This window comes from Amblyomma mixtum, chromosome 6, assembly GCF_055824585.1.
Source record: "Amblyomma mixtum isolate Tamu chromosome 6, ASM5582458v1, whole genome shotgun sequence".
In the NCBI taxonomy this organism is placed as follows: Eukaryota; Metazoa; Arthropoda; class Arachnida; order Ixodida; family Ixodidae; genus Amblyomma; species Amblyomma mixtum.
Window position 1 is genome coordinate 32,097,500 of NC_143017.1, and position 288,358 is coordinate 32,385,857.

Consider the following 288,358-nt stretch of genomic DNA (forward strand, 5'->3'; position numbering starts at 1 on the left):
ACGCGTTAAAAAAATTACGGAGGGCACTTAAGACAACTCACGTGCTGTGAATGCGACAGCATTTGTGTGTCATCGTGGGCTACTAGTGAACTACATTTATTTACTAGTTAGTACTGGTTAGTAACTAGTACTATGTCTCAAAGGCCTTTAGGAAAGACCACACGACATGCGCGTACATATATATAAAGCGCCGCTTTAACCAAGCTGCCACGTCACTTCCGGTTTAGCTGATGTAACTTTGCGGCCTGATGACGTCACTTCCGGTGTGGTTGATGTCACTTCCTTTTGGCTGACGTCACAACCGGTCTCCAGGACCATGATGACGTCGCATCTGATTTTTCGTTACCACTTTTGCAGTCAACAACAACAATGCCGGGTTTAGTTACTGATGAGCCATATTAGGCTTTCGCCGTAAAAATTGCGACGGACATCTTTATTAGCGTGATGTTTTCAGCCCCGTGTCCAGTGTCGAAGGTATGTGCGAAGAATGAGTCGTGGAAACAAAAACCCTGTGCCACTAAACACGAGAAATCGATTGACTGCGTATCAGGAGCGGTGTATTCTATTCACTGACCTGTGGTGGTGCACATACCAGTCGGACAGTCACGCATTTGAAGAAAAGGGCAAACGCATTTCAAATGTCAGGAGCAAAGCTGGGTCCGGTTGTTTCTTGCAGCTCGCTGTAACTGCGGCATTACTCCCAGCTATGAGGACACCGAATTCCTAGCAAGGGCGAAAGGTGAATTGGGGGGATCGATTTTGTAACCTTTCGCGTTGGCAACAATGAAAGTTATAAGCGGGCAGTTTTTTGTCTTCTCATAGAAAGAAGTTTTCTTTTTAAAGTTTTTCTTTCGAAATGGGACAGCTCTTCGCTGGGATTCTTTCATACTTTTTTTTTTCTGGAATAACAAGCTCGCGGTCTTTGGTCCTTAATTACTCTTCCCTAGCAAAAATAGATGCTTAATTCTCGATGTCGTTGATACATCCGGGGTCTGCTATCAGAAATTAATCACAGACGCCATATTTATTGTGTTTTTGCATCTGGCTGCCATAATAAATTCGTGGGAAGCTTTTGCGTTGAGTTTTCTGATAGAAAAACCTTCATTTTTCAGCACAGTTGTCATGATGTATAAAGGCATCGCAACCGCACCTCCCTGTCTGCTTGAAATAAATGCTGTAGAGTCCCTTTAATACGGCTTTAACTCGTCTTCTGTCCCCGTAACATCTGGAGTCCCCCAGGGAAGTGTACTTGGCCCTCTGCTTTTTTTTTAATTTTTATTAACGATCTACCCAAGTGTGTATCGTCTCAAATTAGGTTATTCGCGGATGATTGTGTAATATATCGTAATATTACTAATGAAACCGACCGCCATTCACTTCAAACTGATCTTGACGCTGTAACGGCTTGGTGTTCTTCCTGGCTAATGTCTCTAAATGCATCTAAAACAAAGTTAATGTCGTTTACTAACCGTTCCACTCGAATTGCTACAGCCTACTTCCTCAATAACGATAGAGTTGAACTTACAACAACTTACAAGTACCTAGGAGTTCACTTTCAGTCTGACCTAACTTGGCATTTCCATATTAACACAATCTTTGCATCAGCAAATCGCGCACTCGGCCTTCTTAGGCGCAATCTCAAACACGCGCCTTCACACTTAAAAAAACTTGCCTACATCACGCTAATCCGCCCGAAAGTTGAGTATGCTTCTGCCATATGGGACCCTCAACAAGCTTACATCATAAACAACCTTGAATCCCAGCAAAACCGTGCTGTTCGCTTCATCTTTTCAGATTATTCACGCTTCACCAGTGTCACAGCATTAAAACAACGTGCCGAGTTGGAACCGCTATCATGTCGACACCATTTCGCTCGCCTAACCTTACTTCACAAACTGTATCACCATCCCACCCTCCACGACGACTTCTTTTTGCCACACCCTGCACTCTTTCCTCGCCGCGACCATGATAACAAAATAAAACGCATCACATGCCGTTCATTGCTCTACGCGAAATCATTCATTCCTCGCACTATAATAGATTGGAATAACTTGCTATCACACATGGCTACTGAGGTTAACCTACAATCGTTTCAGCATTCGTTAAAGCAAACCATGGACTAACAGATTTGGTATTTTTGTTGTATTATGTGCATTTACTAAGTATTTTATTCGGCGTTGTTTGTTGTGCTATTTGTGTACATTCCTAGCTTTAATTCATTATAACGTGTATTTTGTTTCAAATGCCTGTGCCATATTTTTATGCTTGTATCGCCCCCCCCCCCCCCCTATGTAATACCCTCGCACGAGGGCTCTTAGAGGTATTGTAAATAAATGAATAAATAAATATCCTTTCGCCAACTAATATTTAAGCAAACGTTTGGGAAACAATGGCTAATAGTGTTAAAATATTGGTGCGACGTAAAAAAAGTGTTCCAGAAAAAAAAAACATCTATTTCAAGCATCTTCTTCAAATACTACCTTAAACTTTTTTTTTTTCAATTTCTCCTGGGAAGTGATGCTGCACATCAACGAACTGAACTTTGCAGGTACATCACCTGTCTATACTTGCTATAGATGCCATATATGGCATTACATTTATTTCAGAAAGCTACGTTTATTAAGAAACCCCCACTAACACCTACTGAGAGGATTTTCATCACCGTTACAAAAGCATGAACAGAATAAAGAGTTCGAATCAGGCGAGTATATATCGGCTTTGGCATGTATTTCCACTGCACTGTAGTGCCATATTCTCGGCATTGCTGTGACTTGCTTTTTTAAGAGTGGATGAAAGCTGTTCTAATGAATAGCACCCCGCCGCGGTGGCTCAGTGGTTACGGCGCTCGGCTGCTGACCCGAAAGACGCGGGTTCGATCCCGGCCGCGGCGGCTGAATTTCGATGAAGGCGAAATTCTAGAGGCCCGTGTGGTGTGCGATATGTCAGTGCACGTTAAAGAACCCCAAGTGGTCGAAATTTCCGGAGCCCTCCACTACGGCGTCCCTCATAGCCTGAGTCGCTTCGGGACGTTAAGCCCCAATAAACCAAACCAATCTAATGAATAGCAGATCTGGTCCTATATAGTCACTTCCATTCTTCAAAGGAAATTCCACGTATGACTGTTTTGTGAATTTTTTAGATGTTTGTTGGGGTCGGTTGTTGGGCTGTGGATTTTGTTTTGTGGTGTTTAGAGTACATTTAAGAGAGAATTGCCCTGGAGTTCAGTGCAACATCAAAGGAACATTAGAAAAGATGACATTCATCATATCCTATTACTTCTGACGAAAACAAATCCTACACTTAGTTTGTCCGCACCAAAAACAATGCGGTTAAGCATCATTAACTTAACATGTATTCATCAACAGCTAAGGAGAACCTCAACACGACAAAACACAACGTCTTAATCAGGTACAACCAGGCCAATTTTAAGCAGGCATGTATACCAAACTCAACGCATGAGTCATCAGAAATACCTGATGAGTGTGCTGTTTAAAGTCATTGAATTCTAATCGAAAACTCATCACATATTTTAGTAAGCGCTGGTAAGCTTATGACTGGCTATGCTCCTTGTTGTGTTTCTTGATGTTACCCTCCTGAGTTTTATCTTCAGACCTTCTCGTTTATCTCTGATATCGCAGTTTTATCTCTGACTTCGTGCTATTCGCACCGGTATTCTTGTCTGCCACGCACTCTTCTTGAACAGATACCACTTAGTGCGTTGCTTTGACTAAGGGCTAGTGCGTTTGTTATCCGCATGAGCTCTCACAGCAAGTTTTCATTTCACTCGATTGTTAGCGCACGTTTCCATTGTGTTCACTTTCGTGCGTGGCAAAGTGGGCAGATCTAGACCTTCATATGCCTTTTAAGTCAGTGAGCCGCGATAATGCTTCTGGGTGATAAGTAATCGCTCTTTTCTGTTTTGGGCCTGCGCGTAATGTTTTCATCGATGAAAATTGTTTTGTTGATTTTTCTGGTTTCGTTTTTTCTGGTCGTGTTGTATTGTTACGAAGCAGACGAAGCTGGCAGTGGCGCGGGACGGAGCGCTCACGCTAGGCCAGCGGCCATTAAATCATCTCTTGTCCATCGCTCATCACGCCTCATTCTTCGGCTGGCCGCCACGTTACAGTATTATTTTCAGTTCAGTGTGGCGGCTAGTGATGATTAGACTGTCGCTCGCCGCGAAATCTTCGAGAAGTTTCGCCTTCTGAAATAAATTTGGAAATGAAATAAAACAGCGCAAGGAACGGGACGAAACACGAAGGAGCAAAAACACAGACACGGGCGCTGACTAACAACTGAAATTTTATTTCGATGCAGGATACACTTGCACTTTTGCACTTCTAAATTGGGAACTCTGCACTCGCCCGTGCTGTATATGTATCTCCCTTTCGTCCGCGTTTTGTTTCTTTTTTTTTATCTCGCCATTTGAGCTGAAACGAACCACTTAACTAGCCCAGGAAATTCTTGACTCATTTTCTCGTAGCGTGCTTCTTCGCAGAGCCTCTGCCTTTCCCAGTCAACAAGGTTTGGTTTATAAGGTTTAATGTCCCAAAGCGACTCAGGCTGTGCTCATGTGCAGTGGTGAGCAGCCTTGTCTAGAGCGCTTGGGCGGTGCACTTCCTTGCAAACAAATCCAGATTTTGTGGCAGCCTCTAGGGTCCAGCTGCAACGCTTGCACGGAAGTAGCGCCAGATAGCCTCGTAAACAAAGCAGGCACGAAAACTTTGCCCTGTAATGAGGGGCTGCTCTCTAATTTCGGTTTTTGTTACCAAGTGCGCACTGCTCAAGCGCTCTAGACAAGGCTGCTCACCACTGTACGCCGTAGTGGAGGACTCAGGCTAATTTCGACCACACTATTATTACAAGTCCGCGCTATTACGACTCACTGGCCAGACGTGCACTTGCGCAGACGTGCACTTGTGCACTTGCGCTTTAAGGTACACAAACGTATCAGAGAACAATTTCATACAGCCCACGTTGCGGCTTCACTGAGCGCACCCATTCTGCAATAGCTCTTTGAGATTTCAGAAAGCTTGCCGATGATCATGTGGAACGTGCGTTCCGCATGATGCACAGAGATGTAATCAAACGGTACGTGTACGAAAACTGGCACCACAGTCGGCTAACTAATAAAAGCACTCCTGGCGCAGTGGTGCAGCGGTTAAGCGATGCGCCGCCGCCTCGGCAGGTGGCTGCTTCAAACGTAGCCGCCGGTGAGGGGATTACGATGATATGAGAGAGAGCGAGAGAGCTTGAGGTTATTGCATGCTACAGGTGGGATTAGCCTTGCGAATTCTACCGGCAATTGCTCCCGCAGCGACGCACCAAATGTTAAATAAGGTCCACAAATCAGGCACATACCTGAGACCTCGCTTAAATACATCGCTCTACATACAATCACCCATAATAACCAATAGTTAACTCCTGCTGTCACCATCTGGAGTCCAGATCCGAGTCCTGGAGGAAACCTTAGTAGCCTGTTGCCAGTACATTCTTTTACAAGCAGAGCGAGGAATCGGAACTTTTTTTTCTTGACTCAGTAGATACTGATTCATGGTGAATAATATGTGGCTGACTTTGCGATTAGGCTAAGAAGTCTGGGCCGAACATGAAAAACGGTGCATATCCCTTTTCCTGCATCTCTAAGAGGTGCCAGCGGCTCGAACAGACTTTAATTACAGAGGCTAGAAGGTTTTCCTAGTGTCGCGACCGAGCGGGCGCAGCTGAAATAACTTGCTATGCTCAAGGCAGATGGCGCTGCCGCCCGCTGGCGTGCGGGCGGGCGCAAGAAGCCCCTATGGGTATTGCTCGCTGGTTCAGTCGGTTGATCGTGTGTGGGTTGCTATCACTGCTTTCACAAGGCGTTAAAGTGTTAAAGACGGTGCAAACACTGGCATAGGTTCTCTTCTCATTTAGATTCGACACGGACTAGCTGTAACACCCACAGTGTGCCGCGGCAGGAGCAAATGCAAGCGTCACGTCGGGCCTCACCTACTGCGCCGTAAAGAAGCGTAAAAACGCATTTTGTACATGATACCGAAATGAGAAAAGGAAGCGGCACAAATTGCAGGGTGGAACGTCTTTATTACACAAGGTTCCATGACAACAATGTACTAATGCCTTTTTTTGTGCGAAGTGCCCTGTGCGAGGCTACTGACAGCGCCTCATTTTCAGCAACTTTTTCTTTTCTCGCTGCGCGCCGCGCTCTTTGTTTACAGACTTTACAAGGAAATGCATCCTAGTCAAGGCGTAAAACTTGACCACTTCTGTCGTAATTCGACGTCCATGCTCCGCGCAGCCCAGACCTTGAAGCTCACGTCCCTGAAGAAAATGCAGAAAGCTGACCATGCTATCTTTGTGTAGGTCATTGCGGCTGAAAAACACCGTTAATGCGTCCTCAAGCTTAGCTATGAGCTGTTCAATTGGCCTTGATGGATAAACTAAGCCTCCATGGTCAAAATTTCGAGTAAGTGAGGCATTGTTGTTTGACTCGGCTCGCAAAGGCGAAGTGCTGAAACAAGTCGCACATTCGGGGCAAGGAAATCTTTTGAGGATTTTTCTTACAACATACCCAGCGACATAAAAAATTAGTCTGCTGTCACTTTTTTTGTCTACACAGCCCTGATGATCGCTCAGGCTGCTGTGCTCCTCGAGCAGCTCTACAGCAGAAGCCAAGTTTCCGCCATCCAGTAAATTATCGACAAGTTCATTTAATCGTTCATTTTTTTCTTTGGGAACATCAGATGGTTGCAAGAGGGCAGTCACGACTTCTGCAGGTACGTTTGCTCCTTTTGGAGGCTTTGCGAGGCTGTAGAAAGAAAAGTTGTTGATAGTTATGAAAAACTGCCCCACAGTTGGATGATCATTGCAACCGAAGCACTGGCGCACAATCCCAAATACATTCTCCATCCTGTCTTGGCTTAGGTTTGCAGTCAACAAGTACTTGTATTGCAGCGACGTGGTCAGGTATTTTACAAGCGACAGTGTGCTTTGCAGCGTTACACGCGCAGCCCAAGGGCAGTTCCTGCACTTAAAAAGCCGCCACCATACTGTGCAGCATGTTCCTCCCATTCCTTGAGAAAAACAATGAACTCATTCAAAAACTGTGCACTTCTTGAATCAGCACGAAGGCCTTTTGACGGGATTCTAGATGACATTATAAAAATTAGTCTTTCCATTAGTTTTACAAACCGTTCTGTCGGTTCGATATGTTTGTGACGTTGTCCCTTTGCAAATGGTCCCGGTAAAAGAAAATACCCTTTAGTACCTCCTGACTGAACAAATGAAATGCAAGGTTTACTCGAATTTTTTCGAATGCGTTTGGATGCACATGTGATTGCGTGATGTGTGGCATCACCTTCAATGTCACAAATCGCCCGCGCGCACTTGCCAACTGGCTGGGCGAACGGCGCGGCTTGCATAGCGCGCCAAAAGCCGCACGCCTGGCAGCTGCAGCGCCACCTACGCTGTGCATCCAAACCGGTTTCACAGGGGCCCCTTGAAACGGCGGCCGTTCACGACACTAGGAAAACCTTCTAGCCTCTGTACTTTAATAGACGATATGCGTAGAGTTCCTGTATATACAGGAACTCTAGATATGCGAAATGCGCAGCGCCATCTCTCGACGCTCCGAGAACTAAGTCCTCCATGTTGGCACGGTACAGAAAACGAAACCGCTGCCCAGCGTTGGGTTAAAACGGCTGCGCTTCGTTTGAAAAGTAAAATGCCGATGCAGTGTTGCGCTACCCTCTCCACTGTGAAAAGACACTACGATGCGTGCCAGAACTAGGTGCGTTCCAGCTTTTCGCTTTTCTATTTTTTTACTCCGTCCCAACGTTTTAGTAACACAAAACGCCATGCGAGGTATCATGTGTCAGCACGCGGATCAGTGCGCAGCTTTCGCTTTCTGCGCTGATTTTGACAAATCTCTCGAGGTGATTTGCGTTTAAATTAAGATAAGGACCACAGCCTTTGTTGTCTCTGATCAAAATTAGAAGCCGATTTCGTGCATTTATCAACTCCCCGGTCGGGCGTGAATATATATAGACGCATACTTGAACAACGTAATAGAGAAGGTAATTTTGTTGAGCGGGCCAGTCGCTCGTGCCGTGGCGAAATAAGTTCACTCGAAGAACCATATGCCGATTACTGCTTAGTTTGCTACGTGTTCAGTTAAGTTTTTCCCGCGTTCAATAGACGATATGCGAAATTGCTTGGCGGTCTGGCAACACCGCGCCCACAACTTCCGGTTTCCATCTTGGCGCGGTCGAGCTCGTCGAGCTGGTGCTTCGTTTGCTATGCGTACTTTCTTCTTGCGAGTGGAATTTCAACAGGCAAGCTTCAGCTGCTGCGTTGTTTTCACAGCTGATCTTCGACCAAATGTAGGTGCTTTCAATAAGCGCCAGCTTACTCCTACCGCATCCTCAGCTTCGCTTGAAGTCTGGCGCTGATGATCGCAATAATCCGCACTCGAAAGTGGGTTGGAAAGTCGAACCGTGACCGTGTGCTGTTGTCGTTTTAATGCTCGCATTAAAGCACCAGTTCAAGCATCACGCATTACCATGGCTATTTTATTCCCAGGTGGACGCGAATTCATCTGGTAGGGTAGCGAGCGGTTATTTTGCGGTGAGTGCGCACGTGTGTTGACAAACTTCTGTGACAGTGCGAACTTTCGTTCGCGCCGACGCCACGAGCTTCGTGTATTGCAGTATAATCACACAAGACCCTCGACCAGCTGCGTAATTCGATTCCTTTACTGTAATGTGCAATGCGCATCCGTGGTTTTCAACGTCACCGTTTCAGAGCCCGGCGTCGGTTGATTTTCGCCACAATTCGTTGAAACCGCGTTCTGCTTAAGACGCAGTCAGTCGACATTAACAAGAGGAAAGTAGGCATGCACATATAATTCAAAATATTGTAAGCAAAGACGCAGCTTTTTTTTTTCAGATAAGCACTGAGCCACCGCGGCGGCTTGATTAGAGAAAGATGTTACAGCTGTAGGTGCATGCACGGACTCGATACGCTGGTCAAGCTGTGTGTGCAGGGGCGAAATTAGCATGTTCGGTTGCTTCCGAAACTTAATTAGCTTACTCTCAAACTTGGACAAATGGCTTTGTTGCGAAGCAAGCTGTTGGAGCTTGCCAGAACGATAATAAAATCTGATGGCCTGAAGCGTTTTCAGAACACTGTTGCACGTACTTTCTAGCTTAGACATGCGTCCCTCCTTCATAATCAAGTAGCTATATTATTCGCTTCTTTTTTTTATTTAGATTTTCGTCGCCGCAGATATCGAAGGTATAGGAATCCTCAAGAAATAAACCATTCGCACCTCAGTTTTTATACGTAGGGTGTATCAATTGCTTCACAGACTCCTTAACGCGCATAACATATGCGTATATGGTCCAGAGAGTTTGCTCGCCCTTCTAAAACTAATTGAACACGGGAAAAACTTAACTGAACACGTAGCAAACTAAGCAGTAATCGGCATATGGTTCTTCGAGTGAACTTATTTCGCCACGGCACAAGCGATTGGCCCGCTCAAAAAAATTACCTTCTCTATTACGTTGTTCAAGTATGCGTCTATATATATATTCACGCCCGACCGGAGAGTTGATAAATGCACGAAATCGGCTTCTAATTTTGATCAGAGAGAACAAAGGCTGTGATCCTTATCTGAATTTAAACGCAAATCACCTCGAGAGATTTGTCAAAAATCAGCGCAGAAAGCGAAAGCTGCGCACTGATCCGCGTGCTGACACACGATACCTCGCATGGCGTTTTGTGTTACTAAAACGTTGGGACGGAGTAAAAAAATAGAAAAGTGGAAAGCTTGAACGCACCTAGTTCTGGCACGCATCGTAGTGTCTTTTCACAGCGGAGACGGTAGCGCAACACTGCATCGGCATTTAACTTTTCAAACGAAGCGCAGCCGTTTTAACCCAACGCTGGGCAGCGGTTTCGTTTTCTGTACCGTGCCAACATGGAGGACTTAGTTCTCGGAGCGCCGAGAGATGGCGCTGCGCATTTCGCATATCGTCTATTAGTTTTAGAAGGGCGAGCAAACTCTCTGGACCATACGCATATGTTATGCGCGTTAAGGAGTCTTTGTGAAGCAATACACCCTACGTATAAAAACTGAGGTGCGAATGCTTTATTTCTTGAGGATTCCTATACCTTCCATATCTGCGGCGACGAAAATCTAAAAAAAAGAAGCGAATAATATAGCTACTTTATTATGAAGGAGGGACGCATTTCTAAGCTAGAAAGTTCGTGCAACAGTGTTCTGAAAACGCTTCAGGCCATCAGATTTTATTATCGTTGTGGCAAGCTTCAACAGCTTGCTTCGCAACAAAGCCATTTGTCTAAGTTCGAGAGTAAGCTACTTAAGTTTCGGAAGCAACCGAACATGCTAATTTCGCTCCTACACACACAACTTGACCAGCGTATCGAGTCCGTGCAGGCACCTACAGCTGTACGCTCTTTCTCTAATCAAGCCGCCGCGGTAGCTCAGTGCTTATCTGAAAAAAAAAAAAAAACTGCGTCTTTGCTTACATTTTGAATTATATATGCCCACTTTCCTCTTGGTAATATCGATTGACAACATCGCAATACTCGCTTCAACTGCGTCTTAAGCAAGACGCGGTTTCAATGAATTGCGGCGAAAATCAACCGACGCCAGGCTCTGAAACGGTGACGTTGAAAACCGCAGATGCGCATTGCACATTACAGTAAAAGAATCTAATTACGCAGCTGGTCGAGGATCTTGTGTGATTATACTGCAATGCACGAAGCTCCTGGCGTCGGCGCGAACGAAAGTTCGCACTATCACAGAAGTTTGTCAACACACGTGCGCACTCACCGCAAAATAACCGCTCGCTACCCTACCAGATGAATTCACGTCCACCTGGGAATAAAATAGCCATGATAATGCATGATGCTTGAACTGGTGCTTTAATGCGAGCATTAAAACGACAACAGCACACAGTCATGGTTCGACTTTCCAACCCACTTTCGAGTGCCGATTATTGCGATCATCAGCACCAGACTTCAAGCGAAGCTGAGGACGCGGTAGGAGTAAGCTTGAGCTTATTGAAAGCACCTACATTTAGTCAAAAATCAGCTGTGAAAACAACGCAGCAGCTGAAGCTTGCCTGTTGAAATTCCACTCGCAAGAAGAAAGTACGCATAGCAAACGATGCACCAGCTCGACGAGCTCGACCGCGCCAAGATGGAAACCGGAAGTTGTAAGCGCGGTGTTGCCAGACCGCCAAGCAATTTCGCATATCGTCTATTGAAACGGGCCAGCCGCTAAATAGTCGGAATATTTTCGACAACCACTGTACCACCACATTTCACTGTCCTTGCCTCCGTGCTAGGCACCCTACATGTGTTCTCCGTTCATGCATTCCTTCAGCCAACCCAAGAATGGTGCCTCTTTAAAGATAAATGAGCATGCGCGGGAAGCTGCTGTCCTTTATATCAGCTGGCAAAATTTCCTAAACCGCAACCTATCTTCTATTTCACTACAACTGCACTATAAAATATTTGATGAAATAAGAAATATTGATTGTAAAACATTTTATTCACCGGAAAGAGCTTGGTAAGAGGCCGCGTTAAGTGGTCGAGAGTACATAGCCCTCGACGACTTTGTCAGCCCACACCACCGCCAAAACTTGCGTTCTGGGGTCAGAGCTAACCAGCCCGGTCGCCCACCGCTCGAGAGAAGGATCGGTAACTAGATCACCCGGAGGTGGCTCTATTTTACAATCCCACAGGATGTGACCGTAGTTGGCCCGTTGGCCACAGTGTTTACAGTTTGGGTTGTATGGATCCGGATAAATGTGCGCGAGGAGTGATGGGGTGCGTATCGATCTCGTCTGCAGACAACGCCACGTAACCTCTTGTTCTTTAGTCAGGCTTTTGTCCGGAGGGGGAAAGTTCTCCTCTGTCGTTCAAAATGATTGGTGAGATCATGATATGTGATCATGGAGTCCTTCGTAAAATTCATGGAGCCAGACTCACCACTGCCCGGTCGACGAAATCTCGGACTTTATTGTGGGCTGCCTCGTTCCCCGGATTCCCCGAATGGGCTGGGACCCATATCAGTTCGGAATAATTTGGTGAGAATTTGGTGGCCCTTTTGCGAAATTATTAATAGCCATTTTGGAGTCGCTGCGAATGATGCTCTGATGGCCATAGCCGCCTCTTCTGTTTCACAGGATTTCGTTCTGATTGTTGCCGCGACGATGTGGTCACCATTCTCGTTCACAGCCACAATTGCAAAGACATCCGTATGTTTATATTCTGCCTCACCTACGTAAAGTGTTCCAGCCAAGGAGGTTACATATAAAGACTTGGTTCCAGCGCACTGTTCGTATTTATTATGTAACGCTTTGGCTCGTGCTTGTCTTCTACCCTCATGGTGTATGGGGGGGGGCATGTTTTTGGGGAGTGGTTTGATTAGTAGGGATAGTCACGGGGCAAGTCTACTATAGCGTCTTTATTCGTAGGTTGAAAGTTAATACCAAGCCTGGTAAGAAACAGGACGTCGTAATCTTTCGATCTCAAATCTGGCGCCTCAATTCTATCAAAATGAAAGAAGTTCCCTGCGATTGCTGCGCTCCCTCAAAGGTATGATTTGAACCATGGAGACTCTAAAAAGCAAAACACTAACAACGACTGCATATTTCTATTGTTCACGCAACCATAATAAAGTAGTTTACTTTAATGATTAATAAATAGTAGAAACATTTCCTTTACAGTTCCTTATTTTGCCAGAACGCGCTATGGCTACGGATGATCCAAAGTCGTTCGCGAAGCCAGCCACATGTAAACGCACGCATCCTTTCGCTTTCGCGCGGAGGTGGTGCAGGTGTAAGCGTTTAACGCGAAGTATTTTTTTCCAAGTGTTCGCATTTCTTGCGGCAGGATGTTAAAGTCCTGTGTTAATTTTCTTTTAGTTGTGTTAGTCGCACTACTTAGCATCGAATCCACTTCTGGGAACTACAGGAGAAAAGATGTGAGTAGAAGTTCGCGTTCTTTCACTCGAATGCCGGCTGCCACGTATCGCACAACACATTCCTGAGACACGGTAGATGTTGTTAGTAAACGTTGGTACTGGAGCGCCACATTAATTCTGTTGCATTAGGCCTGTGCAATTGAATTTGCGCGGCGTGGTTTACGTTTACCTGGACTTTACGAATTGATGTTCCTTCACGAGTGCAGCTCAGTATTCGGCACTGTGCTTACGCCAGCGTAGAGCTCTATGGCTGTCCTTCCCGTTTTCGATTTCTAGTAAGTGTTTTAAGGCTCTTCGAGCACTTAGCTGCGTGTTGATTTCATTTAATAAAGTGGTTCCTAGGGTGATAGGCGGCGTATTTTGACTGTTGACAAGACAGCAATTAAAACATTTTGAAATTGAAAATGCACTAAACGGAGTCACGTTCGTGGAAGCGTGGCTCTGGGACTGTGAGCCCGTCATCCTTTGAAAATCTGGTGAACTAGAAAAGAAAAAAAAGAGGGAAGAGGAAGAAAACAGCCACACCTCAACACGGCAGTACATGTTTGGAGCTAGAATTTCACAGATGTAAAACGTCGCAAGCACAACGAAACAGAATAAATATTAACGAAGCGTATATTTTTTCAGGCACAGACGCTGGGTGAACGAGTTCAGCAGTTGACAGAACTCAGCCTAAAGCGCCCAGTAATCCGGCTGAATGGGGAAAAGTTCCGTCACTTCATCAAGGCGACTCCGCGCAACTACTCATTTATTGTGATGCTGACTGCATTGGCACCGCAGAGGCAGTGCTCCATTTGCAGGTAGGTCTTGTTCTGCCAGACAACCGCGTGAAAATTTTCCGCGTGTAACGGGCGTCTGATTGTTTCCAGACAAGCGAACGAAGAGTTCCAGATTTTGGCCAACTCTTGGCGCTACTCTTCAGCGTACAGCAATCGCCTTTTCTTCGGCCTTGTTGACTTTGATGAAGGGTCAGATGTGTTCAACATGGTAAGCTTGGTTTGATCAGGTTTGCAACTTTGCTTGTGAGCATCCTCTAATACCCGTGCCACATAGACAGATTTAATGCCATTAAGTGCTTACTGCCTCAAGTTTTAATGGCATTCGTGCGGTTCCATATGCATAAATTTAATGGCATTAGCCTTACTGCCATTCGCGACCTACTGAGTTCACCACAACTCATTCGCCCGTGCAATGCGTACTCTCATTCCCATTCCACGCGCAGAAAAGAATGCGGCTTTGTTAGTAACAACTTCCTAACCAGTAGGAAATGGTTAATTCTTAATTTTCAGTCAGAGGAGGCATCTATATCGCATTTTCGATGCGAAGAGCGCTATTTTACTAGCCTTATTGACAGGTACTCTCGACTTCAGTCCTGACATGCGAGTTTATGGCTACTTTATCGAATTGTAAAGCAGGAACAGTCGTATTTTCTGGAAAATCGTTTTTACATTACATTTGAACAACATCCCCGATATATTGTGCTCATTAGCAATGTTCATATTCAGATGAAACTTTTGACTACCTTTCAAGCGTTATCGTCATCATCACTTTCAATAATGGCATTAAATGTGGACGTGTAGCACCAACTCTGAAAATAATGGCATTAATAAACTTAAGGCCTTAAGCATTTCCTACCATTTCTTGTGCACGTGTGGCACTGGTATTAAATGTTTCACTTTTCATGCCATTCGTGTTTAAAACTCGTTTTTTATACTCTTCTTGTAAAGTTTAAAGCTTTCAGTATCAGCCCAGTTACGGAAGCAACGAAGGTAGAAGCATCCCACTTTCCACCAAGTTTCTAATCAAAGGTTGGTTTATGGTTGGTTTATGGGGTTTCACGTCCCAAAGCGACTCAGGCTATGAGAGACGCCGTAGTGGAGGGCTCCGGAAATTTCGACCACCTGGGGTTCTTCAATGTCGATGCACGTTAAAGAACCCCAGGTGGTCGAAATTTCCGGAGCCCTCCACTACGGTGTCTCTCATAGCCTTAGTCGCTTTGGGACGTTAAACCCCATAAACCAACCTTTGATTAGAAACTTGGTGGAAAGTGGGGTGCTTCCACCTTTGTTGCTTCAGTAATTGGGCAGATATTGAAAACCACTTTTGTCCACCTGGTTCATCAGGTGTGACTCTTTGTTAGCGGACAGTGAAACAAACACAAGCAGTCGGCATCTCTCTTCCAATGCCTGTTTCCAATTTTTGTTCTCATTTGGTGTCACATGCCTTTTGCAGCTGCAGCAAAACTCGGCACCAGTCTTTCTACATTTTCCTGAGAAGGGCAAGCAGAGGAGAGCTGACCACCATGACATTCAAAGGTGCGGCCATTTTGTCAGCGCTTCATAGCCGCTTGCTTCGATATATGTATTCGATTTGACATGGAAGAGGGAAGCAGCGTGCGCTGGACTGGGCTGTGGACAGCAAGCACGGTTTTGCCATTGCCAGTTTTTAACCCTTCCAGGCGCGATATTTTGTTTTGAGTGAAGTCATTCATTTTTTCACCTAAGTAGTATATTCAGGCCTCAAGAAAGGGAATTTGTTAGCTTTCGAACGTGAAAGACCAGCAGGTAAGTTTTTACAACGATGTAGAGAATTCCGTACAAAGTGTCAGATTTGTCAGAAATAGTAACATCGAAATGTGGTCGTGTGTCAGGTAAACACCCCAGGGATCGTAGAATCACTTTGTGCTTCGAAGATTCGCATTACGCACGAAGCTGAGCAAAAACAATCGATGTTTTCACTCGCGGCAAAATCTGTCTGCCCAAAAACGGCGGACAAAGTGCTACCTAGCTCCCTCCTATGTGAAATATTATTTACTGCATTCGCTACATGGTACAAAAAAAGAACTTATTTGCAACAAGAAGGGTGCTCAATTTGAATGAAATAATGAAATCCCAGCTAAGTGCTCCAGTTTCTCAGAAAAAGCTGTAAGTCTGCCCTTACACAATTGTGTACAAAGCATCTGAAAGGGTTAAAAAATGTTTCTCTTTTTCCTCAGGCTTGGATTTGGGGCTGAGGGGCTTGCTAGGTGGATTGCTGAACGCACGGATGTTCATGTGAGTGGTCTCTGCCTGCTGTTCAGATAGCAATATTAATTGCGTGTTCACACATTCAGAACCCTGTGAAATGAAACCACATACGCCCAGCACTAGCTTTCTGGATCTTGATTCACTTCATTTTTAAGGAAGTTTTCATATCTTTTCGTAAATGCACGGGCTATTCCACCAACGTTGAACCATTGACAGTTGACTGCAGTCACATTTGGTCAGTGATATCCTGTAGCATCAACTGCCATCGAGTTCAACAGACTGGCAGACCCATTTGAATTGACAAGCTGACGAGGTTGCAGTCAGTGGTTTGCTGTATAAGCTAACCGAGCTATATTCCCCAAAGCCATTAAAGTTTGCTCTTGTGGCTAGTATGCATGGAAAGGTGCAGCTTTCACTTAACAAAAACACACGAGCACCACATTGCTGCATTTGCAAAATATTCTAGGAGATGAGACCAAATTTTATACAAGAATTGCAATTTAGCGAGGAGGAGGAACCACCTTTTTGGTCACATATTAAGCTTGCAGTGAAACAAAGAGTGACAGCAGTACTTTAAAATGAGAATTATAATATTCAAAGATGCCCTTACTTATCGATGGGTGGCGCATGGTCTAAAAACTTGATCGAGAGGTTTAACTGGGTTCCACGGAATGTGCCATGAAAGCGCTGCCAAGTGCTGTTCACTTCCGTGGCAGTTTCGAAGCTAAGCTGTTTTCCTCGAATGGCAGTCCAAACTGTCTGTGTAAAGGGGGTGCAATACACCCCGATGTTGACCGTGGTTGCCATCATCTGGTTGTGTCCATTTAATCGAGGAGCCGCCATGGTTGCTCAGCAGTTATTGTGCTCGGCTGGTGACACTAAAGATGTGGGTTTGATCCCAGCCATGGCGTTCACACTCGATGGAGGTTAAATGCTAGAGGCCCTTGTACTGTGCGATGTCAGAGCATGTTAAAGAACCCCAGGTGGTCGAAATTATTTGGAACCTGCAGCGTCCAGCGTCCCTCATAGCCTTAGTCGCTCTGAGACGTTAACCCCCTAAAACCATAAACTATTTAACCAAAGGATGAAGGTTGCGCTGATTTTCCCCTCAGAAATCAAGCGTGTGCTGACCGGTGCTTGCCGTTTCCAGATCCGTGTGTTCCGGCCACCAAACTACTCTGGCACCATTGCGCTGGTCATCCTGGTGGCCCTCATCGGAGCCCTGCTCTACATGCGGCGGAACAACCTCGACTTCCTCTACAACAAGACCTCCTGGGGCATCGCAGCTCTGGTGCGTGAGGGCTGTTGGCAGTTCATTGGAGGGGAGCGTGCAAGTTGCAGAATATTGCTAGAGTTTTTTTAAAGCTTTTTGGGGATCTGTCAAGCATTTTCAGGCAACGGTGACGTCATGGAAGCCAGGTGGCATTAAATTTCACCTTGTAAAAACTCATTTGACAGTGGTTTAGAAGTGATGCCTAAGCTGCTAAAGTGTATTCCTTGGGTTGCAAAATAGCGGACCAACAGTATAGCGCTGCATAGTGGTGGCTGTCATACTGGACCACACGATGAGTACCTAAATGTGTCCATGAAAAGCATGGGGCATAGAAGAGGGCGGTACGAAACTTTGCAGAGTATGCTTGCTGACAGCAAGTTTTAACTCACAGTTAGTTTAAGTAACAGTTAGTGCATTTGAAATCCCATTGCCCTGCTTTGTAACTCAGGGAAAAAATTGCAGTGCATGATTGAGAACCTAAGCACTTGGAGCAGAATGTTGGGACTAAAAGTTAATGTGCAGAAAACCGGAGTCATGTTCTGAGAAGGAACAAATGCTTAGAGTAGGCAACAAAGCATTGGAAGTGGCAAGGGAATACGTCTACTTAGGGCAGGTAGTGAACTCAGATCTGGACCACTAAATGATTAGGTTACGATTGTCAGGTTACCAATATTCTTCAAGATGAAAGTATATTATGTAATAGTTGTGTCTTGCCACTATTCACGTACGGGACAGAAACCTGAGGAGGCTGAGTGAGGCTGAAATTAAATTGTGGACAGTGCCTTCAGCTGTGGAGAGGAAAATGGTAAGGGTAATGTTAAACCCAGGAAGGGAGAGCAGAGTGGTTTAAGGGGCAAACACAAGCTGAAGCGAAGAAGTGGAAATGGACATGGGTAGGGCATGTAATGCAGGGAATAGATAGCCAGTGATCACTTTGGCTACTGGGGTGACTTTTAAGAGAAGTTAAATGCTGCAGGGGGAGACAGAGTCAGGTGGTTGAATGAGATTAAGAACTTTGAGTGGAACGGTGGTCACAGCTGGCGTAGGGCTGGGTTGACTGGAAGTCACCTAGGGAGGTGACCATTTGTGTTGCATTGTGTGTAGCTCAGCTGATGATAACAGTGATCATAAACTGCATTCGGCACTACCTCTGCGTCCTTGGACTGCACCCTCCAGGAAAGCTTCATTGAATCAAGGGGGCATTTGCATGCATTACATTTGTGCTGGCACGTTTTGATGAATGTGGTGGTGTGCCCAGTGTATTTAATTGATTTCAGCTTGTTTTTTGGCAATACATGTGGTGCCAGAATGCATTCTTAGAGGTTTTAGAAGTATGTTCACTCATTGTCGCAGTTAACATGGAAGTGCTTGTTTAGAAGGTCACTTTGGTTTCTGTTTTGTTTATTTAGTTTGTGTCATTGAGTTCAGCTGCCACAAAAGACCAAAATGACGTTCTGATAGGATGCGTGCTCACGTATTTCTTTCACCACAAATGCATCCTCTGCCACAATCACTGGGCATGCAGTGAAAGTGGCATGGTTAACGACTGCATTTCTAGATTGGGTCTCTAAAAGCTTTACTAATCCTTAGGACGAAGCAGCTGTTGAGAACTAGATTGTGGAAATAACTTCAGCAGTGGTTTGGCAGTGAGTGGACAACAAACCAATAACATCGGATTTCTCCAGAAAGTTAAATATGCAGTAGAGTTACCTTCGTGAGCATTTTTTCCTTAATTTATATGCCACACGTGTAGAGGAGCTGCCACAGTGGCTCAATGGTTATTACACTCGGCTGCTGACCCGAAAGACACGGGTTCGATCCTAGCTGCGGCAGCCGAATTTCTGTGGAGGCGGAATTCTAGAGGCCCGTGTGCTGTGCGATGTCAGTGCACGTTAACGAACCCCAGGTGGTTGAAATTTACAGAGTCCTTCACTACGGCGTGTCTCATAGCCTGAGTTGCTGTGGGATGTTAAAACATCCTTAAACCATAAACCAAGCCACACATGTAGATAAATAAAGATGCTTTGGAGATTGTGGACAAACACTGGGATATTAAAAAGACCACCATAAACTGACAAAAATGTTCTGCAACATTTGTTAAAAGTGAAAAGGTCCTTCCTAATATTGACTAAATTGGACGTGGTTGTCAAATGTTAAGAGGAGTTCTAATTGTAATTTGGCAAAACGACATAACATAACATCTCACAGTGAAACTTTGGCATAATTGACATATCACATCAAGTGACCACATAACAGTGTACCTAATCTAGCTGTAGCTAAATTCATTTTTTTTTCTTAACTGTTATATATAGATGTGTTACTAGTTTTCACGTTGTCTTGAGAGCATCTTTTAATGTAAGAATTTTGCTGAAAAGCAGTGCTGCCTTCGTGTTGACTAGTGGAACCATGAACAGTAGCAGGCCTTGGTGTGGCAGTAAGCACGAGCGGTTACTTTCCCCATAACTGTGTATGTGAGCATAGCATGTATGTTGGTATGTGCATAGAAGTCCATAAATATGGATATTAGCATAAGAAGAAATGCAACAGTCTCGCAAGCATGTGCCAAGGGGGCAGTCACATTGCTCAACGCGAGACATCCTTGCCAAAGTCACCATGCCACAGGCATCGAGTCACTTTTTCACTGACTTATCATTGTTTCTGCTGCAAGAATACATGAACAAATTCTTCTCAAAGGTGTTTCATGGTGTTTTCAATGCAACTGTGGCTGGGCTGCACATTTTATACACCAAGCTTTTCTTAGCATCGAAAAAAAAATAGGGTTTTTAAAATTAGTTACCAGTCCATTTAGAAAGTTTAACTGAGGGTTCTGAAGTCATTTGCTTGTGGGTTGCTGCCACATTCACTGGGTCAGAACTGCCATGGATCCGAAATTGCTGCGAATGTTGGAGACTGTGTCACCAAAGTCTCAGCCCTCACAGAGGTTTTGTGTTCTCCCCGCAGTGCATTGTGTTTGCCATGACATCTGGGCAGATGTGGAACCATATTCGTGGACCTCCCTTCATGCACAAAACACAGCGTGGTGTGGTGAGTCACTTACCTTTCACTCGCTTTATCTTTTATCCCTCATTGCGCAAGCCTGCACGGGACCGTTGAACCACAGTGTCTTGGTTCTGTTGGTGCTGAGCCTCTTTACGGTTATGAATGTATTATTTTTTACTTTTTTTACCTGCAGGCTTACATTCACAGCAGCAGTGGTGGCCAGCTCATTGTGGAGACCTACATTGTCATCTTCCTGAGTATCCTTTCCTAGAGCATTTCTAGCGAATTCCGACCTTTATTTTAGACCTCTTCAGCTGGAAGTTTTTGCTGTCGATGTAAGTTTTACTTTGTTGAGTGCAAGTTTTAAACTGATCATTGCAGTGCAAGTATTTAGCGTGATTTGTGGTTGATAGCACTCTTTTTTTTTTTTTTGCATTCAGCTCAGTCCCCATCCTCTGCTTGTATCTCAGGTGACAGTGTCCTTTAGAGTCTGCATAACCTCACAGGATATTGCTTTCAGTCCACAATGCCTTTAACTCTGAAACTGACTGATCTATTCTTATCATCTGTAACTTCCACTCATTTCATTAACTTCACATTTTTTTTATGTTTCTTTCACACAGTGGACACCAATGCACTTTAACGCATAGTTGTAAAAACAGAATAAAAATTCCAAGACAAACGTAGTTTCAAGATATTTTAGCTGTCTGTGCACCCTAAAAATTGGCAGTCTTCAACAAACGAACTGCACTGTGCAAGCAGAGCACGTATCTAATTACGATCATCAGACGGGGCTTATGTAGTTTCTCAGTGGTGCAAGAAATATGACTGACAGAGAGGGCCATGTCATTTCATCCATAACAGGGCAACAGCTGCTCGGATGTCAGACACGACTCGTACAGCAGCACTGCCTGCAGGTTGTGTGGTTTGGAGGCATCCATCGAAGCCGGGGAATGCGCTACAGCACACTATAGTGCAAAGTTGCTCTTTGGTTTTAGGTACGGCCTGTGGTATGTGCAGACCACTCGCTGAGCTGACCAGCCTTTCTTTCAAGAGTTTTCAGAGACCAGACTGAAATGCATGTGAACTTTGTTGCAAGGACCTTCCACGAAAAGCAGCAACACATGCACTCTATCTGTTAGAGCATATTACATGGAAACATTCGTATGTAAAGACTGCACTAATTTGACTTGAGGAGTTACTGTAGTTGGGAGTGAACCAAACGCACTGTTGTTAGTGGGATGTGCACTTGAGTTTGGGCGATATATACAGTTGTGCAGCTGACCATCTCTGTTTCACTTTAGCACTGTGCAGTGCTCAGGTTGTTGCAGCTAGTCCAGATGGTCTTGCACTTTGGCTACGCTGAACGAACCATCCTTAACGAATTGTACCAGATGCTGCTATTGTGTTCGGCATGATTCTGATGAACGACGCTGCCGACTCGAAGGGGGATCCCAAGAAGCGCAAAAGTGAGTATGCAAACAAGGATCATCTTTCTTTTTTGCAGGCACTGAGAATCGTTAAGAATGTTGTCGAGTGTTGGTGCATTGGTGAATTCTGTTATCGCAATCCTTGCGTTATTCAGCATTGTGAGACTGGGCTAGCGCAGCTAACTTCTGCTGGGATTTTATTTGTAGATCTCTGGCCGCCGCGGTGGCTCAGTGGTTATGGTGCTCGGCTGCTGACCCGAAAGACACGGGTTCGATCCCGGCTGCGGCAGTTGAATTTCTTTGGAGGAGAAATTCTAGAGGCCCGTGTGCTGTGCGATCTGTCAGTGCACTAGGCGGTCGAAATTTCCGCAGCCCTTGACTATGGCGTCTCTCATAGCCTGAGTCGCTTTGGGACGTTAAACCCCATAAAAACCAAACCATTTGTAGGTCTCGTACCAGCCGCACCAGTTCACCATTACTATGTGGGGGAAATGCATCCAGCAACACATGCGATAGTGTAGGTACTTCAAGGTTTGGAAAAAAGACTAGGTGCAGTAAGAACAAGGTTATTTGAACCCCTTAAAGCAGATATAGACTACAAAGATTTTGCTTTTGCTGGCAATTTCAGCAGCAATTCTAGCAGTTCAGAAATTTAAGCCTTATGTAATGTCCCCACGGGACCCTTAAGGGTTAATAAATGATGATGATGACGATGAGTTCTGGCAATTTTGTTTTTGCTGACACATTTGTTGTAAAATTCTTTTGTACAATTGATGTGCTGTACATTTGATTCAACGGCATTTTTTAGAGCATGGCTCTCAGTGCCCATTTGTGGCGATTATTTGTGCCGGCCATTTGTGCGGACAGCAGCGTCCCTCGCCGTCGCCATAACCAGGTGTGCAGGCGCATAGTGTCTCCACTCGCTCAGAGATGGCACCAAAGTCGTACCCGGCGTAGCGCACCGAAAGCTGGCACAGTGCAATAGGAATGACACCTGCGCGTGCTGAAAAAGGACCCAGAACCCCCACGCTCTCCATGGTTAACATGGAGAGTGTGTAACCTTGTGTGTTGTGCGATACCCTCTCCACTTTTCTCGTGCACGGCAACCCTAGGTTGGAGAGAAGAAACTCGAAACCTCTGGGGTGGTATTCTGTCGGTGTCGCCTTTTGCGACATGGCGCATATGGGCGGGGCCTAAAAAAGTGCTTACAGATGCTCGAAGAAACGGAAAAAGCCGCCGGCACTTTCGTCTGCGGTGCATTCATTCACTCTGAGAAACGACAATTTACCACTGCTGATTCACTAGCAGCAGTAGTTTCGTATCTTTTATAGCAAGAATATTTGCCATCACATGACGTCTAATGTTCAAAAAAACATTTGCAAATCTAATATAAACTCGCTTTACTTCATTTAAGTCTATAAAACACCACGAAGAAGCTCCAAATCTATTTTTGTTTCGTTCCGGACGGTTGTGCTAGGTTTCGGCTGCGTTTCGGGCAGTTGCAGACGGTAGCAGTGTAGCTGGAGGTCCCATTAGGCTTGCGCGCTCCAGATTTGAGAGCTTATCTAAAAAACTAGGCTGCATTGCAACTTAAACTTTATCGTCGAAGCAAGGTAAGTCATAGCGAAAAGTAACAACACCAGTAGTTGCCGGTAAACATGCCGATCGGAATCGCAAGGACTGCTGAATTGGCTGAAGCGGGCGGCTCTCGCTTGAAAGGACGTCGCCATGTTTTCACGCTAAGGGCGCAAAAGCCGCAACTGCCGATTGCGTTCGTACGCTAACGGTAGCCCGTCGCCCGCCCGAATCGCTTCAGCGCATTCCGTTCTTCGACTAAGCGTAGTAAATTGGGGCGACGTCACGATGACGTAGCAGGAAGGCGGGTCCGTGTCGTCACGCCGCCATCACCACGGCTCGAGCCAATCAGCGAAGAGCGAATGCGACATGTCGCAAAAGGCGACACCGGGAGAATACCACCTCTGGAAGCCTCATTTCCCGCCTGACCAATGCCAACGCAAGCCTTGGCGGGAGGGTGACAGCGTTTTTACTGTGGACACTGTGTGTGTGCGTGCAAGCCTGCTTTGGTGTGAAGTGACAAACAGACTCAGCATGCGCTTTATATATACACACACGCATGCGCACACAGTTATTTAAGTCAGTCAAAATCCAAAACACTTAAAGGGCTGCTGTCAAATTTCACATTCGGAACTATCATAATCGGTTTCTTTTTCATGTTGCTTAATGCTGCGTGCATCTTCTGTCACTTACTGTATCTTTTGTGTGTATATAGTGTTCTGTGCATGCGTGTGTGTGCGTGCCTGCGTGTGTGTGTGAAAATCAAAACACCTAAAGGGCTGCAGTCAAATTTCACATTGGAAACTATCGGAATCGGTGATTTCCTTTTTTTTTTTTAGTGCTATTTACAAATACTGCTATCCCATGAATTGGGACATTGCAGGAGTGGTACAGAGGATGGAACATATAGATAGTTTTTTTTTTTTTCATGTTGTTTAATGCTGTGTACATCTTCCGTCACTTCGCATATCTGTTGAGTGTTTGCGAAGGCCTGATCTCTGCCGCATGCCCAAATGTGCAGGATCTTTTATGTGTGGCGAGTGCTTCCTTTCAGCTTTGGTGGACCCTTCTTCCCCCTCTCTCTTCCAGTCATGGCCATTGTGGGTCTGCTGCTGGTGGCAGTTTTCTTCAGCTTCCTGCTCTCCATCTTCCGGTCAAAGGCCCACGGGTACCCCTACAGGTGAGACGCCACCGTTTCTCCACCTTTTCAAAGCACCCGGACACCTTTGCATAGCGGAATGCATGAAGCATATCTGCACCTAAGAAGCACCACAGAGATGCTTTTCAAAGCGCTTGCACTTGCCTAAACACCTTTGCATAGCAGAATGCATGAAGCATATCTACAGCTGCCAACATTCTAAAAAGCACCACAGAAATGCCAGATGGCCAGAGACCTCCACACTGAACACTCCGTAATGTGGCACCACTCGCAGGAAAGTTTGTAGCAGTTGTTTGTCTTGGTCTGATTTTGAAAGTGCAGAGCCCACATTTGAGGAGAGCAGATTGACTTGCCTATTGATTAAGTTCTTCCTGCTCGCAGCCCTAGTGGCAGTATCTGCTGTGCTGCACGCAATTAAGGGGAGGCTCTGGTCTGAAAATGAAAATTTTCGTTATTAAAGATATCGTAATGAAATGTTTTTCCCTCCAGTTTTCAAAAATATAGTTAGTTTCAGTGTGTCTAAATTATTTCTCACATTGTGGAAAAATAACTGACTCCTAATTAGGCAGTTTCTTACGGGTTGTTAAGACAGTTTACCGCAGCGTTTTGTGATCCTCACTGAAGTAGAGCTGCAGTGAAAGACCTGCCATGCAGAGCTATGCTATTTATATTGTTATTGAGGTGAATCGGCATATAAAAATCTTTAGTTATGTTGAACCACCATAACTATGAGACAAGATTAGGTGACATTGTTGTCCACAAATTTTGTTATGTTCAACTCACCCGTAAAAAATATAGCATAGCTTCATAGTTTAATTCTTTCTGAATTCAAGGGTATAAGATTAATTGAAATTGCACCATAAGAACATAATGGTAGTGTGCAAGTGTAATCATGTTGGCAGAAAAACACTACGTTGAGAAAACCGCATTTGAAGTGCTCGCGCCAGCCATTCAGAGGTTGTTTTAGAGGCTTCAGAAAATGGCAGAGTGCAGATGTTTCAAAAGGATTTCACAATAGTGAGTAATATGATGTAGGGAAGAGTGCTAGCTTTCGAGCAAGACCAAGATAGAGGCCATCAAAGGTTTGTTTGTGGCAATCGATGCGTGCGATGTTTTGCCGCATTTTGCTCAGAAATTGCCATTTCGCCCTTTGTAGGTATCTAGAAAGTCGAGTTAGACTTTAAAACTTTCTAGCTAGCTACATTAGAGTATACCGAACCAACCTGAATGTGTAGTCTGCACCCGCAGATAGTTCATGCCACGCAAAGTTTCATCTTTTAAGCACGTACAGTCTGCAGACTGTAGTACGGAAAATACGGGAATTATCTACTACAACCCGCACAGTCTTCCCGCTATGGCCACATGACACAAACCAGCATAGCTATATGTACAGTCGCGGTCAAAAGCCGCTGACCCCCCCCCCCCCCCCCCCCCTCAAAGTTCTGAACCGTGGGTATCAGAAACCTGGTGCCGACGTCGGTGCAGTACACCCACCAGTCTCGACACCAGGGGTGCATCCTCAGAGGTGTCAGAGACTTTTGACCCCGGTTGTACTTATACACATTTTTTTTTTTGGATGGGAAGCTGTCATTTGGCAATGTGTTAGATTACATGCAATAGCCACATCTCAAAACTGAGGTTTGACAGCGAAATTAATTAGTTGCAGCAAGCTAATAGCACATAATGGCCAACTTCCGTGACTCTATACAAGGAGTTGTATCAAACGTAACATCGATCTACCATGACACATGTTTTTCACACAGACACTTAAAGGGAACACTGGCCACTACAGCTTGCATGCACAACTGCATAACATGGTGCTAGCATTTAAATGGTGTGGAGCTTCATGTCACATTTTGATGCGAGGTGCCAAGTTGTTCTGCCATGCTTTTTGTTGTGCCTAGCTGGCTGTCTTCCTTTGATGTCTTCTACCGTGTGTGTGTGGTACCACCGTGCTGCATTATTAAGGGTTCCACGTTTTGCATGGCTGTGTACACTTGATGTGGCTGCTCACTGGGATTCCAAGGTTGTGGTTTTCCTTTCCCTCTTTTCACCAAGGCAAGGCTTCCTCATCCAAAGTGCCTCTTCTCTTCATTCAAACTGGCTCCGACACCCTCTGCTTCTGCATGCCTGTCGCTTGTTCTGCATCTTGTTGCCAGAATCCACCTTCCCTTGTTGCTTTGTTCTTCCCTTTTCTTCCATCCTGCTGCTTTTTTGTTCCTTTTCCGTTTCGGTGGTCCTCAGTAACCTTTGGTGTTTGTCTCTCCCTCTTGGCTGCCCGCTGATCCAATGTCCTCTGTCATCTCCTTTGCAAATTGAAAGTTGGCATTCAGGTGTGTCGTTTTTTGTTGCTGCCACCACGATCGTGCCCCATTTTGTTGCTCTTCCTTCCAGCTTTCTCTTCAAGTGAGCTCCGTCTTCGAGCCAGTGTGGTTAGGTCATCCCCACATCACGTCAAGCTTTCGGCCCACGCCCAATGGATTGCGTTCACTCCACGCCTTGGCTCGTACCTTCTTCTTCTTCTCTGAGCTCTGTTGTACATAGGTGCCTCAAGTTGTCCCCCCATTTTGTTTCAACTTTGATATTGTTGACCTTTACTGGTTGGTGTTTTTAGGTTTTTCTTTTTCAATAAATTGGTACGAATCTGACACTGCGCTGGCAAGTGATGCTTTTCTACTGGTGTAACATGGCACTGCTGGTCGCAGCACAGTCGTTCACGAGCAAGAGGACTGGAATTCACCACACTGCGTGTAACAGCTGCAGCACCGGGAAAACTACTGCAAAGGCTTTGGAAGTATTGTGACAGGCAGTGGACACTGTTGTAACAGAATTGTTGCTTACGGTACACGACACCAGTCAGTACAGCACTAATTTAAACCCTTTCATTGTAATGTGGACGTCAACATGACAAATCAAGCATGCTGCATCATACAAAACCATTTTCATTGTCAATGAATTAATGGGCTTGTGCAGTGTGCACTCTTTACAACTTCATTCTTATTAACTGCGAAGCTTTCTTTGTCAGTTCGCATTTCCAGTGAGATTAAGCAATTTCATAAGTTGTTTGCCTGCAAGGTTTGAAGTGTATTTCAAGCGTGCTTGATTTGAGTAGTGAGGATAATTTCACAACTTGAGTTATAGACTCAAATATACCACCCACAATGGTTTGGCTGCACAAAAAAGGAATTGGTTTTCCAGCCTCAGAATACCAACTTGCATATTCAAAAGTGCTGCAATAATGAAATATGGAAGCTTTATGTTTTCATATGTGATAGCAGTAGTATATCATCCAAAGCATTAATTACTATTTGGGTACGCTTGTTTCTGCAGAGTACTGCTCGAAATTTCCTAATTCAATGAATTTTTAGGCCACCGCGGTGGCTCAGTTGTTATGGCGCTCGGCTGCTGACCCGAAAGACTCGGGTTCGGTCCCGACCACGGCGGTCGGATTTCGATGGAGGCGAAATTCTAGAGGCCCGTGTGCTGTGCGATGTCAGTGCATGTGAAAGAACCCCAGGTGGTCAAAATTTCCGGAGGCCTTAACTACAGCGTCCCTCATAGCCCGAGTTGCTTTGAGATGTTAAACTCCCATAAACCATAAACGAATTTTTAGAAAGGCTCAGTTTTAAGGATTTAAAATTAAATCTACTGTAGCCTCTTTCTTTTTCTGAAACTGTGAAAAAAAAAACGCAGCCAACTCAGCATGAAAATTCATACTGCCAACAGTATTACTCCATGACATCTTTGTGGCAACCTTTCCATATTAAGCAGTGCCAAGCTTACTGGCTGCTGTTCTGAGTATAACTAGTAGAAATGGGTGCAGTTAGTGTTAAACGTAGGCTGTTTGGCTGCCCTTGTATGCATGTGTGTGACATTTCATGCCAGCACCACTATGCAGGTCTTGTCAAGAAACAGTTGTGTGCTTTAGACAGAAAAAGCAACTACACTCCTTTTCATGATATCTTTGCCAAGGGATTTGCTATACAAAACTCATCCCGTGATGTAACGTGGTGCTTCATATAACGGTTTAAATTGCACTTTGTGTTCCACTTCAGTGTTTATCAGTTATGTGCATTTCAATGCACTGCATAATAACAGATTTTTGCCAAAACATTTCTTGATGAAATGATGATGCAAGCCAAACATCATGTACAGTAAAATCTCGTTCAAAGTAAATTCTCCTACAGTAAACTCTCGTTCACAGGAGTGTTCAAAATCGCAAGCAGTAAAAATGTTTGGCAAAGTGGCACTGTTTTTCAACCAGTAAGTACGATTTCACAATGAGAAAGTTCAAAATTTCGTCAATTCTGATCATACAGTACGTTTAGTGGCTATTCGAATGTGTGCGAACATACGAGTGGGCAGAGCCTGGGCCACGCGAAATCGCCGGAAGACCAGAGGCGGACAGCCTTCAGAGCGGCTTTTCCGCGACGCATCAGTGCAATAGGGCGAAGCATTTAAAAAGCCGACTCAAGAGAGCCGGTTGCCATAGTGGCTTCTCCACAGCGCATATATGCAATGGGGCGAAGCATCCCAAAACTATGATAACGAAGAGGTCCCACTTCCTTTCACACTTGCCATCGCCGGCCTGGATATGTTGCCAGGTTTATTTCATGGTACGTACAATGCAAACGCGATAGAAGCTTACAATATCTTATGAAAGTTATTCGGATCTTGTGCCATTATGTGCTGCTAACCCACCATTGCAAATGAAACCGTCAATAAATGGCTATCTTAGTCACGTTTTTCAATTTCTTGGTGGCTTTGGTTCGCACATTTTCCCGGAAGCATTCCCCCCCATTTTTTTAGGAAATGTATCAACGAGGTTTTACTGTACACTGTGGTTCATCAATGTGAGGCTTGCCATAGTGGCAAAGCACCCTGAACATGCTGGTTTGGTTTATTGGGGTTTAACGTCCCAAAGCGACTGAGGCTATGAGGGATGCCGTAGTGGAGGGCTCCGGAAATTTCAACCACCTGGGGTTCTTTAACGTGCTCTGACACCGCGGAGCACACGGGCCTCTAGAATTTCGCCTTCATAGAAATTCAGCCACCGCGGCCGCGATCGAACATGCTGTTAGTAAAACTGACATTCGAGCGAGTTGGTAAAGCATTTTGGAAAATTTCAGCGCACACAGGACAGGGACAAAGAAGAGAACACCGCAAGCACTGACTCGCAACTAAGCGTTTATTCGCAAATGCAGAAAATATATTCAAAGGAAAAAACAAAAACATCAAAACTTATGCAATCACGCAGGCACGTCCGGATATGAAAATTCTGTTCATGCAGGACAACAGATGGGTCACTAGCACATGAAGGCTGGTTTTTTTAGATATGATAGGCTTCCGATACCTCTCTTGTCAATTGATTAGGATGCCTAAACAGAACAGTTGTTTTATCGAGTAAAGGCTTACAGCCCCTGCATTCCATACAGTTCGAAGAAGGCGAAGAAGATTCGAAGAAGCCGGTTTTCCCAACGACAAGTTGTGCTCTTGTAAGTGAACATTCATGCAGCGGCCAGTTTGACCGACATACATGCACCCTGTCCTGTGTGTGCTGAAATTTTCCTAAATGCTGTTAGGATTCTGGATTTTATCCACAACAGATGCCAGTAATATGCAGCTTTCTATGTGTGCTTAAGTGGTGTTTTTCAGACACTATGCCAATTCAGCACCAGCACATATTCTGCACACACTTTGCAGAGCTCGACTAAGTTCATTAATCATTCATACTTTCCTGAAGGCAGAAACGAAATTTCTGTTATCAAATGAAAAGTATTATTGAAAAATATTTTTGATCTAAGTGCAGGACCAGTTGTACACCGCCTATCCATACAAACAGTTTGGATGATTCACCCCTCAAGTATACACTTATACACATGCTCTAGCGTCCATGATACAGCAATACAGTTTAGCCATGCAGCTGCCATGAAGATGATAATGTTCAGGGGCTGTAGGGTTCCAACTGACTATGTCGAGCTCAACTCTCAGAGTGGCCCCTAGTGCAGAGAGACCATGCCTGCATGTACAGTATGTGTCGCACTTAAAGGGAACACGGAAAATTTTTAAACCGGCTCTTCACATGGAGAAAACAGGCTTCACCACAAAGCGAAGTAGGCGGGGAGAGCTTGAGGAGAAGCCTCACTCGTGCTTTGCGGAGAAACCTACTTTTCTCGGTGTTAACAGCCGATTTCACCATTTCTCATGGCCTCTCCAAGTACTGCACAGAGCATGCTTCTCAGCAAAAGTACACAGTGCCACCAGAAAGCGTTTCAAGGAAAAATGTTGAATTTGGAGCAGATTACAATTCAATCGACTTCAAATAATTCTGATTTAACGCAACTTGGCTCTGGCAAGTTAATGTACACTGTATACTGATACAACGAAACTGACCTTGCAGGCATATAAAAAAGCACCAGAGCCCTGCCGCAGTGGCTTAGTGGTTACGACGCTCGGCTGGTGACCCAAAAGACACGAGTTCGATCCCGGCCGCGGTGGTTGAATTTCGTTGGAGGCGAAATTCTAGAGGCCCGTGCATTGTGCGATGTCAGTGCACGTTAAAGAACCCCAGGTGGTCGAAATTTCCGGAAGCCCTCCACTACAGCGTCTCTCATAGTCTGGGTCGCTTTGCGACGTTAAACCTCCCTAAGCCCATAAGAAGCAACATACGTTTAGTACGGCAAATTACTGAGCATGTTTGGCGACCTGTCATCGGTTGTTGCAAGTCTCATTCTGGAATGTTTTTCTTGCAGCCTCCTTCCATAAGCGGGGGTCTGCAAGCTCAAGGTCTTTGCTGCCTGTGTTTCGGATGCTTGTCACGAATGTTAATAGAGCTCTTGATGCTTTAGACAGATTATTACTAGCGCAACAGCGCTCAGTGTTTTGTACAAAGCTAGTAATACAACCTTCTGAGCGATAATCGCCAGCTTTGGCCGCCTTCTAGAATTAAATCCTTGCATTTCAGTGATGATGACTAGAAGAGCAGTCAAGAAATTCCTGTCCCAAGAGAGAGACTTGAAAGCATGTGATCAAGTTCACAAGCCCTCTTGCCACTCACTTTGTCTCCCTGCAGAATAAATGTGTGACATGTATCGATGGCTTGACAGGGACTCGTGTGTATCCTGTCTACAAGCACACTACAAAACATGTCCCCAACATACCTACTTACCATCAAAGGCAGCCAACTCTCAATATTCGAACTCTGAGAACTGAAAACTAAAAAAAAAAATGTGCAGTTCAAATTATTAAGAAGGGAAGAGGGTTTTAGACAAATTTTTATTAATGAAGTCACAGCTATGAAATCTTACGGGAACATGCATTTTTTGGTGCCGATTCCAAATATGTAATTTAATTTTGTGTACAGGTAGTCCTTGTGCGCTTATGCAATATGTTGGGTAACTTTTGCCGATAGAGTGAAAGAAATTCTACTGCAGGGAACTTGTTAGATTGCATGCCATTGGTTTCTCTTGACGTCAAGCATTGCAATAAGGATAAAATTATCATCCTGCCTGTTATAGGATTTTGAAATTATCAGTTTCTTCCCGTTTGTCAAGTGGCAAATTCAAAACCCTGTAACTCAACTTCTATGATAGGCAAGGATAATAATTTTGCCCTTACTGCATAGTTTGATGTCAAGGCAAGCCAATGGCATGCGTACTAGCAAGTTTCCGGCAGCAAAATTTATTGAAGGCTCTCGGAAAAAAGTTAGTACATAACATGTTATATAAGTGCACAAGGACTTGTTTACAGAAAATTAAATTACATATTTGGAATCAGCTTGCAAAAGTACATGTTTCTTGAGGATTCTATTATTGTGACTTCATTAAAAACATTTTTTTCTAAGACCAGCTTCCCCCCTTAAATGAAACAGTTTCATATACTCAATGCTAATGGAGCATCAGTTCGAATTAATGAGAGCCATCACTGCAGTAGCAAAATTACCACAATAAGCCTCTCAAAAATTTACACAGGCCGATGACCTGTTTGAATGTGTAATGCGTTATCCTTCTTGAACATAACTTCTGAGGCCTGCTTATGTTAGATATTTGGAACTCTTTGCAAACAGTGGCATGAAGTAACAGGAGTACATAATTAGTTGCAGAAAGCTGTCTTGCATTTTGTGGTGAAAACGCAGTTTAGCGCAGTGGACACAGGGGGGAAACAACAATGCTCAAACTCCTTTCAACTGCATGTTCACCATGAATGGATACTGCCCTGCTGTAAATTCAGCTGTGTGGATTATTTCTTTAGCAACACTTATTGCAACGTTTCATTAAACACCAGCATGAGTGTCACACTGCATGAAGACAAATGAAGTTTATAAACAGATGTAATGCATAGTATCCATGAAAACTTCAACATCAACGCAATGTACCAAACTAAACTGACTGCCCGCCGGAGCTCTGCAGTGTGCTGATTTGTGCTGAAATGACACTGTACCATGACAAAGACTGCAGTGGGATGACATGAACAGTTGTGAAGCTAATTTGACCTGTGTGACACCAAGCGATTGCCAACGCTTTATCAATGTGAATGCGATGGCATGTACGAATAAAGTGACTGCAATCGGGGACACTGGGACAAACTCTTTATTGAATTGGATGGTGTATGAGTGTGCTAGGGCTGAACAATCTCCCTCCAACAAAAAGAAAATAACATTGTTCTCGATGTAACTTTGAGCTGCGCCTTCAGCGATTCAAGTGGAAAGGACTGGAGACCAAACGCTCCCAACAGCCTCGCACAAGAGCGCCACAGACGAGAAACCGCTCTCGGAAGCGAGCATGCGATCCTGCTGCCAGCGTCGAGAGTGTCGGGAATCAACGGAGGCTGCTGCTGACACACCGTCAAAGAGGAGGAAGAGGAGAGAACACAAAGAGTCGTGCACTGACATGAACAGAAGTAGGGTACGCCAATCGTGAGCAGGGGGGGCCGTGCACGAGAGATGTCCGAGTAGTAATGTACAAGCAATGAGGGGTGGCACGATTCTCTGAATGAGTTGGGTGACAAGAAGGGGATTCCCCCTGTGGATGCTTCTCGCTGCGTCGAGAAATTCACAGTCCGGGGGGAGTTGGGGCGGGAGTTGCGCTGCCGGTTCCCGGGTCTCCGCTCACGGCTGGGGCCTCGCACTCGGCTGAGGGGAGGAACGGAATCCGGAACCCAAGTTGAGCAAATGAGTGGACACAGCAACACTTTTCCACAGGAAACCATTTCAAAAAGTCCTGGCATCAACCTTAAAGGTGCACTGAGGAGGAATCTGAACTCGTTTTTTTTGCCGCGGGAACTCGGTCTACACGTTCCCCGCATTCTTAGAAACTTTGATTTATTGCCCTGTGCGGCCGATTTCCCTAATTAATCGGATTAACGTCCGGCTCCCGCCTTTTTTTTCTTTAATTCCCCGCATACGGTGGGAGGAGTCGACCAATGCATGGAGTGCCTTTCAGGCAGTTGAGTGGCGACCTTGCGTTTGCTTTTAGTTTCTTTTAGGTTTCTGTGAATAAATAGGTCTAGGCAGAGATTGCATACCTGCAAATTAGGCCCACGGAAATAAAAATAAGCGTGGACTCTTTGCTTTCGCCGACCGCTACGCATCACTCCGCCGATGGCAAAGCGGCAAGCCACCACGGGACTGGGTGAAAGGTTGGTCGACTCCTCCCACCGTTTGCGAGGAATTCAAAAAAAAAAGAAAAAGGCGGGAGCCCGACGTTAATCTGAATTAGGACCACACAGGGCAATAATTCGAAGTTTCCAAGAACACTTGGAACGCGTAGATTGAGTTCCAGCAGTAAAAATATGAGTTCAGATTCCTCTTTAGTGCACTTAAAGGGCAACTCCAGCATTTTTTCTACCTCCTCCGATTTCACTGAAACTTTCAAGGCATGTTCTCCACAGTTTTCTGGTCATTTCACAGTGGGGCAGTGTTTTGTTGCTGCGCAAATGAATTTTAAAATTTCCCATTTCGTGGCATTTCGTGACAGATTTCTACCCTTGTGTGTGTGTCGTCACTGGATGCACGGCCATCGATATGCGCTCTGCATTTGCTGAAGGATAAAATTTCGAGCTGGCTTTCGGTCATTCACGCAAACAGTGACTCAAGCTCTCACTTACAGTCGCCAGTTAGGCCGATCAATGCGCACACACAACAGGCTTTGCAACAGTACCCACAACCTCGTAGGATGGCCTGTCATGGCTTTTTTTAAATACTTCTTGGTATTTTGAATTTTTTTTTTTAAACGGAGAGAGGCGACTCTAACGAATGTGTTGTGACTATCAACTGAAAATGTTAAAAAAAAAAAAACCCAGAGCTGGTAACAGAACTTACCAAGAGTTAGTTTCGATACCCAGAAGAAAAGAATCCAACGTGAAGTCACAAGATCAAACAGATCCTATGTCCTGTTTTTGGTTTTGGGTTTTGGATTCATGGTTTGATCCAGGTTTCTGTCACACACGTCATGCAACCAACGCTGTGTTCTTTCGCAGGCTTCTAGGCACTTTCAAATCACTGCATCACTTTTACATTTGGCCAGCTACGCAAAATTCAGAAAAGGTTTGCTTGGCAGTTCTTTTATGCTACATAGCGTATAAAGACATAATAGAATCACGTGGTCAGCTTGGCACCAAAACTTCGCAGTGTTCACTAAAAACGTTCCACTTAGCAAGTAACCATTTTATAGGGCACAAAAGGCAGCACACTGCAATACTTTGTTGTACGTGCAAGGAAAAAAATCGCTTCAGATGGTCATCGTGGAACGCCAAAAAGTTCAGAGGCTTCACGTTTGCAGTGACATCATGCCCCTTGTGTCTCTAGCACTACCGTATTTTCCGGTGTACAAGACGCACCCTTGTATAAGACGCACCCGCCATATATGCAGGCTGTCATTGAAAAAATTGGTATATAAGACGCACCTATGTACAAGACGCACCCCAATTTACCCAGTTAGGCTAGTGAGGCTTAAATTAAACATGCTTATGCGACCATCGCAAAATGCACCGTCCGTGTGAGAAGTTCTTAAGCAACGCTAAGTGATCAAAAAAGGCAACACTTTCGCCATACCAGCCCACGTTTTAGCACAAAAGAAAAAAAAAGCGAAAGAACTCTCTTTATGTCCATAAAAATTTATTTTTACATAAAACCTTCAAAGTCTTCATCTTCGGATGTGCTATCGAAAAGGCAACACGTCTGAAGCATTCTCTTCGCATTACGTACTTGCAAAAGGTGACAAAAAAAAAAGCATCGGCTTCTCTTGGCTTGTCTTGACAATGGCGAGAAGCGCGACTGTCGCCATCTTTTGGCATTTCACATTACCTTTGCTTGGGGCCTCCGAAACGGCCGCGTGTTTAAGATCCCGGAAGTGGTCAACCCCGCCGTTTCATGATAAAGTTCACCTAAAAAAGTTGCGCACGGTGGTCTCCGTATTGAAGTATTAATCATGTTACAACCGCATTATTGGTAGTAATATTTTTTCGGTGAAAAAAGCTTGAACATGAACCTGAGTAATTTCTGAACTCGCAAAAAAAAAACCGGAAAATTCGCATATAAGACGCACCCTTGTATAGGACGCACCAGCAAGATTTTTGAAAAAAAAAAACGCGTCTTATACACTGGAAAATACGGTACTCGAAATCCTCCTCTACTGGAGAGAGACAGCTCCACTCTAGCTGTTTCATGCAAGGCATAAGGCATCAAGCACTACTATGTTTGGTTAAGTTATCTACACAAAGGCCTACTGATATACAGTCGAGCCCTGATATATCAAACCCTGCTAATCAATTTACTGGCTACATCAAACGCTAACCCACTGGAAATGGTATACAAAGTATAGGAAAGTCGCTCTGTGTATCGAACTGAAATTTCACCGGACATTTGATATATCAAACTGTGCGCCGTGCCCCTGTAAGTGGCACTTCTCCTAACGGCAGTCTTCATTTCCATATGCCAAGACAAGTAGGCTGCATGGCCTCAGGCAACTGCTGGCAACGCCAGTGCTGTGAAACCACATGAGGAGGTGAACGTAGGGTTGGCTTGACAGTCGCCTTTGGACTCTTGCACTCATTGCATCGCTGTCATGCGGTGAAGCCAGCCAGATTGAAGCCTCGCGGCATTACCAGTACGCCAGCAGGTGTACTGTCACCTCTAGGTTACACATAAGCTTATCTATAGCCAGTTTTTACATATCAAATTACTGATGTATCAAACTCTTCAGCGATCCTCTTCAAATTCGATACGTCCGGGTTCGACTGTAATTTGGCCTCTTGAGTTACCAGCAACCATGGCCCTTTCAGACGCACCAGCATGCAGGGAATGCGAGCCCTGAATCTTTTCTGAAACATCACTCCAATCAGAAGCTTCTATCAAAGGCTGAATCCCAGAACTGCAAGTGCTGCATAACGAACCAGAAGTGTGCAGACCTTTAACTTCGCTATCAGAGTACTAGTCAACACAGCTGCAGAAACAACCTATACAGGTACGGTCACCTGTAGGCTGATCAGACTGTCTTGCAATGCGTTATTACCCTCTTTGCATAATCAAGCACACGCAGCAGTTGCACAGTTATTAGTATCAAGGTTTTAATTTTTAAATGCTGGCATCAGTCTCAAGCATGGATGGCACTGCTGTCCTCAGAGCTCCCTGGCTGAATTTGAATTCCACCGGCATAAAATGCACCTGAATAAAAAGTCACACGCTTGCTTGCTTGCTTATTTTGCACGGGATGTGTTCGGGTACATTCTTTCACTCACTATCTCAAGTCTATACACCTCGGTGCTAGAAGGAAACCTCAAGACGTTGCCCATGAATCAATACCCCCATGTTTCCAGACATATGCCATGAAAAGATGCTCAAAATTTGCCCTACAGTGGCAAATATTTGAAGCTTTGCTGTTTTGAGCAAATAAAGGAAAAACATGGCGCAAAGGAATTGAAGAAGAAAACAAGAGAGACAAGAGGACAGGACAGACCGCAATCGTGCTATGGCCTGTCCTCACGTCTCTTTCATTTTCTTCTTCAATCCCTTTGCGCAATTTTATTCCTTTAATTGCTGTTATGAACCAACTCGCCCAGACGAAAGTGCTTATGTTTTGAGGCTGCCATTACTACCACTGTATTATGCACCATGGCAAACCTGCTGTTCGCTGAAGCGAGACGCAGCTCATTCGGGGAGGGGGTGGTTGATGAAACTGCGCACAAACGACAACGGCACGAAGACAAGAAGAGACAACAGAGAGAGACAAAGGGGGGAAAAGTCTAGCAACCTGGGCTTGGGGCAACACCGGGCGGGCACTGATTGTGTACAGGTGGCTGCGGAGGCGGAGGAGCCTGCGGAGGCGTGCCTTGCTCCATGGGGGACGAAGCACCTGGGGGCCCATTGCCATTCATGGGGGGCATGGGCGGGGCTCCAGCTGCCATTGCTGGGGCCGATTCAACGAGCAAACAAAGAGGGGGCCATAAGAAGGGGGGGGGGAGGAGAGGGGGGGAGAACAGAGACAAAACAGGTGTTATACAAGGGTCACAAAAGGACAGACAAGACGAGACAAACTCTGAGACAACCTGGACATTGCACAAGACATATATAACTCGTGCTGCTCTGAAGCTGATAGGGCCCACACTGAGGCCGCCTGCAAGAGATGCTCAGCTGCGACTGACCCAGCTTCATCAAGTGCCGGTCTAAGTATATATCTGAATAAACAAAAAATCTATTGATGCGCACATCAAACTCGGAGAGCCAAGGCAGCCTCAGTTCCAGAAAGATGATTCCACGTACACCAGGGGAACAGCCAAGCTGTGGGAAAATACTTAACAGTGTGTACTCGCTAATGCATGATTATGTACAGTTGGCGACAAAAGTCTCCGGACCATGTGTTCCTCAAACAAAGCTTATAGCTCTACTATCAGACAGCAGCTGAAGACCGCACTTGTGGAGATGAAAGAACAAAAATTTAACTTCTACCTCCAAAGTGTGGCCTCCAGCCGCCGAATAATAGCAGAGCTATCAGCTTCGTTAGAGGAACACGTGGTCCGGAGACTTTTGTCCCTGACTGTACGTGGCACAGATCATGCAGTCCCAAACCACTCAACCTGAATTCAATTACCAGCCATCTTAACATCATACCTTAGTATCCTTAGTTGTTTGAGTTCCTTCAGTTCAGTTACTCGAGTACTCTTAAGACTGACGCTATTGTAGTGTCATGTGAAGCACTTGGGCTTTGTTTGGAGAGCTCTTTCTAGACGCTAAAAGAAAGGCGCAGCATTCAAATGTTCCGCTGCATGAGCAGCACTGCCCATGGCAAGCTTGAAGATGCCAGCTTGATTCCAAAGCAGTGAGCATGCACCATGCATTTAGGCCTTTGCCATCTGGCAGCAACAAACAGCGTACCAATTTTATTCCAAAAACCTTAAACCTGACCCCCATACAGCATCAGACATGGCTTTCCACTACTCTCCCAACTCAAATGTGACAAAACTGTAGTATTTACATGCTTTCCCCAGTTTGCGTGGTACACTTCAGCTCAGCTAGTCAGGTGCCTAAGGACTTGTATCTGCAACCCCTACAATTGTGGTGTGTTCCAAGATTAGAAAGCTGCGTCCCTGATGGTTTTAGAGTTAGAGATGGAATATTAACTAGCTGGTTACAAAATGAAAAATGTGCGAGGTGCCCTGAAATAAGAACGCTAGCCAGCTTGCCCCTGCGTAATTACGTTCGCCATAAAGGCATGCGACAGAAATGAATCTACACCAGAGGATCATAGCACCCTATCTGAGCAAAATGCCTCGGTATGCACTGAATGCAGCTAATCCCCGATGCGCCAAGCATGGCAATAGAACACCTTGTGCTTTGTCCAACTCCAGTCACACAGCTTTTGGACACTTTTAGACGTGCAGCAATAAATTATTTGTTCAAACCTAATACCCTTACCCTCTCTATCCTACGGCTTTGATCCTTCCTTTCAGAATAAATTCTCATTCATTCATTCCAAACAAAGGTGTCAATTTCTGCGTACCTTAAACATTTTTGTACTCCGTTTTCAGCAAAGGTGCACACGACAACAAGTTTAGTGGGTCACAACAGGGTTCTGGCGTTGTGGCCCTTAGCGACATTGCGTGCTTAGCATAACTGTATGTGCACTCGCCGTAAAAAGTAAATGAAAGGCGATTTTGTCAAAAAAATTTTATTTCTTTAAATCTAAAGCATAATGGTCCGTGTCTGTTGGTGCACAATGCAATTCACACAATCACAATTAGGCTGCACACATGTATTCAAGGATGCATGAATTGGGGGGGGGGGGGGGGGGGGGCAATGATGAAATTTTTTCGTTAATATTGCCTTCCATTTACTTTTGACGGAACCTGTACATTGCACACACATGCACAACAGTACTGTTGTGCATGTGTGTGCACAACAGAAGATTTCAGAAGATTTCAGAAGTGAGAGCTGCAGCATTTGCGCACTTTACATAAGTGGCATGACACCGTCGTGGTGTGCTTGCTTCAGACTGAACGCATCACCGTTGGAGTTCTAATCAACACATCTGCAGGCAATAACTGACAATACTGGAGCTGGCTACTACCCACCTCATTTCAATGACAAAGTGTAAGCTACATATTGGAACTTTTTTTTTTTTTACTTGCTCTCATTTCAATTTGCGCCCTGCTGCACGTTTTCTTTATTGCCTCGGCTAGGGCCAAAAGGCCACAGACTATAATTTGCACACTGCCAGAGGTAATCCTAGCTGAAGAATGTTTCATCACCATCATCATCAGCCTGACTACACCCACTGCAGGGCAAAGGCCTCTCCCATGTCTCTCCAATTGACCCTGTCCTTTGCCAGTTGCGGCCACTCTATTCCCGCAAACTTCTTAAACTCATCCGCCCTCCTAACTTTCTGCCGCCCCCTGCTACGCTTGCCTTCTCTTGGAATCCACTCAGTTACCCTTAAGGACCAGCGGTTATCTTGCCTTCGCATTACCTGCCCTGCCCAAGCCCATTTATTCCTCTTGATTTCAACTGGGATGTCATTAACGCGCATCTGTTCCCTCAGCCACTCTGCCCGCTTCCGCTCTCTTAACGTTACACCTATCATTTTTCTTCCCATTTCACATCTTTGCAAAGCCTCGACAAGAAAAAGCTTGGCAAGAGGAAGCTGGTGAATTACGATTCGTGAAGCAATAGTATGAAACAGATGACGGTAAAAAAGGAGGAGCAGTGCGGGACCATGGTAGACTTGAATAGGGCGACATTTTTAAGCCCCAGTCACAAGAGCGGCTTCTAGCCTGCCATTACCACACAACATGCCACTTCCCAACACGAGCAGAGTTCGCAGCAAGGCTACGCAGCTTCTCAACTGAACTATGGCGCTACGCAGGAAGGCCTGGGTTAGAAGAAGCGCCAGACGTCCCAAGCCCTGGCAACACCGACAACAGATCCGACAAACCATCCACAAAGTGTGGCACTCCCTCACTTAACAGGCAGAAAACCATGTTACATGGCATGGCACAAGTTTTCTGAACCAAATACTGCGCCTCCACAAAAACTATGCTCCACAAAAACCATGTTCTAACATGCCGCCGCGGTGGCTCAGTGGTTATGGTGCTCGGCTGCTGACCCGAAAGACGCGGGTTCGATCCCGGCCGCGGCGGCTGGAATTTCTTTGGAGGAGAAATTCTAGAGGCCCGTGTACTGTGCGATGTCAGTGCACGTTAAAGAACCCCAAGTGGTCGAAATTTCCGGAGCCCTCCGCTACGGCGTCTCTCATAGCCTTAGTCGCTTTGGGACGTTAAACCCCATAAACCAACCAACCATGATTCTACAGTAGTGGCAGATTTAAGCACGCGATTTCAGGAACATTATTAAGCCTTCCATTCCTTTCTTGCCACATTAATTTAAAGGGGGGGAAGAGGGTCTTAGAAATAAATTTTTAATCACGAAGTCACAACTATGAAATCTTCAGGGAACATGCATTATTGCGTGCTGATTCCAAATATGTAATTTAATTTTATGCACAAATCCTTGTGCACTTATTGTCAGATTGTAAGCCACTGGTTTCTCTTGGCATCAAGCTATGCAATAAGGGTAAAATTATCGTCCTGCCTGTCATAGAAGGTGAATTATAGGATTTTGAAACCATCAGTTTCTTCCTGTTTGTGAAGAGGCAAATTCAAAACCCTGTAACTCAACTTCTATGATAGGCAGGATAATCATTTTGCTCTTATTGCATAGTTTGATATCAAGACAAGCCAACGGCATGCGTTCTAGCAAGTTTCCTGCAGCAAAATTTATTGAAAGCTCTCGGCAAAAAGTTACATAACATGTTATATAAGTGCACAAGGACTTGTTTGGAATCAGCACGCAAAAATACATGTTTCTTGAAGATTCCATTATTGTGACTTCATTAACAAAAATTTTTTTTCTAAGACCAGCTTCCCCCCTTAAGAGGAGGCACATCTGTCACCAAAAATTCGAGGCAGTTTTGAACTGCTCTTGACTGTAAGCAAGCTGTTTCTATCATCATCAAGTTACCTGCAGAAACTTGCACTGGTACCGTAGCTGAAGATAAACGACAGCAATGAATTACCTATGTCTGACGAGTGAACCACAAACGTCTCTGCCAGTTCACGTGAAATCTAAATTTAATCTGAGACTCTCGATTTATCACTGAAGACCTGCTCGTCTCTGGGGATATCCATAATACCTTTGGCACAACAGGTCTGTTTTAAATACGAAGAAAGGTTTCGAGGCACAGCATGAACAATATGGAGAGGGAAATATAGAGGAAGGCACGCAAGTCATGTTCATCTCAAGCCATCCTGTGGGGAACAGCACTTCGCCAAGTTAGTATGGATAAAGGGCATGACACAATGCTGAATAAGCTGCCTTTGGTGCTGCAAGAGCCAAGACCCTGAAGGACAAGCAACTGTTTTAGAGAGCACGGACGCAGGAAGGTTGCAATGTGTGGTCGCAGAAGCTGGCATCGATGCCATCACAGCAACGAAACTGAAGAGGCGAACAAAGAAGAGATGACAAGTCACAGGACGCAGCACGGAAGCTAAGCCAAGACAATAAAACTCAACGTAGAGGCTGTTGCCAATGTGCTGTGGCACTTAAAGGGGCTCCCCTCGCAAGGCTGAAGTTTGACCAGAGTTTGACCCAACCTCTCCGTCAGTCATCACCTTCCAATGGCGTAATAAAAGTCACAACCATGACCAAACATGGGGTCTATCAGTGGTGCACCAAAGAGGCTGCTTCTGATCACTGCAGTTCCCACCCGTCAAAACAGGCAGGTCTCTTGCCAGAACGGCTGCGAGCTCTAGAGTAAAACATTATGGTTTGGTTTATGGTTTATGGGCTTTAAAGGAGTATAGACACCTAACTTTTAGGTGTGTGCTTTCTTTGCAATGAGCTGTAAGGCATTATTATACAGGGATTACAATGTGGTATTCCTCTACAACCACTAAATAATTTATAATCTATATTCTTTCTCGTGCTGTTTCGGTTTCAACAGCTGAACCATGAGTGTGACGTCCAAGAGAGGTTATAGGTCACGCAAGGCATGGAAAACTGCAACATAATCATTGCTTCTACACACGTCATTCCGGCTCTGGAGGAAGGCTGGCTTCAGCACTGTAGTTAAAAACATCAAGCAGCGATTATACCACGGTTTTTACATGCCTCACTCGACCTATAACCTCTCTTTGACATCACAGCCATTGTTCAGCTGTTGAAACCGAAACAGCATGACAGAAAAATTCAATTATAAATTATTCAGCGGTCGTAGGAGAATACCACATGGTGACTCATGCATAATAGTGTATTCGGCATCATTATAGAGAAGAAAACATGCCACCAAAATTAGGTGTCTATACTCCTTTAACGTCCCAAAGCAACTGAGGCTATCGATCGATCGATCGCACAGTATACAAGCTCTAGAATTTCGCCTCCATCAAAATTTGATCGTCAAATATGAATCACCATGAATGCATGATTAGGGCGCACCATTGCTGGCATGACTGCCGTGTTTACGACATTTCAACTATTGCTGGTTGCGCGCATTCCGCATCAATTCAAGCTAAGCTAGGAGCAGGACAAATTGGCTATTCTGCATAACGCCGCTGGCTGCATAGTACTCCAGCACAGGGTGCAATCGAAAAGGCCCAATCACAACTGGTCACAATATTAAATGATTTGAACGGGGGACAGTTGGCAAGTCTGCATCTCGACACAATACATGATTCGCAAGGCACGGGCAACAGAAGCAAACACGACGTGCACCGACTGACTAATGACACAAGCAGACCTTCCTGCTCCTTTTCCCTCTCCTACCTTCCTCCTCTGCTCCTGCATTACCTTCCAGAGTTCAACCCTTCCCTCAACGTGGAATGCGACCGCAGTCTCTGAACATTAAGTGCTGACCAAAGTGTGCCAAGAATGCAGATGCAGAATGGACGGCGGTTCACCTGTTCACCTCTTCCCTCGACTGTTCCCCTCTTCCCTCAACTGTTCACCTCTTCCCTTAATGCCAAATGCAACCACAGCCTCTGAGCATAGTTCAAGTGCTGACCAAAGTGTGCCAAGAATGCAGATACAGAATGGACGGCGGTTCACCTGTTCACCTCTCCCCTTAACTGTTCACCCCTTCCCTTTATGCGAAATGCAACCACAGTCTCCGAACAATGTTCAAGCACTGACCAAAGTGTGCCAAGAATGCAGATGCAGAATGGATGGCGGTTCATTTGTTCACCTCTTCCCTTAATGTGAAATGCGACCACAGTGTCTGAGCATTGTTCAAGTGCTGACCAAAGCGTGCCAAGAATGCAGAGTTACATTTCAAGATTGAGTAAATGCTCCTCCATGACGCAATATACAGGGTCAAGCTCTTCCTCTACAGCAACCATGGTCATAGGCTGAATGGGCCCAATTTAGCACATCCCTTCACACTAAAGGACAATGCTGACAGCAGCCTGTGCACCAGAGCAGAATGCAAAACAAGAAGTGCAGAAGCAACAGCCTCACAGTCCTTTGCAACACACAACCACGGCTGCGACCACCTAACTAGCTAGCTGCTAACTGTTGTAACTAGTCAGCTAGTCAGACAGTAGGATATCTGAGTGGAACAACTGCAACGGCATGTTTCCACTCAGTGCCCGCTTATTTTTCAGTATACATCTCTCCCTGCTAGAGCTGGCATCAGGTCAACATGGCACCCAGTTTGACAAGCGACCCCGTAAATGAGCCCACCTGCCCTACACAGACACAAGTTAGTAGCTTCTTAGCACCCAGAGCGAGGAGTGAAGCCCCAGATGAAATGACCAGCTGTACTGAAGACAACAAAAGCACTGCATGTCACCAGTACTCTTTCTAGTCGAGAGTTCCAATGACGCCAATGCAGAGACCACGTAAGCACTTGAAAAGTGCCCACCTGGGGGCAGCCTTAGAAACGCCAACCCCTGATCAAATTTCTACACAAACAGAGACTGAGTAGAAAGTAAGTAGCCACTTAGTGCTGGTATCAATAACACACTGTTCTGAGGCACGCAGATGGCACGTAGATGACCCAACAAAATGTCCTGGAAGAGAGAGTCCGTGGCTACTGCAAACCATGTGGGCAGGCAGTATGCGAGAGAAAGCAAGCCGTTGTTAAGGCAAGCAAGGTGCAGCATGACATGGGAGAAAAATGCGAGCAAATCTGCACAAAAATGTGCGTTTAAGCATCAAGCAAGCATGAGCATCAAAGCACGTCTGGAAGTGCAGAACGGTACACTTCTAGTGTGGCGAGCTTTCTCTCACGTAAAAACTAAACAACAAAGGCGAGCAACTAAAAGTTTAAGATACCATGACTTCGAGACTATGAGGCAAACATTAACACTGTCAGACTCTGGCAATCGTTCCCAAATGCAATCCAGGCTTACCTGCAAATGTCGCTTGCGACTATGAATGCCACGATGATTTGTAAAAACTCACTTGTGCCTTAATCTAAGCTCAAAGCAGAACGCGTTTCTAACCTTCTACAGCCAGAAGCTTGCAAAACTTCCACGTAGCACTGAATTGCAGTTCCAGTGCGCATTCTTCCTTCATTTCTTTTTTTATTTTTTTTTTGGTGCACATAAGCAGAGAAGGCGAAAGAAGCCATGCACTGGCAACAGGGCATGCAGGTATCGCAAAAAAAGAGGCAAGAGAATCGAAATGGTGTCCACGTCTTACTGCCACCTCAAACCTTGCATGTCAGCAGTGCAAGAAAAGGGAAGGGAAAGGGAGAAAAACAGCTGCAATTAGAGGAGGAGAGTGCCAGGTTTACACACTCTACAAGAACATCTCTCCACAGGTCTGAGAAACATTTTCTACTGACTTGCATAGCAACGATCGCTCTGCCCGTCAATAAAACCACAGCTGTAGTTTGTATTCGCCAATGACACTGCTAAACAGCCTGAATACTTACGAACTCAACTATACTGTGTTCACAATGCGTGTTAAAGGTGTCTTAAACCCAGTTTTCTATAATCGGGTACAAGCCAAAAAAAAATGGCGGCTTTTCTCATCAAAGGACCCCTTTCCTGCCAATGGTATTAGTAGATTCTCATGAGCCTACTAGGAGACAGTCCCCCTCCCCGCATTGTTAGGGATAGTACCCTCCTTGCATTGTCACTCAACTCTGTATTGTCACACAACTCTGTATTGTCACACAACTCTGTATTGTCACGCTACTCAGGCTAGTGGGTTCACGAGCATCGGCCGACGTCACTGGCTGGAAGAGGGTCCTATGAAGGGGAAAAGCTGCTTTTTTTCTTGACTTGTATCAGACTACAGGCAACCGGCCATGACAAGTTTGTGACTATATTACTTAAAAGTGACACAGAGAATAATGTAGAAACAAACAGACCAATTCTTTATTTCTCAACTCACGAGTGGCACCTTTTATAAGCTCAAAAACAAAGGACTTGACTAGAAGACTCTGCACCGCACTTCAGTAACAGAGAATTACAGTGTTGAAACGTAACCTGACACAAGAACACCACTGAAACAGACAAGACGCTGATGCTTTATGAAAACATTACTCTATAATTCACACAGACATATATATATTAGTACACGCAAACAGCTATCCAAAGCTCTGAAATGAAATACTATGTGCGGAATGTCTCCTCCGGCAAAAAGAATGGTACACACACTGCTACTCATGACTGCCGATCACGATGAACACAAAACCCCTCTTCGGGCCGGCAATCACATCGGCCACAGCGTGCAATGTTCTGCGTGTGCGTGCGCCTTCGCTCGGAGGCACTTAGAGCTTATGGCCACTCTCGGTTGTGCGGACACACTTCGGGAAGCCGGCTGTTTTGATATGTCCCCTCTGTTTGTTGGTCAGAGTGCGTTTAGTATGGATGTCCCATGAGAATGGAGGAATGGTGTTGCCGATAGGTGCCTGCCAGAAGAGATAAACACAAGCGCCAAAGCTCAGTACAGCCGTGGTTAGGGCCAGTGCGTGCCAAGTCAAGAGTCAGCGCTGTTCGTCACCCCACCAACAGTCTTCGGCAAATCAGTGCGCTCGCCAACGTGAGAGGAATGCTCGGAAGGAACACAGACAGCGGTGTGCCAACTTAAGGGGGGACACTGGTCTTGAAAAAAAAAATTTTATTAATGAAGTCACAGTTACAAAATTTTCAGGGAATATGTATTTTTGTGTGCTGATTCTAAATATGCCATTTAATTTCATGTAAAACAATTCCTTGAGCACTTGTGCAATCTTTATGCAAGTCTTTTGGAGAGAGCATATAAGAAAATTTGCTGCAGTAAACTCGCTGAAATGCATGCCATTGGACTCTCTTGACACCAAGGAATGCAATAGGGGTAAAATTATCCTGGCTATCATAGAACTTGAGTTATAGGGTACTAAAGCTGCCACTTCACAAGCATGAATACACACTTTTTTTCTCATTTCTGAAGCGACAACTTCAAAACCCTATAACTCACGTTCTATGATAGCCAAGATGATAATTTTACCCTTATTGCATTCCTTGGTGTCGAGAGAGCCCAATGGCATGCATTTCAGCGAGTTTCCTGCAGCAAATTTTCTGCAAAACTTTTCCCAAAATACTTGCATAAAAATTACACAAGTGGTCAAGGAATTGTTTTACATGAAATTAAATGACATATCCAGAATCAGCACACAAAACTACATGTGGCCTGGAAATTTCATAACTGTGACTTCTTTAATAAAAATTTTTTTTCAAAGACCAGTGTCCCCCCTTAAGGAGGGCTGATGACACCGTGAAGATGCCGCCAAAGTCGTAGTTCTGCCACCTCTTTTCACCACCCATAACTCTTCATTGCCCACGCCAACAGGTCTATTGCCTCTGGGGCAGTGCCTTGGCGTCCAACTTTTGTGATTGAGCACGCCACATTTTAAAGGTTGCAGCAAAGCAAGCCCGCAGTAGAAGTGCACAAGTGATGGTCTTGCTTGTTCCCACCTCAGAGCTTCGCCTCAGTGGCTGTGCCATTCTACAGCTGAGCTGGGCTGAGAATCATTTCTATGCCTTTAATCGAGGCGACACGTTAAGAACGCCCACATTGCGAGATTTTGCTTTGCACTGGCGAATCTGAAGTGGCTGAAGATAATTTCGAGCTCAGTTTACAGCCCAGTGTGTCATGATTATATATGTAGCCCCTGCAAAAGAAGTTCAACAACACATAGATGCAGAAGCAAAAAAAAATAGAGAGAAAAGATGGTCCGTCTATCTGGCTGATTAAGCACATCTAGCACAGAAGAAACTATGAACACTTTCCCATCATGAAAGAAAGCAAGGGAGTGGCCACGATGCCTACCCACAAAATCCAATCAGGTGGAGAATCGCACCTCCAGCCAAGTTGGCGCACCCCTGTCCTCGGTGTGCGTTACGACAACACACGCACAGCAATTCTCTCACGTTGGCAACGCTCGGAACCCTCAACTGCACAGCATGCGCGGAGATATACGCGCACGAGCAGCAGAGAGAGAGTGTGTGACAGAACTGTAGGCAGGAGTGCAGAACAGCCAATCAACGCACATTCAATATGCCAGAGAGTGGTTAGCAGTGCACAGCATGCAAGCTCGCCAAGCCACCTCCATTAGTACGGAGCAGAGCTGCTGGCCAGAGGTGGATGGGCACTAGAAATTGCAAACACGAATCGAACGTCCGGGCACTCAGGTCAGCGGTCACCACTGGAAGAAATGAATATTTCCACAACCGCTACTGCTCACACACAGCTTCAAATATGCAAAAAAATATCTCCAGGCAATAAGCAGTGCGCAGCTGCTTTCTTCACTCTTTCTCATTTCCCCTGTTCGCTTTTTTCTGACTCTGTAAGCCTCCAGAGATGCCCGACCACGAAGTACTCGAAGCCACATTTTTCTTAAAACAGCAAAACCTCAATGATGGGAATCTCACAGGGGTCACAAAAAACACTTCCTATCATCCAAAATGCGTATCATTCTAGACGAACAAAACCTGAATGCAGAAGCACGTGAAGTGCATTCAAGCCAATTTGGCTAATGGGATGGGCTAATGGGATTTTGTTTAATGGGGTTTAACGTCCCAAAGTGACAGCACAGTACATTCAGATTTTGTTCATTTTGAATTAAACGAATTTTGGATGGTATGAACATTTCGCAGATGGGATTTATTTACAGCCACACCATCACTCTCACTCACGGTGGTGCCCAATGCACGAGCAACAATTGCAGCATTGCCGAAGTGCGGGCAGCAGAGTGCGGATGCAGCTCGCACGTTCGTATTATTCGTAGTGCCGCACGCGAGCGTTCAGAACGTCCGAAATTCGGCACTGTGTGTACACAACACACTCTGGCCAGGGGATCTTAAAAATTTGAATCACCCCGAGATTCTCAGCAACCGTGATCATATCACTCAGCTTTTAACACCTGTATTCGAGCCCTGTTTGAAAGTTCTAATGCACACGCACCTCTGCCAGTCTTCTACCTTTAAGCAGCACGATGTGCACAAAGCAGGCCAGACAGCGCACGTCTGCTCACCCAGCTTTTACCACAGCACAGAAAACAAAATCCATTCCACAGCATTCAGCATTACAAGCAGGCCAGTGCTCTGTCTCTTATTTCCAAACTATCTTTTTTTTTTTTAGCAAAAAGCCTGCAAGCAGTTGCTGACCGACCGGACCACATCAGATGCCCACATTATTAACTCTGCCATGCTGGGACAAACTCACAACTGCCACAAAGCCAACCTTTCTCAAAACAATGGCATCATAAGCTGAAGCTATTGTGAATCATTCAATTAGAGTTGCCGGGAATCTTGCTGAACGAAAAGACTGACTAAGCAAGCCTCGTTCATGATGTGCACACATACATGCATCACTGACAAACTAAACAGTCACACTCAAACGCTACATCTGGCAACAATGATAGTGCAAATAAAGAAGTTGCTTGATAAGCCACGCACCTAAGCAGCTGAAGTTGCCTGCGCAATTTTTTTTTTCTTAACTGTTCACAGCAAACACCTACAATCCTTTTTCACTCGGGTAACACTAGAGCGTACAGCCTGCTTTTGTCGGCACTGCAACAGCTGCTGCTTTCGTGAGCCTGAGAAGCTAGTGCATTGTTTGTAACACAGCTACAATAAGCGCCAGGCTGCCTAACTTTTCCACACAGAGTTCAGTTACGGTTTTCCACGAGCCAGGTCACACAGAAAACCTCGAGGCAGTTCCTGCCAAGTTAAGTTCCACGCAGTGAGCAGAGCTGCGTACAGGGAGACGGGCTGATTGCATGAGATGAAGCAAACACACAGTAGTTTTCCACCGTGCTGCAAGGATTGCACAATGAATACCACATAAGATCCAGGCAGCACGCTGCCCACCTTGCAATAACATACATATACAAGAGAGAGACACTTTACGCAAGGGTTTGCTGCATAGAAGGCAGCAGTGGCTTCAAGGCAGCATCATGGGGTGTGTCTCACCTGAGGGGTGCTGGCCAAGGGAGGCCGGGGGAGGAGGTGCTGCGGCCGGGTGCATACCGGGGCTCCGCACACCGCCTGGTCCCCCCGGCTGGGGGCTGCTCCCATGGGGCACTCTGAACGACGGGTCGCTGGCTGAGGGGTAGGGAGGAGCACCATAGCCACCGGCCCCGCCTCCAGTGGGCGGGTACGACCGTGCCCCGCCCATTGGGGGCGGGGCCGACCCATAACCCGGGTAGTAGGGGCTGCGCTGCTGCGGTGGTGGCTGCTGCTGTGGGTGGGAAGGCAGGGGAGGACCACCACCTCGCGGTGGGTGCTGACCTGGGTCTCCGTCGGCCACGGGGCCACCTCCTCCTCCCACGGGGGGCGGGGCCGAGGGAGTGCCCGGGGGCGGGGCAGTGGGCGGGGCCGCCGTGCCCTGCTGGGCCATCATCATGGCATGCGCCTGCTGGCGTGCCCGGAACTCGGCCGCTCGCAGCTGCTCCAGGTGGAACTGCTGCCGTTCTTGGATGAGCTGTTGCCGCTGGTACTCCAGCTGCAACGGGTGACCAGTGGCAACTTTGCTAACAGTTGTAGTACTTCCTGCCTCTTATCATAGTCTGATGCAATGCAAGCCCTGCTACTGCTGAGCTCGGGCAAAAAGCAAGGAGTGAACAGACAGCATGGCATCATTTTGGCCCATGAAGAAAGGCAGTAAAAAAAAAATGGTTTATGGTTTTACAGAATTTAACGTCCTAAAGTAACTCAGACTACGAGGGATGCCGTAGAAGAGGGCTCCGGATAATTTCATCCACCTGCCCCTGTTCACTGCTCGTGGTGGCGTACCACACAAACGGCGATCACGACATTTGAGGTAGGAGGGCCCCTCTCAGTGTAACAACAGATGGGCTGGCCACGTGTCGCTTACTCAATGCTCGCAATGCTACTGTTACTATGTTACTGGCAATCACGGTGTTTACTCGGTGCTTGTGAGTGTGGTCACAGCCATGGCTCCCATGTTCGTACATAATCCGTAATGGCATAGGAGAGTGTTCGCACCATCCGAAATTATGTCCACTGTACACAATGCACTTAGAGCAGCAATTTTTACCAATTCATATCATATCGAAATCTGCGTCAGCCATGATCACATCACCAAGATTCTACTGTGCTACCTTTCATGCTTCCCCCCCCCCCCCCCCTTTTCGTCCCACATACAACTAGAAAACTTGCATGCAAGTACAGCAATAAGTAGCAGCTTCACTTTCCACACTGGCATGTCGTTTCTTAGTCGCTCTGCCTGCAGTGCAAATTTTCTGCACGGAGGCAGTCAGCAGTGCACCCACCGTCTCCCTTTCGCGGTCCATGATGGCTTCGAGCTCCTCGAAGTGCCGCAGCTTGATCTCCAGCTTCTTCATCTGCGTCTCCACCAGGAGAGCCACGAGGGACTTGATCTTGCGCTCTTCAACACCCGCCAGGTGCTGGGGAGAGAGCGGGCACAAACGTCGGAAGACTGACGCAACTACTTGCACGTAAAGCAACGAGAGATGGTCCCACGAGCAAGACCACGTGCAACAACACCCACAGGTGATGATCACTGTTCTAATTTATGTGGCGTACACTTTGCTACCTGCACCATGCCCAAAAAAAAAGGGGGCACATGTTCTTTATCCTCACCACCACCATACAGGTTTATGCTTCAACCTAATTAGAATTTCCAGTTACTTCACTATAGTAGGATTGGCAGCTGAACTAGTTGGTAAATGTTCATCTTGAATGGAACAGTGCACAAACGTGCGAAAGACAGAACAGGAACAAGGAACACAAACACGAGCACTGACTACAGTCGAACCCGGATAGAATAATCCCTCGTTATAACGAAATCGCTTTACTCGAAATATCGCTTTATTCGAAATTTCTTTCGGTCCCGACCCAAACGCATGCATTTTAAGCCGCATTACTCGAAGTGCACGAAGAGCTTGACCCGCTTAGAGCGAAGTGGCAAGCGTAGGCATCGCCGCCGTGGCGGCGACCCTTTGCGCATGCAGTGCGAAATTATTACCGCCGACGAATTAAACTCATGCAGGCATAGAACAGGCCACAAAAGTACCAAACCCACGATCGATGACCTGCCTAGTAACCGGCACCAAGAGAGCGTCGAGTGTCCCCTGCTCAGCGGGGCCAAGTTTCATGGTGCAGCGCGACCGAACCGTTAATCTCGGTCGGAAGCGCATTCCTGGTGTTCCCCATGACAGAATCCACACGAAAAAAAATGGCAGTGGCTTAGCTCCGGTTAAGCCTGGATATACAAGCGAAAAGCTGCATTTATGCTTTGTTTGACGTCATGGCTGTCGCAGTTCGCGCACAAGGCACTGGGAGCACCACGGTAGCGGTGTAGATTTTGAGCCAACTCCCTCGCTACCACTTCCGGGTCTTCTTTTCGAATTCCTTCCACGGCGAATGTCTGCGTCTCTTCTGCGGCCGCCGCCGCCGCTCACACGTGCGTTCTCGCAACGCCTTGCGAAAGAACCTTCTCTTGGGACCGCGGCGAGACCGCGCAGCAGCGGCAAGGGGTAAACCGGTGGCGAGGAGGAGAAGTGGCGATGGAGCGCGCGCCGCGCCGCGCGGCCTCTTTTATGTCCGCCGCCGCCGCTCGGGCGTTATCACAACGCCTTGCGATAACGCGATAAGAACCGCTAGCAACGGCGAAGGGTAAACCGGTGGCGAGGAGGAGAACGGCGCGCCGCGGCGGCGCCCACGCGAAGCGCGGTGTTGACGAGCCTAGTGAAGCTTTTCGCTTCAATAAAGTTTTCCTCGCGCTTTGCGATGCCAGAAAACCGCGGTGTCTTGAATGCGGAAATGTGGCCGGTCATGCTCGATTCGCGCCATTCGACTAGACAAACGGTCTAAATGCGCGTTCACTGAATTTTGTTGTTACGGCGGGAACACATGTGCGAAAAGCGAGGGCGATTCAACGCGGTGCGAGGTTGCGAATGGCGCCGCGTTGAATCGCGCGGTTGCGAACGGCGCCACAGCGTCCGATCGCAGCGCGCCGCTTGCGTCCAACCTGCTAGACGTCAACGACGGGCCGCCCGCGGCAAACGCGATGACGGGAAGCGGGAGCCAACGAGAGCGCGGAGAGCGGCAGCATCATGATGACGTAGGGCGTGCTCCTTTGAGCCGGGGCCAGTCTCGACGCGCTCGCTCGCTCGTGCGCGTCGAGACCGGCCGTGGCCTGCCGGCCTGTTGATCAGCCTGGATCCCGTCTGGATCACAAAAATGAGCTAAAGCTTGTTCTTGATATTTATTTATTTTTTATTTATTCAATAAACCCCTAAAGGCCCTCAATCGAGGGTATTACATAGGGGGGAGCGAAGACACACAACACAAAATAATATTGAGCAAACGCCAATGTGCTATACATAAGAACAGAAAGCACATGTAGAAAACAAAAGAAATAAACAAAAACCTGTAGTATACATTCTAATTCACACACACAAAAAAAACAGATAGTGTTTTAGAGGCATAACAAACGCAGGAACAAAACAAAATAACAAAAAAAAGCTGAATGCAGCATGTGGTACAATCAAATAGTGAAGCTAAACAGACATTTGGGTAAGAAGGTCCTGAAACTTATTAAGATCCCGTTCAGAAGCGATGTGTGATGGAAGATTATTCCAGTCAACTATAGTGCGTGGTATGAAAGAGTTAGCAAACGAAGAAGTGTGGCATGATATGCGTTTAACTTTCAGCAGGTGGTCGCGACGTGGAAAAAAAGATTCAGGTGATTGAAAAAAATCGTCATGGAGCAGAACATGATGGTAAAGTTTATGGAAAAGGGTCAAGCGTGATAGTTTGCTAATAGATAATAAACTCTGGTATAAGCAATTTGAAAACTGTATCATCTTTGAGGATCGCTGACCAAAACTGTTGCTGGTAGAACAAATGTGCTACGAGAAAATTTTGTAGCGAAAGCTACATTGGCCACGAACTTGCGATTTCGCTGTGGCAGTGCTCCGAGGAGGCACAGAGACCGACCTTGAGCCGTTGCCTAGCAACCGCTGCAGCTGGCGGACGCCGCTCGGCGTCCGCCAGCTGCAGCGGTTGCTAGGCAACGGCTCAAGGTCATCCGCCACCTTCCTCGCAGTTGTGGCGCAATTAAATCTCGACTGTTCTAGCTTTTTTGAGCGGTCGCTTATATCGAATTATCGCTTATAACGAATTTTTTCGCCGTCCCGCTGACTTCGTTATAACGAGGGATTACTGTATATCGAATTCGAAGGGGATCGGAAAATAGTTCGATATAGCGGAAATTCGATATACAGATATAGGCTAAAACTGCACTCCCGATCATAACAAATTGTGGCTTACCGTTTGGAACAGCCGCGAATCACATAGTATGGGCACGCAATGTGAAAGCGCTTCATTTCGCGGAAAAAAAATCACTAATTTTTGGCTGCTTTTTCCTCTGGGAAACGAAGTTCAAAACACTGGTCTCGATCTTCTTGAGACTGTCCAGGTCCGAGAGCCCAGTGCCTTCCATTTCCGAGCAACAGCGCCGATTCAGGCTGAACGCTGACGCCAGTTCAGTGGCTGAGCACGGACGCGTTTCTTCGACAACGCAGTTGCCCTCGTCGTCGCTGGAATCGGCGTCATGAACGCCAGCTATTACTTCGCTGTCAGCGTTATTAAAGTCCTCAACAGTCACTTCAGACGGAACGGCGCCAGGAAAATTGGGCAAGTCGCGAAACTCATCGTCCAAGCACTCATCGTCATCTAAATCTTCCGGACATTCATCTCTGGCCACTTCAAGGCCTGCCTTGCCAAAACAGTTGGCTACTGTGGCCTGCTTCGCGCCGCGCATTGAAACACAGGCACACACGAGAAAAACACACGAGGCGCAGATGGAGCGGTCCGAGCAAAGCCTATGCGAGCGCCAGTCAACGCGGCTGCGAAGGAGCGACAGAGGGAAAAGAAAGAGGAGGGAGAAAGATCAACGCTCTGGGCTTCGGTTTTTTTTTTTTTTTTTTTCTGAGCTCTCTCTTCTCCCCAGACCCACGGGCGACCGTTTTCTCTCTCTTCTTTTCCACAGGAGGCTCGGAAACGTCGCCGCGCGTCTCCATGCCGCGCACTCTTCGCTGAGCTCCAATGTCCTTGACCAAGCACACGCTGGCAGTACGGGAGGAGCGGGAAAGCTCGCGCCGGTGGGGCGCAAAAACGGGGGAAAAAACAAAGGCCCTGCGGCTGCTGACTGACTGGGGAAATGTTCTCCGCTGAGGCGGCTGACGACCGGACAGAAATGTCTTTGGGGAAAGCACACCTTCCAGGGGCGCGGCGCGGCGTTTGATATATCCAATGTCCGGCGAAAATGGAATTCGATATACAACGCAACTGTCCTGTACTTTTACATAGTATTTTCAAGGGGGTAATCTGTGTGTTCGATATAGCCAATAATTCGAAATATGCGGGTTCGATATATCCGGGTTTGACTGTAGTAGTTCCTTTCCTTCCGTCCGTTTGCACCGTTCCACCCAACATGAGTAGCTCACTCCCCTATCCAATGGTTGATGATAGGCAAGACAAGACCATTAGACAGTGAAGCTCTTGGGCACCACAGACCGGCCAACTGACAAAACGTAACAGATAAACATAGCACGTAAACATAACAGATGAAACATAACAGCCTCAAAGGCATGGTTAAGCAGCCTGGCTGACTAGCCTTGCCTCCAACCACAATATTTGGGGGCTTCATAAACAGCCTTGCAAAGCTAGGCTTCGTCAGGCGCTTCCTCTCACGGCTACCCCTCTACTGATGCATGTGCCTAGTGAATATGCAGTCCTGCCATTATGCAAATAACAGGACTGTTAGCAGCCGCACAACCCGAAGCAGCACAGCCTGAACCGGCAGCTGGTATCAAACGCAGCGTCTTCATTTCCTGCCACAAAGCGTGCTTCAAAACGCGCAGTGGTGTCAAGGCCTGCTACTAATGTGTCGAAAATAAACATGCCGTGCCTACCCCTTGAAACACACACCCCATTACTCTAGTGCACATCGTGCCCCTTTCAGGCCTTTTGCTGCACTTAACCAGCGGATGCAAGATACTGAAAACAAACTGCACTCGACTTGACTGAGGAGGGGGGGCTCTGCTGTGCGCGTCATACCTTTGCCTTGACGGCTGCCGCGCCAAGAGCAGCCGCAGCTGCCGTGGAGAGCTGTGCATCCTTGACGAGCCGGTCGCGGTCCGTCTCGGGTGGCTTGGGCTCCTCTGCAGACTCCTGGTCGGCCGCTCCCCCGGGGCTCTCCTTGGGCTCCTCGGCCAACTTGGCCACCTTCATCTTGTCGTCCGCCTCGGTGGCTGCGGGCGCAGCTGCACCGCCGGCACTGGCGGGGGCGCCATCAGCCGAAGCAGACGAGTTCTCCTGCAAAAGCGTGAGCGCCGACAGTGAAGGCAACAATCCTACCGTTCTTCATCGCTCCCTAACAGCTACTGAATCAGTCACCCCGATCTCTGTTTGTTCGTGTAGTGGCCATGCGTTCAAATTTCCGCTTGTATGTGCAATAACCACCTGCGTGCTGATTTTGGACTGACTAGCGCATGGATGGAACATGAAGACCTGACCTGACCTTGACCTGACCTGACCTAACCGGACCTGACCTAACCTGACCTTGACCTGACCTAACCTAACTTAACCAAACCGGACCTGACCTAACCTAACCTAACCTGACCTGACCTGACCTAACCTAACCTGACCTAACCTACGGTGATAGCCCAGTGGTTTAATGCACCGGACAGTGAAACTGATCTGTTCGTGCCGCTTCGGGTTCTCTGATTTCGCTCACTATGTTTCTCTTATTTCAGTTTCAAACTCCAACCGAGTGTGAAACTGCCTTTTGGGCCGACGAGCTCTTTATGCTACTGCATAACAGTTCCGGCAACCTATATGCGACAGCCTACAAGGCAAATGAGCTACCCTGTATGGCCTACTTCTGTCCTTTGCAATACAGTTCACTTGCAACAACTAAGTGCAGTGGGTGAAGAAAGCTAAAACCCAATCCTTGCCAACTTAATCAAGAAAAGAGTTACATACGCTTGATGCCGACTGGTTAATGTACAAGTTTAGAACAGTGATCACACAGGGAGGCAGGTCCTAAATGTTGAAAAAGCACAGCAGATTATCCGACAAAAAACTAATGCAGGGGACAGGCAGAGAGGCCCCCCGAGCCTTGCCTCAGAGCTGCTTGGCTTTTCCAGCTTCAGTTCGGCCGACAGCGACGGCTCCGTGCCTTCCTTGCCTTCTTCAGCCTTCTCAGACTCCTCTCCAGCTGAAAGGGAGGGCGCAGTGAGACAATGGAAGCTGGGAAAATGACAAACAAATAAAAGAAAGCAAAACACTGCACAGTGTAGACGCCATCTTCACGGAACACAGAGAGTCATCTACCACCCACACAGTCTCAAGGCTAAGCATGTGCACACACAACTCTGAGCACTAGGACCAATTAAAACAGCACATCCGACCTACTCAATGTACAACTGTCTTTCTCATGACGCCCATTTCAAAAGGGACATGGAGGATAGACTGAAGCTGGCATAGACTGGCAGTTTAAAACTTCCCAATGAGAGAGAAGTCGCTTTCACAAAAAAAAATGGAGCTTTGCACACTAGAACAGAGCAGAAAACAAAGAACAGGCGTCACTGCCAACAGTCGTTATGCAGCAGTGATGTCAGGTGAGATATTCCTTTACACAGAGCCTCGTTAACATGCTCCAGAGTACAGCAAAACCTCGTTGACATGATCCCAGTTCCCATGATTTCCCATGCGCTTCAAATCGCCGGCAATCACCACAGAGTTGCACTGCATTTATCGCAGTTGATACTTTCCCAAGTAACATGACTTTCTAGCTACTACGTCCAAAATTTCGACAAATCCTAGTCGTATAATACTTTTAGCGACCAATCGCAGGTGTGGAAGCATGCGAGTGGGTCGAGCCTGGAGGCACGCGACATGGAAAAACTGAAATGTAGCGGCAGACACCCGCTACAGTGGCTTCTCTGCCGTAAACTGGTGCAAAGCACAAAAGGAAGAACAGAATGCAAAAAAGTTGTTCCAGCACCAGTTGCCTTGGCAGTGTCGAGTGGAGCCTGTCGCTCACCGTTGCCCTCCTGGGGCTCCTTGTCGCCCGTGCCCGCAATGCCCGTCATGCCCAGGCCCGCCTTGGGGTTGACGTTGCCCTCAGCCGCCGCCGTCTCCACATTCTTGATGTGCGCATCGAGCAGGGCCGATGGGACCTCGTCCTTGATCTTGGCAAACTCCTCTGCAGTTCGAGACGAGGCAGCGCCAAGCTGATGTGCACTCCCACCAATAACTTCTGCCGTGCATAGTCTTATCACACAGATCCACTGCGCATGCTGAAGTATCGTCCCCAGAGGTGAATGCGTAGTGTTCACGTTAACACACTGACTAAGACCAATGAAGCCAAGAGCACTCGAATCAAGCCTGTGATGTTAAAATTAGCCGCAATATGCTTGGTGATGACAACAGAGTAAATGAGCATACCCATAGCTGCCTTGGCCGCCGACGAAGCCACCCGGGGGTCGACCACTGAAGCCAGGAAGGCTACAGTGGACATGATGGGGTTGCCTGCCTTGGAGAACGGAATGGGTTGGAAAGCCAGGGGGCCTGAAACACAATGCATCCAGTCAGGGCTTTTACTACCTAGAAAGCTGAGAAGGAAGTGCACATGCAATGAATGAGGTGAACAACCGGCAACTAAGAAGGCAAAATGCCTCTAGAGTGCCTTTTTAAGGGCTGTGGCAAGCCAGAGCAGAGAGAAACAATGTGTAATTAGAGTGCTCAACAATGGTAGTACTGGGCTGCCTAAGGTACACAGCCAAGAATATTCCAGGCTCTGGTTAAATCATCTGGTTAAGACATCTGGTTAAATCACTGAACTGTCTATCACAAAAGCACCAGAACGTACCAATGCATGCCCCATCAACACCCTCATCAGGGTCTCCACATCCCAACAGACCAAACTTCTGGTTTGCATGGACATGTGAGCAAACATCGGACGAAAGAATTGAGTGGCAGTTCTATATATGTCTTTGTTTTGTGCACTAAAATGAGGATGTGTGCACACTGTGGTCCCTTCTGTTGCGCATTCACCCCACCCCGCAGGCCTCACCCCTCAGGAAACACCCAGCTGAAAGGCAGCAAATGTTCTACGCCACCAGACGCTGCCACAGTTTGCACCTTCATTGGCGTGTCTCACATAGCAGCCATACCACTGCACACCCCAGCTACAAGCACTGCACTTTCTCACTGCGCAGTTCTGGAGCACGTTTCCATGTGCACTTTGCATTGGGCTTTGAAGCAGTTTGGACGAGAGCGACAAGACAGTGTGTGAGAGAGTGACAGAGAGAGTACGCACCGAGGGCGCCCCCTCCGGCGGCCGGGTCGTCCAGGTAGGGGTCCTCGATGGGCAGCCGCAGGAAGTGCAGGATGCACTCGTCCTGAGTGCGGCTCCCGACGTGCTCGCACACCTTGTTCCAGTCCTCCCGGTACATCTCCAGGGCCTCGAGGAGGAGCAGGGTCTCCTGCTCGGTCCACTCGCGTGACACGGTGGCGGCCGCCTTGTGGCGCAGGTAGGCCTGCTTCTTGGCGTACTGGTCCATCTTGAGGCCCAGGGCGTCGCCCCCAATGGTGGGGACCCCCCCCACACCCCGGATGCCCCCCCCTTCCTCCTTGCCGCCACCCCCCTCCTCCTTGGCCTTATCCAGGTTCAGCATCTGCTGCGCTGCTGAAGGCTGCTGAGTCCGGGGAGGGTTGAGCGGCTGCAAGCCCGAGGGGGTGTCGGCCAGCACGTGGAAGTGGGACGTGGACGGCGGACCCATGGGGCTCGGGCGGCTCTCGGCATCCACCTGGTAGTTCACCAGCCCCCACTGCTCCAGGAACGCATGTACCCTGCCCAGAGACCCAGAACCATGAGACACTTGTAGGTGGAAGCTCGCCAATCCGCACACTTTAGCTTACGTTTCCGTTTATGTTCCGTTTCTGTCCGTTTATGTTCCATTTCTGTCCGTTTGTTCCATTTCAGTCCGTTTATGTTCTGTTTCTGTCTGTTTATGTTCTGTTTCTGTCCGTTAATGTTCAGTTTCTGTCAGTTTATGATCAGTTTCTGTCAGTTTATGATCTGCTTCTGTCCGTTCATGTTCCGTTTCTGTCCGTTTGTGTTACGTTTCTGTCCGTTTTTCCTTTCATGCGATACCCTCTAACTGGAGGCCCTTCAGGTAACCAGACGAACCACTTGCCTCATGATGGCGCACACATCTCCCGCCAGGTTCCTCCGGCACGCGGTCACCGTCAGGTACTCCGTAGGATTGAGCCGATACGTGTCGATCATGAAGTTTCTGTACGCAATGTATCTGCAAGAGAGAATCAAACAATGCACGCACAAACTGCGTAAGAAAGATAATAATAAATAAACGCTGAACATTCATCCAGTTTGGGCAGGGGCTAGGACACCTTCTAAGCCTCAGGGTTTGTCGTCCTGGAACTAAGATGGGGATCTCTTGCTTCCCCAGTAAACACACTGCATCTCTTGCTTCGCAATGTTCCAATATTTCAATAAACAATGAGTTGCAGCAAGTCTGCACAAGTAAAACTAAACTAGCAACGTATCATTAGCATGGAGGAAATTGCAAGCGAACAGAAGGAGGTATAACTTGAAAACGCGCACTAATCCCAAGCAGCAGAGAAACGTACACTTCAGGTGTCTTGGACTTGTTCTTGGCATTGAAGAACTCTGGCAGGGCCCTCCTCTCGATGGCATGAATACTGAAAGAGGAAAAGAAAAGAAGGATTTCAGAAAAGCATTTCATAAGGAGATGTTAGCTGGACTGCACCCCCCCCCCCCCCCCCCCGCCATCCCCACCACACATGCGCACATGCATTCACTCATAAACAAGCACTGCAAGCTGCCACAACAATGAAATGTGCTCAAGGCAAAACATAATAAAAAAAAACACGGACACATGAAAGACAAGGTGAAAGTGAACATCGCTACTTCATATGGCAGCATAACATGGGAGAACAAAACAGTCTGCTAGAAACTTTTCTTAAAACAGTATGAACCACGGATACTTAATTGCTCCCACAGCCAGCCCAACAATATGACGAATTCCCTCACCACTAGTACAGTCCTATGGCATGCCCATCATGATTTCCCTACACCACTGTTGCGGACAAGGACAGGGTGCCTCCAACAGAGCACACTCTGTGCACAGTGCTCAAAAGGCAGAAACACACAAAGCCCCTAAGACAGCAATGCACATTTTGCATTTCAATCACAGCCAGTTACCCGAATTGCTTGGGGCTCCATTAACATTAGTATTCTTTAAAAAAATACTCTGTCCATGGGGCCCCATGCAATCTAGGTTAACACCATTTGCTGATCATGCTCACAGCTTAGGACAATCCGCCTCTGTTGTACGGCAGTAGAAGAGCGGTCAATTCACAACACACAGACACTTGTTCCAACCTCCAACAAGGAACACACATTTTTTGGCTTCCTTCTTTGCCAAGCTACTACTCTGAACATTTCCATCAGTGTGGTTCCAATGTGCTCCCACGTGTAGACGAAGAGAAAGCACAGCTCCGCGCACGTGACAAACGTTTCCAAGTGACTGACAAGTGTCCCCATTGTGGTGCTGCGCCCGACTAGTGTGATGAAAAACACTTGCTGTGGACTTGCCCAGCTACACCTTCCGTGAGACGACGCTTCCTAAAGAAGGTAGGCCTGCGATAGGACGCTGCAGGCGACTATCGCAAGTGGACTCATGATAGTCGCTTTATCGTGAACTTTTGCTACTTTTTAAGCGAGGCTTGTTTGCACTCCTTCTTATAGCTTTCTTTCCCTTTTGCATTATGCCTAATGGCAAACACCTCGAATAAAAAAAAAAGAAGCACAGCTCGGGACCCTCACCTGTTGTAGTCAAACCAGGCTGCGTAGCTCGGGATGATGATGTGGTTGGCCTGCTCAGTGACATTGTCGTCGTGCGCTTCGGCCTTTTCACTCTTGCCCACACCATTGGGGCTGCCTGGACGGGAGCCCTTGTCCCGGTCACCCTGCACCCAAAGGAAGAGCATCCGCCCCTGTTCAAACAACTACGGTTTGGTTTGGTTTATTGGGGTTTCACGTCCTGAAGCAACTCAGGCTATCAGGGACGCCGTAGTGGAGGGCTCCGGAAATTTCGACCACCTGGGGTTCTTTAACATGCACTGATATCGCACAGCACGTGGGCATCTAGAATTTCGCCTTCATTGAAATTCGGCCGCCGTGGCCGGGATCCAACCCGCGTCTTTCGGGTCAGCAGCCGAGCACCATAACCACTGAGCCACCGCAGCGGGGCTCAAACAACTACAGAACAGCTAGCCCTAATTAGAAGGAAAAAAAAAAAGCCCCGTAGCTGAACAACAGGCACCCCCCCACCTACTTCTACATCCATGAAACACGTAACTTCTCTTCCATCTGCATTGTAGTTATTTCCTTTTCTTCACCTCTGCACAGTTTTATCCTCGTGTTTATCTGCCAAGCCACTTTTGAGTGTAGAGGATCCTTTGTGCATTTCACGGTACAAAGTTGTTTGTTGTCTTGCATGCTATTTCACATGAATATCTTCTTCTTCTATTATTCGTTTTATTGCACTTATGCTGTATACAGTTGCTGTGTAACCATTTCTACATATACAGTTGCCAACTAACTTTTCAGACTCGGTGAGAGCCAAAAAAAAATGGTGCGAGTCCAAGAAACTCGTGAACTTCACAAAGACCACTCTGCTGCGAAAAAAAAAAAACGTCCTCAATAATAGCAAACATCGCAGTTTCCCACATTCCATTTGCAGGTGATTAGCACCAGACTGTATCTGAGCCATAGACATGCTTTCATCACGTCCGCACTACCTCACGCCACCAATACCAGACTGTGAGATCCACTACAAACATGCCACAACGCATACTTCAAGCCACTCCAAACGCACCGTGCAAACTACAAACAGAGTTCGCTTCCCTGGACAATAGCGGTTGCGGAAACTGACAGTCGGATACTACGGGAACAAGCTGCCCCGCACGGCACACGGCGTTGCTGGTGTGTCGCTGTCCGGTTTTCAACACTATCGCATGCCCTGGCTCAAGCTAGTGACTCTAGCTAGCGCACTCTTTGTAAGCCACATCAACTGCAATAAAGAGCGAGCTATCAACTCAAGTGGCAGCAAAGAAGAATACAATGCCAAGCCTATCCAAGCCAGTCCATCTGATTGACTCAGTTTAAATCCAAGGTGGTGCCTTTCATGGCGGCAAAGAGCCAGTTGGTTAGGACAGCAATGCCAGCTTGCCTCAAAGTTAGGTTGCAAAAGCAAACTATTGGTTGAAAAACGATCTCCCCAGTACAGCTGGAAACTACTTAAATACGAAATTAAGCACTTCTGGAACCCATAGAGTCCAAAATACAGGTTGTGAATATGCACTTGTCCCTATGAGGTGCGCGGCAGGTCGCGTATAAAGTCTGTAACAGTAGTGGATCTTGAAAAATCGGTTGGCTACTGTTCACTGATGCACTTTCCCCACAACACAATGCTCACATGAGGGCATATGTTCGCAAACAGTTATGTTATGTTAAGGTATGGTATGGTACAGTAGTGTATGTCGTCCCAAAGCTGCACATGACATATTGGAGGCACTATTTCAGAGCACCGTGGATGAATTCTGACCAAGTGGGACTCTCAACGCGCACTGACAGTGGTCGAACTAGTCAGCTTTTATCGTATTAACATTTCCCCGACTGTTAAGCATGCTGCATAATTTGAAAAAATCTCGTCCCTTCGAGTCTGAATTACTGAGACAGTAATAGACGGTGCTTAGCTTTAACAGTCAGCTACAAGCTGCAGGGGCATACAACAATTGCACGCACTGTAAAGGAAACATTTGTACGCTTGTTCATTGCCTAACACGCAAGAAAAAAAGAATTTTAAATTCCACACGTGACATTAGTGCAAAAGAGCACAGTAAGGGGCCTCGCCCCGTGTGCTACGAGCAGGGCCCACTATCCGGGTCACCATTTCTCACAGCTACAGCACTGTGGAAGGATGATAAATCAACCTGCAAACTGCCTTTTCTCTCTTCAAGGATGGCAAATGGCTGATGAGGACGTAAAATGGCTAAAATAGTAGAGGGGTGTTCACATGGTTCCCATTATATAATTACAGGTGCTAGCTTAACTACAGGCACCTCAACGTGATGCTCTGCGCAGTACCGCACCAATGTTTTTATGGTCATGCTAACAGTGGACTGCCACAGACCCTTGTCACTTTTGGCAAACGCATTCAAAGGCTTCAAAGAGAGTTTTTCACAGAGATTTCTACCATAGGAATCAGCCTATGAGCAGCAGAATGGAGTCACACCAGACAAGGGTCTCGGGAGAGCCCACTGGCATGAACTGCGGACTCCCAATATGCGATGGGCCTTTGGTACAAGTGGGCAGGCCTACCTTGTCGTCCAGGTCAGCGCCATCCAGGTCGATGAGGGTGCCTCCCTTGACTGGCTGCAGCTCACTGTCCTTGCTACTCCGCTGATTCGGATCTGCCACAGTGGGGGGAGGGGGGAAGAAACGTGCTGAGCACGGCGCGGAGCTACGCAACGAGCACAAACTAGCCCAGTGGTTTTAGAAGCGTCTTCAGTGGCGCCTTTTGAATGCAGATGTGGAGCACCTAAATGTCAACCTTAGAAAGACTGCTAAAAAGGCAGATTTGGGTCAGCTGTCAAGCTAAGGTCACCCCCCCCCTCGGAACAATCCGGACTGCTCCAGACAGAAATCAGCACATTTAAGGGAGGATGAGGGGACCAAAGGCAACTTTTCTATTTTCGACTTAGAATGACGAGATTCGGCAGACTGGCCTAAAACAGCATCAAACAATCAGATATACCGTATTTACTCGCATAATAGGTGCACTTTTTTTCCAGAAAATCCGGCTCAAAGTTCGGGGTGCGCCTATTACACGGGGTAAAATTTGTGGGAATTTTTTTACTCGCAAAATTGAACATACCGCATAAACGCAATCGTGTACGGGACGCACCCCGTTTTCCCGAAGAAAATATTTTTTAAAAATCCCTGTAGGGGCCGCGCCGCAACTTTCCACGACCCACGCGGGAATAGCCTTTGAAATGCACGCGCCGAGGCCTCTGCGATCAGCTCCGGCTGCGCGCAACGGGCGCTTGATCGCGGAGGCCACACACGCGCACAGGAGCTTCCAGACGCCGCCCACAGAGGGCGCCCGAGGGCAAGCTTATCATCATCAACGTTTTCCTCCGCCACGAGCTTTCGCTATCTATATCGCCATCAGCATCACCAGCTCCACTTTTTTTGTTGTTGTCAAGCACGAAGATGTTGTCAAGTGTCGGGATCTGCGGTAGCGCATTAGTTCATCGTGGTTTGTGGCTTTGCCGCCGAGCGTTGCTGTTTTAGCTCGACGGGCAAACACCTTAACAGCTATATGGCTGGGAGTTTGCTCTCGAACACGGCAAGCGTGCGGCAGGTCAGAAATTCGACGTGGCCAAGAAGTGCGGCAGTTGCGACTGCGGCGTGCCGAAATTATCGTATGCGACTCCAATCGCCGAGGCTTTCGCGGGCCTAGGTTGGGAACGTTTCCGGCTGGAGATAAAGCTTTCCAAACAGACGTTTAAAGTGAGCATCCCTGAAAACTGCGTGCGGCTGTTCTACGCGATGTCGCTGTACGTACTGTGGGTCCGCAGCAGCTGCGACGGCAGCAGCACTAGTGAGGACTAGTAGTCAGTTCAGCAAAAACTTTGTGAAAATAAAGACTGGGGGGCGGCGAGGCGGCGGCTTGCAATCGTTAAATACGGTATTGGTCACAGTGCCAAGTTCGGGGTGCGCCTATTATGCGCGGAAATAAAAAAATCTGATTTTTCTGATGGGAACCCTCTTGCTATCAATTCATGTAAATAAGAGCAACAAGATGCAATGAGAAAGTTCATTAAAGCTGCGTAAGAAATTACCTAATCACATTCTAGACTTTGTAAGATCTAAGGCCACCAGCTCAATTATGATTACATATTTGGAACCAGAAGAGAAAAACACATCTGTGTGCAGAATTTCATGATATTCTAGCCATAGACAGAAAAGTTAGTTTTAAGACTCAAAACAAACTTTCGAGAAAACAAGGCTGAAATTTCTAAACTAGCACACACTTTCTATGTGTAGATGCTGACAAATATATTTATTTCGAGCGCTTAAAGTTTATTTTCGGGTGTCTAGGTAAAACTGAATTTCTAAGAGCCTGCAGAACGCCACCTCTGCACCCCTACGGGCTATAAACCAGGCCCTCTCTGCGATTCATGCCACAGAGAACACGTATATACACACACACAAGCACACAGACACACTCACTGCTTCGGGGAATGGAGACCTCCTGAAGACTGGGCTCGGGGGAGGGTTCCTCCATGTCTTTAGTCAGGTCGTCAGATTCGTCGTCGCGGAAGGATCGTTTCTTACCCATGGCCGGGCTGCGCCCTCTGCACAAGCAACAACGCGAGACACACGCATGAGCGAAAACTCAAAGTTAGCGAGAAGAAAGAATTTTCTAAAGTAAAGCGGGCCCCACCCCTTGCGCTTCCGCTTGTCCAGGGGAGGGGACGGAGACCTCTTTCGTTTCTTGATGCCTTTTCTGTCGCGTTTCTCGCCTTCTCCTGAGAGCAGCTGCGAGGAGAACAATAAGAAAAAAGATGACGGTAGTAACAGGTGTCCCACGACAGCACTCGGCTTTCATCGAGCATGATGCTTATGCAAATCCTCGACCTCCACTCCAGGAAGCTTCGCACCAGACCTCCTTAAAAACACACCTGCAACTAGGAGCTTGCCCAACCACAAAGAGTCACAGCAACTGAATACTGCATAACCCAGGTATAAATGGAGCAGCATTGGTATTCATATACCTTATTATGTAGCTGCATACAATCTATACGAGAACTACCAGTACAAAGAAAGACCCTAATTTTCCGCCCCCTACTCCCATCATCCAAAAGGTGCCGATGAGCTTCTGAACCATTTCCTGCGTTTCTCATCGACCATGCGGCAACAGTGTTCAAGTGCTCAGGTTGCCTCAACAGCACACTGTCACACAGTTCAGGGTCCTAAACAAGAGTGAAACAAGGCGCAATGACAAAACCAACAACACCTTTACCTGCATAAACATAAAAAGTCCTTCATTCATCACAATAGCTGCACAACAATTCACTAGTGTCAGAAACATTTAGCAGGGGCATGTCAAGCTTCAAGCCATTTCTCCTCAAGGCTCCATGCTTCAAATTTTCTAGGTATAAAATCCATTCACAGCAGCAATCGTACCCAACACATTCATGCCTGCCTACACATGACATCGCTAAAGATTACGGTAAACGACGCAAAGTATGCTGTTCAATCCGAATGCACTGGCAGCAGCAGCAATGGCGAGACAACCTCACCTCATCCAAAGTGTACTTTCCCCTGGGAGACCGTCTGCGGCCCTGGAAGTGAAAGAGAAACGACCCCGTGAGACAACGAAACCCAGGTCCCATCCACAAGCACAAAAGCAAAGCAAAGTTCTGCACTACAGCAGCAATGACACAGAAGGCTCCCAAGGAGCCAGTCCACACTAGTGCACCATGTGGTCTCGCTCACCATGGCATCCGTCTCAACTTCATAGTCCTCTTCATTCATCCATTCGTTGTACTCATCCAAATCCACAAGCCACTTGGCATTGACCTGGGCCAGAAGAAGACAGGAGCGGTGAGCAATGGCCGCTTTTCTTGTGCTCTTAATTTGCAAATGCACATCAACCTATCAATGAGTGCTAGTCAGAGTGACTGATTGCAACTGTAAAGGACTAAAGGGATGCTAAATATGCTCTGAAGAGCTGCCTCTTCACTCTGAAAATAATAATAATAATAAATAAATAAAAAACCAGGATCCTAAAGGACTATTATGGGCTGCACTTTGCAAGCTGTGAAATTGATGATGATGATGCTGAATTGGGGCATCTTATGGCCAAAGAGCACCAAGGCACAAGTTGTTTTCTTCTACTCAAGGTGGGTCAAGGACCCGATTCCCAAGCATTTCACCCTAAATAAGCCGAGCACCAGACCAGGGGAAACCTTGTACCTATTGCATCACCGGTGGGTACCCGGCGGGTACCCGGCGGCACTGGGAATTGAAACCCGCACCTCCCGCAAGCGAGGCATCCGGGATGCTCAGACCACTAGGCCACCGTTGCGGTGCAAGTTGTGAAATCATGTTTCGGTGCATCATGGCCTTGCAGAGGCATCAATTCAATTCAATTCATTTATTTCACCACATATATATGTATATGGTTGGAGCTCTTGGGCAAAAAGCTGCTCGAGGCCCAGGAGACCCCAACAACAAGGTAGAGAGAGCAGTGCCGATACATGATTGCAATAAGACAAAAGAAAAAACAATATTATATGAAATATTACACACAAGGAAAACACAGCTAGTGTTACAATACAAAAACTGACTCCGTATAGAACACATCACACACTGAAACATATTACATGTTCTAAACGAACCATCATAGATGACGTAATCATGCAATGGACTGTATGGTTTATGTATGTAATGTATTTGATTAAAAAAAAAACACAATGTGATCAAATGATGGAGACACATTTAGGCTTTTATTGTGCGTTTAGAAATAGCTCCCACAAGCTGCCCCGGGATCCCAAAATGTGGCGTTTCCCCATCCACTGCTGAACAAAGCACCCACCTCGTAGGGCCCAGTGTGAGTCTGTGGTGAGTCGGGCTCCATGTCAATGTCCAGGCCGGACACCCAGGTGTCAAAGCTGGAAAGGGGCAGACAAGACGGGGGGGGGGGGGATTGTTGACAGTGGTCAAAAGCAGGGGAAGCTACCAGCCAGCAACCAATCACAGCAGCCACTCACCTGTCGGGAAAATACCACCAGTGGATGAGAGCACTTCGATCCCGCTTCATCACCAAGCGCACGTATTCTTCTGCAAGCGGAGGGGGGAGAGAGAACGGCGGAGAGAGGGTCACACCTAGCACAGGCACTCCACGGAAAGCAACGGTCGTCCTGGCACACCGAATCAACTGCTGGCTATCATGAAATGCCGCAGTGGCTGCTACATGCTTCAAAAGCAAATGCACTAAAACACACAAAACACTGCTGCAAACATGTAAACTTTTTCGCCAAATGTGTAGAATCCACTTTTTGTTTTTCCAGACCAGAAAGCTGCAAGGTTTGGTTTGGTTTATCGGGGATTTAGCATCCCAATGTGACTCAGGCTATGGGGGACGCCGTACTAAAGGGCTTCGGAAATTTCGACCACCTGGGGTTCTTCAACGTGCACTGACATCGCACAGCACACGGTGTTCCCTACATGCACAAACTGCCATTTCAGCAACACAGTAACGCACTGTAACATTGAAGGACATGCACTAGAGAACATTCTAAATACGGCTGTCATTTGAAGGGTATTTAAACAAATAGTTTTACTAGTTCCGGCTACAGCTATTGCTAAGTGCAAGAACAGTTGATTTCCCATTTAAAAATGGATACTTGAAAATGCTCTCTTACACACTGAGTAGACGCATTCAAAAGAATCAGCATGCCCTTTCCACGACTGTGGTGAGCTTATGCGCTAGGAGACCACCACTGCTGATCAGAGCATTGGACAACACAATATAAGCTCACAGAATCGATATGTCAAACACACTGCTCTCAATGCTGACTGGCCCACAAACACTTTTCACTTTAATGGTACTGCTTCAATTTCCACAATTATATCGGCATGCCACACTGTGGGCTGTGAGGTTCACAGTATAGATCAAAGAACATGGACCACACGTGACTCACGTGTCGAACGCAATCAAAGGAAAAATTTTGTTTCTCAAGTACATTAGTAATAAGGGAATAATTACATTGGCATCCACCCGAGCGCAGCCACACGGCTACAAAGGAAAGCTATACAGCTTTTTCAGAAACTTCTCAGAAAAGCTTTCTCAGAAACTCAGAAAGCTGTATAGCTTTCCTTTGTAGCCGTGTGGCTGCGCTCGGGTGGATGCCAATGTAATTACTCCCCTATTACTAATGTACTCCACCTTGGGGGATTCCCCTAAACATTTGATCAAGTACATTAGGCACTTCCTGAATGTGGGTTGCATTAAGGGGGGAAGAGGGTCTTAGAAATAAATTTTTAATAATGAAGTCACAACCATGAAATCTTCAGGGAACATGCATTTCTGTGTGCCGATTCCAAATATGTAATTTAATTTTATGTATAACAAGTCCTTGTGCACTTATGCAATAAGTTAGGTAGCTTTTACCGAGAGTTTGAAAGAAATTCTACAGCTGGGAACTTGTTACATTGCATGCCATTGGTTTCCCTTTACATCAAGCTATGCAACAAGGGTAAAATTATCATCCTGTCTGTTATAGAAGGTGAGACTTTGAAATCATCAGTTTCTTCCCATTTGTGAAGTGGCAAATTCAAAACCCTGTAAGTCAACTTCTATGATAGGCAGGATAATCATTTTGCCCTTATTGCATAGTTTGATGTCAAGGCAAGCCAATGGCATGCGTCCTAGCAAGTTTCCTGCAGCAAAACTTATTGAAAGCTCTCGGCAAAAAGTTACATAACTTATTATATAAGTGCACAAGGACTTGTTTACATAAAATTACGTATTTGGAATCAACATGCAAAAATATGTTTCTTCAAGATGCCATTATTGTGACTTCATTAACAAAAATTTTTTTTCCAAGACCAGCTTCCCCCCTTAAACTGTGCATCCAACATTAGACAGCTGCATACAAGAGTGCACAAACACGAATGCACAGCCTCGATGCCAAGGCACCATTAAATTCAGGTTCCTCCGACATGAAGCTAAAGAATCCACAAGAACTGCAAAAATTCTTCACTGCCCCAGTTCTGCCATTCCTCTACCAGAAACTGCAGTAGTATAGATAATGAAGACCGGCACAGGCGCTTTTTTTTTTTTCACCTCAGGCGTGGGCCACTCTGCTTAAAATTTGACATAGCAGTGGAATTTGGAAGCGGGCTTTTACTTGCCTTCTACAAGTAAAGAGAATTGCATAAGTGCCTGCTTGCATTTCCAGCCAGCAAAATAAAAGTTAAAAGAACCCCCACCATTTACTGACAGCAAAGTAAAACACTCTGACATTTGTGGGGACGCTTTCGTCCCCTGCGTTCACTTTCCCACATTGCACCCCCTGCTGTAGTTAGCTCCTCCGAAACGCGCTCTTCTCAGTTTTGGTTACTTTAACTAACAGGGGAGGGCGCTCGCGTCGCAGCGACAGCAGTGCCACGGATGGCGTGTTTTGCCGCTCGTGCGCGGAGGAAGGCTGGCTCTCTTCTCCCTGGGATCGGGAAGCGACCGGACGTTTCGCTCGCAGCTCCGCTCTTTGCCGCGGGCGCCTCTTGGTCGGAACTTGCTCCCGCCGAGCCCGTCCCGTCCGGCCTCGGAGTTTATCCCTTTGCCCTAGCGTGGGCGAACGTTCGCTCGTAGCTGTGCTGGTGAGTCGGACATCCTCGATTCCTCAGTGTATTTTGTTGCTAGCTGGCGTTATTGTTGTTATAGCAATAAATTCCTTGTTTGTGTCAGCCAGTGTGTCGTTCCTTTGTTCCCGCAGAGCACGGCCCGCCGTGGTCGGCGTGTGCTCGGTATCGTAGGCGACCACGGGGTGGGGTCCGCGCGGTTTTGAACTGGGTCAGCCACGGTTAATCGGGGAGAACGGGTTTATCTCCCCCCCTTTTCAACCCCACACATTTCACCTCCTTAAAGCAAGAGATTCACTGAACTGCAACAATTCCGTCCATCAGCAAAGAGTGGTACTTCCGTACACCACAGATTGTTTCACATGAATCAAAGGAATACCTCTCTTATTCAGATGGTTTCAGCAAGCTATAGCGTGTCTGTATTTAAGTCAAACTAAACTGAAGATTCTTTTTCCCCCCCGGTTAACTTTCAGCTAACTCTGTATACTTAGTTTTGTGTGTGTGTTGTCTTCCTTTTTTTACTTGAATGTGCATATTATGAAATATTTTGTTTACTGTTAATTGATATTTATTATTGTCTATCATTAACTATTTTCTATTGTGATAATGTTGCTCATTATTTTTTCTCTTTTGTCCATTCAGCCATCGTTTCTATGATGTGTTAACCGGGGTGTAGGCCTTGTCAGGAGGCAAGCTTGGTCTTCCTCCTTTAGCCTCACCTCGAGGGCATATTGTACATAATACGGCCAAATAAACATACTACTACTACCTTAGTCATCATCACCATCATCATCATTAGCCAGACTACGCCCACTGCAGGGCAAAGGCCTCTCCCATGTCTCTCCAATTAACCCTGTCCTTTGCCAGTTGCAGCCACCGTATCCCCGCAAACTTCTTAATCTCTTCCGCCCACCTAACTTTCTGCCAGCCACCCGCTACGCTTGCTTTCTCTTGGAATCCACTCCGTTACTACCCTCAAGGACCAGCGGTTATCTTGCCTATGCATAACATGCCCTGCCCAAGCCCACTTCTTCCTCTTGATTTCAACTAGGATGTCATTAACCCACATTTGTTCCCTCACCCACTCCGCCCGCTTTCGATCTCTTAACGTTACACCTATCATTTTCCTTTCCACAGCTCGCTGCGTTGTCCTTATCTTAAGCTGACCCCTCTGTGTTAGCCTCCAAGTTTCTGCCCCATAGGTGAGCACCAGTAAGATACAGCTGTTGTATACTTTTCTCTTGAAGGATATTGATAAATTGCCATTCATTATCTGAGAGAACCTTACAGTATGTTACCTTACAGTATAGTAAGGAGAAACATGAAAGAAGTAATAAGTGAGCATGGGACAGTTGAACTAGCCCCCCACCAGCTCTGAGCTGCTGCCAGTCTCTATTGCAACACTCCAGGAGGTAGATTTTACTGTCCTGCACATCCCAGCTCCCTTGCCTCAGCACACGTGTGCCACATATCAAGTGAGCCAGCCAGGTACGCACCAGAGGTATCCGTCGTGGGCACAGGCGGGTAGACTATGTGGGAGGCGTCATCTGGGGACTCTGCAATGGTGCCCTGGTGCCTTTTGATGATGTCCTTCAGGCGTGAGATCAGCTGCTTCTCCACCTGCGCAGTCATGAGGGCAGAGCAACTTTGCGCACACACACACACACACACGCACACACACACGCAGCTTCTCTGAAAGCCACGAGAGAGCCAAGCACATTGCAAACAAGGACGCAGTGAAAACAACTACTACAGATTCGCAGCTGAAATTTCCAGGATTTCACACATAACACGTTCTCTCATCGTAAGCCGTTTGACGCCAAAAAAATGTACACACTGTCTCCACCAATACACGGTTATCAATGCATAAAGTTGGCCTAGTTGGTTTTGCATTCCAAGAATTTTTCACACAAGACGGGACGAGAAGAAGAAGACGACAACGAGAGCGCTTGTCCTGTCTTGTGCGCAAAATTCTTGGAATATAGACAGTATCCTCTATACCAGAAATTCACAAACTGAGAGTCCACGCATGCCTCAAACACAACCTTTCCTTTTCCCACTTTATTTTGGGGCTAATCATTATGCAATTCCTCATTCAATAGCAATAGAATTTGGTAATTTTTTTCCAGGGCCATGCATATGCATGCATGCATGTTAGGCATGAAGAGACAGCAACCAAGTTGCTCAGCGCCGTATAAAAGCCACTGGTATTTTGCCAATGCTAAATAGGCTAGTGTTGCCTAAACAGGTTAGGCAACTTAATGCAACATACTCCCATCCAGCAAGTTTACACAAATTGCAAGCACAGGGGCCTTGACTCCTATTCCCATTGCCACGAGCACTGATCCTAGATTGACACTAGCATCCAAGAGCTGGCAGTTTGTGCAATTTTTAAAAAACACGTTCTATATTCTCCACGCAATGTAGTCCGTACTCTTGTAAATGTACAAATGCACAGACCGAAATCAAACTCCTCCGTTATCCCAACCGAAAGGTTTTGTTTGGCCTTGCTTCAAAAGCGTACCAGGTGCCCGTTTCGTGAAATGATGAAGCGTACACAGAACCTCAGCAGTGGGATGCAGTTATCAACGACGGCACAAAAAAAAAAAAGGAAATTCGCCTATCCCTCCACGTGGGTACCACAGTCACCACCAAAGTAAACAGAGCATGCTAAGCTACAGTAGCCGACCGATTTTTCGGACTCGAATAATTCGGACTTGCTCGATATTTCGGACCTCGATAAAGAACAGTCGCGGCCCCTCATAGAAAAGTGTGCATTTTCAGGACCGATATTTCGGACTCTTTGGAGCAATACTGTGAAGACAAGTTTTTCAACCGAAAATTCCTCTTTTTTCGGCTTAAGGGGGGACACTGGTCTTAGACCTATTTTCCTTATTTTCAGTCCAATCCTAATGAAACTGTACCACCTTGCTCAGTTTTTTGTACTGATTTCAACAATCAAATTACCTTTCTCATAAATTAGTCGGTTCCCAAGATAATTAATTTTATTTAGTCATTCATTAGTACCTCGGTGCAAAAAAAACTGCTCAATAAAAAATCATTTTTAATCCATGGCTGCATAGTATGGTGAGTAAAGAGTGCAATAATCAAAGCAGTTTTTCCGTTTTACTCTCATTAGTAATTTTACAGCACTTGGAATATCAATGTTCAAGGTGCGAATGTATTGCATCGATAAACTTTGCAAAATTATAAATTTTTAAAGTGCGATTAAACAAATCTGCTGTGATTATTGCACACACTGTGTCTTCAGCTTCCCTTAGCAAACAATATGATGTCTCTATCTGTCCTAGATGTTGAGATATCGACATACTAAGACAGCCAGATGTCCAAAATTTCCATGCAATTAAATTGCCTGCTTCTGCATAAATTCAGCCCACACGATGATCTGAATTTAATATTATGGTCAAAATGTTGATTTCTTGAAGGAAAAAATGGTACATTCGGAAAATAATAGCTGTAGATTCCACAAATGTCATTTTTTGAAAATCGATTTTTTGGTCATTTTTTGGTCTCAAAGACCAGTGTCCCCCCTTAATACAGATGCGAGCGGGCATCGCTGTTGCAACCAGTCAGTTCTCCACCATTGTCAAAGGCGCCATCTTGGATTTAAACAAAGTCAATCGGTTGTGCTGGCTTGGCTGTTTGTTCAGTGTGTGTGTGTGTGTGTGTGTGTGTGTGTGTGTGTGTGTGCGCGCGCGCGTGTGTGTGTATGCGCGCGCGTGTGCGTGCGTGTGTGTATGTGGATAGGCTTGGCTATTTGTTCTTCGTAGCTGGCACTATGAGAGAAGCCAACAGCCACAGAAACCAAGAAGCACAGGTAATTTGCAGTGTTGATCAATGGAGATTAATAGTGAATGTTTTATCACTTAAAGATAATCGATTAGAAAAGCAGAAGAAAAACTAACCACATCCTGTCAGTGGGAACCGAACCCACGACCCCCCTTTTTCGTTTGCAGCCTGACATGTGACCGCATCACACTGTCTGGTATCATGCCGTAGAGTGACTACCGTGACGCAAGGTGTCCTGGACATGACAAAAGCAAGACTGTGGCTCAGTTGAAGTCTAATATTATTGATTTGCAAGTGGAACAGGGGAGCGGCGACGCTCACGATTTTTAAAGCCAATTTTCCACTGAAATATTGATTGTTTTGAAGTTCACGAATTTTACGGTTTGGACTGTTCCAATTATCTGGACCATTTTCCGGGTCCCTCAAGAGTCTGAAAAATCTTCGGCGAATGTAATTCAAGCACATTTACATGCAACCTTGTCAACGCTTTTCCGCACGCACACAACTCACGAGTCTCCGCTAAGCAACACGTTTGAGCAGTCTTACTGCATTCACTGTGGTCTGTCCCTCGGCTCGTAAGCCCTTCTGAGAGGGCAGACTCTCGCTCACCTCAGAAGATATGTAGATGTGAGGCAGAGACAAGCACTTGTTCTGCACCAGGGTCTTCTCCACAGTCATGAACATCTCCACATTGCGGTCCATGCGCGATGGGGACTGGAAGTCAAACCTGCGCCTGCGATAGATAGCACAGCAGTGTCACGAGCACTGCACTATTCAGTCGCTGCTCTGCGCAATCGTTATCTCAATGCACCGCATGGCTACAAGTCTTCTGTGGCAACACTGATTTCTAGACATTGTGTAGCGCAGATATGCAGTTCAACCAGCGAAACTGTCAAGCCAGGGCAGCCTTTCACAGACACAGCAAAGAGCTCTTTTACACTTATATGGTGGTTAAGAGAAAGCAGTTGGAAATAACAACGTGCAAAGTTTTCGGATTGCATGCCATTTGTCGGGCTCTAACACCTTACACACTCTTCTAAAGCCCTGATACAGTCCCACGACTTTTGGACCCTTGCCAGTATACCTATGTCCTCACCTCGCATGTAATCAATAAACTCTTATTTGATATTCTATTCTCAAATGGCTATGTAAAGAGCATCTGCATAGTTCAATATCGAGCCAATGCCGTTCACTGCTGCAGCTGTGAAATAGCTCTCCATGCACTTTTAAATTCACAGCCAAACATCCATTCACATTTAGTTCACCAAAGCATGATACTATATTACTTGCTACCAAAGCATTACACGAAAATGAGCGGCAAAATACCACTTTTAACCACAAGTGCATTTCCAGGCTACCACTATTTTTGATTGTGTAGCTAACAATCTCCTGAGCAAACCTTCCCTGTGCACTACACTGCAAGACGAATCGCCGCTTATTAACGCACCCACAGTATTGCACTCAAAGTAGAGCTGCTGGGGACAGCGGTGCAGTAAGTGTAACTTGACACCCCAAAGCTGGGCTAACTATGAGAGGTGTCATAATGGAGGGCTCAAGATTAATGTTAACTATTTGGCGTTCTCCAACGTGCACTGACACCACATAGAACAAGAACATTTTGCCTCCACCTCTCAAATTAAATGTGGCCTGACCACTATCTGACCCCGCAGTTTCACCCTCAGCAGTAAAACGCCCAAGCTAGTGATCCACAGTACTGGATCTTCGACAACCAGAAGCCTGTCTCTAACGTCTAAACCTCACTGAAATACATTTCCAGCATCCTACAAGGCATGAGGGCACACAGTGCCATGAAGGGTGCAATGCCAGAAAAAAAGAAAAGCTAAAAATTCAGCAACAAAGATCTCCGACTGGCTGCCAAGTTCCAGGATGAAACGAACCAACGTACTACAGTACTTGCCAAGCGGCTGACCCAGCTTTGAGAGGACAATCCCACACCACTTCAAAAGCTGCCTAAAGGATATAAACCATGCAGACAAGTACTTGAAGCAGTCATGAATGACAGAAGAAAAGTGCCCAGTCTATTTTTTTTTTTGCACAACAAAAACAAATAAAATGGTTTATGGGGGTTTAACGTCCCAAAGCAGCTCAGGCTATGAGGGACGCCATAGTGGAGGGCTTCGGAAATTTCGACCACCTGGGGTTCTCTAACGTGCACTGACATCGCACAGTACACGGGCCAGTAGAATTTCTCCTCCAAAGAAATTCAGCCGCCGCGGCTAGGATCGAACCCGCGTCTTTCGGGTCAGCAGCTGAGCGCCATAACAGATAAAACAAATAAAATGGTACTTCCTCAAAATGTTGACTTTGTTCTTGTTTCACATTTTTACACTAAACTTCCTGCTTAGAGAAGTTATCACCCTCAAAAATGAGTGCTAATGCAGCTTTTAATGACAATTTCTCGAACAAAAATGAGTAAAGAACAGGCCTGTGGGCTTGTCCCTTACCTATATTTACTACCCCTGGCCTCAGTCAAAAACTTTTACTGGGAATAGAAAAGGACACCTAGGAAACCGATTTTCTGAGTAATAACGACTACCAGAGAAAATTATTTTTACAGTATTGCACAGAAACTGCTACTAAACCTTACTGCACGACCTATCATGTATGACATCACACTGACAGCACACGCTTGCAGCGACACTGGAATTTGGCCAGACTAACAGAGGTGCACGTATGTCTGCAGGCCTGCCTATGAGCCCTAGACACTTCAGGATGCCGAGAAAGCGTCCGGCTTACCATCCCTGCTCGCTCTTGAACTTGTAGACAGCAGCAAAGATGTGGCAAAGTGCACCTCCAGGCTTAAAATCCATAAAACATTTCATCTGAGAAGAAGAAAAAAATTAAGGTACGTTAAGAATCAGAAATACAAGTATTACTACAACAAAAAGAATCACAGTAAAAACTGAAACAAGCTCCACCCGTTTCAAATGCTGCTAAGGCTAGTGCGTCCATGAAACCCTATCACTCCGCCACGTATCATTTGTTCTCAAAACTTCGGTGAATGTTCGGATGAAAACAAAGAGCGGTATAAAACTAAGTGGCAGCACTGAAAATCACGGTCAAAGCTGTGAGGCACTCAAGTGTTTGAGACCTCTGGCTTTAATTTTCACTGAGTGAGAACCACTTTTTCGGGCGCGGATGAGTAAGAGCAATTCGCCCTACCAGCCGGGTGTCGTGCCACCACATGTAACTCTTGCTTCTCAAAGTCTCGACGAGTCGCAGGACGAAACTGTGGCAAGAGGTAAAACGAAGTCCACAAGGTGCCAGCCATGGCACTTAAGGTTTGTCACAACAAAATGTGCTTGCGTTCACTTTTTCCTAGGGCGAACTACTTTTTGGCCCTTTGGCCACATACTTATCCTACGTGAACAGGCGCACTAGCTTTGGCAGCATTGCCAGCTATGTATGAAACAGAGTATAGCAAAAAAAGAAACTACAGTCTTTTGAGTTCAAGGTGGAGAGGGAGCAGGTAGATAGGTTTCTGGAAAACACAAAGCAGTCTTGCCCAAGCATTGCATAAGCACCCTGAGGCAGCTTGTACTGTAGTATTGTAGAGTCTTTTTAAGATTTCACATATCAGCAAAAATCAGGATTCCTAATTCCACATTCTGGCTAAATCTCAACCACCATCCCATGCAGCCACCATTACAAAGCATACATGGCAATGACAAATCAAGAAATCACACATGAACATGACAATAAGCACTCCTTAGAAAGGGTGGCTTTTTTTTTTTTTCGAGAGAGAGAGAGAGAGAGAGAGAGGGAAAAAGAGTTGGACTGGAACTGAAACAAAGGTAAAATCTCCGGTTTCCCTGTTTCAAGCATCCCACATTTGCAATGAAGAGGCTTGCTCATCAGAAACACGGACTATCCACCGGTCCACTTTCACCACAGGATGTACATCTTGATTAGACAGAAATCTGCAGCACGCAGAGACTTAAGGAACTGGTAGGTTCACGAACATCTTCCTGATCAGTCCATGTATCTCCACTACTAGACAAAGGCCTCTACCAACAAAATCCAAAAAGCCCTGTCTTGCACCAAGTTCAGCCACCCTATCCCCACAAATTTTTTAATCTAATCTTATCTGCCTACCAGAGTCCATGACTGCTGCCTGCCACATCTGCCTTCTCTCAAAACCTACTCCACTACTATAATGGAAAATCTGTTATCTGCTCTCCACATTACATCGCACCCATGTCCATTTCCTCCCCTTAATTTTTAAGCTAAGCTATCAACTTTTGTTTGTTCCCTGGCCCAGGCTACTCTCTTCCAGCCTCCTAATGTTATCCTCATTTTAACATCTATGGTGCACTGTGCTGTACGCAATTCAATTTCAAATCATTCTGCTGACCTCCAAGTTTCAACCCCATAGGTGATCACTGCCAAGGTACAACTATTACATAGTTTTCTTTTAGACTGATACTATCCTCCTCCCTTCTCCTACCTATTTCTCTTTCGCAGTCGCCCCGAGATCACTACTTGCCCTAGATACTTGCCCTTACCACTTCCAATATCTCACTGCCTGTTTAAGACTGTTCCTCTGTTCTCACACTGTTGCACGGTACTTCACTTTTCTTCAAATCAACTCCCAGTCCCACTATACTGCTTCGAGTGCTCGGGTCCTCGAACATACGCCGCTATTCCTCTCCTGAGTTACAAGAAGGCCACTGTCATCAACAAATCAGGCGTTACTAAGGTATTCTCCATTAACTCTAGTCCCTAGCTCTTCTAAACCCATATCTCTGAATGCTGCTTGCAAGCATGCAGTGAGCAGCAGCGACTTGGTGGTTACAGGAACATACTACAGGAACATACTGCCAAGCTGAGACAGTGCAGGAAATATGACTTCTTTTCGGCCACGTGCGATCCCCGTTTGATTTCACCCATTTGTTAAAAATACAATTACCTTGGCAGTATGTTCTGCAGGAACATACTGCCATGGAAAAATGCCGGCCAGCTGTAAGGCATGTCAGGCCAGTGAGTAAAGTGGAGAGGTGGGCGAGTTGGTATCTATTTCGAACTAATAACACCAGCGGAAGGACGCACACACAGAGAGGCAGACAGGACGGTGCTGGGAATTCACGAGCTTTGCAAGTTATGAAGGCAATAAAGGACAGTCACTAGCAATAAGGCTCCTATAGTTAGCAAGCCGCACGTTAAAGTCGCCGAAAATGCCAGAAACGGCAATAAAAGAAAACTCGGATAAGGGTTGCGGCTTTGTTAAAAATGTGCTGGGCGCTCACTCATCCTCTTAGTTTCGCATGCGAAACTAGACAAAATCATGCATCTCACTTCGTGCAACCGATTCTAGCCAATACAAATGTGCCAAAGCTCGGACAGCAGTACTCACCGGGAGTCGTGTCAGCGGCGGTTTGCTCACACTCCTACCAAACGCATCTTCTTGAAACTGAATCAGCTGAATGACCAAGCTTGACAGCCCCTTGTTTGTGGGTGGCTCGGCTTGCGTGTACTGTAAAAAGAAAACGCAAAAGGCGTACAGTTAGTCGAAACCGATACTACATCGCAGGATGGGCAATGGTTGAATTTTTCTTTTCTTCGCGTTTGTAGACGCCGCTGGGCACAACGCAGCCAAGCGACTTTTGAAAGCGCGACACAGCGGCTTCCCAGGCGAAACTACGAAATACAGATGAACCGAAAACAATGCCGCGCATCACGCAAGCATGAAAGAATGAACAAATATTTGTTAAAATGGGCTTCGGGGCTTGCTTCGCCGCAGAGCAGATGAACCGATGTCTGCTAACTCTGCAAAAGCTGCGTCGTTTAGGCCTAGTAAAACAAGAAGCCGTGAACGAGCACATGTAGCCAATTACAGCAATTTTAACGCATCTTTTTGCGAGACAGCATCGTATATGCCCCAGAGATCACGACCGAGCCAGCGCGACGCGAGCGCACGCTACCGCAGTTGTCAGGACGCGGGGGACGCGGTGCCGATCTCCGATTCAAACACCGGTTGCTCCTTCTCGGAGAAATAAACTCATTTTGGCGATACGCAAGTAATAGCTACGAAGAACCAACGTACCTTCTTGCAGTTTTTGTGGAGCCATTGCCTAACCCCGTCAAACTGTGCAACTGTTTCCGAAGATTCGTAAAATTTCAAGTTTGGCCCACCGTCCCTTTTTCTTTGAACGACCGCCATGTTTAACAACAATATTGCTCTGTCCCGAAATCCAGGCTTGAGCTACGGCTGATGTCGTCTCTAAAGTGTAACTGTGGTGACGCCACGATTATCCATGCGATCATGGAGGAAGGAAAACCTCATGCATGCGATTATCTCGTCGCAGCACATATAGCAAATATGTAGACCTTCATAAGATTTTTAGTTTAAAGACAACATCCGAACACTTTCAGCCACTGTGTTTTATAATGCTTGTCTGGTAACGTTGGGATGTAAGCTACTCAGCACAAACCCAAAAGGCATGCAATGCAATTCCAATGTTTATCATGTAAATAACAAAAAAATATATTTTTTACTTCTATTAACTGAATATTGAGTTGGTTGCACACTTTTTAATTATCACCACAAACTTTTGATATCAACGTGGTTGCTATGACTACGGCATTTTTTGCGTCAATGAGTAGCCGAGCCAAGACGTCTTCACTACACGTCACTCAAAATGGAGTCGATGTTGCTGGTAAGTCGATGTGAGCACCGAAAGCAAATCGTAATGTTCGCATGTAACAGGGCCTGTATAATGTTTTCGCTTGTTTACTTAGCAGCTGCTTATTTCCTTCAAAGCAAACGTACTAGCGTTGAGGCTTTTACGTCGCGTGGTAGCCAAAACTTCACATAGCCGTCCCACCCGGCGTAACGGACTGTAGTAACAAGCTGTTTCGTGTTTCATGATCTGTCTATTTGTAACGTTCGATATCTTCTGGTGTCGTTCAGGAACCTACGCTCTACACGGTGAAAGCAATCGCCATCCTTGACAACGATGGGAACAGAATCTTGGCCAAGGTACGGTAACTGTTTGTGTGATGTGCCCGCTCGCTTTCATATTCATGCTACATCGTTTTTGGTTTCTTTAAACGAGACTTGCAACCTCTTGTTCTGTGCTTTGCAGTACTATGATAACACCTTCCCGTCAGCCAAAGAGCAAAAGGCGTTTGAGAAGAATCTCTTCAACAAGACACACCGGGCAAACGGTAAGACGGGCGACTGTAGTAGACAGTTTTGAGTTGTATTCTTATTTTCCCGTTCGCCAACTCATGCAGTCCTCTCTCTCTTATTTCAGCCGAAATCATAATGTTGGATGGATTGACGTGTGTCTACCGGAGTAATGTGGATCTGTTTTTCTACGTGATGGGAAGCAGTCACGAGAACGAGGTAGGCCATCGTGTACCTGTTCTGCGTCAAGACCCTTTTTTTGTTAAGTTTTTTTTTTACTATAGACATGAACTAGCAACTACCGAAACACGTGTTACCAGACTCCAGAAGCCGTGCGCAGCGGTGGTGTGAACGCTGTTTCCTCAAAATTGCAGTTATGACAGCTGATACTTAACCGAAGTGTACCACACAGTTCAAAGATAATTTTCTCGGTGCTTTAGCCATGTTACGTGCACAGCTCCGATTTTAAAAATACGGCGCAATCACAATGGCATGCTGTGATGTCTACTATTACTTGAGTGTGTAACAACAAAAAAAAAAAAAACTAGAACGTTGCCAGTTTGACTTGCCTACTAAGGCAGTTCATCTTGTCATTAGTTTTGAAATTGCACAGACAGCTCAGCCATGACTACATTTCATGACAACCAGCATAGGCATAACTCAAAGAGATCGCGAACCTGCTTTTTTTTTTTTTGCGTATAATAATGTGATAATTTCATGTTATAGGTATAGATTAATTGAATAACAGTACGAAAAAAAAAAGGACATTACATGTTTTGATTCAATCAGTGACATGTACATGTGTGCAGTGCTGCACGATTCAAATTTGGGTGTGTTTGTCCTCCTACATGCTCCTGTGGCAGCGATGAACTATCGATACGAAATTTAAATGGACCATAGAAGCAGGATTAAATTTTTATTCCTTGAAAGCAGGTGGCAACCGCGGGAGAATTCACATTCCGTGTGTTCAGAATTTTCCAGCTGGAGCATTAAGCTAACCACCAATAAAAACTTGAAATGACTTGTGCGGTCCATTTAAATTTCCCGCTAATAGTACATTAATTCAACTGGGGACCCTCAAACAATTTTATTGGATCCCAGAAGTTCTGTATTCGTATGTTGTTTAAATGCTTGCTTGTGACAATAAAAAACAAATAAACCACGAGGGAGGAAGGCCATGTCCTTGACTTGCTTGGCAGAGTACCAAAAGCAGTCTCTCTCTCTCTTTTCTTTTTTTTTGGGGGGTTTGTTGGTTCTTTCACATCTTTCCAGCGCAGCATTGAACCTCCTCTGTAGTTGTGGTTACATCGTTCTTACTCTCTTTAGTGTTTGGCCCTATTTATCATACAGGAGCAAGGGCCTAGAAAACACTAGGGACAAACAGGGAAAAAAGGGACAGATATGCCGAAAACTCCCATCAGAAGGGAGTTTTCCCAGGAGGAAGAGGAGGAGACAGAGCATACGAAAGATTATGTGAGGAAAACAACATAAAGGAATATGAAGCACATGAAATGAAGAGGAAAGCAAAATTAGTCGAGGATGTAAATTGTACGAGTCTGCACTCTGTATAACATCTTCTGTGGTAGGAGATTGGATATTTATGCCTCTTATTACTTCGAGACGTAGCTGTCGACAAGTATTTTAGAGATTTGTTTGGTCGACAATTTCACAGCAATTTTATCCCGTCCACAGCTGATCCTCTGCAGTGCTTTGAACTGCTTGTATGACTCCATCAACCAAATACTGAGGAAAAATGTGGAGAAGAAAGTCCTTCTGGACAACCTTGACATCATCATGCTTGCTGTTGACGAGATCTGCGATGGCGGGTAAATATGTTTCTTCACCAGCATGCAAAAAAATGTTGTGTGCAAATGGGTGCCTTGGTAAAAATGTGGCCGGTTTGTGGCAATACTGTGGTTACTCTTGTAATGAACTCACTCACATAGTCTGAACCCTCCCCCCGCCACTTCTGTTTGTTGAGAATTAACTTCTTTTTTTTAACCTCGTGTAAAAAACCTGCACCTTACCTTCAGGGCCAGTGATCAGTATGATCGCTTTGTCTCACCGAGATTGGCCGGAGCTGTTGACTGTCACAAGGTCATCAAATTGCACCATGATACAGCACCAAAGCAAGTAATGCTGAACACTGGCAACATGAATGCGGGTGACATGGGGACACAAACTGTTGACTGTGCACTTTTGTTGAACAAGGATGGGTAACGTGGACATAGGATACAAAAAAAAAAAAAGTAAACTTTTTTTTCCCCATGTGGGGAACCCTCCCCAAAATTGATGTCAACTTTTCTGGGGGAAAAGTGGTTCATTGCACGAGTAAATAAGGTATATGGGCTTGTTTTTGTGTTGACGGGGGCTCTGCTAGCGATTAATACTTTTTTTTATATAGTTTTCTAATTTGTCAGTTTGTGAAACGAAGGTGAAGCGAGCCAGGTATAGGTTATGTTAATCTTGGATTAGTTTTTTTAAGCCCACTGGCAAACTCTGGCATTATTATTTATTTATTTATTTATTTATTTACAATACTGCCAGTCCCATCAGGGACCATAGCAGGTGGGTGAACAAAAATGACAAACATGATAAAAATTTGAGCAGTGCATCAGGGTCTTTGTAGTGTCTTTGTCATCGTAATTACTGGAGATTCATGTCATCACACACTGCACATGTATCTCGGGAAACATTACATTTTATCTGTATTTAAAGCGAGCAGATATATTTGTCCTGCAACTTATATGAAGAGTAAGGTAAGGCTCCAAGTTCTCAAGAAGTTCTCAGAGAAGCTTTATGTTCATAAATTTTTTCACTATGTACTGAATTAAAGAGAGCGTAAAGGCTGTTTTAAACAGCACAGCTCACATCGGCCTATATGTGCAACTTGCAAGGTTTCAGAAGTGACAACCTGTTGTTCTGCTGTCAGAGAATGAAGCAGCCGTAATGTTATTTATGTTTGTCATTTAACGGTACTTTCCAGTAAACATTGGACTAACGATGTTTAGTTTGTGCGCTTTGTTTTACATCAACATGACACACTCTTTAGTGTTGTATATCATGTATCGTTCACACGGAAAGTTTATTTGTATGACCAAGGTGCACAAATTTTTCTTTGCAACTTGGATTCGAAAACTCCACAGTGCAAATCGGACGTGCCAGCATGGATTGCATCTTGACATTTCAGGCTTCATCCCCTGGGTCCATAAAAGCACATTTTTTCGTGGCTCTCACTTTGCATAAACTATTCGCAACAATTAAAGGAGTATAGACACACAACTTTTGGGCGCATGTTTTCTTGTTTGTAATGATGCGTAAGTTATTATTATACATGGATTACCACCTGGTATTCTACAACCGCTGAATAATTTATGATCAATTTTCTTTCTCGTGCTGTTTCGGTTTCAACAGCCGACCGATGACTGTGACGTCGAAGCGTGGTTAGAGGTGATGTGAGGCGTGAAAAAACTGCAATATAATCGCTGCTTCTACAGTCATTGTCATTCTGGTTCTTCAGGAAGGCTGGCTTCAGCACTGTAGTGAATTAAAACGATAAAGCAGTGATTATATCGACATTTTTCCAGTCCTCACGTGACGTACGACCACACTTGGACGTCACAGCCATCGTTTGGCTGTTGAAACTGAAACCAAAATAGCATAACAGAAAAATTCGATTATAAATTATTTACCAGTCGTAGGTGAATGCCACATGGTGATTCATGCATAGTAGTGTCTTCCACATCGTTGTAGAAAAGAAAACGTGCCACCAAATTTAGGTGTCTATACTTCTTATTAAGTTCAGGACATGGCTCGTGACAGAAATAGGGTCCAGGCAGGCGTTTAATATGGATTTTTGATTGCACAGAGGGGCACAAATAAAGGTCGAACACACGTGCAAGGAACATGACAAAGAAAAAAATGATTTGTTCATATATAAACATTGCATTGTAAGACTAAACTTGTGTTGTAAGAGGCAACAGTGTGTCAGTAGGAATATGCCTCTCTGGTGTAATTGACTGAGTTTAGTGCGCACGTCAACGTTAAAAAAAAATCTCTGCTAATGGAGTCTTAGTTTTCATTCGTGCTCTTAATCTGTGACTCAGCACCATATGCTCTTTTCACAGCTCGAATTTCGATGGAGGCGAAATTCTAGAGGCCCGTGTGCTGTGCAAAGTCAGTGCATGTTAAAGAACCCCAGGTGGTCGAAATTTCCGGAGCCCTCCTCTAGAGCGTCCCTCATAGCCTGAGTCGCTTTGGGATGTTAAACCCCAGTAAACCCTGTCTTTGCTAACTTGAGTGGAGATCTGCAAACATAGTTTCCTGAAATTTTCATTACATCTGCCTGTACTACTTTCAGTCTTGTAGCTGTTGAGCATGCTAGTGTCTCAGCATTGCCAGTCCATGCGACCTGAGTCGGCATTACTGTGCTGCTCTCACAAAGGAAAACCGCTTTGTTTTTTAGCATCATCCTGGAAGCAGACCCGACATCGATTCTTCAGAAGGTTGCATTGAGAACTGACGACATTCCACTCGGGGAGCAAACTGTTGCGCAGGTTAGTAACTGCTGCTTACATTGCCGAGAATGGAGCGTGGTAAGGAGTGGCACGCTCCCAGCTAAACTAGGTTTACATTTGCATCCCTTATACAAGGCACTTTATGCATAGTTGTGCACTCCGTTAGCCCCATAAATGGTAATGGGAATAAACGGTAATGAATGGTGCCAAAATGGTCATATTGCCACGTATCATTGTCGTGTCCGTTCGTTCGCGCAAGGCCGCAGAAAAGGGGTGTTATCATTTTTGTTCGTGACGCGAGAAGCGACCGGACTAATCTCGATTGTTCACAGCCATGAACAGCTGCATCTACGTGTTTCTAGATTACTCTAGATGATCTCGACCTGTTATCTCGAAGTTTCCTTACCGGCTTTAAATTGAACGATGCCGCGAGCAGCGGGCATTCGTAGTTCGACGACTGACGAGCACGTTTGTTGCTTACGCCGCTGCCGAGTGATTCAGTTCTTTTGCAGGCGCAAGTCAGCCCAAATAAAAAGCTTTGTTTGCAAGGCTTGTTGCTGTTTTCCTGACTGCTGGATTGCCGTCACTACAACGTGACAATATAGTAATGGTGCTGCCATCGGTTGGCTAACAAAAAAAATGCTTTGGTCGAGCCCTGCTCGCCCTAAGCCGGACACAGTGTGCCTAAAGCATGGAGGAAAAAAAAACTGAGGCGAGAGCATCTGGCGACAACCTTGAAGCCTAGTCTTAACAAGTAAAGATATAGTAAAAAAAAAAAGAGAGTTTGTCCCCCCATGATGACGCCACGTGATAGCATGCGGTAAAATCTAGCCCCGCTGCGCGCGCGCATGCGCGGATTAGCACAGCAAACTGACTGTAGATCAACCTCCTTGCTGTAGACGCTCCACGCCACAAGCCGCGCATACGCTTGCACTAAAACATACCAGAATCAAAACATAAGGGACTGAGTAGGAGAGCGAAAAACTGAGAGAGAAAACGGCTTCGTAAACACTCGGTTTGCGAACGCTGGCCGCGTGATGTCACGCTCCCTCCTTAGTTTTTTTTCCTCCTTGGCCTAAAGACTCACAATAAGCTGGCCTCATCAGGAGTTAGAAATGACAGAGGCGTGGCTCGTACAAGTTTGCTAAGGGGTTAGTGAAGTGTTTGTGTTGGAAACATATCATTGGGAAAACAAAAAATTTTTCCGGTATAATTTTTTTGTAGGGTATATTTATACGCTCAATGGGAATACAATCACAGCCATCGCTCTCTCTTGTTTTCAGGTGTTCCAGACTGCCAAGGAGCAACTGAAGTGGTCCTTACTGAAGTAGTTGCAGTTTTTTTTTTTTTTCTACAGTGTACATTCACAAATGCAGGTTGCTTGTATAATAAATTTCCTTGAAAGCAAGTGGGTCTTTGTGTAGACACATTCTTTTGCTCTCATAATTCACTGAACAGTGTGAAAATAAACACTATGAGTTGAACACTGAGCATTGCAAATAGAAATCTGCCTGGGTGAAAAGCAACTTAGGCCAAGCTCCTGAACAGGCTCAGCATCTAGAAGTCTTTTTTCACTGCTTTGTGGATGAGGGACCACAAAACAAGACTTCTGTGTGAAACTTGACCACAGATTAAGCAGCTGACTTTGAGGCACGAAAATTTGGTGTAAGGAAGCATAAATACATACATCCTTTGTCAAACACACTAAGGTAACCAGTGGTGTTAGTGGGCGACATAGTAGAGCTACTGTAGCAGGTCTGCAACACTAGAGCACTGGAGAGGTGACTAGTTTTTTCCTCACCTTGAAGGGTTTTAGAGCACTGTCGATGAAAAGCAAGAGACCCTGTACACTTCGAAGCAAACCTGTAAGGTGGACTATGTATTTTTTTTTTTTTGCCGCCACGGTGGCTCAGTGGCTATGGTGCTCAGCTGCTGGCCCGAAAGACGCGGGTTCGATCCTGGCCGCGGCGGCTGAATTTCTTTGCAGGAGAAATTCGAGGCCCGTGTACTGTGCGATGTCAGTGCACGTTACAGAACCCCAGGTGGTCGAAATTTCCGGAGCCCTCCACTACGGCGTCTCTCATAGCCTTAGTCGCTTTGAGACGTTAAACCCCATAAACCAAACCAAACCAAACCTATGTATATTTTTTTGTCAAAGGCTGATGTACTTAACTTCTAGTTTTGGAGTTGCACTTTCAATTTCCCTGAAGTAGCTAAGACGGAACTGCTTGCTTACCCATGCCACAGCAGTTTTTAGAGAAGTGCTTTGACTACAAAAATTTTATTGGCTTGTACTCGCAAAGCACTACCCATATTGTGCACTGCTTACAAACAATTGGCAGACAGTTCCCAAAGATTAGCGTTTGCTGGACAGCATTAACAGTACGCTCCAATATGAAGCTTATTTTAAGTTCTTTGGCTGACAGATAGCTGAATCTATTGTGCACATTTAACGGTGAAGTTTGCTTCATCATTGCATATCCATGAACGGTAGCAGCTAATGGCACAATAGTAACATGAGCAGGAAATTTGCCTCCTGGCTATTTAGTCCAGCTAAGTAGCAACTGCACTGCTATCCAAGGTTTTTGGGCTGAAAATTGGAACTTAAATCCTATTCCACTCATTCCCACCTCACAAACTGTGGCATTCTGTGTTCAGAAGTGCATCTTCAAATCTGTGTGTCTTATGTATGCAAAGGGAAGACACTCCAGTCACTTAAATCCTAGAACATGACATCCAAATACTTTCGCCAAGTATCTGATACAACCGTCATTTTTTTTTTTTGGCAGGAATATAATTTATGGCCTTGTGTTTTAATTTTTTTTTTTTCCTTTTACTTAAGCTTATATGTGGCACCCTTTTTCTGTCATAAAATTAACTGCCTCTCGAGTCTTATTTCTATTTTAAGCCTCAAACGTTTGGTTCCATTTTTATAGGAACATACAAGCTTTTTCCAGCCCAGTATGGATAGCTCCGAGCTGCAGTTGCCAAAGAGATGCAAAGTTTAGCCCGCAAACAGCTCTAAAGAAACAGGAAAAACAAAAAAAAAGGACACATGCTGTGCTGACTGACAACTCTCAATGACCATCTAGCCAGCCAATGTGTTCCCCCCACTTGAGCACTAAAGAAAAAACAGCCTCAGGCTTATGTACGATTCACACTAGCTGTTATAAACCCATATTAATGTATTTAAACAAAATTCCATAACAGGGCTTCCCATCTTACCACTGATCTAGGGGCCATTTTAATATGAATGCAAATAACTTCATCAAACCTGTCCTTTGTTGGACCAACTTTTAAGACCAAAAAATTCAGGGGGGCATTTTGTTGACGTAAAGTGTGGTGAGGCGAAAGTCTTAGCCGCGGTGTTGCTGCTTGTGTCACTGATGTGTGGTTAAGTTGTTAAGTACACGATTGTTTATGAATCTTAAATGCTGGAGACACTGAAGGGCGTTTGGGAGGCATCCGTCTGATTCGACGCCTTTCTGCAAACCCTCTCCAGCGTCCTAGACAAGAACTAAATACGCGTTGGCAGGAAGTAGCGTAGCCATTAGCACACTCGGCTGTGAAACGGAAAGATGGCGGTTTGAATCCCATCGTGCAAAAAGATTTTTTTTTCTGGTCCGACTAGAAAAAGCGTGACAACTCTGCTGACAACGACGAGGCATTAAAGGCTTTCGTCTTAATACTGAAGTAGTTAGCCTCGCCAAGGATCAGGCACTGCCCATTGTAGTTCCCCGTGGCTTTTATACAATGTTGATTCATGCAACTGTGTTCTTTATCATGCAAGAACACAAAAACAAACACAAAAGACACGCCAAAAGTGTAATGAAAAGGTTTCGCTTTATTTACGAAACTGGCCTACAACAGAAATACTGGCCCATAAAGTGATATGCTCATCATCTTTTAACATGATTACAAGCATTAAAAACCCAAGCGTACTGTGTGTCCACACGTGACAAACAAAAGTGACAAGCATTTTCCCTTCCCCAATCAAGTGTGCCATGGATATGAGAAAGCAGCTTAAAACTGCACCTTTCACAGTGCACATACAGTTCCGTGCCAGTGAATGCCTGAAACTGAAATGCTGCTGTCATCTAGCATAAGCGCTATTTGGATACTGCATCTAACTAGCCAGCCTTGTCATCTTTCTATGCGGGAATGCAAAACGCACTTTATGAACTGTATTCACCGGGTAAATCATTTAGCAACACATCCAACTTCAGTGAATTGATTGCTGTTCCTCGCACCACGACAAAGGACTTTGTAACATTTTTCCAACACTTCCTTTCTGTGCAGCTCTGAGGTGCAAAGATGTAATACAATAACTGACAACCCACAACAGGGAATATAGTTTCACAGACTTGATTTTAATGCAGTAAACTAAATATTTTCTTCTCCAAGTACGCTGGACACATGTAATGTTTGCATGTTAAAACCAGGCATACAAATCCAGTCTCAGTTCGCATTACTTGATAAATAAGAAATCGGTGATGCAACATTGAGTATTTTGTGCAATGGAAATTAACTTTCAGGTTCGGATAAATATGCGCTACAGTTCCAAACTTCCCAAGGTTCAACTGCAGTTTCAACTTCCCTCCTGGACAGCATAGATAGATGTCACTGCATGTCAAATATGTAGGGTAAAAAGCTAGAAGCAGTTGCAATGACACAAAAAAGGAGAAAAGAAAGCTCTAGCAGGAATATATTAAATGTGCAGACTGTAACAAACTGAGTGCCCAGGACGACTATGCATGAGATAGTAAATGTAGCGGCATTAAAACATGCCGAACTGGCTATGGGTCAAGTCGGAATTACTGCAACACAGAGCACTTTCAATTTTTCTGATTCCTCTGTATGCTCTTTCTCAATCCCTAATACCCAGTTTTCTAATAATTCCCAGTTTCTCTGACATGTATGCATAAAATTCCAACTTGCTTCCCCACTGTTAAGGGCATAACACACTTTCATATACAGCAAAGCTCAAATCTAGTCAAGTCAGATGTGCTTCTTCATATTGCCAAGACACTACAAAGCAATGCATTCCTCTCTAGCTGCCCGCCGCGCTGGCTCAGTGGTTACGGCGCTCAGCTGCTGACCCGAAAGACACGGGTTCGATCCCGGCCGCGGCGGCCGAATTTCGATGGGGGCGAAATGCTAGAGGCCCGTGTACTGTGTGATGTCAATGCATGTTAAAGAACCCCAGGTGGTCAAAATTTCCGGAGCCCTCCACTACGGCGTCCCTCATAGCGTTAGTTGCTTTGGGACGTTAAACCCTAATAAACCAAACCATTCCTCTCTAGCAAAACCAATGACATGTGCCACAAAGACACAAAACTGATTTCATCTTTTTGGTGACCCTTCAGCCATGCTAAATTACAAAGAACTGGAACAATTTCCAGTTAGAACGGGGGAACGAGAAAGACGGTCGCAACTTCATTGAAGCAGCCAATACATGCACAACACTGGATAGGTTGCCACGAGCGAGCCTCAATACGTGTGCCCACAAGGATCAGAACACCCAGTTTGACGGACTCACAAACAGACTGGAAAAAGAGAAAAGCGTACACTCAGCTGGCATGGGCCGCAAGTCTCTCTGTGACCACTGCACTGTTCACGGATAAATGGCTTCCTTTACAGAAAGTTGCCTCAACTTTAGCCAGTTATCTTTCACCATAACTTCCAGCTAAATTGCCATACTGGCTCAGTGGTTATGGTGCTCTGCTGCTGACCCGTTATAGGCAAGTTCTATCCTGGCCACAGCAGTCACATTTCGATGGAGGTGAAATTCTAGAGGCCCGTGTATTGTGCAATGTCAAGGCACATTAAAGAACCCCTGGTGGTCGAAATTATCCAAAACACTCCACTACGGCATCCCTCATAACCAGAGTCGCTTTGGGACGTTAAACCTCATTGATCAACCAATCTAACGAACAACATCTAGCTGGACTCTGGCGTGTCAGAGTTTGGGTACGTGTACAAGACAGAACGCAGCCATTTTTTGCGCCGAGAAGGGTCAAAGTCAAGAGGACACAAAGGGTCACTACAGGGTCACAATGACCATGTTTTCAAGTAGCATTGACTTCCCTGCTACCTTTCAATTTCACTCAGAAATTCTCAAGCTCCACTGTAAAATCCTCAAGTGGATACCAAAAGTTAACTTTAGACTTAATAAACCAAGGAGTGTGAGCACTGTGAAGTAGAAAGCTTGTGCACAGAAGCATCAAAGAGAGGCGACTTTTTAAAAAAGTAGTGGAGCAAACTTAAGTTCTTTCTTGGCTGACACCATAGGCTTTGTTGGTCTTGTACCTTGAAAATTTAAAAACTGAGACTAAAATGAAAGTTGAGAAGAATTTTTTAGAAAAAGGTATGCACGCCCATGCGCAAATGTAGCTTCAAGTATACACCAAGTGCTTATCAAGAGTTTTTGCTGTTTTCATTATTGGTGAATTATCAAGAGTTTTTGCTGTTTTCATTATCAGTGAAAAATATGCAGCAAAATAGAGTTACTGTTACCTGACACACCGCATACAAGCACAGGTAAGAACTGTAGATGTCAAAAAGATGTGCTTAGTTACACGCAGCACTAAAATACCTTATTGTCCCCAACAATTATCACTCAGCTGTTGTAAGTTAAAGGTGCAAGGTGTTGAATTCAAAACCTAACCACACCCTTGAAGGTGAGAACACTTGACTGGTTTGCAAATCAATCATGAAAAAAATTTTAAAAATTAGGACGGGGCAGCTTATTAAAGCTTTATTGAAAAGGTTACTGCACTGATATTTGGGTCATGCAGGCTCAGAAATATAAGGGTGCATAAAAACAAGGCTTAAATCAAATGAAAGCTGCTTAAACACAAACCTTCCAGTGTAACTTAACTCAAAGCTATGTTTTAAGTTATGCTTACATGATTTCATTACATGATTTTAAAAATGCAAGTGCCAGCAACAACTGACGATGAGAAGCACAAACATTTCACACAGCAGTCCCCGAGAGACAGCTTTGCTGGATGCCATCCCGCACAAATAAACCTATTCAAAGACCCAAATTCAAATATGCACGTGAAATCCACAATACAGTCATTCAAAATTTGACTTTAGTTATTCTCACTGCTTTTATTGCGCAAGTAAATGCTCTCAACATGAGCGGAAGACATCCGTACAACGCAAAGCAACAGGTATGTACATTAACACCATTCACTTACATTAAATTGTTCAATGTTTACATTACCATTTTTTGAAGGAGACATGTCTGCTCTGCCTTAACTACAGATTACACAACCAATAACATCAGAAAAGATGTGGCATCCGACACCATGAAATCACAACATACATTACTTTATTTCTCACAAGTGCAATGCAACAAACTTTCCTTTTTAAAGTGCAGCTCAATCAATGCAGAAATAAAATCAATACGTACAATATGATAAAATCGCAGCATGGATGTAATCCGTCACCTTTGCATGGGCTATATGAAGGAACAAACGTTACGCAGACAGATGGTTATTAAATTTCTTCCTCGGGCGTTCTTCACGGCGAAATCTGCGCCAAACACACAGAGGCTAGGCTATCAACAAATCAAGTACAAACGGCCGACCTCTACACCACAGCATGATGTACTACGCCAGTTCGGAAGCTAAACCGGATGTGCTACATCAAACTATCTCGCACTAACGCGATTTACAGGCAGCTTCCACTTATCTGACACCGCAAGAATGGTTTGACTTAAGCCTTGGAATCGCTCATCTCGCCACATGTGTCGCTGTTCGGCAACTAGCATGGTATACATATCATCGGCTTCATGAGTCACACGCATACCGTGCCGTCCACTAAGTGATGTCATCTACTTCAAGGAAACGACAATGAAACGCAGAGTGGTAATTTGAAGCCGTAAAAGAAATGCCAATACAGCTCGGTGGCGAAGGGATTTTGGTTCCGCGTGTCGAAAACCCCAAGCTGAACGGCGTTAGTCGAGAGACCAGGGCGTGAAGTGGTCTTCGATGTGGGTCTCGAGGTACGTGCTGGGCAGGGTGGCGTCGAACAGGCAGTTGCACACGGGGCAGGGCTGCTGCTGGTGCACGTCTCTCAGGTGCTGCTCCAAGTCTGGCACCACTTCGGTGCACAGGACGCAGGCATGCCCAGTCTTCGAAGCAGGCCTTGAGGGAAAGGAAGCTCACGGTAGTAAGCAATCATAGTTTGCACCCACAGTAATACCCGTGTCACAGGGACAGATTTAATGCCATTAAGTGCTTACTGCCTTAAGGGGGGACCCTGGTCTTGAAAAAAAAATTTTTATTAATGAAATCACAGTTATGAAATTTTCAGGCCACATGTATTTTTATGCGCTGATTCTAGATATGTCATTTAATTTCATGTAAAACAATTCCTTGAGCACTTGTGCAGTTTTTATGCAAGGATTTTGGGAAAAGTTTTGCAGAAAATTTGCTGCACGAAACTCGCTGAAATGCATGCCATTGGGTTCTTGACACCAAGGAATGCAATAAGGGTAAAATTATCATCCTGGTTGTCATAGAACTTAAGTTATAGAGTTTTGAAGTTGTCACTTCAGAAATGAGAAGGAAAGTGTGTATTCCTGTTTCTGAAGTGGCAGCTTCAGTACCCTATTACTCAAGTTCTATTAGAGCCAGGATGATAATTTTACCCTTATTAAATTCCTTGGTGTCAAGAGAACCCAATGGCATACATTTCAGCGAGTTTCCTGCAGCAAATTTTCTTCAAAACTCTCCGCAAAATACTTGCATAAAAAGTGCATAAGTGCTCAAGGAATTGTTTTACACGAAATTAAATGACATATCTAAAATCAGCACACAAAAATACATGTGGCCTGAAAATTTCATTACCATATCTAGATTAATAAAGTTTTCTTTTAAAGACCAGGGTCCCCCCTTAAGTTTTAATGGCATTCGTGTGGTGCCACACGGATAAATTTAATGGCATTAGCCTTACTGCCATTCGCGACCTACTGAGTTCGCCACAACTCATTCGCCCGTGCAATGCGTACTCTCGTTCCCATTCCACACGCAGAAAAGCATGCGGCTTTGTTAGTACCAACTTCGTAACCAGTAGGAAATGGTTAATTCTTAACTTTCAGTCAGATGAGGCATCTATACCGCATTTTCGATGTGAAGAATGCCATTTTAACCAGCCTTATTGACAGGTACTCTCGACTTCGGTGCTGACATGCGAGTTTATGGCTACTTTTCAACTTGTAAAGCAGGAACAGACGTATTTTCTGGAAAATCATTTTTATATTACATTTGAACAACATTTCCTATATATTGTGCTCATTAGCAATGTTTATATTCAGATGAAACTTTTGACTACCTTGCAAGCATTACAGTCATCGTCACCTTGGATAATGGCATTAAATGTGGACGTGTAGCACCAACTCCAAAAATAATGGCATTAACAAATAACAAACTTAAGGCCTTAAGCATTTACTGCGATTTCTTGTGAGCGTGTGGCACGGGTATTACCCTGATCGGAGAGCACTCTAAATCAGGGGATGGTAATTTGACCAACACTGTTCCCACTTCGAGTTATTGATCTAGCTATATGCTAGACGTGCCGGTTAGCTCAGTTTGTAGAGCAACCACTCCACTGAAACTGTGGTCCTGGATTCGAACCCCAGACCAAGACAAATTTTTCTTTAACTAAGAAGTTTCTGTAGAAGCTGTATAGCTTTCTAATGCTGTAACCATAAGGCTGCGCTCGGGTGGATGCCAGTAATTATGCCCTCATTATAAAGCAAGAGTTCTAAACCCTTCCAGGCATCATATTTTGCTTCCATTGAAAACAAATACTTTTTTCCCCTTAAAGAGTGTATTCGGGCCTCAAGAAAGATAATTTTTAGTCTTTCAGCGCAATATACCAGCGAGAAATTTTTCTCAGCAATGCGAAAAATTTCGTACAAAGTGCTAGAATTGTTTGCAAAAGTAGCATCGAAATGCCAGGGTTCGTCAAGTAAGCACCCGAGGGATTGTGGAGTCACTTTCTGTTTTGAAGGTGAAGATTATGCTTAGAACTTGATAAATAAAATTGATGTTATTACCAGTGGGCAAACTCCATCTACACAACCACGGCAGACCATGCGCTATCCAGCTCACTGTTTCTTGAAATATTTTTGCCTGCGTTTGCTGTATGCCATAAAAGACCACCTTATATGCGACAAGAAGGATGCTAAATCCACCTCAAACAAAGAAATCACCAGTAGCTGCAGGACACTCCAAGAAAAATTAGCTGTGGTTCACCCGGCTGAACCTAGTGAGACGAGTGAAAGCTCTGTTAGGCATGGTTATCCAATCTGACGCCCTTCCATATCGTTAAGATCATCAGATTCCGCTTGAAGGCGAAGATACATTGTCGAAGCTCTAGTTCAGGCACATTGCTCACCTGTGGCTGTGTGTGAAGGTAAGCACACGCCACACGCTTGTATATAGCGAGCGACGCGTCACGCAATTTCCGGCAGTTGCGAGAGTGCCGTCAGCTCCGGATACACAGCTGTGGCGCGGCGCAGCGAGTCACGTGATTCAATAGTTGCGAGGCGAGCGAGCACCATCGGCTCAGCGCATGCGCAGCTGTGGCAAGGCGTGGCGAGTCACGAGGCAGACCTCGGAGCCAAGCCTCCGCTCCTCCTGACTTGAAGGTCAAATTTCATAGCCACATGACCTTCAGCTTCGCAGAGCTTTCTCTCTAAAAAACTGTTAGTTCACTTTGTACACAACTGTGTAAAACTGTGTACACAACTATGCACAAAGTGCTTTAAATGCTTAAGCTGCGTTCCAAGGAACCTTTCAACTCAATGAATCGATTGTTGGGCTCTCCCAAGTACCTAAATCCATGCATGCCCTGATGCTGTCCTTTCTTTTCACCAACTGTTTTTGGGACTGATCATGCTGCAACTGCTTACCGTGGACTGTTTCACTCTACAGCGCGTCAGTGGCAATCAAACCCGGGCGTTCTTTGAGGGGCCGTGCATCTGCATGCATGTTAAGCAGGGTGGGACAAAAGCCAAGACACATGGGGTTCCTCGGCACCTTTTGTAAGCCACTGGGGTTCTCTAATGCTTAAACAACTGGGAGTCCTCAACCTAAAGGGAGGCCGAGTACAATCCACCACTCTAGTTAAAACTAGAGTGGTGCGAAAAAAGAATTCCAACATCAACTCCAAATTTCTCGGCAATTAATAGCATATTTTGCCACTTTGCTGGACTTCTTTGCTTACCGCTTTTGTGAAACAAACAGCAAGTCAGTACTGAAAGACCCAGGAATCAGATTTTAGAAACAAAAAAAAATCCTCCTCATAGTCCCTTTAAGGCAATTAGAACACAACTGTGTAGAAAGCCAACTCACAGCTTTTTCTCAGAACGTGCAGCATCTAGCAGTGATGAGTGATTTCTTTTTTTTTCATCCGAATTTAGCACCCATCACATTGCAAAGAGGATGCTGTTTTTCGCCATATAGTGAGCGCAGTGTGCAGGGTAGCCAGTCACTCGCCATTTCTATGCAGGCAGATTTTGCAACTAGTAAGATCTTTGCTTGGTTTTTTTTTGCACTTTCAAGCGTAATGTGCATCTTTGAAACAGAAACTGATTCCACTAATTTGTATGGGTGTTTACCTGACAAGCCCTGGCATTTTGATGTTGTTATTTCTAGCAATAAGGACACTCTGTATGAAATTTTACAAGTCCCTATAAAAAAATTAATTGCTCGTATTTTGAGCTAAAAGATTAGCAAACTCTCTCTGACTGCAATATTTAGGTGGAAAAAAAAAATTGTTTTCAATGTAAACAAAAAACGGCACCTCAAAAAACGAGTCATCAACACAGAATGGCAACTTTATGAAACATCAAAAGGCAACCACAGACAGTATGGGCTGTCAGTAAGTATAACCTCGACCAAGCATTGTGAAGAAGAAGAACGTGACACTACAGCCGCCTAGTAAAAGTAGGAACATGCCTTACGTCTTAAAAATCTGAATAAGCAATCCCATTCATTATGACAACTAACTGCTAAATGCACATTAAAAGTTTCCAACTGAAAGGCTCAGAGCGTCAGACGCAAACCAGGCCACCCCCTCTGGGGCAATTTTTGAACCAGTATAGCAGCTGACTGATTTTTCGGACTCCAATAATTTGGACCCCTGCAATATTTCAGACTTTGCTGCAGAACCACCACGCACCTTGCTCAATTTCTGCCAACTGCATATATGCTCTGGCCAGGATATTTTCTGAATTCGCATCAAACCTATCAAACTGAAACCAATAATTTGAACCAATTATTCAGTCGACAATGAAGTGATCAGGCCCTTCACGTACCTGAGTGTACATGTTTTACATTGGTAAAAAATAAAAAGGTCACTCACTCGGAAGCAGTGGCCAAAGCAGACTCTCCGCTTGCTTCGGGCATCTCAATGGCTACAAAGTGACCGTCATGCTCAGCAGTTTCTGCCTCTCCTGGAATTCCAAAATGAAAAAAAATAAGACGATGTCAAAGGAAGGGCTACAAAGCCAGCAATCAACTCTCCCAAATGCCAGGCACAACTCCAGACATCGCTAATGCAACCTAGACGGCCTCTACAACGGCCCAATATTGACCAGTGTTGCCGCACTACGGGCTTTAGTTTCACTGCTCGTCAAAACCAGCACAAGCGCCATTTGAATGCATTTCCTGCTCAGAGGCAACTTAATCACGCTTAAAGGTAAGTTGACAAGTTACTGTATACTGCCACGCATAAGTCGAAGTTTTTTTTCTTTAAATGTCCTTCCAAAGTTGGGGGGTCGACTTATAATCAGAGTCAACGCATATGCGGAGTCTTGAAGTCAGCCTATATGCGGGGTCAAAAGTACTTTCGACCGAGTCATGGATAATATCTCGCCCCGTGCGCTCGTAATTCCATAATAGTTGTCGGACAAGGCGCAAAAGTGGATCTGCTTAAAAAACTTGAATTTAATTGAGATATACACCAAAGATTTGTTTTAATACGATAGAAACTTCTTATCGACAAACCAGCGGCAGCAGTGGCTCATAAGATGATTATCACGACTGTGTCCTCACAAGCGACGGCGAGTCAGAGATGTCTCGTGAATGAATAAATGTTTCTTTATGACTCGGCCTTCTGAAAAACTTTTTGGGCGAGCTAGGACCGCAGGGTGCGGCAGCGTCGACCTAAATTCGGAGTCTAACTTTTTTTGCCCAAACGCGGTCGCGAGTTGGGGGGTCGACTTATAATCGGAGGCGACTTATAATCGGCAATATATGGTATTCCTTAACCAAGCACGACTAAAACTGACAACCGCACATAGTGGGAGAAACAATTCCAACCAATCGGCGCCATACCAGGCCTTGCCAGGGGTGCCGCAGCAGCGTCCGCCTCCACTTGTGCCGCGCTGTCCGCCGTCGTTGTCAATTCCGTCTGGGCAGCCGTGTCCTTCAAGCATGCTTCCCTGCCGAACCCCTGGGGTGGCGGAGCACTGGGCAGGTTCCAGCCCGGCCTGCACTGCGCTGCGTATCGGCTGCCCCTGGACAGAGGCGACGCCCGCGTCCTTCGCCAGGCGGCAGGAGCAGCCACCACCTTGCGCGACTTGATGCACGTGGGAACCACCATGTCTCCCTGACAGTTCGCGGCCGCGGCAGTTGTCTTGGGACGGGCGCCGCCGTGACAGGACGCATCCGCCGTGCAGGCAGTCCCCACCGTGGGAGGACACTCCTGACAGGTGTCCGAGAAGTTGGGCTGGAAGTGCCACGACAAGTCGACCAGCGGCGATGGGGGATTCCCGACTTCCACCTCCCTCACCTGTAAGGCAAGAAGTGTCGCTCCGATTGCCGCCGAGGGATTCTGACGCAAGACACACTATACAGTCGCCGACCAATTTTTCGGACTTGGCGGGACCCGGAAAATGGTCCGAATAATCGAAGTCCGAAAAATCCATGAACTTAAAGAAAATAAAGATTTCTGCCAAAAACCAGCTTTCAAAATCGCGAAAGTCACCGCTCCCCATGTTCCGCCTACAAGCGATAATATTAGACTATCTCAGTCATAGCCGTGCTTTCTTCATGTCCGCACCCTATCACACCATGATACCAGATAGTGCGACATGGCCGCGGTCATGCTGCAAACGAATGCACTCACTGCACGAAGCAAGAACAGTCAGTTTGCATGGGGCAATGACGTTCGCGAAGACCGAGCTAACCCATGGGTAACCCACGGGAAGACGTGAGCAGAGGCAGGCGCCTCCGAGTGAAGTCCCTCCCCCCTCTCCGCGCACTGCGGGGGGCGTTGTCCAAGCCACAGCGGACGCTGCAGCTGTCCCACTATACTGTTTTCCATGCGATCACGCGCCCTTTGTAGGCCATCTCGATGGCAGTGGAGAGCATCTTATTAGTATCTCGAATAGCAACAATGGAAAACAAATATCCAAGCCAGTCCGATTGTGCCCGCCAAGCTGATTCCGTTTAAATCCAAGATGGTGCCTTTCGCTGTGGCGGCAAACGGGTTGGTTGTGACAGCAATGCCCGCTAGCGTCTATATTAGGCCGAAATAACGAACTTTCGGTTGAAAAACGATCATCACAATATTGTTGGCGCCCATTTTAGTCCGAAAATTCGAACTTTTAGACTCCACAAAGTCCGAAATAGCGGTCGTGAAAATGTACACATTCCTATGAGGTGCGTGACGGTTTCTCAGCGAAGTCCGAAATATCGCGCTAGTCTGAATTATTGGAGTCCGAAATATCGGTCAGCTACTGTACTCCATCTCACAAGTCATCTGAAGCGCTGTGGAGGCCATGCAACCTGGGTCAATCGGAACGATGCGCTCCATGTAAATGTGTTCCTCCATGCCCCTCACCCCCACAACTGGTGGCGCCATCACTGGGACGGAAAGAACACTAGTGCCCAGCTAATGCACACAGAAGACTCGGCAGACACTACGGTTATGAACTCCGCGGCAGGCCTCAGCAGTGCTGTGTTAGCGTGGTCTTTCCTTGCTAATTTAGCCAGTGAATGAAACGCTCGCCATACTTTCAAAACACTGTCCTGAACTACCTTTTCAATTCCTGCAATAACTGTCTTAAAAACAGTCACAACACCGCTCATATATTTGAGGGACTATTTGATGTCTCCCTTGGCCCTGATTGGACGAGACAGCGCTACCTTTCACTGCGCTGCAAACAACTTGTGAGATGGAATATAAGTGTAGACGCAGACAACTCTGAAATTTATGAAACCCAGCAAGGGCAGTGGAATTTCAAGTTTTCCCGGCTGTAACGAAACAGCACGTTAGGAACATAGGATTGGCACTAGCATTAGAAATAGCACTAGGGAGAACGTTAGATTAGAAACGTTTCATTTAAACTTAAGTGAAAATTTTGCCGCACAAAAAAAAAGAAAGTGAAGCCAAAAATTGACAAAACTACACAAGAAAACGTCAGCACCACTTCAAAGCCAAATGCAGGCATTATGTGCACCACACACAGTGCTTGAACACTGAACCAGTTAAGCTGCACTGGAGAGAAAACCCGGGTGGTTTAGCAGTGCCCTTACCTCAGCAATGCCTGGCACGCTAGCTGAAACCTTCCTAGGTGCAAGTGTCCCAGGGTTGACCAGAGCCACCCTAGCCGAGGACATCAATTCTGGAAGAAAGCACAGACACCCACAGTCAACCGCCAGTCACTTTCATGGGTGAAACTGATTGAAGAAAGTTTAGGAGGAACCACCTGCCTCACTCAGACTACACATGAACGGTGTCAAAACACAGTAAAACTTTTCGAAGAATAAATGCACTGTACCTTTAGCAGCGCGTAGTATATTGCCCACTTAGCAATTTATGAATTTCAGGCACACATCTTATTCTCACGCAATGAAGTATTCCGAGGCCTAGTTTTGGGTTCTTCCAGAACTATCCTGACAGGTTTATTTCCCAGGTCGGAACACGCACAATTACGCCTTTGTGTCGACAATTTTTTCTCTGTACACCCCTCACATTTGTGTGCACCGGGCCAGAAGGTGATACGCACATTAAGAAAATTCAAATGCACACAGCTCACAGTACTGAAGCACCAGCCAAGGGCCCGGAAGGCAACCTGCGGCTGTGTGGTGCACCAGAATTTTTAAACGAGAGCCTTTAATGCCTCATCGTTGTCAACAGAAGGTTGCCAGCAGAGGTGTCATGCTTTTTCAGTTGATCGAAATAGTGATGACGTCAGAGTGCGCGGATTCGAAGTAATGAGGTCACCCACGGATGCCCGACGCCCCCTTTTGGAGCTGACAACAACTAATAAAAAATAGTTGTCGTCTGCTCCCACAGGGGGCGAAAGGCGTCCGTGGGTGACCACATTACGTACCTCATTACTGCAAACAGAGCCGTGGATACAACCGAACTCATCGAAGCAGAGAGAGAGTCGTGCTAAAGAAGCAGTCAAAGTCGGCAGTCAAAGTGTGTAGTTGTAATGCGTAGTCAAAGTGTACAGTCAAATAAAGCACCAGTACAGCACAAACGGTCTCACAGTCATTGCCAAACAGTGCACTAGAAGAGGCTTTCGCCTTGCAGAGCCAAAGTGCCCCCTGAATTTTTGCAGTCAGGTTTGGAACAAACTGTGACATTTGACAACTTCATGAACATTTAAAAGTTGTTAGGAGTAAATCAGGCAAGGCCAATGGCGACCACTTTTTTTTCCATTTTTTTATTTTTTTTTTCCCCCACAGACAGCACCAGACACTAATCAGAGGAGCACGTGCATATGGTTCCTTTCCCACTGATTCAGGCTTTACTCTCTAAGGCTATGCCAGCACAATGTTTGTAACTAAAACTTCATAACACATGACTATGCCAGGCATGATTAATTCTTAAGGGGGGACATGGGTCTTAGAGCATTTTTTTTTATTTACAGACCAAATGCAATGAAACTGCACAGACTTATTCAGTTTTTTCTGCTGATTTCAAATAAGCAATTTGTTTATTTCTAGGCCAATTAGTTCCCGAGATCTTATTATATATCATGTCATTGTCTGCTCAAACAATAGGAAAAAAATGGGCCACCAGAAATTTAATTTTAATATGTGGGTAGATACTACAATGTGTGAGGAATGCAACGCTGGAAGCAGTTTTCAGTTTTTTGTCCGTGTGGACAAATGGGCTTAATAGTTAGTTTTCAAGTGAGTTAACCAGACATAGTGCCAGAAAACACGACACACATGAAACTAACTATTAAGCCCATTTGTCCACACGGACAAAAACTGAAAACTGCTTCCAGCGTTGCATTCCTCACACATTGTAGTACCCATCCACATATTAAAACTAAATTTCTGGTGGCCCATTTTTTTCCTATTGTTTGAGCAGACAATGACATGATATATATTAATATTTCAGGAACTAATTGGCCTAGAAATAAACAAATTGCATATTTGAAATCAGCAGAAAAAACTGAATAAGTCTGTGCAGTTTCATTGCATTTGGTCTGTAAATAAAAAAAAAATGTTTTAAGACCCATGTCCCCTTACCCATAAGTGACCACACGTACCCTGTCAAAGCCTTCGCACACTCCATACGACGTGCTGACATTTCGCTCCATTCAAGATTAAACACTGATTGCCTATATAATATAATACAGCCATGTAATAATACTATATAATAAACATATAACTATAATGAAACCACAGGGGCACAAGCATGTCACGAGTGTGTTTACATATTCGGCCCTGTCTTCTCATCATACCATTAGGAAAGACGCAACTTAAAACACTCTCCGAACAATAGTCAAGGTTCTGCTCAGCATGAACTAGCCTTTTAGGCTTCCATTTCAATGTTGCCACATCAAAAGCACAATTCAAATGATGATAACAATTCTAAGGAAATAAGAAGGGTGCCCTCATGAAAGCATCTTCCTCTTGCTTCTCTTTCTTATTTCATCAACTGCTCAAGATACAGGAAAACTATCATTTTAATATATATACCATGCAAAGCCCACATTCCAACTCTGATCTCTCAAGGGACCGATCCCTTCGAGGAACCCAATGAGATCAGCAGAAGCAGTTGTGCCTCTCAGTTATGAAAAAAAAACACCTCTGAATTAAAAAACCTGAACAGCTCCCCAGTTTCACAAACCACTTTTCGACCTAAGAGCACACTGCACTCAGAAATGAAATTTTTGCATGCTAATACCATCATCATCATTATAAAAGAGGTCAGAAAAGACTACAGTTTTGCTCACCAGCAAAAATGATCAGAATTTAGACCACTAATTTTGACCGCAGCTGCTATGCAACTTCAGTGACTTCTATAGTCCATCTCACAAGTAGTTTGTAGCACTGTGAAAGGTAGAGCTCTCTCGTTCAGTCAGGGCCAAGGAAGACAACAAATACCATATAATCTCGTATAAGGGCCGCACCCATACACGCATGAGCCACACCCTGTTTTGGATTTCAAAAAATATACGGTGTTACTTTTTTTTTTTTTAATTTGTGTATCAAAATTTACACCTGAATTAAAAAAAAAAAAGAGCGGCCCTATTTTGCAAACAATTATTGCAGCAATTGAAAAGGTAGTTCAGGATGGTGTTTTGAAAGCACAGTGAGCGTTTCATTCAATGGTTAAAATGGCAGAGAAAGTCCGCATGAATGAACACACACTGCAAAGGCTTGCTGCAAAGTGGTGCTCCACCATTCATAACCACGGTGTCTGCCGAGCCGGCAGAGTCCCCTGCACTCAGCAGCTGGACACTGGTGCTCTTTGCTTCCCAGTGATGGAGCCACCAGTCACGGCGTGAACAGTCAGGAGGAACACATTTACACAATGCACACCGTTACGATTGGCTGTTCACTGTGGCCTTCATAGCACTGCAAGTTACTTGCGAGATGGACTACAAGCTGCTTGGATACCATGAGCGACTGTCTCAGAAATGGCAGACCTTCAAGGCCATCAACACCGCCTGCAGTGCCCAAGGAATAGCATCGCCGAATCAAATACGTTTCGCTGGCGACACGCACCCAATTACCGTCACAGCTCGCCCAATCGCGCTTTGCAGAACAGCTAAGCAGCACACCTGCTTCTGTTGCTTTGGCCAATTGGCAAACACTTCAAAGCACCAATCCCTTGAAAGATCAAAGTCACATTATCGGCCCAGGTAAGCCAGTGAACCTGGTATGTAAGTGCAGGTCACACTTAGCATGCAAAGCAATTGTGCACCATTTTGACATCGCTTCGGTTTCATCAGCAGAGGATTGTATGGCAGCCTCTTGAGGCGGACCAACATGGTGCAAACTCGGATGACGGACTTTCCGAGGCCAGCATCCGTGCAATGGAACGCTACGGATGAGTGGTGAGGTTCCAAGAAGTTGAAAATTTTCGCTGTGACGCGCCGCTCAATCATTCAGTCGCTTGCATGTGAACCAGCCTTTAGTGCTGCTAGAAACAGCAAGATTCTATTATACCCAGTAAAATGCTGAAAAGAACAGCTTTGCATTTACAGTTCTACCATTATTTATTCAACAACAAAGAGGACAAATTATTGTTTGTGACCCCTTTCTGGACCAAAGATGTTAACCCGTCTGAACCTCTCGCACTTTCTGACTTCAAACAGCGCGCACTGGCTAAGCCTAACAGCTCTGAAAATTCAGAGGCAATACTGAAATTTGGCGTGTTTCATCGCTGAAATTTTGTGGCGCGGGCATCTTCAGACAAAGTGAAAGCTTCACGCGCCTTTCTTTTGACATGAACATGAGGCACAATATAGCAGCAACGACGAACTCGAGGTGAAACAAGAGGCCATGCTTCAACATGTGCCGCCATGTAGCTCAAATGTAAAGCGGCACGTAGAGGAGGGTGCAAGTCGGACGCGGTCGCACCCTGATTGGTCCGTACTGACAAACCGCATTCAATGCTTCCGACGAGTCGATGACCGCCCACCAAACGTATCTAGCCTGGCTTGATTGACAGTGAACGGCCACGGCCACCTGGTGGCCGTTTGCCAGTTTTTTGTAGGAAAATCGCTCCAAGTGGGTAGGCCTTTACTTTTCAAACTTGTGAACTAGTAAAAATGGAGGCACACAACACTGTACACAAGAAGCAAGGATGAGGAGGTGCATACGTGGGTTAGATGATGAAAGTCGGGCTGCAGGGTGCCGATCATTCTGAAACAGGCCAAACAGCAGCAGCACTGCAGTCACACAGGTGGCAGACAAGGAGGGAAAGAAAACTTCTCAGGGGGCTAATGTAATGCTACCATGCCAGCACAAGGCCACAACTTCCCAAACAAGACACCAAACACTTGAGCTCAATAGGACTGACTGGCGTTAGCCACCCGCATACCTCAGCTGTCAACCTGCAGCAATATAAAACATGAAAGGAAGTTTTGTTACATGGATCAAAGTGGTAAGAGTATTTCGGTAGATTGAAATCTCTTCAAGGTCGCATCAGAAAAGTAACATTTTTCAATGTTTCAGACTAAAACAAATAATGCAGGCACAACACAAATATAATACAGGCAAGAAAAATGGCATTACATTTTTTTTTTTTTTCATCTTAAAAATTTTAGGGTCTTGCGCAATGCCCGTATTTGTCGAACCAGCTGTCTCGCACTTCTCAGCCACTACTTTTGCATCTCCTACCACTTCGCCAGACTCATTGCCGCCAGGTTCGACAGCAATCATCACAATATCTAACAAATGAAAGCCACTCTGGAAACATGAAGTAAATATGCTACATAGACATCCTTATGTTTTCAGAGTTACTACAAAGCAATGCTGTGAATGATACACGGGATGATGGGTGCGTTCAGTTTTTGAGACGAAGAGCCAAATAATGCCATATCTCAATCGACAGAACAAGAAAACAATAAGTGTTAAAACTAGTTGTGTGGAGTTTAATGAAACATCAACCACAGAGGGCATCAAACAATAAGAAAGGTGGCCCCTGTTTTGATACGAGCATAAATTTTTATACTATCGAGAAAAAGAACACAACCACCCTTCATTTTTTTTTATTTTTCCTACAAAACCGATGCTTGTGACATATAATAAAATCTCATTACTTGCCTAAGAAAGTGGTTAAACTCTGGCGCCACTGTGAGGATTCTAGTTTCTGTAACTTCCAACTCTGACACACCTTCCACTGTTTCCAGTTCCAAAATTAGTCTGTTTAATTATTTATTTTTATTTATTCAAGGTACCTACAGCGCCCTGAGAGGCATTATTGTAGGGGGGGAGGGGGGGGGGGTAAGTACATTAACAGTAAAATTCAATACAGCAAAATAGAAGAAAACAGAAGAAAAAAAAAGTTACAGAAAAATGTCAAGAACTTCCAATAAAGACAGCAACATTCTGATTACATCCGAGACGCAGAACCAACACTGAGAACAGCATAATCAGATTATTGCATTGCCAATTGTGGCCTGGAAATTCTCACTCTCAAATGCTTCATGTGTACTAAATTGCACATGTGCACTAAATATGGTTAAATTTCGTGCACAAACAGCAAGAGCTGCTTTCTCCACCGTGGCCACCCTTGGGCTTTAAAAGTTAACGTCATTAACTTTACACATTCAGCAGGGTTACTGCGCATGAAACAAGCACAAAGAGGGTTCAGACAGCACCCCACCTTTCCCGCACACTGGCAGAGTGCCATCAACTTCTCCTGCCTCTTGAACTTGCGGTACAACTGGGTGTACTCGTCGGCCGCAGCGTTCAGTCGGGCCATCATCTCCTTCACCTTGTCCTCGAGCTCCCTGGCCGCAGATGCGGTGAGGATGACATTGTTGTTCACCTGGGAGAGAGAGAACAGGCACACAGACGTGACATTCAACGCCAACAATCACCCAAGTCAGAATCATACCTGGGAAGACGACACAGTGCATTCTTCCCTGCCCAAACAACTCGCATTCGCATCAACAATGCACTCGCTTATAGAGTAGGCCATTTTCTCATTCGCACAGCCTCTTAAGGGGGCACGAGGGTCTAAACTAACTTTTTATTTATGGCTAGAATCTCGTGAAATTTTGCACACGGATGTGTTTTCCTCTTCAGATTCCAAATATGTAATCATAACTGAGCTGGTGGTCTTAAACCTTACAACGTCTAGAATGTATTTAGGTAATTTCTTATGCAGCTTTAATGAACTTTCTCACTGCATTTTGTTGCTTTTATTGACATGAATTGATAGCCGGAGAGTTGCCATACCCGGTGACATTCTTCGTTTTTCTCTAAAGACATGTCATCGTGATATACTGTGTCGAGATTAAAAGGTTGCAGTATTTGAGAGTGCAACTCGTTAAGCTAATTTTAAATTGCTATTTATATGTGCGCTAAACAAAAAAGGTAAGAATGTGAATGTCATTGGGTATGGAAATTCGCTGGCTATCAATCATGTAAATAAAAGCAACAAAATGCAACGAGAAAGTTCCTTAAAGCTTCGTAAGAAATTACCTAATTACACTCTATAATTTAAGATAACTTTTGATCTATGACCACCAGCTCAATTATGACTGTATTTTTGGAATCAGAAGAGACAAACACATCTGTGTGCAAAATTTCATAAGATTCTAGCCATAAATAAAAAGGTCAGTTTTAAGACCCTCGTCCCCCCTTAAAGGAGCACTGAAGAGGAATCTGAACTAGTCATTTTACCACTGGAACTCGGTCTACACGTTCCCCGCATTCTTAGAAACTTTGATTTATTGCCCTGTGCGGCCGATTTCCCTAATTACAGTCGCCGACCGTTTTTTCGGACTTGAAGGGACCCGAAAAATGGTCCGAATAATCGAACAGTCCGAAAAATCCGTGAAGCACAAAAAATCACTTTATTCAGAGGAAATCGGCTTAAAAAAGTCGCTGATTTTACCTTGCGGCAAATTTCTTTTGCTGGCGACGATTTGCGCTTGTATTTGCGCCAAAGTTGTCGTTTCGCTGTACACGCTGGACAGCAAGTTCACAGCGTTCGTAATTTGTGCAAGCGATGGCTGTGGTAGGCCGCCCGAGTCGTCGTCGGAGTCCGACTCGTCTTCAGGTTGAAGAACCTGGCGTACAAGTTCGTCGTCCGTGAGGTCCGCACACATATCGAGGCCGTCGTCCACTTCAACAAACTCGCGGAACGTGGAGCCCGTTGGAATGTCCATTCCGTTCCCGCGAAGGTCAACGATGAGGTCTTCGCCACTGTCTGCAGTCAAATCCTCAGAATCGTTGCAGTCTTCTACGTCATCGACTTCATCGGCGGAGAATCCAGCGTGCCTGAAGCAATTAGCAATTGTTTCCGCTCTCACTGCCTTCCACGCGTCAGCCAGCATGCTAACCGCCGCAAAAAGATCCGTGGCGTACTTTTTCCCGTTGTCAACACAAAGGACTGTGCGCCGCAGAAGACGGGTCCGATAATGCACCTTCAGGTTTTTGATCACCCCCTGGTCCATTGGTTGGAGCACGCTGGTGGTGTTTGGTGGCAGGTATTCGAGCCGAATGGCTTTCAGGTTGTCGATGGTGCCGTGAGCCGCACAGTTATCAACAAAAATAATAACTTGTCGCCCCTGCCGCTCGAAACTTCGGTCGAGTCGACGCACGTAATCTTCAAACAAAGCATGAGTGATCCATGCCTTGGAGTTGCTGCAGTACCACACGGGAAGGTTCTTCGCGCCCTTAAAACACCTAGGATTTTTTGATTTGCCTATCACAAGAAGTGGCAGCTTCTCAGTGCCAGTGGCATTTGCACCTACCATTACTGTTATCCTTTCCTTGCTGTGGCGGCCCCCTGAACAGGAGTCACCCGAAAAAGAGAGGGTGCGGTCAGGCAACATCTTGAAGAAGAGGCCGGTCTCGTCACAGTTGAAGGTGTCCTCCGGGCTGTACTGGCTCAACAAGGGCTTCAACTTCGTCTGACGGTAGTCTGCTACCGTGGCTGGGTTGGCGGCTCCGCTCTCCCCGCACATCTTCTTAAAAGACACACCGTGTCTCTTCTTGAAACCGCGGAGCCATCCGTCCGTGAACTTGAATTTTTCAATTCTCATTCTCACGGCCAGGGTCTCTGCCTTTTCCTTCAACGTGTCGCCCGACACTGGAAGGTTTTTCGCTAAAGCAGCTTTAAGCCAGAGTAGCAAGGCCTTCTCCAATTCGGGGTGGTCGCCTTTCCTGTCGTTCTTCTGGCTGCTGCTGTGGGACGCCTCAAAGGCGGAAAAAATCTTCTCCTTATTTTTCACGTAATCCGAAATAGTTTGCTTCGACAGTGCGAACTCCTTGGCCACGTCAGCTTGCGTTCGCCCACTCAGCACTAGCTTTATGATCGCTGCCTTTTTCTCAAGGGTCATGGTAGAATAGCTCCCACGCTTCTTTGACGGACCCGGCAGCACCGGCGGGGCCATGTCCACAGCCCGAGTGCGCACCACACCGCTCGTCAAACACGCAAAAATGAGGGCTCGTTCAGAGCGGTGGAACCGCCGGACGCAAGGAACCGCCGGACGCAAGGAACCGCCGGACGCAATCACAAAACGGCCAAAGGATTGACGGCGCGCCACTCGGTTGACGCGGTCGGAGAAACTCGTGTGACAACACGGCGAATGGCGAACGTATGAGACAAAGCACAAAGGGATAGCTACCCGCGTCAGCGTTGGCGACAAAAGCAGGTTGACGGCGATGACAATCCGACTGCCACCTCGAAGTGGCAGAAATTGCAGGGACCTCTACTGGCAAAAATGGGGCACCTAAACCATGTCAAGCCAATCCAACTGCAGAGCCAATCCACCTCAATCCAAGATGGCGCCTGCTGTGCCGGCGAAAAGCCGATAAGATGGCAGATTTTGGCCTGCAGGCGACTGAAATTAGTCCGAAAAATCGAACTTTCGGACTTTTAAAGTCCGAAATATCCGTCGCGAATATGTATGCGCTTCTATGGGGTGACTGACGGTGCCTCACTGAAGTCCGAAATATCCTACAAGTCCGAATTATTGGAGTCCGAATTACCCGTCGGCTACTGTAATCGGATTAACGTCCGGCTCCCACCTTTTTCTTTAACTCTTTCCCTACCATGTGGAAAATGACCATTTTCTGAAGGTTTCAGTACATTTTTTTTTTCTGTAAAAACTATTGCATTCAATATTGATTGCAATACCCAAAAACAAAGCTGAATAAAGGTGCTTTCTATTAATATACGTTTAAACAAGATATTCCATGTTACAACAAAAAATTTTACTTGCTAAAATCGAGATTTTAGAAATAAATTAAACAAAACTTGCAAAAACACGCTTGTATTTAAAAAGAAAAAATGTTAAAAATTTTTTAAAATATGCAAAATGTTTGTTATTCTATTGGCCACTCTCTGCAAAAAAAAAACATTTCTATCTTGAATAGTATTGTTGCTACAAAACAATAACTGGAAACCCTATAGTTGTGCATCGGAGCGCGGCCGCCTGTGTTTCAGGCTGGTTTCCATCATCACCGATCTGAAAACTGAATCATCTTCAGCACCTTGCAACACTTTCAGGCTCGTTGCACAGGACGTCGATTAAATCACTCGCAGACTAAACGGAGTCCTCAGATTTGCTATGTCTTAGAGCGCGTGTCGCGCATGCGGAGGCTGCCAAGCGACTTTGATGGTACCGCATCCTCGGAGTGCGTTCAAAAAATGCCGTTTTGTAGCGGTAAAAAAAAACTATATCGGAAACAAAACTTCAGTTCTCCGGCTACAAGCCCGACGCGCATCGTTCCTGTAAGCAACGCGGAAGGCTCCGAAGTCGAGCGGCGAAGGTATCATCTGCGGGCAACATGGCAAGCAATGAGCGCAAGTCCGCGTCTTCATTTCTTCGCAGCGCGTTAGAGAGTGCCCCCTCACGGGACAACAGAAAACTACATCGGAAACAAAACTTTGGTTCCTGGCCTACAAACTACATCTGCAGCGTGGTCATTAGCAACGCAGAAGGTTCTGAAATCGGGGCATGAAATGATCGTTAGCGGGCTAACGATGTTCAATGGGCACGGTAGGGAAAGAGTTAATTCCCCGCATACGGTGGGAGGAGTCGACCAATGCATGGAGTGCCTTTCAGGCACTCGCGTGGTGACTTTGCTTTCGCTTTTATTTTGTTTCTCTTAGGTTTCTGTGAATAAACAGGTCTTGTCAGAGACTACACAGCTGCAAATTAGGTCCACGGAAATAAAAATACGCGTGGACTCTTTGCTTTCGCCAATCACTACGTATCACTCCGCCGATGGCAAAGCGGCAAGCCGCCACAGGACTGGGTGAAAAGTTGGTCGACTCCTCCCACCAATAGTGGGGAATTAAAAGAAAAAAGTGGGAGCCCAACGTTAATCCAATTTTAATTAGGGAAATTGGCCGCACAGGGCAATAATTCGCAGTTGATAAGAACGTTCCGAACGTGTAGATCGAGTTCAAGCATTAAAAATACGAGTTCAGATTCCTCTTCACTGCACCCTTAAAATACCACTCAAAATGGGCTACAAAAGACATAGCCTCCAAGTATCTCGCCACAGTTCATGTTTTTTTAACACCCAGGAAGAAAATCAATACAGCAGCAATTCGCTGTTCAAAGTTCCCCACAAATCCGTTCCTCAGTAAACAAAGCTTGAAGCATTTTTGCATTCTAGCACGATGCAGACTGCAAGAATAAGTAAGACAATGGTGCAAATGTTTACTGCAAAGCAATGCCCCGGGAAATGACATTGCTGGCACTGCGATGAGGACGGCACAAACAGCATCCCTTAAATATCAATGGCGACACAGGCAACCACAAGTTGCTGAAAAGGGGCGTCTTTCATGTATTCCCTTTTCAAACTGCTGAAGCACTTCTTACGTGCTGCTACGACTTGTCGTCGAGACAATACAGTCACTCAGAAAAGCAAATGCAAATGTCACACGAGCTAATGCCATTAAATATTCTGTGATGATGTCATTCATTAGAGACGGCATCACAAGGTCAGTAGATTATCGATAACTAAAATACCGGATTCAAGTATCAAGTGCACAACGGTGTCGTTTACTCTGACATTTCTATAATTTCGTGCCTCTATTAGAGAAAAACAAAAAACATGCATGCACAAAGCCTACCTCATTGTCAAATGTCTCGTCGTCATCCAAAGTGCCCACACTGCTGTCAGACACCTGAAACCAAGTTGCAAAATTGCTTCAACACCGCATAGCAGCAACCATCCCACAGGGCGAGTGACAACCGTGCGGACAGAATGAACAGCACCTTATAACAATACAGCGCCTTTCATATGGAACTAAAATGAGGCAATGCCGCACAAAATCCGGGAAGTTAGAAAGTTGTCGAGTAATGGCTTATACATTTTCACAGCCTAATAGTGGCAGGTTCTGGATTTCTTCTGTACCTGCCAGAATTTTGCACGAATATTTCTGCATTTCCCCATTTTACAAAAGTGTGGTCACCACCATGACTGGGTGCATGCCTTTATTCTCAAAAACAAGATGCCACAGATGCTAATCCACTCCACTAAAGGAGCTGGTCCAACGGAAAATGAAAGGACCCCGTGGCAGCAAAGGAAAGAGGGAAATTTTCAAACAACAACACTGTTTCATTCAGGGGAATGCTACTGGGAAACAATTATCTTGTTTTTCATAGCAGACACTACAAAAAGAACTGGATAAAACACTGTTTTAAGACATGAGACCACTTTTCCTCGAAAAAATTTTAAATAGCGGATAAAAACAGAAAATTAATTGAATGTCTTAAGAAGGAAATTGTTTAGCTGTTATAGACACAAAGACAGGAGCTCTGCAATGATAACAAACAAACTAAATAAGATACCATCAATTGTTCGCTTTATCTAACCACACTTGGCCCGCATCATCAGCTATCCGAAAATCGTCGAATCCCACCGTGATACAGCAAGCGCCTTTGGAATGAAATGATGCTAACCACCGCTGACACAAACATGGCTAAACACCGGTTACACAAACACGGCTAAACACCAGTTACACAAACATGGCTAAACACCAGTTACACAAACACGGGCAACATAAGAAAGCAACTTGCTGACCGCGTGCATTTTTTTATGACGGATAGCCGGCAGAGTGGGCGCTTGGACAGAGGGAAAGACAGGAAGGTACGATATAAAATTTCGACTCTCACAAAAAGATCTGTACAAATTTCTTTTCCCATGTAATGAACCCTCCCCTCAAATTGATGTCACCATTTCTGTAAAAAAAAAGTGGGTTCATTAGGCGAGTAAGCACTGTATAAACTAGTGAAGACAAACTAAACTACACTGTAATTCATGAGGGCATCATTGCGGTTGAAATGCCTGTCAAGTAAATGAACAGCCATGGCAGCAACCACCCAGCCCTTCGTCAGTAATGTTCCAGTTGACCCAGAGGATCATCTGAACCACGTGCAGTTAAACCAATTTCGCACTGCGGCAGCTATCAGCGAAAAGGAGCAATCAGCAGCACTTACGACAGGCTTCTGAGACAATTTTTCAATGGACTCCTTGAGGCTGTCATTTTCCGTCATGACATTCAAGGCTTTCATGGCAAACTAGGAAGAGGAAAAGAAAAAGAGGAAAACTGTGAGTGCCTCACACTACCCCCAGAAGTTCACTGTCTTCCTACAAACAAATGTCAAAATTTTTTTCTAAGAAGCACAGCAGCACGGCTAGCAACTAAAGACTGTTGAGTTTTATTTTCACAAATTAACGACTACGGCAGAATCTCATTTAAATCCAAGTCCTTCGCAGTGAGAAAAATATTAACAAAAGGTGGAAAAAAATTTTGCACACAAATAATGCGCAAAACCTTGTATCAGTGTACAATCACTGGCGAGACATGACCACTCAAAAAATCATTTCGCAAAGCAGGCACTTTCTGAGCAGACCACTCACACATTGATATTGTCATGACCAGTTAATTGAGCAATGGCACTTGTGAAATGTGGTACATATCACTGGCACCAAAAATATCCAGGCCAGGAAAACGTTACAAATTATCCCTCACATCAAACTAATCCAGCGTCAAACTGCACACGTGTGTGTTCTGCTGCATTTCAACAGCTGAAATGAGCATTTTCTGAGAACATGCTGCACTGCACGGGCAAAGCATATTCGGTAATAAAATGATGGCACTCTTAATTCGACCACCCCTAAAGGGAGACTAAGTTGGCCTGTATCGACAAATTACGCCGTAGTAACAGCAAAGACGGTGCTTTCACTCAAAAGTGAGTTTCAGCTAGGTCCTAATGTCAAAATAATGAAATGAAGTTATCATCAATACCAACCATTCTTGCAAAACAAGCTGCAGTATATCAAGACTGAATCTTTCTTGCGTGAATCTCAGAGGCTAGCCTACACTGCCAATCACTTCCTAACATTTGTGCATGAATCTCAGAGGCTAGCCTACACTGCCATTCACTTCCCAACAATGAGCACGGAGTCGACGTCAGCCTTGACATCACTAGTAAGGATCGAGTGGTGGGAAAATTTTTAAATCCAATTTCCTCCGGATGCCGGACAAACAACAACAAGAACTCGCCAAAGTTGTCCACAAAGTGCCTTCAACGTAAACAGAAATACTTCACCACAAATCTTTCTCCATTTAATGAAGCCCATCCGGAAGAAATCTTTGTCAAAATATGTTACCAAAATGTCTTTGTACAAAAACTGGTTCACTAAACATCTTCAGCACAGTAAACAAACACAGACAGGTACCGAGCTACACAACAAAGGCTAACAGCAGAAAGAAAAGCCCGAAAGGAAAGCCCGAAAGGAAAGAATACAATAAAAAAAAAGATTAAAGCACACAGCAGTGACATACAGATGATTGAAATTCGTCACTCCATCTCACTTCTGTGTTTATTCCATAAATATGTTCCCACCCATCCTTCGCTGTTGCCTCTGGAATCACCTTTCCGCTCTCCACAATGCTTACATAATCAACTCAGCTTCAAGCGAACATATGGAAAGACCCTGTCATTTAATTCTTCTGCATTACCTAACACAATTAAGCTCTGGAATGAACTTCCTGACAACACAATCTCTTTCACTGATCCTAGAGAGTTTAAAAAACATCTATGTATACCCCATAACTACAGCGCAAACGACAGGACAAAGATGAAGAAGGGACACCACACAGCGCTGACTCACAACTAAAGTTTATTGGATGCCAGAAGGTATAAATACCTCCCTGGCGGCCAGAAAGAATGCAGTCGACACTTACATGCGTGACTGACATAATAGTGTACCAGTCATATGCCGCCAAGCAAATCACATGCGCGAGAATACAATATAAGCAGTGACAGAATACAATATAATCAGTGAGCAAGCACTTGTCAATATTCGCAATCAAGGTATCTTCTTTCTTTTTCTGACAACGCGACAGATGAAGCACTGATGCATTCTTCCGAGAGCCTACCTATTAAGTGAGCTTCAATGATCTCCCTTGCTAACGAGTCACGGTTCTTTTCTAACACTGCACTTTCCTGATAGTTTGGCGCACAGACGTAGGTGTCATCGTCATCTTCATTGCCTTTGCAGTGCCTGCAATGTTTCGCCACGTGGCCAGAGATAGCGACACGGGAGACATTGTACTCATGCTCTCTGAGTCTTTCGTTTAAACATCGGCCGGTTTGGCCGATGTATCGCTTACCACAAGACAGTGGCAGCGAATATATCACCCCTTCCTGGCAAGGCACGAACTGTTTTGCGTGCTTTATCGGGCACTTGCGCGATTCTTTAATCTCTGAATTGACATTCTTAATCAGGCTGGACAGTCGTTTGGGCGCCGAAAAGACGACATCAACGCCTGCATGTTTTCCGATTCTTTTCAGATTGTGCGACACCTTGTGAAGATATGGCACTACAACAATCTTCCTTTTCTTCGTCTCTTTCGTACATTTACTATTTCCTTTTGATTTTAACTTTTCCAGTAGTTTTCCTGCCACGGAAACTAATAATTCAGACGGGTAGCCTGCCTTTGCCAGGCGGTCTACTTGGTTGCTGAAGCTATGCTTCAACCTGTGTTCACAGGATTTGTTGACTGTGTTGCTAAAAACGGTATGTACAATTGCTCTCTTCACCAGCTTGGAGTGAGCTGATGAAAACGGCAAGATGGGCTTAACAGCACGGGGCTCATAAGCCCAACAAACATGAGATGGACTGAAATGAAGCGAAAGATCTAAAAACCTAATAAAATCATTCAATGGTACTTCGTGTGTTAAAACCAATGGTGTGAGGCATTCTGAGAACACCGAAAGGACGTCAGGAAATTGCTGCTCGAAACCGAGGTTGTCACAATCTAAAAACACAAGGTAGTCATCAACAAATCTAAAAATGCTACAAACTCTGGCAAAGGCAGGCTACCCGTCTGAATTATTAGTTTCCGTGGCAGGAAAACTACTGGAAAAGTTAAAATCAAAAGGAAATAGTAAATGTACGAAAGAGACGAAGAAAAGGAAGATTGTTGTAGTGCCATATCTTCACAAGGTGTCGCACAATCTGAAAAGAATCGGAAAACATGCAGGCGTTGATGTCGTCTTTTCGGCGCCCAAACGACTGTCCAGCCTGATTAAGAATGTCAATTCAGAGATTAAAGAATCGCGCAAGTGCCCGATAAAGCACGCAAAACAGTTCGTGCCTTGCCAGGAAGGGGTGATATATTCGCTGCCACTGTCTTGTGGTAAGCGATACATCGGCCAAACCGGCCGATGTTTAAACGAAAGACTCAGAGAGCATGAGTACAATGTCTCCCGTGTCGCTATCTCTGGCCACGTGGCGAAACATTGCAGGCACTGCAAAGGCAATGAAGATGACGATGACACCTACGTCTGTGCGCCAAACTATCAGGAAAGTGCAGTGTTAGAAAAGAACCGTGACTCGTTAGCAAGGGAGATCATTGAAGCTCACTTAATAAGTAGGCTCTCGGAAGAATGCATCAGTGCTTCATCTGTCGCGTTGTCAGAAAAAGAAAGAAGATACCTTGATTGCGAATATTGACAAGTGCTTGCTCACTGATTATATTGTATTCTGTCACTGCTTATATTGTATTCTCGCGCATGTGATTTGCTTGGCGGCATATGACTGGTACACTATTATGTCAGTCACGCATGTAAGTGTCGACTGCATTCTTTCTGGCCGCCAGGGAGGTATTTATACCTTCTGGCATCCAATAAACTTTAGTTGTGAGTCAGCGCTGTGTGGTGTCCCTTCTTCATCTTTGTCCTGTCGTTTGCGCTGTAGTTATGGATCATCAAAAACACCAACTCGCCCAACAAATGCTTTTGTCGATCTATGTATACATTTACTGTCCTAGTAATGTTCAAAACGTACCACAGTTTCATTTGCTCTTAACACTGTTTTCTGATTTACCACTGTTCCTGTTGCCCCTGGTTACCTTTTTTTTCGCATGTTTATGTTGCTCTTTTTTTTTTCTTTCTATTTTCATGATTGATGTTATTTTAACTGCGTTTTGTATGAACTTCGTGTTCCTTCCGAGTATCTGCCTTGTACCATGTCCGCTGTACTGTTATTATGGTTTATTACTTCTGCATATTCCTGTTTCGACATGCCCCCCTCACCCAATGCTCTTCGGGGCCTGTGAGGTACAAACAAACAAATAAATAAAAATTAACAAACAGAAGCAAAACACAGTCGCTGCCTTTCCCACCTGTGCTCTGCTTTCCTGAAGGCTCTTGATTTCACTGTGCAGCAAAGCCTTGGTGCTTTCCTGTGCACTGAGCTGCTCTTGAACATTTTCCAGGGCTTCCTGCTGCAACCTGTAGTTCACCTGCGCAAGACAACAAGAGCGGAAAGATTGTTTTCAAAACAAGAAAAGAGAAAAGAAAGAGGGGAGAACAGCTCGAAAGAACACGCAGCAGGAAAGGAGGGAACTGGAGGCACGTACCGTGAGCGCGTCAAAATCCATCTTGAGTGCGTCGTACTGCTTGGCAGACACGTCCAACATTTTTCTCAAACTGGAAATTGCAGTTTCCTTCACTTCTGCCTCCTTCCTGTACTTCGCTTCCTTTTCACTGAGAGCTCTCTGCAAAACGGGCATATAAATGTAAACACGTGGGTTGGGACGGATTCTTGACAATATGCATGGCAATTTACAAAAACGCAACACACACAAGAAAGCACTTAACTACACTACACGAAAAGTTTTTCTGGCAATAGATTGGAACCTGTAGAGCCAAAAAACATGCTGCCTCGTGTTACCAAATGATATATAGTAGTCCCAGCTTGCAGTTGTTAGTTTTCTTTTAGAGCATGGTATATTATCAATATTCATTATTTAAGACATATTTCTACACCTTCCAACATTAGAACTGTGACATGATATGTAAACAATTGTGTACATTGCAAACTCGTAGCTTGGGCTTCGGAATTATTTGTTTCGGGTGAATTTTGCATCCTTCATAAGCTGTTTTTTTTTTACGCCATATATCGAACGTAGCAAATAATATTTCACGAAACAGTGAGCGGGGTAGCATGTTGGCCGCCATTTTTGTGCTGACATACTATTTTGCCAACAGCTGTAATCAAATTTTTTTTTTTGCAATTTCAAGCATAATGTGCACCTTCCAAACAAGAATTATTTCCACGATCCTGCGAGTGTTTACTTTATAAGCTATGGCATATCAATTATCACTTTTCATACGATGTTTCGCACGTCTCTGCAAAAAATTGGCCACTAGTAAAATACACTGAAAAACTAACAAATTGTCCTTTTTTAGGCCCGAATATATTATTTAGGGTGAAAAAATTTCATTTCGATGGCAACACAAAGTGGGTTAAGGAAAAAATTTAGCCGGGCACGTCTATTTACAAGGAGCCTCCACAGATGGCGCCAGTCGCACCAGTGACGGAGTGGAAGTACCGCAAAGAGAGCAATGTACAGTCGAGCGCGATTTGAAGGTTATCACATTTATTCCGGCTGAAACGAATTAAGGAATATTTCCTGTCGTGACGGTGACTTAGTCCGCAATACGCATGACAGTGCAGGTTAGAGGAATCCTTCGGCTAGCTAAGCCCATGTATTTACTGCAGCGTTCTTGCGATAATAAACTGTGTTAGAGCAGTTTAATCTGATTAGCTTAAGCCTGAAGTGATCACATTCAAATCGCGCTCGACTGTACCACATGGCCAGGCCAAACCACCTTGGGCAAAGCACATCATCATGCAGCCGAATTATTTGGCAGAATGATACAGTTACAAACGCTCCGTCCCCGTAGCCTTCATTGCCAAGAATAGCTGTCGCCAAGTGTACTGTAGAACGACATTGGTTTGTTTTTTATTAAAAAAAAGGTGAAAAAATAAGCATTCACCGGGAAAACATGTTATCACATTCCACCAGGCGAAAGGTCACATGTGTCAGGAATCAAGTGCAAGCACATTTGTAATTACTTTCTAAAACTGTAAAACGCTCTGACCACTGCCATGTAAACACCTGTTTCTACTCCTGTCAACCTGCATACAGACGTTGTCCTCATTTCCATTCCACCAGTGGCCCGAGTGGAGCACCTCTTGCATATTGTTGCCATCACTGCTTTCGGTGACGCTCAGTGGTTAGAATATTCTCATCTACTGCAACAAACCGTGCAAAAGGGGCCTCAATGCGCAAAAAGACCATACCAAATTCTGCTTCAGCTTCCCGAAATCAGTTCCAGCAACAGCATCCACTAATCAATTTGCACAGACTACTTGGTTCTTACCTCTCCTCCTTTTCCTCTCATTAAAATGCATTTCTCTCTCTCTCTCCCCAACCTAATATCAAATATGGGCACTCACGCTAACTTAGGAAAGATTACAGCTTCTCTCGAAACTAAGACGTTTCAAGCCGTTTCAAGATGTTTCAAGATGACTGCTAGTCTGCATTCTAAGCCACACTCCACTGCAACTGGACAGGAAGGCTACGTCCCATGCCAGCATAAAAAGGGGTAGAAAGCTGCACTTGCAAAGCAATTTCCCACCATGGAAAGGGAAACTGGGCGAGCTGCAAGCTTCCCATCCTTGGCTGCCATTGCCAGCAAATCTGCCAGCACGCCACCTTGCCATGCTTACCATGTACTCGGCGTTCTTGGCCGCGATGCCTTGCTTCAGCTCCCAGACGAGAGCTTCGTTCAACTGGTTGACCTCTCGTTCCTTGGCCCACGCACGCCTCTCCTCGCGCAGCTGCTTCTCCGCTTGGCTCAGCTTGGCCTGGCACGCCTGAAGACAATTAGACCGGAGGATTAACTGTAGTTTATTCATCAATGACATAGTTATTGCTCTTAGACACAAGGATTAATTGTAACTTTTTAATCAATGACATAGCTATTCCTCTCGGCCTCAGTAGCAGCCAATGGCAGCGACCGAATGTGAGGCACAGCCCTGCCTGCGACCTTCAATGATTTTGCGTTCTGTGTTTCTTCTTTGTTGGTGTTAACTGCGTTTAGCTCGGAAGTACTTAAGGCTGTAACTGAGCGCTTCACCTTTTTTGCTGTCAACCACATGCTCCACGTGCCTCCATGCTAACCTGTGTCCGCCATATTGTTTGTTTGCATTTATCATATTTGTGGATGACTTAATACCTAGGCTTGGCTTTTGATGGCTAAAGTGCTGCAGCATGGCCAGAAATATTTTACACCTATAATATTGCACAGAAATGTTTCTGCTCACTTTAAAAATGCTACAAAACAATTTAAAACGCCTTTTATGCCCACTGTTTCCACTTAATTGTAGTACTAATTTTTTCTTCACTCATCACCAATGCTATCATTTGCGAATGACATTATTTTTTACGGTGTAGCACCGAAATGAGGCCGAATGACATTTGATGCATTGAACGCTATTCGATTCGAATAGCATTAAATCTTCCATAAATGACAGAAGCCAACAGTCACCAGCTTCCGTCAATTATGTCACAGCGAGCACCTCTCTACATTCCCTTTTCTGCTGATTAAATCTTCCAGTGTGACAGGGGTATAAAAATGTTTAATTAAAGTACTATAGATGCCTAATTTTCGCTGCGTGTTTTCTTATTTCAAATAATGCGCTAGACTTTAGAATGCATAGCTCACCATGTGGTATTCGCCTCCGACCGCTAAACTTCTATTCCAGTGGAGTTTCTTTGGACAACTAGGGATCTTAAACCTGTTTCAATGCTCGTTGTCATGAGGCAGATGAATATGAGGATAAATTCTAAAGGGTGCTTTATAAGCGTGAGGCTACAACATGGCTACCAAAAAGATCTCTTATCGGAGTCGCTGTATGACGCACTACCACGCTAGTGACACCCTTTTACGAGGACCTTGAGCATTTAAAATGGTTGCTGTGATGTTGAATGCTTTTGCACTGGCAGGCAGCGGGTTTGTTCACACGTAGGAGTGCTTCGTTGAAGACTGGTAAAATAAATGACGAAACATTTTTTATAGATTTGGAAAACAAATCGTAATTGGCAAACAATTTTTTACTAATACCCGCAATTGTCACACTGTTTCTGAAATAATCAGCAAAAAATTAGGGCATTTTATATCTACAGGAAAACGAACTGTTATAGTAAACTGTCTTGTGCTGCAAAAAAGGACCCAAAAAGACCCTAACTACAGAACTTGTTTTCTGCATAACTGTATTTTCAACTGAATTTGAGCTTGAAAAATATTGTCCAATTTTTACCGACCCTCCCAATTCTGGAAAAAATACAAAACCCCCAAAAACAGAGCCCTGCTTATAATATAAAGTCACAATAATTAACCCCGGGTGAGGTTCTAATATACTTCTTTAATCTGGCTGATCAACCGTAAATGTAACTGCATATTTCAAATCATTTCAAGAATGTAAATCAGGTCAATTAGTTTAGTTACGTATGTATATCAATAATAGATTTAAACCCAATGTGTCCCCTTCACAGATTTATTTAGCTGGTAACTATGTTACTCGAATATTACTTCCACTTTCTACTTCACCATGGCATGTCTGTCTTTCTGTGCCATATACAAAGGCACGAGAAGTTTTCCACACAAGTACCTTGTAACAAAAAGCATACCAAAAGTTTTAAAGGTAGCACGTCAACTTCTATACAAAACGGAACATGACAACAAAAAACTTTTCAAGCAACAGTTGCCTTTTCTGTTCTATCTGCTGTGAAAGTAAAACAAATGCATCAGAATGACTAAAAAGGATGTGGATATTTGCGTCACACAATTTCAGTGTCAAGAAACAAAACCATGAATGACAATGTGGACTGCACACAATTTCTATCTTTGCCCTTTTAGATGAGAAGATGCTAGTAACATGACCCTTCTTGAATACATTTATTTGGTCCTGGTGTGTCAGTTTGAAATCAGCACTAAACATATATTACTGTCAAGTGGCAGTGACATCATGAAGAGAGGAAACTTTCATAGCCAACTGTTGACTATGTGAAAAACATGAGGGTTCTAAAGCAAGCACTCCTACTAACCATTACAAGCGAGTGAGACAGGCCTACAGTGGGCATTTCTTTATCTGCACCACACGGAATTTTCAACTGCTTCGCAGTTAGTGTGGTCATACAAGTGCTGAAAACATCACATCACACCCAAAATTCGCCAATGCCAGTGCATCGTATGCCAAAACAGACATGATAAAATCGCTGGTTCACACAAAAGGGAAAGAAGAAAAAAAAAACATGCCAAATGTACCAAATGGCGTTTCCAGTTTATAATGAACAGCGCAATGTAAAAGCTTGCACGGACGAAAGCTACAGAAAGCGTGCGCAGAAGGAACCATCACTCACTCGGAGGTGCTTTCTGTACACTGTCAGATCTCTGAGCTCCTTGACGCCCAGCACAAACAGCTCGTCGGTGTTGTCCCCTTCGTTGAATGCAAAGGACTCGCTAATGGCAACCGCAATGCCTTCATGCAGAAAGCGTGCCAGGTATTCACAGTCCAGCTTGATTTTGTGATCTGCAAGAAGCAGAGTGGAATCATGGTGATAATGCTTAAATAGAAAATCTTGGGTGATATGTAAAGTCGTGTCATCACTGAAGGCAGGAGCAGAAATGTGCGGCTTCAACGGCGGTTTTCTTGTGACCACAAATGCAGCTAGCGTAACACAGGGCATACTGCAGCAACCGAATCCCTCTCATGCATCACCTGGCAAAACTTTTAATGTTTGTTACGCTTATGCGACTGCACACGCACACAACGAGCATCCCAATTTCCTCCACACAGCACGTAAAGAGCAGCTAACACCAAAACATGCCCTGCACTATTCCAGCCACATCATCATCATCAGCCTGACTACGCCCACTACAGGACAGAGCCATACCTTGTGGGGACGCCTTCGTCCCCTGCGTTCACTTTCCCGCAATGTACCCCAGCTGTGCCCCGAAACGCGCTCTTCTCAGTTGAGTTACTTTAACTAACAGGGGAGGGCGCTCGCGTCGCAGCGACAGCAGCGCCACGGATGGCGTGTTTTGCCGCTTGCGTGCGGGGGAAGGCTCGCTCTCTTCTCCCTGGGACCGGGAAGCGACCGGACGTTTCGCTCGCAGCTCCGCTCTTCGTCGTCGGGCGACTCTTGGTTGGAACTTGCTCCCGCCGAGCCCGTCCCGCTCGGCCTCGGAGTTTATCCCTTTGCCCTAGCGTGGGCGAACATTCGCTCGTAACCGTGCTGGTGAGTCGGACATCCTAGATTCCTCAGTGTATTTTGTTGCTAGCTGGCGTTATTGTTGTTATAGCAATAAATGCCTTGTTTGTGTCAGCCAGTGTGTCGTTCCTTTGTTCCCGCAGAGCACAGCCCGCCGTGGTCGGTGTGCGCTCGGTAGCGTACGCGACCACGGGGTGGGGTCCGCGCGGTTTTGAACTGTGTCAGCCGCGGTTAAACGGGGAGAACGGATTTATATCTCCCCTATTTAAACCCCACAACCTGTAGCTAAAAGCCTGCACCTCACCTTCCTTTCTATGTCAGAAAAATCTCCATCATTTTTCTTATTCCTCCAAAAAATTTTCCACAATCCCTAAGTCTTACTGCCAGATTGAGCGGATGGCACCAAGCCATAAATCAAGCGATTAATTTTTTGAGCAATGTTGAAAAGTAGGTGAACAATCCACAGAGAGCAAAAAGGCTCGCGAGGGTCGCGCTCTTTCTTAGTAGCAGAGTGCCACATACAAGCACATTTAGCCGTGATACCTAACACTGCACCACTTTAAGCTAGTCATTTAATATGTACTGAGGTTTAAAGGTAAATTTTTTTTCAGCTACTATAATATATATATGCGCCCAAGCAGACTTAAGAATAAAGAGGAGTTAGCCGAAGATGAAATGTTGTAGTACAAAGACAAGCACCACAGAGGTTAAACAGTGTAGCACCATGAAATAACCCATAGTAACGCAAACACTGTGTTCGAGCTTCCTTTGCATCACAGGCCATGAAATTAAAAGTTTCTCACAAAGCCCACTGACTACCAAGATCCTGGTAGTGACAAAACAAAATACACACGCACTCTTACTGGCTAGAAATAAAACCTTATATGAGCCGCACAATACATTAGTGTGCTTTTGTCCCAGTTTGAGAGATCTCCCAAAGGCACCAGAGGCTGGCTTGCAAGGGCAAAACAAGTTTAGCTGAACACTGCACTGCTGATGCCACTGGTAGCAACAAAATGCGGATCACGAAATGTAAATGGTTGCAAAAAATGTAACACAGTGACCTTAGAACACAAAGGCGGCCCTGTGCTGTACGATGTCAGTGCGCATTAAAGATCCCCAGGTGGTTGAAATTATTCCAGACCTCCACTAGGCACCTCTTTCTTTCTTTCTTCTTTCGCTCCCACCTTCCTCCCTTGCCTTATGGAGCAGTTCAGATGTCCACTGAGCTATGTGAGACAGTTACTTATGCATTTCCTTTACTCAAAACACCAATTTTCTAAGGAGAAAACACTCTGGGCTCACTGATTCTTTGAAGCAAGAGCTGTCAGCCCCTAATAACCATGCCACATGCGCACAAGAAATGGTAGTAAATGCTTAAGGCCTCAAGCTTGCTAATGTCATTATTTTCGGAGTTGCAGTTATACGTCCACATTTAACGTCATTATATGAAAGTCACGACGACGGCAACACTAGCAAAGCAGTAAAGCATTTCACCTGAACGCAAAGAGTTCTAATCAGCAGAATATATCACAGTAGTTGTTCAGATGTAACACAAATATTATTTTGCTGAAAACACCACTGTTCTTGGTTGAGAGGTCGAAAAAGTAGCCATAAACTAGCGTGTCAGCACAGAGCCGAGAGTATATCTGAGAAGTGCCAGCAAAAATGGCGTCCTTCATCTGACTTCAACCTCATCTGACTGCAAGTCATGAATTAACCGTTTGCTAATGGTTAGGAAGTTGTTATAAAGAAAACTGAATGCTTTCCTGCATGTGAAATGGGGACGAGTACGCACTGCACAGGCAAATGAGTTGCGGTGAACTCAGTAGAATGGTAGTGAGGCTAATGCCATTAAATTTATGCGCGTGGCACTGTGCGAATGCCATTAAAACTTAAGGCAGCAAGCAAGCACTCAATGGCATTAAATTTGCATGTGTAGCACAAGCTTAACAGACTACCAGTCTGCGACAACTCAGTGCACGGCAAAAGCAAAATAGTTTGCTGTTGAATCGACAGCAAAAGGCAGAAATGTTTGACACGGCAATTATTTGCTAGTTTGATTGTAATACAAATGGAAGCTTGGAAAGATGCTGAAAGCTTTACAGTTGCATAAACACCAATTGAAGAAAGGTGCTCTTGCGCTTAAATCTGCTCAAACATAAGCTGATCTCCAAGCTGATCTCACCCTGGGCGATGAAGATGTTGAAGGTGTCGGGAATCGTCAGCTGGACCCACTTGTCGTAAGGAATCAGCGTGACCTGCTTCATCGAATCGGCTAGGCAGATCTCGACGAAGCAGCTACTCGACACGTAGGGGCCAGAAATGTGCAGTTCAAGCTCCACTTCCTCCCAGGTGGCGTAGCCACGCTTAGTAAGAGCGTTAAAGTACGCTCCGACGTCCGCCAACGGAAATCCATTGCTACTCTCGCTGGAACAGCTCGATGCCTGAGAAGCGTCGATGTTCTGGTCAGTTGTCTCATCAGTCGTAGGAGTCTCCATCTCTGAAGGATTTCTGCAAACAGAGGTCAACAACGCGGTTGTAGCAGGCGAAACGCAGTCGGAATGAGGAGGAAATGCGGCGCTTTTGATGCTCAGTTTGGGGTAGCTTCCTCTCGAGGCGCATGACTAAATTTTGCACACAACACAGATCGGCAAGCGTGCTTCTAAGATTACAATGCGGCCAAGTTAACGAGCAAAGCCAGTAGCGGATGTCTTTCCGGAACAAGATTGCCGACGCGAATGCGTCGAAGAATGCGATGCCGTAGAAGCCAAAACAATGAGTAAGCAAGCGCACCTAGCTGGTGACTACCCGTATCGTAATTTCGATTTCCGTTAAGAAGCGTTTGTCTGTCTATAAACGGTTTACCACCAGCGCCTGGAGACAAAATTCTCCAGCAGTAAACACAAGGCGCTGAACGAGGTCGCGCCTCATTTGCTCGCACGCAACACTACTATGGTCGCGCAAGGTTGACAAGGTCCTCCATTACCGTGTTTGTGACACCAGTGCCAACCTTGACAACGCAACTGCGCGTCAGTAGACAGGTTTAAGGTGCAAAGGCGGGATCCAGATTTTAATCGCAGTCTTACTTGGCAGTAAACACAACACAGACTTTTCAACGCGGAAGCAAACAACGTCATTTGCTACAGGTTGCAACAGCTGAACAAGCAAAGCGAGTGCTCGCAAGAGTAATGAAGGAGCCCACTGACTTGCCGTCTGCTGTGAGACGTCCAATGAAAGCGTAGCACCAAGTCAAGGAAGGTGAATCATCGACGCGGAGACGATGGAAGCAAGGCTAGCGATAACGCTATCACCGTGCGCAAGACACGATGCCAGCGGTACACGGAATGCTAACAATCACAATGTCACGTGACAGAAATTTACCGATGAGACATACTAAAAAACTTTCAAAAAAAATCTCTGAAAACTACAAGATAACTTCTTCTTCTTGCAGAAATTTCAATGTGAGACGTTTACATTAGCAATTTGCAAATGAGCCTTCAGAGTATTCGAGGGAGAGTACAAAGCGCCAGATTTAAACCTTCCAGAACTATGTCTAAGACAGGTCGTGGTCAGAGAGCAATGTTCTCGCCAAATTATGACCTATAACTATGAATGAGCTTTTAAATGCGCTAAAATATCCTCAGCTGTAAGCCACCAGGGTTAACTGGCTCGCTATAACCACTGCTATAACCACTTTGGTTTTGGTCACGTGGTTACGGTGTCTCCATTTGTGCACGCAAATTGTTTGCTGTAGGTTCAGGTTACTGTTGGGGTGTAATGTGCCGCGAATGACTGGTGCTGAAATATAGAACCCTCCACAACAAGCCACACATACTCATTCGGAGCCAGGCGCAGCGAAATAAACGCAGAAAATAAGGTATGCATCCGCGTTTTATGATAGGCTCCAGTGTGTATTTTCGACTGTTTTGCAAGCACGGACTCGTTAGAGGGCCAAAAACATTCTTATATTTTCATACAATGTCTTTTTATGACAGCGCTGAGTCAAAAGAAGTATACCTAAGAACCTAAAAGCAGCTTTGAGTCACGCGGTGTACTTATTAGGACCGTGACTTGTTAGTCCATTATTCTAGAAAAAAAGAAAAAAATCTGTAGGACAATCTGTAGGCTGGGCCGTGCGATAGACCTCACGGCCCACTCGTTAAAAAGGATATAGCCACTGTCACCATGACAGAAAACGAAGGACAAAGTGTGTTGTCCATCGCCTTCTGCGCGACTGAAATTGCGCAATTAGGAATCTGAAAGTGTGTGCTTTTTTTATCACGTTAAATTGTTGCATACGTCTCCCCCACAAAAATTACAGAATTAAAAAAATTCCTCACAACTAACTCGTGACTGAAGAGGTTAAGTGATATTGTCCATTCCGCTGACCTTCCCTGGAAACTACGTCAGTCCAATATTACAAGCAAAAGAAAAATGAGTATAGTGCCACCTAGAAGCTGTCTTATGGTGTCTTTCAGAGAACCATGTAGAGAAATAGGCACAAAAGACAGCCGCCTGTCGTGGGTTATGCGAGCTGATGACAGAGTTGCCTACGAGCTCGCAGTGTGACGCATTATAATTACCGTTTGCCGACCTTCAACTGTCGAAGCGGCAAACTTGCTTTGGTTACTGAGCCACGCCCAGTGGTACGTGCTTCATGGTGTCTAACTGTTCACAAATAGAAGTCTCTTTTCTAATTATCGTATAGCACTGTGGAGCGGTCACTGCAGGCAGCATAAGAACCTCTATCTCATCGTGAGGTATAAAAGTATCAAAACGCCCTATACTTTGGGACCATTTTTTGTAGCTATCTGCTAGATGACACGAACGCGATCAGCCAGATGCTTCCAGACCTATGTGGTCGGCTGGATCAGGACAGCGCTTTAGAGCGGCACACTGGTGGAAGCGCTCTGTTCTTCTGCTACAGTATACCAGAGAAAGTTGTCGCCGGGCATATACGTATAGCTGAACATAGCACACCCTGTACATGTAACGTACAGTCTTGGTCAAAAGTCTTCGGCCATAGGGACTACTTTAGAGTCGCACTGTGGAACACTCGGATCCCTTAAACACCAGAGGGCCCCGAAAGGCTTGTGCCACGGCCGCCTATGGTTCTCCTCGCCTTGCAGAAGTTTGCAGCTTGACAGGTGACTTGAATATGCTTCACTATAGTCGGACGCAACTTAAGTCTGCAGTGAAGCTCCGCCCACATTCAACCTCCGCGCACAGAATTCCTCCACGACAAAGAAGTAGTCCGCTGCTTAAACGTTTCTTATTACCTAAACAAGAAGTTTATCACAAGAAAAAGAATTATGAGCTCTATTATTTTGCTACGTGGATTGTTTGATATAGTCAAACATTAAAAAGCTGATTTCGTTTACTGTTGCGTTTGGCCAGCGGAGTAATACAGGACGCCATGGACCGCGGCCCAGTGTTAACAACTGCTGTTTTTTTTTTAAAGTTGTATCCTACTTATAATCCTACTATACGGCCTAAAAAGCACACCTTGTGCCCTGAAGACTTTTGGCAGGGACATCCGTGGTGCCTGGAAAAGCTACGGAATGGGACACAGAATCAGTAGGAAAATAGGCGCAGACGTAGCAACCTTATCGCTGTACTTTCCTCGAGGCTAAGCACGTGTTTTCCGCTCGGCGCTTCAAAGCGTCTCGTTACGCCAGCGATCCGGCGCGCACCGGACACCGCGGGGAAGCAGTCTGGCCAGAGTCCTGCACGTGCTCAGAGCCTGTCTCGTATGTCGCCCTTCGTTCCCAAACGTCAGTCATGACGTGGCGGGCGCACGATCGTCTTAAACCGGAGATGTCTGGCGCTGTATAGCATGCTGTCGACGCAAGATAATATACATCTCCGTTATCGTATACTGACGTCACAGAGCTGTGCTGGTGACGCGACTTGCTGATATCTCGAGCATCGATCGGCACATCATCCCGAGCGGTCGAGCTCTTCACACGTGGTCGGCGATGTGGAAGCACGCCTAGCTGCCAGTGTGCGTGTATTGTGTACACAAGCTGCTTTCTCGTAGCTTGTCGTCACTGCACTTCTTATTCGATGCAAAACCCACGCTCTCTCTTCGAGCGCCTTTCTTTCCTCAAGTAGGAGGAGAGAATGGCGGCGCTAGTTGCGTGCAGAGGCGAGACTCTGCGACTGCAACAATAATAATAGTGATACGTTATTTTCCCTTTGATACAAGGAAAGCAGCAAAAGCTGCTTCGAAGAGCGTCTTTTTTTTTCCTAGAACAGCACTGTAAACTCAGTGCTCCGACGACTGGAACTTGTATGCTGCCACTCGGCCCACAAAGAGAGAACGCGAATCCCGCAGGTGCGACAAAGGTGCATCAAAGACACCTGTCTCTCTTTTTCTTCGTAACGGTTCAGTGCATACATATAGGAGACGCATGAAAAATTGCAACTTCTCTTTACAAGTGGGGCAGTTAACGGTCCCACAAGTGTGTTCAGCTGTTTTAAAAACTGAGACGGTCCCGCATGCTTTTCCGCTGCTTCACAAGTTGCGAGAAACCTACACATTCTACGCACTGACGATTAATGCTTGATCGACTGTGAACGCGAAATGAATTTATTTTCTGAAACTGAAAGTTGGACTGGGTTTGGTCACTGATGTGCTCGGGGATCGGGACCAGAGTCTTCACCGCATTAGGGCGAAGCAGCCAGACTACGGAGGGAAGCCTTCGGGAGGAATAGCAAAGCTTGAAGGTTTATTTGACATTTTGTACAGTAGCAAGGAGACCAAAGTCAGAAAATGGGGGAGGATGATCTGGCACCCCACAGACTGCTGCTTAAATGCCGTTCACATTCCCCAGGCACCCAGCTAGGGAATCTGATCTCTGGTTGAGCGTCCAATGGGCTGCTAGCGTCTTCTTAGGTTCCGCCCTCCCCACGTGGCCGCGCACACCGCACAGACACACACACACACGGGCAAGGAGGAACTTGGCGTCTCTCAGTCGCGAACTGTTTGACCAGGCCCAAAGGTCGTTCGCTGCTGAGTGACGATCCTGATCGATGGGGACGCGAGCGCTGACCGCTCACACCGGTGACCTCTTCAGTTCGGTGGAAGGGACAAATCAGCCGTGTCGCCCCTCCGCCTTGTCGACTCCTCAGGGCGCACGCGGGCACTGAGTTGGCGGCGCCGTCGCCCCGCTGTCGTCGCCACTGGGTCTCGTCCGTCGGTCCACGGCAGTCCGGGAGAAGCGCCGCCGCACTCAGCCTCCCCGGCGAAGGGGATTAAACGCCTTTGTGTACGCCGACGCCGTCGCCAGTAGCTGCCCCACGCAGTGTCTCTTTTGTCTTCCCCGAGCCGCAGCGCTTCGGCCGAAGTGGCCTGATGGCGCCCGACTGGCTCGCCTGTTTCCGCTGCCAGTCCCCAGGAGCGCAGTCCGGCACCAGAGCCGCATTCAGCATCGCCGGCGAAGGGGATTAGAGCTTTTGTCCACGCCAACGCCGTCGCCAGAAGCCGCCCCCAGGCCAGCTTTTCCTTGCGTCTTCTCCGAGAAACAGCAGCGCTTTTGGCCGCATACCTGATGGCGCCTGAATGGCTCGCCGTTCTCCGCTGGCTGGGCCTCCGATCATTACATCACTCATAGATTAACGTGTACAGTGAAAATTTTCATTGGGGAATGAATACCTTTTTCACCGGAACGGCAGCTTGTGAAATGATGCAAGAGGTTTAAAGCTAAGCGGACCATTACACTCTTTGCGTAGAATATAATCTCTCTGCGAGCCTCAATTCATCGGTAGTGGCGGTAGTGTTTGTTCGCAGGTTTATTTCAAGCCGCGCTGCCCGCTTCTCCCTCGGGCGATGGCTTCGAAGTACCGGAAGTTGTCCGATAATAAAACGGAAGTAGTTCGGTGAAAGGCACAAAAGAGTTGAGGTGTGATGAGTATGCAGGGGTTTGTTTACATAATGTGCACAGGGACCATCGCATGTAACTGCGCATATATACTACACGAGTGTGTGTGTCCTATTACAATTAAAAACACACGGCAATTCCTTGTCACGGCAACTCCACCAGGACGGCGCCCTGTGCCCGGAGCATGTCCTTGGACCCTGGTGTATGCGACTTCTGCTGCGCTAGGGAACAAAAGCCTCACTAGTTTTTCTTATGAACACGGTTTTGATAGACACCCTTTGATGATCTTGTGTGTTTGTGAGAACGTGAGTGTTGTGTATTCTGGATGTCACCTTTTATTTTCCTCCTTTTTTCACCCTCATCAGGAGTAGCACGTGCCAGGCTAACAACCAGGCAGACCTTTGCTGTATTCATTGACATCTCTCTTTCTCCTCGGACCTTCTAACGTGACATCACAGGAGGTGAAAGAGGAATAACCGCGGCTTACTCAGATTCACTGGGGCGACATGAAAATAAGTCGACGCCATTGGCTGCGGGGCCTCCTTTGAGGATCATCTGCTGCTTCATTCTTGAGTTGGATCCGACTATAGTAGTGACGTGTCCAAACGGAACGTTACTATTGGTCTTGCAAACGAAGGGGAGAGCCAATGGGGAGCGCCGATATGTGCTTCCCAGAGGACACTGCGCGAGGACAGTTGTCACCTCTCAGTGAGCGCGCCGCCCACTTCCTCCGCAGCTGTCGACAACATGACAGTGAGGGGCACCGTGCACGAGCCCGCGGTCGACAGCGGGATCGCCGGCAGCGTCATGATCCGGCGAACCACACCAACAGCAGCAGCCCCACGGGAACCCAGCGCGGGTAGCCAACCGCCCGCCTCCTGCGGCAGAAGCGGACGCTGATTGGCCGAAAGCAGCCGAAAGGGACGAAGGGCAAATGCGCCGGGCACCGGCCTTAACGGCTAGAGAGCGCAATCAGCGAGAGGACGCAGGTCAACTCTATTTGGTCTTCTGCTTGGTCGCTGCTCCCAAATGGCGCCAAAGAATACGCCACGCTTGTCGTCTGGCTGACCGGCGTCAAAGCCCATGAGTGGCGGAGCTCGGTGACACGCCTGACAACCTTTATCGCCACTGATGCATTCTCGGCAGAGAAACAGGGCGTCGTTTGCACGACGATTGGCCGCACCGTGGTTCGTGTGTCTCAGCCAGACTGGAAGCGGAGGCAGGACGTTGGCTAGCGGGGATGTCACGACCAGACCGGTTTTGTCTATTATTAGCCATTTGCTTTCGTATGCACACTGCTGTTTTCATCTCAACGACATGACGGCCGAATGAAATGGAAAATGGAATGGATGTTTACATAATACGGTCCCTGCCTCGTACCTCTGTTGTCGCCATCTTGCCACGTCAGCCGCAAGACAAAGCCAGACTGCACGGGTCGCAGTGCACCTCAGCAGCCATCGGTATTTTTGGGAAAGCCCAAAAAACGCTTGGTTCCGGGCAAAGCGCCCTGTTATGAGCTGTGTCCTTCTTCACATAACAGTAGTGTCGCCGTAAAGACAGCCGCAAGTGGTGTGCGGCATAGGCTTCAGAGGAGATTGTGACAACCTTCACAGCGTAACAGTGACGCATTGAAGTGCATAAAATAAGGCAGTACCGATATCTGCTAATTACCTGATTAGTTTCATAGATGCTTTCATGATGCGATGATTATCACCCATCAGCTCATTGTTTTGATGAGTCAAATCGTTCCGCCTATACACAGTTTTCACCCCGCCGCGGTGGCTCAGTGGTTACGGCGCTCTGCTGCTGACCCGAAAGACGCGGGTTCGATCCCTGCCGCTGCGGCCGAATTTCGATGGAAGCGAAATTCTAGAGGTCCATGTACTGTGCGATGTCAGTGCACGTTAAAGAACCCCAGGTGGTCGAAATTTCCGGAGCCCTTCACTACGGCGTCCCTCATAGCCTGAGTTGCTTTGGGACGTTAAACCCCAATAAACCAAACTATACATAGTTTTCACCGACGTCACAGCGGCCGCCACCTCTTGGTCCCGAAAGCGCAGCGAAAGCCTCGGCGTTTTGTTAACCCGCCCATCGCCAACCGGTTGCCGCGTGCACTGTGGAAGCTAGCCACAGTACCCAAAGATGGCGCCCGTGACGTCACATGAAAGCTATCAAAGCACGCAAATTTTAGCATCCACTATTCCTTTGAAATTTCGGCATTGATAAAGAATACCAGACCTTCTCACTTCACTCACCAGGCCCTTTCTCACATCCTTCTTTCACTCCTCTGTCAGTCCCGAAACTGCCATCTGCGGGTGAAGCTCGCGTCCGTCGTATGGAGGAACAACGCGGAGCGTAAACGAGCGGTGTTGGGATTCAGGTAGCGTGGCCGAGCCGGAGAACATGCGGGAAAATGTATACAAACTATTTACATGTTGTACACGTAAAGAGCAACTGAGCCCCGCACTCGAAGCCGAGTTTTATGGACTATTTACAGCGCCGTATCATGGGGGCTGCCGTCTTTGATCACGCCGCCATTACACGCCTCCTGACTGCTCGGATCGACGCCTACCTCGTCGCGACGGCTGCTGCGATTAGTGGTTCAGTTCCGACAGCCAGTGTTTCGGCTGATATGGCTGTAAAGGAGTGGGAAGACAACACTGGGGTTTGGCTAAAGCTTCAAAGGACAAGTGAGAACCCTAATTTGATCACGTGAGCCGGGCCTCATGTTGCGGAGAGCCGCTCTCCACCTATTCGAACCAACGAATTAATGGCCTGAATCCTTGTCTTTGCTTATGCTGAAAGCTTTGATGAACTTTTTATTGTTATGATATATAACAGGAAGGTTTAATGCTCCTACGGCTGCGCAGGTCGTTGTCGTATTGTATGTACATGTATCCGCTCTAAAACGTTCACATGCACGTCATACGCATTTGTTTACAACCTTTTAATGGTGCTTATAGGAAACCTGAAATATTTTCTACTGGTTTGATAAACATAGAAGGGCGACAGAAATAGACACACAAACGTTAACTATCATGGCAGCAGTACCACGGCCGCTAGATCTTCCCGTAGGTGCCTGCTGCCAAGTCCGGAGTGTGTGACGCCCGAGGCAGTACAGGGGGATATGGGCTGGGCATCGTTGGAAGCACGGGAAGCTCAGAGTAAAATACTATATGAAGAACGCCTGAGGAAATTAGACGATAACAGGCGGGCAGCTAAGGTATTTAAATGCTTATACAGAAAGAGCGTTGACTCACAGTGGCGGAAAACAACTAGGAAACTATAACCGCCAAGTATGCCGGACACGAGTATGGAGAAAGAGCATTAAACGACAGGTTAAAAATGCGGAAGGGAAAAAATGGATTAGTTTGGTTTAACGTCCCAAAACGACTCAGGCTATGAGAGACGCCGTAGTGAAGGGCTGTGTAAATTTCGACCACCTGGGGTTCTTTAAATTAACGTGCACTGACATCGCACAGTACACGGGCCAATCTCGCCTCCATCGAAATTCGACCGCCGCGGCCGGGATCGAACCCGCGTCTTTCGTGCCAGCAGCCGGTGTCACCCAACTTACCGCACTTTTATGCGTGAAGCTCCCAGACACCCTTAGAGCGTGTGGGGGTAGCGGTCTCGGACTCAAAGGAGATGTCCTCGACTCAGCGTGGCAAGCTGAGCGGAGACCAGCTACCTAGTGACAGGTTTTTGGTCGTTTGGTGCCCAGCTTTCGCCGGTTGCAAGCCAGAGAATGAGTCGGAGCCAAAGGTTCACAAACAAAACAATGTTTATACAGCAATGAGACGATACAGAGGATTTCACAATCACTAGTACAAACACATACAAAGTGATTAACCAAACAATGCAACTCGTGCAAGGTTAAACTCGAGAGAGGGAATACAATACAAAGGCAATATTGCACCTAAAGTGCACTAATACAAGAGAGAGGCAAACAAACAAAACACAATTTGTTCACCGGGCACTGCGACAGTCCGACGACCAGAGGTCCACGACGATGCCGTCCCGCAGACTGGCGAACGTTGCCTCGTTGGTCCGATGCTGGCCGAGTGGTGTTTTCCCGGGAGTCGAAAGGGTGCGCTTCGATGAAGCTTAAACGGCGGTTCGGACTAATTAAAAGCGGTCAACGCCCTTCTTATATAGGCTTGGTCCGCGTCTGTTTGTTCTACGCGCCAAAGTAGGCGCGCACATACACGCAGTGTCTGCCGTGCAGTCTCCCTTCCTTTCTCGCGCCGGCGGCGAGTCCTCATTGGTCAAAAGCAGTGTTGTAGGCGTTACCGAATAAAAGTAACTAAATACGTTACTCGTTACGCTAAGAAAAAAATAACGCGTTACCGCCCTACGTTACCTACAGAAAAAGGTAACGCGTTACCGTTACCGGAAAAAAGTATCGCACGTTACTTGGCCGTCACTCTATGGCCATAAATTTTAATCAGTGCGTCTTCGCTGTAACTGTAACCTATAACTCGTCTTCTCTGCAAGGCTTGTTTTCCAACCAAAAGATCTCAAACCCTGGCGACACGCTCATATTCTTCAAGCGAATGGAAACTCCGGATGATCGCACTCTTCTTGCAACAGAGTCTAGGCAGGAAAAGGAGGGAGGCCGAGTCACAGTGCTGTGGGGAGTGCGTTGTTCCTTGTTCTGGCTAGGGGAGAAGGGTATGACTATGACGGGAGAAAGTTGAAGCGACAGTGTTGTTCAGCAGAAAATTCTTAGAAAGTTTAGTCTGAGGTAGCTCACTACTGCCGGCACAGGAATTAACAAAGGCCCATTTCCTTTTTTCCTCTACTTCGGTGCTACATCCGGTTCACTGCAATCCCCTTTTCTGTGCTGTAGGTACCATTGTACTCTTTCGACGGCTCTCTTGGGGCCATCACGAAGTAAAGTAGCGACATTTCCGAGTTTACTCAGAAGAGGGAACTGCTTCCACAAAGAATGCGAGAGTGTCGCCTGGGAACGAGACCTTTTGGTTGGAAAACAAGCTTACGGAGAAACTGACTTACAAATTTCTGCAAATGGATCATTGGTGGCTCGGCAAGCTTACACTCTTTAGAAAGTTGTGTGTGTGAGTGGTTTGGGGTGAAGACAAGTGTGCGAATGCGTGTTCGTGCTTTTTTTTTTTTAGTTGAGTGCGTCGTCAAGGGCAGGTGTTTTCTGGCACATGCGAGCCGCAACAAGGGTCGTCGAGAGCACCCGTAGGTTTTTTTATTTGCAACATCATTTTCAGCGTTTTTTTTTTTTTGAAAAAGAGGCGGAAGGGGACAATTGAAATAAAAAGTAACTAGTAACGTGACACCTCACGTTACCGGAAAATGTTAACGAAAGTACGTTACCCGTTACAGTTCCGAAATGGTAACGAGTACGTTACTAAGTTACCGAAAAAAGTAACGCGTTACCGGTAACGCCGTTACTTGTAACGCGTTACCGACAACACTGGTCAAAAGCCGGGAGTCGCTTCGTGTAGCTTCTCGGGCGACGGGCCCTTTCCCCCGGAGTAGAAGCGCCTCCGTCGTTCTGAGCAGCGCCTCCTCTATTTTTATACAATGCCTGCCGAGTAGGGCCGATCCGACCGTCCAAAACCCTCTCCTGTCCTCCTTTTCCTACTCTCCCCCGTCGGCTAGCTTTCGCGCCTGCTGTGCATCTGTGGGGGAGAGGACCATCTGGGTGGCGCCAGACAACGGAAAGCGGACGAGGCCACTTTGTTATCATTTCTATCTTTCTTCGTGAGGCGGTGCTCTGCATCCTTCATGACCATCAGGCTGCCTGTCAGGTATGGACGCGTCATTGAGCGCGCTGTTCGTGGCGCTGCTCACCGTGAAGCACTGGTCATCGCAAAGCCAGTGCGGCGCAACGGCGTTGGCCTTGCAACGGATGGCTGTGGCGGCTTTGCCGAATCATGTCGGTCTTTTAGCTAAGCTACAACGCTGAAACATTCCGGGAGAGGAACTTAAACTGCTTCGCGAAAATATGAAATCAGATGGTAAACGTATTTAGTAATAAGTTATGCTATTTTGGCTTTGGATTCTATCACGTTCAGTAAGGAAAATTGGAGAATGAAATGAAGAAGGCTTGGCAAATCTTCACGACAAGGCATTTTTCAAGACTACCCGACAAGAATAGCTTTCAAGTCGTAGCTGTACTTTTGTCAAGATAAGCTGTCATTGTTACGACGACTAGATAAACATTATTCTCTGTCATTGGCAGCCTGCAGCTATACGATTGTTTTGAGAAGCGAAACATGAACTTCATTCGCAAATATATGGCGCAGCAGCTGTTGCAAAAGCATATCGGAAGTTCTGCCTGGTCCTGACTGCAACCAGGCGCTAATAAAACGGTGCAAAACAAATAAAAGCGCCTGAATAAAAAGAGGCAGATAAAGCGGAAATCAAAACCTCTTCAGCGCGTGTTCAGGGGCAGTCACCGTAAAGGCCGAACCGCAAGGCAGCGTTTCTTCGGCGCCGCGTCAGCGTCTCATCTACCGGCGTTGTCGTTCGGCGCCGCAAGAGAGGGCGACCAAACACATGAGGGCGCACGAACTGGCGTCTCCACCCGGGCGTTAAGTGTGTTTTGATTTGTCCTCCTCGTGCGTACAAAAGTGGTTGCGCTACAATGCAAACTTCTTAAGGCTGTAAATACCTGCTAATACAAGCACCAATTCTAAAAATGTGAATGGCTATAAATACAAAGAGTTGTATATAATATTACTGTAAATTGTTGTAAATATATGTGAATAAATGCACGTAAACGTCAACTTCTTTTGTACTGTCTATGCAGCGAAGTTCCCCCGCTCCACACAAACGAGCTTAAAATTGCCCACTCTTCACACAAAACTGAAAGCAGCAGCCCTGCTGCAGATAATTATCCGGTGCCATTTTGCTGCTTCTGCGAGGACACCTCGTCAGCTTCGCGGACCACATTTACCCGCGCAATACAATTTCCGTTAACAATGGTGCCACGAAACGAACGAGCCTTACAACTTTTAACATTTTACTCGTCTGGCAAGGAAGAGCAATAAGTAGCGCAAGTAGCTCAAACAGTGCATCAAGTATGCCAGCCGCCATCCTCAAGGGTTAGGCGGAGCGCTCCGATCGCCACAGGCCGCCTCTGCAAACGGCGAGCAGCTGCCGCTCCAGCCGATTGCCGTTGGAAAAAGCGCCGCGCCACGGATGAAGCGAGAGCTACACAAGAAGGGGTAAACAGCAGCAACCTGACAGATGCCAGGAGTAGGAGTAGGACAGCGCTATCACCACCGCGCGCCGATACGCAAGCATGACGCAAGCAGTGCCACCATCTGGCTAGCGCCGCAGCGCGGCAACTAAGTGAAATGAGGTGTACCGACGGCTCCCATTGCGAAGCGAGCGATGCGGCTGGCATTGTAAAAATAGAGGAGGCGCTGTTCTGAGAAATCGGCGACATGGATGACTGAAAAATTGGACTAATTCAATGGAAAAGAAGCATAGTGTGGAACTATATCGATGCCGGAAAAGGTAGATCATGAAGCAATTGTTCTAACTCAAGAGGCAGTGCCCTACTCTTTGCCAGGTCGGGGTGTCTTAGAACGCGCCGCTACAAAAAAAAAATTAACGAAGAAGATGACCCACGTGCTGTGTGTGGTAGACCTGTAGAAACAATTGAGCACCTCATACTGAAATGTGATGGTGCCCATCAGGATGTCGATGTAGGCACAGTCACTCTTCCTGAGGCCCTAGGGTTTACAGATAACCATGGTCATGTAAATAAATCTGCAGTGGAAGTTAGCAAAACGATTGGAAGATTGGTGGCTCAAAAGCAGAGAGTTGGCATAAGGTTAAAAGTCTAGGAAAACATATTGAAAGAATATGGCGAATATTAATAAGAATTCACAACACAAGTAAATAACAATAAAAAAAACAACCCGAGCATGGTGGCACCTGCCACCACCCTGTTTCAAAGGGGACGCTCCTATCTTCCATCCATCCATGATAGGGTGCCTCGATGCAAGCGCCATTAGACACTAGACATCTTTGGCATACCGTGTACCATGTTACCGTTACCGGTGTACGGAGAGTTCACCCACCGCCGGTGAGCACGCGCTGATTGGTTCCGATGCTGCACGCGCGCGCAGCTGGATGGATGGATGGATAGGAGCGCCCCCTTTGAAACGGGGTGGTGGCAATTGCCACCATGCTCAGCTTTTCTTTATTATTTTTTTGTTTACTGTGTTGGCAATTCTCATTAAGATTCTCCATCACCTTTGCCTACGGTTTCCTGCAATTCTAACCTTATACAACATCTCTGCTTTTCAGCCACCAATCCTCCAATCGCTTTTTGCTGACTTCCACTGCAGATTTATTTACATGACCATTGTTATCTTTAAACCCTAGGGCCTCAGAAAGAGTGACTGTGCCTGCATCGACATCCGGATGGATACCATCACATTTGATTATGAGGTGTTCAATTGTTTCCACAGATCTACCACACACTGCACATGTGTCATCTTCTTCGTTAAATTTCTTTTTGTAGCTGCGCGTTCTAAGACACCCTGATCTAGCTTCAAAAAGTAGGGCACTGCCTCTTGAGTTATCATAGAAAAATTCTTTCCTGATCTGCCTTTTCCAGAATCGATATAGTTCTACACTATGTTTCTTTTCCATTGAATTCATCCAATTTTTAACTTCCGCGTTTTTAACCTGTCGTTTAATGTTTTTTTTTTTCTCCGTCCTCATGACCGGCATACTTACTGGTTAGTTTCCTAGTTCTTTTCCGCCACTGTGAGTCAACGTTCTTTCTGTATAAATATTTAAATACCTTAGCTGCCCATCTGTTATCGTCCAATTTCCTCAGGCGTTCTTCATATAGTATTTTACTCTTAGCTTCCCGTGCCTCGAACGATGCCCAGCCCATATCCCCTTGTACTGCCTCGTTTGTGGTTTTACCGTGGGCACCTAGTGCTAATCTTCCAACAGCTCTCTGATTTACGTCTAATCTCGACTGAACTTCTGCCCTTAAGCACAGAACCGCATTGCCGAAAGTAAGTCCCGGCACCATTATTCCTTTCCAAATACCTCTTAGTACTTCATATTTGTTGTACCCCCATAATGCCCTATGTTTCATTATCCCGGCGTCTCTTCGTCCTTTTGCCCTAAGAGCCTGTTCATGCTTTTCCGTGTATATCTGCCCTTCGTTTAGCCATATCCCGAGGTATTTGTATTCGGCCACTTTGGGTATTTCGTGGCCTTGTATATTAAGCACCTGATCAGTTGTATCGTTAAAAATCATCACACCTGATTTAGTTGCGCTAAAACTGAATCCTAGAGCGTCTCCTTCGTCTCCACAGCAATTAACCAAAGTTTGTAAATCTTCCTGGCTATCTGCTAACAGTACAATATCGTCCGCATACATTAAACCCGGGAGTCGCTGCTCAACTACATTTCCGCCTAATCTGTACGACAGATTATAACCTAGATTACTTTCTTCTAGCCTTCTTTCCATATTTCTCACGTAAAGCATGAACAGCAGCGGTGATAGAGGACAACCTTGCCTTAATCCTTTGTGCACCCCCACAGTTGTGGTACTTTTTTTTCCCTTCCCATATATGTAATTTCAACTTCATTATCTCGGTAGATTTCCTGTATAAAATCAATTACCTCATCACCAATACCTAAATCTTTCAATATGCTCCACAGGAGTTCCCTGTTCACGTTATCGTATGCACCGCTTATGTCCAGAAAGGCTAAAAACAGAGGTCTATTTTCCGCCTTAGCTATTTCTATGCATTGGGTAAGCACGAACAGGCTATCATCTAACCGCCTACCCCTTCTGAACCCATTCTGAAGTTCTCCGAGTATCCTATTCCCTTCTACCCATGACTGCATTTTTAATTTCACCGCCTGCATTGCCAGCCTGTACATAACAGATGTTATCGTAATCGGACGGAAGTATTTTATGTTCATCTTATCTCCTTTCCCTTTATAAATCAAATTCATTTTACTCTGTCTCCAGCTGTGCGGAATTTGCTGATTTGTTATGACTGCCTCCAATGCTTTTATCAGCGCGCCCTTGCTTCTTGGGCCAAGTTCATTAATCAGCTTAATTGGAATTTCGTCTATCCCTGCGGATGTGGTTTTAGGAATATTCGCTTCCGCCTTTTCCCAGTTAAGACTAGTCAGTTCTAAGCTGTTCTCTTTTGTGCTGTCCTGTGTTGCCGCCTCACTTGGGGAGATTACCCCATTGGCGTTGCTAAAAGACGCAGCTATAAATGATGTAATGTAGTCCACAGCATCGTCTCTCTCTAACCATTCTCCCTCAGCATCTATAATCTGTTCCTGCTTTCTTTGATTTGTTTTTCCCAACCTGCCGGGTATACCTGCCGGGTATACCTGGCGCCGTCTGGCGCCGCCAAAGCGATTTGCGCATGTGAATTGGCTGCGCGCAGGCTGCCGGTACTACGGCACCGATAATGTACACGGAATGCTAAAAGTGCCTACTTTTGCATACCGTGTTACCGGTACCGGAGTACCGGGAGCCAGCACGCAGTCAGTGCGCATGCGCGAATCGCCTTGACGGCGCCAGGTACCAGGAAGCTACGCGCGCCTGCCGCATCGGAACCAATCAGCGTGTGCTCACCGGCGGTGGGCGAACTCCCGGTACTTCGGTAACGGTAACGTTAACACGGTAAACGGTGGGCTAACGGTGTCTATTATAATCTGCCAATACGAATATCATCCGAGTACGTATTAGTGTTCATTGTTTATTGTTCTGCTTACAAAAGTATATGAAATGGTAGTAACTCGGCTAGTTCTGTATTCTAAATTATTGCGGGTATTAGTATTAATGCACAATAAACTGTTTGAACGACAAACACTACACAACACGACAAACACGACAAACGACAAAAGGCGACCCACGTAAGCCAGTGGGTTCCGCGTAGAAATGTACTTTCAGTGTATCACGTTAACTGCGTTAATTACAGGCATCAATCTGGCGAGGTTTCAGACTATATTTCGAACACTAGAACAAACCATGTTGGGAATCGAAGTGCATACCGCGAGATTACAGGCGTATGCGGCAGCGACTCTCACTTTCAGCGAAGTCGACAGCCAGCGATACGGCCGCGATACGGCCGCCGCGGCGGCGAAAACTGGAACTTTCGCGATCACCGGCGGCGCAGAGCACTCCCCTCGCTTCTGACTGAATTCGTCGTTGTTGCTGCCTTTTTCAGTGCGTTCACTGGCCGTAAATGGGGCACCGGTCTTTCGCTTCGTGTCACCTCAACTATAAGAACACGTATAAGTGATAAATTTGCTTTATTTTTTTGCGTCGGTTTGTTGACAGTAGTGGTTCCCGTCCTGACCAGCAGATGGCGCCACTAGGCTGGGCTTATCCTTACAGGGTAGCGGCGCGGCGGTTGTGCCTCACCCAGGCGTCAACAGATGAGAACAGGTCCTAATCTTCTCCGGCGATCAAATCCGCTTCGCTCGTCGGTTTTTTTGGACAAGTGTGAACGGGCCTTTAGGACTTCCCAGCGGGAGGAGGGGGGGTGTCGCCGGCATCGGGCGTAAGCTGCTCTCTCCCTGCCTTCAACGCAGATTAGCCTCACGCGTGAAAGGACCTTTATCCACGCTTCGCGGGACAGTCGCTCGGCGCCAGCATGTCTCCACTGATGTAGTGCGGAGTGCAGTGACGCACGACAGCGTTCCTCGACGACGACTCCTCGCCAGCTTTGGCGGAAAGAAAGGGGAGAAAGACTGCAGGCAGCGAAAGGGGAGCGCCCCGACCCGGATGGGTAGATGATACCGGGCGGTAGCTTTCGCCACCTAGCCTATACTTCCCCCATTGTTAATTTATTTTTATTTTTCCTTTCTTTCCCTTTCGCTCTTACAATGTCTAGTCTCGGAACACGAAAGAGCGCTGTTTGCCGCTTGTTATTATAATCCGGCAGACAAGCGCATGAGTGCAAAAGAAAAAAGAGGTAGGTGAAGGAATAAAAAGCTGATTACAAAGTGGAAGCCGATAACAAAGTCGAAAGCCCGCAACGCCTAGGCGCGGGTATTTCAGTTGTTTCTTTGTTCTATTTTATGTTTTAAAACAAAAAGATCTGGGATGACAGGAAAAAAGGGAAACGTCTACGAATGATTTCCGGCTTCTATTTCCTGTCGTGCACTGCGCACAGCTCAACGCACGAAGGCAGCGCAGCCTGTAGGTGCCCGGTGTCTCGTGATCCTGACGCCATGGACTGTAGACATGCGTAGGGTTATTCGTTTTCGGGTTTTATATTTTTTTTTCAAATTCGGGGGGGTAAAAATCGGGCGTTATTCTACGGCATGATAATAGGGGAGAAATCGGGTTTTTCGTGAAAAAACTCCGAAATTCGAGTTTTATCGCGTTAAATTTGCAAACTAATAATTTATTCGATTTGCTCTAACCGGTGGGTAACAATTAGGGCTATATTTTAGGCTGCTTTTAAGAAAGTAGCGCAAAATTTGGCGTTTCTTAAGGTAATTAATTATTACTCGCAGTGAGAGGCAACGGTCAGTTTTGAGAAAAAACATTTTATTCACGAGGGCTGGTCATCGACGTTCTACATGTCCTTATTAGCATACGTAATCATCTGCATGCGCAACATCTCGGTTTCCATTCGAGACCTGTCTGGTCTCTGCAGGCACCTTAGCTGTTACCTTCCCTAAACTAAGGTACCTTAGCTCAGGTACCTTAGCAGGTACAGCTGCCATTAGCTAAGCACAGCAATGACAACGCTCCATTTGATAGCCTTGGGTAACGCACAGTTGCGTCGTTCCAATAGTCCATCACTTCAACACCTTCAGTTGTGGGGCTTAATTGCTTCCAGCAAGTACTGGTTAAACTCCTCGCGAAGCGAGTCTACATCGTCCATCACGGAACTATAGAGTGGTCGGTAGTCATCAAACGAGCCGCTTCTGGAACGGATCGAGTACGACCCCCCAGTTTCCACAATGTCAAGTGGTTTTCTTCTTTGCCTGAGACGTCCGTTTCAAAGTGCAGTCCCATTTTGTGGAGATTTTGGCGCAAAACTCTGTCGGCCGCCTTGGCCGCCTCTCGCCTGCGCGCCAATTGGAGGCACAGCAATTCCGTGGGCACAATTGTTTTGAGAAATCCGAAAAAATCTGGTTTTACCCGACGAGTGGCGCATCCCGTCAACTCTTTTGTGCTGTAGTGTTTGGGATGCCCCCCCCCCCCCCCCCCCCCCCCCCCCACCTGGTGACCACGGTGGCAGCGGCAAAGGTCGAAGACCGGCGAAGGTCGAGCGTACGGCGAGGGGTGGCGACGATGGCGGCGTCCGGTGGCCGAGTCGACCCTCGGGTCGCCGGACGCCGGAGTGGTGCTGTTAATTGAAAGGCGGCTGTGTCCTCGGCAGAGGTCTTGTGTTTTGGTCATCCGGCGGGGAAGCACGAGGACGTTCACCTGCTCGTAGACTGCGGGAGATGCATTTCCCGCAGTGTTTGATTACTCGGCCTCTACCCCTTCACATTGACCGAGTTGCGAGAGAGCGGGACAGCCCAGCACCGCCCTGCCGCGGGTGGTACCAACAGTGTCCACAACTGCCCATCTGATTGGACGTCGTTCTTCGAACTTTATTCTCCAGTCAGGGATCAGGGGAGTACGACGGGTATTTAGCGGGATATTGTTTTGTGACTCCCGAGGCTCCCGTTCACTTCCGTTAGCGAAGAAGCTCCCTTCCACTGAGAGTCACTCTCAGTTGCTCTTTTTGTAAATAATGTAAATATTCCTGCGTAAAGCTCTCCTTCCTTGTTTTATCTTCGTAACCTCGTCTCCCGCCTTCCTCGTCCCTTCTCCGGCCCGACCACGCTACCCCGATCCTAGTAGCGCATCGATACATGTGCACACATTGTGTGCGCGCTATCAACAGCAAAAGTAAAAGGACAATGGAAGAGGGGATTAAAAGAAAAAGAAATGACGGTGCATTTGCGTAGTTAGGCCAAATGCGAATTAGGTGCTCTTATAGCAGTTCGGTTTTCACTGCGGTTCCGGTGTATTGAACCAATGCACATGGATGGAGGTTGTTCGAATAGAGATAATTTGTTAATGCCCGTAAGTGCGGAATTGTTCATTTTCTAATTTACATCCATAGGTCCCTGGCAGTCCTCATATATATACCACTCCTGACGCGACGGTGGTGCAGCGGTTAAGCGATCCGCCATTGCCCCGTGATGACAGGTGCTGCTATCTGCGGGGCTTGTTAGACCTTGGTTGCAACCTCTCGCGACCGATCATTACTTGATGTTTCAATTCGGTTTGGTTTATGGGGTTCAACGTCCTGAAGCGACTCACGCCATGAGGAGCGCCGAGGCTGAGGTGTCACGCTCGACGCCGAGGGCCAGCTGAAGTGGTACCCCCCCCCCCCCCCCCCCAGCTCTGCCCGAAAAGACGGGCTGCTGGCGGGCAAGCGTTCCTTCTTGATACCGAAAGCCAGCGGGAAGAATTTCCCCTGCCCCCGTCTCACTTTTGTCCCGCGTCGCTAAGGATTGGCACCGTCAGGTGACCGCTTGGCCGAATCGGAGGGTCCGTGACCCCTGGGCGGTCTCTGAGCTTCAGCTTGTCGGCAGGACTCACTCTCGGCGAACTAGCGGCGCCAGTGGGGAATTAATCATCTCACTGGCGGCCTCCCAAGCGCTCGCCAGCGCCGGCAGTCTGCGCTTTTTGGGTCCAGCGGTCCAGCGATCCAGCGGCGTGTGCGTCAAGAATGCGGCAGGCCGACCAAAGACCAGGTGCCGGATGTCATCGACACATTAGTCAATCGCCAACACACGACGGGCGGCGGCAGCGGAGCACTGGCTTTGTCACAAGGGCCATCCATGTACAACATTCTCTGACAAAATTTTTTGAAATTGGTTTGATTGATTGATTGAAAACATATTTATTTGTTCAATATTCTCAGAACATGTGGGTGGGCCGCGCCTATAGTCCGGTAGTCCACTGGCTGTTGCTGCTGCGCTGGCCCTCCCCAGCCAATGTCAGGATCATCGCTGAGCAGAATAGCCTCCCACTGCTCCTCTGAGGGGTTGGGAATGGGTCAACTAAGGGATTAAATTGGCATGCCCACACCATGTGGTAGAGGTTAGCTATATCTCTCCACTGTGTGGGCACTGCGGAGAGTATAGTGTAGGGTACCACTGGTGTAATTTAGCTGGTGTTGGGTATGTGTTGGTTTGTAGTCTCCTGTGTTCTCTTCTGACTTATTGAGGTATTTGTGTGGTGTTTGGTACTCCTTTCTGGCTGTTCTGTATGGCGCGAGATTGTCAGCATACACTGCTAAACCTATCAGGTCACGGCACCCTTCATGGTCATCAGGGGGAGACGCCCGGTATAGAAGAGCTCGGGCATGCCTGTGAGCGGCTTCGTTTCCTCCTGGTAGTTCCAGGTGACCGGGAAACCAGATGACTTTTGGTAAATTGTAAGATACTGGAAAAAAATTCAGGGGGCACTTTGTCCAAAGTGCGTAGAGGCGAAAGCGTTTTCCACACCACTTTACCTCTGTGTCACTGGTGACGTCACAACTGGATGACGTCACACATAATTGATTACGAAGTAATGACAAATTACTAATTCCTGGCTAATTACTGATTAATGATTAATACTAATTAACTGCCAATTATTGACGCCTAAGCTTCGCCTTTAGGAGTGGAACGCGACAGCGTGTAGCGCTGCCAGGGAGAACGCCACCACCCGTTCGGCGCGATGCCTTGCCCGTTGGACGCAACGCTTTTTGAGGAAAGGAAATGGCGCTGTAATTCTCAGTCATCTCGGTGGACACCCGAACCGCATCGTACAGGAAGGGAGGAAGTGGGAGTTAAAGAAGAAAGAGGGGCCGTAATGAAGAAAATGAAAATAGTATTTGAGGAAAGGAAATTAAGCAGTAACTGTCTCGCATACCTCGGTGGACACCCGTCAAAACGCGGACACATCTCCCGACACGGCTGCTAACGACAGTACGAGGCATTAAAGGCTTTCGCCTTAATATTAAGGCGAAAGCCTTTAATGACTCATGCTGTCGTTAGCAATCCGTGTCGGCAGCCGTGTCTGCGTCTGTGTCGGCGTCCGTGTCGGCAGCCGTATCGACAGATGTGTCCGCGTTTTGACGACTGTCCACCGAGATATGTGAGACAGTTACTGCTTAATTTCCTTTCCTCAAATACAATTTTCAGTTTCTTCACTACGGCCCCTCTTTCTTCTTTCACTGTCTGTCTTCTGTCTACTGTCTTCTTTCACTGTAACTGTCTCACACATCTCGGTGGACACCCGTCATCCGTTCGTAGAGGAAGGGAGGAAGTGGGTTTGGTTTGGTTTGGTTTATGGGGGTTAACGTCCCAAAGCGACTCAGGCTATGAGAAGCGCCGTAGTGGAGGGCTCCGGAAATTTCGACCACCTGGGGTTCTTTAACGTGCACTGACGTCGCATAGTACACGGGCCTCTAGAATTTCTCCTCCAAAGAAATTCAACCGCCGCGGCCGGGATCGAACCCGGCCGCGGCGGAAATTGGAAATTGTATTTGAGGAAAGGAAATTACGCAGTAACTGTCTCGCATATCTCGGTGCCGGTGGACACCCGTCAAAAGCGTGACACCTCTGCTGCAAGCTTCTGCTGACAACCTTCAGTCAACAACGATGAGGTATTAACAGCTTTCGCCTTAATATATAAAAAATTCAGAAGGCACTTTGACTGTCTAAAGTGCGTAGAAGCGAAAGCGTTTTCCGCACCACTTTGACTGCCTCTGTGGCACTGGTGGCGTCACATATAATTGAGTACTAATTACTAAGTGATGACAAGTCACTAATTAATGGTTATTTACTGATTAATGCCTGAATACTAATTAACGGCTAATTAATGACGCTTAAGCTTCGCCTTTAGGAGTGGAACGCGACAGCGTGTTGTAGCGCTGCCAGGGAGTCCACGGAACGCCACCACTCGTTCGGCGCGATGCCTTGCCCTTTGAACGCAACGCTTTTTGAGGAAAGGAAATGTCGCAGTAATTCTCTGCCAGCTCGGTGGACACCTGAACCGCACCGTAGAGGAAGGGAAGAAGTGGGAGTGAAAGAAGACAAAGAGGGCCCGTAATGAAGAAAATGAAAATTGTATTTGAGGAAAGGAAATTACGGAGTAACTGTCTCTCGCATCTCGGTGGACACCTAAACCTCGCCGGAAGGGAAGGGAGGAGGATGGGAGTTAGCGAAGACACCGTATTCACTAGACGCGCCTTTGTTCATTCCTAACCATCGAGTTGGCATGGCGGAGTGGATATAGCATGCTCGTCTCTCACGCCGAAGACCGGGGTTCGATTCCCGACCTCGACTAATTTCCTACTCGGTTTTATTTATTTATATGGCCGGACTAGAAAAGGTAATTAGGCTAATTGGGTAATTAAGCAATTAACTAGGCTCAGTCCCACTTACTTGGAGCATCACTATCGATCCCTTCAATTGGTTGCATGGTTACTAGCCAAAGTGCAATCGGCCCCGTTTGCAATTCGCGCACTGTGACGTCACGACCGTTTCGACCAACTGAAAAGCGTGACATTTCTGTCGACAACTGCTGCTTACAACGATGAGACATTAAAGGCTTTCGCCTTAATATATGCTCGACTTGCTGCACCAATGCCTGGTTCTCAAAGAAGAGGTCTGTGCAAGTATTTCGCGAGGTTGTCACAGCCGTTGGAGGCATATACGAGCGATGGAATCGGGATCTTCTCCCGCATAAGTGGTTAGGAATTCCTGTTTGTCTTTATATCTACATGAAAGTCCCCCCCACCCTGCCACCCTTGCAGGCGGCAATTAATGGTTGATCGCGAGAGTTCGTTCACCGTTGTCAGCGCTAACGCATGCAGCCCACGTCTTTCTCTCTCATCACCCCACGTACCTAGAAACGCGATTCAGGCATCCACTGACCCAGGGAGCCAGTTATGCGCACTTCCTTTCCTTAAAATGATCGGAGAACAAAACGTTGTCAACGCCAACTCCAATGAACACAATGAACGCCGACGGCCTATGGCTTCAGCGCCGCGTTTCTGGAACGACGTTGTCAATGCCTGCAGCCCACATATCTCTCTCTCTCTCTCTCTCTCTCTCTCTCTCTCAGCACGCCACGTACCTATAAACGCGATTTAGGCGTCCACTGTGTACAGGGAGCCAGTTATGCGCATTTCCTTTCCTTAAAATGATCGGGGTGTAAAACGTTGTCAACGCCAACGCCAATGAACACAACGAACGCCGAAGGCCTATGGCTTCAGCGCCGCGTTTCTGGCACAACATTGTCAATGGCAACGCATGCAGCGCACATCTGTCGCTACCGCCACATAGCTTAAAGCCCGATTGAGGTGTCCACTGTTCCGAAAAGGGCAGTTATGCGCCTTTCCTTTGCGTTCCTAGCTCCCGCTCCATTGGTTTCGCAGCTTAAAGCGCGATTAAGGTGTCCACTGCTGGTTACAACGGACAACGGCGACGGCAACGCCGCGAAATGCAGAAACGGGCGCCAAAGAGCTGCGCTCTAAAAATACAATTTACCAATTTACTAACCGCCGTGGCGGCTCCATGGTTAGAGCGCTCGGCTACAGGGTCGGAGTTCCAGGGTTCAAACCCAACCGCGGCGGCCGCGTTTCGATGGAGGCGAAACGTAAAAGGCGCCCGTGTGGTGTGCGATGTCAGTGCACGTAAAGATCGCCAGAACCCTCCACTACGGCACGTCTTTCCTTTTTCTTTCGCTTCCACCTTCCTCCCTTCCCTTAGGGCGCGGTTCGGGTGGCCACCAAGATGTGAGACAATTAATGCTCCATTTCCTGTCCTCAAACACCAATTTTCGAAGGTTTGATATTCCTTTCCCTCAGAAGTGGGACCTTGCCGGACGATGCTATCGCGTCTTCCTCGCCCGTGAAACGACGATTTTCCGCGTTTAACGCCTCCTAAAGTCCGTGCCTTCCCCATTCATCACCCCAAGGCGATGACCGGCAGGAGCCAGCGTGTCTGCAGAGGCGTCGTGGTGACGCCCGGCGGGGTCCCCCGCGGTCAAGTATCTCCCGCGAAGTATCTCAAGTATCCGCGGTCAAAAGGCGGTCAAGTATCTCCCACGACTGAAAATTCTCGAAGCCTTGTAACTAATCGTTGAACCACATCTAGAAGATTCACTCTTCCTATGCTGCCCGGAAGGTGTTCACAGAAGCCACACCAAATGCTTCACACATCTCATTTCTGAGAAGTTTCTCCGAATTCTTCTCGTCAACTACACAAACAAATTGACAAACCAAAATGACAAGCCGTCTGCATGGTTTCATCCACAAGCCAACGCGAAAGCATTCAAGGCTGTAACTGACATCCCTTGAACTGCGAGCCGCACGACAATGTTGTATAGGTCATTACAAGCAGCGCCTGTTATTATTTCCAGTCCTTCTAAGTATGTGAAACGATATCGGAGTTCCAAAGAGCGAAGGATCTTTCTGATCTGGTGTGTTTCACGCAGTGAGAACAGATAGATGGCACAGATACTTCGAATGTTTTCAAACGGCAAGCGCTATTATTTTGTTCATACATTTCCAAGTATCGACAAGACTGCCAGCCCTAAAGATGAAAATAAATGTTTTCCTAACCGTAGCTTCGCCCTGTAATATCTTGCCTCACTTTTATTCCTGCTAGTCGCAAATGATACAGCCCTATTCGCTAATACTATGCGCCATCATTGCATGCCGACTCCAATGTTTTGAGATCCATCTACTAGTTCCCTGCTTTGCGTGCCGATAGCAGTGGCTGCATAAGATATGGTTGTCAAGTTCTTGTTCAGTACTCGGAGCAGCCGTTCAGCAACATGTGCAAAGTAACCGAACCAGCCCCCGGAGAGTTGCGGCGATAGGCAGCAACTGCCCGTCATGCACAGGCCGTAAGAAAGAGCGCGCGCGTCGAGTGCTCCGAGTTCCTGCACAGCGCCAGCCAGTCCGGAGAGGAGGCGCTAAGCCGATGCGGCAGCGTATACATGCTCCTTCCAACCGGGTCGGGCAGAGCCAACCCACCCCCTGCAGTCGGGCTGGCCCAGCTCGACTCGACGGTCCCTTAGCTCGACCCCCTAGCGTATACATGAGCCCGACAACCGGTTCTCGGCCCGATAGCCTGCTTAACTCGACTTTTGTCGGGCTCATGTAAACGCCCAGACTGTTAACTGCTAGTCGGCGCCTCACTGACAGCCGGTCAGTCGCGTCACTCAACTCAGGCCTTCGCTGTCCTCGGCTAGCCGCGCTGTCGCCGGCTATTCGTCATTTTTGTTGCCCCCCTCGTCAACAGCGCCTGATACCGATCGGTTCGGCAGAGCTTAAAGGGTACCTGCCCAGGGTCCGGACATTTTTGAAAAACAAGCCCACTGAATAGATGAGGCATCGAAGATAACCTCTGCAAAATACTAGAGCCATGCGCGCCCCGAAAAGCTGCAAAAATTCAAATCAAAGCCCGCTCGTTCTTTTCTTCCACAAGCAAATGTCCCCGCCCACTACTCTGAACCCGTTTGACGTTATGCGGGTTACTTTCGCTAAAGGCATTCCATTGGGGCATCGTTCTGATTGACGGGAGAAGGTTGGGCGTAGCCTGGGCGTCGCGTCGTCTGCACAACGCTTTCCACAGCGCCTCTCGTTTTGGCGCATGCCTACAAACCCGCATGAAGGAACAACAAAAAAAAAAAAAACTGCGGAGGGAGCGTACGGCGACAGCCTTGAACCGTAGTCATAAAAAGTAAAAAATAGTAAAACAGAGAGAGGGGCGATCGGCGTGCGACGGCTCTCACCGCTCTTTGGATAACCGGCGCAAATCGGCCCCAAAGGGCGATGGACACCCGCGCGGCCCGACGCCTTCGCGCGCGCGCATCGTTCCAAGAAAGGTGACACTTCGCTTCGAGCGCACCCCGCCGACCCCTCCCGCCGGGGGGGGGGGGGGGGGGGGGGGGGGTCCATTGAAGACGGCAGCGGTGGGGTGCTGAGAAATAATTACTGGTACTCACGACCCCTCACGCACTACCGATCCCTTACAAAGTAAATAGTTTGTTTACTGCAGTTGACGCGTTCATTCACTCAGAAAGAAGACGCAAGAAGCGGCCGCGGTGCTTGCAAACAGTATCGCGCGGTTCTCCTACTAAACAAAAAATGCAAAAAAAAAAGGTTTGCCATCGGCTCGGGGACACACAAAAAAAAATTGCATCTTTACCGCTTCGACAAACTGTCACGTCGTACAACTTAATTATTGCAGTTAGAAATATCCCAACAAGCCTTTACAATTCGATCGGATTCGTGGTCGAGTGGGCACTGCTCCGAACCGCGATCCGAACTATGTATGGTGGCCGTGAATAATGTCGAAGAATGTTTATGAAGGAGCAAGCTTTGCAGAGAGGGGATGTCCCTGGGCCGATAGCTCTGTTTGTTTAGTGCAGTTGACGCATTCATTCGCTCATCAAGTTTGTCGCTCCCGGCCTACGCCATCAGCGCACGTGTTTCTTGTCTGGTGGGCAAAACCTGCGACTTCTGGCAGCGTGGTCCAGCAGATGCTACGCCTACCGAGACAGCTCTAAAGGCTGTTTCACATGAAGGCGAATGAGCGGCGCGTCGCTGCGAAAATTCCCACCTTGTTAGAGCCTCGCCGCCCACCGCCATGACGACTCGAAAACAAGTTGTTTACACCAGAGCTGGGTCTGTTTCCGCTTATTTCACAGAGATCTGCTGGTATATATCTCCAAAAGTATGAGAGGTGCCTGAAAGGTTTAACGTTAAGAGATCGGAAGCGGTCAGAGTGGATGAGGGAACAAACGCGGGTTAATGACATCCTAGCCGAAATCAAGGGGGACAAATAACACTTGTCGCTGGGGCTAGTCGGTGCATAGTTCTTCGTACAAAAGTTAGCGCAAAACACAAGACACTCACAACCAAGGACCGACGTGTCCAAAACTCCCTTGTTACAAATAAAGTTTTCATCATCATCATCATCATCACAAGAAAGGTAGACAGGACAACGCGCTTCCTGTCTACCTTTCTTGTGAGTGTCTTGTGTTTTGCGCTAACTTTTGTACGAGGAATAAATAGGCTTGGGCAGGTCATGTAATGCGAAGGCAAGATAATAGGTAGTCGGAGTGCATTCCAAGAGAAGGCAAGCGTGGCGGGGGGCGGCAGAAAGTTAGTTGGGCGGAAGAGATAAAGAAGTTTGCGGGAATGCGGTGGCCGCAACTGGCAAAGGACAGGGTTAATTGGAGAGACATGGGATTTGCCCTGCAGTGGGCGTAATCAGGATGATTATGGTGATCAGCCCGTACTGGCGGCGTGTATGTTTGTACTCGCAGATGGTACAGAAAATCTCAGCTATGGCAAGAGAAACAGGATGACGTCATCAAGCGGCCACATATGACGCACACAGCAAAGCGAACACCGCCACTCAGACAATCCACGTGGTGGCAGTTTTCCCGGCAACATTCGCACCAAAACTGTTTGTCGAGCTACGTTCCAGGTGGTACGTGTGTGCATGCACCCAGGGACAGTAATGACTTCGCAGCAGTTTTTGCAAATTTTTTTATTTATTTCATCGCGTTCATTCTTCCTTTGATGTTCGTGTCTGCGGTCGACGGAGAGGCGCTCCCGCACGCCGCTGGTCTACCTTCACATCCCAAGGCCTGTTTACATGAACTCGATAGAGCCGAATGGAGTTTGCTTGTCGGGTAAAAAAGAAGCTAATAGTTGTCGGGTTCATGCAAACGCTATTGGGTCGAGTAAAATAAGCGGCAGAGCGAGTCGAGTTAACTGGCCTGCAGGGGGTAGGTTAACACGCTTGACCCGCCTTTCTAAAAGCATCGAGTCGGGTTAGAGGGAGGGGAGAGGATAAATGCAACCTGTTTTTCGCTTGGCCGTCGCGCTTGCGAGACAGCGGTGCCATGTCGCAATCTTGGAGGTTGCCACTGCCCTCTCCTGCTGCGTTGCTCGAAGCTTCGTGCCGCTTCAGTTGAACTGGTCTCAACTCGCTAAAATTGAATTCATGTAAACACGCAGTCGTCGAATTAGGCTGACCTTGCTCAACTCGATCCCTTGACTCGACCCGCCATTGTCGGGTTGATGTAAAGGAGGCTCCAGTCTTGCCTGCTGAAGCTGTGAAAGAAGAAAGATTCAAAATACATAATCACCGACTCGCGAGGGGTTGTCAGCACGTCGAACAAGGCTGCACTCCCTTCTATAGCCTTTCGAATCTATCAGAATTGCATACGGGATACGGACCCCGCACGCCGTTACCTCATATGGGCCCCTGCTCATCAGGGGTTGGCAGGAAATGGCAGGCTGTTTTCTCCTCCCCACCCGATCAGGAACCCGATTTTAATCCGGTCTACACCTTCAAAGATGTTGCCGGCCTTCCCTCCAGCCAGAAGGGCAATTCACCCTTGATGCGGAATGCATGCCCATATTTGGACATAAGCAGGCACAGCTTTTCATTAAAAACGAAACGAAACAAAACAAGACAAATGTGAGTGTAGAGAAAGCGCCTGCAGATCGAGATTTCGCGATTGGACAGCTTTTAATTTTCAAGAATGAGCCTTTTTCTGTGCTCTTTCTTTTTTCTTGCGGGATTATACCCCCCCCCCCCCCCCACACACACGCACACACAGAAAAAAAACGCATTCTGTAGTAATTTCTAAAAAAAAAAAAAATTCCCCCGAATATAAACTCTGAAAATAAAACCAGTTTTTTTTACCCCCCCCCCCCCCCCCCCCCGAATTTTGCAAAAAATAAAACCCGGAAACGAAGGGTCGACGGGGGTTTGAATGCGGATAGCGTGTGACTACATGCGCGTGACACTGCGTCTTGGAAAGTGAAACTGTGGCGCGCGCCGGATCGACTCGCCGAAACGTCGGTTCCCCTCATAGGACTTGTGTTTGCGTGGTTCGGGTATCCAGACAACTTTGCGAAACCGTAGCGCAGCAGCAGACGAAGGACAGAGACGAGACGCTAGCTTCCAACAAGTGTGCTGTGAACTGCTTCGTCATTGCCACAGGCGCACTCGTCCGCTGTAGTCTCAGTTGTGTCTGGCCCGGATCTGCTATCGACCCGTTTATAACAAAGTGCATAAAGAAAATGCGCAGCTATTCGGACGCCCTTTATCGTTGCAAAGCGCCAACTGCTGACATGCGCGGATTTTAGCAAGATTTTTGCCAGACATGCAAATAGAGGAGGATGGGCGCTCTTAACGATCCTGCTAGGTGTTTCAGCTTGGACAGTTTTACGTGTACACCTGCATGTCTTCGATGCCGATCTAGAAACACTAGTGGAAGAGCCGCTTCCATTTACACGTGTCGCAGTGCAGATCGGGGGGAAGGGGGGGGGGGGGGGGGGGGGGGACACCTGGCAGATACCGCGAACCACGTGCTCGTTTCAAGGAACTTGGAAGGCTCTGTAACATGAAACAGTGCCTCACTTGCAACAACATGTCCGCAGTTGATTTAGGCCCTGTAGACAAATAACTGGAAAGAGTAACATTTTCTTTTTCTGGAAAATAAACCACCACCACCTATTCCATTTAGTGCCCGCCTTCGTGTAGGTGTGATGTTAGGAAAATCGACAACGCCGCAAAGTGTTGCCTCCGTATGTGACTGTTTCCGCTACCAATGCCTATTTTCGATCCCTATCCACACTTTTGAACACTCAATAACGATATGATGTTTGTGCTCAGCACTGGTTTCATGTCCAGACAAATGCTGCACAAAACATGCACCGGAGCGCAGCAGCGCTGAGAAGGCGTGTGAGGTGCAAGTTCGTGCTTTCCACATCACTTTCCGCCCCCTCCCGTACAGGATTCCCTAGAGAAAACACAAATTAGAGTGTACCACGCTTCGCCGTTTTTTTCGCTCACTCGCTTACTTTCGGTCGGCTGGAGAGCGCAAGCCTCCACTTCCGTCTTTTCCTGGCTCGCAAACGCCCTCTGAAAGCGGCCCAGCCAATTGCCTAATGAGCGGCCTAAGCTGGCGAAAGCTCGGAGTCGCGATCGCATTTACTACGCGGCCCCTTCTCCCTTTCAGAAGCTCCCTCCTAGTTCTTTTCTTTGCGTGTGTTTCGTTTCGCCAGCTACGTGCACTGAAGGGGGCAGGTCCGTTCGATTTGCTTGCACTCGCTGGACCAGTTCTGTCAAGTTCTGCGCCGGTGTCGCGAGCGCGCAACACCAATTCTGGCAGTTCAAGTGCAGCTTAGCACTGACTGCTTCCAAAGCGAATGGTCGAGTGCAGGCCTGGCCGTCTGCTATATAGCCTTGGCGTCGCCAGCAAATTGCAACCAGCAGTTTTCCGCCAACAACGGCAGCCAACGCCCGAAACGCGCGAATAATTTTCAAACACAACAGGCATACGCGGCCGGACGCCCCACCCCTGGCCGCTAGTGCAGTGTGCCGCGCGCGCGATTAGTCCAAGACAAGACGCTACGATGCGCGCCGCTAGGCATCCATGCCGCTAGGTATAGTAGTACATACAGTTTCCTTCACGTTATGTCACTTGGCAGCTCGCGCGCAGTTATTTTCGGACAAAGCGTGGACAGTTTGCGCGCGAGCGGCGTGAACTTGATTACTTTTGTATTTTGTACATAGTGTACGAAGCTTTTCCCCTGTCCTTTCTTGCTATTATCCTCTCCCTTTCACCTCCGCCGGCATCTGGGGGCTTAAAGATAGCAATTGCCGCGGCCGGCAACATTCTTCTCCTTCACCTCTTTTTTTTTTTTTTTTTCAATAAACCACTACCACCGCCACCGAAGTGCTGCCATGAGCCAGCCTCGATGCGTGTGCACAGTGCACCTCGCAGCAGCTGGTGCGAAAAGCACGTGTGTTATTTAACTCTGCACGACTGAGGTGTGCGCCCACCGCGTAACAGTAAATAGCGGCGCGCACACCGCGATTGTGACGACACTGTCGCCACTGTCGCATGTCTGCCCACGAGTGATAAATACTTCGCGCGCGTGTCCTGCCATCCATGCTGCCATCCCACGAGCGTGGTTCACTCAATGCGCCCGCAATTAATGCACGCAAATAGCCGCAAGTAGTTATAGGCGTAATCAACGGGTCCCCAGCGCGTTACCGTAGTGGAACCGTAGTGAAAGAAAATGGTGAGTTTGAATGACAATTTAAATGACATTACAAATAATGAGATTACAAATTACATTACAACGATCTCCCGATAGCATTTTCCTTTTCCCTGTTTCTCCTGATGAAATCGGCAAAATAATACGCAATCTGAAAGACGCCAGTCCAGGTCTCTATAATTATTGAGTTAATTGCATGCGTATCTCATTTGCGATATGTGAATTCGCCCATATTGTTAACCTGGTCTTGAAATCAGGCGCTTTCCCTACTGCGTTGAAAAAGGCAAAGCTAATTTCAGTCTTCACAAAGGGAAATAAAAATATTTCTAATTATCGCCCAATCGACATTTTATCATTTTTCAGTAAAATCATTGAAAAAAGCCATTGTTATCCGAAAAAACAACTACTTAACAAAATTTGACATTCTCTCGCCTAACCATTTCGGTTTCGGAACGGGATTCTCCACCAAATTAGCTTTCATCGCTCTCACTGATAAAATTACATCCTACATCGACGCAGGTAACTTTGCTGGTGAATTATTCATAGACCTTTCCAAAGCTTTTGATTCCCTCAACCATGCTATTTTATTCAATAAGCTTGACGCTATCGGCACAACTGGGCTTGAACTTTCGCTAAACAGAAGCTATTTATTCAATAGAAAACAAGCCATGTTCATCTCAGGAACATACCCAAAATTCAAGACCACTAACGTTGGAGTTCCGGAAGGTTCCCTTCTTGGGCCTCTTCTATTTTTATTATTTATCAATGATTTCCCTACAGGTGTCTTTATAATTCCAACTGTTTTCTTTATGCGGATCTTAACCTCGGATTCACACAAATAAAGGGGTCGATAAACTTAGCATTGATGCACAGAATGTATTGGATTGTTGCAGTTTTTAGGTCACCCATAAAATTCTTTGCGAAAACCCAGCTGTTAGCACAGGCTCAAAATCGATCCTTTCAGCTGATCACGTATCCTTTCTAGGTGTAGTACTGGACAAACATCTTAAATTTCAGACCCACATTACATCCATTTCCCGAAAAATGGTGTATGGTATTAGAGTACTGTAAGGTCGTCGCTTGCACCCGCTCGCACGCGTTTCTTTTGCTTGTGTTTTTTTATACAGTTACGCCCCGAGCCGCTTCGCCGGGATTCCGGGCGTCCCGGGCGGGGAGGAAACTTTTGTTTGTCTTTGGTATGCTGTTTGGAGTTCTGTTTCGTACAGCGGTACTCCCGAGCCGCGTCGGCGGGGTGCCGCGCGCCGTCGGGGGCGGAACTTTTGTTTGTCTCTTGTTTGTCGTGCGGAGCGGTGCCCCATGACTCCTTAAGCTAGACGGACCGCGCGTTCATCACCCGCATTTTGAGGTGTTTGTTTCCGCGGGTGAACTCGCACTTCGCGTGGAGGGAGCATTGAGTGCGCTACTGGTCTAGTTGGGTCTTGTTCTAGCACCGACGTGTAAAGGCGCGCTCACACTAGCGTGTGTCTCCGTAGACGGCGCCGCTTCGCGCATTTGCGGGGCTCCGGACGCCTTCGACAAACCACACACCGCACATCTGTTAGGTGCCTGGGTTTGCGTTGCTTTTCTTTACCGTATGTCGGAGCCACTGGTCATAAATTTGCGCTTCTCCGCGGGGATGGGTTTCCTAACCTTGCGGGCCAAGGCCCAGACGCGCCGGCGCCCCAGCCCCGTCCGCGGTACATGGATTCCCCGAAACCGGGGGAAAGTGTCCTTGGGAGTATGAGAGCGCTGAACGAATAAGTGTTTTTGTGGAAGAAGCCCAGCCACGGCCGCGAGCTCTGAGCGGGCGGCAGTTGAGGTCGGAGCTCGGTAGGAGACGGACTTCCTCCCGCATGCTCGCTTAGGACATAGTGATGGTTCAACAGCGCAAACACACACAGACCAAGAAGGAGACAAGACACACACAGCGCTGAACTTACAACTGATTTTTTATTAGGAAGAAGCATGTATATACACACACGAAAACAACACATGAAAAAACAGCGCACATGCGCAATGTCAACAATCTCATAGTACTAAAAAAGGTAAAAACCGCTTTACAAGCACGTGTGTATCCACAGATCCACTATCCACTGTGTAGCATTTTCATTTCCCTTACAGCTGAAGCCTTTGGCTTGCTGAAGCCTTTCACATTAACAGGAAAGATAAAGGGTGCGTGAGTGCGCCATCTGTAACATTATCTGTAAGGGAAATGAAAATGCTACACAGTGGATAGTGGATCTGTGGATACACACGTGCTTGTAAAGCGGTTTTTACCTTTTTTAGTACTATGAGATTGTTGACATTGCGCATGTGCGCTGTTTTTTCATGTGTGTTGTTTTCGTGTGTGTATATTATGACATGCTTCTTCCTAATAAAAAATCAGTTGTAAGTTCAGCGCTGTGTGTGTCTTGTCTCCTTCTTGGTCTGTATGTGTTTGCGCTGTTGAACCATCACTATGAATCTACACCAACTAGCCCAATCTGCAGTTCTTCTACAGTTTATCGCTTAGGGCGACGGACTGTCCTAAGCCCAGGGGCGGCCCAGCTCAGTTATGCTTTTCTATGATGCTGTCATCATTATAACTGTACTGTACATTTTTGTTGTAATCAAGTGTTAATTAAATAAGTGTTCTCAGTTAATCCGGACAATTCGAGGGGCGAAGAAGGGAACGGGACCTACTAAGAAGAAAGAAGAAACAACAAGCAACAACGAGTGAAGAAGAAGAGAGAAGGAAAGGAAGAACGAAGAAAAACAAGAGCAACAACAACGAAAAAGTTTTACTAGTACTAATTAAGGTTTGCCCGTATGTTCATGTTCCCATTCTCGTTTCCATTTATTAATCGTTCATCCACTCCAACATTCAGTACTGTATTTCATCTTGGGGAAACACATATCATTCGCATTTATCTCCTCTGCAAATATCCAAAATCAAGCAATTCGCATTATCACTTACAGTCACTACTCTGTAAATGCCCCTCGTGTGCTCTTATCACACAATAGTTTATCTGTGCCCAAAATAATCGAATACAAATTATGTACCCGTATGAAGAAATCTGTCAGAGACATGGTTAGAGAGCTACTTCTTTTTTCGCTATAACTACCAGTGACCAAAATCCGCTTCTCAACGACACACGTTTTGCTAATCTCAATAACTTCTTACTCCCTAAACCTAACACTAATTATGGCAAACCAACAGTTCGCTTCTCTGCTACCACATTATCGAACTCATTACCTGTTACCATTAAAGGGGTGGAGACACCAAATTTGTGGTTCGCGCGTTCTTAGTTGCAAACGTTTCTTATGGCTCCAGGAAGCATGATACACACTCAAAGATTCATATATTCACAGTGAATAATTTATTATAGCATTTTTAGGTGAACGATTTTCGGTTTCGGTTTCGGAACGCCGAGTTGTACAGTGACGTCACAGAGGGGGAAGATCAACTGCTTCGCTTGGTCACGTGGGCCCACAAAAGTTGTGACGCACCTACTGCTGCATCGTCTGCTTTCCCACACACGTGCTGACCAGCGCATATGAAAACAAACAACTGCACGTCTGTATAGTCCCAGCAGCTCGGATTCTGACAGATCTGATTGCAACGAGTGAGGACATCGACTTTTTTTTTGTTCGCACGCTAATATCGCCTTCGCGGGTTCGCGTGAGGATGCGAAACACTTTGCAAAATGCCAGTAAGCATCGCTGCGCCGCTCTACCCAAGCTGCGCCCACAACCGGTGTCACACTTCGCTGCCGTGCAGCAGTACCTGAGCGCTGCTTGGGATGGTGTACAAATATCACAAGAAAAGACAAGATCGCCTTGTTATCAGAACTGCCAGCTATACTCGAGCAGCGACAAAGCATGTCTGCTTATGTTGGGAGCTTTCGGCAACGGCACCGCTCGCGGGCGCTCCGGGCGACGAGCTCTGCTGCTGCCTGGCTGCCGTGGTCGTCGCTAGGCCTATAGCCTGTTTAGCAAGCGGCAGGCGCTTCGGAAGTCGCCTGCGCTATAATAAAAGGCCTACTTTTCACAAATAGCTGTAGTGTTAACAGAATCATCTCACAATAAAATAATAGTATGGTCAATCTCCTCGACGCCTTCGGCAGCGGAGCTAGCGGGCGCCAGGCGAGCCGGACCCCGACGTCGCGCCAGCGGCAGCTGCTAGGCGCGGTTGTGAGAAATTTGCTCATATCACAGTTGTTACCTCTACTAGCAGCTCAGTATTGGTCAGCGATCCTCAAAAATGACACTTTTTTCACATTTCTTGTCCCATGGTTTATTATTTACGTCAAGAACACTCTTTAGCTCGCTTTTATGACGTCGGCAGACGGTATCCAGGCTGACCTACCGGCCGGCAGACTCGGCGTACTTCACGTCCGCACAAGAAAATACAAAACAGCCATGCCACCAGAAAGGATGCTTTCTAGATTCGAGATACGACAGCATGCATCTGTGCTAAAAGTGGATCTTTCGGCAGCGACACTGCCTGCGGCAACGCCGGCCGACGACCTGCGCGCTGGTCCCAGACTGCCCTAGTCGTCGCTAGGCCTAGCTGCTTTCGATATCGACTCCGCAGCTGAGGGAGCTTCGGGACTGGCCAGCGCTCAGAAACGTGCTCCGCTCGGCACCCCTTTACTGTGAACTCGTCCCATAATAAAAGATATGCTCGATTTCCACGACGTCTTCAGCAACAGAGCTAGCAGACGGCAGGCGAACCGCACCAGGTAGCAGCAGCACAAAACCGGCTATGGGATGAAATTTGCTTGCATCGCAGTCATCACTTCTACCAGGAACTCGGTATTTGCCAACGATCGTCACAAACGATGCATTTTTGATATTCATATATCCCAGGGTTTGCTATGAACGTGAACAAACAATACAATCGCGTTCTTCAGATGCCGGCGTTCAGCACGAAGACTGGCGCAGGCCGCCCGGCTCCAAGGAGTGCGCCCTATGTCATCATGACGCTGCCGCTCTCCGCGCTCGCATTGGCTGCCGCTTCCCGTCGTTGTTGCCGCGAGCGGCCCGCCGTTGACATCTAGCAGGCCGGACGCAGGCAACGAGCTGCAATCGGACGTTGCGACGCTGTTCGCAACGGCGCGCCGCAAACCGAGCGAGTGGCGGTTAGCAGCAAACGCGGCTCGCTGGTGCGTCGACTGCGCTCACGCGGCTGTGCCCCGCTCATCGTACGTCACTGTATTTTGGTATGACGTCACTAAAACTTTATTTTTCTACACCCCTTGTGACGTCATGGTTGATGGCGCTAGCGAATGGGTCTAGGTCGTGAGAGTGAGCATTTAGGTAATCTTTGGAACCGAATTAAAATATTTTTTAAACGTTTGTTGCGTCCAACACCTGGCAGTGACTGCCCTTGCATACATAGGAATCCCATAGCAGGCTTTTTATAGCTTCAAAATTTGGTGTCTCCACCCCTTTAAGCAGTCATCAAATAGCTGTGCCTTTAAATCCGCTCTTCGTCAGTTTTTACAATCCCCCTCATGGTTTATAGTTTTATATAATTTTATGATTTTTGTTTTGTGTTGTTCTGTATGCTTTTAGATGTGTCATCTTTTTTCATTCAAATTCGTATCTAACTCACCGCACAAATTTACTGATGCCGACAATTTTATAATTTTTGCGTCTGCTGACTGTATAATCTTTTTTACAATTGTTTTCACAGGAGGTCCCGTCCACAGTCTCTGACTTTGGGACCTCCTTCTGTATTTCAGTGTTTTTTTAATCTTGTACCCTAAACATGCAACAAACGAACCTTGAACAAAAAAGTTAAACAAAATTAAAAAAAAAAAAGCCGGGCATGGGGGGGCATTTGCCACTACCCCATTTCAAAGGGGGCGCTCCTATATTCCATCCATTTATCCAGCCAAGCCGACCGCTTCCATTCGTCAACAGGGTGGGCAGGTGGCGAAATAGGACTGCGCACTTTTCGGCGCAGACGGGCTCATTTGCGCTACTGCGCTTCGCTCTTGGCGCTCTTGGTCATGTGCTGCTTAGCTCAGAGTAGCCAGTCTCCCTTTTCGCTTTACCCAAGCGGTGGTGATGTGGTCACAGCTGTTGCGCCGTGTTTTGTGGCGCCTGCAAGACGCGCTAGTCGACGTTTGAGCCGTGCACCCCGTTGACGTCTGCCAACGTCTGAAGCCCAATTCATGCCCAATTGACGTCAGCCATGCATAACTGGTTGTCACAGTTGTGTCGCCGTCACAGTAACTCTTCGAAGAACCTTCGGCGGAGCCCAACGTAGAGCTGCATTGCATCCAGCGTCATACTTTGGAGCTGTTGGAGCCATGTCGACTCTCGGGTGAGCGTGATATGTATTTCGCTTGGTTTGTGACTGTCGAGCTCGCAGCGCTGGGGAGGGGAGGTAGCACGTCCCCAGCTGCCTGCACATTAAATAGCACATAAGCGCCGCTTTTGCTACAGTTTAGTGAAATGTCACGGTGCACAACGCGCGTTATGTTTCCTATTTAATAGCTATGGCATCTTGCTTTATATATACTGTATTTCTTCGGGGAAGGTGGTCGAATTTTCAATTGCCGCGGCGCCATGCACGGATTGACATGACAGCCTCTCGCTTTCCTCAGTTTATGTTGCACACACGTTCGTGACTCTAATTGCGTTTCAGTGAACGTCTCTGAAGATGTGTCGTTTGGTTTTGAAGCAGGGAGCTCGTGGTTGCGGTTTGAGGGTTTCACGTTTCGCTCCTCTTTGTCTTTCGACATTTTGATTTTCTCCCTACGGTGCGACTCGTGGTATGGTGGCGCCATCTACGAACCAGGCGGCGGACTAACATGTCCGCTGACGCGCGCTCGCATGGCGACTCGGCTTCCTTGACGACCAAGTTTTTAAAAGCGCTAGTTCGCCGATCCTTGTATTTTCATTCCATTAGTTTAGCAAGACCGATACGTTTGGTACCGCTAGTTTAGCAAGACCGATGCGTTTGGTACCGCGATATAATTAAACATACAGGGCACGGTGGTATGCGTTGGGCAGCACGATGTATCCGTACGACAGGGAAACGGCGGATCAGCTGTGCTGAATGTAAATGCCTGGCTAGCATTCACTGAATAAAGAGCCATTCACTCTACCCACAACGAGGTCCTGGCACTAGATTTTCGTTGTGTTGTACTAGAGATGGCAGAACACAAATCCAAAGCGACGAGCTGTGCCCAAATGGCTGGCATGGCTTCCATGCTCACCGTGTACGATTCCATGCGTCCGCTTGAAGATCGTAGCTGCAAGCGAACTCCGTCTGCCTATCAGTTTTCTAAACTTGTTCAGTAAGCCACGGATATGCCCTTGGGAGTGCTAGGACGATCACATTTACCGGCCTAGCAGCGCTCGAACTGCGATACGTGGACGGGCGACGTGCTGACTCACGGGCGCTGCCATACTGGATGCAGTTTCGTTTGTTGCTTTTTTGATCGTTGATATGCGTTTCATGAGATAAGGTTTTGCAGGTTCAGGTACTTATTACAAGCTAAATTATTTTGTTAGAGGAAATAATATGCTATTTTCGGGGCCGTTTAGCGCATTTTTTTCCGGACGACTTCGCGACCGCTGGCTGTGTTATGCTTGGGTCCGGAGGGTTCTTAATCGAATCCTGAGTATATTAGGCATTAATGAACTTCTCTCAAGTAGTACCAACGTGCCGAAGCGACCACAGTGCGCCGCCGGAGCGGTCGCCGCGGAGGATCGGCGGAATTCACGGCGCTCGCCGGCGGGACCTCACCTGGCCAGAGGGTCGTGTCCGGCGGTCAATCGGAAGGACTTCAAAGTGCGATTCGATTGCAGGTTATCGCTTCTCGGCCTTTTGGCTAAGATCAAAGTGTAGTATCTGTTCTTATCAGCTTAATATCTGATACGGGTCCTATTTGGACCCAAGATATTAAACTTATTTTTGGAATGCGGCGGAGTGCTTGAAGCTTGCTTCACCTCCGCCACGGGTTGGCCCGGTATTGCACTGCCTCCGGGATCGGCCCACTCACCCCACACGGGGTGAGACCTTTCTAAATCGAAAATCAGATCTTCAATCCACTTATCTGTGATTGTCTGTGCGACGATCTTCTGTTGATCGCTGCCCGTGCTACGCCACGCCCACTTTGGTTCGTGCGAGTCAGTTTATTGCCTCTAGCGGTCACAGTCCAGGGTTACTTGTTGTGTTTGCTGAACAAGTTAAGTTCAAGCGACAGCTTACTGCGCTCGAGTTCGTGACCAATGCACACTGTTTAGGAAAGCTGAGCAGCATAATCTGGACACTGTTCCTGGAGCAATGTTGCAATAGCCTTCAACTGGACAGTTGGTATTCCAGTGTGCCTGACATGTAGAAACAGCTGAGATTGTATCTGCTGCAGTCGCAATTGTTTTCGAACAATCTAGCTAATAAACATCGGGACACAACCCTGCAAGGCAAGCTACCCTGGAGGGATAGGCACTCGGAAGTGATCAGATGAGGTAGTGCTGTTACAGCTGAAGGTCTAAATCTGATGCAAGGAGCCACTCGTAGCAAACAACTGCTTAGTGTGACTTTTACGGCTTGCTGCCAACACATCTGCTGAGACCGGCTGCCTGGGCACTTTGTGAGTGGATCAGACATACGTGAACAAAAAAACTAAGCTTGGTGTGCGTAATGAGCTCGAAGAAAGCAGAGCAAGACACACGTGAACTAAACTAAGCTTGGTGTCTGTAATGAGCTCGAAGAAAGCAGAGCAACAACTTGTGATGCAAATCTTTTGTCTTGAAGAAAACACAATGAAATACGCGTTACGATGAGCGCCGCCAGTGCATGAATGTTTTCTAAAGCAGGGAAACAAGGTGGCAACTTTTGAAGAAGGGCTGCAGTGCAAGTATGAGCAGTGCAAAAGGAAGCGTTTGCTTTGATTTCAAGAACCGGTTTTGTTTTTACTACTGCACTGATCCTAAAAGAGGCCTGAAGTAGACAGTGCTTGTAGAGGACAGCTACGAAGAAAAAAAACTTTTTATTCATGCTCTGCATGAGAACACTGCATAATTCAAGAACAGTGTGTTCTTTTGGGTGGTGTGCTTGAGATTTTTCTTTTAGTGCCAGGTTTGTCTGACATTTTTCTTTCCCAATAGAGGCATGACATGGGGTAGCACCCACATAATCATTTGCTGCAGCAGTGTTCTGAAAGGAAATGGCATATCTGCCTTGCATCTTGTGAACACCTGAACTGTGTCTGTTGCAAAGAAGGGAGTGAGAGAAGAAAGGAGGAAATGTAAATGTAGTGGAGGTTTGACCACCTGGGGATCTTTAATGTGCACTGACATCCCGCACCACAGGGGCGCCTTTTGCATTTCGCCTCCACTGAAACTTGGCCGCAGTGGCCGGAATCAAACCCGAGAACTCCGGCTAACTCCGGCTCAGTAGCCGAGTGCCCTAACCACTGAGCTGCCGCGGCGGTTCCCAATGTTTCCGTTAGTGCAGTTGCGATAAGGCCTGGACAAGTACAGCTGCTTTCAGTGATGTGCTTTGTTTTTACTCCTAATTATATGGATATAAAAACCTTGCATTTTGCCCTGCTGGGTTTCCTTACTTCTCATGAAAAAGTACAATAAACCATGCACACCCATTTTTGAATGCCATGAAACACGTGTCCCACTTTCCTACCATGCTTAGAACAGATTGAGAAGTGCGTGGGAGGGAGACCCAGAGAGCACTGATATTTGTAGGTTAGTATGTCGGAGCACTTGCGTGAGCCAGTATTTCTCTCTGCAGGTCAAGCCAGTTGGATGTCAGCTGCAGCTCATGAGCACCAACCAGATGAGACTGCTGACATCAACAGAGGCTGCTTCAACAGTGCATCGACAGTGCAGCTGCTACCGTCGCTGCAGCTGCTACCGTCGAGGAGGTTACCTCAGTTCCCGGGCACCACCCGCTGCATGGCAGTCGAAAACAAGCACACAATTAGTGCTTCAGCTGTCTCTCAAGTCCAGGCATGGGAGTATTGCGTGGAGTATGATGGCCAGCCTAACATGCGGCTAAGAAATCCAAAGCAGCTTCACAAGATCTGGGACAACGAAAAGACTCGGTGGAAGATGGCTGACTCGCTGGAGAAGCATGGTTTGTATGCTACTGGTAAGTACTTTATTTTGATATATTCATAAATGTGCCCATACACCGATTTTCGTAAGAAGCTATGTAGAGAAATGCTTCTACACGTTTGGCAGTTCACTCGTAATTTCTTCATGCACTGCGGTTGAGGAGCAGTGATGTTTCATTGTAACAGTTTCCAATATAGCTTGTGCCCAGTATACAGCACTCATATTTAATTCGTTTTTAACCCATTACTGCTGAGTGTCGCGAATTTGCAATCATACAGTGTCACAACTATTGCTCGTCAACCAGCTGCCTGGTGCAAACCGTTGAGGCACAGGAGCCGCTTTGCGCTTCCCTGTGGTCTAAAAGCGAGCGTGGGACAACATTTATTTGTGGAGGTCGGTCAGCCCGTGCGTGGTGCACGTGTGCATCGGTCATTCAAAAGGAACTCAAGGGGTTGAGGGGTTAAGACAAGTATTTACTCACAGGCAGGGAAACACAAAAAAAGTAAAAATGAACAGAGGAGTAGCAGAAACTATACATAACACGACACGTAGGAGACGGACAATACAAAAACAAACTCATCCAACTATAGAGAACAAGAAGGCGTACAGAGCTTTGAAGGAAGGAATATACAAAACGTTACAGGTAGGAAAGGGAGAAAGTCTGGCGGACAATTCACATACGGGGGCTGCGGCGATGACTCTGGTTCGGGTGGCTGTCGATGGGGCGATGGCTCGACGGCGGCGGGCCTCGCGCGATGGAACGCGGGTGCCTCGGCGCGGTAATTCGGCCCTCCACGCCCGCAGACACACCACGTGCACCCAACCTCTTTAGCTGACCGTTTCCTCCCGACTGTGTTCCCTACAACCTGCACGGGCCGGCAGAGAGCACACTTCTCCCTTCTCCTCATCATCGGGGCGCTTTTTTTTCAACACGGTGACGACGGGCAGAGGGGATGCATTAACCGGCGCAGCTCCCTCGGAGCGCCGCGTGGGAGAGCAGGAGGGGATGCAAAAGACTTAAGTCTTCCGGGACAGTTGTCACCGAGTCGGCCAGGCCTGCACTCTCCACTTTCAAAAAAACAGCGCACCCGTACCACCGCCCTTGGAACTTTCCACGCTTCCTGGAACTCCATTGTCAGCTCCGTTCGCGGATGGCCGAGCCCCGAGAGAGACCTTGACGGACCCCCAGCAACAGCCGTGCTACGAGCTTGTTACTGCGCTATCGGAACGCCGCCTCTGCTCTCTCCTGACGAGACACGTTCTACTGGTCTGTGACATAGTTTCCATGCGGTGTAAAAATGCTGCACTTTCAGTCGGATGTTTGGTGTCGCTATTAGCAAGCTGTGTTAAGAGTAAGGGCACACAAAGGTGTGATCAGTCTGGCCCAGTGTCCAACATCTAATTAGTCTCTCATTTTCTGACATTCTGGGAGGGGGGACATTGGTGGGCGGGGGTGTGACACTTGGGGAGTAACATGTTTCCTTTTGATTATACAAAAATACAAAGTCCATCTTCATCTACGCAATCATATTTCTTGTAACGTGACGTTTCTCTTTTTCTACAGAGGCAGTGTTAATACTCACTTTAAAAACAGTTATTTCACGAGTATATTTATTTGCAAATACTTTTTTTATTCACTGATAAATGATATTTTACAACCTGTGGGTCTTCAAGCTGGTTTGCAAGCTTTGATTTTGTCTTTCACATAGCTCAGAATAACCCCAGACAACACACCTACATCCTAAGGACGTCCTTGGGAAGTCCGCGGCAGGACTTTACGCACATCCCGCGGACGTCCCGAAAAAATCCTGAAAACATCCGAAGTGAAACGCCGAAAGAAGTCCTTCGGATGTTTGACGAGTACATATTTAGGACCTTCGCAGGACTGCAATAGGACGTTACTATTTTTATTTTTTCCTTCGCCAGGACCCAACATAACCTCGTGTCCTTTTCAAAAGTGTCGCTACTGGTCACGCATGACTGACCAAAATACCAGAAGCAGAAGCAGTGCCTCATAGCCGCAACAGAACCAGCTTCCGCTTCTGGCATTTCGACCAACAGCATATGGCCGAGAGTGATGCTATTGTAAAAACGACACAAAGTTGGAACACAGGCCTGGATTACGCTGCACAGTGATTTAAAACACAAAGCTTTGGCTAAAATAGTTTTATTCAAATATATGGGGCATGCTGGTGATCAGGCTGAATGCTGATTCACAGCTGAATTTTATTTTTTAATAACAGCACATGAAACAGAACAACTCACGTAAAGGATGCACTAACACAGCTTTAACAGCTCCTCTCAGGCATTTCTCGTTATTGAGAGCAAGGTCATGGATGGTGTGCACATATGTGTGTAATAGGCTTCATTGATTTTGTTTAGCTTGTCTGGTTAGTATGAGCCAAAATAATCACGTTTTCAAACTTGAAGCAGTAGGATTCCAATACAATATATAAGTAGCCAAGCCAACCCCAGATACAGAGTTGCAAAACAGAGAGATGCAAAATAACTATACGGCTAAAACAGCAGGTATATACAGATAAGTCATGTAAGGTCTAAGCAGGCTTCGGGATGATTATCTTGGTCAGAACAAAAAATATTAATTGCACTGCAAAGGGCATGACATTAAAACAAACAGTAGCGGCATACTGTAAGGCATAAATATTATATGACTGTCTTATAAATAATGAACACAACAAATCACGAATATGCCACTCAGTGCCTCATTGGTCATATGGTGCTCGGCTGCTGACCCAAAAGACGCGGGTTCGATCCCAGCCATGGCAGTCCCATTTCGAAGGAGGAGAAAAGTTAAAAGGCCAGTGTACTGTGCGATGTCAGTGCACGCTAGAGAACCCCAGGTAGTCGAAATTATCTGGAGCCCTCCACTATGGCATCCCTTATAGCCCGGGTTGCTTTGGGATGTAAAGCGCCAGAAAACCAAACTAAAAACACAAATGCAACTTTTTTTTACTAAAACAACAATACAAGCACACGCAGCAGAGGTGAAAAAATCTCAATCACACTGCACGTAGCATAGCTAAAATGAGGCAAATTATGTGACTGCAATAAGGCATAGGAACTATTGTCTTATTTAGAATAATCAATGTTCTTAAAACACAAATGACCCTTTCTTGCTATAACAGCAATTCAACCCAACTACGTAGATTAGAAATTAAAATAATAACATAAGTACTATCTGTCAGGATCAAATTTCAGCAAGCATGCAACTAGAGATAAAAGCAGGCATATAGCTGTGCATAAGTAGTAGGTGGCCTTCAAGGCAATTAGCATGGTCAGAGGATAAACATTTCAGTCAAGCTGCATGTGGAATGACTAAAATAAGACAGGTCGTCTGACTGCTACAAGGTACACGAACTATGCTTGTCTCACTCAAAACAATAAAGATTATAAAATCACAAATGAGCCTTTTTTTTGCTATAACAGCAATACATGCACACAGATCAGAGGTTAAAATATTGACACAAGCACTACCATTCAGACTCACATTTCAGCAAGCACAGGACTAGAAATAAAACACGTATAAGTGTGCATAAGGAGTAGATGGGCTTTAAGGCAACTAGCACGGCCAGAAGAAAAAAATCTAAAACACTCTGCATATAGTATGATATTAACATTCACAAGTTATAAGACTGCTACAAGCCACAGGAACTATGGTCGTCTCTTACATAGACAATAAAAGTCATGAAAATCCACATATCCTCTTTTTTTTTTGCTGGAACAGCAATACAAACGCACTATGGGGGTGAAAAATAACTCTAGTAGTAGCAGTCAGGAACAAATTTACACAAGCATAGTGGGACTAGAGACCAAAACAGCAAGTATAGCTCGGTACAAGCAAATTTCAGATGGGCAACAAAATGCCCAGCTTAGTTAGAGAAAAAGAAATTGTTCAAGCACAAAGCATCGCAATTTTAGACACTTAAGGGGACAGGGTAAGCCCCATCTTTCCCATGTATTTTGGGGAATATTGTGGTGCACTTTTCTCAGCAAATAATAAAGATAGTGGCAAGATATTTACTTCGTTTTGTTCAGAATTCTTTCTTGTAGCTGCTGTACCAAAATTATTTTTGTATTCGAGAAATAAAATTATTAGTGTTTTTTTTACTTTGTACACACTAATTTTGACCAAATTTTGTATATATTTTTATTTTAAAATAAACAATGTTATTCACACGCTTATAATTTTGGTACAGTAAATTGCCACATATATCTACTGTATGCACAGAAAAAATCAGCCTGATATCTATTGTCATTTCGAAAATAATGGTACCGACGTAACAAAAAATCTTGTTTTGAGAAAACTGAGTTTAAAGTAAACAAAACTGTAAATCCCAAGATTTCGACTTAGCCAACCATTTTGACCAATTTATTCAGTAGACACCACCTGCACAGTCATCATCTAGGTCAGCTTGTCGCTCCTTTCCTGCCATTTAACTTCTTGTGCCTGTTTTGTCACTTGCTGCGTAGCTCGATCAGCGAAGTAAACTTGACGCCGATCGACTTGCTTTAGCCAGCGGAAAGTGTTGCTGCCTGGACTTAGTCCGCATGCCTCAAGAACCTTAGTTCTTGCGATGGCACCATCATTGAAGGTCAGAACAGCATCTACTGTAGCAATCTTCAATGTCTGTAGGCCCAGAAAGACATTTTTTTGGAGCACGCTCCCATACGACATTGTTGAAGGACTCGTTTGGGTTCTGGATGGTTGCCAGAGAGCTTTCTCTTTCAAATAAAATTAGGAACGTTTCGTGTTTTTTTAGTTTTCGTAAAAGCGGAGAAAACACACCGCTCTTAAAGGGGGCGTGTCGCTGACCGCTTTGCTTTCAGATAGCTTTTTCAGGTTGATAAAAAATGCACAGAATGAAGTGTGATACATCAAATGATGCAGAAAAGAATTTACTTTGATATTTAGACAAAAGCTAAAATTTTTTTGATTTTTTGCTCACCCTGTTAAGTATACAACTGCTAGGTATCAATAAAGTGACATGTTTTCAAGATATTGCTTGGCTTCTCATTCTAGGCAGTCTTCTTTTCGGTTCTGCTATAGTGTCATCGAAAAGAGTCACGTATACATGTAAAGCAGAAATCCTGCCACCTGGGCCAATGCTGAAATAGGCTGCCTTGCTGGAAGGAAGACAAAAAAAAAAAACCACTACATGTACACTTCTTTCAGTTCACCTTTTTTTCAATCACTGACTGCATTTGAAAAAAAAAAAAAACTTGCAGCACAATATACAAATTGCAGCACCTTCACATGGTGTTGGCACCAAATGGTACTTGCGGCAAAGAATTAATCCTTGCACAAGTAAATGTACATACTTCCAGGAGTAAAACCACCACTAACAGACAGCCAAGTAAAGAGAGGTGCGTGAGGACTTAGCAGGCTAAGAATACCCAAGTTAACTTAAAGATACATTTCATGATTCTACCTAACTACACAGGCTGATATGCAGAAGTTTTCACAGTATCTATTGAAATAATCTACTGAATTCTGTGCTCTCTCAAAATCAATCATCTCTCAGCACAGTGTCACAGAAAATATATCAAGTTTGGAATGAAAAATCCTCAACCCAAGATGTTAATATCAACAAAAAAATGTAGCACACTAGCAACACACTCAACATTCAGTTTTGCTCAGGAGCACAGCTTTGTTCGCCAGTTTTCTTGCGCATTACCCGTTCAGTTGCATGCTGAAACCATGACATGGCTGCCTTTTTGATTTCTTTCAGCGTAGTTTGCTGTGCCTGAGTTGAGGTCTGCTGGTCGGTTAGGCAACCTATATACAAATGAGAGGGTATATGTTATGTATTTTTTATTGAAAAATATATCTCACCTCTAAAAATTTTTGTAGCCAAACTTTACTGCATTTCCTTAATTTTGAACCAGCAGGCAAAGGGCATGGGCTTGAGTAACAAAGGATGGCATATTTCAACACATCTTATTACCAATTCCATTGCTGGACCATGCCTTCTGTGCAGGCAGTATGAAAACAATCCCAAATGCACACTATGAAAGCTGTAATTCTAGCCTGTTCTAACCTGTGGTAACATTCATGGCACTGCAGCCATTAGCCAATGAACCAGATGACAACAAAAATCCATGTGGCTAGTTGTGAAGTGCGTGAATGTGCAGATCTGAAAATAAACAATGAAAATTTTGCATTTTTTTTTCGAAGAAAATATCACTGGTCTTGACGCAATCCTACCAAGACCTACAAATTCAATTATAAACACTTGCTGTAGATATTGATTCTGTGATCTGATTTATATTCGAAGTCTTAAAGGGATACAGACACAGTGTTTTGAGGTGTTCATTTTTCTACTTTCAATGAGACGTAAAAGCCTATTAATCATGGAAATGAGCTTAAATATCTAGTCCACAGTGTGAACAGTTAAACTGTTCTATACGAGTACTTTTGGTCTTCCCCGCAGGGAGGCGTCTGCAGCATGCAGACGTTGGTGAGTGGCGACACCACGGGGTTAACCCGAGCATCCGCAGGGACATCCCCGCAGGGGGATGATGGTGAGCAATGCTTCACCACGGACCCGAGCATCCGCGCCTAGCCGTGCGTGGCATCGCCGTGTCCGGGGAAAAGGGGATCCTGGTGGTTGAGCCGATGCCGAGCGTTTGGACCCTTAAGGCCCCTCGGCGGAGGCAACACACCACTTTGGCCCCAGCTTCCTGTAGACGGCACCTCCGGCCTGACCCGACCGGGGGAAATCGGCAGTCGCCTTTTCCTGTCCTCCCCTCTATCTTTCACTTTCCTATTTCCTTTCTTACAACTTTCCTGTATCCTCCTCTCTTCTTTGTTTTTTCCTTCTTTCCTGGCGGCGAGGGTTAACCGTGTGTGACCAACTACCCTGAGTTGAGTCATATTAGGTTATAGTTAAGGTGTACAGCTGGCGTGGGCAGGACTTGCTTTCAAGTTCCTGTCGCGTCCCCCTGTTGGGCTCCATGGTGGGTGGCTGGCACCATGACCGAAAAACCTCAATTTTTTATGGCTCCCCCCCTTTCAAAACCTGATCGCTTTCTCAAGAGAGGGCGGACCGAAGCAGACGACTTTTTTCAAAAAAGAAAAGTATCATTTCCAAAATTTCACGTCATCCATAGCAAAACAGATGAAACGCAAGCAAGGATAATATCCCCATTCCAAGTCTCAAAACGCTTGACGGATGCCTTAGGCCTTGGCTACAAGGTGTCAAAAATGGCCAGTGGCGACTTACTTCTTGAACTGCGCGACAGCATACAACACTCAAAAGTTGCAACAATTGTATCCATTGGGGACATCCCTGTCTCTGTGACCCCACATCGGTCTCTGAATACTGTACGAGGCGTCATCTCTGAAATAGATTTTGTCCACCTTTCTGAAAAGGAAATGCTCGAAGGACTTACTGACCAAGAAGTTGTAGATGTCCACCGGATCAAGATCCGGAAGGATGGCAAAGAAGTGGACACCAAACACCTGATCTTGACATTCAACATGAGCACATTGCCCGAATCCATTGAAGTAGGCTACCTGAAAATAAATGTAAGACCGTATATTCCCAACCCACGCAGATGTTTCAACTGCCAGAGATTTGGCCATGGCTCACAGAGTTGTCGCGGCCGCAAAACTTGCGCAAAATGCTCTTCGAAGGACCACCAATCCGAAGAATGTGTTGCTAACCCACGGTGTGCAAATTGTGAAGGCGACCATGCTGCCTACTCCAGGGCTTGTCCGTCCTGGAAGAAAGAAAAAGAAATCATTACTCTCAAGACTACGCAAAACATTTCTTTCAAAGAAGCAAGAAGGCAATACTCTCAAACAAACAAATTCTCCTTCACTGCAAAAACAAACTTCGCCGATGTGGTGCGTGGGCGCGGCGCACCACACCAGGCTTCGGCACCTGTCCAGGTCACACGTAGTGAGCCTGGGGCGGGGCCATCCGCGCCGTCTGGTGGAGTAGCTCACGCTACTCCGCCTACCCCAAAGGAGGGGACGCAGACCCCCGGGTCGGCGGGCCCAAAGACCTCTTCCCACAGGTCGAGGTCTAACTCAAAAATCAATGTGCCTCCTGCACGGTCGTCCAGTGCCTCTGCAGAGGCGATGGACACGACCCCGGGCAGCCCCTCGCCGTCCACGTCGGATGGTCGGCGGAGCTCCCTGGATCGGTCAAAAAGAGACAGGCCCCGAGTCACGGGGCCATAAACAACTTGATCTAGTTTTTTCAACCAGTACAAACACAAAACTAAGATGGCTTTCATAATACAATGGAACTGTAGAGGAATGTTGAGGAACTACAGTGATATAACTCATATTCTAGGGTCAGTGATGCCTCTAGCCCTATGTCTCCAGGAGACCAATCTTGGTCCGCAACATTCAAATATCTTAAAACATTATACAACTTTTAGGCGTGATCGCGAACATGCAAATAGACTCTCGGGAGGCGTCGCAATCATCATCCAAAGCGGCGTCCCGGCTCAAGAAATCAAACTGAAAACAAAACTTGAGGCGGTTGCGGTTAGCGTCATCAGCTACAAAACCATAACAATATGTTCTGTATATCTTCCCCCACACATCACATTAACATGCCAAGATCTAGAAAGCCTGATCGATGAACTGCCGGAGCCATTTCTGGTAGTTGGCGATTTTAACGCTCACTCTCCGTTTTGGGGAAGCGAACGCTGTGACTCTAGAGGCCAAACAATCGAAGATTTTGTACTTTCGAATAATGTCTGTCTTTTAAATACGGGAAAAGCCACATATTGCTGTCCAAGCACAGCAAAAATGAGCTCTCTCGATTTAGCTTTCGCATCACCATTACTTTTTAACGATTTTAAATGGGATGTTTTAAATGACCCCATGGGCAGCGATCACTTACCTACCGTCATCAGGCTCTCATCGTCTACTCCAATCATCCCCACAAGGCCACGGCGCTGGAAAATTCAGCTCGCCGACTGGTCACTTTTTACAAAAAGTGCCACTCTGGAAAAGGAATATTGTGACGACCTTAGCACAGATGAAATTAATGAGAAGTTTACTGAATGCATAATATCGGCTGCAACACTCGCTATACCACAAACAACAGGACTTGCACAAAAGAAACATAAAGCGTGGTGGACAAAAGAATGCACATTAGCAAAAAAACAACAAAACAAAGCCTGGAGCGCTCTGCGTCGATATCCCACTGCAGAGAACTTACTTACCTTTAAGAAGGCAAAAGCCAGAGCGCGGTATGTGCGAAGAAGTGCAGAGAAAACCTCTTGGCAGAAATATGTCTCCTCAATAAATAGTTCAATAACATCAAAGAAAATGTGGGAAAAAGTTCGTAAATTTACTGGTGACCATACCCCTTTCACACTTCCTCTCTTGACAGCACCCGGGACACAAACATCTTTAGAAGAACAGGCCAACATACTGGGCGAGCATTTTGCTGAGATCTCAAGCTCATCCAACTACACAAACACATTTCAGAAACACAAATCAATAGCTGAAAAACAAAAATTTCCATCTGGAGCAGGTGTACATGAGGATTATAACCAGCCTCTCACACTACAAGAATTAAATAAAGTATTATCTTCTGGAAAAAAGACAGCACCAAGACCAGACAACGTGCATTACGCTATGCTTGCACATCTATCCGAGGCTGCTGTAGAGGCACTGTTAAAATTCTTTAATAAAATCTGGATAACTGGAAATATACCTGACGAGTGGAAAAAAGCAGTCATAATACCTTTTCTCAAACCCGGAAAACCACCAACAAGTCCTAGCAGTTACAGACCAATAGCCCTCACCAGCTGCATTGCTAAATCTTTCGAAAGTGTAATAAACATTAGACTAACTTTCGTACTTGAATCTCGGCAACTACTAGATAAACACCAATCTGCGTTTAAGAAAACATGCTCCACCACAGATCATCTTGTCCGCCTAGAAAACACCATCCGGGAGGCGTTCATCCACAAGCAGCACTGTATTGGGGTCTTCTTCGACTTGGAGAAGGCCTACGATACTACGTGGAAGTTCGGCATCCTCCGTGACCTAGCAGAACTAGGTATCCGCGGCAGGATGTTGAACTGCTTGAACGACTTCCTGGCTAACCGCACATTCCGAGTCCGCCTAGGAACAACTCTCTCCATGACTTTCACCCAAGAGAACGGCGTACCCCAGGGGTGCATTCTAAGCACGATACTCTTCATAGTAAAAATGAATTCCTTAGCTAAAGTAATACCCAAGTCCATAATGTATTCAGTTTATGTAGACGACCTACAAATAGCATGCACGTCCTCTAGCATATCAACCTGTGAGAGACAAATACAAATCACACTAAATAAACTAGGTGCTTGGGCAGACAGAAATGGGTTTAAATTTTCTCCTCAAAAGACAGTAGCTGTTCTTTTTTCATTGCGACGAGGCCTACAGGTCGATCCTAATCTATACCTGAATCACACTGTGCTACCAATTAAACAATAACACAAATTTTTAGGCCTAACTTTCGACAAGAAACTCTCATTTCTACCACACATTAACAACCTTAAAAAGAAAGCTTCTCAAGCCCTCAATATCTTAAAAGTTCTCTCACGGAAGCGGTGGGGGTCCGATAGAGCAAGCCTTTTACAAATATATCGCTCTCTGGTTCGCTCCAAGCTGGACTACGGGTGCATAGTATATGGTTCGGCAAGAGCATCCTACTTAAAAAGATTAGACCCCATTCATAACCTTGGTCTGCGCCTATCATCTGGAGCATACAGAACATCACCAGTAGTTAGCCTTTACGTTGAAACTAATGAAGCCGCTCTTGAGGATCGAAGAATTGCCCTTACATGCTCATATGTCTTAAAAATCCGTTCTCTTCCGAAACATCTCTGCCATCCAATTGTCACCAAGTGCCCATCTAAAAGATTATTCATCAACAAACCACACTCTATCAGACCATTACTACTGCGCTTTGAAGATAAATGCGAAGAGCTAACAGTGCTAGATGCCCTACCAAATATTGCACAAAGGAATGAATGTTTGCCACCATGGTACAGCCTACCTTCAGTATGTGACTTCACAATGACACATTTAGATAAAAAGCAAACACCACATGAGTACATATTACAGGAATTCTTTGCACTACAAGAAAAGTATGACACCTACATTGAATTTTATACCGATGGCTCAAAAACAGAAAGTCACGTTGGAAGTGCAGTAATCCAGGGAAAAAATAAACAGATAATGCGACTACCAGAATGCGCATCGGTTTTTACTGCTGAGTGTTATGCCATCTTTGTAGCTGTAGAAAAAATAGTAAGAGAGAATATCAAAAATAGCATCATTTACACCGATTCCCTGAGTATGCTTAAAGCACTGCACTCCAGAAATGCAGCTGAACCTATAATAGGAAACATCATACATAGCATAGTTAAAATCACAAAACAAAAACATAACATTAAATTCTGCTGGGTTCCTAGCCATGTTGGAATCTTAGGTAATGAAAAAGCAGATGTATGCGCTGCACAAGCCCGGAATGGCCACATAAAGCAAGTGAACATACCGCACAAGGATTGTTTAAAGTTTATCACCAGTAAACTCAGAAATAAGTGGCAGACTACATGGCAAGAACACGTAAACAACAAACTACATTCTGTGAAACCAATTTTAGGGGAATGGCAATCATGCAGGCATCAAGAACGTTTTACCGAAGTTATTTTATGTCGGCTCCGCATTGGACACACCCACCTCACGCACAGCTTTCTACTAACAAAACAGAACAAACCTCTCTGTGACATGTGTGGTGCTGAACTCACGGTGAACCACATTTTAATTTCATGTATCAAACTAGAACTAAGAAAGAAATATTTTACAACATTTTACAGGGAAAGCATCCCTTTACACCCCATGTTACTTTTAGGTGATCGAGCACTGGTTGACATCTCTTGTATTTTTAGGTTTCTCAGGGAAGCCAGTGTTTTAAACAAACTATAAACAAAGTATAAAAAGCTTCACCTTTAACAAGAACTCTAACCTTGTGTTTGGCGCATCATAGCCTCAGTTGCTTTTGCGCCATTAAAATCAATATAACTAACTAACTTTTGGTCTCTGTCAGGTCAATGCCAGTGCTGGAGTCCATTATGGAATCATGTGATGGCATGGTTAGGACTTACCCCATGTTTTGCTAGTGACTCTGCCAGCCAGTCCATATATAGATGATCGATGTCAGCATTGGCTAACAGCTCCTCTGTCAATGATTTTTGGCGTGTGGAATCACTGAAATCAGAGAATTTGGAATAGTAAAACCCTTTGTGCCCAGGACACAGATCGGATCACTTATTTGAGTTTAAAATTTTATATCTGTGCTCCTTTAAGATTTGAAATAGCTTCCTCCAAATAATACTTACTGCACATGATTTTGCATATATTCAGCTCACAGAGCCTGTTCTTCCCTTGGCGCCATACCAGCTGTAGCTAGAAGCCAGTTCACATGTTAGAATACTTCGCAGAATGGGAGATGTCTTTTCTCTTGCAGTGTCTCCATCTTGCACAATCATGTGATTTCTCTAGATCAAAACAGAATTAGGTTCGAAATCAGACCAAGAAAATAAAATCAGGATTTCTCAAGTTAACAGTGGGGAACTCTATTGCTATAGTCAGTTTTTATCATACTGAAGGCAGCTGGCATGCTGTTGTGAGGTATCCCTAGGTGGTACAATTAAACATGCATATGCCCTCCATTATGAGCCGTCCATATGACACAGGGGCAGATTTGGCCCTTGCCAGCAAAAAAATTAATATGTAAAAACATGCATGACCTCATTTTTTGGATTCAAAAGGCCCAAACAACACACATATAGTTCAAATGAAATTGCAATAGTTCTCTTCAATACTATATATATCTAGGTTACAAACCAATAAGAGAAAACTGTGCGCATGCAACAGTTATAAACAGAATACAAAATTAAAACAGCCCCGCCCCGGCTCAGTGGCTACTGCGCTCCGCTGCTGTCCCGAAAGGTGCGAGTTCGATCCACGGCGCGGCGGCCGAATTTCGTTGGAGGTGAAATTCTAGAGACCTGTGTACTGTGCAATGTCAGTGCCCATTAAAGAACCCCAGGTGGTCGAAATTTCCGGAGCCCTTCACTACGGTGCCCCTCTGAGCCTGAGTTGCTTTGGGACGTTCAACCCAAACAAATCAATAAACCAAATCAAAATTAGAACAGGAACTTTAGGCGCATATTCAGTCGAATGTTGTAGGCACGGAACATGCGACGAGCTAGGATCTAGTTGCTCTTGCGACTTTGCAGCAGCACACGGATCAGATTAAGAAGGGTCGTATGCAACACCATCGCCAGCACCCGACGCTATTAGCTCAATATCACGACGTGCCTCTCGGCGTGCACGCCTGTAAGCAGTACTTCTCGGCACCGTAGCCATTATGCTGTCACCAGATTAATGTACTGGCACCCAGTAAGCTTCTGCTCATGTTGAGCCAGCACCAGTCACAGAACTTTAATACCGCCACTAAAATTACTTCAAAAGCTAGAAATCACGCTACACGGCTCACACACCAGGCGAGGACTACCGACTGCCACTTACTTTCACTTGCCGCATGTGCCATCCGTGTTTCCTGCCGCTGGAACCTTGGTGAATACGTAAAAAAAATTACACTCGTTACGCAACCAACATGCAGCAGGAACGTCAATAATTACCTGAAATTTTGGTCCAAAAAACGGAAAACTGGCTGATACACGTCTCAAACCACCAAGCTAAGCAAAATAACTTGCATTGTTTCAGTAGTGCGATGACGATGGTGGTGCCATTGAGCTAATGAGCAAAGAGCCTTTTTAAGCAACATGCACCTAAGACAAAAATAAAACTATGATCCTAAATAAACCAAAAAATAACTGCAAAGAAAGGATGTGTGTTATTAATTTTTATGATCACTGCTCTAAGAGCACGAACAAGTGGCCAGTTGTTTTTGCGGTGGTGTCACTGTCATCGTCAGTGGCTGTTATGGTCGTAAGGCGGGAATACAATTGGCGTCAAGGTGGTTATGTTGTGAGCTTGGAGGAGAACAGTGTAAGCTCACCCTCGATAGCTATAACAAAACGGGAATTAGACTATTTGAGCCAGGTTCAGTTCGAGTAATTAGGTCGCCCTTCCCTAATTTCGAAGTTTTAAAGTTTAGGGTTTCTGTATTCAGCTATAATGGCCCTTTTGGGATTGCTTATTTTCGTCCTGCTTTTAACGGTTTTTTGGCTCTTTCAAAAAATGAGTACTGAGTTGTGTATTACTTTGTGACATCTTGCGCTTATACATCGCATGGATTATTGTTTACTTGTTCTAAACAGCTGTATCAAGCCCGCTAGCCAAGGACGTCGGAAAAGGACAGTGGAGCGTGCCACTCGAGTGCTAATGAGAACTGTATGGCCATCTGCACGATTCAGACCCTCTGAATATGAACACTTCCTTATAACAACCGATCTGCGACTGTTTTAGGGATGATCCCACCGCGGCTTTTATACGGACGTCATGTTCGTATAACGTTCGAGCCGCGACTGTTCCCGGGATAATCCCAGTGCGGACTTCATACGGATGTCCCAGGGACGTCCTGTTAGGGATGTGGGACGTGTGTACATTTTTGGGACGTCCTACGGATCTTTGGTGTTGTCTGGGACTGCACAAGTGGTAATTGTGGACTGACTTCACAATTTTAGCAGTGCAAACAGTTTTGATATTGGCATTTGAATGTGCGTACATGTTATGGAGGAAATGAGTGTTTTCTTTGGTTTCTTCGAAATTTTGATGTTTCTTTGATTGGCCTTCACGCTGCTATCATTTTAGCATGTGGTGACCACATAGTGCATTGATTGTAGCAGGTGGGCCTCGCACATGACAGCCGATCATTGGATGTGATTGGAGCAGTGGCATCCCACGTGTCAGCGAGGGTGCCACTCACAGGGACGAGCCTGCTGCCATGTTCAATCCGATGGTGGACCCGAATCAGGACTGGACCGACATGCATGGTAACTGGCATTCTTTATTCTTTTCATGGACTTGCCGCATGAACTTTTAAGCATGCTTTTAAGGACAGACATGGGAAATCAACAACTCGGTTTATTTATTTCGTAGAACACTTGTACACAAATGAACAGAGAAGAGGAAAGAGCACACAAACATACAAAATGTTTCTGATATGGCTGCATTCCTGCTGGTTGCTGAAAGTTAATGCGGGGTGTGGCATCAAAGGGTGAAGGTATCATTTCGTGCATTTATTGCCCGATGGGATATTTGTTTCAATTTTCTCTTTTAGCTGCAAAAAGGACATCTTTGCCTATCCTGACTGAACATTCATGATCGAACAATATTCTGTTTTACAAAATGTTGGGTCGGTTTTGAATATTGAGTAAAATTATGCAATAATAGTTCAAGTGATTTTCTGCGACTGCTCCGTTCTTCAATGCCATTTGCAATGATGCAGGTTACTTTTGGCATATGCATGGCGATTTTCTGTAATGTTTTCAGTATCACAATTCATATAGCTATCACAGTGCTCATGCCTGCGGCTGTTTACACATGCCATTTAATCAACAATTAAATTTTTTTTTTTGTCACTGCACCTTGAGCATGGTACTTTTCTTGTATGTTTAACCACCTAGATTATTCGTAAGGTTGACTTCTTCACTGATAATGGTTAAAAGCATCCCTAGATAAATAGCGAATAATAAAATGGCAAGGACAGCCTCTGTTTTGTCTGTGCCTTTTCTGTGCTCTGGTCTTATTGTTTTCTGTTCTTACTGCTTTTATAGGAACTGACTTAGCTCCATTTCTGTACTGCTGAAGGGTACTCCTGTGTCCCTTATCAGAAATATTGAATATTAACCTATGATCCTCCCCTCTTAACGGTGCAGTGAAGAGGCATCTGAACTTGTCTTTTTGCCACGGGAACTAAATCTGCACGTTCCCAGCATTCTTAGAAACTTCGACTTATTGCCCTGTGTGGCTGATTTCCCTGATTAAATCGAATTAACGTCCGGCTCCCGCCTTTTTTTTTTAATTCTCCCCGTACAGTGGGCGGAGTCGACCAATGCATGGAGTGCCATTCAGCCAGCTCCGTGGAGCTTTGCTTTCGCTTTATTTTGTTTTTTAGGCTTCCGTGTTACATAATAGTTACAGATAATAAATAGTTACAGATAATATAGCCGCAAAATAAGCCCGCAGAAATAAAAATACACGCGGAGAGAGAGAGAGAAACTCTTTAATGAAATGCAGAGAATTTAGCCGGCGTTTAAAAATCGCTGGCATGCTACTCTGCGTAGGAAGGGGAATTTGGGAGAAAAAGACAGAAGGAGAGCCGCGTGGAAGAGGTAAAAGAAAAAAAACGAAGATAAAATGCGGCCATGAAATGGGTACTAAGGATGCAATGGCGAGTATTGATGTAACCTATGGAATGATGGAGCGCATAGTCCGACAAATGGGCTGACGAAGTTCACTGCATGAAGAATGCATGAAGGTAACGTGCAAGTGAATTTAGAGCTTATCTAGATGTCCAATGTCTTCTAAATATGTAAAAAGAAAGTTCATTGCAAGTCTCTGTTGCCTGAAGCAGGCTAAGGGACCTAAAACTTTGTCCATTGTTAGGGGCACTGGGCATAGCTTCTGCATGCAATGTTCATAGTACGCACGCTCGTTAGCATACGCAGGGCACACAAGTAGGCTATGTTCCACAGTTTCTATCGAGGCACAATTGTCACAATGCGGACTGTTCGTTTGTCCAAAACGGTATCGCAAGCGGTTTGTATATGCAGAATTCAGACGAAGTCGGTGATAAAGTGTTTCCAGTTGTCGAGGGATTCTGGGTGAGAGTCTTGATCTAAGATGTGGGTCGATTGAGTGAAGAAATTGGTACTGATGTGTCGGCAAACTCCAAAGCCGATACGTTTCTTCGTAAGCAAAACTTTTAACCATTTGGGACGCATCCGATTTCGTGAAAAAAGTTCGACTATTTGCTACTACGGATTACTATATATTATTCCGCCGATGGCAGAGTGGGAAGCCTCCACGGAGCTGGCTGAAAGGCACTCCACGCGGGTGTCGACTCCGCCCACTGTACGTGGAGAATTAAAAAAAGGGCGGGAGCCGGACGTTGATGCGATTTAATCAGATAAATCGGCCAGACAGGGCAATAAATCGAAGTTTCCAAGAATGCTCGGAACGTGTAGATTGAGTTCTCGCGGCAAAAAGACAAGTTCAGATTCCTCTTCACTGCAACCTTTACCAACCTTTACAGTTCAAGCCTCATTAACAGATTCGAACAGAAGGGGTTTTTTGTCAAACTGGTTCACAACTCTGTTTCATGCAATGAAGGCCTACGTAACAAGTAAATTCAGTCACACTGTGAATATGCTTTAAATGGTGAGGCTATCATAAGTCATACCACAAAATGATAAATAGCACATGCACGTAACATACCTGGTATTGCGTAGCTTGGTAAAAGTGTGCATTTCTTTCACTCGTTGTCGACTAATTAGGTGCAATCCAGCATGCTACACAGGGGTAACTTGACACCAGCCTAGTTAAATGATTAACCCAAGCCTAAAAAAAGGTATTCAGCCAAAACTTCATGAGTCAGGACCCAAGGTGACAAATATCCCTCAAAATTAATAAAACAAAAAGTGATGAGAGTGCGAAATATGTGTCCTCTTTCATTTGAAAAGAAAGACTGTGTGTAGGTGTGGAGCCCTGCTGTACATTTGTTGGTGTCAAGCTTTGCTTAACTCTTTAGCTACCGCGGAGTGCACTATTTGCACTGAAAATGTTTTTTCACAAGTAACACACCCAGCGCATATTGCAATGCATGAAATGTAGCTGATTAGTTATACTTCTGAATTAAACAAGCAGCAGAGTTGTGTGTACAAAGGTGGTACTTGAACGCTGGTCATATATGCCAAAAACACGAAAAAAGTATACAGCAAAAACAAAAATTACAGGCTGCACTAAGAGAGAACTTGATCAGAGGAAAACTGGAATATACAAACTGTTACACATGTTTATAGCTGTCATTATTCAGTTTCAGTTATGAGGAAAAATTCTTGCACTTCCTATGGCCGGTCAAGTCAGGGGTCATGACTGTGGTGCCACTGTGAAAAGCGATCAGGTGAAGATGTGAAGCAGAGGTAAACTTGACAGGTGCTGCATGTAATGTTTGGTCTTTGTTCTTTTTTTGTTCTCTGATAGCAGAGGTTGTAGTTGCTTCTTTTTTCATTTTTTTTCGGTTGGTGACGAATGGATTCTATGGGAAGATTGGGGGCGTGGACTTCTTTTACTTCATCATACCCGAAGATTTGTTGAATGAGCTGCTTCTTGAAAGCCAGCTGATCAAATTTGGCTTTTGGGCAAGCTCTGGAACATCAGGGTGGATGAAGTTTCATTGATGTGGTTCAAAAAGCCAGGACACTTTCCAAGTCCTGCGAATAGATGCTGCTGCCGCTGAATCCTTCAGGTCCGCTTCGTTGAAAAAAATCAAAACAAGCAAAGGAAAAAATTGATTTCGGGAAATGATTTTTTATGGTAGAAGGACAGAATAGATGTTTCCTGTTCTAATAGAGATATACAGTCGACGACCGATTTTTCGGACTCTCTAGGGACCGCGAAAACGACCGAAAAATCGGGCAGTCCGGAAAATCAAATTTCACCGAAAAAATCACGAACTTATTACCACTATGCCGGAGAAAGCGGCCAATTGTATTGCACACATTCTAAAGCTCCTCATGACTATATTTCGCCGCGCCAAATACCGGATAAACGCGTATAAGGGCTGCACTTTTTTTTTTCCAGATTCGAGGGCCAATTTTCGGGGTGCGGCCCATACACGCGATATGCGAAAAAAAAATTTTTTTAAGTAAAAACACACCAACCAGGGAATGAGCGACATTTATTCTACGTTCAATCGCCACTCGCGAAGTATTTAGACTCCTGAGCTGGTGCTGCGCTCTGGTGCACGCTCATGCCAAAAGAAGCCGCGCAGCATGTCCGCTGTCAACGCGTAGCCGTTGTTCCGAAATTCCATCACATAGAGGAGCAGCTCTTCTTCCAGTTCGAGAAACTCGCACGGCTTGACTTGGAAAGCGCGCTTTTTGCAGCTTGTGTTTCTCTTTTGGTTGCACCATCATCGGACGCACTTCTCGGCCACGTCGAATTTCCCGCCCGCCGCACGCTTACCGACCGCGTTCGAGAGCTAACTCCCAGCCGTGTAGCTTAAGGTGCTTGCCCATCGCGCTAAAACTGTGAAGCTCGGCGGCAGCACGCGAAAGCCATTAGAGAGTTTTAGTATAGCGTCACCCTGTCGCTTTGTGTCATAGGGGAATAGCGGGATGCTACTGCGCATGCGCAGAACGCTATTGGCCCTTGGGTGTTTGGGTGAGCGGGCGACGCTAACGCTAAATCGGCGAAATAGCGTGCGCCCCTTGCGCCCCTAAGCCGCTTTACGTTGGGACAACATGGCGGCGCCCGCCGAAGCGGGCCCTCTCTCTTCATCACCCATTCGTCGTTGGCGCTGCTCTGTGGCTCACGCTCACATCAAACTAAAGGCGCACGAGGCTTTCGCTTTGGCTGAAGGTGCCTGAACAACAAAATTTTAGCGATAAAACACGCCTTATTTTCAGATTGCTTCCGTGTTTACAGAGCTGCTAGGCTTAGCGAGTACTCGACGACTGACGTCAGAAAGCGCGGGAGGTTTGAACTACTAATCTCCACAAACAGGTTTGCAATTTTTTACCAGACCTTCACGCGCGTGCGACCTTTATATATATATATATATATATTTATCATGTGTATATGTAAATATATTTATTTTCAGTGTACTCCTCCGGCTGTCCTTTCTACTATCCCCTCCCCTCTTTCTTTTCACTTCTACACACTGCCTGCTATCCTTTATTTCCGCTGCCCCAGCTCAGGTGCTTCCAGCAGCGATAGCAGATGCAGGGGTAGAAAAAATTCTTCTACCTTCCATATTCAATGCAAAATATTAAAAAAACCATTACTGAAAGCTTCTCTTTCCCGCCGTCATGACGCTGCCTTCAAGCAACGCAAAACGACCATCCGCGACCCTATTCTATAGACAGAAAACGTGAACCCGTTCCCCTAACGCTAAGCGCATGCGGATAGGGTCACCCTATTCGCCATGACGCTATTCTAAAACTCTCTATTATCACGGCGAACGCGCTAACACGCATGCTAACACGCCACGAAAGGCTGGAGCTGGCGATACTGATGTCGATGTGAACAGCGGAAAATCGCGACCGAGAAAAATGTTGATAATGATCACGACGCCATCCATAGACGGCACTTGGAAGCTCCGGTGCGCGTGCGTGGCCTCCGCGAACGGCGCAGCGCCGGAGCAGATCGCGGCCGCGCTAAGATTCGGCGGCGCGCCCGAAGCGCGCTTCGATCGCGGAGGCCACGGCGTGCGCGTAGCCTCCGCGATCGTATTCGCGTTCCGTGTTCGGGACTAAAGACTCGGCACAGATGAGTTCCGTGAACTCAGACTACGGTTCAAGTTCGTGCGGCGGAAGACATTCAAGGACAGTACGAATTCGAAAACACGCGAGCGCAATGTGCCGACTCGCGCAGAATTTCAGCGTCGCAAGAGGCTCCCTTTACGCTTGAATTTCGTTTTGTTTGATCAAGTTTTCGATATCTCCTGCAGTCTGAATTAATGAGATTCCACTGTACACATTATATGGCGGCTTGGGTGCTGGCGGCGAGTGCGAACGAGGTCCGAAAAATCGAGTGGTCAGTTGCGGTGCGTCCGAAATTTCAAGCGCTCTTACACATTGGCTCTATGGGCCATGTCGCGGTGCCGCGAAAAAGTCCGAATAATCAAGCATGTCCGAAAAATCAGGCGTCCGAATTTTCGGTCGTCGACTGTAGTTGGGGCAGGTCAATATTTCCCATGTATATGGTGATTCCAATGAACTTTTGCTTCTCCAACGGATTCATCTCTTCCCATGAGCTGTCAAGACGAGAGCATGTTTGCCTGTCCAAAATCTTCATCCATGCATACTTATTGAGTTTTTTTTGCACAGGGTCTTCATCACTTCCGCCATGAAGAACATCGAGAAGTTGAGAAGTCGAGAGAATCTCCGAGCGCTGCTCCCCAGTGATGTGCCAATATGGACACCTGGCTGTTGTCTTGGTTGAAAAACGCTGCGAGACCTTGAACATTCGGTAAACGGTCTTGGCCATGTGTTTTGAAGACCCTGTAGCAGAAAAATATACCACTGTCATCAATTACAAACCGCATGCACAGCAGAAAAGAGTGAACGAACACAACACTTACGTGCGAGTACACACATGGCGTGGTCACGAGAGTTAAGGTACATAATGCATAAACAGTGCAATCTCATAAGCAGTTTTATATAACAATGCGACCAGCTGAGCCATTGAGCTATGGCTGGGCCATTGTCTGCCACACTCTAATGATATATACGAATAAAGCTAGCAGTCACTAATATCAAGAAAAGTGAAGAATTTTTGTGTTATTATTTATTTCATCGGTTAATCCTAAACGAAAAGTAGATGGAAAGGCAAAACCACATCCAACTGGGGGCATGTGGTTGTCTTTCCTTCCTCTTTCTGATTGTTTCCAATCTAAAAATAATTATGGTACTTATCTCACTCAACAACATAACCATTAAAAAAATAAAACTTCTCCTATGCTTCTTTTCATTTCTGTGACTATTGCCACCTTTAATGTGTATGTTGTAACGAGCCTCCGATTTCTTTACCGTTGTTTTCTCAATACCCTACTAAGCTGTCAGGTGCTTGTTTGGATATGACCTCTTCGAGTCAGTTAATCCAATTTATTTGTTTGTTTTTGATTGCATGGAAAACTGGAAATTAGATTCTCCTGAAGTGTTTCATATCTCATTTTTGCATTTTGGATGGGTATAGTTTCTTGCCATTGCCATATTTCTGTATGTATCATCAGACATTCTGATCATGTTTATAGTTGAACAATCTTGAGGCTATGTTCTTCGCTTTTCTTAACTTTATTCTGCTGTTCAGTGTAGGTAGGAGTTCACATATCTCGTATATTACTGTGTTGCTTCTGCTGTATTATGACTGCTTTTTGCATTGTGTATTTGGGTGCTCCTGTTGCAATGTCTGATGGTTGCTTTTTTATGTACCAATATACCATCTACTAATAGTTTGTAAATGTGGAATGTTCATTGAGGAGCCTTTCGATGAAGCATCAGTGCTACCTCAAGTTTCTCACGAAATTGTAATTTTTCCTTCACTTGAAGTAATTTGGCTGTTAGTGTTCCCATATGTGCGCAACATGTAGTAGTGCCTAAACAAGACTGTTCGCAAAGACAAGTGTGGATGTTGTATTTTCATCTCCAGAGGAAACGAAAAATCTGTGTTGACGTGTTAACTTTCCTTCAGGAAAGACCCATGTGTGCACAATAAATCTCCAGAACCGTGTAGAATGCTTGGAGGCTGTTGTGTTCTACATTCCTTTGATATGGAGGCAAGAGTATATAGGGTGGACAGGCAGGTGTACAAACGAGGGATTCTGGAAATGAGCTTGTTTCTGGAAATCTGGGAATTAACAGTAGTGATTGCCCTTCCAACAACTACGCACCCAAAATTTGCAAAGTGCGTGAGCAGCAGTGAGCGATTAGGAGATAGTGCAAAATTATTGAGTCTGCTGAATTAGTTGGGCTGCATGACCAATGTCTATGTGCTCCTTCCGTATTGCGAACAAAAAAAAACAAAACTGGTTTGTTAAAATGTTTTGCGTAAGCGATTTTCTTTAAGGGGGGACACTATCCTAAACAGTGAACTTTTGAACCTCTTGCTTGATTTCATTGATACTTGTGGGGCTAGTTTATATTACTGCTGGGACCACCCCTGCCAAATTAAACTATTCTAGAGTATAAGTATGAAGCAGGTTTTGCAGCCTTTATTCCAAGGATGACTATGCTTACTTAGAACTATTGTTTGAAGAATAAGGGTAATTTTTCCAATTTCTTGTGTTATGTGGCATTGGGAATGTCCAGAGCACACAACTATGAAATTATTTTGCTTAGTTCTCCTATATTTTGAAAGAATGATAGCGTATAAAGAATGACATTGGATTTTCATTTTACGTCAATTTTTTTGTGTGTCATTTTTTGTGTGAAAAAGGAGAAAATAGACAAACTGAGAGCACAGTTGTGTTCCTCATGAAATTTTGCACCAGAAAGCCTGCTACAATACCAATATTATCAAGTAATATTGGAATGATAGTTTTTCTAAGCTGACAGTTTACCGAAGAAACAGGAGATCAGAAAAATACTCGCATGATTGAAAATCATCCCATTTTATTTTAAGCACTACAGTGTTCAAGACAAGCCCCCTGCTGAATAATAAAATTTGGCAGAGGTGGTCCGAGCAGTGGTATTCGCAAGTTTCAATGAAATCGAGCAAGCGGTTCAAAGTTCACTGTTTAGGGTAGTGTCCCCCCTTAACACACACTGCTTGTTGTGTGCAGTTCTCTCCTCCTGATCCCTGCTTTCCGCACTGTTAACTTCAGAATGCAGGGCCCACAGCCCAAGCTGCTGTCTGCCCTTAGCATGTCTGCCTACACCGTAATCGCATGCCTGTTGAGCAGGGCCCTTGTTGTCCATGCAATTTTGGCTGCTAGCCAAGATGAAGGAACATACTGTGGGTACATGATTTGCTCTTGACAGAGATTTCACTGCACCCCCGGTGGTGTCGCCAACTGCTCTCGTTCTTCTGCGACGGCTTGCAGAGGTGTGAAAAAAATGTATTGGTGGCATTGCGATTGGTGGGGTCTATATTGAAAAGCGGTGTGCTTCTAGGAGAGAAGGTATCTCAAGCATTTCATTTTATTTTTAATGTCTCTTGGCTTCGTCACTTAAATAAAGGAGTTAGCCTAGGAGACGGCACCTCCTAGACATTTCTTGTATGAGTGCCCAAGTGAAGGGCTGTGTAATGGTGTACATGAGTGTTTTCCTCTTGCTGTAGTAGTTGTATGAAATAAATCTCCTGTAAGTACTTTGCACTAAGAAAATGGTGAAAATTGGTCGTGAAGAAAGGAAAGGTGCAGCTGTGTCACTCTTGGTGGACCCGCCATAAGGAAAGGGATGGACGGAGCACAAAAAGAAGGGAGAAAGGAAGGGAGCAAGACTTGTTGTAGTTGAGGGCTACTGATTTCAGCCACCCTAGAGTTCTTTAGAAGTGTGCTGACGCTGACATTGCACAGTGCATGGGCATCTTTTTAACGCTTTCCGCCACCGAAACACAGCCACTGTGGGTAGGATTCAGTCCAGTGTCATTATCCTTGCTAGCTGGGTGCCACACCACTGTGGTGCATTATGGATGAAATCTTGAGTTTCAATAGGAAAGCTTATTAAAGTGGAATAAGCAACCCATCGAAGCTTGACTAAGTGGTATGATGCAAAATACGAACATCTGTGCATAACATGACTATACAGACAATACCTGCGCCCATACCATTTCATTTCCTTAGTAAGTGATATATTTTTTTGCCTGCCAATAATTTTGGCGTGTGCATTTCTTGGCATGCAGGACCTTTCTCTCAGGCGTTTTGTTATTGTTCATAGTTATTTTTGCCTTTTCATTTATCTTAAAAGCCCTGCCTACATTGAACAAAGCTGTAGCTCGTAGTATACAGCATGGAATTGCATGCCTTCCTGCAAAAGCATAGTGCATATAAACTACTGGTGACTAGTGTGTGCATATATAGTCTAATCTGGTTATAACGAACAATGCGATTCAGTGTGATTCGTTCTCTGTATGGAATAAGTAAGTATACCCGAACCCGCTTATAACGAACTTTAATACAAATCCCTTGTATATGAGGTCGCGAGCAGCGGAGGGAAAGCGTGCTGACAGAAGAAAAACCATTCCACTCACCGTGAGTTCTGTTCTGAAAGTAATTTATTGGCGAGAAATGTACACCTATTTGCAGGAAGTAGTAATTTTTTTTTTTTTCGTGAACACTGCGTTCAGCTCCAATAATTGCATTTTCGACACGTGACATCATTTCAACAAACCCCTGTCCGTTTCCCTGCGTTCCTGAACAATATCGTCGCAGCACATCAGTAACAAACGGCATATCATCTTCCGGAGCGGTCCGGAGGCAGCTCCTCAGGGGTGGCAGCAGACACCAGCGCACTGGAAACAATTTGCGGAGTTCAGCGGGTTTTCTACCACAGCTACGTGGTTGTCAACCGTAAAAAAATCCTCGAAGGCAACTTCTGTTGGCGCAGCGTCTGGAACATCGCCGAGTTCTTCCTGCAGCGTCGCAACGCAACTGACATCTTTCCCTGCGCGCACCACGCGCTCAGCTTCCGCGTCCTTATGACACAATCCCTCGTGATGCAAGCGGTCCTCTCATGCTGGTGGTTTCGAGCGTCTCAGTCGCTGATCATTTCGATCGTGGCCAGCAAATTAATCTTCGGCTCGTCATTAAGCTGCAGTTTCAGATTCCTGTACGTGCTTGATTACGTGGTAGGTGGCTGCCAAGTAGGAGCGCTGCAAAGTGAGGCTGGCTGACTGTGTGGATTTCGAAGGGCTGTTCCCGCTCCCGCCTTTCACGGGTTTCGCTGAAGCGCGGCCGGGTGGTCGGGTAGAGTGTTTGCTCTGAGACTATCCGGAGCCGGCCAGCAGCGCTTTGACTGGCATTTGGTGACCGATCGTGAGCGCTCAAGAGTTCGAATGTGTAGTTCGTTATCAAAAATACATTTTACGTGCATAATGCTAGAACTTCCAAGTGTTCAATACAACGCATATTTTGCTGTGCCCAAGTTCGTTGCATTTGGGTTTGACTGTACATACACATGCTGAACTTGAAGCAAAAAAATCCAATTTTTTTTTATTGATGCGAAATGGCAGCAAAACCTGGACCTAAAATTTTGTAGGTTTTTCCTTTTTGTGTGCTAACGTTATTTGTCAGCTTCTACTTTTTCTTTGAATTGTTGAGAAGCTGCAGCTCTGGGGAGCCACACCAAAACTCGGCGACCAAAACTTGCTAATAGTTCACTGCAATATGTATCATTTGAAGTGCTAATGCAAACTGAGCATATGCTCCTTTGTGATATGGGGATAATGCAGATAATGGCATGTGATATTAATTTCTTTAATGTGAAGAGCTTAATATTGGTGGAGTCATTGCTCTCAGGAGCTCAAGAATACCCTGCTGAAATAGATGTGGCTGCAAAGCCTGCTGCAAGGGAGGTTTTGTGACTAAACATGGTCCAGCTCCTTCCTTTTCTCTGTAGCACTGATTGCTTAGCGTGTGTCTGTGTGGTCTGGAAAAAGTTTTGGAGAGTGTGCCCTTTTCATCCCCATTCTGGCTGAGTCTTCGGAACTCTCTGAAAGTTTGTGGCTCACGCACTTAGAGTCCTTTTGTCATGCTTAGGATTGGTTTATTAGGTTTTAACGTCCCAAAGTGACTGAGGCTATGAGGGACGCCGTAGTGAAGGGCTCCGGATAATTTCAACCACCTGGGGTTCTTTCACTTGCACTGACATCGCACAGTACACAGGCCTCTAGAATTTCGCCTGCATAGAAATTCAGCCGCCACGGCCGGGATCGAACCCGCGTCTTTCGGGCCAGCAGCCGAGCGCCGTAACCACTGGGCCACCGCGGCGGGGCTCATGCTTAGCATTGTAAGACAATGTAAAGAGCAGCCCATAAAAGATGGCCCCACTCGGACGATGTTGCAGAATGTCTGTTGAACAACATATTGCCAGGCGGTTAATTTTCTGTTAAAAAAACACACAAACATCTAACTTTGCTGTGATTTACTTTTTCTTGGTTTATTTGTTCCTCTTTGTCCAACATCCAGTCCACAAAACTGTCAGTAGCACCTTCTTATGTAAAGCTAACAGCTTGTACCGCCCCCTTAAGACTCGCGGAGTTGACAGCATTCTGCATGAGAGTGCCTTACAAACTAAGACTAATCAGTGCAGTTGCACGCAAGACGAGCCTTTTTGTGCACTTAATTATTCACAGAGCATGCATGTGTCCAGCAAGCCACAGAAATAAAGACCTGACAACATAGTCAGTCTTAATGCCCTAATCTAAGAAGACCTGAAATTTAGCTCATGAAACAGGCCTCGCGTACACTGTGTCGCATTGGTGATGAAAAACAAGGTACCTGGTGCTGGCGGCCGAGGGCCTGGGCAGAGATGGCGTATCCATGGCATGTTGACAGTAGCTCGGCACTGGTGGCTGGCTGCCCTGATTGCAGTAATGGAGGTCCAAGACAAGCAGGTAGCCGTGTCCGTGTCCCGGAGGCTTTGGGTCGGGGCTTCTGTTACTCTGACGAGTGTGGTGTGGGTAACTGGACCAGAGTGGTTGTCAATGGTGTCTGTGTCCAGTCACTAGGCCTTGGGATTGCTGCCTCTGCCTTGTCAGCTGCTGTTGTTGTTGACCTCTGGTGAAGTGGCACATACCCACAGTGGGGGGATTGGCCAGGGTGCCGTGCATGCACACAGTTGTGACATACTGACGCAGTTAAGCTAGACGCAGGCGAAGTTCTGTGTGAAAGGAAATGATGTTGAAAATTATAACAATGGAATCTCCCTGATGCAATGATATACATATGAAGATAATCACACGCTGGTTTTAGGGCATATCTCCTGGTGCTTGCCGTAAAGGAGAGAACAACCGGATTAGAAAGAGAAATCCCTATTCGAGCAGCTCTTATATATTGCTTGGTTGGTTGGCCTCAAATAAAATGGCACATACCCACTACGGGGGAGAGGCCAAGACACAGTCAGTGAACTGCTGGAAAGATAGACGGGGAAAATGGAGTAGTAATAGGGTATAGCCTGCCAGATTGGATGACGCAATGACAGGGGACTTGTTAACTGGGAGATTGAAGACTGCACGATGGCTTTATGTGCAAATTCGAATGCAATGCATGTAATGCTTCATTTTCATATTATGCCCCTTGCCTCATCTTTCTCTTCTTCTCCCAGATTTTCTACTTCCTCTTCAGTCTCGCTTCACTTTTGCCTTTAATTTTCATCTTCTTCTTCTTCACCTCAGTATACATGGCACATACCCTCATGGGGGGATTCACCATGGCACGATGGTGAATGCCAACGAGGTATATGTGGGAAAAAAAAACAAAAACAAAGTAGAACAGTAGAATGACTGAAATTAGAAAATATATAGTAATTGTTGAAATTTTTAAATAAATTAAACAAATCAGATATACCAGGAATTAAATAAAATACGCTTTTGGACATGTGGTGGAATTTTATATGGAGTTAACAGGGTAAGTGACCAGTTGCAATGATGTAATCATGAAGGTAGTCCCGTGGCGCTCGCACCAAACGAGAGAAGAACTGGCAGAGACAAAGGGAGTCCTAACCTCGAAAGAGGGACCTCCAAATACTGTTTTCTCTGAAATGCGAACCGCCGGCAAGAGAGGAGAAAATGTTCTATTGTTTCCACTTCTCCGCATGTGTTGGAAAGGTTTGTCGTAGCAAACCCGCATCTGCATAAGTACAAGTTGACGTGGGGGGATTCTGCATCGCAGCAGCGTCATGGACACTTCACACAGCCTTGACTTGCACGACCGGACATTCCATCGGTGCTTTAAATGTTAAAATTAAATCCATGGTATTCAGCAACGGATCACCCAAGCTGGCTGGTGTATGTTGGAACCGCTGGAAACGGGAGGTCTCAAACAGAATGAGGTGAGGTACGGGATAGATTACAGGGGCAGTGAGAGCTGACCTTGCTAATAAATCAGCCACCTTGTTGAAATGGACACCCGAATGACCATGTACGCATACAAAGCGGACCTCCCTCACTGTGCGCATATCAAAAAACCTAAGGGAATGATTCAATAGAGAGTTTTCAGAAGTTTGGAGAGAGACTAAAACTGAAAGGCAGTCTACAAGGATAAGTACCCGTGCTACATGCCATCTCCTCGGGCTTAATGCCATGATGATGATGATGATGATGTCCTCGGGCTGAATGGCACACACCCACGGCGGGAGATTGGCCAGGGTGCATAGCGGATACAAACGCACTATGTACAGGGAATGGAGTATTTTGATAATTTTGGGACACAAAGCTATAATTTGTACAAAAAAAATACGGAGAAAGAAAAGTTGTGAATTCACATTCTAGCAGAGGAATCTACCAGCTGAAATTATATAATCGTGAATAGAATCGAACACTGGTCTCAGGGCGTATCCCTTGGCGCTTGCCCCGAAGGATAGGAGAATCGGAATAGATAGAGGAAGCCCAAGCCGAGCGAGGGGGATCTCCAAGCAAATTCTACGGAGAGCAGCGAGCCGGCGGCAGGAGAGGAAAAAAATGTTCTATAGACTCAATTTCGCCACAAGACTCACAAAGGTTGGCTATCGAAAGCCCCGATCGGCATAAATATAGATTTAGCTGCGGTATCCTGCAGTGCAAAAGGGTCATGGACACCTCACATTGCCTCGAACTGCACATCCGCACACTCCAAGGAAATGCCAGGTGTTGAAAATCCGCTGCAGCGAGGAGAGGCTCATGGCTCAAGGTGTGGAGACGCTGGAACCGCTTAAAGCGTGCTAGAGTCAAGTGAACGGTATTTGGGACGAAAGGGACAATAGGATCATCAAGGGCAGACTTTGCTAAGAAATCAGCCCTCTCATTAGAAACAATGCCACAGTGCCCAGGGACCCAGTGAAAGCGAACTTCTGAAACATGTGGAGGAATAAAAAATTGAAGGGAACGGCTCATGGGAGTATCACTCGAGGTTTCGAGCGCTGCCAAAACAGAAAGGTTGTCTGGGAGTATAATAACCAGAGTGATACTGCAGGGAATTCTTATTAAGGCCAACTCAGTGGCCAGAAACTCTCCTCTGCTCTTATCTTCCTCCTCTTCTGTGGGCTTTCTTCTTTCTCGTCTTCTTTCTTTGCTTATTTCATTCTTCCATCGTTGCCCTCTGACCCATTACAAAGACTGGTCCTTGGAGTATGTGGCAGTATGCTTTGGGACCCTCATCAAATATACCTGAGCAAAAAACTAGAAAAGCATTCAGAACAGGTCACTCTGTTTTTTATCTATTCCAGCTACTCATACCTTGTCAGTGCAACTGCCTAGTGAGTGTAAGTGTGTACTTATCAGCAGCACAATGCTGCCACAAAATATTTCTTTACTGTGTCAGAATCAAAATTGATATGAAGTTATTAAATTGAAAATTGCACCATTGTTTATTGCTTGATGCAGTGAAATCAAGTTCACATTTTTTTTTTCTCTGGCCATAGAATTACAGAAAAGCCTGCTTCAAGAGTTCATGAATGATAGTGTGCTTGACTTGTTCTTGAGAGACCTTGTCACTTCTCGACAACTGAAAATTGTACAATGATGTCGGTGATTCACCGCGCGTGTTCAGTTTTTCAGTGCCTTCGTTGTAACACGTTCACTTTCTTGTAAGCACGGCGTGGTATTCCTTCTCAGTGCTGCTGTTAACATGAATGCAGCCTGTATAGGATAATGCGTGGCTGCTATTTATTAGCATGCTTCTTGGCCCTTCTAGTGATGTTTGATTTATTTTTTTCATCCTGTCACTATTCATTGTACTGAAGCATGTGTGTTCACAGTTCTTGCCTGTTCAAACTGCTGTATTATTCATATAATTGCTTCAGATAGTTTGCCCTCTTCTGGAAGAGCCTGATTATGGCTTACAGGACGGCAGTGGTTTTTTTTACTTTAGCATATCCTGCTGGTGTATTATCTTGGCACTTTTTGTAATCCTTCACAAGGGGCTACAGGTGGTCATGCTAAGATTTGGACACTAAATTCTTTTGAGACGAGACTTATGTTTCTATTATTTGGATCGGTACAGGTGCCACTCAAGATAAAGAAGTCGCTCAGAGCAGCCACCACTTTGTGACTTGATAATACAGTGCCTGGAGCTGCGTTTCTTCTCCGAAGTGAGGTGAGAGGTTTCCAACTTTGTTCCTAATTCTTTTTGGATCATCTCTTACATCTGCAAATGAGCGTTCATAATACTGCTCTTCTCAGTTCTGCTTTAATTTGATTCTTGGTTCCTGCAAAAATGAAATAAAACACTAGGTACACTGAAATAGGAAAATAAAATACTTTTGAATTGAATTCAATGTTTATTCTTTCACGGATTCTCTCCGTGCTGGGGGCAGAGGTAAAGGCAAAATGCCTGACAGAGCCTCTGCGCCCCCACAGTTCAAGGCAGCATGACGTGTCATTCACACACATATTTGCTAAGCGTATCTTTAACACACAGCAGACAGCAATGAAAAATTCAATTATTCAAAACGCATGTCTTCAAAGCATTACTTTTTCTTGAACATGATAGATTTTGAAAAGGCAGAAGATACGCAATAGGTATTACGTAACAACAAAATTGGCTTACATCAGAAGTCAACAAAGAAAAGAAAAAACAAATAATTCGTCCGAAAATACTAAATAGCATATCCAGTAAATGGATCGGTACGTAGAAACTTTTCAGAAAAGAAGAAGGTTTAGACTAATGTGCAATGTAAATGCTGAAAAAATGGCAAATATATTTTACAAGTGCCGAGAAAAGTAACAACATTATATAACATATAACATAAATATATAGTAACTTAGAAATAACATAACATAATGCAACATAGCTGAGGTTACATGTGTTCTCAGGGATGAGTGCAAGTTTCACAAAATGAAAATGCAATGTCACTACTAATAGCTTTTTACAGTCCTTTTTGAAGTTGTGGAAGGATTGTATGTATTGTAAGTTTAAGTGATCACTGTTTAATATGTTAATTGTTTGATAATTCAATGTTTGCCTTCCGTAATTCTTGTGGCAGGCTTTTTAATGGCGTGGTTTACGTATTGGGTATGAAGTGCAACTGTTGACAGGTATCGTGTGCAGCCTATTTATATAAATCCACTGGAGTAGTTTGAAATAATAAACTTGATCTGCTTTAAGCATGCTATAATAATGAAGAGTGGTTTTGTTTGTGGAGTCCTCATTTGTCACCCACATAGTTTTCACATATTCTCAATATTTTCTTTTGTACCATGATTAGTTTGTTGTAGTTTGAAGCTGTCGTAGTTCCCTATACTAGAATGCCGTAACTGAGTTTTGAATAGAATAGTGAGTAGTATAGTGCTTGTTTCAACCAGGTGGGTAGTATGTTTTGTATTTTATACATGCAGCCAGTAACTCGAGATAGCTCACTTTTTAATTTGTTAACGTGAGTATTCCATGTAAGGTCCTCTGTAAACCATACGCCAAAGAACTTTTACTCTGTAACTTCTTCCAGTAACGTGTCCTCAAATTTCAGATGAACACAGTCTCTTTTATTTGCTGGCTTAAAAATTATATATTTGGTTTTGCATGTGTTTAAACTCAGCCGGTTGCTTTTAAGCCATCTGGAGAGGTTTAAGAGGTAACTGTTAGCTGATGATTCTATGACCTCTTTTGTGGTGTCAGTGAAGAAGATATTATAGTGTCGTCAGCATACATTATTATTTCAGGGGAGCTTGGTATTGACGTTATATTATTTATGTATAAAAGAAATAAGAGGGTCCTTAGATTGATCCATGAGGGGCGTCGTATTCGACTTTCAATTTTTGTGATGCCAGATTGTCGATTCATACATACTGATACAAATTTGAGAGATATGATGTAATTAAATTATTCGCTACACCTCGGACACCGTACACAGCAAGCTTCTTAAGAAGGATATCATGTTGCACATTGTCGAATGCCTTTTTCAAATCCAAAAAAATTCTCGGAGTAAGCAGTTTGTTCTCAATATTTTCAATTATTTTGTCCTTTATGTTTATCAGTATTGAATAGCGAAGCCTTCCTTGCTGTTATTCCATAAATGACATCCTTGGCTGCCTTTTAATAGAGCCAGAAGAGCCCAGTTACAGAAACAAACTGGCGTGTGGGTATGACAGATTTATCCGGAGCTTGCATTGAAATGTTTCTGCGGTAAAAAAATGTCAAAACCAAAACTGAGAAGTTTCCTAACATCAGCCAATTCTTTGTCAGCTATCAAGCAAACCTAGGAAGGGACATTGTATCCCTCCTTTACCCCTTCCCTTACGCGGCGGCTCAGGTGTCCACCGAGATAAGTGAGACAGCTACTGCCTCATTCCCTATCCTCAGAAACCAAACCTAACCAAACAAATTGTATGTTTTGTAGAAAGCTGGCATGGTGTACTCTGTGCTTTTCTTACCTTGCACAAAGCGTGGGATTTCTTCACCCACGTATGGTTATTTTGAAACTGTTCATTCGTTGTAAGCTGCAGACTTGGCAGACATGCATAGGGCTGTTTTGGCTACATATTTCCACACGTTTGTTGCACACAGCAATATCTGTTGGATGCAGTCTGAAAGAACACGACACTTTATGTGTAGGCAGGAACTCTAGGTGCCTAAATACTTGCCTAAATCGGTTCTTTGCGCCGTAAATCCTGCCTAGCACAGCTAAAGCTTCACAAGAAGTGTGTCTGTGGGTGAACCCAAGATCCCAACGAGTCATTTAACCATGAAATCTGGGAGCGAGCACCAAAGAATACGTCTTTTAATGTGCATCTTAGAATTTCCATCTTAAACACAGCGCTCGTGTCATGTGATGGGAGCATAGCCCGAGTTAATGTCCTCTGTTATTCAGACTTACATACCAAAGTATTTGGGATATCACTGGGGTGGTACATTGGGATACGGTTGTCTGAGGTTTACGGCTATCAAAAGTGCTTCACTGAGAAAGGTGCAGAACAGATAACAGCATTCTGAAGAAGCAAATAGACAAGCAAACAAGTGTAAAGTATACACTGGTACTGACTACATGGCTAGCAGCTACTGTATAGAAGTTTCAATGCTGTTGTTTCTGCCAAGAAATTGAAGTAAATAATGTATTTTGTCTTCGGCCATAAATATCTCAAGATGTCAGTTTTTGTTACTTTTAACCCATTATTGCAAAGACAAGATAATAGAAGACTGATCTTTTTTTTTTTTTTTTCAGTTACACTGATGCAAAGCCATAGAACAGGTATGGTACACATTTGCGCATTACGAGTTTTTCGACTAGAATTTTGTTCTGCGAAAACACCAGAAATATTGTGGTTTTGGAAGAAAAAGTTACGAAACTGTAAATATTTGATACAAAGGAGTAATGCTGGCTCATCTCAAGGGCGAGGAAATCAAGAATGAAATGAAAAAACCTGAATGAGCTGGGCGGTATAGTTGCCGAGAGAACAGGTCTTCAACAAGCCTTGCTCTGGAAGTATAGGGCCTACCCTGTGTCCTTGGGTGGTTTCTTGTGTGCAGTGTGAACAATATGAATAGTAACTCTTTTGGTCAGCGTGGTAGTCATGGTCACAAGCTGTTGTTGGACAGGATAGCATCGTAGCTAAGTTGTTCAATTGCGAGGCCTCCTGTTCTTGGCACCTTTGTGCTGCGTCATCCAAGATATTAGGCTCTATATCAGTATCTTCTGAGGGCTCCATTTACCTCCCTCTTGAGCCTCCATTACTATCAGTGGTTCCAGTACTTCAATGTCCGAAATAATAATTAGCGAGGATGGTATTTTATCTTTACCCGGAAACTTAGGACCACACCTGCATCTGATCACTTTCTCTTCAACAACAAAACACTCAGTAATTCATCTGAAAATATTGATTGCATCTTTTCTGCTCCTCTTTTTCAGTCTGTCAATCAGCTTTAATACATGTTACTGGCGGATAGCTAAGGTTGTGCCAGTTTTTAAGTCTACAGTGATTGTTCATCACCACTCATTTATCGACCTATTTCATTAGCAAGCATAGTTTACAAAATACTTGAACATGTGAGTCATTCGCAGTTAATTAACTGCTTACAAGAACGTAACATTATCTTTAAGTACCAACACTGCTTCTGTAAAGGTTACTTGTGCAAAACTTGATTTGTCAGATGCATTCGTCTGTTGATGCTGGTATTCAAATTGATTCCATATTTCTAAATTTTTCTAAAGATTTTGATCAGGCACCTCACTACAGGTTATTAATCAAATTAACACTGCTTCACGTCCACCGTCTTGTCGCATGTGTGCAGCATTTTCTTTCTTCCTGGGCTCAGTTCACAACCATCAATAACCATGATTAGTCTTTCAGCCAAGTACTATCGGCTGCAAATGAAGTGCGAACAAGAACACTGAGATGGCAACACAAAAACACCAACAACCATATATTAGCTCCTGGAGAGCAAATACAAGCGAGTTTGATTAACACAGCTGAAGAAGGATCTTCGCGCTTTCGAAGTGAAATCCTTGTCCGCTAGTATTGAGCTTCTCCTGGCTGAGAGCTTCTTATTTTGCTGTTCCTGGCTGGTTTGTCGTGTTTGCGTTTCATTTCTTGCTGATACTAGTACGTTCTGGCGTCTCACAAAGAAGCGTGCTCGGCCCTTTACTTTTTCTTATACAATAAACTTCTCTGTAGTAAACTAAAATATAGTAAAGGGAAACTGTGGCCCCATTTATCCTTCCATAGACGACTGTACATTCTTTTTTCGGTTATAGTAAACATTTTTTTCAAACAGCTGTAGTAAAAAGCGTCAGGCCGTGGCAGCGTACTTTCCGCGGAATGGCGACACCGCGGCACGCACGAAGTCAAGGGTCGTGAGGCAATTAAGCATTCGGGGGCAGATAGACATCGAAAACGATAAAACGCCTTTTTTTTTTTTTTGATGGCTTCACCATCATGCTCAAGAGCTGCGAGGAGAAGCCAACTTTATGAAGGCCTTAGGGCCGTTGGGCAAAGCGCGTGGCGCTCGCGGAAAATAAAAGTATAGCTTCCTGTGAACATCGAAACAAGGCAGCGTGGGTTTTTGAGAAAGCAACGGCAGTAAAAGTGCAGTGAGGAGCAAGGAACGGAAGAAAAGGAAGCACGGCAGCGCAAAGCATGGAGAAGCATGAACAGCTTTGTCATGCTTGACTGTGTCGCGCGTGTTTCTTAACTGTTGCCTCTTAATTAACGCTGAGGCTGCGGAATACGATGTTGTGTGCGCGTAAAGCTTTGTTTTTACATGGAATCAAACTCTTGTTACATTCATGACTGCGTTGTATTCGTGCAAATGCGGGTAAATGAAAACACGAGAATATAAAATGTAATTACTGAAATAAATGAATATCACATAAAGGGACAATAAGAGCAGGATGGAAGGTATTTCTGAGTTTCTTTTTATAAACCAACACACTGCGTTTAGTAAGTATAAGAGCATTAATTCTCAGATCCATGCCATCACCATCAACTGATATAGTAAAAATAAGATTTTTGCTGGTCAGAATTGCTTTACCTTAGGCGGGTTCTACTGTATGAAAGATTTACTGAACTCCACTTCTTTTGAAATAAGACTTTTTGCGAATAGTAGTAATTTATTACAAAATTTTCTTTGCCGATGATTGCTAAGCCCTTCAGTTTGACCTTGACTCAATATCATCGTGGTTCTTTACCTGACTGACATTGCTAAATCATTCTGAAACAGTGTTTATGTCCTTTACCAACCGAACGTCTCAATCCCTAACTCCCTACTCGTAAAATTCTCGAGATTGCAAACAGATACAAATACCTAAGGCTTCATCTTCATTTACTCTAATGTTGATTTACTCCCAGCATGGTACCACCACCATATTAACCTTACTGTTGCATCCGGTAATCAGTAATTAGGTCTCTTAAAACATAACCTAAAGCATGCTTCATGCAACCTTTGGAAATGTGCTTATACCGGTCTCATCCAACCGAAAATTGAATATGCCTTGGCTTTTTAGGTCCCTCAACAGGCATACCTAATAAATAACATTGAATAATTGCAGATGCACAGTTCCTTTCATTTTCTCTGATTTTTCACGTCATAGCAGCATCACGGCCTTGAAAAAATGTGCAGGTCTTGAGGAATTATCCCACCATTGCAAGATCACAATTACTATCACTTTTTCATAAACTGTATCGTAGCACTTCATGATGACCTTTTTTGTTTGCCTGCTGCCATTTCTTAGTGACACGATCATGTATTTGACATGCTGGACATTTAACTATGCGCATTCATTCATACCACGCAGCCGCTGCGGTGGCTTATAGGTTTGGTGCTCGGCTGCTGGCCCGGAAGACGCGGGTTGGATCCTGGCCATGGCAAGAGCATTTTGATGGAGGCGAAATTCTAGAGCTCCGTGCACTGTGTGATGTCAGTGCACATTAAGGAACCCCAGGTGGTTGAAATTACACCGGATACCTCCTTGATACCTCCACTCCACACCGGTTACCTCCATAGCCTTAGTTGCTTTGGGGCACGAAACTGCATAAACGAAACCTGTCATTCATACCACGTGCAGTAGCCGTCTAGAACGTCGTATCTTCACGTGTGTGTCAAAATTGTCGCTGACCCTGAAAAATTTCATAATCATATATGTGCGATCTTTGCTGCTTGACATCCCTGCATAGTTTTGTTATTTGATTTATTCATTTTGTTTCCTAATTTATGATTGTTATGGTTTCAAGTGACTGCCGTTAATTGTAATTTAAATATTTGACACATTATCTTGTTGTCTGCGACTCTGTTCACGCATTTTCTTGTTTTTTGAGCTTGTTGCAACATTTTATTGATGATTTGTAACCTGCTAATGTTTATATTACCATTGTCACTTTGTGTTCTTTCTGGTAACCTTGCTGCAGCGTTTTTATGCTTTTCGCTGTATTTTATGGCTACATGACATTTTATTTAGCTGTGTTGCCTACCCTCCTTATGTAATTCCATGAATGTCTTTAGGGGTATTTTGAATAAATTAATGAAATAAATGAACAAAATACTGTTTCCAGCTAAAGTAATCTTGGTGCATGGTCTTGGTGCTTGTCTTTACGTAGCAGCCGTCCGTGGCTGTAAAGTGATCATTCCCAGAAAGGGCTTGGAAGCCCGCTTCAGTCAGTGGGAGAGAAAGAGAAAAACTTTGTTATAAAAGGAATTTGGGGCATGCCCCTGGGTCCCCGCACAATATTTTACTTGGGATGCACACTATCCTGTCTCTCTGGTTCGCCTTCAGTTTTAGTGCTGGGATGAGAGTGCTGTTCCATGAACATTGAAACATCACCCCTCCACATATGGGATGCTTCACATGCGAGCCATAAGAGAGAGGTGAGGAGATGCACCTTGGAAGTGCATCAGGGTGGAAGTGCTGTACCAATCTGACCTGTACCAAATTGCTCCAGAATGGCATTTTGTGTGGTAACTTTCCATTGCAAGTATACAATGCCAAATCCAGCCGAGTGTTATTGTCGGCTGAGCAACACTGGGCGCTCGCTACAAAAAGGACGCAGCGCAGACGCAGCCGCATCCACGAGAGTTTGGTTCACCCATGATGCTCGTCCTAATGCTGTTATCATCGCGGCTTTCACGAAAGGCTGGTGGCACTAGCGTGAGTAAATTAGTAAGTACAGCCCCCATCAAAAGTATACAGACCAAGGCATTTGGTTGTAAGCTGTTTAGTGGGGCTGCCTAGCGTATCTAGCTGCCTAAACCATGGGAGGATTGAGGACATGATGTCATTCCTCTTTCAAGAGGTTACGGTTGCTGAGGATGCATAACGAGGCATGCAGCAGGCCTCACAGGCAGACCCATTGGACCGTATACTTTTGACGGGGGTTGTACCTTCAACTTAAGTTAAGAACAACGCAGCAACGTATGGAAAGAAAAATGGTAGGTGTAACGTTAAGAGACCGGAAGCGGGTGGAGTGGGTGAGGGAAAAAACGTGTGTTAATGACATCCTAGTCGAAATCAAGAGGAGGAAATGGGCTTGAGCAGAGCACGTAATGCGAAGGCAAGATAACCGCTGGCCCTTAAGGGTAACGGAGTGGATTCCAAGAGAAGACAAGCGTAGCAGGGGGCGGCAGAAAATTAGTTGGGCGGATGAGATTAAGAAGCTTGCGGGGATATGGTGGCCGCGGCTGGTGAAGGACAGGGTTAAGTGGAGAGACATTGGAGAGGCCTTTGCCCTGCAGTGGGCGTGGTCAGGCTGATGATGATGATGATGTACCTTTAAAGCACTTCTGAAAGGAGCTCTCAATAAAGTTGCGGTATGCCTATAAAGGATGCTACTTCACCATATTCGCCAGCAAGAATTTTTTAATGCACTACGTGGAAGATGAGCTATATGCGGTAAAAATTTCTGCTTTTTCGTGCCTTTCTCTCCTGTCATCAATTTTCGCACACAGAAAATGTTGGTGCTCCTGTGCAGGCCCTACCTCTAGCTCCTCCCACTGGGCCCCTCCACGACTTCCGCTGGTTGCTGACGCACGCAGGAATTCCCTGCGGGGTAAGGGAAGCTTTGTGACCAGCTGGAGTGGCCGTGACTGTGGTAGCTGCGTGACGTTTGAATGAGTGATAACCCCCATCTGCTGATGTCACTTCCACGACACGACATTGTATGCCAGGTTTCTTGCAAATGTTAGGCACTGCTGGTCGCACGAGGTACGAAAGTGGGAGTTTTTAAAAATGCATTGTAAATTTTCCGCTCAGTGGCCTGCACTGTACATAATGCAAGCATTCTACCCAGCAAACCAAAAACCTCTCGGAGACGTCTAGCTAGACGTCTCTGAGAGGTTTTTGGTTTGCTGGGTATAGACAAGCTTGAACACCCTTTTCAGGGATTCTTTATTTAATATCTGGTAATATAACTTCACTGTGTTGCTAATATAACTACTGTTTGTAAAAGCTGCAATTTGTCTATTTTTCATTCATGATCAAACTCAATCGAAATTCTTTAGAACCATTGAATTCTGGCCAATACGATACAGAATCAATTTTCATGCAGTTTTTGGGAAAGTCGCAAACAAAAAAATGTGCTGAGTTGCATTTAATGCCGTCGGTATGCTCCAAAGGTACTCCAAAATAGCCCATAAATTGCTCTAAACCTGCTCCAAAATGGGACGTTTGCTGCTCTAAAGCTACTCCAAACTAAGAGTTTTGCTGCTCCCGTGACCGCTTCAAAAGCTAGAGCCTGCTTCCTTGCCTGACCTCCCAAATCTACTCGTGGGCATTCGTAGGCTGATGAGGCCACGGCAAGTTGCTTGCAATGATCCTGGTGGTCCTTAACCCTTTCGGGCACTTTGTAAACAATTGTGTATGTAGAAAACTTACAGCTTTTTCTGAGAAACTGGAGTACTTAACAGTGATTTCATTATTTCAGTGATGTTGAGCACCCTTCTTGTCGCAAATAAGTTGCTTTTTTGTACCATGTAGCGAATGCAGTAAATAATATTTCACATAAGAGTGAGCTAGCTAGCACTTTGTCCGCCGTTTTTGTGCCGACAGATTTTGCCGCGAGTGAAAAGATCGATTGTTTTTGCCTAATTTCGAGCGTAATGTGAATCTTCGAAACACAAAGTGATTCCACGATCCTTAGGGTGTTTACCTGACACACGAGAACATTTTGATGTTATTATTTTTAACAAATCTGACACTTTGTACGGAATTCTGCACATCGTTGTAAAAACTTACCTGCTGGTATTTCACGTTCGAAAACTAACAAATTCCCTTTCTTGAGGCCTGAATATACTACTTAGTGAAAAAATAATTGATTTCAGTCAAAACGAAAAATGGCGCCTGAAAGGGTTAAGTGGCTCTTGAAGTCGAGCTCCTCATTGTGAATGTATTCCAAGAGTACTGACCTGTGTGGGCAGGAGTAGAGACCTGTAACCTTTTGGGATTGAAAATGGAAAGCTGTCGGAATGTCGGAGCTGATGTAGGACAGTGTCACATATTAACATTACAAAGCAGCGCTATGAAGCAGGTGCATATTCCACTTTGCACAAACCAGTGAGTTACGTTAGTCCTGATGATTATTCTTGTCAGTACACCTGCATGTGTTCGCATTTGGAGCCTTTTGTATTTGAAAATATATTTGTTTCATTTAAACCTTTCTCTGCATGAATTCTGGGAGCAATGATTCGTTGCAGTGTTTGCATGTCAATATCTCAACATGTTCACCCCTGCATCAAAACCCAGATCCCTCTTTTCCCTGTCTGAATTGTATCGAATTTTCTCAATGGTGGCAGGAGTGGTTGGAGCATGGCTAAGTGCACATATATGAAAAATGAATGCTGCCAGCCACGTAATTCAAGGGAAAAAGCACTTGCTCTTTGCTCTGTATTAGGGCCATCTGGACGAGTGCATTCAAGGTGCACATCCACGTTACCAGCAGTACTAAAAGAAGGTTAGTTGGTGGGTCCATCGCATGCGGAGAATGGTTTGCTACATGTAGACCATTGCAACTTGACAAAGAAACATGCATTATTGCTGCAGAGACTGTTGAGAACAAGCTGTTGAACTGTATTGTAAATTTTTTAACGCGTAACTGCAAAACTATGCATTTTAATTTAACTTATTGCCGTAAGGTTGAGTGCATTTATGGAAAAGTTTTAATATGTGGACATGTAGGTGTCTTCTGAGGTGTTACTGCAATCATCTTCAGCATCTGCTAAACATTTGGAATGCTCCCATTGTTCAGGTCAGAGACCTGTTATCTGCTTCCTGGTTTCATCATGGCATATTTCGAACTACAAGTCAGTGCAACGATCAAGAGACAGTTGGGTGGTGACTGCTTACATATGCTGTGTCACCAGTGGCATTCCTGGTGCTGCTGTTCGTGGGGATGTTTTCTTGGCCCTCTTTGCTGTGTCTGTAACACTGATGCGGAAACAATGGTCGCATGCAGCTAAATGGGACAACAACCTCTCAGTCCCTTGACGGGTGGGAGGCTGGACTTCTAGCAGAATGGGTATTTAAGCCAATGACTTGCCCCCCACACGACTGCAAACACTGACGAGCTGTGTAGTAAAGCTTCTGATGTGGGCAGTGTCCGAGGATGTACTGGCAGGTATATGCGACTGTATGATTGGGAAAGGTTTAGAATACGAAGCCTGACATTAAAGAATTGTGGATGGCTGAAAAAAAGAGTTGGACCATATATGTTGTCGTGTTTCCCTACTAATCCCATAAATGTGTGAAATAAACTCTTTCTGGACAGTTCTCTCTTCTAAGCCACGTCTCCATACTCTACCTCAATCACTAGCAACGCTTAGAGCTGGGAACTGCACGTTTCGACCTGGAAGAAATCCAGGGGCATCACTTCTAACAATATTAAATACAGCAACACTTAAAATCACACATGTTGTTGTAAATAATGCTGCTAATGTTGGATTGCAGGTGCAGCTAAATATTGAATGTATGATGAGCTAAGAAAAGAAATCTGTAAACCATATCCAGAACGCTAAACTTTATTGACGGTTTCAAGGAAGGACATGTGCGAGAGACCCCAAACAAGCATCATGGGGCCTTGCAGGTTTCTTTCGAGCATGCACGGAAGCAATGTGGGGATGTGTCGGAAGCTTTGACCGAGTTTCACTGTGTTGCAGTACATGTCTCGAACAAATATTAAGCTGTGCATTCCTATGCTTGCTGCTAACATGGTGAGTATCAGCTTAATGAAATGTCTGGATGCTACTAGAAAAGCTGAGAAATCTGACTGACGACTGTAAAAAAAAAGTATGCAGCACAGGTTACGAAATCATCCTAGCCTACTCGAAAGAGAAGCAAATGTGAAGTTCTCGAATCATTCTGCACAAACTCTTGATATGGTGAATGTTCGAACATGCTATATCTATTCCAGTAACAGACCGGGAGTTCATGCTCCCTAAAATAGCACCAGTAAGCTTGCTTGATAGCTGCACAATTACTGTATATTGAGGAAAAAGGGAGTTAACTATGAAAGGAGGAGAAATGTAATTGTTTTCGCACTGAGGGCTGCCCTTGTTGACAGTGGGTACATATTCATTTGTTACTTCGTCAGCCTTGCATGTAGATGTATTGTTCCAACAGTTGCTATATGTGCTATAAGAGAAGCTCGATTGCATCCTCATGACAATGCCAGTTGTGTATTCTGGCACTGCACATGCACAGCATATCCGGCATAAAATATTTTGCCACCTTGCCCATATACTACTTCTCTGAATGCCACAGAGTGCTTGCAGTGGGAGTGCTCATTTGCTCTTGAGTATGATAATTTGGTCTTTCCCCGTTAGGAACAAACAGACAGCTAATCACTGGTAGTGCAGCATAAAGCCACCAAAGGTACAAATGTCCTGTGCTGGGACCCATCCTTCAGAAGGCAAGGCTAAAACGGTAGCAGTATGATGCTTAATTATTGCTTTTTTTTTTTTCGTGTGGCTAAGCGTTCAGATCTAATCTGTAGTCAATTTTTCTTGGAACTACCTCTAACTACTAGCATATAGCAGAGCCAGTTAGAAGAAACAGTGGTTTATGTATTCCTAAAGGCCTGAATGAAAGCACTGACGCACTATTGCTTAGTGTATGTGCGTTGTCCAACAACATGCAAATTAGTTGCTCTTGTTCTGATGGGCACTGCCATAAACAAAGTAGAGTATATTATAGTTATTCTGTTTGAAAAATTTTTTACCTTAATTGCAAAATTGAAAGCTGGACAGAAGTTTTTTCTACCAGGATGCATCAGCATCTTCTTGCAGCAATGGTACTGTCGAGTTGAGGTTGATCATGTTTTTATTGATGTGTCAGTTATAATTGACAGCTCAAGTTTAGGTACGGGTATCTGATCCTCTGTTTATTCTGAACTAGTCTTCCACTGTTGCCATGTCCTCTTGGTGACTACGTTATCACTTTAATATTGTCATTGTTTGAAGGGTTACTGCTGAAAAAAAAAAAAAAAATTCTAGATTTTTTTTCTTGTTTCTGTTTCCAACAAGAACTGGCTGCACAGTGGTATCGAGTTCAGCTTGTTTTATTGCCATCTGTTCAGATGCGAAATTCTGGATCGATGGTGACATTGCGATACCTGTAATGTTTGATATGTGGTTCTGAATCATGCTTTCTCTCTGAAGATGTTAAACACGTAGTGTAAGCTTTACATAAATACCAAGATTCTAATTATTGGTATTGTTTACAAGCGTGTTACTGAAAGCATCTGCAGCATCTGCTAAACATTTGGAATGCTCCAAATGCTCAGGTCAGAGACCTGTTGTCTACTTCCTGGTTTTGTCGTTCCAAGCATCAAGCCTCAAGTTCTTCTATTGACGCTCTTCATGCTGTTGTCTAATCTGTGTATGAATATATTGCTCCGTATGTCTTCTTGTGCCCAGTTATTTCAACCCAGGCAAAAACTACCATTTGGTCCAACTGGGCGTTCCAATCGGAATGAAATGGACTGAGTAGGTCAGCCATTAAAACTCTTGAATCCAGTTAGGCGGCCAGATTGGTTTCCTTACTTCCAGTTGGGAAGTTGAATAACTGCGGTTTCGATTGGATCATATCCTATTAGGAGGTCTAGTGGAGCACCCAATTGGACATTCCAATTTTCCAGATGGAAAGCATAATTGGAAGCCAGTGATTTCCATAGCTAAGATTTACATATTGCTCTCTACAAACACAGATTCGCAAAATCATGAAGTTCTTGGAAAAAAAAAAAAAGATATTAGCAGCTTAATCTGCTGAATAGGGGATATTCAAAATTTTGCAAGTGCGCTTTCTTGCATAACAATGTTCCCCAATATAGCATGGCTGACCATGCATTTTCAGCTGAAACAAATCAAGAAGGACTGCAGTTCTTTGTTTTACTGTTCCGAAATATGTTCCTTACATTCTATCGACAGCCCTAGCCCCTGTCCTGTAGCCCTCACAGTTTTTTTATAGAGAAGTTGGCCATCTTGTCTTTGGCAGCACAGTTATGTGGGAAAGCACACTTACGGGATTCTGAGTATCCCCTATTGCTTTCATAATAACCATCATCACTACAATCGTGATTGAATACAACTGCTTTTCACAGTAGACCAGCGCCACTGGCTTCAGGAGGATGGTCCAATGAATAGGGCATATAATTCCGAAGAAAAAGTTATTTCAGCAGACATTTGTGAAGCTTATAAGATGGCTCGCAATAAAGTAACTGCTGTGCTTAGAGGTGCCAGGCGAAAGCGCTTCCAAGGTAAATTTTTTGAATTTAAAAATAACCCGCCCAAGGCTTGGTCTGTGGTTAACGAATTAAGGGGTCATCCCTGGAAAGGCGCATACCAAACTATTGCTAAGAATTTCGGTCCACCATCTATAACGTTAGCAGACTAATTTAATTCCTTTTTCTCGTCTACTGCAGCAAGTTGGTCCTGTAATACGGCTAGTTATTGTATGCCACAATCGGTGGTTGAGTCTGCCTCCCTGCCTGAGTTTACTGAAGATGATATACATCATATCTTATTCAACTTCAAACAGCGCAAGTCGGTTGGATTAGATGGTGTGTCTGTGGACGTCCTTCGCAGAAATTTCGAGGCCCTGAAGGGTGTTCTTTTAGCAATTATAAATAACATTATAGCCACACAAGTAATACCGCCTGGCCTCAAGGAAGCGCTTGTAGTTCCTCTTTTCAAAAGCGGACAGGTTATTGTTGTCACAAACTACAGACCCATTTCGATACTTTCGTGCATTGCTCTGATACTTGAAAAACATATTTTTCACGTAATGCAGAGCTTCATTGATGCACACAACATACTGTCGCCTAATCAATACGGATTTACTTGCGGGCGTGGCACTAGGTTAGCATTAGATGAATTAACCGATTTCCTTAATAGTACTCTCGAAAGTAGTGCATTCGCTTGTGCATTATTTCTAGATGTATCAAAAGCTTTTGACTCCGTAAACCATGAAATATTACTTCGTAAACTTCATAGCTATGGCTTCCGAGGGCCCTTCCTAACTTTCCTTGAGAATTATTTGCACGGTCGAATCCGAGTAGTAGTTTTCGGAAATATTAAAAGCAAACCTAGACAGTTGACCGCTGGAGTTCCCCAGGGGTCGATTTTAGCTCCCCTTTTATTCAACTTGTACGTTCATGATCTCAGTAAAGCAATATTTCACTGTCGGGTGTTTCAATACGCAGATGACACGCTTTTAGTATCTCGTCATACTAATTACCATCAAGCCGTGGTTGAATTACAAACTGACACTGTAAATGTTATCAGTTGGTACCGTAACAACTTAATTTATATTAACCAAAATAAAACTAAATTAGTCTGTTTTCACGATCCGCTGAAATCTGTTTCAGTTTCTGTTTCAGTGTTTCTTCATTCTCCTCTGTGTAACAATTGCTCTTGCTCTCCTATTCCATACCTCTCAAGTGTCGATTATCTCGGTGTCTATTTCGATTCTAACATGTCCTGGAACACTCATTTGGCTAACGTTTGTGAAAGGCTGCGCAAAATAGCCTGCCTGCTATATTCTATTAAAGCACTATGCCCAATTTACATAAGGAAAACAATAGCACATGCATTGGCGTACACTGTGCTGCGATATGGAATTTGTTCTTTTTATTTCTGTTCAGTGTTTTGGCGCAACAAAGTGAATTCTTTACTAAAATCTCTAATTCGGGCTGTGATGTATGGTGTCCACATTGCTAACAATTCCAATCTTTTTTCATGCTCGTACATGCCTTCGTTGAGGCTATTATTCAAAGAAACTGTGATCCTTATGCATATATGGAACAATGAGTTCTTCCTCCTGTATGTCCCCGCCAGAGCATTACCTTGCGACCGCTTTACCTTGCCCAGAGTACGGACAAGATATGGTAAACGTGTCCGTGCCTTTTATGTACCTGATGTGTTGAACGACCTGCCAGATAATGTTTTATCTTTCAGCACTCGGAAAGAAGTGAAATCTGCTATCTTTGATTTGTATGTGTAATTTTGTTTCTTTTCTCTTTTTTTTTCCTTTTTTTCCCCCGTCCTTTCTCACTGCCTTTCCTTAGTTTCATTCTAAATTTGTGCAGTATTGATTAACTGTGCAGTTCTCTGGCTTGCTCCATTCTGCCGAGCACTGCCTCACATGCCCATTGTTGGCTTGGGCAGGCTCGTATGTGTACTATGTAATTTTTTCAAATAAATGATTTTTATTATTAGTATTTATTATATATTGAACACTCCAGTTTCTTGCCACGTCTTCAGGCTTTTAGTGTTCCTATGGTTTTTGTATCATGCATGCTTGCATGTGGCCCATACAAGCTGCCACTTCAGTTGAGTGCCAATGGGTACTTCTGATTGGCTCCAAATGGTTTAAGTCGTATACAATTAAAATCAAATGTATACAACAGAAACAAATTTGAAAGTCCAGTAGATTCTAGTTATGCAATTGAATCAAGTGGACAGTCCTGTTGGAACATTTGATTGAAATGCTGCAGATATTGCAGTTGTTTTTTTTTCTCCTGGGCAATTCTCCTCATACACGATGGCTATTACTGTTAGCTCTTGGTTGTGATACAACTATATATGAGGAAGGGCTCTGGTTTCCCACGGCTACTCAAAAAATAGCAGGTTAAAGCATTTCTCACAGAATTGTGTTATTATTTATTTGGAGTACTGCCAACCCCAGAGGGGTCATTACAGGAGTGGGTTGAAAAAAAAAAGAAGGAAAAAGAGAAAAACAAAACAAAACAAATACACATGACGAAACAGGGTCAACATTGCGTATAAGAAAGAACTGCCTTTTCAGCGAGCGCAATAAATTTTTCCAATGTTGGCTGTGCGGTAATACATGGTTGCAAAGCGTTCCATTCGCGTGTGGACATCGGAAAATAAGAATACCAGAACGAGTTATTATTGCAAGAAAATTCCTGTATCATATTTGAGTGTATGTGTTTGGTTTGGCGCGTATGTCTTATATCTAGAAAGTCTGAAGAATTTAGTTGGAATGAGTTGTGAAGAAGTAAATAAAGAAATTTCAAATGCTGCGGCTTTGCTCTACTTGCCAGAGTATGAAGACCAGCATGCTATAAAAGCTCTGTGACTGAATCGAAACGACTGTAGCAGTTAAATAAAAAATGTGCAGCTTTTCTTTCGACGATTTCCAGTGAGTAGATATTGTCTTTTGTGTGTGGGAACCGTATAATATTTGCATATTCTAAGGTAGGTCTGATAAGTGTGACATAGGCAAGGCATTTGGTCTCAGTAGTCGCTTGTCTCAAAACTCTCTTGATAAAGAACAATTTCTGCATCGCCGTGTTAGTTACCTTTCGCACATGCACTGTCCAGGTAAGGTCAGAGGAGATTAGAACACCTAGATGTTAATTTCGAAGTGACACGGGATAGTGTGGTCCTGTTTAGGGAGCATGAAAAATCTAGTAGCCCAGCCGAAAAATTATTGGCTCCATTTGGGCTTCCCAATTGGGATCAACTGGACTCTGTAGGACAGCCAGTTGGATTCATAATTCCAATTAGGCTGTTCAATTGAGTCCAGTTGATTCCAATCAGAGAGTCCAATTGGTTTTTATGCTTCCCACTGAATAGTACACTTGGTTTCCCGTCCAGCTGGGTAGCCCAACTGGGTCATCCAACTGGTTCCACAGGCTCAGATTCGAAACTCAATTGAATCGTCTAAATGGTGTTCTAGGTTCAAGCCGAATAGTATAATTGTTGCATAAGTGTTAAAAATGTACCAACCCAGACAAAAAAAGCCATTGGGTCCAATTGAGCATTCCATTCTGGCTAAATTGAAATGAACTCAAAGGTCAACCATTTGAACTTGTGAATCCAATTTATTAGCCCAGTTGGTTTTAATTTGGTCATCCATTTGGGAGGTCCGACTGGAGCACACTATTACATTACAATTCGACCTCCCATTTGGGTGTCCTTCCAATTGGTCCCAAGTGGAAGCCAATAATTTTCATGACTCAGATCTGCATATTCCTATGTACATGCACAGAACAGCGAAACAATGGGTTTCTTGGAAAAAGATATTAGCAGCTTAATCTGTTGAATTGTTTTCATCATTTCCACCATCTCTGCGGTTGTGATCTAATACAATAACTTCGCTCAACGGAGCAGTGCCACTGGCTTCAGGAGAAGGGTCCAATGAACGGCACTTATAAGCTGGAAGAAGAGTTATTTCAGTTGACACATATTGAACACTCCGGTTTTTTGTCACGTATTCAGGTTTTTAGTGTTCCTATGGCTTGTGTGTCATGCATGCCTGCCTGTGGCCCACTTCCAGCTCCCACTTCAGTTGGGAGCCCACAGTTAATCAAACGTTCTTACAAGCTCCAATTGGAACAAATTGGTTCTAATCGCATTTTGCAACTAATGGGACAGTCCAATTAAAACATTCGATTGCAATTCTCCAGACATTCCAATTGGTTCCAAAACACAATTGGGAGTTTCCCAATTGGACTCAACGTTTTTGCCTGGGAACCACACTTTTTTTATGCTATTGTTGTTACAGGCAACAGTAGGTATTGTAGTATGATAGAAAAATGACTACTTATTTGCATGAATATATGCGAGGGGGGTGTTTTCAGAGCGCAGGAGAATTTTAGAAGAAATGTTACAAATATTAATCCAATCGCAAACTATTCATGCCAGCCATAGCTGAGGGCCCTCAAACACAAAACGGAATGTTGAAATATGGAAGCAGTGGTTACTTCGATGTAATGTAACAGGCAATGCTTCAGAAGCCTCCTGTATATGCTAATGCACGCAGCCTCTCACACAGCTGTGGCAGCCCCTGCTCGGTGTTTCAAGTTGCCCAGACCACCTGCACACGTTGGCCCTTTGCCCCTATTCGCACTCCACTCCTCACATTCAGTGCCTTCCCTTATCTGCAGCCGTCATCTCTTTTGTGCATGCAATCCGCGCTCATTGCCCCAAGGATTTTAAAAAGCTGGCTTCTCCTAGCAGCGTAGAAGCCCAGTGGTGAAGGCCATATGTGCTACCTTGAAAATGCTTGCAAAAAAAAAAAAAAGAATTCATACTATATTCATGCCTTAACTGATATAGTTAAGAGTTCATCGTTTATTGTCCAGCTATAGTTAATGAGCATCCCGAGGCGCATTGCAGCTACCACAGGGTGGTAAGGTCTTGAATTAACCTAGACTTGAAGTGGGAATGGAAGAAACTAGCGAGGCGAAAACCCATCAACTAGTTAGCGATGAGAGGGAAAGTAGAGGAATTCAGGATCTTGCTGCAGAACATATATTCAGCTTTAACTGAGGACGATGGCCTTAATGTGATGACCTTAATGCAGTGAACGATAAGCTATCATTACTTAGTGTGCAGTAGAAGTAGCTGTAGGATGGTTAGCCAGGATACAAAGCATTTGATTAAAACCATCTAAACATGAAAACCTTTAACCCCATAAACAGGATGAACTGACAGAGCTATCAAAGCTAATCAGTAAGTGCAAGGTAACCAACATAAGGAAGTTTAATATGGAGAGAATCGAGCGTGTTCTAAAGAATGAAGGTAGCCTAAAAGTGGTGAGGAGGAAACTAGGCATAGGTAAAAACCAGATGTATGCATTAAGAGACAAAGAGAGCAATGCTATTGGCAATATGGATAAGTTAAAATAGTCAAAGAGTTCTACACACATCTATACAGTAGCCAATGCAATCAGAACGTTAATGAGAGAGACAGCAGAGCACAGCTATGGAACGTCCCTCCAGTAACGAAAGAGGATGTAAAGAAAGCCTTAGGAGCAATGCAAAGGGGTAAAGCAGCTGGCGAGGATCAGGTAACAACAGATCTATTGAAGCACGGTGGAAAGATTTTGCTAGAAAAACTAGCAGTGTAATGCCTTATGACCTCGAGCATCCCTGAGGCTTGGAAGAATGCTAACATTATCTTAATTCATAAGAAAGGAGATGTCAAGGGCTTGAAGAGTTACAAGCCGATCAGCTAACTGTCTGTTGCGTACAAGGTATTTACTAAGGTAATCGCTAATAGAGTCAGGACAACCTCAGACTTCAATCAACCAAATGATCAGGCAGGCTTTCGTAAAGGATACTCGACAATAGACCATATTCACACTATCAATCAGTTGATAGAGAAATACGCAGAATATAACCAACCCCTATATATAGCCTTCATTGATTACGAGAAAGCATTTGACTCAGTGGAAACCTCAGCTGTCATGCAGGCATTGCAGAATCAAGGTGTGGAAGAGTGTTATGTGAAAATATTGGAAGATATTTATAACGGTTGCGCAGCTACCATAGTCCTCCATAAAGTCAACAATGAAATTCCAATAAGGAGGAGTGTGAAGCAGGGAGACATGATCTCACCAATGCTCTTCATCGCTTGTTTACAGAAGGCATTCGGGGGCCTGAAATGGGAACAGTTGGGGATAAGAGTTAATGGAGAATACATCAGTAAATTGCGATTTGCTGATGACATTGTGTTGCTAAGCCACTCACGACGTGAACTGCAAAGCATGATCAATGACTTAGACAGGCAGAACAGAATGGTGGGTCTAAAAATTAATAGGCAGAAAACCAAATGTAATGTTTGTCTCGCAAGGGAACGGCAGTTTACAGTTGGTTGCGAGGCACTGGAAGTGGTAAGGGAATACGTCTACCTGCAGCAGTTATAGTGACCTCATATTTGGATCACGAGAACAAAATTACTGGAATAAGACTGGGATTGATCGCATTTTGCTGATTCTCTGAAATCATGAATGGCAGTTTATGATTATCCCTCAAGAGAAAAGTATATCACATTGTATCTTACCGGTAGTCACCTATGGGGCAGCAATGTGGAGGCTGACGAAAAGGGTTCAGCTGAAGTTGACAAGGCAGCATGCTATGGAAAGGAAAATGACAGGTGTAATGTTAAGGGACAGGAAGACAGCAGAGTGGGCCATAGAAAAAACCCCGGTTAATGACATCCTGTGTCGAAATCAAGAGGAAGAAGACAGCTTGGGCAGGGCATGTAATGCGAAGACAAGATAACCGATGGCTGTTAAGGGTAACAGACTGGATACCAAAATGAGGCAAGCGTAGCGGGGGTGGGGGGGGGGGGGGGGGGAGCAGCAGAAAGTTACGTGGGCTGATAAGATAAAGAAGTTTAAGGGGATGAGGTGGCTACAGCTGGATCAGGACAGGGTTAGTTGGAGAAGTATGAGAGAGGCCTTTGTCTTGCAGTGGACGCAGTCAGGCAGATGATAATGGTGACAGTTGAATGAGTGGCATGTCGGGTCTTTTGCTAGGCTTTTCAGCTGTTTTCAGATGTGCTAAGATCAGTGCATTAAAGTGCATCGGTCATAGATGGTGTAGTCTGGCGATATTATATTTCTTTTTCAAACGTCCAGACGCATCAATATAGCAATGGTTGCACATCGAGTTGAGCATCACATATCTTGCAGTATCGTCATTTTTTCCTTGAAAAAAAAAAAAGTGATTCAGCATTGTTTTTCCATGTGAACTTTCTCCCTATAAATCTGGTCCTGCCCTGCACACTGAAAAGTCCTCCTACATGAGAGCCCGACCTATTCTAGGCACAGAAATTATGTGCAGCGCTGGAGACGTCCGGAGGTAAAGTAGTGTCATGTTTTTCCTGCACGTTCCTGGAGCCTCTACCAAGCCACTACTTGGAAGGTATGGTCTGCAACACACCTGCCTCGCATACTTGTCACGATGGTATATGTGAAGCACAGCTATACCAAGTGCATCTATTCCAAGCTGCTCTCGCTATGTGCAGCACCACACTCAACTTCTGCCTGCAGTACTAGCCGCGCTGCCATGGTGAAAGGGTTTTTATTCAAGCCAAGTTCCAAATTTCTGCTACCCGTCGATTACTGCAACGTAGCCATCAAGACCTCGTACACTTGATTTTTACCATGAAGATATGCTTGCCTCAGCGTCCCTTTAAACATCTTGCCTTTCCTATCAGTATATACTGAGAGGAATAAATAAACGGCTTTGCTTCTCGGAAATAAGCCCTACAGAAAACAGGATAATTCCTTTCGCCAACGCCCGTGCCGCGACTACGCATATTTTGCGGGCACGCGAAAACGATGAGCTGCGCGTGCCAGCATACGGCAAGCCATTCCTCCTCTCTAGCGCAGATGCAGTTTTGCGACTTCATAGGGTCCTGAGCGCAGTATAAAAGAAAAAAAGCAAGCTAACGGAACACTCAAAGCCAGACACAAAGAACATACGAATTTAGAGACCTCTGAACACAGCGCATACTGTTCGAAGAAGCAAACAGGACGACAGAGGCTGTACATAGGGCGCGGGAGGCCGAGAGCGGAAGGCGCACACGCCAGAGCGTGATTCCGCAGCTCGCGGATCGGCCGATGGAACAGGGCCAGCGGGTGAAGAGCCTGGTGGGGTCCATGGCCACTACCCTGTGAGTGTGCCCGCATGTAAAATGAATTAAAAATATGCGTGCCAGCAGAGCACCTGGTCGCCTTTCGGTGGTTGCCGTAAGATTCGAGAAACTTTTTTCTCTCACTCTACAATCCGCCTGTTTTTAGGCCGCGCCTTCTGACACGCGCGTAAAGAGAGGGGCTTTACCACGATTAGAGTGTATGGATGGATAGGAGCGCCCCCTTTGAAACGGGGGGGTGGCAATTGCCACCATGCTCAGCTTTTCTTTCTTTATTATTTTTTTTTGTTTACTGTGTTGGCAATTCTCATTAAGATTCGCCATCATATTTACCTACGGTTTCCTACAATTCTGACCTTATGCCGCATCTCTGTCAGCCACCAATCCTCCAATCGTTTTTTGCTAACTTCCGCTGCAGATTTATTTACAGGACCATTGTTATCTTTAAACCCTAGGGCCTCAGGAAGAGTGACTGTGCCTGCATCGACATCCGGATAGATACCATCACATTTCAGTATGAGGTGTTATCTACCACACACTGCACATGTGTCATCTTCTTCGTTAAATTACTTTTTGTAGCGGTGCGTTCTAACCTAGCTTCAAAAAGTAGGGCACTGCCTCTTGAGTTATCATAGAAAAATTCTTTCCTGATCTGCCTTTTCCAGTATTGATATAGCTCTACACTATGTTTCTTTTCCATTGAATTAATCCAATGTTTAACTTGCGCGTTTTTAACCTGTCGTTTAATGCTCTTTCTGTCTCCGTCCTCATGACCGGCATACTTACTGCTTAGTTTTCTCGTTCTTTTCCGCCACTGTGAGTCAACGTTCTTTCTGTATAAATATTTAAATACCTTAGCTGCCCACCTGTTATCGTCCAATTTCCTCAGGCGTTCTCCATATAGTATTTTACTCTTAGCTTCCCGTGCTTCGAACGATGCCCAGCCCATATCCCCTTGTACTGCCTCGTTTGTGGTTTTTCAGGAGGCGTGTCAGGAGGCGCCCCCTGGGGAGTGGCGAAAATTCGTCTGCTGCGGGTTGAAAACAAACGCACGTGGCAAACGCAGGCGCGATGGCACCGTCGTCCGACAGGCAACCGATCGCGTCACGCGCGATGTCGCACTGCAGTTTGGGTAGACCAAGCGATAAGGCTCCCAACCTCAGACGCTGCGGACGCAAAACTGACAAAACCCGCGAGTAGCTATGGCAATCGTGCTCCTGCGGGAACAGTGGGCGCGCGGGTGTTATGACGTCTATAGTCGCAGCTTCCACAGGCGGCCGCCAGGTGCAACGATACGGTAATAAATCGCGAAAAAAAACGTGCTATCCGCCCTTTTTCGCTACAATGATTGTCACATTTATCAATTTTAGAAGTCGAACTCTTGTTTACATGTAAAAGAGCAGCTCCAAAAGTTTCGTTCAGTATCTTTTTAAGGCGCTTGTCTACCGAGCCGGAGTACCCGGGTTTGAACCCAGCCGCGGCGGCCGTGTTTCGATAGAGGCGAAACGCAAAAGGCGCCTGTGTACTGTGCGATGTCAGAGCACGTTAAAGATTCCGAGGCGGTCGAAATTATTCCGGAGCCCTCCACTATAGCACATCTTTCTTCCTTTCTCTTCCTCTTTATCCCTTCCTTACGGCGCGGTTCAAGTGCCCGCCGAGATACGTGCGACAGTTACTGTGCCATTTCCTTTCCTCATAAAAAAAAATTCAGTTTTATTTCTTTAACTTGCAGTGACGTCGCACAGTACACGGGCCTAGAGAATTTCGCCTCTATAAATATTCAACCGCCACGGAGGGTGCCCTTGAGGTCGTCCTTCGCAAAATTGTTAAACGTGCCCTTGACCTCCCCATCAAAACTTCAAACAGCCGACTTATGGCCCTTGGGGTGGTAAATACATTCCGGGAGCTCCGGGAGGCGCACCTTACAAACCAGTACACGCGCTTGTCGCTTACGGATTCGGGTCGTCGCCTTCTTGCTCGACTCCATATCCGACACAACACTCCCATGGAAGACAGGTTTCACATCCCAGAACTGTGGAGACGTGCCCTCCACGTGCGGCCTCTTCTTGCCAACATGTCACACGAAGACCATAATGGTCGGCGCCTGGCACTAGCGGAAGCCCTAGCCTGACATTATGGCAACAAAACAGGTGTATACTACGTGGACTCCTCCGGCCCTCACCACGGGGGATGGTACACCGGTCGCGGTAGTTCACAACAGCAACACAGTTAACGGCCTCACCTTCAGAGCCCGCAGTGCAACACAAGCTGAAGAGTTCGCGATTGCTCTCGCGGCCTCACATTCCGATTCAAAATACATAATCACCGACTAGCGAGCCTGTCGGAACGTCGAAGAAGGCTGCATTCCCTTCCTAGCCTATCGAATCTACCCAAATTGTATACGGGATACGGACCCCGCACACCGTTATCTTATATGGGGCCCTGCTCATCAGGAGTTGGCAGGACACGGGACAGCAGACGCAGCCGCCCGCGCGCTCTCTCACCGGGCTGTTTTCTCCTCCCCACCCGATCAGGAACCCGATCCTAATCCGATCTATACCTTCAAAGATATTACAGCCTACTATCAAGACAGTTGTAGGTACGAATTGCGCACAAAAGGCACACACAGGAAAAAACCACTCCCTCGTGCGTGTTCTTTTTCCTGTGTGTGTCTTTTGTGCGCAATTCGTACCTACAACAGTATGCACCAACTCGCCCAACAAGAAGTTCTTTTTAACTATCAAGACAGTCATCGCCTTTACCCTCGCCCATGTAAAGGCCTCAAGGAGGCGGATGTGCGGCTCCTTCTCCGCCTTCTCACCAATACATTGCTGTGCCCGGCAGCACTAAAAGATTTTGACCCCTCCCTTAGCGGCAGCTGCCCGCACTGTAGTGCAGTGTCTTCTGACACCTATCACATGGTGTGGGCCTGCCCTTCCAACCCGGCTATTCCCCCCATCCCCAACCCAACCCGGGAGGACTGGGAGGTGACCCCGCTCGGCTGCCACGAATAACAGGCCCAACAAGCCTTAGTCGGGCGCGCCCGGGCGGCGGCCACCGCCACTGGGGTCCCAAACATAGGGACCTCCACCTATAGTGCTTGTAAGGATCGTTTCCTTACGGGCTGATCCAAGCATACCTCCTGTCCCTACCAAATAAATGTGTTAACCACCACCACCCACCGCCACGGCCGGAATCGAACCCGCATCTTTCGGGTCAGCAGCCGAGCGCCACAACCGCTGAGCCACCGCGGCGGTCTTGAAGAAGAGGTGTCAGTGGAGAGCTCCGGAATAATTTTGACCACCTGGGGTTCTTCAACGTGCACTGACATAGCAGAGCACACGGACGCCTCTTGCGTTTCGCCTCCACCGAAACGTGCCCGCCGCGGTCGGGTTCGAACCAGGGTACTCGGGCTCAGTAGACAAGCGCCTTAACCTTTTACCCTGCAGCGCTCCCGCTTGTCAGCGTACCGAAGCGGAGGCGCAAATACGCTCTGCTAAAACAGTCTAATATGGACCTGTGAGGCTTCCAACCGGGCAGTCGCCCAGTCGCCCGTGAAAGGTAAAAATGGACCTGCCTCTCGGCCGCTAATGCCAATCAGCTTCCGCTGATTAATGCGCTAGGCCGGTAAACTAAGATCTCATCATTTTTAGAGCGAAACCTTTACTGCTCCCGTTCTTCAAGGTCATGTCGGTATGCAAAACGACCTCGGGAGACAGCAGAGCGCAAAATGAAAATGTTAACAGTAATAAAAAAGTAACATAAAATAAAAGAATCGAAAATATTATACAACAAATATATAAAAAGAAAACAAAAACCAAAAATCAAGAAATAAATAATAAAAGGATCAAAACAACACAAATAAGGGTAAAGAATTGCAGAAAGAAATGTCTAAATGAATGCAGAAAGAAATGTGCAAAAAATTGCGGAAAGAATTGGAGAAAGAAATGTGTAAAGAATTGGAGAAAAAATTGTAGAAAAGCAGCTTTCGCTGTGCATTGTGGTTCGGCACAATTGCAACGAAGCCGCGTCAGTTTTGTTGGGTCCAAATTCTCGATGTTGTCGAGAATGCTTCGAATCGTCCGCTGTGGAGAAAAGGCACGGAGGTTGAGAGAGAGAGGCGACTGCGAATAGGGAAAAGGTCTGTGTAAGCGTTGTGAATCAGTCTCCAGTACTTTCTTGTTGGACTGTAATCTGAATGCTGCAAGCTGCCTGAGCACAACTTTAACTTGCAAGCGCGCCCTACCATTTCCTGTCGCGCAAGCGAGGCACATGTTGACAATTCCAATTATCCGAGCGAGAATTATTCTGACGGGGTACAAGCGCGTCCTGTATATCCTAGTTCCCTTCGTGCTGTAGTAAGGAGCGAAAACGCGCGTCGTAATGCCACTGCCAGATGAGCGCATAGTATGGCGCAGTCAGAAGCGCCATGGGCGTCCACTGCATAGTACTACGGCAGTACAAACCCCGACGAAGACGCCGTCCTGGGAACGTGCTCGGCATTGCGTGCTCGGCAGCGGCCGTTGGTATCGCCATTGGGATTCGGGACGCCTATGCGCGGTGCCTGTCGCGTTTATCATCCATGTAGTGTACTACGCTAGACGGCGAACCCGCTGAACCGGGACTCTCGCCACCCTGTGACGAGGTATATACACAGAGTGCCTGTGGTTCACAACTTCAAAGCGAAATAACCGCAGCCTAATGCCACGGCTCCAGCATTGAAGGTCACGAATTTACGCTATCTTTCCGTGTGCAGGATCGAATAGCGCGCCCCCTTCGGCGCTAAGAAATACGCGCGAATTCTTTTAAGGGGTCAGCGAGGGAGCGCGCTGAAGCCGTGACCTGGCAGCGACCAGGATATACTCGAACAGATTCGACGCACGCGTTCGGTCGCTTCTTCAAGAACACCGCCGCCGCCGTAGGGATTAGCGCAGCGGCCAATGGACGTCGTGTGCGACAGTTTGCTGAGGGCGCTTGCCGCTGCATGTCCGCGTTAGCAACACTTGTTGCATCGATGGCAGCGATATATTTAAAGTCGGAGATTTCGGCCGGCGCTAAAGGAGGCAGCCACATATATTTGCTCGGTCCGCAGGGTGTCATAACTGGAGAACTGCTCTAAAAGACGTTTAAACAAGGCGGCGAAATTGTTAAAGGTTGTACTACATCCACTGTGCGCCGGCGCGTGTTTCGTGAATCGTATACATTAAACGGGGACTGCGAGAGCAGATACTCTCCCGACGCGTGCTTCACTACTGTCTGACCACTTTGGCGATGCAGTGCCGAAACGACGCAAAAAAAAAGTCGGACCATGCTTAACCTTGCCGCAGGAGTACAGTGCGATAGCAAAAGGCATCCGCTCCGCGCAAGTACATCCTTCCTTGTCTTTCGTAGATTCATAGTTAGCGTTGAGTCCTCATACCATTCCCGGCTCAGTGGTGGAGCGGTTAAGCAGTGCGCCACTGCCTCGGAAGGTGGCTGTTTTAAACACAGCCACCGCTGGGGCTTATGAAACATTGGTTGCTCTTTCCGAGCTCCCGTAAGGCTCATTTTTGCGCAGACAGTTCTTCGAGAGGCTGTATATCCCACGACCAGTGAGCTGACGCGCAGTGCCATGCTGGGCAGGGGGTAATCGCATAGCATTGCAAGTTCATGGCACCTCCCATGGTGGAGAGGTTTCCACCTGTCAACCATGGCAGGTGGGTCACCCGCTTTTTTTGTTGCATGGACGAACGGACGCCAGCTTTTCTCGAGAACGGAACCCCTAATGCTCTTGCATTAAAATCACGAAAATGAAACGCACTGATGCGAGTAATTACTGCTGTCATCTTCGTGTGTGTGTGTGGGTACGAACCCACAAACCACAGGCATATATGGCGAGGGGTGACTGAGAAATTTTGAGCCTATCCAAGAAAGGAGACCACCAGAGACCAAGAAACAATGCTTTCGTAACATACTCTCTCCGTCCTTCAACGTGTCTTATTTCCATAATTCTCGTTGTGATACTTCTGCAGGTCTTCAATGTAAGTCTTTTATCTGAAAATGGAGAGAAAATGGAGAAAGTGGTGCACCGTGCTGTCATAAAATGTCTTGGTCTGAAAGGAATGGCATAATCTGAAGTTCACCAACGAATGGTCAACCAATACATCGCACGAAAATGACCTTTCGTATGCTTCCATCAACCTCTGTGAGCAAGATTTCGAACGCGGCACTGAGAGCCGCCGATGAAGATGAGCCGTGGGCAGCGATACCATTAACTGCCACCACCGAAGGAAACGTTCAAATCCTGGACATGATAGCGCAGGATTGCTGATTGTTTACGCGCCAGGCGGCAGAGATCCTGAGTATGACGCTGGAGCGCGCAGACATTTTATTCAAGATGCCTGGCTTTTCAAAAGTTTCTGCTCCGTGGTTCCCACACTTCCTCATACCTGAGAAAAAGCTCACCCGTTGCTACAAGTCACTGAAACTTTTCGAACTGTTTGTAGGTTTGGTTGTGGTTTTATGGAGCTTAACGGCCCAAAGGCTCTGAGGGACGCCGTAGTGGAGGGCTCCGGAAATTTCGACCACCTGGGGTTCTTCACTGGCCAAAGTCAATAAAGAAAGACGTTTCGGGAGCGCTACGGCTCCCTTGTTCACTATAAAGCAATCGGCGCACGGATCCGTCCTTTTGTAGCACTCAGTAGCGTTTTTAATGATTTAGCATAGATAGGATGTAGAGTCCCTTCATTCCTGTTTAGTGTGTTAGACGATGTCTGTATGATAAGCGACTCAAGATTCTGCAGACATCGACTCAAGATCATACAGACATCGTCTAACACACTAAACAGGAATGACGGGACTCTACATCCTATCTATGCTAAATCATTAACGCTACTGAGTGCTACGAAAGGACGGATCCGTGCGCCGATTGCTTCATAGTGAACAAGGGAGCCGTAGCGCTCCCGAAACGTCTTTCTTTATTGACTTTGGCCAGTGACCAGCAATCCTCATCACCATGATTCCTGACCAGACGGTATGCCGTCAAACCCTCGACCACCTGGGGTTCTTCAACGTGCACCGACATCGCACAGCACACGGGCCTCTAGGATTTCGCCTCCGTCGAAATTCTACCGCCGCGGCCGCGATCGAACTCGCGTCTTTCGGGTCAGCAGCTGAGCACCATAAACACTGAGCCACCGCGGCGGCTGATGCAGTATTTTGCTCGATTCATTACCACGGACGACTGTTGTGCCCATCACTACCAACCTAATACAGAGAGTAGTCACAGCAACAAAAGCTCTTTTTTTCTTTGACACCAGAGAAGGCGAAGGTCACGTCCTCAGCCGGAAAGGTGATGGCATCAATTTTTTGAGGTTTCCAAGGGTGCGTTGCTCATCGATTTTCTGGAGAAAGTCATACCATATTCAGATTCCATTAGTCCAAATTTCTCGAGAATGTAAGAGAAAAACTTCGGACCCCTTTAACAATGCATTCATAAAGAAGAAATTGCGATAGCATTTGCTAGTCGGCCCTACCCAAATATTTTAAAGGACCCCCCCCCCCCCCCCTCCAAATTTTAAAAGTATACCCACTCCAGAAAACGGATTAAGGTGGATTAGTGGATATTATTGGGTGGGTTAAGGTGAATTAGCATGAAATAACGTGGTTTAGTTGGGATTAATGGGTGAATTAATGTGGAACAGTGGGTCAGGTTAGTATAGGTTGGTTGGTTTATGGCTTTAACGTCCCAATGGGACTCAGGCTCTGAGGGACGCCGTAGTGGAGGGCTCCGGAAATTTCGACCACCTGGGGTTCTTTAACGTGCACTGACATCGCACAGTACAATGGCCACTAGAATTTCGCCACCGTCGAAATTCGACCGCCGCGGCCGGGATCGAACTCGCAATCCCACACGATAACGCAATGGAACCTACTCGAACGTTCTGATAAGATTTTCAAATTTGGCGGTGCTTATGACGTCAGGACCCTCTCGACCAATCAGGGCATTTGGTTACGGAGGAAGCTGGTGGTTTTTGAAACCCGGCAGCCAGAATGCTATCACATTAAGAATGCTACACTCTAAACAGAAAGAATGAAGAGGGAGTAAGCTGGACAGCTTGCTCCCCTTTTATTCTTGTATAGGAGTATTTATATTCAGAGTGTAGAAACGATACCTGGTATTCTGACCAGAGAAGTCGTCTGCCACCAAGACAACGCTTCATCCTACGGCTCAGTAATTTCATTGGCAAAAAATTCGCATGACAGTACCGCAACTTTTCCAGCAGGCTATATAGGCATTAGTTTTACCCGCTTTAATACACTTTGTAGCAGTTCAAGAGAGTAGAATGACCAATACACAGGAAGAGGCAAGGCTACTCCAACAAGGCCTCTGTGTTTTTTGCTGACTGCTTAAATATCCCATTGAGAATAGAATACATAACAAATGGGTTGTTTACGCAATTTCACAAACATAACCATACGTTCCACCAGTGACATAACAAACGGTTCATACAACAAATATGAACCCACAACGCATGTCAGTATATGAACAGGAGGAATGATAGAACTTTATTTTTACAGCCAGTCACAGTGCAGGAAGTGATTTCAACTATTAGAACTTTAAACAACAGCAGCAGTAGGGATATCGATGAAATTCAAATAAAACCCGTCAAATACGTTGCAGATGTAATTGCACCAGTTCTAGCGAATATTTTTAATATGTGTTTAACTACGTCTATATTGCCAGTAAAGTTGCAGGTTGCCAAAGTAGTAGTGCTCTTTAAAAAGGGGAATCGAAACGAATTGGGCAATTATCGGCCTGTATCTATATTGCCGATTTTTTCAAAGGCTTTCGAGAAAATAATTCATTGCAGGGTTTTGAATTTCATCGAAACCTCCAGTGTATTAACACCTTACCAATTTGGTTTCCGGAAGAATATGTCAACTGAATTAGCCTTGCTTCACCAAAAAGAATATATTTTAACACAATTTGAGAACAAGAAAATCGTGGTTGGCTTATTTGTTGACTTCTCCAAGGCTTTTGACTCGGTCAATCATGAAGTTTTATTGAATAAGTTGGATATTTATGGTGTACGTGGATGTGCGTTACATTTACTACGGTCATATTTGTCCCACCGGCAACAAGTAGTCCAAATTAATAACTCTCGATCACAAGTCCTACCACTGGCTTGTGGTGTCCCACAAGGCAGCATATTGGGGCCTTTGCTCTTTAACATTTATATAAATGACATTGTTAATATTAACCAGGATGCCAAATTTATCATATACGCAGACGTTACCAGCATATTTTTTTCTGGTAATAATATCGATCAACTTATCTCTAGTTGCAATGACACAATAGTTCAACTACAACAATGGTCGTCCTATAATTCTATGACAATTAACGCAAATAAAACAAAAGCTGTTATCTTTCGGGCAAAGAATAAGCCACTCCTTCCTCATGCCGACATTATTTTTAACTCTCGTCCTGTTGACATTGTTGACCATTTCAAAAGCCTTGGTGTGACATTTACTGCTCACATGTCCTGGGAAACTCATGTGAACTTACTAGTGACGAATTTAGCTCGGATAACTGGAGTAATTGGTCGTCTCAGATACATTCTTTCTACAAAACTTAAACTATTGGTTTATAATTCACTCTTTTATTCACATGTTAACTATTGCCAACTTGTTTGGGGTACAACTACATTCTCTAATCTACAAAAAATTTATGTCATGCAGAAGCGATACCTACGTCATGTGTACAACGCTGGTTATCATGCAACAACTGCAGGTTTTTTTCATAGAGCGCATGTCATTACGGCTCATAAACTATATCTCTACCGTCTGAGTACTAGATTTAAATATGAAGTAAGATATAACATACTGTTAAGAGTGGACAACGTGGTCCTGGGAGCCGGGTGTGACTCATCGCAAAGCAAGGGATATGACGAGGCCTGGCGCCGGCGGCAGAAGCATAGACGACGACGGACGGGGTTGTTGCTCTCCAAATCACCGAACCTCCGAACCAATCGAAGGACGCTGTCTCCCACGGGCCTGGGAGAAATTACTGTCAGACGAGTGTCGTCGTTAGGCAAAGATGCGGCGAGAACTTGGGACAGCAGCAGCAACGCTGGAAGCAGAGATGCACATGAAGCACGGCGGAAGCAGCGGTATACGTTGGCCGAGTCGGCCTTCGGGTCACCGAACGGGATGATGCTACGCAAGGTCACGCTGAGCGAGGCTGCTAATTGAAAGACGCTGTGTCGAAGGGGTCTCGTGCTTCGGCCATCCGGCGGGGGAGTTCGAGAAGGTTCAACCACCTGCGAGGAGACTGCGGGATTCTGCTTTCCCACGGAGGCAATGCACAGAAAACTTGCGGCAGTGGTCAAGGTGACGCATCTGTGTTTGATGACTGTCTTCCCCTTCTCATCCCCCGAGCTGTGAGAGAGCGAGAGAGCTTCAGCACCGCCCCGTGCCGTGGGTGGTACCGCCAGCGTCATCAATGGCCCATCCGATTGGACAACGTTATTCGAACTAAGTTCCCCAGTCAGGGATCTGGGGAACGCGAACCGTATTTAACGGGATGTTGTTGTGTGATCGGAGGATTGCATTCGATTCAATTCCATTCTCTTCTGTAAATATGTAGAATAAACCCTTTTGTACAGTTTCCTCGATAGAGCAGTCCGACATCGTCATTCGGAGCCGGTACCTGCGGGGCTAAACGAGTTAGTCATCTCCAGGACCCCTCCGTCTTCAACTCTGGTTCCAGCGGTGGGATTGTGGCCCCATCTTAACACTGGTTCCAGCGGCGGGATAGAAGCCCCATCAGCAACACTGGTGGCAGCGGTGGCATAGAGGCCCCGTTCCCAACACTGGTTGGCAGCAGCTGGGATGGACCGTGCGACATCGTGCTTTCTCCACGGGTGAGCGTTTTGGGTTTTGCAATGGGATTCGCCAGGCTTTAAGATTCAGAGAATAATCTTGACTGGGAATCAGGGCTTTGTCGTTTGAGAGGGGTTATTCTCAAGGCATTGTTGTGTTAGCAGAGCCAAAGCGGAGAAAGCGTTGTCATGGACCTAATGAGGTTGTACAAGTCGGACTTGCTGTTGATACGCGAGGAACTGTCTTTTGAAGTGCCGAACAAAGTAACCAAAATTGAACTGGGCGAAATCATTCTTAAACACGTCAAGGATAACGATCACCTTGCAGTTACATGGAACTTGATACAGGAGGAAAAAGCCCGTAAAGAAAAAGCCGAACAGGAGGAAAAAGCCCGTAAAGAAAAAGCCGAACAGGAGGAAAAAGCGCGCACAGAGGAAAAAGCGCGTAAAGAGGAAGCTGATCGGGAGTGGGAAAAAGAGAAGGAACGGCAACGGCAAAAGTGGAAGGTTGAAATTGAAACAAGGAAACTAAAGATATTAGAACTTCAAAACGAAATACGAAGAAAGGGCGGTAGTGTGAGAGCCGGAAGTCCTGAAAGAGCAAGCGATGCTTATGAAATAGGTCCGCAGATAAGACCCGAAAAGTCTGTGACCGTAGCCGCGTTGGTAAATCGCGACACCACGAGGGAAGTGGCAGAGAACGCGTTCAACCGGTGCGGTAGTCCAAGGAATGCCGCAGAATCCGAGACCGTGTCCAGTGTAGTTGGACGTAATGCTAAGAAAGAGCATTCCGAGATAGCGTCTCAACGACACGAGTGCGAGGATTCTCCTCCAGGTGAGGCAGGAGTGGCAACGGACAACTTTGTCGGGACTGTTACGAGCGCGACCCTTTCAGTAGAGACGATACAGGCGTCAAACCGGCAGGACCGCGAAAAGGGAGGTATACCTATCGGGAAAGGTTTCGAAGTTGAAACAGCGGAAACCCCTTTTGAGAGTAACAACCGCGGTAAGATCGAGTTGAGATGTCACAGTGGCTTCAGTGGCAAAGGCTCGGGAGAGGCTACCTTGGCAAAGCTGGCGCAAGAAGAATGCGAGGCTGCCGAACATAAAGATAGAAGTAAGAGCCAGACTTCTACACAAAGAGAGAATGGCGCGCAGAGCGACAGCCAGGCGGGCTCAGTTGTAGCTGAGCACTGCAGAGTAGAGAATGGCGCGCAGAGCGACAGCCAGGCGGGCTCAGTTGTAGCTGAGCACTGCAATGTAGAGAAAGACGCACAGAGCGACAGGCAAGCGGGCTCAGTTGTAGCTGAGCACTGCAGTAGAGGGAATGGCGCGCAGAGCGACAGCCAGGCGGGCTCAGTTGTAGCTGAGCACTGCAGAGTAGAGAATGGCGCGCAGAGCGACAGCCAGGCGGGCTCAGTTGTAGCTGAGCACTGCAGTAGAGGGAATGGCGCGCAGAGCGACAGACAAGCTGGAGAGGACAAACCCCAAAGGAATGAGCTGGGGATCTCAGGCGCAGTTTCAAGTCCGTCTGTCAGCTGCGTGGAGCTGGCACTGTGCTGCGAAGGCACAGAGGCCAGTTTGGAATTTCAAGACAATTTCCGAGGTGCGACTGAGAAACTAGAGAGAGCTAGTTGCGATCAGGAGACGCACGCGGCACAGTCTAGGCGCAGAAAAAGGAAAAGGGCAAGAACCAAGAGGAAACGGATCAAATTCAAAGCCCTAAATTTGGTTGCGCAGACAGGGGCGAAAGAAAGAAATGCGGTGGAAGGAAAGGCGAAGCCTTCCCGCGTTGCGCCTCGTAAACTTACGCTTGCAGTTACTGGTCAGGCGGCACGCGAGTCAAAGGCTGACCGCAGTAATGAAAAGGGGAGAGCACGTCTTCCGACCAGAACAAGCGCGAAGTGCTTCAAGGGGCATCGGCCTGTAAGAAAGCCTAGACCGCGACGTCGGGACAAAGAGCCAGTTAGAAAAAAAGCAAAGCGGCCCAAGAGATCAAAAAGCGCAAGGTTGCGCGGTACTCAGCGCATGCGAACGCAGGCGTCGAACAACCGAGACGACACATGCAAGCGTGTTCGGCGGGCGCACTTGAAAAGGAATCGTCCTTCACATTTGGCACCGTATTCTAGGAAGCGCGCATGGCGAATGAGTAGCCGAGCTTCCTGCTTGGGGCGAGAGAAAGAGGCACCTTCTCGCGCTGGTCACTGCTCGTTGTCCAGAGCCAGAGTCGGTTATCGACATTGTAAGAGCGACCAAGGTTTTCGGAGAGCCTCGAGGGGGCGCGGAAACGACAGTGAGAGTAGGGGATCGTTTTTTTCTGCAGCCTTTTGTCACGAGTTGACCGCAGTACAATCAGTCAAAGCGCGACCCCGGCGGGCGCGTCTGAAAAACTAATCCTTTCAACTCGGCGGCGGGGAGTCAGCTTTCCCCCCCGCGTGGCGATTTCGAAGTAGCTGTTTCTTTTTTTTATTCCTCTTTTTTTTGTGTGTGTTTATGAAATCAGGCAGGGAAAGGCTACTTTTGAATTAAAACAAGTTGATCGGAGGTTACTGTTTTTTTTTCCTTACCTTAGAAAGGATAGGGCGTCACTGAGTTAGAAATCACAGGTGTCGATTTCACATGCTACCAAGAGATAAGGGCACTCACGGAGCGTAGATCCCTTGATTGACTGACACCTTACGAAAAGGGAGCCTCACTGACATACACTGAAATGACCGAAAAGAAAACTCGTCTGGGGGAAGCGCTCATGTCCAGACCTTTGATTCGGACCACTTATTATGGTGAAGAGTTAAGTTCAGTGTGACGCCAGTGATGGAGGACTACGTGCTATTTTAAGTCACGTTGGCGACGACCACGAAGAGCACCATGTTCAGTACGTCAGCCGCAGGCTGACATGTAGAGAAGCGTTAAGCGCTTTAGACAAAGAGCGCGCGTTTGGTTTAGGCGGCACAGATGTTGTCGGGTTACCAGAGTTACTTGAACGGCGCGAAGTTCATATTTGAGACTGACCACCGTCTCAAACGTGCTTATGACAGTTTTGTCCCCCCCAAAAATGGTCGCTTGCTTAGACGGAGTGCTGCTCTCTAAAAACAGAATTTCTCGATGCGTTTCAGGAACGGAAAACCGCACGGAAATGCTGACGGATTCAGCCGATTGTTGTAGACAGGAGTACTTGGTAGGACCACCTACTGTGTGTGGGTTTTTGATTTTAACCTTGGTCCAAGCAGTCCGTCTTTGGCGATTTCAAAGGGGATATTTTGCGCTTTGTCCGCACAAAATTACGCCAAAATCCAATCATGTTTTAGTAAACATTTGTTGTCATTGTGGGAAGCCTGGTGGGTCTTTGGCAAATTCCGAGCGCTTGCTTGTGGGTCAGTGCCCTGTCTCGTGGAACAGTCCACTGATGCCATTCTTTGTTGAATGTTCGAGCTTGGATGCCATTTCTGGAAACCAGCCCTTCCACCCGACTCCAGCCTCATCTCTTCCTGCCCAGCGGTCGTGAACGCTGGCCATTCGAGATTTTTCGGGCCGCGGACGAGCTGTTAAGAGTGGACAACGTGGTCCTGGGAGCCGGGTGTGACTCATCGCAAAGCAAGGGATATGACGAGGCCTGGCGCCGGCGGCAGAAGCAAAGACGACGACGGACGGGGTTGTTGCTCTCCAAATCACCGAACCTCCGAACCGATCGAAGGACGCTGTCTCCCACGGGCCTGGGAGAAATTACTGTCAGACGAGTGTCGTCGTTAGGCAAAGATGCGGCGAGAACTTGGGACAGCAGCAGCAACGCTGGAAGCAGAGATGCACATGAAGCACGGCGGAAGCAGCGGTATACGTTGGCCGAGTCGGCCTTCGGGTCACCGAACGGGATGATGCTACGCAAGGTCACGCTGGGCGAGGCTGCTAATTGAAAGACGCTGTGTCGAAGGGGTCTCGTGCTTCGGCCATCCGGCGGGGAGTTCGAGAAGGTTCAACCACCTGCGAGAAGACTGCGGGATTCTGCTTTCCCACGGAGGCAACGCACAGAAAACTTGCGGCAGTGGTCAAGGTGACGCATCTGTGTTTGATGACTGTCTTCCCCTTCTCATCCCCCGAGCTGTGAGAGAGCGAGAGAGCTTCAGCACCGCCCCGTGCCGTGGGTGGTACCGCCAGCGTCATCAATGGCCCATCCGATTGGACAACGTTATTCGAACTAAGTTCCCCAGTCAGGGATCTGGGGAACGCGAACCGTATTTAACGGGATGTTGTTTTGTGATCGGAGGATTGCATTCGATTCGATTCCATTCTCTTCTGTAAATATGTAGAATAAACCCTTTTGTACAGTTTCCTCGATAGAGCAGTCCGACATCGTCATTCGGAGCCGGTACCTGCGGGGCTAAACGAGTTGGTCATCTCCAGGACCCCTCCGTCTTCAACTCTGGTTCCAGCGGTGGGATTGTGGCCCCATCTTAACACTGGTTCCAGCGGTGGGATAGAAGCCCCATCTCTAACAATACATAACCTTGGTACTCTGGCATGTTTAGAAAAGAATGAACAATATTATGCTACAAGACATGGAGAATGTTGGAAAATCGTTGCACCCCGTTTGAACTCTGGCATGGAACGCCTATGTTACTCTTTACCATCACTGTTAAACCATTATCTGTCTACTAACTTTGATTTATTTATTTGCTCCACTGCTAAGCTTCGCTCTATGTTTACTGAGGATGAATAACTGATTTTACTTATCCTGGGATTTCATTTTTCGGACCACTCTGTTTTGCTTCTGTTCTGCACTGATGAAGTGTTTTCATTTTCTTTTGTTTGACTGTGTGAATTGATTGCTGTTGACCAAACGCTGCTCATTAAGTGGGGCGACGGACTCGTCAAGCCGCCTATTGACGGCTTTTTTCCGTCGTCCTCCATCTGTGTACTGCACATGGTGGAAATAAAGTCTTCTTCTTCTTCTTCTTCTTCTTCTTCTTCTTCTTCTTAATATCTATAAAGCTCTTGCCAATCGATCTTTACAAACAGGGCGTAGAAACGGTCCGTCCACATCTCACAAGAAGATGAACTGTAAACTGCATATCGGGGTTTTTCCCGTAACGAGCTGGATGCTGGAAAAGGGAGTTTGGGCACCATGGGATGTCGATTGTCTTTTGTGCAGAAAGCCGGAGACTGTTGAACATGCATTTATAGATTGTTGAGATGGGGTTTTCTTTTGGAATGTCTTAAAGCGAACTTTGGTGAATTTTTTTAGGCCCCCATAGAATTCAGTGTTTGGCAGTTGATAATGACGATGGTTAATGTTAATGCTATTAGGTTCGGCATGATGGTGCATACTTGAGAAATATTCGTCAGCATTTCGTGACTCTTTTCGCCATATCAGAGAGGTTTTGGTAACGCAGCCATGTGCACCTGAACAGATAAGTGCACTCGAGAAGGCGACGATAGTCGGACCATTTCTTTGTAAACCGGCTCACCTTTGTGATTGGCCCAGTCTGTATTGGGTTTTGTGAAATAAAGGTAATAGAGAAGAAAAGCGGGGGCCTAGTGGTTTTATCATCCGCCTCGCTGGAGGGAGGTGCGGGGTTCGATCACAAGTGCTGCCCACCGGTGACACAATAGGTACAAGCTTTCCTCTGTACTGGTGCGTCTGGGAAAAGGGTTTTTGACTTGACCCTGAGTAGGCAAAAAATGCCTTGTGCAATGGTGCGCTTTGGCCATAGATGCTCTCACGCCATAGAAACATAAAAATTCAGCGCCATCCTCAATTCCATGACTTTCCGTGGGTTCCACTTTTCTCACCCACCCTATTCGCCAGGTATTGTCCCCTTTGGCTTTCACATTTTTCCTAACATGAAAAAATTTCTTGCTGGACAATGTTCTGCCGCCAGGAAAGACGTCTGGAAGCCGCGGAGTTCCTGCAGACTCAACCTGAAGCGTTTTGCGTTGGCATTCAGAGGCTTCAGCACCACTGTAGCAAGTGCGCTGCCTTAGAGGATAATTATGAAGAAAAGCAAAAGAATGCCGCTGTGATCATGCTTATCATCAATGCGCTTAACCAGGACAGCTGTAATGCGATCTTACGATGTAGTTTTGCGATGCGATTAAACGAGATGAGTAATGTTAGACGTTGTTTGGCCGGTCTCGCGGCTTGGCTTCCGCCTCTGTGGCTCGTAAAGCGGGTTCCTGCCGGCACCGCCACTGCGCGTCTGACCGAGCGGCGCATCTCGTATACCTGTGCGTCCATCCGCCGAATGGAGCAGTTGCTTGCGCAGAATACGCTGTACACAGAAAGGAGTAAAAAAAGTATAAAGTGTCCCCTAACGCATTCCCTAAAAGTACACTCTAGGACACCTTACTCCCTTTTTTTACTCCCATATAGGCGCATTCGTATTTAGAATAGACGCCTCTGGTGTTGGCCGATCGGAATGAGACGCCGGCGCCGACTACTTTTCCAACACGTGCTGCTCACGCGACTGCTGCGTGACACCTGTGCTACAGTGTTCTAGCCTTCTAGAACACTGTAGTACCTGTGCGGAGAGAGCTCCTGCAGCGGCATGGCCCTGATGACGCCGCAGCGCGGGTCGCGTCGTTGGCGTGGTGACATGAGTAGTGGTCACGCCAACAACAGACTTGTCCCTGTTATGTGCCATTTACAGCTGCGCTGTAAAATTAGAGATATCCACAAGTGGTTTGTACTCTTCAGGCGCAGAACTTTTCAGCCATTCCGCTTTTAAATCTGAGGTGGTGGCCAAAAAGAAGTGTCGTCGCGGAGTTGGGATGGCGTTATGCTGTGCTGCAAATGCCGAAGCCCGTCAGTGGTTAAACAGAGCTACTGAAGACAAATTTCAAAATTTGACTGCACTTTCATTTCATTTCATTTTAATACCTTAAATACCCACGGGGGGTATTAATAAGGCGTGGGTACAAAACAGTCAATTGAACAAGTGTTACGTTGAAAAAAGGTTGGTAACAGCTTCGGCGAATGTGGATGGGCATGAGATGGTAGCGATGTCATTGGAGAGGTCGTTCCAGTCTACAGAAACACGGTGAAAAAAAGGAGCGGCACAGGTAACAGTACGGGCACGTGGGCGAAACACTTGGAAAGGATGACGAATGTGGTGGGATATGCCGGCTGCCGGGGCAATGTACGCACGGACAATTGCACGCACAGCTATTATCCACCCGAAATCACGGCCCTCACTAACCTGTAACCACATGGTGTCAGAAGTAGGTGAAATTTGGTTTGGTTTGTGGGGTTTAAAAAATAATTCAGGCTATGAGGGACGCCGTAGTGGAGGGCTCCGGAAATTTAGACCACCTGGGGTTCTTTAACGTGCACTGCCATCGCACAGCACACGGGCCTCTAGAATTAGTAGGTGAAATTTGCAGCTTTTCTTCGTGCAGTGAAGTTATGGTGCTCGCACGCATGCTGCTTGTCTTAGAGGCTGACAATGCCTCTTCGAGCAGAGCTCCATTACTTCTGATGGCAGCTGCAAAACACTGTCTCCTCGACTACCATCTGCTTGGCCCCTCGTTAGAACGAACGCAATGCCATATCTTGGTCGAACGCGCTCTCTTCAAGGCCTCAGCGACGGCATGGTTATGGTTCGGTTCGGTAGCGTATGTATAAAGCCATAAGTTTCGCAACGTAATTCGAAGCTATAGCCGAATGATGACACATTCGTTTCCTCGTGGTGTTTTATGAATTACATGCAACGAACCACATCCTTAATAGTTCCTAATGTATACCAGATATGCATACGTGATGTGGGAAGTTGCTGCGTCGCCATTATCGTCCCGTTAATGTCCTCATCCGGGTTTTGGCGCTGTGACGCAACTTCGCTTTTCTGCACTGTCCCCCTGTCACGATCGATTACTACTTTTCTTTACGCTTCTCTCACGGGGGCCGCTTCATATACTTTTTCTCGACGTTAGAGTTTCTGCATAGCCAGTAATTCTGGACAAGCGCATTTTGTCAAAAGGAAGTTGTTTATGAACGCATTTTTTTTTAGCATACGTCTTATTCATTGAGAAGCCTGTAACACGTAGTAAGTAATATTCATACCAGTTTTCAGAATTTCTAAAACGCAGCTAGCCTCGCACTGCGGCCCACCGAATTTTGGTTATTTCGTCGAGATACGGGCGCTGGAGAGGTTGCTCTGCCTGCAAGCTTTTCGAACGCACATGTATTTTGGCGCGGTGCAGGCAAAGTTTGTTCGGACACAGCACCGAGGGTAGCTGCGTTTCGAACTTCTCGAAACTCATATGGATATTACTTACGGTGAGCCTAATATTGCCCACGTCGGTGCGTTTATTTCTTCGTGTTTGAAAGGACGTCGGTATGTTCAGATTTGTGCGACGGGCTGGTTGTATACGATGATCAGAGGGAACCGCAAAAAGAAAAGGGACACTGACGAGAGACGATAATACAGCACGAATCGCTATTTTATTGCGAAAGAATTACTAGTCCCATTACGAGAAAAGCGCGCGTGTGTGTATGTGTATGTGTACGTGTATGTGTATGTGTGTGTGTGTGTGTGTGTGTGTGTGTGTGTGTGTGGGCATGTGTGTGTGCTTGCGTGCGTGTGTGAGTGTGTGTGCGTAGTCGCAGATGTTAAAGAAAATCCCAGCGATAGCAAGGAAAATACGATGACGTCATCAAGCGATCGCACGACTCACACAACAAGCCGAGCATTTCTCGTTGCATATAGCCTACATGTACCATTCGAGTTGGGGGACAGCTTGCGAGAGGGATTCGAACCAACAACATATTCACCTTTAACTGTATGCCTTACCAGACTTTCGTATCAAAATTGTGATGCGACCGTTCTGCGCACAGCTTTCTGAGTGGTGTCATAAGCAATCAAACGTCTGCCTCTTGCGTCCACAAACTACAAACTCGGCCTACCTCATAGCCGTGCAGCGAGAGGGTCCGAACATTTGCGATCTGGTGCGCAACAAATACACAAACACAGAAATGCGTACAAACGAACTTTAATGCATGCACAAATTGTCAGGCGTAAACAATGCTCCCATGGAGAGTAATGCTTTCGCATTTCCAGAGCCGTCTTAAGTATATGTGCCGAATTTTTTTTAGCACTGGATTTCTGTGTATTTTCGGCATCCGGTGTATTGACGCAGCCCATGTGAAGTGGCGTCTTACCTTCCAGATATTAACACTGCCAGGAAAATAAACTCAACCTTTTCGCAGCAAACATTTGAAAAACAAATAAAAAACAGATTAAGGCCACTTGGCGCACGTATATGGAGGCGCGGGCGTCCCCAACTTGCGGCACCGGAAACGAGCGGCGCCATCATTAACGGTTCGCTGATTGCGTAATGTTTATTTATTGGACGCGTTTATCGCAGTCGCCGTTCCGTTTCGCCGGCCTTCGCACGACCACGCCGGTGAAAAGGGCTCTTTTCAAACTTGGCGAACTTTGATTCCGTCTAATTCTGGAACCGGGCGCAGCGCCCCGTCTAGGCTTCTCCCGGCTCTCGTTCGGGCGTTTCAGTATAAGCCGGACGTTGCATAGATATGCTTCAGCACGTATACTTACAGGCACTCGCTTGGCGCCATTTTGTCGCTGCATTAGAACCACGCTGTGTCTGTCCAGGAGCTCCACGATCGTTGAGGCGCGGCCTCGGCGGCGTGGCTCGCTCGCAGAAACGTGAGGCCCCGCAGCTTGCGAGTCTTACCTGTGATCTTGGCTTTTCTATCAAAACTGGAAGGGGGGGGGGAGGCACAAATCCCGTCGTTTGGCGACGGTTCTACGCGTTTTAACTGAGGGTCGTACATCGAGGAAAAGAGAAGCGGAAGGCCTGGTGCTTATAGTATTGAATTTGATTGCCGCCTGCTGATTATGCGCTCTGAATAAAACAATGAGGAGCCGCCTAATGACAGAGCCTAATCCGTTTGAACAAACGGGATTATTTGCGTACGAAAGCAGACGCGTGCGCACGCACAAAAGGGCGCGGGCACACACACCTGTTGTGACTTTAGGTGCCTAAAAATGTTTTCAAGAAGTATAGTAGAGGATAAGAACTTCGTGTTCTTTTCACGTGAGTTTATTGCGACATCAGTTAGCGCAACATCCTCGCAAGGAGAAAAATTAAGTTTAGACCAGCTTGAAAGCTCTGTGTACACTTTAAGCATAAATACACCTATACGGGAGTAAAGAGGGAGTAATCTCTCCTCTAGCAAATTTCCTTTTACAAAAACTGCAGAGAACTGCTGTCTGCTGCATCGGAGAAATGCGAAATATTTGCCTTTGAACGTCAGCAGCGTTTTTTTTCTGCAAGTCATCGTTGCCACGTGACGCACCCTTGGATTACGTCGGCCACTTTTTTTTGCGTCATTGTTGTCACGTGACCCTTGGATGACGTCAGCAACTTTTTTTGCTAGTCGTCGTTGTACGTCATCTGTACACATCCCCGACACACTTTACCGTCGTAAACACTACAACACGTTCGCTTTGGGCCCCTCTAACACGCTTGAACCAACGACCCTTCGTGGCCTATGTACTCCGGTCTTGCACTGCACTAGAGCATCCAGCGTTTTTATCGAATATTTGCGACTTTTATTTGGGCGTCCTCTTTCGAGCCGATGCGACGTGATTATCTTTTGAGGCCTGTTGGCGCCGGAGGATTGGGCTTATAGTTCACTTGTATGCGAGACAATTAATTGCCAGTTTCATCTTTTTTCGCGATTTCTTCCATCCGATTATTACAACATTCTTTGAGTCAAATTCCATGAACATGTTTCCAAGCTTAATGGTTTCTTCAAATTTTACTGAGCGCCCCTCATTATTAGGTTTTATGCAGGAAGTTTGCGCATCTCTGAGGTTTTTGACAGCTCAATTTTCTAACGAGTACTTATATTGTGTTTAACGTAATAGACTATACAGATATTTGATAGCGATGCTCTTCCCGCCGCCATTGTATCATTCTGTGCACTCTGGCTTTATGGGCCATGATGTGTTGAGAGTGTGCAAGATGCCGCTTCCTCCTTGCACAGAAAAAATTGTGCTATAAATTACACGGCGAAGCTCTCCCTATTAAGACGTGGATTCATAGGAAAAACATTTTTATACTTTCTGTGAACTGTCGTCTGTGCAGTATACCTGAAACCTATGAACACTGTTTTATGAACGGCAAGGATGCGGTTTAGTTTTGAGATGCGCTGCGAAGGACGCTGAAGAAGGACTTTGTTTTAAATTCCCACAGTGTGCGTTACCTTGCCGCCACTAAACCTCATTACGAACCATATGGCATGTTTTTTTTTTTTCATTGGACTTCATGGCCTGTGGAAAACGCGCATGTTAGCCCGCAACGCTGAACTTCTCGTTTCAGCCAGAAGCCATTTCAGTCGAATGATGGTCGAACACAGGGTCTTTTATGACGAAAGAGGCTTTCTTCCGGACTGGTTTCCGCTGTTGATGCGGTGCATTTCTCTCGTTGCCGCCCTTTTAGTCGCGTTGTCTTCTGTCAAGCTGGTGGAGTGCTGCCACTAGCTGATGTATTTGCAAATAATCTGTATATAAGACTCTTCCGTACATACGTAACCTCGTATAGTGAATACCGTGTGGCAAAAAAAAAAAAAAAAAACCCTTCGTGACGTATGCCTTGAGTACCTGGCTGGCACACAGAGAGCCTCGGTGCGAACCACGATGCCGGCGAATTTCTTTTTTTGAATGCTCATTTTCGTGCGGACACGCTCTGATGACACGCTCTACCGACACACTCTGCCGACAGGTCCTGTACACGCCACTCATGAAAAACGAAATGCGTTCGTATTAAAAGGGAATGCGCTATAGGACATCTTACGCCTCTTTTTTTACCCCTTTCATTTAGAGAGTGTGCGCACACGCTCAGTGCACACTCTCGCCCGTTTCGACCATGCTAATGGTTTCGCCGCACTGGCCCGTCATAGGCAGCAGTGCACAGTCAACCGACGCTAGCATGATATTGCCGAAAAAGAAGACAGCTGTACTCTTACAAGCAGGGCTGGCATGCACCGCAAATTCGCAAAGGTTTTAACAATGTCCGGAATGTTCCCTTAGGAATTCTGCATTTGTTCATCACCAGTGATATTTCGATTCGTACTTTATATCATATTACTTTTAGTGCGAAAGCAGTGATCCGGACGTTCAGAGCCTAGCAAAATCGTCTCTTGCCGATGTTTTTTGCAGCAGAAGAATCAGAAAGAAATAACAGAGAAAGGGAAATCGCATCTATATCCACGACTGGGAGTCGAGCCGGCGGCGGCGCTAAAAGATCAGCTTCAAAAGTCACTGCGCGGGAGCGCTACGCTATCGGCGCTTTTTTTTTTCTTCCACGATATTTATTTACATGGTCTTGTACAGAAAGGATATATATGCATATGTGTGTGTGTGTGAATACACACACACAAAAACAACTATTTACAGAGCCCCTAGGAAGGCGCTACAAGGCACGAACATAATAGTAAACATCTAACTAAAAGGCCGGTAAGGATATACAGCGCATCAGGAGAGGAAACCAATCCAGTAAAAAGTCAAGTTCTTTGTAAATGTCCGTTACCTGCAGCAACATTCGGCTAAAATTGATTCTGGGCGAAATGACAGGTCCAGCGTTGCGGTCTTGCATGCGCGCTTTCCAAAGGTTATGCAGACCAATCAGAAGAATCATACCATAGGGTTTCGAGTCAGGTTGGGAAACAACAAGGTAGCGCACAACGTAGGAATTTAGGAGAAAATCTTTCTTTAGCGTTCTCTGCAACACATCTCAAAACAAAATCGCGTCTTTGCAGTCTATAAAACAGTGTTCAATTGTTTCAGGCATATTGCACAAGCGACAGTTTACAGCAGACACAAAAATGTTTTTCCTATCGAAGCACGTGTTGACAGGCAGAGTTTCGGTGGGTAATTAATAGAAGAAAGTTTGGTGCAAGGAGATATTGGCATTTTACGCACTCGCTTTAAAACATCATCACCCATGAGCCCAAAGTAGACGGAACGATACAGTGGGGGCGGGAAGAGCGTCGATATCAAATCCGTGTACAGATTTTTGCGCCAAACAGAATATAAGTACTCATTTGAAAACCGAACTGTCAAAAAACGCACGGAGGCATAAACTTCCTGCATAAAGCCTAGTAAACGGGGGCGTTCAGTAAAATTGGAAGAAACTGCTAAGTTCGGAAGTAGAGTCATGAAGTTAACCTGCAAGAATGCTCTAATAATCGGAAGGGAACAAGCACGAAAAAAGAAGAAACGGGCAACCAACTGTCTCACATACATGTGCTCGAGGCCCAGGCCTCCTGCACAAACGGGCCTGAAAAGGTTATCGCGCCGCATGGGCTCAAATTTGGAAGACCAAATAAACGTCGCGAATATACGATAGAAACGCTGTATGTGATGTCTGGCGCAGTGAAGGACCTGCAGTACGTAATAAATTCTTGTTGCCAGAAAGGTGTTGCAAGCCTGGGCTCGACCAAAAATTGAAAGCCGATGCGGTACAAACGTCTGAGCATAACGCTCAACGACCGGAACTCGCTCTCTCCAGTAATGCGCACTTGATTTGCAGGCATGAAGTAGAACACCAAGATATTTAGGACGCACACAAGAGCATTCTATTCCAGCGTACAGGGGCGGAGTTGTGCCCCATGAACCAAACCATAGGCCAGTACTTTTGCGGCGATTCATTTGAGCACCAGAAACGATGCCCAATCGATCTGTAGTGGACAACACATCATCAATGCTGGGCTTGTCAATGCAGAAAAATGCAAGATCGTCAGCATATGCTAGCAATTTGACTTCATTACCCAAAACAGGAAACCCATGGATGTTACTGTTACGCAAAACACTCAAACAAAGCAGTTACAGGTAAAGAGCAAAAAGCAGAGGAGAAATCGGACAGCCTTGCTTCACGAAAGAGCGGATTGGCACAGGGTTCGAGAGCTGGCCATTAATGATTGATCGTGCAACTTTGCTACAGCAACTGTACTACGCTATCGCCGCAGTTTTTTTTTTCTTTGTTGCATGCAAGTACACTCACCCTGAGGGGTTTCATACCCGAATTATACAGGACGCATCCTGTGACCCGTCATACACAGTCACACCATCATCTAGCTGTCACTATGCCAGCACATCATAATTCCGGGAGACACACGCATGCATCCAGTCCTGCTGCGACCTGACTGCTGCCTTCTTCCGATGTGTAGCAAAGTATTTCTTTTAAACTTTTCCATCGCTAGCATGGAGCAGTCGAGACTGCCATAGAAAACCGATGGAGAACGCTTTTGGCGATACCGAAAAAGGTGAACAGCAAAAAAATACAAGCCCGTTGTAGGGAAGTCTGCCAATATATTGATTGTTATAGTGAAATGTTGCAATCTAGGCGGAACTGCATCATCATCATCATCATCAGCCTGACTACGCCCACTGCAGGGCAAAGGCCTCTCCCATGTCTCTCCAATTAACCCTGTCCTTTGCAAGGTGCGGCCACTGTATCCCCGCAAACTTCTTAATCTCATCCGCCCACCTAGCTTTCTGCGGCCCCCCGCTGCGCTTGCCTTCTCTTGGAATCCACTCCGTTACGCGTAAGGACCAGCGGTTATCTTGCCTTCGCATTACATGCCCTGCCCAAGCCCACTTCTTCCTCTTGATTTTGACTAGGATGCCTTTAACTCGCGTTTGTTCATAAACTATTTCCCGCTCAAAAATGCTTTTGTCCAGAATTGTTTGGAAGGGCTAACGTATACACTAAACAGTAACAATCAGGAAATATGGAAATATCGCAACACTGTGCGGTACTTCGTAGGAAAAAAACTTTGGAAGAGGGCCACAACAGCGAGCGTTTGAGTCCAGTGGTCCAAACGAGACTGAAGAGGGCCCCATGTGGGCGGAACTCCAGCTTAAGTGCGGCCCCGTCCCCGTCCTAGGCGGATAAAAAAAAACACAATTTTATTCTCGGCACTTTCCCGTCGCACCCCGTATGCACCGCAGAAAGATATTTCAAGCATGAGTTTGGGGCTCGAACTTCTGCCCCGTGCGCGATAATGCGGGAATAGGTCTATGTTTTGTCAATCCACTACCTCAAAGCCTAGCTCCGAGACTGGCACTTGTTGCGAGCTACCAATTATAAAATGTTCAGCCTCGATATTACGAAATCCGGGGTACACGATAATTCGGGAAATCCTGACGGGGCGCTAACCACACAGCACATGAGCACTGGAGCTACAAATACGAGCCGATTCGACCGACCAAAATGGGCTCATGGAGGATCGCCCCACTCGACCGAATTCATAGGATTCTATCGGTCATAGTGCAAGTCACAGCGCTATTTCAGCGCGACCCGGTAAATCGATGCCGCTAATATGTGAACACGGAAAAAAATGGCTGAGGCTTAACTTGGTTAAGCCTGGAGAATGCGAAGCATCATCGTGTCGCGTAATTTGGAGGCGCACAACCACAGCGACGGCGCGAGGTGGGCCCCCGTTTCTCCACTGTCGTGACGTCATCGTGTCACGTGGTGTGACGTCATATATCGCGTGATTTGGAGGCGCACAACCACAGCGACGGCGCAAGGTGGTTCCCCGTTTCTCCACTATCGTGACGTCATCGTGTGACGTCATGTATCACGTGATTTGGAGGCGCATAACCACGGTGAAGGGCTGAAGTGGTAGCTAAAGTAGTATGCTTCTCATAAAAATTCAGGGGGCACTTGTTGACCTAAAGTGCAGTGAGGCGAAAGCCTTAAGCGCAGTGTTGGTGCTTGTGTCACTGATGTGTGGTTAAGGTGTTAAGCTTCGCCTCTATGAGGGGAACGTGACAGCGTCTTGCAACGCTGCCAGGCAGTCCACAGAACGTCATTCAACACCACACAAATCCCTCAATAAGTTAGAAGAGAACACCCTTAGGAGACTACAAACCAACACATACCCAACACCAGCTAAATTACACCTGTGGTACCCTACACTATACTCTCCGCAGTGCCCACACTGTGGAGAGGTAGCTAACCTCTACCATATGGTGTGGGCATGCCAATTTAATCCCTTACTTGACCCCATTCCCAACCCCTCGGAGGAGCAGTGGGAGGCTATTCTGCTCAGCGATGATCCTGACCGTCAGCACTGGCTGGTGGGGAGGGCCACCGCAGCAGCAGCAGCCAATGGACTACCGGACTAGGCGGCCCACCCACATGTTCTGAAAATACTGAATAAATAAAGATGTTTTCAATCAATCAATCAATCAATCAATCAATCAATCAATCAATCAATCAATCAATCAATCAATCAATCAATCAATCAATATGCCTCGCTCGTCGGTAAATTGGTTTTTGAGGAAAGGAAATGTATCTCGCATATGTCGGTGGACACCTGAACCTCGCCATAAGAGAAGGGAGGAAGATGAGAGTGAACGAAGACGCCCTGTTCACTAGACGCGCCTTTGTTCATTCCAAAACATCGAGCATGGCGGAGTCGTTAGCTTGCTCGTCTCGCACTCCGGAGACTCTGATTCGATTCCCCAGCTCGACCAATTTTCTACTCGGTTTTATTTATTTATCTGGTCTGACTAAAAGGTTAATTAGGCTAACTGATTATTTAACTGCTTAACTAAACTCAGTCCCACTTGGACCATCACTATACCATACGTTTAATTGGTTGCATAGTTACTAGCCAAAGTGAAATTGGCCCCATTTCGACCGATTGAAAAGCGTGACATTTCTGCCGACAACTCCTGCTTACAACGATGAGGCATTAAAGGCTTCCGCCTTAAAATCAACGCTGTAGCTTCGGGCGGCACGGGCACCGGGGCGGCGCACGCAACCTCCGCAGGGAGGAGAGCGCTAGAGCGACTCGCAGCAAGAAAGGAGGCTTCCAACCCCAGAAAGGAGGCGTTTATTCACCCCGTCCCGAGTGCTCCGAGCATACCAGCATGTCCCCATAACACGGTCACTGAATTCTAAACGTATTGCGATGGCCACGCAGTTGGGTCGACCGTTTCAAACACAGCACTTACTCGTGCTTTCGTACTTGCCTCGTACTTCGTTCTATGCATTGCAGCAATCCACATTTGATACATGCCGGCATTTTTAACGCCCGATGGGAAACAATGCAGGCTGAACACTCCGCAGCGGCAGAGCTCTCGACACACGTCGCGCACATCGCACACAGCGCTCCACAACCCAGCCGCTTCTTTTCCTCTGCCTTTGAATGCATGGGTAGGCAACGCAGTGGTGCCCAGATGACTTCTTGTACTTCAGGAAGATGACGCGGACAGATTTAAGGACTGTGAGAGGTTAGAAAGCTCGCTTGTTGTGCATGGCGCGAAGCATGGCGCGAAGGCACTTAGCAGCGATTTGGCAGCCCGGCGGATTATGGCGCCTGTTGCCTGGGTTTGAGAGTACTCGCGAACCGATCCCGGTGCGAGAGTATCGCGCGCTGGTCTATAAGCGTGTCGGACATTCCTACATAGTTTGTGAGGTTTTGAGAAGCTTCATACTATTAAGTCATTCAAACGCCGGTGGCCAGGTATTCTGTTTTCCAAAGCAACAAGTCAATGCTGGTTTTCACCCCATGTCAACCGTTACAACGTGATCGAAAAGTTGGAGATACCTAGACTGCTAGCTCTTAATTTTCCGCTCGATAATGTAGACGGCTGTTGTAACCAAATGACTAGCCCTTGTTCCATTTAGTGGTCTTCGCTGTAGTTATTGTTTTCAGCAGTGTTTCAGATAAATTCGACTCAAGCTATTTACTCGCAATGTTAATGTTTACTGCGCTCTTTTTAGTTCTGTATTAAGGTGAAAATAGTATTTGCGTGCAAGCGACGCAGCCGTGTTCGGTTGTAGTCGAAAGTACCAACATGACTGCCCAATGACAAAAAAAAAAAAAAACCGCTTCCTGCAATGTTCTCGCTTGTTTTCCATTGTAATCTATTACACTCCCCCCCCCCCCCCCCCCCCCTCCTTTTAATATCACTACAATCTCTCCGAGATCCCTCAGCCATCTGTCCTGCTATCGCATCACTTAAGTGACAGTTTAAATTCTCTCCATTTATAAGAACTCTACCAAACTCTGCTCGAGTCGCCGCGGTGGCTCAGTGGTTATGATGCTCGGCTGCTGACCCGAAGGACTCAGGTTCGATCCCGGCCGCGGCGGTCGAATTTCGATGGAGGCGAAATTCTAGAGGCCCGTGTACTGTGCGATGTCAGTGCACGTTAAAGAACACCAGGTGGTCGAAATTATCCGGAGCCCTTCACTACGGCGTCCCTCAAAGCGTGAGTCACTTTGGGACGTTAAACCTCTTAAAGCAAAAAAAAAAAAAGCCAAAAGCCAAACCTTGCTCAGCACATCGTCATGCGTACAGTCTGCCAAATCTTTAACTGGTGCGCGTGACGGCCGCGTTTTCTGTGCTCCTGTAGCTCATGACGGGGCAAACTTGCGAAAATATCACATTTAAGCACAGGCTCACTAAGCCGGTGCTTAATATCGCCGCGTACCGCGGCCGTACTGTTTACGCTGGGACTTGCCAAGCCTTGGGCATTCGAGGTGCTAAAAGATCGTCTTCTTCCTCGCTCGAGCTGCCTGCTGGCTGGCACGCCCACCTCGTCTAATTAGAACCTGGGCTATTTCTTCACCCGTTTGTCGGTGACAATATTGAGCTTTCCGCAAGTTTGCTTCGTTCCAAAGCGCAGGAGCACAGAAAAAGCGCCCGTCACGCACGCCAGCTAAAGATTTGGCAGGCTGTACGTTCAGTTTCTGCAGAGGCCAACACCAATAACAAGAACAACGGCGGCCAGCGCCGAACGGTCGGCCCGTTGCAGGTTATATCGAGCTCGAATGTATACGCTTCGGGGATGTAGCACACGTCTCCCTTTTACCTGACGGTCGTGCGTGTGCACGAGCGTGCGTTGGCGTCGCGCGAAGCGGGAGGCCACTCGACGGGGGCTCGCCTCAGCTCCTGCGTGAGGCGCGGTTCGCACGCGGTCAACGGCGCGTAGTCCACTCGGCTCGTCCCACGCGTAGTACATAGCCTCCTTTCAGAAATGTTTGCTGGGACGCGCCGCGGACGGATGCACGAATTGGGTTCAAGGCCTGCGGCTGCCGCCGTCGCTGCGGTGGACGCCTCGGGACCGTCCATCTGCTGCGCCTGCTGGCACGGCGCGCCGTCCGCTGACAGGGCCGGGCGTAATTTGCGCCGATGTCTGAGTTGTGCGCCGTGCCAACGCTCTCTGCGCCAGGGTTCGCTGATTCCTGCCGCGGGGCTGGAGCTGGCACGAATGCGAAGACGTCGCGCAGACGGTCCGCTGTGCAGCTTTGAGCGAAGGCACACTCTGTTTGAGGTACTGAACAACAAGTAATAAGGGAGTAATTACTCACTGGCATCCACCCAAGTGCAGCCATACGGGCACAAAGTTAAGCTATACAGCTTCTTCAGAAACTTCGTAGTTAGAGAACAAATTCGGGGGAACTTTGTTGACCTAAAGTGCGGTGAGGCGAAAGCCTACAGCGTGGTGTTGCTGCTTGTTTCTCTGATGTGTGGTTAAGATGTCAATTAAGTACACAATTGAGCCGCGGTGGCTCAGTGGTTATGGTGCTCGGCTGCTGACACGAAAGACGCGGGTTCGCTCCTGGCCTCGGCGGTCGAATTTCGATGGAGGTGAAATCCTAGAGGCCCGTGTGCTGTGCGATGGCAGTGCACATTAAAGAATCCCAGGTGTTCGAAATTTCCGGAGCCCTCCACTACGGCGTCTCTCATAGCCTTAGTCGCTTTGGGACGTTAAACCCCATAAACCAAACCAAACTGAGTACACAATTGCTTGTGAATCTTAAATGCTGGAGACACTGGAGGATGTTTGGGAGGCGTCCGTCTGATTCGACGCCGTTCTGCACTCTTCAGCGTCTTAGACAAGGAGAACTACATATGCGTTGGCAGGGAGTAGCGTAGCCATTAGCACGTTCGGCTGCGGAACGGAAGGATGGTGGTTCGAATCCCATCATGAACAAAGGTTTTTTTCTGGTCTGACCAGAAAAGCGTGACACCTCTGCTGACAACCTTCTGCTCACAACCTTCTGTCGACAACGATTAGGCCTTAAAAATTCGTTCTGGTCTGAGTTCGAAGCCGGGACCACCGCGCTTCACCGGAGCAGTCGCTCTACCATCTAAGCTAACCGGGACGACTACCGTATGGTAGGGCGAGAGCGCCCGTAACTCGAAGTAGGAACACTGTTGGTCACATGTTTTGAGGGAATTCCCTAAAGTGGAGCAGATTTGTAGAAAGCTGAGTAGAAATGAGTAGAAATCTACTGCGCCTTGGGGATTCCCCTAAAACATTTGACCAACTCTCTCCTCACTTTCAGTTATTAGAGAGTTATAGCATAGCGTGATCGGCGAACCGCTACCGCGAACCGCTTCCGCGAGGCGTCACTGCACGTGCGCAGAGCGCCATGGCGGCGCCATGGCGGCGCCACGTGCTCGTCAGCTGCAGGACCAATCAGCGCATACGCATTGGTGCCCCGCGGAAGCGGTTCACGGTAGCGAATCGCTCTATGCTATAACTCTCTATTCTTCAATTCGCTCTCTCCCTACCAAAAGCCCGTTTAGTTCAGTTGGTAGAACGACTGCTGAGGTGAAGCGGTGGTCCCGGATTCGAGCCCCGGACAACCACGAATATTTCTTCAGTTGCGAAGATTCTTTTACCTACGAAGTTTCTGAGAAAGCTGTTTAGCTTTCCTTTTTAACCGAATGGCTGCGCTCGAATGGATGCCAGTGAGTAATTACTCCCTCATTACATCTACTCCACCTTGGTGGATTCCCCTAAAATATTTGACCAACATTGAATAACAGGTGTCGACAAAGCTCTGATGATTTGTCCAAGAAGTGAGCATGGCCTTGTTGAACACCACACGTCCTCTTTCGCGCACTTGTCTCTTCTATTGATTAAAGACTCTCTCTCCTCTCTTTCTCTCCTCCTCTTGTCACTTCTAAAATATCGGAATCTTGCTTTGTTACTGACAAGCTTGCCGCCACGCCACACTGTGCCAATCAAGTTATCTACTGCATCAGAATGCCTACAAGGATACATACATACATTACACACATCTTATAAAGCATTTATTGTGGAGTTATTAGATATAGCCTTGCAATCCGTTACAATTTATTTATACATGGGGAACTGTTGATGTGGCTTATGAATGAAAGTGTAGTTGCTCTGTGATAGCTTCAAAAAGTGCGGAGTTTCCAGTCGTGCGCTTGAGCACTGGGCGTGCTTTTGCCTCATTGTTACCTGTAAAATTGCATGTCATGCGGAGTATTATGTGCAGGCTTGCGAACATTGCCACCAGCGCTTTGCAGCTCATGGGTAATTGCTACACACCTGCCGGCACTGATGCCGATGTTTCATCCATGTTAACGACAACCCTTACTTGCTGCGCTTAAGTGCTGATTTCTTTGTAATTGACACATTGCCGTTCGATGCACAACCAACAGTACCCTGGCAAAAAAAAATTAAAACAAAACTCTGAATCATGCTTTTCAAGCATCGAAATGGTCTGCTAGCCCAGGGTTTTGTTGCGCAGAATTTTTAAATTCTTTTTTTTTTACCTACGCGTCGTCGCATTTCACCCATAAGAAAACAGAAAGGTATTGATGGAAAGTTTTGCGAGGCGAGTTGTTTGGCCTTTTAGTGAGCACTGAGTGACAAGCGCACGTCACAAGGCCCAGAAAAGGGGGAAAAAAATGAAAACACACACGCCCTATTCATTGTCTTGTCAACACCGTGCAGACAAGAGGGTATAACCAGAACATTAGTCTTTTTGTTTCCTCTTTTATTAATTGTTTTTTTTATTCCCTGACAACTCCCTGAGTGCCCTCTAAGTCTGTGCACACGGTTCTCAAAATTCTTCCACTTCATCAGGAATTGCGCGGGACACTTAACTCGAGACTTGACTTGAGCGACATTACTCGCTTAGAGCCGCAATTTAACTCTACTGCTGAAAGCATTACTTTACTACGATAAGATTGTTCAGTATTTACGCTTTTGATGCCGTACGCCTCCTTCAATCCCTGTATATTCTCAGTCGAAAAATAGAACAGAAAATTTTCTGTCGTCGCAAAAGATTTTCTGCAAAGTTTTTGCTCATGAATTTGTAGTAACAACAGATATTTTTTTCTAACAACAAAATTTTGTGTGGTTGTACAGAAAAGTACTGCAGAACTACAGACTAATAAAAGTACTAAAGAAGTACACTACACAACAACAGAAAAATTAGCAGTGATTTAGCTCTGGTTAAACCTGGAGGATCGTGAAAGCAACGAGGAGAGAGAGAGAGGCGATGGAGAGCGCGCGGCAGCAGCGGCGGCCCCGGCACGCCAGCTATGCGCCGCTACTGCGCATGCGCAACTGGCGAGCGCGGCGGCGGCACCTCTGAGTCACGCGCGCAGCGACGGCGGTGGCGCGCCAGTTGTGCGCCGTCTGACGTCACTGCTTCTCGCGCAAGCGCAGTATGGCCTTTCGTCAGCTCCGCGAAATGGCTCGGCGACTCGCGTAGTGTTGCTTTGGCAACAAAATATGTCTTGACGACAAAACGACGAAACTATCTGTCAAATTTTTTGACACGGTTGTGTCGTTTTCTTTGATTGGGTTCGTGCAGAGTTCACGAGAAGCTCGCTTCTTTCAAAGCGACTCGCAGAGTGAACTAGAATCTCGACTTCGTGGCCGTCAGTGTCGCAGCCAACTACTACGCGAACGGAATTTGAGGAACAAGTGCCAGCAGCGGCAGCGACAAGGTCGCTCCACTCCGCATATTTGCGGCGGGTTTACGAACCGGCGAATGCGAAGGATTTACGGGCGTCAGCGTGTACGCATTCGTCGCAGCCTGCGTCGGTACACTCGGAGCCTGTCGTTGGCATGGGGCCTGCACGGTCTCCGCCGTTGAACGTGCGTCGCGCATTGTTCCCCCAAACACAACTCCCGCAGCTGTGGCGGCTTGAGGTTGTTGACGACGCGGGCGCCAAAGGACTTGGAGCAAACCTCTAGCAGTTCCGCTTATTGAAACTAAATGAATTTGCTCATGTTGAAGTACACTGAAGGGGCACATACACAAAATTTCGAAGGCGAACAAATGAGACGATTTGTTACATGGACATAAGGGGATGCCTTCTAGCAAGTTTCAGTCGCAGGCGTTGTGTGGAACATTATTTAATATTGTAATGTGGCGGCCAGCCGAAGAATGAGGCGTGGTGAGCGATGGATAAGAGATGATTTAATGGCCGCTGGCCTAGCGCGAGCGCTCCGTCCCGCGCCACTGCCAGCGTCGTCTTCTTCGTAACAATATGATTCTGAATGTCGTCTGAGTAGCCACTCGGCCTTTTCACTCGCATCGAGTGACGTCAATGTGCACTCCCCCAATTATTGTGACGTCATCGAACACAGTGCTTACCGGCAACGCCGACGTCATCAGGAATGCGGAAGCTCCTGTTGGCCGGTCGGCCGTGACGTCAGTGCGCAGGCAAAAATGAAACTTGGATGAGTTGACAATCCGCTGAGTAATACAGCGCGAATTGAAAGAAGGAGGACGGAAGGCAGACAAGTACGAGCGATTGTCTTCTTTAATGTTCACATCAGCGCTAGCGTCGGCCGGGACCAAAACGGCAGGTACAGAACCGTCTGTGATGAATTAGTAACGTTGAGTATTAATATTTGGAGCTCATTTTCATGATTACTACGCCCGTAGGCCTTTTTCAAGGTAAAAAAGCGGGCACCCAAGAACTTACTTTGTGTCTGTACCGCTTTAACACAAACTGAAATGTGAAGAAGAAATGAAAGAGGACTGGCTGCTCTGTTCGTTCTCGTTCCTTGACCGTATCTCAGTCGACCTTACCGTATTTAGCAGCAACATCTAAGCTAGGCCTCGCAAGTGTAAGCTGTGGTGCATAAAAATGCGGGGTGGCCCCTCCTTGCCTTCAAAGTGTATCCATCCCATGACGCCTATGTATTCAACATCGTCTCGTGTTTGTCATCGATGAGCGAAGTTCTCACGTGTTGCACGCTGTTTATTTACACAGCTTGCAGCAGCAGTGCGTGTATAACCATTTGTGTTGTTACTGCGAACAATCAAATGACGGACGCCATTTTCAGTTATGTGAGCCATCGACAAGGAGGGGTTCTCCACAGAAAGCGTGTATTCAGGCGTATAAAAGTGCGAGAGCCGTACGTGCGTTTTAGTAGTCTTGCTCCGAGTTTTTAACTGCGCTCTTTCTGTGCAGTGGTTAGCATAATGTCCTCTCAAATAAACTGCAAAGGTGGCCTGATCTTAAACACGTGATCTCCGAGTCTCAACCAAACAAAGTGCGGCGTAGCCTGAAGGTCTCCCTCACGGGGCCTCAAGGTTTCCTGTTTCAAACGATAGGAGTTTTCGACAAGTGAGCTTTTGTACACATGTAAGGCTTCATCACGCGACGAGGACTGCTTGTTTATATGCCTCGTTCTTCTCAAACTGTGCTGTAGAAACGCAGTGTAAACAGCTTAGAGAGTTATACGTATCATCATCATCATAAGCATCACCGTCATAACCCAAATACGCGCACTCAAGGACTAAAGCCTCTTCTACTGATCTCCAATTAACCTTACGCCCACTCTAGGACTAAAGCCTTTTCTACTGATCTCCAATTAACCTTGCCGTGTTTCAGCTGCAGGCACCCTAAATCCACGCACTTCCTAATCTCATCTTCCCCCTTCACTCTAGAGGTGTGTGTTAAGATACAAACACAAATCATTTTATTGTTTATATTTCCTTCCAAACGTCACCTGACTCTTCTGCTCTTGTATTTAAAGCGAAGGCGGTCGCTAACGGTCGATCACTGATGGAGCCGGTGTAAGAGATGTCAAGGACGAATAAGAAAAAAGACTGCATGGAGAAGTTTATGGTGGTCCCGCGAACAAACTGGATATAATGAGCGACGGAGGCGAGTTGAGAAATCGCGTCATCAAAACGACATTTGCGGGACGCCAGCCGCCGTCGTCGCCAAGCGAAGTGCATCATTCTCCCATATGCACCGTCGCTGGCGCACAGGCGAAGGAGAAGGAGCAGTACACCCGGCTATATACCGCACAACGTACAATGCCTCTATAGGTATACGCTTTCTCTTCACTCAAGCAGCTTTCCGTTCTGCGTCCTTCGGCACCACTTTACCTCGCTTCCCGCCAGCCTTCGCGCGCGTTTTGTGGGTCGCGGGCAATTTATTTTTGTGTTCTTCTCACTCGTAATACGGGCCACGCGCGATCAGTCTGCGGTCGGGGGAACGGCAGCCAAGGTGAGAGATGCTTATCTGCGATACCGCGGGGCATCGGGAATCCACTCGAAAACTCCGCGCCGGGTCCGGGAGGGAGAAACGGAACGAATGCACCAAGAGCAAAGCCTAGTTTCTATTGTCGCCGGAAAGGCGGCGACCCTTCGTATCAGCGATGCCACACTGGCACACATATATACCTGCGGCGAGAGGCGGGGTAAGACGAGGGGAGGTAGGATATGTAAATGTTTGTTTCCGATAGAAAAGGAATACGCGAAGGTTTCAGCGGTGGCTCTACGTGAAAGCGGATAGCTACTGCTGAAGGGTAAAGACAGTACTGCTCTTGCTGTTGTGAGAGCTAGGTGCTTTCTTTTCGAGCAAACTCGGGACGTGAATTCAACTGAAATAAGTCGGGCGGGAAGTCCAAACAAAGAGACGTCAGAGGATTTATGCATTCATATATTCCCTACGCGCAAATAGCTCTGTATCACGCTGAGTAGGTCACCACTCAACGACAACCGCATTCGGTAATTAAGTATGTTTAGACAGCGCTTACATTTCTATATGCGCCGCACTGTTGCGTATTTGAACAATGTTCTGCTGTGGCTTCTTTCTTCGGAACACGTCTTCCGGTTTTCTGTTCCACTATTTGTTTTGTTTATTTACAAATACTGCTGTCTCGTACTTGACACATATCACGAGTTTGTGCAGATTTCAGTACAGAATAAGAACATAAATAAGTATAGAACAAATCATCAGGTCATAGTATCAGTCGACTGCACAGAGAACTCTTCAAATGTCAATGAGCGAAGTGAACCATCTACATCATTCCAAATTTCGACTGTTGGTGAAAAAAAAAAGAAAATTTAGAACAGTCTATGTGCGGCCTGAAAGGAACAATGTTTTGTGGGGCCGTCGAGCAGCACGCCCGCTGGGAGCCAAAAAAGAGAAGGGTGCCTGGATGCCAGATGATGCATGAACATGATGATGCGGGCACGTGTGCGCCTTTGTTTCGAAGTCTTAAACGATAAAGCCTGAGCATGTGGTGAAGGTGAGAAGCCATGATCACTGCGACCGTAGATGAATCTGATCGCTCTTATTCGAACTGATTCCAATTATCGATGAAACGCGCGCAGTGAGAGGACCAAACAACTGAAACTTATTCCAGTATCAATCGAACTAGTGATCTGTAAGCCGTGAGTGTACATTCCTTGGCTGCATTTCGTAGAGTTCGTTTAAGGTAGCCTTTGCTTGTGGTGTGCTCTTATTGAAATGTTATTATGGGATCATACCATTCTAAGCTATTTTCCTCGCTTGTCATGAGGATAAAGGGAATGAATTTGGGTCGGTTTTCTTACGAAAGAGCGGTTCGCGAGCGTCTTTGTCACTGCCTAATCAGCTGTCTCGTATAATTGAAGCATGTGAATCAGTGAAGTAAGTGAAGTTACGCGCGCTAACAGATCTCTGACTCTTGTCGAATAGATCCATACCAGTTCTGTTAGAAATCATGGACACAGGATTAGGTCGAAGAACCTTTCGTTATGTCGCATCCATGTGAATCAGAAGGTAAGTGTGGTTTGCGCATGCGCATCTTTAAGTGCTTTGCGCGCTTAAATTGAGACGCCGCAGTGACAGCGACGACGACCTCGGCAACCACAGGAATGCCATTTCACCGAGATGTTAATGCCCTTTTAATACCGAGCACCGTAATGGGAAGGCTCGCGAACCGCCGTGTGCCTGACCTCCTTGCCCGATTCGCCCGGGCAAAGCGAAGGTCAAGTGTGTTGCTTCGCGGCGAGCTTGAGGTCAGGCGCGGCTGAGCAAGATCTAGGCCTTGGGCCTTCCCACAGTCCGCGTAAGAGAAATCGCGAGCGAGCTGGCGGAGCTCAATTAATGTTTAAACTTGGAAATGGGTCAGATAAGCCTTATACCCCGCCACACAACCGGTCGCCGCTCGTTCGAAAAACGCGCCAACCGAGCAAGAAAATTGAATTGGGGGAGATTCAAAAACAAAACGAAAAAAGCGAACCCTAGAAAGGGAGGAGTCACCAGTGCAGCGGGCGTCTCGGAGGCAGGCGAGCTGGTTTATGTATGTATACAGCTGATCAGTGTGGACACGGTGCAATTTGGCAATCAAACCGCGAGATACGTAAGGTTGCGGGCCTCTACGTGGAGACTGGCTCTGCGGTGCCTCGCTTCGGACGTGAGCGCCTTCGTAAATGTGTATCGCTTTCGTAAGGATATACAGCCGGACAAGCGGCCGTCCCAAGGTTTCCTTCCGCTGGCCTGCCGCTCTTGATCGCGAGCGAGTCTCGTCCGGGCAGCGCTCGCGGCGAAGGTGAAGTGACAAGGACGCGTTTCCCTTCCGACGGGACAGCCGGCTGCTAATTGCTCGTCAGGAAAAAAGCTGCCAGCTGCCTTCCGAGCGGAGCTGTGCAAAGGTCGGCTCTTTCGCCCGCACTCGGCACAGTGCAAGGGCCGGAAATTGTACCGACGAACCGAAGAACTGCGGTGACCCTGCCATAGTATCAGTCAGACGGAACATCAAGTGGTGACGAAGTGTGGTTTCGACGCTGTTACTAAGTAATAAGTAAAGAAAAATTGTCTTCTTCTATAAAGTAAAGGTAAGCGATGGTTTCATAGAGGTAGCCTGGATCGATATAATATAAAAATTAATTTCTTTAGCTTCCATCCCGCTGTGATCCTCCTTTGCGAAGACTGGCAGGTCATGGTGATCGCATGGGCTTGATGTCTGAGGCAAAGACGAAGGATGATCAGAATGGAAGTGAAAGATAATAGGCGTGATATTATCCTGTCCTTGAAGAGGCCGTTATTTCCTGAATATATATAATCTTTATATTGGCCAAATGTTTCGTCTTAGCCGCATTTTTCTGTGCTAGCAATGCAAAGTGTTTCAGCGTTTCCTCAGCGCACCGACACAAGTCACCTTAAAAACTGACATAAGCGTGGAATAAGGACGGAACTATATTACGTGCCCTTTCCCATAAGCCTAAGGAACCTTGCTTTTCCAAAAATGAATTCAATATTAAGAGCAGATGACCGTACCAAAACAATGGCTACCAAACTGACGCCTTCTTTCCTTTTTGCACTGGGCCTGTTAATCCACTCGCTGTCATCCTAGATCCACCCGTCCACCCCTGCCCTTGGTCACCGTGCAGAAGCTTCACCCACCACTAATCCGCCCACCTGCACCCTCCGCAGGGCCTTCACCCACTGTCCCTTACAAAAAATTCTTTAGATACTTTATAGACTGTCTATAAACTTTTGTCAATAAAATGTATAGACTTTCTGATGATGATTATGGGTTTTTATGGCCCAAGGGCATCTGTGGCCAATGAGCGCCATAGTACAAGGTGTTCTCTTCTACTCAAGGTGGGGTCGAAGGCCCATTTTCCAAGCATAAGCTTGCACCCATTGCATCACCGGCGGGTACCCGGCGGCACTGGGGATCGAACCGGCACCTCCCGAATGCGAGGCGGATGCCCAACCACTTGGCTTCAGCAAAGCGGTCGCCCACTACCCTTCAAAAATTTGTTTAGACACACTATAGACTATCATTAAACTTTTGTGCATCAAGTCTATAAACTTTCTATAGACAAATCCTATTGACTAGTCGATGGGCAATACAAATCCTATGGACAGTCTATAGACAATCTATAGATTTATGACCATACACTTACAGTGGACTTTTTTTGTAGACAGTCAACAGACTATGAATAGGCGAAAGGAAGTATCTAGAGGAAGATGACAGAGTCTATAAGAAGCCTAGAGACAGTGTATAGACCGTTTTGATAAGGGTGGAAGCCCAAGAAGCTGAGGGCAAAAAAGATACAAATAACGGACAAAATAATAGAAAATATCGGGAACAAGCTGCTCACTTTGGGGATAATCTTCGGTCGTAAAAAGGCGTTCGACTCTGTACGATACGACCTCCTCCTTAGGAAGCTTACTGCTTAAGGTGTTAGAGGTGTAGCGCATAATTTAATTAAATCCTATCTTTCAATCCGTATCAGTATGTATTGTGGATACACTGGCATTTCAAAAACTGAAAATAGAATACGGCGTCCATCAAGAATCTATCTTAGGGTTCATTTTGTTTCTTCTTTACATAAATGACACAACAACAATATCCTGCTCTCCTGAAATAATAATGTATGCCGATGACACTGATGTCTTTTTCACTGGTGCCACGAAAAAGAGTGAGAAAAATCAGCAAACAGCTACCTCTTAAACCTCTCCAGCTGGGTTAAACGTAATCGGCTCAGTTTAAACACAAGTAAAACCAAATATATAATTTTTAAGCCAGCAAATTAAAAGTACCCCTACTCCGTTCAGCTGAAATTTCAGAGCTTATGACTGGAACAAATAACCGAGCAAAAGTTTTTGAGCGTGTGGTTTAGAGAGGACCTGACATGGAACACTCATGCTGACAAATTGAAAAGCGAGCTATCGCAGGTTACCGGCTGCATTTCTAGGGTACAAAATGTGTTACCGACCTCGTTAAAACAAACCCTTTACTACTCACTTTTCTATTCAAAACTTGGTTACGGCATTCTGGTGTGGGGGACCAGGACCACTTCAAACTACAAAAAATAATTGCACAAGAGTAAATGTTCAGAATGTGTGAAAACTACATTCGTGAAAAACGAGCGCTTCGAACGAAAACCGCTCTTCGTTAAATATAACTGGCTTAAGGCTGATCAAGTTTATTTCTTAAAACTGCTCCAGTGGATTCATAAAAATAGGCTACACACAGCACCTGTCGACAGTAGCAATTCATACTCAATGCGTAAACCACACCACAGAACGCCCGGCACAAGAACTAATTGCTCCAATGGGGAGCACGTTCAGCTTCCTTTGGGTTGTCATAGCTCGGGTGAAGCCGAAGTAAGGACGAATTAAAGGTGCATTTCAAATTCTGCAGACCTGAGCGTCTTCTCGCTGAATAAAGTGCACCTTACTCATCTTGAATGCCGCTTTACACTAGGCTTACAGGGGCATGCTGTGAACTGTGGGGTTTAACGTCCCGGATCGACGCATATATGCTATGTGGGACGCCGTCGTGGAGGGCTCCGGGATATTTTAGACCACCAAGGGTTCTTCAACGTGCGCTGACACCGAACGGCACAGGGGCGTTTTTGCATTGTATACAGCCGCCGCTAACAGGATCGAACCCGCAACCTTGGTATCAACGCCAAAGTCACATAAGCACAGCTGGGCAGAACAGCGGGATTAACAACAAGCACAAGGTTTTACCACAACTGTGTTTTCTGCCACAGATTCAAAAGTTCTCCGACCCTGTGTCAGGCTAGAAGGTCCATTGTTGCCCCCGTATATGCATATGCTTGTCTGATCTCAGTTATCTCATCATCAGGATCCCCTCTTTCATTTAATACTCCTTTTCGTGTCAGCAGAGCGTAGGAGCTTGCCAGACTTGAAGTACTTATGGCGAACTGCAAACCTTTTTTCATTAGAGACCTTTAGCACAGCGCATATCACCAGCGCTACCGCGCACCGCGAGCCGATAACGCGCAGACGACACGCAAGTCTGCCCGAAGGTGTCTTTTAAAAGAGTACAGGCACAACATTTCGAACGGTAAGAAACGATATCATTTGCTTCAAAGGAGTGAGGAGATGTCATCTAGTAAGTTGCATTCGCAGGCGTTCAGTGGAAGATAATTTTATACGATTTTGAAATGTCCGAGGAGCCGCTCGGACAATTCCATGCTTCCATGCAAAACAATTCCATGCTAAGCCGGGATCAAAGCGACCACAAGTGGTCCCTTATATACACCGTGTGGCGCACAACTTGAAGAAAGTTGCTGGCCGGTACGACGTTCCTGTCGTTTTCTCTGCGCCAAGAAAGCTGAGCGGGTTATGCTCGCGGATCAGCCAAAAGAAGAAAGCCATGTGCGAAAAGAGGCACGGCAAGCATTTCGTTTCCTGTGCCGTCGGTGTGGTGTACGAAATCCCACTGACGTGCGGGGGGGTCTATATAGGCCAGACGGGTCGCTGCATTAACGACAGGACACGGGAACATGAAAAGTCGTTAGAAAACGGAGGCGGGTCGAATTTGCCCCTACATTCTAAACATTGCAAGTGTGAGCCAGTACTTAACGGAATAAGGATTCTGGGCAGGAGTCGCGATCAGGTGGCACGCGAAATTCTTGAGGCTTTTATGATCAATAAGAAGGGAAGCACTTGTATTAGGAACTCTTCAGTATCCCTCCGTAGAAATGAAGTGTCCTTTCTTGACAATTTTTTGTGACGTCATGTGCTGTGCATCTTTTCAGCCCTGCATTCCTAGCGGCCGTCTGTTGTTTGTTTAGGCGGGTTGTTAACTTTGTTACTGTTTTTGTCTTTTCCGTTTTGTTGTTTTTTCGGGTTCTGACTGCTTTTGCTTAATGTGTTTGACTCTGCTTTTGCTACGATTGTAATTTTTTTTTAATTTTTTTTTTACTGCTTTTGCTACGATTGTTTGATTCTGCTTTTGCCACGAGATGGCCTGCTCAAAGTTCTGTTATCAAAATCTTTTAGTTTTTTCTGCAGAGATTAAAGGTTTCTTGTCTTTTATCCTGATGTTGCTGCCTTTTCCCACGTGTTGGGTTCGGAGCGATAATGCGATGAGCGTCATGCCTGAGCTGTATGTTTAAATATTCCATTTTTCCATGCAATAAACAGTTGGTAGTGTGCGCATGTGGTGTCCCCTCTCTTGTTAGTGCCCTTGTTGCGCCGCCGTTCATTTCATCATGACCCCTTTAGAGCTTAAATTATTTGTCTTTGGAGACCACCAGCGGCTCAGTGTACGATCCCTGCAGTCATCCTTGGCTGAAATGCGGAACGTTGAACGTGAGGGCTCACTTCGTCGATGCCCTTGCGTAGACGTTCACCGGCGAGGAAGAAGGAAAACAGGCAAAGTTTCCACACGATATCACATGCGTGCTTATCTAACGCCGTCCGAGAGCAGCCGGTTGTTTTGGTTTGAAAAGCACGCCGACTTCGGTGATTCTTGTGTTTGGTGATTTCCAGGCTACAGAAGGATGTTCTTGGAATGTCTGAGAGGGCAGTATTTATTATTTTATGCGGTTCGTGCCTAGCTGAGCTAAAATAAGACTCATCCTAAGAGTACACATTCTAAAAGCTTTTAAACCGTTTATCACGGTGTGCTACTGTCCCCAACCTCATTCAGTCGTTTGTGTTAAGTAATCACTGCTTCATTTGGGACCCCGCACCTCCACCAAATGTAACAGTGGTTTATTTGGTGACGACGAGGACGACGGAAGCAGTGGTGGTCCGCCGTCGGTCAGCCTGAGCAGGGTCTCGCTCGGATCGATGGCAGTGCGGCTGGATTAATGCCCATCTTCTTCACACATTATTATTCATGTTTGGTACATAACTTGCAACACCTGCAACGGTCCATTAATGTCGCGTGACATTTCGTTACACCTGACTACAGTTGCATCAGCATTGAGCTCGGAGTTTTGTCCGTACTCCACCCAGCAGACGAAAACTTTACGTTCATGAATCTAGTCCTGTCGCCCATTGAGAAGGTAAGTGCCGCTACGCTTGCCCTGTCGCACGAAGCGTTGCTTAGGCAACTTGGTAATAAAATAAACCGCCGTTATCGATGCTCCTCAGTCGATGGTAGCGATGAGGGTTATTCGGCCTATGACGCTGCTACGGCTGAATTGGCGAGAAAGGTTCCAGATTGCAAATAACATGATTTTGCCGAACATCCGGCACAGGCGTCCTGATTTACTCAACCGGCACCCACCAAATAGTCGCAAAAATTTTACAGTTGTTTCCGTACAACAATTTCGTCAAATGTTTTTAAGAAAAGTTTGTCTATGACCTCATTTAGTGGTTTGTACATGATGTACTCTGATTTCCTTTCTGCTTTAGCTCGAATTGCATTCAATTCTGATTTATTGATGTAAAAATTCAATCAGTTGATTTATCCTGCGCTGCCAAATGCCGTCAGTAAGGGGGCAGTCGCCCCGTCAAGCTGCTCTCCGAAGCAGCTTTGTCGCGGCTGCTCCTTTCCTTGTAAATGAAGAAAAATAAACTATTATTATTATTTTCCTGTCGCGCCTCTCTCCGACACCCGAGCGTCCTCCGTGCGAGCCGCTGTCGTTTGCGCAGAAGCGCTGCAGCAGTCAAAGAACAAAACAAAAAACGGGGCAATAAAATATTAAGGCGATAATATGGGGGAAAGGGGGATCCCACGAAAGATTCTTTGTGCGAAAACGGCGAGTCGCAGGAACTGGAGTTCGCAAGCGGCTTCAGAGTACTCAGAATACGTGCGTCGAACACCGGAATCTGGTCTTTGCAGAGACATCTCCAGGCGAAGCCGAATGTTTCCGATGTGGGTACTCTCATTCGCCCAACGGAAGGGAATATTTAGGGCAGGTAGGTGGGGAGGGGAGGCTGATGGGGTGAGGGGGCGTGGGGGTGTACCACTATCCAAGCGCATTGCCAGTTTAGGTCACCCCCCCCCCCCCCCCCCCTAAACAAAATACCATTGAGTGCTGGGTCGCCTCTTCAAGTAATTAGTGGTCCTATATGTATGTTTTAGGTTGGTGAGAACTTTTCATTAGGACGCAATATATTTTTTCCAGCTGGCTAGAAAAAGAAAGTGTTTGTAGGGAGGGGAGAATGCAAGCAATTTTAAGTAGCCGAAGGGGCCTGAACGGCTGACGACGCGAACCGCCATTTGCAAGCAAACCGCGAACAGTGGCGTCCCAGTGTTGTCATGACAACGCCGGATGTGACGTTGCAGACAATCAGGGCAACCAGCGGCCGAATACGCCTACGTACGCTGAAATGGAAATATGACTCCGGGCTGCATTGCACTCACCGCAGACGACGCTCGCTTCTAGGAAGTCGAGGCTGTCATCGCCTCGCCGCAAAGGCAGAAACGGCCACCCATAGGCGGCAGTGCAATAAATGCGTGCCTGTTTTCTTTTTTCTTTTTTTTTTGATTCACTTTCTCGTCAGCATGGCGGCCTGGTCGTGTAACTGAACCTATTCTAGTCCAGCTCGAAATATCGCGGGAGACGTGTTGATTGCTCCTCCTCTCCCAATTAGTGTTGTTCTACAGTACTGTTACGGTAGTTAAGACAAGGGGAATCAGAGAGACGGAGAAAGAGAGACACAAAGCAGAAGCAGAACGCTGTGTCTGGGCGGCGGAGGGGGAGAGCACAAGTGAAGAAGCTCAGCACATACTCTTATAGAGGAGTGAGACAATGAGCAAGTTAATCAGGGCTAGCTCTGATCCACGTGCTCACGGAGGATTTTCTTCAAGCTCGAGTCCGAACCTGGCGCTCGGGAACCCTGAATTGTGTCAGCAACCACACCGAGCGATTGGCAAATGTTCTACAATACGCATTGCACTATGTATTTCTTGAGATTTATTCGGCGAAAAAATGGCGTTCGATGCTCTTTTCCGAAAAGAAATTCGCTCTGGGAGGGGGTGTCGCTTCCCCTCCCCGCCCTGTCCGACATGTAACGGCTAACAACCTCAACTCACTCACGCGTTTGTTCTGTGCATACTTGGCCTTCGGCAACGTTCTACTTTGTACACGCGCTGTTTTCCACTCCCATTTGCAGCTCCGTCTTCTCAATCTTGAAAAAGGTTGCTAGCCTTTCTAATTCATTAGTTCATCATTTATACCGAAAAGCACCTCACGGTCGCCTTTATCCTCCAGACTAAAGACAGGTTTCGCGCTGGCACACAGAATGGTTAACACAGCTTAATGCAAACAATGAGAAAACTGTGAATACCATTGTTAAATTTTTATACGTTAACATATATATATACGAACTCAGCAATGTTATTCTGAATTCTGTTAGCACATATAGCTCTCTGTTCACGATAGGAACAACCTGTCATGGCGGGCACAAATTGATTACGCTGTGTGCAATAGCCGCATGCCTGACATTTGCACGGCGCATTTTTTCAGCAGTTTTTGCTCTGTATAACAAGTATTATTCTAATCACTCGTCGGGTCAGAGACCGATTACGCCTCATAGATTTGGAACGTTCGTTGAGCAGTAGTTTGTTATTCACAAGAAGCCATCCACCTGTTTCATTCATGACGAAATCAACAGTCACCGAAACGAGGGAGCATAGGGGAGGTTTTTTCCTTCATGTATGGCATTAACAAGCCCCTCTCTACCCTTGCCATGTCTGCTCAATGCCTGTTTCATTGTTATTCTTCATCATCATCAGCCTGACTACGCCCACTGCAGGGCAAAGGCCTCTCCCATCTGTCTCTCCAATTAACCCTGTCCTTCGCCAGTGGCGGCCACCGTAATCCCGCAAACTTCTTTATCTCATCCGCCCACCTAACTTTCTGCCGCCCCCTGCTACGCTTGCCTTCTCTCGGAATACACTCCGTTACCCTTAAGAACCAGCGGTTATCTTGCCCTCGCATTACATGCCCTGCCCAAGCCCACTTCTTTTTCATTGTTATTAACTACTCCCAAATTATCAGAGTCTGCAATAAAAACTTCACTAAACACCCCCGATTTTTCTTACTGAAGCGAAGCGACCAGTCCCTGTGCATTGCGTAAAATATACTTAGCCAAGGTTTCTATCCGGCTTTTATCAGCGCAAGACGATTTTAGCTCCTGTTTTCAGCAAGCTCGGGTGTACGTCGTCCGAGAACTACGGCGAACCGGCGGGAGAACATTGCACCGTACCGCAGGGAGAATGAGAGCCCGAATCTCAAATAATAATAAAAAAAAACTGTGCGAGCCTTTTCGTCTGCTGCCTCATTTTACTGTTTTTTTTATGCGTTCTATTGCAACAGGTCCCGCTACAGTGCTCAACTATGGGGCCACTTTCTGTGTTCTTTTCGTACTTTAAGTTTTGCATATATTTTGGAATAAACTATGAAACTATTATCTGGAACAATCGAGATTGTTCCAGATAATAGATTAACAACAGAAATAACACCTGTGTGCTGCCGTACTCATAACAAAATGCCGTAATGAGAACTTCGTAAGTTAGCAAAACAATCGAAATATTGAGAACCAAGTGTAGAACCTGAGAGATGCATCCTTAGAAAAATTCGAACCACGGAATTGCCAAACAGCTTTCCTCTGCTCTAGTAGGCCCAGCTGAGCGCATGAACAGACACACAGAAACACGCAATGGCACGACACAATGCTGGTCATCCTTGGCGTCGTGTCATTACTGTGTTTGCGTGTTATTGTCCATGTGTCCAGCCTAGCCCGTCGAAGTTATGCATCGACCAGCTCAGATATAACGAGGACTGCAGTGCCATGTTCCTACGCGTATTGTGAGTGCTGTGCGGTGGCCCTGAGACCTTGAACGGTCCAAACTCACTCGCTCAGTAATGTTTTCCATCCATCCATGCAGTTACCTTTCCTCAGCTTTCTCGCTTTGATTTGCGTTGAGGTGAGGCACATCCTAACGCGAAAACGCGAAGCGCATGAAGCCCCTGAGTGCCGGGCGATGTTAACGCACGTTAAAGAACCCCGGGCGGTCGAAATTACTCCGGGGTCCTCTGCTGCGACACCTCTCACATCTCATGCATCGTGGGAGGACGTTAAACCCAGTGGAAAAAATTAAAGACAAAACGCCAGAATCTTGCCCAAAATGCACGACGTTTTGTCGTAACGAGAAAGTTTTTTTTTTGTAGTATCGTAGTACACTTCTATAGTTATGTCAGTACGACAAGAGCTCCGCCGCGGTGGCTCAGCGGTTGGGTGGTCGGCTGCTGATCCGAAAGACACGGGTTCGGTCCCGACCGCGGCGGTTGAATTCCGATGAACGCGGAATTCTAGAGGCCCGTGTACTGTGCGATGTCAGTGCACGTTAAAGATTACCCCAGGTGGTCGAAGATGCCCTCCACTACGGCATCTCTCATAGCCTGAGTTGTTTTGGGATGTTAAACCCCATGAACCAAGTACGACAAGAGACATAAGAATACTACAGAAAATTTTGTTTTAACTACAAATATACAAGTTTTTACTCAGAACTAATGGCCGAAAATACTACAAAAAATTTATTGTGACTAGACAAAATTTTCTGTCGCGTTTTTCGACAGGGAACCCTCCTACCCCATACCCTTTGCGCACATCATTTCGAAGGCACGCATTCGTCGGCAGGCACCTCCCCAGACGGACGCCAGTAACGAGCGGCGTAGCTCCCCTCGACAGGTGAGCTAGCTGGGTTCGCCGAAGCGTGTCTTCGCGTATGTGCGCAGCGGGAACACATACCGGCTGCGCAAACAGATAAACGCGGCAGGGAGCGACGGGCGGGTCACCCGATCGGCCCGGACGCGCGCGGCCGTCGCGAGGCGTAGATCCCGGAGACGTGAATCACGGCGCGCAGACAAAGGGCACGGTCCGTACCCCGCTGACTACCTCCCCGCTGCTGTCGCTGGAGGCGAACGGATGCGGACAGGGCAAATGAAGGGGATCGGTTAGCTTGCGGTCGAAAGAGTAGCTAACTGTCCCTGCGAAGAACAAATTCAGGGGGCACTTTGGCTCTCTAAAGTGCTGCAAGGCGAAAGCGTTTCCTGGCGCACTTTTTGTTTTTACTTACTTTTTATTTTCCATTTTTTTGCTCCTTTTCTTATTTTTAATGTTTTTTATTTTTATTTTCATATCTTATTTTTATTTTGGTTTTATTTTTGTTTTTATTATTTTTATTTTTTATTTCTCCTTTTCATGACTTTATTTCTTTTTATTTACTTTATTTATGAAACCCATGCATTCACTAGATGCGCCTTTATTCATGCTCGAACCTTGAGCCTTCGTGCCGGAGTGGTAGCGTCTCCGCTCCAAATGCCAAAGGCCCTGGTTCGATTCCCACCCTCGGCGCAGTTCCTTTTTAAGCAGTGACGCCGAAAGGCGGACAAATCTGCCGACACGGCTGCCGACGCGTCTGTCGACACTGCTGCCAACGCGTCTGTCGACACGGCTGCCGACGCGTCTGCTAACGACAGTATGGGGCATTACAGGCTTTCGCCTTAAAAACGCGGACAAGAAGAACGGCATACCCGCCGCGGTGGCTCAGTGGTAAGGCGCTCGTCTACCGAGACGGAGTACCTGGGTTCGAACCCGACCGCGGTGGTGGTGGTGAAAAACTTTAATATTCAAAGAGAGCTTGAGGAACCCCAGGTGGTCGAGATTTCCGGAGCCCTTCACTACGGCGTCCCTCATAGCCTGAGTCGCTTTGGGACGTTAAACCACCCATAAACCAAACCATCAAACCATGCTCAAGGTCTGCGATCAGTAGGGTGCGTCGCAATGCCAGTTTACCATGTCTGAATAAAACTAGTTGGCCTACTCAAACCGTGGCTAAACTGGCTCCCCAACCACTTTAATGGAGATGAATAAAATTGAACGACTTGAATATCGGAGAAGAAAGCTTAGGCTAGAATTTATTTCTCTCTTATTACATAACAAACTTGGTTTGGATCCCTCATCATACTTAACAACGGCACCAACCAGGCAAACTCGTCAACAGCATCCCAGTTCTCTAACCCCTATATTCGATTGAACAGACAAGCTTTAGTTCTTTCCACGCACAATAACAGATTGGAATCAGCTAGTTAAACCATTGTCCCATGAGTATTAACGAATTATTGCTATATTGTGTTGTTTTTCGAATTGTTGCGTTTTTCTGTGGTTTGATTGCCTTGTTCGGTCACCCTGCTTGGACTCAGTGTTCGCAGTATTTTGTAAATAAAAATAATAAATAAACAAAACCACGTCGCAACGGTGCCCTAGTGGTGAGGGGATCTACCTGGTTTACGGGAGGTGCAGGGGTTCGATCCCCAGTACCGTCGACTACCCACCGGTTTCCTCGACGGCTGAAAGCTGAAAGGCTGAAAGCTTTTCCCTGGCCTGATGCCCCGCTTCTAATGGGCGAAATGCTTTGCAAAGTGGTCCTTTGACTCCACTCCGTGCAGACCGAGCACGTTCTCTTTGGCCAAGTTTTTATTGGTTGTTTAAATCCACATCACTACCACCATCATCACTATGGGCTCAGACACCCAGGTCCGAATGCAGGAAGAGGTTTTTTTTTCGCTGAATTTGACAATTAACTTTTATCATTCTGAGCAATCTCGTAAAATATGTGGTGACGATGGTAGTCTAGAGCAGAAGGCACAAGGAAAGTGCGTCGCATTTGAGTGAGTGTTGAGATAAGGGTTCCTTTGGATTGCAAAAAGCTGCAGAAAAGACAAAGGGCGTGTGTGTGGATCATGTCGCAGTTTCCTATCTGAGTGCTGCGGTTTTTATTGTCATCGCTTTGTGTCACTCTCGAAGAGGAGCTCTCGACTCGGCCCCAGTCGATAAACAAAGGAACTCTTTGCGCTGTGTGGAGCCGCGAAAGCGGCGATAAGATAAAGTGGACATCAACAGAAATGTCTTCGGGTGAAACGGGGCAGTGGACAAAGAAATTGCGTTAGCAGCGAAACGACAATACTGTTCCGTTTGCAGTTCAAAGAAACACCAAGAGGAGTCATACCTGCCGAACACATCCACTGACAAGTGCCTGCTATCTGTATCCAATGCCAACTGCGGAAGTATTGGGAAAAATAAGGGTGACCTCGACAGCCGTCTTCATTCCTGACGGCTGACGCAATACCTGGCTCGCATAATGCAGACATGGGCAAGCAGAGTTTCGGCCGTACGACCCTGAATATTCGTTAGGCTCGTTTCTGAACATGTGGTTGGTATGGGAGAGGGTGGGGGGGGGGGGGGGGGGTTTACAATCGCATTAAAAAAGACACATTTCGGTACACGTAGTTCTCCACAAGACTTGTACTGAAATTGTTTGGATTCCTCCGCGCTCAAAACAGCCCAACCATCTCATCAGTGTGGTTCACAAGCCGGAATTTCTATTTCAGAGCCTCTGCACTATTCCTTTCACAGACGTAGGAAACGCTACGGTGGCGTCACCCCTGGCATCGACTTGAAGTTACCTGTTTTAAAACAGACCAAACTCTGTGTTCTCCCCTCTTGTATGTACTCCGAACATTTTCTTGCTACTGCTTTTTAATTTAGAGCGAAGCAAGGTCCACAAACACGTTTAACTTCAGGCTGAAGTTTTCTCCTAGAGGTTGTATTAATGTCCGATGCCGTCAATTGAATTAGTGTTTAGCACAAAAGTTTTCCCTTGTGTACCACACCATAAGATAGTCTCTTTTAACCCTGTACCACGTGAATTCTAAGTGTATCACGTACATTACAGACTGCACAGGTGTGAATAGTTTGTGGCCGCTCGCAGAATATCAACTATTGACGCGAAGCTTCATAATATATTTGTTTGTTCAAGCTCGCAGACGCCGGCAGGCGGCGTTATAGCCTTGATGTGTCTAGAGCACGTGGTCTAGTTACTGTATAGCTGTGTCACCAGAGGCGACCACAGTTATCTGGCAAGACTGCAGCTGCGCCGAAAGTTTTCTACTAAGTTCTAGATTCTAGTGGTTGCTTTCCGTGCCGTGTCTCGAAAGTTATTTGTCAGTTTTGAGTCTAAAGTGGCCTAGAGCGGCCGTGATGCTCTGCTTCGACGACGGCCGAGCACATTTGTTGCTATCGCCGCTACAGAGTTTTTCACTTTTTTTGTGGGCGCAAGTCAACCCAAGAAAGAGTTTCTATTCCCGAATTTATGATTTATGGCTTATGGGGGTTTAACGTTCCAAAGCGACTCAGGCTGTGAGAGACGCCGTAGTGGAGGGCTCCGGAAATTTCGACCACCGGGAGTTCTTTAACGTGCACTGACATCGCACAGCACACGGGCCTCTGGAATTTCTCCTCCAAAGAAATTCAACCGCCGGGCCGGGATCGAACCCGCGTCTTTCGGGTCAGCAGCCGAGTGTCATAACCACTGAGCCACCGCGGCGGACTTTTTTTTTTTTAGGGACAAGTAATGCGTTTATGAACAAATATGCAACATTTTTTTTGGCATTTGTGCATTGCATGGGCCAACGAGAACAAAATGTGAGACGTTCAGAACTCTTTTCCACATTTTGCACTGCCTTGCCACTTCAGCGTTAAAAGGAATCGAAAGGGAAGTCAGACACGCGAGGCAGAAAATATTTCTTGACCATGAAAAAAGAAGAAAAAAGCTGTCGATGCAAACGTGCCTCACTACTTACACGGAAATTTCGACACCTTCTCTCAAAACTGAGGTGCAAACTCGGAGCTTGAAATATTGTTTGCAATATTGAAACCCAAAGCCGGAACGTATTCGAACGTATACGTTCCAAGGAAGCGCAGAAGAATGACTCGACGGAGCCGCTGAGTCTCCTTCGGATTACTAGGATTACTGCGGATGAAGCGTCGCTTGAAACGCCAGTCACGCCCCAGTTATCGGGCAGGATCTTCTATGAAACAGTCACTGCGTTCTGAAACCAGGAAGAAAAAGATTCTGAACATAATTTCTTCAACGTCAGGTTGAATCACCTCTCTACAACTGATCGAAGAAAGGTTCGGGTGCTGATAACCAATGGCGTATTCCAATCGGCGATCCGGTGCAGGGCCCTTAATTAACGAAGGGGCTTGATTTTTACTGGCGAGACCAGAAACGTTAAATCCTCACAGGCAATTCCAATGTTTCAACAGTGGCAACTGTTTTAGGGATACATCAAGGGTAAAGGCTTGGACCGCTCCTGGACTTATTTATTGAAATACATTTAAATACAAATGCATTTGTTAAGGCGTACAATGCCACTTATTTTTGTTCAACGAGAACTGATATTCGAAATTCTTGGACAAGAATTTTCAACATTGAAAAATTGTAAGATACCGTTATCGGAATAATGAAGGTGATGCTTACAACTACACAGCGCAGAAACAACTACGCACAAGGAAGGAAACACCACACAGTTGTAAGCATGGCTTACCAACACGCCCAGCAATTTGTGTTATGAAGGTGATGGTCTATCCTTCTGATGTGTTACGAAATTTTTCTTTTACCATTTTTCCACCGATCGTATCGAGCAGTTGAGACTGCCATAGGAAACCAATGGGGAACGCTTTTGACGATAGTAAAAACGTTAATAGCAAAAAAAAAATGCATTGCCGCCGGGTGGTCTGCGAATATATTCATTGTTACACTGAAATCTTATATACTATATAAAAAAAAATTGCGTTCATGAAATGTTTCTCGCTCAAAAATGCCTTTGTCCAGAATTATCTGGTGTAGTTGGGAATTTGAGAATTCAATGACTGCGAGACAAATCTGCTTGAGCTGAGTACCTCTCGATCAACATTTAGTATCGCTCCTTGTGTTCAAGCTTATATGCCCCAATAATCACTCATACGATGGCAACTCGAAATAGAGACATTTCTTTCTATACAATGCAGGAACGTGGCTTGTTGATAAATCCAAATAACTTTTAAATGCAGTTGGTTTTAAGCTAACCGGAGTGTTCAGGTCGAATACGTCGCCGGTACCATGGCTTAGTGGCTAATCAGAAAGCATTAGATGAAATACATATTCCACCAGTGAGACGAGACTCTGAGCTCACATGTCGCTCATTAGGCCACTCTCTAGTGAAGCATTCCATATGAGCTGCTCTTAATCATGAGAATATGGTGTCCGTAAGATATGGAAAAATAATAGGGAATTCATATCTTGTCTGGAAGGAGTTCATAAGCATTCCACATAACTGCGATAATATTTCCATACAGTGTGCATGACGCCATATGGAGTCGGTAAGTTTACATACGTTGTAGTCCACACTGACGCCGTATGCTCCGTACTGACTCCATAAAATGACGAGTTCCATAATGTAATTGGAACTCGTGATATGAAAATTTTCAGCACGGCTGCTTCAACGCGCTGGCGTCGCATGGGACGCCCATACATAAGCTGACTTAAGCTACATCATCCGCTAATTACTTTTGGAATGTTTAACAATCAGAACAAAATTAAATTTACGCATGCTTATAGTTTGACAAATCAAGAAATACAGCATGTAAAAACAACGAACACATTGTAATACCACCGAGAAAAATCAATGCCTCTCCCTTTTAATTTTTACCCTGACCTACTAATAGCAGCGGGGAACGCCCTCCCGCAGTAGGTATCCAGCTCTCCATCGCATTAATCTTCGTTATCAGTTGCGAGAGCATATCTGTGACGAAGCGCTTTATTTTCTTTCTGACGCTTCCCCCTTTCCTTCCTCCGCGAGGTGTCAGCAGAGGTGTCACGCTTTTCTAGTCAGACCAGAAAAGAAAGTCTTTGTGCACCATGGGATTCGAACCACCATCCTTCCCTTCCGCAGCCGAGCACGCTACTTCTTTTTTTTTTTTCAACATGGTATATATTTATTGCAGTGATGTAATGTTCTATGTACATGAACTATATACAAGCCATTATGAAAACAGTGTTAAACAATACATATTGAAAAGACCATGCACTAGAAAAGGGGCAATGCAGAGCACATCACTAATAGTGAGTGCCACTCCGGTTCGTACTCAGTCTGGGCATACGCTACTTCCTGCCAACGCATATGTAGTTCTACTTGTCCAGGACGCTGGAGAGTGTTTGCAGAAAGGCATCGAATCAGACGGATGCCTCCCAAATGCCCTCCAGTGTCTCCAGCTTATGAGATTCACAAACAATTGTGTACTTCATTAACATCTTAACCACACATCAGTGACACAAGCAGCAACACCGCGCAAAAGGCTTTCGCCTCACCGCACTTTAGGCCAACAAAGTGCCCCCCCCCCCCCCCCCCTAATTTTTTGGAATGTTAACAATCAGAAAAAAATTACATTTTGCTTATAGTTTGACAAATCAAGAAATACAGCATGTAAAAACAACGAACACATTGCAATGCCAGCGAGAAAAATCAATGCCTCTTGCTTTTCATTTCTACCCAGACGTATTAATAGAACGCCCTTCCGCGATAGGTTCCCAGCTCTCCCTCGCATGAACCTTTGTTATCAGTTGCGAGAGCATGTTTGTGACGAAGCGCTTTATTTTTTTACCGCGACTGCCTTATCGAGGTATTGTCTTCTCTTTGTGTATGTGCAGTCTTTGTCAAAAGTAACCAGGCTCCATGGTTTGCTTCTCATTCGTATAACAGAGCCCGCACGGCTTCCCCTAAAAATCAGAAACTTCTCTGAAGGTGAGAACAGGGGTTCTTCTTACCGTACAGAGATTTAGAACTCGAGGGCCGGTATAATAGCTTTAGTATACGACTGAGAAGAAAAACGTGCAGACTGGTTACTTTTGACAAAGACTGTACGTTTCCCGTTCGCCTCTCTCTCTGATTCGACCGTGAAGCCTCAACACATTCCGGCATGGGCTCCCTGGAAGACACCTTACGGTATTAATAAATAAATAGGAAAACAAACAGATTTCACTTCCTCCCTGGTGCAATGTGGGACACGTTTACAATAGCACACAAGAGGCAGAGGCGGCCTACGGCTTGCAGGAGACCTTTAGTACGGTTTTTAGCGCAACTTTAACTTATCCTGGAAACGCTGTGCGATCCAGAGCATCCGGTTTGTAAACGGAAAAATGGAAGCTTTTTTTTTTTTTTTAGAAAATGAAATGGCGCGGGAACTGTCTCACATCACGGTGAACACCTCAACCGCACCAGGAGAACGGTGGGAGTGAAATAAGAAAGAGAGAAGGATGTTTCAGAATGGAGGACTTGTCACTAGTGTGTATCCGCTATGTACCCTGGCCAATCCCCCGCCGTGGGTATGTGCCATTAAGCCTGAGGGCATCATCATCATCATCATCAATTTCGATCATCCGGGGTTCTTCAACGCGCACCGACATCGCACAGCACACGGGCGCCTTTTGCGTCGGCCAGGATGATTCCGGTTGGCTACACTGTACCAGGGAAAGAGGAACAAGAGATGCGGAGGCGAGTGAGGAAAGGGAGGAATGAAGAAATGATGAAGGGCGTCGGCGAGGGACGCCCATACCACACTGTCATAACCTGTCGCGCCAGCATGGAGTCCTCGGCAAACAAAAACACAGCCTTGCACTGCCTTCGCGGCTGACGATCGATGTGGCGGAGCGCTGTTCTTGCCACGATAATCTTTGTTTTTCGCCACCTCCCTACGCGCAGATGAATCCGTGGAATTCCACCAGCCTCACACATGTTCCCCGCGCAGCCGCTGTCGTTGCCGAGTCAGCGTGACACAAGTCTTTGTTAATGCTTCGTACGACGCATCTATCAAAACAAAGCCGGTGCCTGTGCGCTGTACTGTCGGGAAAGGTCGCGGGCGAGCGCGGGCACAAAAATAAGAACACATCGCATTTCTGTTATTTCACTAACTGCTATCGCACAAAGGAACGCGCGGAATACGGTCGCAAAAATAGAAGAAAGAATGCTTAATTAACAGCGCATCCGCCGGAACGAAAAAAAAGTCAGCAGATTCGTCCCAGTGAAAGTTTGGCGCAGCTATAACGATAAACTGCGCAGTTTTGGAGCGCATTGTTTATGTTCTATCTTGGTACTGAGAAATGTAAACTGTTGCTAATTACGTGGGCGTTCCAGCTCATTAACTCGGCGACGGGGCGAACTGATAGCAAGAAACTTTCGGCACGAAAACGAGTTGTGCTTGATATGTTACTTCGACCGTGTAGCACAGAGCATCTCGATAGAAGATGCCAGAGTGTTTCGCGGAAAGGCTTGCAGTGTGTAGACATAGCTGCAGCAATGTCACGGTCTGCCACCGGCACCAATACAAAGATAACCACACGGCGATCACCTAAGCGATGCTTATCTATTGTGTTTGCTTAGTGATTTGCCGAGGGTCACAGAACTTTGTTGTTGCTGCTGCTCTCAAATGCGATGTCAGCGTTTATTACAAGCGGAATCGAATAGATAACGATAACTGAAGAGTTGCCGATTTGGGCCTATTGTTCATCATACCGCACTGTACATACTAACAGCTATGAGTAATGTGGCGATTCATTGCGCTTCATCAGGATATGTCCGGTTTCAGGTGGGTCACCTGATTGCATAAACTGCTAACTCATGCTGTGAGGACACTTTGTAATGCAGGAAGTGGCCAAGATGGAAGAAATGCATTCTGTCAACAAGACAACAACGCTTGCATCGTCAGTCTTCAGGGTTTGTGTTGGCAATGGCGTAGCGCTCATCATCATCCCTGTCCAAGCAGGTCAAGCGTGAAATTTCCAAAGGCGGCCGGACACTCGAGCCAAATGCTTCATCGGCCGCGACTCGAAAATGAGCGTGGTGAAAGAGGCGGCGTCCTCTACGGTCTACCAGCGCTACAAGCAGTAGCCAGAGGGGGGCGTTATAAAACTCGCTTCTGGCCAGTTTCCTGACGTAACGACCCGAGCGGCGGCGCGGTGAGGTAAAGGCCCGCCAAAGCACGCTCGTCAAAACAAAAGGGCCCGAGGCGAGAAACGCTCGGCGCAGCAGCAACAGCCCAGAAGGGAAGCCAGCGAGGAAGAGGAGGAAAGAGAAAGAGGGCGAGTGACAACGGCGGAGGTAACGTCACGCGGGGCGTCCCTCAAACCGGAACCACGCATAGCGCCGCCGCCAACGGAGCGGCAGCGTCGGGGAGGAGAGAAGCCGGCCGACAAACCGACGATCGGCGCCGGGGGAGCTAGCAGCAGCGCGCCACCGTCGAAGGCGGGAGCAGCAGCGCGCGTGTGCGGCGGTCCCAGAGTAGCTGCTGCTGTCGCGACTACCGCACTGCGGCTACGGCGACATGGAGGGCTTCCCGAACGACGAGGTGACGCTGCCCGGATTCTTCGTCGTCAAGTACCTGGGCGTGCAGGACGCGACCGGGTTGTGGGGACTGAAGCACACGCGGCGCGCCGTCGACGACCTCGTGGCCGCGGCCAAGAGCGGTAAGCTGACCAGCGCGCACATGCCCATGGTCAAGCTCGAGGTGTCCGAGAAAGGCGTGTCCCTCGTCGAGCTGGGAGCAGCCGCTGCGGCGGCTGCCAACGGAGCCGCCGGAGGCCGCGGTGGACGCAAAAACGGCGCTGCCCCGCTGTCCTGCGTGTACCCCATCGAGTGCATCTCGTACGGCGTCCAGGACGTGAGCTACAGCAAGGTGGTGGCCATGATTGTGGTGCGCGAGTCGGCCGCCTCCTGTCTGCAGGAGCACCCGTTCCGCTGCCACGCGTTCGTGTGCGAGAGCAAGGCGGTGGCCAAGCGGCTCACGTTGACCCTGGCCGCCGCCTTCCGTGAGTTCAGCAAGATGGTCAAGAGCACCAGGACCCGGGAGCTGTACACCAAGAAGTTCGCCATCGACCTCCGCGGCGAAGAGGACGGAGAGTGCGTGCCGGAGGACTCGGAGGCGTAACGAACCTCCTCGAACCACACTGTTGTGCCAGTTGTGTGTCGCCGTTAATGCCGTTGAAATTTCCTGGTGCGACCCTTGTTTACCTTGCGGTGCCCGCTGCCAAATTTCGTGCCGTTGAGTGCCCTAACATTGAGGAGCTTCGTTTTCCTGCAGCCCCTATTTTCCATCTGTTCCGTTCATGTAACGCCCCTTTTACAGTTACGCTAACAGTGTGTGTACGAGCAAAAGTTTAAGCCCTTTCATCGACTCCAGGGGTCACGTCGGTCTACAAGCCCGTGACGGTGTAACGTGCGCGCTCGAGCCTTGGCACGCAGTCTTTCTACAAGTCTAGCGGCCGTTATCGTTTCAAAGTTCCTTTTGCGTTAAAACGTGCGAGCGATGAGCGTCTCAAAGCTGCATATCGTCGCGTTTCGATGCCGTTTTTAATGCCTTCTTGAGCGGGAGCGAATTCCGACCGGGAAAAGAAACGTTTATGAACAGCGATCTAAGTCAGTCACCTTTTTTTTTTTCGCTGCAGTTGGAACGAGACGAATGCGAAGGGCGGCTCGTGGAAATCCTCAGTGTTGGCCAATTCGTCGAGCCGGCTTCATTCTACAACTGGCGTTCACGTCAGCCTTTGACGTTAGGCAGACGCTACGAGTCGAAACGTATAGCGGGCTTGGAATGCGGTTGCTCCATTCTGCGGTGCTCCCGTTCGTCAATAGCAATGAGGAAAAAAAAAGATAAATTGTGTTTGCTTGCCCGAACTCTACGGGAAAACCAGGGTTTAACTAAACTACAAGAAACCGCCCTGTGGTACGCATTGTTAGATTGCACTAAGTCATACCCATCGTCCCGTATGGTACAAAAGGTAATTTGTCTTGACGTTACTCCGTCTGCCTTGTATCTTCGATGGAAACCGCTGTTCCGGTTGTCTGGCACGCCTATGGTTTTGTTGCAATGGCAACGGTGACTTCCATCTTCCCGAGAGTGGTGTGTTTTAGGAAAGCCGAAGAGTGCGACAATGATTCATACAATGCCATCGTATAGACGATGTTGTGCCAGATTTTTCTTCTGTTGTGTGTGAAGAAGTGACGGATCGAGTGACTGTGGATACCAACCCAGTTTCCCCTCAAGATGTCGACATGCCAAACGCTGTGCGTGCGGAGAACAGCTCAAATGTGCGATACAATTGTAGCGAGGCTGTGCCTGCGTATGGTCCTACGACTGTCATGCGAAAGTGCAGCTGCGACGTGCAAAGCCGATTGTAAATATACGCGTTGAACATTATTGTACATATTACGTGCGAAACTGTGTTCCCCCCCTTTTTTTTCGCCGTCTGTAATATAGATTTATATCCAGTTGCTTCAACTTTCGCCTCGTTGTGCTCTTACTCTACGAACGGCATGTGCGGCGATTGCGCAGGCTGGACTCCTGGAAAGACTACTGAAGGATTTTCCGTGATAAGTCAACCATCTTGTGCGGGATGGCCGCATGATCAGGCAAAGCAGACTGCGGGGAATAGAAATAATACTTCTCGGTGTTGTAAGCTATAGACCGAATGGTCTTTCGAATCAGGTGATCTTCTGGCTAAGCTTCACTTTTTGTTCTTTTTCGAGAAAGAGGGAAAGGATGGTAGGTTGACGAGCCAAAACGCACGGTTGGCTGCCCTACACGTTGGAGAGGGGATAAATGGGGTGAAAGTGAAGAGATGAAAAGTTAAGACCGTCATCTGCGTGGGCACGGCTCGTGTTCATGGTCAAAGCTCCCAGGACGGAACACCGCTTCGAACAAGTGGTGAAACTTTGGTGTAATGCAGCTGTTTTATCAATTTCAGTAGTGACTCTAGTGTCGGTGTTCATGTCTAGAACATCGCCGAAATCTGTTTTCTGATTCTTTTTCCCTTTGTCTTTCTATTTTCCAATCCATTAGTAAGGGCTTGACGCTCACCACCGTCTCTGTCATCGTAGTTCCACGATTTTGGATGATGCCGGTTTGGTCAGTCGCTGTCCCTTCATCTTACTCTCACCTTTATCTGGAGTAGCCAGCCAGGCTAACATGTGCACTGATCATTAAAGAGTGCACCCGCATTCTCCTAGAGATATAAATCAGCTATCAATCTAACATCCGCAGTCGTCCGCGGAGATATTTTTACGGAGGGCCGCGAGAACTGCGCTATACTGATGTCGTAGTTAAAAGATCCGAATTGCCCTCTTGCGCGGCTTTTCGATTACGGGCTTAAGGAGCAAGTTGTTATGCCTTAGCCCGACTCGCCAGAGATAGCGGTCGTCGCGTGCAGTTGTCCCCGTTTTTGTTTCGACCACTTGTGAGATAACGGTTTCTTTCCCGGCCGCCACCGGGAGCCATGGAGCGGTGTGGCTGCCTTGCTTGCTTTTGTCTCGAGTAGCGAACACGGTGATAACGCGCCCGTCAAGGTAGACTGCGCGTACGCCAAATGCGCTGTTCTCCGAGCGCGGCTGAGTAAATGCCGTCGGTGAGCGTGGGCTATGGAACGGGGCGTCGTTTGAATACACTTACTCAGCTGCTGTCTGCTCGTGGACGAGAAGATGGCGTGGGTCCGGTGCGCGCAATTTTCTCCAGTTACAGGGGCCCAGCTGACCAGTTGAATTTCTGCAGCAGCGTTTGATTGCGGTGTTTTACAGGCGATGAACGTCAATTGTGGGTAGTGTGAGGTGCTGGTAGCTCAGATTACTCACTGTAAAAATCGCTTGAAAGTAAAATAATAACTGCTAAAATGGCGAGAATATCGCCTAGTGTATAAAGAGATCACCTGTTTCCACCATTAAAACCAATTTTAAGTTCGCGCTCTGTGTTGGTGTTATTGTTTTGTCTCGTTATATAAAAAGTTAAGCCCGCTGAACCATCATCTTAAAATAATTACTGCCTTTTGCCAAATCTCCACCTTCAGGCTTTCGGCTAAGCTAACTGGACTAAATCTAAAAGATCGATGGCACGATCACTCTTCAAGCTAAGTTCAAAATTGTGCAGATATTTGAAATTTCGCGTTCTGAATCAATACGATCAAATGCTGTGCTTTATAGGATGATGCACCGCGGTGTTGCGCGAGTGCACATTCGAGGCCTTTCACAGCGCAGACTTGCTCAATCTTTCGCACGCCACCCGATCCATTTCACGCGATTGCTTGACAACAGCCACAGGCCCAACTGAACCCCCGGCTTTAGAGGGTTCAGCGAGTGAGTGCACATTATGAACCTCGTAAAGTTTGAAATTCGGGGATAGAGCACAAGCAGAGACGATTGCTGTTCGTCCGATTGACGTCATCGTTGACGAAATGCGCCCATTTGAAGAATCTGATAAAGGAAATGGCGGAACCCTTCATGCCGTAGGCGATCTGAGATGCGCCGTGAACTCCGGCAACGTGAGTGGAGTCATGAGCGTGCGTTTTTTACGAGTTCCTGAAACAGACCTCTCGACAAAATGGAAGACACAGATATAAACGTCTTACAGCTCTTTTACTTGGCTGTAGCATAGAGAAACTGGCGAGAAGACACTCCTTTTCAACCGGTGTTCGCCTTTCGACGGGTTTTACATCATGCCCGCCTCGAACGATTTTACGATTTTCGCTGTCTTGGGCAATACTTTTCTAGATCTAGATACCGGGGCAGTCAGTACCCGACCGATCTCGGTCGTGGTCATTCAACTTACCGAACTGCAGTCCACTTGTACTGCGTGGCCGACTTCATAGCCTCGTGCTCTGTTCGGAGTTTTTACGTGGCTTCCATGATTCCGTAGACGAAAAGCCTATGATGTACTGTACTTGTTTGCTTTGCCTGATTCCATTGATGTTGTGTGACAGGCGCTTTGATTTCACTCGAGCCGCCGCGGTGGCTCAGCGGTTATGGTGCTCGGCTGCTAACCCGAAAGACGCGGGTTCGATCCCGGCCGCGGCGGCTGGAATTTCTTTGGAGGAGAAATTCTAGAGGCCCGTGTACTGTGCGATGTCAGTGCACGTTAAAGAACCCCAGGTGGTCGAAATTTCCGGAGCCCTTCACTACGGCGTCTCTCATAGCCTCAGTCGCTTTGGGACGTTAAACCCCATAAACCAAACCAAACCGATTTCACTCGCAAGCTTTAAAGCTCTGTAGCAGAGTCGAAAAACCTCCCGTCACTGGAACTTCAGCTTTCCGCGCTCGTCGCACCGGCTGTGATTAGGCCGGTTTAAAGCTAGTCTAGCTTGCTGGATCATTGTCTGTTGCGCATGTGTGGTGATAGCTTCAAGCTTTGGAACCTTCACATCCCCCTTCGCTTTGAAAGAATGCAAGTAAAGAACTGTTTTAGTTTTGCCATAGGGGATCTGCGCGAATATTCCAGGCGCAGCAATTGCTACCTTGGTATGGTAGGGGGTGTATATGGGGCTTAACTTCTAAAAGCTTCACATGGCCATGAGAGAGGCGGTATTCAAGGGCTCCGGAATAATTTAGACCAATTGGGGTTCTTTAACAAGCACTAACACTGCGTAACACACGGGCATCTTTTCTATTATATCTCCATCGAAATGCGGCCGCCGCGGTCAGGATTCGAACACCCGTCTTTGGGCTCAGCAGCCGAACGCCATGTGACGACCCCACATAATGCGCAGGTCCATACGGGACGGAGAGGCAAGAAGACACCGTATGGCTCAGTTTAAACAAAATGATGTAATCAATAATTATACATTGTACATCAGAGGCTGGGGTGTCCGAGCTTACGTGGCGACGCCGTCATGGGGGCGATGGAGGGGCTCCGGAGTTCCGATCCGTCGGTTGCTGGCAGAAGCTGCGCGCCGTCCGGCTTCGGCGCTGCAGGACCCTTTTTGTGTCCGATCTCGTCCTGAGCGTGCCTTTCGTCCGCACTGGCCAGCTATCTGTGCTCCGCCGGCCACGCCCGATCTCCTGTCTTTCAGGCTGGATTGTTTCCTCCTTCCTCCTTTCCACGGCGGCGCCTGCGGCACCCCGACCTCCCTCGTTGGAATGTCGTTTGTCTCCCGTCGGCAGCTTTCTTCTCTTGTCCGGTTGTCAGCCTCCCCTGCCGACCTGCCTCGTTGGGATGTCGTTTGTCTCCCGTCGGCAGCTTTCTACCATTGTACCCCTTCAGTGGCTTTGCCGCCGCTGGGGGCTCCGTCTACGCGGCGCCGCCGAACGCGGACCGTTTAACGGGAGACAAGGGAGTAGGACGGTTGAGCACAGAGAAGATTCCGCCGAAGATATGGGCCCTGGTAGCTCACGCACGGAACGTCACAGCCATATAATCACTGAGCCACCGCGGCGGGTGTCGAGACCTCCCTTGCTTTGTCGGTTAATTCATACGAAGGTGTTTTCTATATTTTGAGAACATGTAGGCGCAAGGTCATAGATATAGGGTTCCTCCTGCAGAAAACAGCGCTGGGGAAAAACTTCTGCCTTCCAGGCTGTGGGAGAGGAGAAACGAGGCAAAAACTACATTTAAACACTAATCCCGTCGCTTTTGTATAGCCTAGCGCTTTCCGTCCGAGCAGGTAATCCCGACGTAGCAGTATTGGTCTGCCCGCCTCAACTGGTGATGGCGGAATCGAAGAGGTAGCAATGAGGTGGCTGAGTGTTGTAATCAGTGCGTCATCGGCTCATCACGCTCAAGGTGAGACAGCAAATGTCTGTGCTCTGACACTGTCAACTCGCTGGTTGTGATTCACATTGGCACCATTAAGTCGCCTCACATTCCACTAACGGCATGAATTCTGCGCTTGACAAACACACACTGCATTTGAGAATGGGTTTGATTTGCACCTTCCCCATAGGACAGGGAGAAATGTCTATAATCGCGCACGTACAGTCGGCGTCAATATGAAGGTGAAAGCTTTCGTGCCCGCTAAACAAAATCAATTTTTCTTTTCCTGATGTGACGATCCCTCTTTTTGCGAACAAAGTGGCGGTGAAGGATACAGGGGCGAAGAAGCCAGCTATTCTCGTGTATTTTGTTCGCTCTCATTGCAAATACAAACTGAGGTGGCGAAACCTCCATATCGATTCGCACTGTACATTCTGTCTTCTGCCCTTATTCCCACAGAGACTCACGCAGAACAAGGAGGAAAATAAGGAGACACATTGACCTATATATTACGCGCATGCGACCTTTCAGCGAGAACATTTTTTTTTCGCCTTATCTCTTAATGCCCATCAGAGAACACAAGGAAGAAGCGACATAACCTGTCCGCAGCTTATGTGCTGCTTGCGCCGCATTTTCCCCAAGCGAACACTTGAAAACTAACCGCAGTGCCGATGCTGCGGCTTTGTCACCTTGATCAACAAGTATCCGGGCGCGGCGGCAAAAATATACAAACGTTGAACAAATTCCAAGAAATAATTTCAAGAAATGTTTCAGCGTGAACCGCGCTTCGCTAATGCGCTCATTGTAATCCTACCAGGGGGCCCACAAAAAGCCACGACTCTGTTGGCTTCTAGCATACCAGCTAATAGCCGCGCTTCATGTTCTTTCTTTCTTTCTTTCTTTCTTTCTTTCTTTCTTTCTTTCTTTCTTTCTTTCTTTCTTTCTTTCTTTCTTTCTTTCTTTCTTTCTTTCTTTCTTTCTTTCTTTCTTTCTTTCTTTCTTTCTTTCTTCGAAGGTCTGACGAGGT

At 46.2% G+C, this 288,358-nt stretch overlaps 6 protein-coding genes and 1 non-coding gene across 24 annotated transcripts; 5 read left to right on the top strand and 2 right to left on the bottom strand.

The window, feature by feature from the left end:
- The first annotated feature begins 12,816 nt into the window (after positions 1 to 12,816).
- On the top strand, positions 12,817 to 31,584 carry Ostgamma (oligosaccharide transferase gamma subunit). Of its 5 annotated transcripts, none has more exons than XM_089547730.1 (12): positions 12,817 to 13,018; positions 13,646 to 13,818; positions 13,888 to 14,005; positions 15,251 to 15,333; positions 16,014 to 16,071; positions 17,195 to 17,335; positions 20,279 to 20,362; positions 20,511 to 20,574; positions 21,712 to 21,786; positions 24,412 to 24,502; positions 29,917 to 29,976; positions 31,446 to 31,584. In XM_089547730.1, the coding sequence occupies exons 1-12, from the start codon at positions 12,929 to 12,931 to the stop codon at positions 31,456 to 31,458; spliced, it is 1,050 nt and encodes a 349-aa protein (XP_089403856.1). In that variant the 5' UTR covers positions 12,817 to 12,928; the 3' UTR covers positions 31,459 to 31,584. The 5 variants fall into 5 exon arrangements, with proteins under 5 accessions (XP_089403856.1, XP_089403857.1, XP_089403859.1 ...); XM_089547731.1 differs by lacking the exon at positions 31,446 to 31,584 and adding an exon at positions 31,234 to 31,261; XM_089547733.1 differs by lacking the exon at positions 29,917 to 29,976 and having other exon boundaries at positions 12,818 to 13,018.
- A 1,469-nt stretch (positions 31,585 to 33,053) lies between these two features.
- mor (SWI/SNF- related protein mor) lies at positions 33,054 to 82,038 on the bottom strand. 4 transcript variants are annotated; one of them, XM_089547727.1, is made up of 24 exons: positions 81,880 to 82,038; positions 81,190 to 81,309; positions 78,573 to 78,658; positions 76,425 to 76,548; positions 73,502 to 73,625; positions 69,413 to 69,482; positions 69,238 to 69,313; positions 68,136 to 68,219; positions 67,940 to 67,981; positions 67,081 to 67,175; positions 66,867 to 66,991; positions 64,950 to 65,041; positions 62,391 to 62,533; positions 61,172 to 61,243; positions 60,718 to 60,831; positions 59,838 to 60,370; positions 58,964 to 59,086; positions 58,560 to 58,721; positions 57,637 to 57,731; positions 56,570 to 56,827; positions 51,754 to 51,888; positions 50,432 to 50,963; positions 37,729 to 37,884; positions 33,054 to 33,611 (listed from the first exon to the last, which is right to left on the bottom strand). In XM_089547727.1, the coding sequence occupies exons 1-24, from the start codon at positions 81,994 to 81,996 to the stop codon at positions 33,532 to 33,534; spliced, it is 3,558 nt and encodes a 1,185-aa protein (XP_089403853.1). In that variant the 5' UTR covers positions 81,997 to 82,038; the 3' UTR covers positions 33,054 to 33,531. The 4 variants fall into 4 exon arrangements, with proteins under 4 accessions (XP_089403853.1, XP_089403852.1, XP_089403854.1 ...); XM_089547726.1 differs by having other exon boundaries at positions 58,521 to 58,721; XM_089547728.1 differs by lacking the exon at positions 37,729 to 37,884 and having other exon boundaries at positions 58,521 to 58,721.
- Positions 82,039 to 82,446: 408 nt separating this feature from the next.
- Positions 82,447 to 88,890, top strand: zetaCOP (COPI coat complex subunit zeta). The gene is made up of 7 exons (XM_089547736.1): positions 82,447 to 82,492; positions 82,747 to 82,815; positions 82,922 to 83,003; positions 83,093 to 83,184; positions 84,658 to 84,791; positions 87,431 to 87,521; positions 88,766 to 88,890. The coding sequence occupies exons 1-7, from the start codon at positions 82,475 to 82,477 to the stop codon at positions 88,811 to 88,813; spliced, it is 534 nt and encodes a 177-aa protein (XP_089403862.1). The 5' UTR covers positions 82,447 to 82,474; the 3' UTR covers positions 88,814 to 88,890.
- A 2,416-nt stretch (positions 88,891 to 91,306) lies between these two features.
- On the bottom strand, positions 91,307 to 167,429 carry LOC149338736 (uncharacterized). Of its 3 annotated transcripts, none has more exons than XM_089547739.1 (14): positions 167,247 to 167,429; positions 128,233 to 128,558; positions 125,193 to 125,362; positions 122,498 to 122,644; positions 120,339 to 120,476; positions 120,102 to 120,221; positions 115,903 to 115,983; positions 114,534 to 114,587; positions 109,095 to 109,259; positions 107,587 to 107,629; positions 103,046 to 103,134; positions 100,841 to 101,297; positions 99,867 to 99,957; positions 91,307 to 95,638 (listed from the first exon to the last, which is right to left on the bottom strand). In XM_089547739.1, exons 2-14 carry the CDS (start codon positions 128,543 to 128,545, stop codon positions 95,449 to 95,451), a joined length of 2,058 nt encoding a protein of 685 aa, XP_089403865.1. In that variant the 5' UTR covers positions 128,546 to 128,558; positions 167,247 to 167,429; the 3' UTR covers positions 91,307 to 95,448. The 3 variants fall into 3 exon arrangements, with proteins under 3 accessions (XP_089403865.1, XP_089403863.1, XP_089403864.1); XM_089547737.1 differs by lacking the exon at positions 167,247 to 167,429 and adding an exon at positions 129,254 to 129,400; XM_089547738.1 differs by lacking the exon at positions 167,247 to 167,429 and adding an exon at positions 129,034 to 129,226.
- LOC149338737 (uncharacterized) lies at positions 165,943 to 209,682 on the top strand. 9 transcript variants are annotated; one of them, XM_089547744.1, is made up of 7 exons: positions 165,943 to 166,348; positions 169,784 to 170,143; positions 184,966 to 185,115; positions 188,160 to 188,265; positions 191,176 to 191,317; positions 200,985 to 201,077; positions 204,139 to 209,682. In XM_089547744.1, the coding sequence occupies exons 2-3, from the start codon at positions 169,798 to 169,800 to the stop codon at positions 184,983 to 184,985; spliced, it is 366 nt and encodes a 121-aa protein (XP_089403870.1). In that variant the 5' UTR covers positions 165,943 to 166,348; positions 169,784 to 169,797; the 3' UTR covers positions 184,986 to 185,115; positions 188,160 to 188,265; positions 191,176 to 191,317; positions 200,985 to 201,077; positions 204,139 to 209,682. The 9 variants fall into 9 exon arrangements, with proteins under 9 accessions (XP_089403870.1, XP_089403867.1, XP_089403869.1 ...); XM_089547741.1 differs by lacking the exon at positions 188,160 to 188,265 and having other exon boundaries at positions 204,139 to 204,165; positions 207,208 to 209,682; XM_089547743.1 differs by lacking the exon at positions 188,160 to 188,265 and having other exon boundaries at positions 204,139 to 204,165; positions 208,183 to 209,682.
- On the top strand, positions 167,845 to 168,036 carry LOC149338738 (U2 spliceosomal RNA). Its single transcript, XR_016283911.1, has one exon. It is a non-coding gene; the product is annotated as a U2 spliceosomal RNA (small nuclear RNA).
- Positions 209,683 to 280,961: 71,279 nt separating the features above from the next.
- Positions 280,962 to 283,098, top strand: LOC149338739 (uncharacterized). Its single transcript, XM_089547750.1, has one exon. The coding sequence runs from the start codon at positions 281,146 to 281,148 to the stop codon at positions 281,746 to 281,748; it is 603 nt and encodes a 200-aa protein (XP_089403876.1). The 5' UTR covers positions 280,962 to 281,145; the 3' UTR covers positions 281,749 to 283,098.
- Positions 283,099 to 288,358: the final 5,260 nt, after the last annotated feature.

Excerpts from the sequence above, each read along its gene's own strand:
- Ostgamma (XM_089547730.1), top strand. The coding sequence starts at position 12,929 with ATGTTAAAGTCCTGTGTTAATTTTCTTTTAGTTGTGTTAGTCGCACTA. Across the intron at positions 13,819-13,887 it reads AGGCAGTGCTCCATTTGCAG|ACAAGCGAACGAAGAGTTCC; the intron begins GTAGGTCTTGTT and ends GATTGTTTCCAG. Across the intron at positions 21,787-24,411 it reads GGATCCCAAGAAGCGCAAAA|TCATGGCCATTGTGGGTCTG; the intron begins GTGAGTATGCAA and ends TCTCTCTTCCAG.
- mor (XM_089547726.1), bottom strand. The coding sequence starts at position 81,996 with ATGGCGGTCGTTCAAAGAAAAAGGGACGGTGGGCCAAACTTGAAATTT. Across the intron at positions 66,992-67,080 it reads GACAAGCGGAAGCGCAAGGG|AGGGCGCAGCCCGGCCATGG; the intron begins GTGGGGCCCGCT and ends TTGCTTGTGCAG. Across the intron at positions 61,244-62,390 it reads GCCTGGTTTGACTACAACAG|TATTCATGCCATCGAGAGGA; the intron begins GTGAGGGTCCCG and ends TTCCTCTTTCAG.
- zetaCOP (XM_089547736.1), top strand. Across the intron at positions 82,816-82,921 it reads GGAACAGAATCTTGGCCAAG|TACTATGATAACACCTTCCC; the intron begins GTACGGTAACTG and ends TGTGCTTTGCAG. Across the intron at positions 83,185-84,657 it reads GAAGCAGTCACGAGAACGAG|CTGATCCTCTGCAGTGCTTT; the intron begins GTAGGCCATCGT and ends TCCCGTCCACAG.
- LOC149338736 (XM_089547739.1), bottom strand. The coding sequence starts at position 128,545 with ATGGAGACTCCTACGACTGATGAGACAACTGACCAGAACATCGACGCT. Across the intron at positions 114,588-115,902 it reads AATTGTCTCAGAAGCCTGTC|GTGTCTGACAGCAGTGTGGG; the intron begins GTAAGTGCTGCT and ends ACTTGGTTTCAG. Across the intron at positions 107,630-109,094 it reads TCTGCCAGTGTGCGGGAAAG|AATGATCGGCACCCTGCAGC; the intron begins GTGGGGTGCTGT and ends GGCCTGTTTCAG.
- LOC149338737 (XM_089547744.1), top strand. The coding sequence starts at position 169,798 with ATGTCAGCTGCAGCTCATGAGCACCAACCAGATGAGACTGCTGACATC. Across the intron at positions 170,144-184,965 it reads GCATGGTTTGTATGCTACTG|CAGGTGGGCCTCGCACATGA; the intron begins GTAAGTACTTTA and ends CATTGATTGTAG.
- LOC149338739 (XM_089547750.1), top strand. The coding sequence starts at position 281,146 with ATGGAGGGCTTCCCGAACGACGAGGTGACGCTGCCCGGATTCTTCGTC.